General features: G+C 35.9%; 4 protein-coding genes and 1 long non-coding RNA gene across 20 annotated transcripts in view; 3 read left to right on the forward strand and 2 right to left on the reverse strand.

Annotated features, from left to right (window-relative positions):
* The window catches only part of LOC127854644 (von Willebrand factor A domain-containing protein 2-like), a 205,609-nt gene extending 193,530 nt beyond the window's left edge, over positions 1 to 12,079 (forward strand). The window contains exons 12-15 of the mRNA XM_052389707.1: positions 9,839 to 9,910; positions 10,258 to 10,382; positions 10,816 to 10,959; positions 11,248 to 12,079. Of these exons, the coding sequence (XP_052245667.1) occupies positions 9,839 to 9,910; positions 10,258 to 10,382; positions 10,816 to 10,959; positions 11,248 to 11,873 (967 nt within the window). The 3' untranslated portion in view covers positions 11,874 to 12,079. The remainder of the gene's footprint in view (positions 1 to 9,838; positions 9,911 to 10,257; positions 10,383 to 10,815; positions 10,960 to 11,247) is intronic.
* Positions 12,080 to 17,934: 5,855 nt separating this feature from the next.
* LOC127854808 (uncharacterized) lies at positions 17,935 to 27,726 on the reverse strand. The gene is made up of 3 exons (XM_052389858.1): positions 27,499 to 27,726; positions 21,325 to 21,480; positions 17,935 to 18,771 (listed from the first exon to the last, which is right to left on the reverse strand). Exons 1-3 carry the CDS (start codon positions 27,560 to 27,562, stop codon positions 18,575 to 18,577), a joined length of 417 nt encoding a protein of 138 aa, XP_052245818.1. The 5' UTR covers positions 27,563 to 27,726; the 3' UTR covers positions 17,935 to 18,574.
* A 9,128-nt stretch (positions 27,727 to 36,854) lies between these two features.
* On the reverse strand, positions 36,855 to 180,803 carry LOC127854804 (ras-associated and pleckstrin homology domains-containing protein 1-like). 5 transcript variants are annotated; one of them, XM_052389851.1, is made up of 14 exons: positions 180,735 to 180,803; positions 152,264 to 152,337; positions 140,297 to 140,420; positions 104,522 to 104,621; positions 95,144 to 95,601; positions 94,465 to 94,575; positions 85,849 to 85,926; positions 84,755 to 84,914; positions 83,031 to 83,152; positions 80,605 to 80,679; positions 51,639 to 51,785; positions 50,367 to 50,477; positions 47,648 to 47,749; positions 36,855 to 41,812 (listed from the first exon to the last, which is right to left on the reverse strand). In XM_052389851.1, the coding sequence occupies exons 3-14, from the start codon at positions 140,417 to 140,419 to the stop codon at positions 39,053 to 39,055; spliced, it is 4,347 nt and encodes a 1,448-aa protein (XP_052245811.1). In that variant the 5' UTR covers position 140,420; positions 152,264 to 152,337; positions 180,735 to 180,803; the 3' UTR covers positions 36,855 to 39,052. The 5 variants fall into 5 exon arrangements, with proteins under 5 accessions (XP_052245811.1, XP_052245810.1, XP_052245813.1 ...); XM_052389850.1 differs by lacking the exon at positions 180,735 to 180,803 and adding an exon at positions 157,527 to 157,894; XM_052389853.1 differs by lacking the exons at positions 94,465 to 94,575; positions 180,735 to 180,803 and adding an exon at positions 157,527 to 157,893.
* An 18,968-nt stretch (positions 180,804 to 199,771) lies between these two features.
* On the forward strand, positions 199,772 to 253,087 carry LOC127855665 (solute carrier family 23 member 1-like). 11 transcript variants are annotated; one of them, XM_052391410.1, is made up of 16 exons: positions 207,650 to 207,721; positions 208,054 to 208,230; positions 208,957 to 209,155; positions 215,493 to 215,696; positions 225,569 to 225,726; positions 226,167 to 226,267; positions 236,071 to 236,153; positions 240,109 to 240,290; positions 242,286 to 242,406; positions 244,246 to 244,402; positions 245,255 to 245,404; positions 247,241 to 247,344; positions 248,672 to 248,801; positions 250,340 to 250,480; positions 250,815 to 250,910; positions 252,078 to 253,087. In XM_052391410.1, the coding sequence occupies exons 3-16, from the start codon at positions 209,099 to 209,101 to the stop codon at positions 252,305 to 252,307; spliced, it is 1,914 nt and encodes a 637-aa protein (XP_052247370.1). In that variant the 5' UTR covers positions 207,650 to 207,721; positions 208,054 to 208,230; positions 208,957 to 209,098; the 3' UTR covers positions 252,308 to 253,087. The 11 variants fall into 11 exon arrangements, with proteins under 11 accessions (XP_052247373.1, XP_052247370.1, XP_052247372.1 ...); XM_052391413.1 differs by lacking the exons at positions 207,650 to 207,721; positions 208,054 to 208,230 and adding an exon at positions 199,772 to 199,892; XM_052391412.1 differs by lacking the exon at positions 208,054 to 208,230 and having other exon boundaries at positions 207,658 to 207,721.
* A 17,249-nt stretch (positions 253,088 to 270,336) lies between these two features.
* On the forward strand, positions 270,337 to 279,281 carry LOC127856101 (uncharacterized). Of its 2 annotated transcripts, XR_008037853.1 has the most exons (6): positions 270,337 to 270,563; positions 273,115 to 273,171; positions 273,615 to 273,678; positions 276,738 to 276,824; positions 277,349 to 277,417; positions 278,896 to 279,281. It is a non-coding gene; the product is annotated as an uncharacterized LOC127856101 (long non-coding RNA). The 2 variants fall into 2 exon arrangements; XR_008037852.1 differs by lacking the exon at positions 270,337 to 270,563 and having other exon boundaries at positions 273,036 to 273,171.
* Positions 279,282 to 288,358: the final 9,077 nt, after the last annotated feature.

The raw sequence follows: 288,358 nt of genomic DNA on the forward strand, positions 1-288,358 counted from the left end.
AAATTATCATGGTCGTTGATCTCACTTATTATAATCAAAGTACTGGCAGTACTGGTGTGACGATGCTTTTGAAGAGGATGGATATAAAACATCAATTTAAGTTTATCTATATCACCACAATTGTGTATGTTGATACGAACATTTGGGTACGATAAAAAATTTGGGTACTAAAATTTTGGGTACGAAAAAAAATTTGGTACGAAAATTTTTTGCGTACGAAACATTTTGGTACAAAAAAAAGTTTAGGGGTACGGGGAAGTAGTACTCGTGGGTAACTTGACCCATTGAGCGAAACTGGGAGGCGGGTCACATTCTTGTTCATTAAGTATGGCAATACATTCATGATGATTCTCGAAAGTAGGTATGAGCACATAGCCGGACCATGTGAGCTCAATCGTATGAGCACTTGACTATCCGAGTTCGCCCACGAACATATTGATAAGTTAACAAATAGGGAAATGACCTTATACATGTATATGCTGAAATCTAACAATCAAACGAAATATCAAACATGGTATGTACACTTAGGTGGTTGTGTAATTTCTGTTAGAATATCGTATTCAATATGTAAATTTTAAATGATTGTGCCCGCACTTGAGTTTGTTGCCTTGCCTATACGCGCCTAGGCTGCACCCAGTGTGTGTATTTGTGTTTTTCCAAGGTAATGAGTTACCTCCGCGCTGAGGCTGCATAATGTTGGGACCCGGAGTGTGTCCAGCACTCTTACCTAATAAGATTAGTTGATGACAGTTGTGACGAATTTTGAATGATAGCTGCAATTTCCAGCTATTTGTTTTGTACTGAAATACTTTTTAATTTTTTATATGGTCAAATGCTGCGGGGGGGGGGGGGGGATGAGATTTTCTGTAAAAAAACAACTGTCAGGAATGGTGACCACAAAACATACAAAATATAACATTGCGCCGGCAGCGGGAATCGAACCGGTGTCGTAAAGGTGAAAAAGCGAACGTCCTTACCACTGCGCTAGCGGGACGGACAATTACGCAAAAAAAAATTTGTTTTATCTATATATATCATAGCAGTGCAGCGTTTACAATTTGCAGGTTTGAAATCGTTCGTATTCTTGAGTTTTGTGATGACGTAAAAAGTTAATTTTACATGTTTTTATTCGCAATTTATTTACTTAATCGAGAACAAATATCAAACAAAATAGAGAAAAATATATAGTTGTTTCATTGGTCCATAAAAATAAAATGGATGTAAAAATACTAATTTGAAATTAATGTTCTGATACACTTATTGAATCTGTTTCCCCAGGATATGCTGTTCTATTGATATTTACCTTTATCAACACGAACGACAACTCTGCTAGGAAAATGTTATCAATGAAAATCAACGAGCAATCTCGTACGCAGTGGCGCATGCCAAGGGAAGTAACTGAAAAATCGAATTATCTCAATCGGACTGGCTCGGTCTTTTACATAGGTCGCCATTGTGAAGATTTTTTTTACTGGTTATCAAACCTTGGGCGCTGCTGTTCCAGCATCGTCAATAATCAGACGCCCCTCTAAGACTTTGACCTCTGGTGCTCTTTTGGAACCAGGAGAGTTTGAATGAAGAGTTCTTTTCAGCATATTGGATCAATTTGGATGGGTCATTTCTAGAATCACTCAATTCTTTATCTGCCATGTTACTGAATTGTATCGTTTATTAATTGAGTTCTGCTCCTGCAAACCGTTTTTTTAAATCAAGAAGTTCACAAAAGGATCATTCATAAGGCATAACTGAAGTAACCACCTTCTCAGAGGACACCGACTGGTTTTACCGCCTAATAAGGGTTTAAACCCACCAAATTCACAAAAATTGTAAAACTTTAAGTTGATAAGGATTGACATCTTGACATGCTAATACACTGTGAGGTACCAGGCACACACACACACAGTAGAATGCTATGGACTCAACTGAATACATACAGACAGAGGTATCCATAGTCTATTGTAAAGGTAATAAAAAATATATGAATGAAATACATGGAAGAAAGACCAGAAATGTCTTAAAGGTCTGCAAAGCCAGCTCATCGGGCAAAATTTCATGATCTATGACCTCTTTTAATATAATATTCAGACAGACCACTGAAGCTTTGGCCTTTGGGCTCATTTTGGAACCAGGAGAGCTTGAAGAATTGTTTTCAGGAAATAATGATTGGCTCATTTCTAGAACCAACCCCATCATCATCTGCTAGTAAAGAAACACCCAAATATCAATATCAGTATTAAAACAATTACTTAGAAAGCTGTTTTCTAAGTTAATTCGTGTAACAGACCCTTTGAAAATTTGTTTTGCACTTTGATGAGCCAGGTTTGTTTTAACAACATATCTAACAAAAACAAGAGAGCCATCACAGCTCTATATGGCACATCTAAAGAACATGTCTAAAAACGTAAACTCTTCTTATTCCTATGCAATTATGTTTTCAAGACCTGACTATAATCAGTACAGCATAGACTTAACAGGCATTTGACTTAACAGGGATATAATTTTAAACCTGTGTGACAAATATTCAAAATTTTCAACTTGTATGCTTTCCGACCTAAGAATCTCAGATCATTATAATCTCACCATCCACTAAAGCTCACTTTGTAAAACATGTACTAGGTTAGTGTTAAGAAAAAAAAGCAGAAGCCAAATTTCAGCGTTAAGATGATAACCCACATAACTCTGATAATTTTCTGGAAATATGAGTGTAGACGTTTATTTGTGTGTGTAACAAACAAAGAAAGAATGAAGAATATAATTATCATCATAAATGTATTAGTATCCACAAGAATCTTATTTAATAATCAATCAAACCGCATTTAAATAAAGTATTTTTCGCCTCAAATTCAGTGCTTCATTTAATGTTTGTTCATTTGATTTTTATTTATTTTCATGCATTGACACTAACAATACACAATGTGAGAGCCTTTCCTTACGAGGCCCAGGTCCTTGCAAGGAGGGTGTTGCCATACCCTCCCCCCCCCACCCAAGCTCCTCTCACCAATATTTTTTACGAATGTATTTGTCAAACAACGGAGTCTGGTGCTTTTTTGCTCTTTTCAAATACATGCTCTGCGATGTGTAAGTCATAGAGCGACGTACTTTTTTAAATAATGGATCAATACTTTCCCATTACACCGTATGTCACATTGTGCATTAATTCTGATATATTTTATTATTCTAAAATACTACATGTACTGAGTTGAACATCTATACTTAATTACTGCATGTGGTTTGTTGCAACATGCACAATTACCATGTGGGGAAATTAATTTTTTAACCCATAAAATTGTTAAAATTCGCAGAAATCGAATATTCTATTACCCCCATGTGGCATTTATGTCGATAACATTCAGAAGTAGGTACCTGTACACTGAAGTAGGTTCCGTGTGTTTTTTTTTAAGTATGGAATATTCATACGCTTATAGTAAAACGTGTTGTTTTTTTACATTCATTATTTTCTTTAACATTTTCAACTTAAATATCCAGCTGCATGATTTAATCGCGAGTTTTCGTTTTTGTGATCGGGAACACTAGAATAGCATGTATGGGTTGGCATGTAAACCTCTTTAAAGTAACAGAATACTAGGGCTTAAATATTAACTTTAACACCGTCAACTAAGACTTAATTAATATCGTTATAGAGGGCATACATTTTTTTGTAACATAGATGTTTCTGAATGAAATATTTAAGGACATCTGTGCATTTGTCCAAGATCTTTTCTGGTTATATTTAAACTTAACTATTACATTTTCAATATGATGACAACCACAAAATTGAACATTTTTCATCGCTTTATAGACTACAGAACTACTCCAGTGCAATGAGGTATCACAAGTTTGTGACAAACATTGGGGCGCTCTTCACACCATGAAGATTGAAATTTATGTTCTTATTTTCAGACTGGTGGTGGGGAATGCGTTCAATCTGACTGAGCAGTTGTTATTTCAATTTGTCAAAGGCACTCATGGGTAGTACTTATACAAAATTTCACCGAAAATGTAAGATTGTTTAACACATCGCGTCATTTTCAAAAAATATTTTTTGAGCAACACACAATGTTGGTATTAAAAACTCACTTGTTTACATATGGCAACGAATCCAAAACAAGAGCACCGCATAACCGGTGCCACGCTTGGCTACGGGTGAAGTTTTGAATAAATGAAAGGTTGTCAGATTATATCTTTTTTAAAGGTCACAGTGACCTTGACCTTTGACCTAGTGACCCAAAAATGAGTGGCGTGTAGAACTCATCAAGGTGCATCTACATATGAAGTTTCAAAGTTGTAGGTGGAAGCAATTTGATTTTAGAGCCAATGTTCAAAACCTTAACAAAATGTTAAGGTTTTAGCACGACGTGGACGGCGGATGGCAGACAACACGACAAGCTGGCTATGACAATACCTCGGGTTTTCTCCGAAAACGCCGAGCTAAAAACAGGAACTGGTAACTGGCTTGTTGTGAAAACAACAGAGGTTTAACACTTTATAAATTACCGGACAGTAAGTCAGATTATAATGGATATCACAGTTGGCATCTTTAATTTTTTTGTTGGCAATGTCCGACATGCAACGAACTTTAGCCATGTCTGATTTAGGGAGTGAAAACATCACATCTGATTCACTCCGATCTTGCCCAAGGCTTGCTAAAGAAAAGCGTACAGTTTATATAGTATTGACAGACCTGTACGCTGAAGCTGACCCCATATCAAAAGTCAACCAGAGTCGTAACATATTTATTTCATGCTATAAATCAAAGACAATTCATTTTCTTGGATACTTTCTACATATATTGGTGAATGAATATAAATTACTGCATGGAGGCATATTTTAAGGTACAAATGTTTCAAATGCATCTTACAATAGATGAAAATAACTATCATCAGCCTGAAATTCACAATTTTGACGCCATTGTCGCTTTGTCACGTGACGAGTTTTCATTTGGATACGTTTAGATCGACCTTGTAATTTTTTCTTTAATGGTAAACATTACATTCGTTTTCTGATATTTATTATTTGTGAATAACAACTTATGTCTGGTGGATTAAAGTACTGATTTCAAAGTGAATCAGGTAATTTTAAATATTTTACTTTTGAGTTTGAATTTACACTACAATTTGTTAAAGCGGGTATTTACGTTTTTTTATATGTGTTTAATTGTAATATACTGATAAAATATGTGACAATAACACAAAATAGGTAAGACAAATTATACATTAAAGCCGAATTTCATAAAATGCAGCAAAGACAATAAGCGCCCCGAGCAGATTGTGACGTACATATTTTCCTAAAATAACCGAAGCATTCGTCTTTGCTATGTTAGCGTTTCCAATCGCCAAAATCGCCAAAGGCGATTGAATGTTTCAGCTGGCGATTAAAGTTTAAAATGTGAATGAAAATGGCGATTGCAAAAAACCCTGATATTTCTCTATAAGTATATAATATTCCTTACTTTTAAAGAGAACTCGGTACCGATTTCCAAATGTAATCGCCATAGAAGCTCCAGGTGGTAATAGATAGTCCATTGATAAAGATAACCGGGCCGTATATTCAAGCCACATAACACAGTCATGTTTGCTGCCAGATGCATCACGGGGAATTTTCGGGTAACTTTTCAGTCGCCAAACTGTGATATTTAACGTCCAATCGGTTACGAGAATGTTAATGGAAGCGGAGTTATATAGTGATTATTATTTTTGATTGACGTGTGTCACAGAGTAAGCGTTTATCGCAGGTTTATTAACAATGAATCACAGTTGTAGCATTAATACGTGATATAAAACCGGTAAATGAAGCAGTACATTAAAGGCAGTTTCGGGCATCATCATCACACCTATTTACCGTACTGTAAACAATCATTAATTATGAGAAGTTAATTGCAATCGGTGAGCAGTGTAAAATTACTTACGGCGAGTAAGTTGTGGAAAACAAAACCCCTTAATAATTTGATGCGGTAACAAATTAAATCCAGTGCATGTATATTTTATCATGTCTATTTGTAAAACTGATTTACACCGTTTTTCTACAGCCGCGTGATAATAACCAGCGATTTTCCTCCTTCTTTATAAAGTACCGGTAAACGGCACTTTCCCAATTACGAAAAAAATACAAATTTCCCAATTGCTGTCCTTAAATTCCCAATTAAAGGTAAAAAAAAAAAAAAAAAAAATTTTTTTTTTTTTTTTTTCTTAAGCAACATTTAGTTAGTTTCCCTTTGCAGCTCTATAGCTTGAACCTAGGTTTATATAATATTGACAGCTTGAAAACACTTGGTTATCAATTTTAAAGTATTTGGGAGCAAAAAATCAAATACACCAATTTCCCAATTTGAGGTTTTCACGACTCAATTTTCCCAATTTTGAGGTTTTCAGGACTCGATTTTTCCCAATTGGATCGGTACGGGTACTTTTCCCAATTGGTCAAGGAAAATCGCTGAATAACTATTCACTATGCACTAATACCGGTATGCCATGTAAAACCCGTGTTATAAGAAAGAGCGCGAAATTATTGCTGTCGTCTGCAATGCCAAGTTCTACGCATGCAAAGCATGCTTTTTAAAAACAGACGATGTGTTACTAAATATAGCTATTTAAATATAGCCTAGCCGCTCAGTACATGCAGTATTTAAGACTTACAAATTTACCGGTACGTTTGAATTAATTATATATATTGTAACTATGGAAAAATATGTCAATTCAATAATACATTGCAGTAAATGTATTTTTCAAGAATCAAGAAGCACCAGACTACGGCATATATTATTGGGAGAAGGGGGGGGTGGCGAATAGGAGTTACGAAGACCCACCCAATCAAAGACCGGGGCATATGTGAATGTTCTAACATTGTTTACCGTTTATGCCAGTGCATGAAAATAAATATAAATGAAAAATAAAAAACATGAACTTATTTGATTTCAGGAAACAAATAATTTATTTAAATGTGACTTCATTGATAATTTAATACAGTCATTGTTGATACCTATAGATTCATGATAATGATTATGTCGTTCATTGAGCAAATAAGGTTACCATAAATGTGGGTCGTTATCGTAGTGCTGAAATTTGGCTACTAATTTTTTTTCCTTAGCGCCAACCTAGTTTTGTATTAGGATCGGAGTTAGTGTTCGTGTGTAGTATGAATAGATATCGTTGCAGGAATTCAAATAAACCGTTAAACTAAGTTTAGATTCACATCGTCGTACATGTCTGGTATACATGCTGGTGAATTTGGCTGTACAGCCGTTTTCAATTTCAGGATTAAATATCTGGCTTAGTTCGCATTTTTCGACACATGTTCTCCTTAACTTTTTTTTTAATTTATATTGAAATATATATATAATAAGTTTTTTTAAACATTTTATATAAATTCATAAATATTTGACAAAATCGTATATACCCACTTAAACAAAACAAGCAAGAATAATTCAAAATACCGGGAAATGTCTATCTGAATTTGAAAACACTTGAGCACATGGTATATTACTAAAAATAGAAATAACGTCATATGACCGTGAAATCTCGGGAGATTCACCAGAGCTCCAGATAAAGGCCGAACAGCCAGAAATACGCCTTTTTCATGAAGAGTAACGCATTTATTTTTATAAACTGGACGTACAATAACGACATTTATATCTGTTTTACGCATTTACGAAAACAATCTGGCCGTACCGATACGTCTGCGAGGCTTATTTGTTGGTCTCTAACCTAACGGCGCTTTTCGTTAATTTAAATTTCCGAAAAGTTGTAGACTTGGTTCATATATTAATGCCTATTCTGTCGCGTGATTTCCTGTAACTTATAAATCCGTCAAAAACAATATGTCTGCGCGCAATGTAATGCTGGTTTAACCAAAAGGAGTTCAAAACAACACTTTGTTGTCATATAATGACTACATACGGTGTCGTCTAATCATCCCGACATTAAATCTGTAAACCCAGAAAAAGACATTGTCGCTCCAATATTAAACGATTTGATTGCATCGGTGGCTTTAAACGTTAGAAAACACGATGGGAAACGGAGGAGACAGTGAAATAAGTGTTCATTTACTTAGCTTACTAGGTGGCTTGTGTTTTCTTGTCAAGAAAAATGAAGAAATAGTATTAGTCATGAGTTTTAATGTGTAGTTGTATTTGCATCATAATTCAGAATGGAAAACCTTATACAGTAACTGTTTAAGAAGCTACATATATTTATTATAATTGCTGCAAATGTTTCTGTAAAGTCAGTTATACACCCTTCAATATTCAAGAACACGGGTAGTACAGTACTACCTGTATTTTTGGATATGGTAGTACAGGTACTAATTGATTTTAAGCGTTACTCCTTTTCTTTCTGTCAGTGGCAGTACCGTTACTAATTTCACAAATCCTTATCTGGAGCTCTGGATTCACATTTGGAAAATGTCTGTTGCATCACTGTTTTTCTCGATATGTTGAGCAGAGAATAAGTTTTAAATGTTTAAGATCGTATTTTGTGAAAGAATATATCAGTTAAATGTGAAAAATGTGGATCTTTCTGATAATGTGGTTGATTTGGGCCAATAACTGCTTTTAAAAGCTGTTTTGGACCGGTCTTTGTTAACTGTCAACTTTACGGGAATTTCTGGTTGACTTTCCTTATGGGTTTGATCCATAACTTTAAAGTCGCGCCAGTCAAAATTAATAAAATGCGAAAATCCTAAGTTATGGTACCCAGAACTAGCCCAAGGCTTAAGGACATATCACTTCCTGAAATGGTCAAAGTGGGTGGGGTAATGTTAAAGAATAATTCCTTATAAAAGCATTCTATATTAAGTTTGGAGCTATATGCATAATTAAAATAGCATATACTTCAGTGATACATGAACCAGTTGTAATGAAATCTTTCAAAAAGAGTAAATAATCACATATTTTCACCTTTAATACCACTTTCTTCCTGGGCGACCAAAGTCCTTATTTTCTTATTTTCTTCATAAATTCACTGTTACCAGCTGGAACATACATCAATGTAGAACAAAGTGTTAGAGTATTATTAAATTTAACACACTAGAAACACTGAAAGAAACATTCTTTTGTGTAAGAAAAAATGTAAACAACTGAACGTATAAAAACTAGCGCGAAACGACTGTCCTGTTTATTTCTTGTAAGAATTGCAGTAAATAATGATCGATTAAAGTAAGGAGAAAATCTACTAAATGACGAGTAATTAACTGTTATTTATTATTACATAAAAACACGATGTCATTATTTATTTCTTTTATGTTAAGAAAAAATACTGTTGAAAATAACTGTGTGCTCGTAACTCACCTAAACCAGTTGCTGACCGATTCACCGAGGTCCTCTCTATATAGGGAGTAACGATAGATAAGGGGAGGTAACCAATCTACTCGGTAAATAGGTCAGTAACTGGTTTCCAGATTTATCTGCGCGCGCTCGTTTTCGAAACGGGAACCAAAAAAGCTTCTGAGATGGATGTCAAGTGTGTGGGGTCACACTCTGACACACAAACCAGTACTACAACGTTATACCGAGGTACCCGTAGAAACGAGCGGAAATTGTGTACAATGGTTTTTACAAGCGGTTGGCGAGGTACACGTACCGAGGTCTAGGGAAAAGTACCTCGCTATTTTTTGGTACCTCGAAGTGTGGCTGTGTACTTCTATGAAGTACCTCGATGTGTGATATAAACCAACACACACACACACACACACACACACACACACACACACACACACACACACACACACACACACACGCACACACACACACACACACGCACGCACGCGCACGCGCACGCACACACACACACACACACATATATATATTAAGCAGAGCTTGTCTCATTTTATAGGATTTATGTTTAAGTCCCGGTGGAACATTTACACACAAGGGTTTGCAGACGGTGTCGGAACTTGTCGCCAAATCTCCCTCCGCAAGGTATGACAGTTATGTTACACAAAGAGCTGTCAAACATATGATGTGTTTGTAAAAACACATCAGTTTTTCAAGAGACCATACTTTCATGACAAATTGTGTTTTAACAACGTAAATCGGAAAGGAACTTTCGATTATTTTTCTAACATGATTATAATATGTGCGCTTTATTGTATTATATGTTTATTTATTTATTACATTTATACATGTAGACTGTTTATTTCCAACGAAAGACTTAAGCCTGTTTGGCAACGTAAACGAATAGTACACGCGATGTAACTGTATATTACCTTTCTACTAAGATTTAAAGAGAACACTTATTTTAATCTGCCATAGCTTACTATCAACAGGCCATTTTACAATTCTGCCAAACGCTATGTGGTTCTCCTAACGGACGGAATGTCGGCAAACAGAGTAGAAACGAGAAAGGCTGCAGACAGCCTGAAACGACAGATCCATAAACTGATAGCCATTGGTATGCTTTCCATCTTGTATACTGTTAAAATTGATTTATTTTTGTAATTGTTAATTTTTAATGCTATTTTTTCAAGCGTATTAAAAATATGACAGTAAAAAGGTGTCGCAAGAATAATACCAAAGAATGATGATACAATTTTGCATTTTATGTTACACATTATACATTATGTTATTTGCAGTGAAGAGCATTGTTTTTATTGTTACATACATATACATATAAATAATCTTCCAACCATAGGCAACACAAATCACATTTTGATGGACTGTCATATTTATGCATGACTTATATGAAAGAATGTAAGGGTATGATTTATTGAAGGATGAATACTATAGGTTATTTTAACGTTAATCGTGAGCAGCACAGTAAAATAACATACACATACTATTTTGAAATGTAGTTTAATAGATTTTATACTAATGACTGTCGCCAGGAGTTGGTCACGAGGTCTCCCATCGCGAGCTGCTTGATATCGCGTCTCTAGGGGACGAGAGAACGCCCCAGTACGTGTTCGCCGTCAGTAACTTCAATGCCCTCTTTACCATCGTGGCGCAGCTCGTACTTCTCACTTGTCAAGGTGATGAGATGGCATTGAATAAATGTTTTAAAACTTTATTTTCATTACTGTACCTTTTTATTCGCGCATGTTCTGAGCTTTCTTTTTTATACACTCCATGTGCAATTGTAAATTTACGTTTTCTCTTATTCATGTGTTTAATCTGAAAGTAAACGGAAAGACTAATATGTTTTCAATTTCCCAATGAATGTATATAATTAAAATATGTTATTGGTATTATTGACATATTGTATTATATATTCTATTACAATTAATGGTACCATAAGAAATATCTTATGCATTTATCAGAATGCACCTGGAACACGACTGCAGATGTTGTGTTTCTCATGGACATGTCGACGGAGATGTCACAGGTGGAAGTGGACCTCGGAGTCGACTCGATGACCTATTTGCTGAACGGACTTCTGGACAAAAAACACAACACGACCGTACGGGCCGCTCTTGTTACATACGGAAATGAGTTCCGTGTTCACCACACGTTGAAAGAACCCATGGAGTTGCTACGAGATTACATACAGAAGCTGACTGCGCCGAGATATTGTGATGCTAGTAGTGACGACGATTGTAGCGTTATAAAAAGTTTTTCACAAGCTTTAGGTCAATTGAATAGAAGCATGTTTAAAAACAATGAAAATAATACCCGAGAGATCATAGTGATTATCACTAATGGTAGGCACGACATTGATACTTCAGTCCGGGCACTGGCCAACGACTTAGTCAAGACAGGGAAGATCTTACTCGCGATTGGACTCGGGGGTAATTGGAAGGTCGATTCCTTCAAGGAGATGGTGAGAGACCCAGCTCACATTTACACTTTGGAATCGAAGGAATCCGTGAACGTGCTGGACTCTGTTATGACGGAGATTGTCTACAGCTCGTGTGCGCTTTCAAACGATTTTAATAATAAACCATAACATTGTTACGTACGCTTGAAATTCGATGACAATTGAGCAGTTAAAGTAACAATGTGGAGTAAAAATGTATTTCATAAAAATTAATGTTATTACTTTCAATAGAATATTGTTATTGCTGGTTTACTAACGTAGAGGCTTAAAGTTTTGATATGTTACGTCACTATTTATAGAAAAACCCAATAATTTAAGGAATCATTCATATTCTCTTCCAATGCGGTCATCCCAAATTTATACCATTTTGTGTTTCATTTTGTCGCGTGCTTTTTCATACGTCTAATAGTTGGGTAATTGGTCATTTGCCGTACATAAAATATCGGACATCGTAGGTATGATTATATCCTTCTGTTTCGCAATGACTTTCATTAAGTTTATTATTCATTTTAGATGATTATTTGATTAAATTAACCTTGTCTAATAGACACTTTCATAATAAATTTTGTATATAACCAAGCAACCTTTTTAATCATATGGTGATGGGATTTCTGCGTGTCATGTTGGACTCATTTGTTGAGTCTATTTAATAGCATAAAATGTGGGATATTGTATTGAACAATGCACTACCGTAGTCATACAATTCGTCAATAATAGTCAAACCATTTTATTCTTAAGTTCTAATGTTGGAAACTAAAAATAATTACGTTTTGTATTTTATTTCATATGTTCTTGATAAAAAATTTACGTTAGCATTTTGAGAATTGTGCAGTTATTTAAGTTTGAAATTCTATGCAATGTGAAGCACTTCAGCGCGTTGATAGGTAATCACAAACTCAAAAGCACACTTTCATAGCGCCCGATCATATAAAATATGTAATCCACGATATTTTATAGCAGTTATTAAATTGAAAATTAATTATTTAATACACTGTTCAAAAGACGTCTAGTTGCAACAACTTTCCTTTTATTATAAGAGAACAATTAAGAAAAATATTTTGATACATATGCATTAAAACTATAAGCACAGGGATATTGGTACTAATTAACCAATGAAATGAAATGTCAATGTCTTATAATAAATAATTTAAAAAAAAAATGTTATTGTGTAGCAGTGCTTTTTGGTTATTTTGATGTTATGTCTGCTGTAAGTTGTCCGACATGTACGGCTACTTCTTACACGAATCGATTACCCCAGTACAGAAATAGACCATGTTTATAAACCAACGTGCATATATATATATATGTGTCGACAATAAGTGGTCTTGCTTTTGTACAGCCATTTTCATAAATATAAAAATAACATTTTATTATTTATATTTTCGCATAAATGTACATAGTGCAGAAGATACCTAGACATTAGTTACTAGGTAGTACCATCAAGCTGTAATTTATGGTGTCGTCCAATAGTGTATGTTACAAATACTAAGTTCTAAGAGGGTTACGTTATGATTAAATTACTGAATAAGCTTGAAATAAAAATAGATTACAAGAGGTGTTCACATACATTCAGCACAATTCCTGTCCTGTACGGTTTTAGAGTTATTTGATAGTATTCTATACGCAGGTCTTACTCTACATACAATATTGCAATTATTTTAGGCGAATATTAACATAAATCAAGTTTCAATAGGTTCAAATATCAATGTTCATTTGGTAGCAAGGCTTTTCTAAAGTGTGGGTTGTCAGTTCCCCAACAACCTAGGTATAGCGTTTGTGGTCGATGGCTCCGGCAGCGTAACAGCGAATTAATTTCAAGCAACCATAAAATTCATGTCCAGATTTGTCGACCTCTTTGAGATAGGACCATTGATGTCATTGTATTTTCAGATGGATTAAATATCTCGATTCAATTTGCACAATTTTTGAGCGCGACTGATAAAGTCGCTATGGCAAAGGTTACAAAAGCTTCAGATTATTGAAAGTGATGGTTGGTGCTAACAATACTTTTCAAGTAATTCAATCATTTGAGTGATATTTACATTCGTTTCGACAGGAAACGTTAACAACATTGCACCGGAAATAACGACTAAATTCACCGTGTCAATATGTGGAACCAATTTACCATTAACTAGACTTATATATGATTTTAGTATGTGTGTATTGGAAACATAACGTAACAGGTTTATTGATAGATCTGTGTTTTCTCTAAAATGGATATTAATGATCGACCTTATTTTTACGTGCGCGTCTTATAAGATTAAATGAACGATTATTAAAATTAAGTTAATGAAACAGGAAGTGGAACGTAAGGAACCAAAAAAAGTTAGTTTGATATACTTAAAGAGGCAGAAATATTAGGGACAATGTTTGGTGTGTCAGTTGTCCCCTAAAAGCAGACCCTTAGGAATCTCTGCAATACGCAACAGGTCGCATTAACTGTATTGTACTAGACTCGCGTGATAACAACCCCGAGGTTTGGCCCTCTCAAATGTTTTAAACAATCTCTCATTAGGACAGATAATAAATAATTTGTTGTGAAAACAGTTGTCATATATATTAATAAAACAGCGGTACTAGTAAGACGTAAAAGATAAGATTCGTTCACAAGCATAGTCCTGTTAACAATCATTCGTATTACTTAATATGGTCTGACATTGATGGCATTTTAATAATTTATTTTATAACGCATCGAAAAACACTATTTGTAACATTTCTGTTCGTAATGTGTTAAATTAAAATTAACAAGTAAGTGTTATGCGACCAATAGTCGCATAAAAGCATTCATTGGCTTTGGAAAAGTTCCCGGAAGAAGTTGATTGTGAACTTCGGTGGTCACCTACGGGTCCATGTCTTAGGTTAGAAACTGAGCATTTGATTCAAATCCCTTTGAAATCAAATCATTGTTTATGTCTTGCTATAATATTCTAAGACAAATATGTCAGTGTCCTTAATTAGCTTTCGTTTGTTTAATTATGGAAAAATGATGTGCATAACACATTTTTCCCTAATAAGTATACATTTTCAGATAACGATTTAATTCACTGCAGAATGAAAATTTGTACACATTAAAATATGAAACGCACTGATCACACGAATTTGAAACAAACAAAAGCAGAGTATGCGAGTATGATGTTGATGTCCCATGCAGAATTCCAATGAATACAATTGACATCGGTGGCTTAACCCATTTATGCCTAGCGTCTAGAAAAAAGGTCTTGGCAAACAGTGTAAACCCAGATGAGATAAATATAGTAATAAATATACTAGACATCTCTAATTTTGGAAATAAATTGATCCAATATAGAAGGATGGGAGAGTGCACTAGGCATAAATGGGTTAACATAGTAAACTAGTTCTGTAATTGCCCAACGAGCCAACTGCATCACGTTTAAGGTGGTTTATTATTGTCTAACTAAGCTTTACTCGTTTATATTAAGTTTTCTGTACATTTCGAAAAAAAAACATATAATAAAGTAACTGAAAACAGTTGGTAATCTTTACGTTTAAACGACAATTTTGTTCAGTTGATCGTAGTAAATTATGGAATTTCCATTATTAATTGTTCGCTTTAGAGCAACTTATTTGTACTTTTCCAAACGTGACCAAAGAAACATAAACCTTGTTTGCAATCATTAAGAACACAATAAAACCGTTCATTTTCGGAGCACATGTTTGCATTAACATTCAAATTCCCGCTGATAAAAAGTTAATAAATATCGTGACAGTATCATCATGCGAACATGAAGAAAATGCTGTTCAACACCGATCAAAGAACGAATGCAGTATGTGAGGAACTGATATCAGAGAGGGTAATCGCGTGATAGTCAATATGGCGACGTCTACGCCGAAGCATGTATTTTTCGCCCTTTATTACTTGCATTATTTTTTAAATACCGCTCACTTCAAGCCATATCAGCAAGAAAGTTACAAGCATTGATTTCGTATTAAAGTGATATAATGGGCATTTTTCACTGTTGAATTGAGCTGAAAAGAATGAACAGGTCATAAATGTTAGTTAAAATGTGGTAACAGATCAATTATCTACAACTCATCTTGTTACCAGTTGTTCATAAAAAATATATATTATATTCGATATTTTACATGACTCACCCAGTCCTCTCAGCCGAAATGATCCGTAAAACAAAATTGTGTCTTTGTGTCGTATGAACGAATCTGCATGAAAACTACATTGAGACTCGCATCGTTCATCGAATAATTTCTGTCTTCAGTTGTTAAAACGAAATAACGGTTGATATTCAAATGCATTATTTTTCTATTTCCAGGATATTGTTTTAGTATGTTGATGCTGCATTTACAAATATAAGTGTATATGAAGTAAAAACACCAAAAATAAACAAGGGTTGCGATAGACACCTATTAGCATAGCATATTATACTGTTAAATGCCCATAATACCACTTAAATATTCGCTATATATCTCGACTTTACTCGCTGCGAAATGTTTTAGCGGGATGACCTAATTACGCTCCACTAAGACAATTTGCGGCAAGTAACGTCGAGATTTAAGGCGAATTTAATACGAAATAAAAGCGTATCACCTTTTTACTGATATGGCTGGAAAGTGAGCGTCATATAAGAATTAACCCATTTATGCCTAGCGTCTAGAAAAAAGGCATTGGCAAACAGCGTAGACCCAGATGAGACGCCGCAGGGTCTGCGCTGTTTGCTTAAAGAAATTTCTGTAAGAAATATTCTAAATAAAGAAATAAATATACTACACATCCCTTATTTTGGAAATAAATTGATCCAATTTAGAAGGATGGGAGATTCCACTAGGCATAAATGGGTTAAAAACAAAAGTAATAAAGGGTATAAAACTTCGAAAAATTACTGTCTCGGTATGGAGGCCTCCATATTGACTATCACGTGATTACCACCCCCCCCCCCCTCTGGATATACTTTTAGAGCAGCACTAACATCATAGCATGTATTGTCATCAACACTAGCTGAGTGTATCGCCCATCATGGAGGAAAATCTACGGGACATAAGTGGCCATCGAGTAAAAATCAAAGTACTGACAGTACTGATGTGACGATGCTTTTGAAGAGATTGATATAAAAACATATATTTAAGTTTATCTACATCACCACAATTGTGATGGTAGGTACGAAAATTTGGGGTAGGAAACAAAAATGGGTACGAAAATTTTGGGTACAAAAATTATGCAAAAAAAATGCGTACGAAAAAAAGATTTGGTTACGAACAAAAATTTGGTTAGGAAAAAAAAGTTGGGTACGAATTTTTTTGGGGGTCTACTAGCAAAAATTTGGGTACAAAAAAAATTGGGTACGAAAAAAATTGGGTACGAAGAATGTAGGGTTCGAAAAAAAAATTGGGGGTACGGGGAAGTAGTACCCGTGGGGAACTTGATCCATTCAGCGAAACTGGGAGGCGGGTTACATTATCGATCAAATATAACAAGAAATATCTTTAAAAAGATATTCGACGTGTATTTTCTGTACCACTTAAAAAACGTTCTGTTACAGTTAAACGTTTGTGGGTTATAACATTACGTTTCAGCATATACATTCAAAACTTGACATGCTCTTTAATTACACCATGCTCTTTAAGTTCACATGTATATTATACCAAACTTTATATTTTGTTGTTTCCTTTTCCTTAGATAATGATGCTATGTATACGGACGTGATTTCACATGTCCATGTGCATGAACATATAATTCTTCTCTTTTGATTATTGTTTTTTTTTCTCTAATTCAATAAGCTTAGACATGTTTGTTCGTTAAGTACGGCAATAATTTCATGATGATTCCCGAAAGTAGGTATGAGCACATAGTCGTAAGAGCACTTGAATAAGCGAGTTCGGCCATGAACACATGGTAAGGTTAACTTAATCTCCGCGATATGACCTTATATGTTTTAAAAACAGCAAACAATATCCAACAAACGAATGAATTATCAAACATAGTATGTGCACTGATGTGGCTCTGTAATTTCTGTTTGAAAAGTTTATTAAATGTGCAAAATGAGAAAGCACGCAAATGAGCGAGTTTCACAGATGTCATACGGCTATTATGCTGTTTATATACCATAGTCGCTACAACGTTTACAAATGGCAGGTTCGAAATAATTCGTTTTCTTTACACTCATGATCGCGTTGAAAGTTAAATATACACGTTTTTATTCGCAATTTATTTACTGAATCACGACAAATGTCAAATACAATACAGAAAATGCATAGTTGGTTTATTGATCTATAAACATATAATGGATTGAATATAACTGATTTAAAATTAACATTTTCAAACTATTATTAAATCTTTTCCCCAGAATATGTTGTCCTATTTATAGCTCAGCTTCCTATTCCTTTATCAATGATAATCAGCGAGGTATGCCGATTAGAAAAATCGAGCTATCTCAATCTTTTACATAGATCGCCATTGTGAAGAATTTTTTCATGGTATGATAACTTAGACGAACTGCTTCGCAGCATCGTCAAAAAGGCAAGTCATTGTTCGGGTTAACTAGAAAATTTGCTTCACACAAAACACAACATAAGTTCCCTTCATTAAAATAAGTTGTAAACAATATACATTGCTTTGTTTAAATGAATTTTCAATTTATATACTTCTATAATATTTCCAGCTACATACATCAAATACAATTAAAAGAAGAAACGAATGAAAAGAATCGGATACAAAACATAAGATGAAATTACCTTTCTAGTAACAACATGATAAATATGAAGTGCACCATGTGTATTTTTATTGACTTTGAATAGCAATTGTTTATAAGGTAATGGAATTATTTATGGATTTTTTCTACCTGTTATATATTTTAATTGCTTTAATAGTTGAAATCGAAAAACATAATCAAGGAGGTGAAAACAACAGCCAGTGATGCAACGTTGGCAGTCTGGCTGTTACATCCATCGGTGTTACAGTAACAAGACTCTCCGCTGATCATGAGGTCTGTGCACTTGAGCTTCTCCATGGTAACATTGAACCTCATCACGTAACAGTCTCTGGTCGTTATTTCGAAGTCTAAAATTTACATGATGAATTAGACAATAATGAAAGATATATAGTTAGTAAGGTCCATAAACATTTTACGCATAACGCATTCGAATTCCGATCTGCATTTAGCAGTTGAGGATTGCATCTAAAAAAAACAGAAATGTCAATACCTTGCCCCATGTATCATAAGACCATTTCTAAATTGATTTAAGTCTAAACAGTTCATATTTACTAAATAGAAACCATAGTGAAAATGTAACAATCATTCCCATTTTGTCATAATTTTATTTTTTTAATACATTTCAAATTTAGATTATTTTAAGTCGTTAGGCAAAATTTTTTAACATTCATTTTTATGCTAACTAAATATATTTATGAACAAAATTTCCGGATCATTGATTAACCTTATCCTTGATTTAACAAACGTTTTCTGGTATGTTTAGATTTGTTTTTAACGCACCGGTCTGTTTTGACCTTTGTAAAGCCAAGCAAAGCATGATCTGAACGCACTGCTTTTAATATGGCATCATTGACACGAAAGTGACTACTTAAAAATGGTAAACATAAATTAAATTATTTATCATGTGTTACCAACACTGAAGATAATGTCGCGTCAATGCTCGAAAAATCATAAACAAAATAAATTAGATTGCTGTAAACCGTGCACTTGTAATGATAATGTGAAAACCAAAATTAAATGATTAAATCATAACAGCAATTTATGTCATTTTGATATATTTTAGTATATTACATGTCAGTTGTTTTTGGGATGTTAATTTGTTAACAACCTGACGTGTTTATTTCATGCCTTAGACCACCATGTTAACTGGAACAGTTTTTAACTAAATTTATCACTAGAAAATAAGAGTCCTGACTTGATGCATTTCCGAAATATAAATATTGTTTACCCAGTTGAATATTTTACTGCATTTCTAAGTTGCTTGTCCGTTTAGATATAACACTGTGTTAAGTAAATATTATGCTCCAATTACGTAATTATGTCATAAGTTATCTTAATAGTAATTCAGAAATTGGTAATATGATGATTTATATGTTTTGTATCTTTGCAGTGCCAAAACAATGCCATGAAACAGAATAAACGTTGTTTTAAACGAGTTGTGTTGTTCTGAACAAGACAACCACATAAAAATGGTCAAGCGTGTGGTAATGGAACTGCGTAATGGCAAAACAGTCAAATGTGAGTGTGAGTGTGGAAGGCTGCACCATTTTGTTAGCAAAGTGGCTGATTGAATCCGAGCAGACTTGCAAAAACAGAAATAACCTCGAAGTGCTGATCGTAGATTTGCTTGTTCTGTGCATCATGCTACGAGCATTAACATTCTCTTAAAGGAGATGTCTGCAAGGAATCATTAACACACTTACGGCCAAAATTATTTTGGTAGTTAAACTTCACAACTTCAAGAATTTCTATAGGACATAGCAGTTGGGCTATTACAAACTTGTACACAAGATCAGCTGATTAAAGGGCCTATAATTATCAGTTCATAAAGCAACATGCTCAAAAGCAGAGAATATTTCGCAAAATATTTCGTAAAATAAAGTTAACCCATAAAAAAATCAGTGTTCCTTATAGCAATAGCCAAAATTTCAACGCTAGATGTGGTATGATAACATAGATTTAACGAGATACAATATTGAAGACAGAATTGTTGTAATGTATTGCATTTTAGTGTTATGCTTGTTTTCATTTAATATTAATAAGTAAGCTGAAGCTTAAAAACTACCGACATGTTGCAAATTTCAACGTTTATTAGTGATGTTATGCAGTTTTTACACAAGTACAGATTCAAGTAAAAATTTAGCAGTTTTAATACAAAAGTGAACGTTGCGCAAATGGAAATAACTTCAAAACAAGGGCGGTGATCATATGTTTTTATTTAATTTTTCACGAAGTATTTAAATGTAGTGTTTGCAGGCAAATTTCCAAAATATGTATTATTCTGAAATATTCACCAAAACTGCAGCAACACCCATAAAGAGCAATATTCAATGAACATCGTATATATTACTTAAATTCGAATAAGTATCTAATTGCATTTTGTCAAGTAGGTCATTTAAAATTGTCATTCCTATGCATTCCTATTCGGACTCATTTGCGTCGGACTCAAAATTTCTCCACATAGAGGTGTGTTAAGTATCATAATAATCGGTAATAACCTCTTTATGGTATGATTTGGGGTGGAGAAAAGCAATTTTAAAAGGTTCTCGTTCACTTATGCAATTTGTTTTGCTCACGTAAATATTGTTTTTCGACATGTTTACAGCGTTCGGCAAGCACGTAACATAAAAATGGTTTTAAGGTTGGTGACGTCAAGGAGTTTATATTCAACGTTGAGTCATCCGATAATAAGATGATTAAAGGATAAGATAAGAAAACATGTTTTTTTTTAGTATCGAATTGTTTTTTTTTTTTGTTATTTTTAAATCAAAACAATATGCAAGCTCGACTTACGAAAAAGATTGGATATGGTGCGTATTTATATAGCGCATTTAGGTCTTACATTTAATGTATTAAGGATTTGATTTATTATTTGAGTAACTGTATTTATCAACACTTACGTTTGTGTGTATCTCGTATGACCACCTTCCGGCAGGCGGCGTTCGATCCTTGGCATTCCGTCAAGGCTGCCTTCGCATTCGCTCCTTGCAAGTTGAAGGTTTGGCCACAGTCGGTGTTGTTCCAGCTTATGCAGGTGTAACACTTCAGCGCACATCCTAGAATCACAGTTGCTTATTAGGTTACGTAGTCGTTCATGCGTATTTATTTTAGCGCTCTACTTTTATATATAGCGCTTTAAGAGCATGGTCTAATCCCAGGCTAGTAATGACAAGCCTGCGGTGACGTGTTCGCCACCTTTTATACTGATGAACATCTGTACTAATTGTTAACCTTATGTAGCAAGGCAGTCGGTACTCTTTGATGTAACTATTTCAGAGATGTAATAACCGTACACTTCATAATAATATAAACACTAAATTAAAAATTACACTATGCCAATACAGCTTAACAAAAAGTATAGAAACCTTACGGTAGCATGTGGTGCTTCATTTATATAAGTGTAACATAGTTGGTATTTTTAAATTAATAATTGTAGAAAATTATTAATAAATCTTTAATCACAACAACCATAATTTCATAAATAAGATTCTTGTATTTTGGAGATTATTTATAGATGATTAATTATAAAAAATAGAATGTAATAGATGTTTAATTATAGACAAAATAATGGTTTAAACAAAATTATAGAATCGTAATTTAAATATTTACCAAATCATTAGACGTTAAGTACATTTACATGTACCACGGTTATCACTGTGCAAATCAAAACGTGACTGCCTATAGGTAAATACTTAAAGATGCCAAACAAGATTAGTTATGAAACACAGTCCGAATAAACTTATCTTGAAAAGCCATCAAAAACATCCTGTTAGCAAGGTTCAAACATGATAATTTGGTCTAGCGGGTTTCTGCGCTTCATTGAACCGGAACATAAAAGAGTCGGTCAACCGACATAGTTATGATGACCAATCAGAAAACGTATACAGCCTGTTTGTTCAGTTTTGAATTTTCATTTTTCTGTAAAGTGGAGTCTAAGTTTGACAATCGAGTAGAGCAGTCAAGTTTTCTTGTCGTGGCGGCCATATTGGCCGCCGTGCTGTAAAATTGTATTTCACGAACATTAGCAAGAGTTGTATTAGAAAATATTGAACAGAAATAAATCGCGATGAAAAGAGAAATGAACTTTGTTAGTTACTGTGTGTTCCCCACGAAAAATATGTAATTACGTCACATAAGGAACGAATTCAAAAGGAACATCAAACCCCGAAACTCAACTCACATATACGATACAAACACACACCCACACATACCATGTGCTATGTTTAACCTGTGACATTCACTTCGCTAGACAAACCCGGACCGCAATGCTTCATAGCAATATTTTGAGCATACAAAGAGGTACAATTTTTAGGTCAGTAAGTCATCGATTTGATAGAGCATCATAGCCTGTAAAATCGAACTCTGTAAAGGCGAATGTATGCATTATTGTATGCATTATTTTGAAATACAACTTGCCAAGAACAATATTGAAAATAAATAATCGTTCATTGAAAATCATAAAGTTTGTATGCATTTTTATCAATAATATGGCAAAAAAGTGTAATACCAATATAGGCTTTTAACTATGTTTCAGATTTAAAAGCCGTCGTTGTGTCGATGTAATGAGCCAGCTTTTGCATATAAATGTTCAAGTGTTGCATTATCCTCTATTTGTAGTTTATTTTATTCTTATCTTTGTTAATATATTTATTTGGAACATTTCCTTATATTACAGGTTTGGTTGTAAATTAATTTTCTGAAATTTTTTCAAAAATACGAACACCTGTGCACGAGTCTATGTAAGATAATTCTGAGTTAGCAGTAAATAGTAAATCCTTCTTCACCCTTGTCGACTTTACCATTTTGAAGGATCAGGTTGGAGTCTCATGCGTGAAATGCGCTTTGAAAGTCAGATCAATGCGGTTTAGGCGTCAGTAAGTCACTTTGCTATGCTGTAGGTAGGTTTAAGCAGTTTAATGTGGATAAAATAAACAACATGATCGTGTTACATGTAATGACGCGTTTGAAGGTTCATGTAGAGGCTTCAGTTTGAAAAATGTGGGACCCCTAGCATTAAACTCAATTTTGACTAAACGAAGAGTGCCACATTGAAAATGTTTACATATTTGCTTAAAAGGATGGTTTACCTTCAAACTGCTACCAATTGTGTGTAGCAAAATCTCATACCATCGACCAAATCAATCAAAATACAAAGCGATTTTAACACAAAAATAGACATTATTTTCAAAAATCTGAATGCTGTTTATTCAACGTATTTCGGCGGAAAATTATATAACTAGTTAATGATATCGACGTTGGTGAGGGCAAATTACGCTTAAATACTAAAACAAAAATTACATATCTAGAAATATCAAAACTCGAACACATGTCATTTCATGACGATGGGAGCAGCCATTTTTAGATTAATAAAATTGAAAGAAACATGCTAAAAACTCACTCAACGCCTGATTGACATTTCAAACGGTTGACGATGACAAATGCATTGGATTGTAATCTTTCCGTTGATGTGTGCAAACTGCATGATCAGACCTCATAAACACTCCAAAAAAATAACTTTGTAAGAAGCATTTCGCCAATATTTACAATTGTTGTCGAACCACATGTACGTGTATTATTGCGCACAAAATAGTACGCTTACAGACTGACAGAAAGATCGACACGAAACTCCGTTCAATTCATCACGGTATACTATTTTATTGATAATATATAATAATAATTCGCTCCAACAACCTAAATGTAAAAAAAATCTTTTAAACGAAGTTTTTAATAACGAAAGTGAAAACAACGGAAGTCGGATGGATATTATGTGAGATGCACTTCGGTTCCAGAAAAAAACAACAAAAACACTAAAAAAGACATGTGTGGAAAATTTTCAGCTGGAAAATATTTGAAATGGGGTAAGTGATTTTATCTCTATGTGATCATTTCTGTTATTAAGCGCGATCTCTTCCTGATTAATGTTAACAGTTGTTTTACTAGTCGCGACCAACTGTCAAAATAACGATGTGTTTTCTCAGGTATGTGTATACACATTCCATGTTTTCTTACTACTTCACGTGATTTCGACCGATTTGTAAAGCACGTTTTTTTCTACGGAGCACAGCGAGTGCCACGCTTTCAAAATGGGTAGAAGGAATCGATATACAAATGTATAACAAGATTCGGTTTGCCAAAAGGAACACATTAATCAAAACGGTACAAGGACAGTAGTTGCTCAGGAAGGAAGAAAGAAAAAATCATGATACCTAGCTGTGTATTTCTATGTAAAACTATGATTTCTAGAGTCGTCTGCACACAACTCATAAAATCGTGTTATTGATGAGCAATATCTCCTTTTATTACAATGATTTCTACCCAGCCAAACCTATTTCTTTATATTTATTAACAATTTTATATGTCGTCTGCAATTTCTTTTAATTTGAGATGGTTTAAAATTTTCAATTTGGTTATAGCGAAATTGTTAAGCCCTTGAAATAGAATGGTGACTCTTATTATCCACCATACCTGGATTTTTAAAAAAGTAGTTCAGTTTAGTTATTTTTAGAATTTTGTTTAGGAAAATTATCCAAAAAATGCAGTTGAATAATAACTCATTTGTTGTTTTCTGACAATAATTTTCTGTGAAATGTTGCTTACTTGACCTTGTATATGTATATAGCTTTATATTTATTCAACTTACGGTAGTGCATATCCTTCCTAACTTTAGATTGAGATTTTGTAAATTAGTGTACAAATGTATTGCTTTTAAACAAAAATATGAATAAAGCAAAAAAATATTGAATGTCAAAAATGTGTTTATGTTATTATATCCGTCTTTACCTTTAAAATGAAATATAGTTTGACCATATTGTACCACATTGAATGAAGAAAAACCAAATCAAAGTTTTAATGAATTTTATCCCTCCCATGAACCTTAACTGCGAATATTTTCTGAAGGCGATATTATTACAGCGATATTTGAACAGTACAAATATCGCGTGTCGCCGCAACTGTCGCGCAAAATTTCGAGTATCGCTTCGTGCGTCGTGTGTTGCGGTCTAAATAAGACCGCGATACACGAAATTCTGATACTATGGGCGATATTTGAATAATAAAATATCGTGCGTTGCCGCGACTGTCGCTTCGTGTTTCATGCGTCGCCCTTTGAACACATGAAGCGATACACGATATTTTGCGCGACAGTCGCGGCGACGCACGATATTTTGCGCGACAGTCGCGGCGACGCACGGTATTTTGCGCGACACTCGCGGAGACGCAAGATATTTTGCGCGACAGTCGCGACGACGCACGATATATTTAACACGATATATCGCCTTTTGGGCTACCTACACAAGGGCGATATTTTCGTGGTACATTCTCGCGCGTCGCTTCGTGTATCGCGCAAAATATCGCGCGTCGCCGCGACTGTCGCGCAAAATATCGTGCGTCGCCGCGACTGTCGCGCAAAATATCATGTATCGCTTCGTGTGTCGTTTGTCGCCCTTGATGGAAGAAGGGCGAGAATATTGATGGCACTATCTGGATTCCGTGCATAAGAGATAAGAACTAACGTAGTATTTTATTAAGATAACAATTGCATGGATTTCGAACATGACAGTTTTTAATTTATAGAAAACAAACTCCCCAGCACTACGTCGTTTTCATCTTGTATTACTAGTCAGGAATTCGTTAGTTTTGCAAACAAATACGCATACAGGGAATGCCTCTATCTAACACGATCCGCGTTTAAATACCGTGTATGAAGTTGCAGCCTTACTTGTTGATTCTGCATCAAAATGTCATATGGCATATAGTATTCTATTAGATAGAAAAATATGTTCGATTCCAAAAAACGTGCAAAAAAGGTTTTACTTCTGGCTATTGTTAATGAAAAAATGTAACCACTAACCAGTGCATTTAACTTAACCTTTTCAACATGCCAGAGGCAAAATCCTATTCCGAAAATGTATATATTTGTGACTTTAAGTGCAAACGTATGTAGCCGATATACATCAATGGTTTAGCGCAAATTTCGCAATTGATCTACAAAATATAAATGATAATCGGTAAGTGCGCTTGAATAACGTAGCTCAGTTTAATTAGATATCACGTACACACATTAATTAAAACTATCTTGAATATTAAACGGACGTGCATGGAATAAAAATATTCGACAATTGTGGTTTTTGTGGCTTTAAATATTGCAATAAAAGTGTTTCGAAATAAATTAATGAGCATTATGTCGAAATCATGTGCGGCATTCTGCTTAAAGGGGCATTTTCACAGATTTTGGCATTATTTAAGTTGTCGCAAAGCAAGATGGATTGTCAAGTTATCAAATTAAATATTAAGTATAATAATAAATACTAGTTAAATATTATATTATATATTAATACACTAAATACTATAAACATTTAAATTATAAACAACAAGAAACTCAGTTGGCAAATTCTCTCTATAGCCAATATTGAATATACAAAGATAAAATCTGGCATCGTGGTGCATGGAAGTATATTCAGTCGAAAGACAATACACCAATGACGGGTTATTGTTTTGATTGGCATTCAGATATGAAAGCAATGACATTATGTACACACCGGTCTTACCGACAATAACGTAGTGACGTCTCCATCTATGTATAGAATGAAGGCCATGATGGAACTGCACGATAAAACCCGTCGCGAGCACAGGTGGTTAGCGTGTGGCTATGATATTAATTAGTGAAAACATCATTTTGAATGATAAATTATCATATTATAACAAAAATCAACTTTTCTGGAAAAATAAATTACTATCAAATATATATATAACAAGGGATCCAACTTGAAATCACCCGAAAACGGGGTGCATCGTTTTGAACAGCCATTACCTCATAAATTTTGCAGCGATTTTCACGATCTTGGTTTTATTCAACGCAGAAATGAATTTCCTTTCTGGAAATGTATATGTCTTGCAATATTTTTACAAATACTGGGTCAACTTTGCACAGGCTAATCTGGGATGACACTTTACGCACATGCATTAAGCCCAGTTTTCTCAGAACAAGACACATATTGTAGTACGTGTGTGCAGAAGCCGCCCTTTCAGGTGACGCTTCAGCAACACTTCAACACTTACAAAAATGAAACTCTTACCCTCTTGTATAAGGACGAACATAGCCAAAACTGCAAGGCATCGTATTGATACTACTGCAAACATCTTGACTTTATTTTCAATACTTTAACTTTAGACTTATCTTTTACTTCACTTATTCGCTTGTTAACTTAAAACGATGTTAACATAAGTAAGCGTATACACAATAACTAGACGTGTATGTTGTGAGAGCGCAAAACGAATACTGTTCATTGAATGTTTTGCTTGACAGGGCTCCGGTCACATCTAGTAAGATGCGGGCAATCAAAGTTAACAAACAAACAGGGGGCAATAAACGTCTAACGAATACAATTGTGTATTCGCAATACATCGATACTGCAGCGAGTGATTGACAAATACAACTGATACAGCAAAAAAAGCAAATAAAAAACATTTGTTTATTTGCACGGCCTACAGTTTTAAAGCGGAACGTGCCAGTAAACGACTTGCTTTACATTAAAGTGAATTGTTCACAAATTGTCGACGATTTTCGAAACAAAAATTCAATAATAAAACAAAACTATAATTCAAGGATCAAACTACCACTAAGACAAACAATCATACTGAAAATATGCATCTTTTACTAACTTTATTAAGCGCCGTAAACGCGGTACGATTGACTGATAAGAAAAAATAGTATTTATTTCTTACAATTTTGCTACAACACGTTCATTACTTATATCAAGTATTAAATGACTCGAATATGTGTCTTGAAGGCCGAAGGGTTTAGCCTTTTTGTCTGATGGTTCGAGACCCGCTTGTGGTCCTTTTTTCTCTATTTCTTCCATAAGTTCTACTATTGTCATTATAATCGAACGAAACAGTCCCTTGGTTAAAATCTAGTATAATGTTTACGAATGTATATTTTACTTGGAGTTTTTAAAGTAACAAGACCTACTTGTAACGCAATTATTTAATGTGTTCTAATAGTCATATAGTTTATACGTTTCGAAATAAATTACCATTATTTTACTCGTTCTGACTCCTTCATATTGCACTGATTGTGTTTTTCTTTGTTTGATTTAGTTTATGATAATCGTTTATGGTGCACTTTTAATTATATAGTTCGATCCAAATAGTACCTTTCGTTTCTGCTTTGATTCTGGACTGGCCCACTATATCGTATGTTTAATCTGACACGGACACTAATTACGGACATGAAAACTATTTCGCAAATTTAAAATGCAAAATCATTAAAATGCTAATAAAGACAACGAGAGCGTGTGTATATTTAATTTCGTTCAAATGATATATCATATTACATCGTGAATTAGCGCCACATCATATTCTTAGCGTCACCTCCTTGGCATTGGCTCAATCTCTTTAGGAAGAATGCAAAGTTATCGTTTAAATAGGCAATACGCCAATTTTTTTTTTAATAAAGCAGCTTGCATATTTATAAAGCCATCATTTGATGTAGTGAGCGGATAAATTGGATGAAAATTGGCTCATCACACATGCAAAATCATTGATTGGCTTTATTTATAAAAAAACATGTCACAACTTATAAAGATCCCCACGTTTCCAAATGGGTTGTAATTAAATTCTTGTGCTATGATGAATGAATTAATCTTCGCTGAGTCGCACTACATTTTCCGATTTATAGGTAATGCGAAATATGTGTAAAAAAACAACAACATATAAAACCTTATCCAGTTCAATTGTCCATGTTTTTGTGTTTTTAAAAACGTTTGGTTCTTGGCACCATCTCAGAATTAGCATTGGCTCGTTTATTAATGCATCGCTAAAAAGAGGTTGCGCCCGTGATTAACTTTTGTGCGCTTAGGAGAGCAATATGAACTTTTGCGGACCCAAATGCTTTCGTTTACAAATGATGTACTGAATTTTATTTTTTAAGTGTGTGCATTTTCTTTTTATTATGTTTAAAATGACATATATCCAGATATTGTTCATGGTTCTCCGATTAGAGATAATAGAACTTGTGTGCATGTTAATTGTATTTCACTTTTTACAACTAATTTACTATCACAATTGTTTATATAATTTTAACTATGAATACATTTATACAAACTTAGTCTTGCTTGATCAATTTTTATGTTCATAAGAGTGCAATGTTTAAATAAATGGAGACAACCAGATTGAAGGTTGGCAACTTGAGAAACGTTACTTGAAATGTAATTTTTCTTAAACATTGATTTTGGGTTCAGAATGGCGTAAGAAAAGCGAATATATAAAGAAAGATCAGATAACAAAATGTAGTATTACAGTCTGTATACCTTCATTATTTACTGCTTTCTCAGCCTCAGTGGTAAGAAATTAAATAGCGTAATCGCGAAATAGGCCAAACGCATGTGTGTTTAGGTAACCCAAACTACGCGCAGAGATTTGACTGAGACCAGCATAGTTTGATCAAATCCCTGCCTTCATAACCAACCACGTGTTGAAAGCCGAGCCACATGATACAATAATTTCCCAATTGTTTTTATTTTTACTTTTTTTAATTAGGTATTTTATTTTTTATTATGAACCTAAACTTATACACTCTTTCCAAAATACATGTATAAAATAACATGATACTATTTAAGCTATTATACTTAAACATTAAATATAAAATCCTCCCAAATCTGGTAGGGTTTTCTTGTGATGGAAGCGATTGTATGCGAGAGCATGGCGCGACAACTCTGCGTGGAGATTGAAGGTACCCATCATCTAGGATTGCCCCTACTCCCCACCCTACAACCTCTGATTGAATTTGTCATGTCGATATGTATTGCGTTTTTGTGCTTTTTTTTAATAATAAAGGTTTCAACCCACAATGCTTAGCATCGAATAATCAAAAGCATTGATCGCAGCTTCATTATCTACCTTGTGTTTTGTGGGATTTATTTCCTATTTCGTATAATAATAATAATAGCTGACGACAAGAGGAATTGGTTTTCCGATGCTTCTGGAGTTGCTCATGACTTTATTGATTAAAAGTGTTTTGACAGTGACTTTAAACTAACCTGCTTATCATACTTGTTTGTATTATAATGACACCCGAAACACACATATCTGATGTCTTTGCAAGTAACATAAACAACTCAGTGAGCCAGGGTAAAATGGAAATTTAATGCAGCGACAATTGTGGTTTTAACTACTTCATTTGGAAATTTAATAACATGGCAAACTCGGATTTAACTGCCTTTACGCGTTTTTAAATAGATTGCTTACAATCTATGCATAGTTTGCTGTTGATTCTGTTTTAATCTTAAAACTTAAACTTTAAGTGCTGTCTTATAAGTAGAACAATTATTAATTACCATTACGTTTCCTTGTAAAGATGAGTAATATGAACAGACATTTCATGGTGGACCTATACAAGACGCGAAATACCCCAGAGATTCTATAAGTGCCAGGTTTTGAGGGACCTATAACATCTTACCTAAGGTTTACATCTCATGCGAAAGACTGACTACCAGTGAGTGAAAAAGGCCACCAGATTCGTAACACCTGGATTGCGACCCAATAGACTGCAGAATAAATAAATACGCTGATTATTGGGCCCCTGTTTATAGGGGAGACCGGGACAAAGTGTTACATTTTTAAAACGTTTTTCGTTTAATACTATATGAACTCGTATGCAGAGCTAGCAACGTGGTTAACATGAAATATCATATCAAATTTAACAAGTAGTGTATGTACCAACACGATAAAATGTGTTTTATTGCCAATATGGTTTCAAAAATCATTAGTAAATGTAACAATTTGCCCCGGTCTTTGGGACAAAGTGTAACACACCCCGGGGTACTGTGTTACAGCGTGATGAAAATGTTCCATGTAGTTCCAGTCTCATGGTCTCCCCTACCGTCGTTTCATTCAACTAAACGGAAAAAAATACTACTTCGAAAAATTCTGATTTTCAAATAATCAAAACAAGATCAAAATACACAAATTGTTGTTTATATTGTGCATCGTTTTACTCATTATAAAACAAAATAAGAGACCTTTATATTACCCTATTCTTATTTCGTATAAATCTGTATACAACGAAAATCTATGTTTAGAAAAAAAAAATCATGGATCTTTTTTAAAGACGGAAAACAAGTTGCGCTGCTGTTTTAGGGCGATTTATCATGATTAACCATCGCGAGCACATGTTTCTCTTTGATAAGAATAACATTTGAGCTGAATTGTCCACAAAGTTATTTCTTTAACTCGGTTTCAAAAAATAGAATATCAAGACGTAATTGTTGTTTATTTACCAACAATTTTAAACGAGCATTCGAATTAATAAACGATAGATTAATGTTACGTTCGCACCGTTTGTGCATGTTTACCATTGTGTAACGTAGTGACGTCACCATCTATGCATGTTTACAATAAGTCATAGGTTACAATATAGTGACAAAATTCTTTTCCAAGCGCATCATTTTTTTACAAGCTCGTTTGAATACATCTTCTGTGAACCGACCTTAGGAATTTAGAAAACTTTGACAAAAAATACAATTCATGGCTCGCTGAATCAAAACCTGTTAGAAAGTAATAATATACTCATATAAAATTCCATTTACACACTTAATATTTCAATGGTTTCAAACATAACGTAAAGTGTAGCCTCTGGTACTAGTTTTGAGTTTCAATTATAGCTCCAGACAATATATTGAATTGCAAAAGAAAAGAAAAACTAGTAGTGTATGTAAATTTTACGTGAATGACTTTTTAAATGTTAAAACAGTTAATGCATTAGTATATAGTTCTTCTTGAATGCTCTGAGCTTTTATGAGTACATCATGGGCGCTCGATGGCAATGTTTTTATTTATTTTATATTTTATTATTAATATATTTTTTTAGTTACCCGTTGTTTATTATAATGCATGCACATACTAAATCAATAAAAATCTTCCGACAAAACGTCTTCTTAAAAAAAGATAGTTTGACTTTGTAGATAGATATTGACAATATCTATGTACATAGTCGAACTATCTTTTTTTAAGAAGACGTTTTGTGGAAAGATTTTTTTTATTGATTTAGTATGTGTATGCATTATAATAAACAACGGGTAACTAAAAAAACAATAAAAAAAACATTGCCATCGAGCTCCTATGGAGTACATACGTACAGCCAGCGACCCGGAGGGTCAATAGTTGGGAGTTAGATTATTGCAACTACGTTCATTAGTAAACAACTTGATGTTCATGTTCAGGTACCTTGTCTCCTGAACTTTAACTCGAGTTTGTTATTCATCATTTTATTAATTTACTTTTTTAAGCATACGCTATTTAAGTATTCACAAGGAGGTCAAAAAATGTCTATCAGTAGTACAGACTATGTTCAAGCACCTTTAAAGGTCTATCAGTAGTACAGACTATGTTCAAGCACCTTTAAAGGTCTATCAGTAGTACAGACTATGTTCAAGCACCTTTAAAGGTCTATCAGTAGTACAGACTATGTTCAAGCACCTTTAAAGGTCTATCAGTAGTACAGACTATGTTCAAGCACCTTTAAAGGTCTATCAGTAGTACAGACTATGTTCAAGCACCTTTAAAGGTCTATCAGTAGTACAGACTATGTTCAAGCACCTTTAAAGGTCTATCAGTGGTACAGACTATGTTCAAGCACCTTTAAAGGTCTATCAGTAGTACAGACTATGTTCAAGCACCTTTAAAGGTCTATCAGTAGTACAGACTATGTTCAAGCACCTTTAAAGGTCTATCAGTAGTACAGACTATGTTCAAGCACCTTTAAAGGTCTATCAGTAGTACAGATTATGTTCAAGCACCTTTAAAGGTCTATCAGTAGTACAGACTATGTTCAAGCACCTTTAAAGGTCTATCAGTAGTACAGACTATGTTCAAGCACCTTTAAAGGTCTATCAGTAGTACAGACTATGTTCAAGCACCTTTAAAGGTCTATCAGTAGTACAGACTATGTTCAAGCACCTTTAAAGGTCTATCAGTAGTACAGACTATGTTCAAGCACCTTTAAAGGTCTATCAGTAGTACAGACTATGTTCAAGCACCTTTAAAGTTAATTCGTGTTTAAAGTAAAAACTCACTAAATCGAAACGACTGACACAAATTTAGTTTTGCCAAATGACAACTGATATTGCGAAAAACTTTATATCCCCGGTATGGGAGCAGTTATCTTGTTTAAAACTGGCAAAAGGGTATTTTTTCGTTTTATTGCAACGTTGTATCATATGTATTGCGGTACGTCCCTGTGAATAAGGTTGTCTCTAATGTAGGCTAACAAAAAATACGATCAATTATTGTGTTTAGCGTGTTAATGTTTAAATTGGGTATAACCTGACAGATCCTGTTTAACAATGTCGTGTACGAATGTAAATAAGTTTTTGAATACAACGAACATTCTACTCATTACTTATTTTTAACGAGTAGTGTTTAAATACACCATTGTGACATTTAGTAAGATCAAGGCAATATTATAAAACATATTATGTTTTCATGTTGACCAAATTATCGTAGTTTTAGGCACATATTTGGAGACCGTTGTTTTATAACAGATATGTACGAAATAAGGCGATATTACACGAATTTTATTAGACGTCTAAAACCTTAAGTTCTACAGAAATCATTTTCAGGAACGTTGAAATATAAATTCCACATATGAATTCCGTTTTGTTTAAACAAAAAACATGCATAAACATCACAACCATGTCAAATAATAAATATCATACCATAAGCTCATCAAGATATTTGTAGTTAAAGAGCTAAAAAAAAGTAAATACATCTATGTTTTGCTTGAGAAATACTTTTTAGCATAATATGACATATTCCCAGGAGGTATTTTTCTCTGCTCCTTTGAACAAATATACATTTTAAATCTTTAAAAATGCCAATCGCACGTCATTAAATATTCATGTTCAATGGTACAATATCATACGATAGCTTCAGGAGAGAATTATAAAAATGTACATATCGGAAACACACTGGCTTGGCGGTCATGGAATTACTGCATGTATGAGACCAGAGATATTGTTCAAACAAATGTATAATATGTGGACGAATAATTGCACATGGGTGTGTAATATATACAGCCCAATAGCCGTTCACTTATTTAATATATAAATAATACACACATTAATATTTTGGACTTTGTGAAGTGTACGCAATTTACTGAAAGTAGGTTTAACTCTAATGGTGCAAGTCGCCCTACCTCTTAGTATTGATCATGTCATTATTTGAACCTGTATACGTTAGATTTAGGACCGTAACGTGTATTTCTAAAACGTTGACTTTTGTTAAGCATGTTTTAAAATATGTTTTTTTTTAATATATTGTGTGAATAAGTTAAGTTTTCAGACATTCGATTAAGAGTATTTTATTTTATTTGAATGTAACATGTGAGAAATAAATGAGAAAAAATGTTCCAGAAAGAATGTTCTTTGCAATCCACAATCGTTTATTTCAACCATTCGTAATTTCTTAGATGCTTATAAGTAATGTATTATTATTAATGGTGATTCTGGTGCACACGCAACTGTCTGACATGACAAGCGAAAACATTCCGACAAGTTTACCACTATAAAAATTCAATATTGGATGTTTATTTGAATTCTTCTTAATCGCCAGTTATTACCACTAAATGTTCGTCGCATCAGGTATCATCGAACCGTACTAGAACTGTATCAGAAAGGTTCGATACAATATTTATAAGTTTTCAAACGTGACACACCGTCTACTTATTGTGGTATTTTGTGGTAAGTTACTTTTAATTGCATGATGAAAGACAAAGTTATAGCCGGGACCAGTGTATTACCAGATTGGACCTTGGATATCTAAGTGTGACGCCGACGTTCGAGGTAGGAAGATGGATGTTACTTGCGATACGGTGTCGTTTTTTTTGCGGGAAAATATATTCAACACATGTTCATGTACCATGTTAGTGTGTCGTATGAATAGATATTTGAGGAAAATTAAAATGGAATATATTGTGCCACACACACACACAAACATCATTTGTACCTCGTTAAATCTATGTTACCATACCAAATCTAGCGTTGACATTTTGGCTATTGCAACAAGAAACTGTCGGAGACGGGTGATGCTCCCCAAAGGTTTTATTTGTCACAATATTGCACTATATATTCAGATAAAAGGAAACGTCTTGAGGGCACAGTAGTCGGGGGGACAATAATTTTTTAATAGAAAATTTCAAAGGGCAAAAACTCTGTGAACGATCATCCGATAAGAACCCGCTGATAATATGCACATCTCCCCTTGGTAGTGAAGCTTCCCATAAAGTTTCATTGAATTCCGGTCATTAGTTGCTGGGAAATAGCCCGGTAAAAAAGTGTGCACACACGAACAGACGAAGCGGCGACTATATGCTAATAGCATAATAATACGATGGATGGTTTAGCAACTTAAAAATTTCAAAGGACCATAACTCTCTAAATAAATCATCTAACCAGAACCCACAAATAACATGCACATCTCCTCAAGGTAGTTAAGCTTCCCATAAAGCTTCATTGAATTCCAGTCGGTAGTTGCGGAGAAATAGCCCGAACAAGAACTATATGTACAGTTTATAGAAAATTTCAAAGGGCCATAACTCTGTGAAAAATCATACGACCATAACCGGCTGATAATATGCACATCTCCTGTTGGTAGTAAAGCTTCCCATAAAGTTTCATTGAATTCCCGTAATAAGTTGCTGAGAAATAGCTCGGACAAGAATTGCACTGTATGTACAATGGAAAATTTCAAAGGGCCATAACTCTGTGAAAAATCATCCGACCAGAACCCGCTGATAATATGCACATCTCCTCTTGGTAGTGAAGGTTCCCATAAAGTTTCATTGAATTCCAGTCATTAGTTGCTGAGAAATAGCCCGGACAAGAATTGCACTATTTGTACAGTTAATGGAAAAATTCAAAGGGCAATAACTCTGTGAAAAATAATCCGACCAGAACTGGCTGATAATATGCACATCTCCTTTTGGTAGTGAAGCTTCCCATAAAGTTTCATTGAATTCTGGTCATTAGTTGCTGAGAAATAGCCCGGACAAGAATTGCACTATATGTACAGTTAATGGAAAATTTCAAAGGGTCATAACTCTGTGAAAAATCATCCGACCAGAACCAGCTGATAATATGCACAGTGAAGCTTCCCATAAAGTTTCATTGAATTCCTGTCATTAGTTGCTGAGAAATAGCCCGGACAAAAAGTGCACGGACGGACGAACAGATGAAGCGGCGACTATATGCTCCCCCCAAAATAAATTTTGGGGGAGCATAATAAGGAACACTCATTTTTTTTATGGGTTAACTTTATTTACAAATATTTTGTGAAATATTCGTTGATTTTGAATATTTATGTTACTTTAAGGACCCCATAAAGGAACAGCAGATCTGTTGTTAAAACAGCCAAGAGATAAATAAAGGCAACATCATTTCATGTTCATCTGGTTTTTATTTTGCTTCTTGTTAAACTGATCTCGCTCTCTAACATACAACACGCAGTAGCATAATACATGGGACGTAATGTACACCTAAGTGAAAGTAAAGAAGCATCGTGAATGAATTATCATCTAGTGCCAAACACAAATAGATACTGAACATATTTCTGAAATTTCAGAAAAAAGTATAAATAATAATGATCACTATTACTGTTAAAAAATATGGCAGGTCATGAGTGCATGCTAAATAAAGTACTGTACACGTTCATGAAAACATGAAATATGATTATGTTCATGGTTGTTTTCGTGGTAATGTATGTACACCTGAAATTGATTAAAACAGCTCAAACATTATTTTGAAGTTTTGTTACCTCTAAAGTAATTAGTTGTTATAGTTTTTGACCTTTCAATCAAACTTATATGAACTGATCTTTCAATATATACAAAGTAGCAATAAAACTGTGTAACATTATTCTGCACCACTTTTGTACATTGCTAAAAAATACACAACAATTTTACCACACTATTGCTAGTTTTACATACAACTTCTGTCATATAGGAATGAACACCGTGAAAACTACAGAAAACTGGTTTAAAACTATTCCAGCTGCTACATGATTTTCGACTCTCAAATATATTCTGATGAACAAACACCATTAAAGCTGAGAAAGCATTATGAGATAAAACACATTAATAGGTTAAACAAATAAATAAAATAAAATGACTAGAAACAATAAGTATAAAATTAAGAAATAAAATCACAATTTAAAATTTATTCAAATTAATTATCAGCAAAACAGAACACAAAAAACTCAACATAATGTTCCTGATTGCTTTAAAAATAGTGTAACATGTCAAATAAACAACATGTATTTTGTACATGCACAAAGAAATATAACTCTTATTTTTGCTTGAAAAGAATCAGATAACAAAAAGAGTATCCTCCCTTTTATTGGTAACAAGAGATGTGTTTGTCAGAAACACAATGCCCCCTAATGCGCCGCTTTGAATTATTTTTTTGACCTTTGACCTTGAAGGACGACCTTGACCTTTCACCACTCAAAATTTGCAACTTCATGAGATACACATGCATGCCAAATATCAAGTTGCTATGATCAATATTGCAAAAGTTATGAAGAAGGTTTAAGTTTTTGAATTTGTTTTTTTTTTACCTTTGACCTTAAAGGATGACCTTGACCTTTCACCACTCAACATGTGCAGCTCCATGAGATACACATGCATGCCAAATATCAAGTTGCTATCTTCAATATTGCAAAAGTTATGACCAAGGTTAAAGTTTTGGTTAAAGTTTTGGGACACACACACACACACATATACAATGACAGACAGGCCAAAAACAATATACCCCCGATCTTTCGATCCAGGGGCATAAAAAAAAGTGACTTAAAGTGCAAACATTATAAATAAACAAATATCTAAAAAAAATGTGTTCACCTCGATCACAGCATTTAAAGTGATTTAAACTAGGATTTTATAATAAATTTAGTCAAGAAAATTTGAAACGATAATCAAAGTTCCATTCTTTCCACAATGTACCTGCATTACATGTATTATATAATAAACAATAGAAAATTCTGTTTGTTACATAAACAAGAATGAAAATCATGTCAAAATAACTAATAAATCATTGGATCATCTTGATACTTATCTTCAAAAACAGTTTCCTAACTTCAAGTTCTACATTTACAATAGAATTATTGACCATTAGAATTTCAATCTTTATCACTGCAGCACTGCACTTGATAATTGTTTTAACATCCTAATTCATAGTTAAAACAAAGTGCATTATGCCAACTTTTTTTAATTTACATTAGAAAAAAATCATTCAACATCAAAAAGCAAATAATTATTTGCAAAGTCATTAGATTTACAAACTGGAAACTTAAAAGAAAGAAATATAATGAAGAAAAAAAAACACCAAATGCAACCAGTATAAAACCAGAACAGCACGGGAGTAACTCTCAGTCTGTTCAGGTTTTATGCTGTTTCCTGCTCATCAGTATCTAAGGGTTAGAAATGAAGCCTTAACAACTTAAATCTAGTAAGACAGGTCTTACATCAAATGTTACTTTTGAAGGGACCACAAATGGGTCAAAATAGGTATCTTAGTGGTAAAGGGTTAACAATCAGTTAACACTAAATCTAGCTTATATTCAAGTCTAACAGGCCAGCTAGGACAGAGAAAGTTGCGTTTCTTGACTACGTTTTGGGGGCGGTGGTGGTGGGGGCCGCACCTTTCCTGACCTTTGACTTTCACAGTGACCTTGAAACTCCTGACCTTGACCTTCAAAATTCTCAAAGAATTCTGGAGGAGGAGGGGGAAGTTCATTAATATCGAGAATTCCATCACAATTGTCATAAATAGGGTCAATATTATCCAGGTCAAGTTCATTTGGCACACTGGAACCACTTACAACAGCGTGGGTTGTGTCTGCACTTGACGATGATGATGACAACTTTGTAGTCTCACTACGTTTTGGTGGTGGAGGTGGAAGCTGTCGTTTTGATTGCTGCTGCGTTGATAATGATGACATCTGTGATGTTTCTGATGAAGTCGAGGCTCGACTGTGTCGATCAATGTCGTGAACAGGCTCTTGGGAATAACACAGTGGCTGATCTTTTTGATCTTTGAGACATGAGTTCATGCTTCCATTGACTCGTTGATCTGACGATGGTTTTGGCAACGTTTGTGGTGGTTGTCGCAGAGCGGCAATGTCACTTTGTTCACACTTTTCACTGTGATGGTCTTGTTGAATATTGTGCATATGTTTGTTCAACTCTGCCATGAACGGCAGGGGCATCCCTTGATTGGATTCCTCTCCATTCAAACAAGCAATTCGATCACCATTGTTCTGGTGGAAATTATCTGAAGAGATATCTGGGTCTGATGACCCAGCATTATTTCCGGGAACAACAAAGTTGCTACCCGACGGTCGCTTTTTGTGCATGCTTACAGTGGCTGAAGGATTTCTAGGAGTTGGTGGGAGCAGAACAGGAGGGGTGCATGGGACCATGGGAGGGGGGACAGGCTTAGCTACAGAGGACCTGTGGGCAGAGAGGCGCGGGGAAAGACATCCTATAGTTGGTAAGGGGGATGAGGGGGGCTGAGAGGCAGGGGAATGTATTTTCCCCTTTGTTGAAGTATTGTCGATAGGAAGATCTTGACCAGTTTGATAATTAGCAGTGGTTGATTGGTGAGGAAAAGGGGCTTTTTCCGCAGGGTAACTAGGGGCTGATGAAGAATGGTGTATAGAGGGTGACTGCACAGGATAACTAGGGGTGGAAGAAGAATGCTGTAGAGGGAGTGGCAGCACAGGGTAGTTGGTGGCAGTCAAAGACTGATGAATGAGTGGTGACTGCATAGGGTAACAGGGTGTTGATGAAGACATGGCAGGTGCGGTGTATTGGGCTGAACCTAGCGGATGGCCATAGGTAAAGTGTTGGGTGTGGTTGGGATGTGATGACTGAGTGGGGTAAGAAGGTGCAGTGGATGAGTGAATTGGAGGGGTGCTGGGGTAGTTGACAGGATAGACCGATGTAGCTGGTGGGGTAGAGGGCAATGACACAGAGGGGCTGCCAATGTGGGCTGGATAGGCATGGCTGGGGAAGTGAGGGGGCTGTGCAGAAACAGAGGGCGTGTTGGGTTGAGACATTGACCTTGTATGACCCATGTGGGAGGCGACCGAGTAGGGAGAAGGGATAACTCTGGGAGGAAGTGGAGATGAAACAGGGACCACACCACGGTATCCTTCATTTGCCTCCTCCACAGACTCTAGACTAGATTTAGAAGGGTTTCTAATATGACCTTTCTCAACTGGACCAATGGCAGGCCCAGAATGTGGTCGGCCCTTTTTGATACTTGCTGGCTTTTGGGCAGTGGGTGGACCCTGCTTGTTGGACACATGGCAATCACTGTAGAGCTTGGAATCATAACTCATCCAAGAATTCTGCTCCGAAAAAAACATTTCAGACAAAGGGCTGGTTAAAGTGCCCTGACCCGAATCTCCTGATTCCACAGAGGAAATTGATGAGCCCCTGGAGTGCGTGTTTACCCCATTACCCAGTCCACTCTTCCTAGGGGGTGGGGAGGTCAAGACTCTCCCATTCTTTGTATGGGAATAGCTGTTGGAAGAAGGAACTGCAGGTGACAGTGGGGATGACTGCATCTGGTGTGACATTGACCTGCCTTCCTTCATATGATAGTCATTTCTCTCATTTACTTCACAGACAGGGGCACTCTTACGCCTCTCTGAAATATCCTTCATAGCACCCAAACTATTCGGCCGCCATTCGTCATTGGAACTATCCATCGAACTGACGCTGCCTCCGTCTAAGGACGTCTGCACCATTTCCGAGATTTGTTTTGTTGTGCCAGTGGTCACTGGAAGCTTCGCACGCAGTTTACTGCCCCTGTGGACCAGACCACCGTACCGCCCCTCCCCGCTGGAAGTTGAATCCTCGCTGGAGTCCGTAGATGCACTGGTGATGGAGTCCCTGTGCCTGACACAATGAACAACTTCATCACCTGGATCATGTATGACACTGTGCGTATTACTAAATGACACGCGTTTTACCGGTGGTTTATCTATTCGCACTGGCTCACTTATCTGTGCCGCAGTCAGTGACAATTTCCTTTCTAATAGTCTATCCATTTTGTCCGATTCTGCGTTGTCAATACCTTCAGATGGCTTATCAACACAATGAACACTTGCTGTTGTCTCTTTAACTAACATGGAGGTTTTCACGTTCACTATCGAGTGTCTCAGGCCCGGTTCGGGGACTGACATGCGACTGTCTGACAACGCTCCCTGTTGGTTGAGTTCCACTATTTCATCGCTGGAATCTGATTGGTTGATATGGTGATCATGTGTATCCCAGGACAGAATCTCACGCTGAAGGTTGTGGTAATTGGTCAATAACTGCTTCCCATACTGAAAATGAAATAAAGGAACATAAGATATTTTTTGTTGAATTAATTTACAGCATTTATTAAGTATAGCGCATAGCTTATTACCTCAAAGTTTCAAATTAAAAAGGTGATGCATATTGTACATTTATACAATGCTATCCTGGCTGCTAAGTTTAGAAAAATGCATTACAATTTACATAATCGTAAATAATGATAAAAGCCACCATTTTTTTCATTCCAGAATACTGAACCTTCATTGTTCATCACATTTACACCTGTGCAGTGCGACAAACAATAACCCCACAATAACCCCACTTATCCCAAATAAAAGATTAACAGTTTTACATCAAAACTGACCTATCTCAAGTTCAACTACTGTAGCCCTAAACAGCATGAAACAATTGTTTTTAATATACCAAAAGTTTCCACTTAAAACAAAATGCACTATGATTCTCTTGAATAAAGAAAAGACACTCATAGAGTGAGTTGTCTCCCATGGTGAGTTACAAAGTTTTTATTCAGCATTAAATTTTATTATTTTTTAATCAAAATGCACTACGTTTTTTAACAAAAATTAAATAGTGAGTTGTCTTCCGTAAACATCAAAGTATTTATTCAGCATTCAAATGTAATGCCCAGGCTTTTCCCAAGGAAGAATGACATGATGTACATAAAGTTTTATTTTCACAAGATAAAATTCAGTACAACGGATCTTCACGAAATACATGAGGCCTGTAAATTTCTGGCTTGAAAATTACAACATTTTCAGGACAAATATTGTGCCATGAAACCCTTATCATAATAACGCTTCCTCTGTTGAATACAAAATTAAGCTTTCCAATGACCCATATTATTTGAAGGTGAAATAGTAAAATGTCAACCCTTTTTGGTCCAATTTTTCTAGTTTGCTTAGCCTAAACAATATTTTGTTCTTCATTTGGCCTTTAAAAACAGGGTGCACGCTATACATGGGAAATTTGGTACTTAATTTTTAAACATATTTACTTTTAAAAGCAGTCAGCACAATTAAGGCAACTCTTTCCTCCTATGTTTTATCAACAACAGATTTGCATTATTTCTTTAACAAGAGCCTTGCTTTAGCAAACCAGAAATACTCAAGCTCACTAAGGTTTGAAATTAAATATTTCCCCTTTTGGGAACTTGGAGAATTTCATTAAAATGTTTCACCCATTTATGCCTAGTGGACTCTCCCATCCTTCTAAATTGGATCAATTTATTTCCAAAATTAGGGATGTCTAGTATATTTATTTCTATATTTAGAATATTTCTTACAGAAATTCCTTTAAGCAAACAGCGCAGACCCTGATGAGACGCCACATCATGCGGCGTCTCATGATGCGGCATCTCATCAGTGTCTACGCTGTTTGCCAAGGCCTTTTTTTCTAGACGCTAGGCATATATGGGTTAAACATCAAAGTTATTTTAAACTCTGACATAAATAATTACACCGTTTAATCTATTATACCATTTTAGTAAAAAATGAAGTACAAGTATGATGCAATACATATGCTTTTTGTCCGCTTTATCATAAATTTTTAAGTGTATACCAATAGTGAAGATAATTAATTATAATTTGATATTAACTTTAAATAAATTCTTATAATTGTCACTTGTTTTCAACAATTCCTCTAAATCATTTTGCAGCCATCACGAGGTGCAAACAATAAACCCTGGCCCTGTCCCACTACCAGTACACAGAGGTGTGATAATAATTTTGCACAGGATTAGGGACTGACACTTGGACTCATATTTTTAAGAGATCATGCTCAAGTTGATGGCAACAATGTCTTATTGAAACATTGATGATTGCGCCAGGGCTAATAGATTCTATTGAGTTTCTGTAGCTTTTTGAGTTATCAATGCTGGAGTTAAAGAAGTTATACAGTAACTATACAGTATATTAGTCATGTTCTGAGAAAACTGGGCATAATTCATGTGCATAAAGTGTCGTCCAAGATTTGCCTGTGCAGTCCGCAAATTGGATTTTTGCTAAAAAGAGACTTCATTTAAACGAAAAATGTCCAAAAAGTGGAAAGTGTCATCCCTGATTAGCCTGTGCGGACTGCACAGGCTAATCTGGGACAACATTTTACGCACATGCATTATGCCCAGTTTTCTCAGAACGTGACCCATATAATAAATAAATAATTTTTTCTCAATTAAAAAACTATATTTCCACCTAGTAGTCTGCAATTCATGTGTGTGTTCATCTAATATGGCATTGAACATTGTTTTTAAAGGGCAAAGAATGTTAACAAGCAAGACCAAGTTTGTTGAACATAAATCTTTAAATTACACGCTAATTGCACAAGATAATATAAAGCTTTTTATATTACAATTAACTTGCTTTTTATTGCCTACATGCAGTTAATAAGTTTTTTAACATGATGTTATAACAAGATAAGATGTAAGGCATTTACCATTATCAAAACTAATGTGTTTTTTTAAGTATAGTTCATAAAGAGGATGCAAAATACTGTCAGTATACTTTGTCCCAAAACATAATTTGCATAATCATTTAGACAAATGCAAACAAATTTTACCTTCATATTGAATCCACAATCTTAATCTCGATAGCTAATAACACAACAGGATTTAATGAACCTGTAGTAAATATTGCCCCTTATTTTAAGCAATTACATGTATTGCCACAACATACATCCATCAGTATGGGATCCTAACACAAATATGAAGACATTGGTCTCAGCAAATATAATATAAACTCCTTCAAAGTACAAGTAGTTACAACATCTGAACTGTATTACTGTTAGTTATGAAACAAGCATTGTGATTAAGTGTGGACTTATTTAACCCTGGCATAAAAACATAAACAAACTGCTCCAAGTCAGTTACTATTTTACAATCCGTCACACTCCTTAAATAATCACTCTTTTACTGTGGTATTATCCCATTACGATAACAAGATTACTATGATAGTAGTAAATTCTCTTCATTGATTTTAATCGAGCGTATGACAGAAGGCCGCATTGAGTGACTCAGAGTTAAGGACAAATCACTGAGAGCTGTGTCACACAAGCCTGTGGGAGTATCTAGGGAACAATTAGCCTCAGTTACAATTTATGCATTTATAAAACAGCGTAAATAAGTAACAATTATGTTTAAGGGGTATAAATAGCGTTTATAATTAAAGGAGCGTACTGTAACTTACAAATAAACATTATAATAAAAAAATCATATTAAAAACTGTAATTATTGACAACTGAATGACTTAAAACAGATATTTTCTGCATTATCAATAACTCGATTAATAATAAATGGAATCAAGAAATGTAACCTTTGCACAGTATTTTTTAGTATCTGGCACTATTGTGCAATTGAATAAAGATAACTTTGCACAGTAACTGTTGGTATAATACACTGTTGTGCGATTGAATTAAGATTGGATCTGATACTCACAAACTTACTAATACATTAGACTAGAGAAGTCAGACCCGAAGATAATTAAATTCTTTCATCATTCAATTGCAAACAATCACCATCTGTTCTTAGTGAGCCTGACATGAGAACTAATTGTGTGCTTTATTAATAATGTCTAATTAAAAATCCTATAAAGTTGGGTATACCCCGGCGAAATGTTGTTCATGATTTCATGAACACTTCAAGCCAATCAAGAACTGTTCATGAACGGTTCTGAAAAAGTTCCTGAGCTTGGTTCATGAACTTTTGGACATGAACTGTTCTTAAGACATGTTCATGAACTGTTTATGAATTATTGTTGAACATTTCAAAGTTCATGAACAGTTCTTCATCTAACCATAAATACTTAGTGATGATCAAGAACTCAATGTACATTGCATTGCTGTTTTTACAAAGAAAGAATATTGTGTGCACAGGAAGTTGAAACGGAAGGCACATGGTTTATGTTATATTTGAAAATGTAAGTCTTTAATAAATTACCGGCTGAACTGATCAGCCATTGGTTCCATTTCAAGTTCTTTGGCACTGTAAGTGTAACCATTTCAGGGAAACCATTGATTAGTAAATGATTCTTGAACTGAAAATGAGACTATTCATAATCTTTTCAATACATGAATTATTCATGAACATATAGTGCAAAGTTGTATTATGAAATTTAAAGAGTATTATCAAACCACTTGTACCTCAGTTATTAGTGTTATATTTAAATTATTGTTATATGTTGCTATCAATATGTTAAGTGCTAATACAAGACTTGTTTCTTCTTACCCTGACCTGTTTGTTGAGCTTTAGTAACACTTATGATAACCTTTGCATAAATTGACAAATTCTTGTTCATGAATAGTTCATGAACACTTCATGCCACCTCAGTTCATGAACTCTTGAAGAACTATGGTTCATGAACTATTCACTTACAGTTCGTGAACAGAAAATGAGCCATTGAAAAATAGAAGGAAAATGTTCATGAACTGTTCGTGAACAGCAAAACCCTGAAGAATTTTTCAAGAATTGTGTTGTTCATGAACTGTTCAAGAACACTTCATGCCATTGATGTTCATGAATAGTTCATGAACATTTCATGCCATAATGGTTCAAGAAAAGTTCATGAACACTTCATGCCACACGGATTCAAGAATAGTTCATGAACACTTCATTCCATAAGGTTTCAAGAATAGTTCATGAACACTTCATGCCATTAAGTTTCAAGAATATTTCATGAACACTTCATGCCATTAGTGTTCATGAACAGTTCATGAACTAAAATTTCAAGAACTTTTCACAGACGTGGCTCATTTTCTGTTCACGAACTATTCATGAACAATTCATGAACTCAGTTCACGAACAGTTCATGAACTGTTCACGAATTATTCGTGAACTGCAGAACAACATTTCGCAGGGGTAAGATTCCATGTATTTGCATTGGTACAATAGAAAATCAAGCTACAAGTAAGGTCATTTAATATTAAAATGTGTGTGGGTGGCCATTGTTAATGTTATGAACATGGGTGAAATGCTGCTTCGTAGAACTAAACCAGTTTATATCATTATGACAGCATCTTTAAAAGGCAACTGTTCTCATATAAAAGAAGTCTTTTCTAAACTATCTCGTATATATTGCATGTTTACTGCAACAACTTTTTTTATTTCTTTTATCAAGAGAAAGTTAACAGGATAAATGAAATACAAATAATGTTTTAAATTCAAAAATAAGGCAAACATAAAACCTTAATAATTCCCAAATAAATAATGAAATAATGTAACAATCAAAAATAAATAAATGAATGTATACATCTATAGATGGATGAATAGGCTATTCCAATTTAACTATAACATATTATACTTGGGAAGTAGGTGGGGTGTTTCTAAATCAGGAAAATAACTGGACTATTGTTCATCTTAATTATTAGCCAAGTGCCCCTACTAGAGTGTTAAAAGCTGATCATGCACTCATGTACTCCAATCCCAGACAGCTTGAGTTAATTTCAAATGCAAGTGGTGTACATGTATCATGTACTGATATATGTCTCACACTTTATTATGTTTAAAGTCTTCTGCTTGTTGTTAGTGAGCAATGTAATACAAACATTTATAATCTGAATGGACAAGGTTTTCAGTTTACAAGAGCATGTGGGCAGGATGGCTCTTAGTTCTTTGCCAAAAAACCTCACTCAAACCAAAATAAAAACATATTGTCCACCTGCAAGGTTATAAAACATATTTTAATTCTGGCCTACAAATGCTATTCTTAATCCCATTTAATAAAATGTGGCATGAACAAGCATCTTAAGATAGATCCTATACTTGGGAGCTACACAATGGCCATCCCGGGAATATGCCCACCACAACATGCATAATATGGGGGAAAGTAGGAATCCAACATTCCGTATATTTCTTTCACCTTGGCTATTCGGATGCCCATGATCCATTGGTCGAGAGCGGGCTTGTTCTCTGCGCACAGGTAGCGTATAAACTTTGACGTCTTCTTCTGAATCTGGGGATGCTGGAAAGAATAAAAAGTCACAAGTAACAACATGTAAACATCCTGCAGTGTTTGCAGTGTCTTTTGTGATAAGGACATTCACAATTCATTGCTGTATAAGAAGCCAAAACTAATACATTCGGTGTCAAGCTCATGATAACACAGCTATTATAGAGCCTTGCCCTGCTAAAATGGTTCTTATGACATATCTGGATCAAGAAGCTCAAGACAAGCCAGCAAATCCGCGCAGTCTGGTTAGGAGCTCACCTGTCTGTTAACACTTTCCCACTCGGAGGCAAAGAGAAAATGGCTATGTGCAAACAGCATAAAACCAGAACAGCCTGCGAGTCACTCACAGTCTGTTCAGGTTTTATGCTATTTGCTGCTCATCAGTATCTATGGGTTGAAAATGAAGCCTTTACAATTTGAATCTAGTCAGAAAGGTCATTAATTAAATTTAACTTTCTAAAGGACTACAAACGCGTCAAAATACAAATCTACGTGGTACAGTGTTAATGATACAACAATACCTTGTGTAACTTAATAGCGGATAAGGTAGCTACTGACCAGAGGGCATAGCTACATATGGAATATAAATAATGTGTGTTACATAATATCTGTGTAATTATAATAATTTTCATTTTAATTTGAATGTTTTCTACTTTTTACTTCAATTAATTTCCGATTTTTTGCTAATGTCTATTATGCAACAAGTATTTTGATTGGTGGATACTTATTACAAGACTGGAAACATTAAAAAGCAATTTTAAGGACAGGAGCGACTCTTACATCCAACAAACAACTGTTTGACACTACTGCTGTTTGCACCAAGCCATTCTAACATAGCTACAATGTAATTAAAAAATTCTGCACACACAAAAATAGGCCTGAATGCCAACGTATTCCTGCGATGACATGATAATTAGACTTTGTCTGCAAAGGAAATGAGACCATTTTTTGAAGGCAGACAATGCTTTTATCTTCCTGACTTTACAAACATTATTTTGGCAGGGAAAGTGTTACAGGACATATTTCTAGCTGTCTTAGTACTGGTACACCTTCAATTCACTATATATATAGGTTTTTATAACTAACAAATAAATTGACACATTTTACATAGACATTTCTATATTATCTAGAACAAAGTAACCAGTGATACATTTGTATTGACAAAACCTCCTACAGGATTCAACCTAATAAGACAATTTACTTTGAAGTTAAAATGCTTGCCAACATGTGAACAATTATGCAAATTCAATGGCCGTTGCACCCAATCTTTATTTAGTTTTTTATGGTCACGTCATATTCTTGCATAGTCTGTCCATTAGTTGAGCCTTGATCTGGAAAAACTAGGTATAATGCATTTGTGTACAATGTCTTCCCAGATTAGCCTGTGCAGTTCACACAGGCTAATCAGTGTTGACTCTTTCCGCTTTAATAGAAGTTTTATTTAAAGGAAGTCTCTTGTAAACAAAACTTTCAGATGGAAAGTGTCCTCCATGTAGTGTTGTGCCAGATATAGCTGTGCAGTTCATAAAGGCTTTTCAGAAAAGCCTGTATGAACTGCACAGCTAAATCTGGGACAACTCTTAACACACATGAATTGTGTCTTGTTCTGAGAAAACTGGGCTTAATTTATGTGCGTAAAGTGTCGTCCCAGATTAGCCTGTGCAGTCCGCACAGGTTAATCAGGGACGACACTTTCCGCTTAAACTAGATTTACGGTAAAAAGGGACTTCCTTTAAACGAAAAATACCATTAAAGCGGAAAGTGTCGTCCCAGATTAGCCTGTGCGGACTGCACAGGCTAATCTGGGACGACACTTTACCCACATGAATTAAGCCCAGTTTGCCCAGAAGGAGGCTAATTCAAGCCTGTAAGCACCTGATATTGGCATATGTCTTAGGAAACATGCACTTCTGTGATGACTGTGGAAATTCAGTAGAGTTTTTGCAGGCAATTTTTTTCAGAAGAAGAATTACAGGCATGACTTTTAATTGGAAAGAAAACTCATTTTTAAGATGATGGTTGACAAGAGCTTGTAGGAGAATGGTATTATGGATAGTGACTCAATAGACTCAATACTATCATAGCAAAGTCAAAAGTTTGTGTGAGTGTTATCATAGTGCCAATAAACCTAATGCCATCCCAGTCAAAGTTTGTGGGGCATTTCATTACATATTGCCAATAGAAGCAAAAGACTCAGAGCAAAAAATTAATCTGTGAGACCTTGGTATTTCATGACTTATTGAAAATAGACACACTATACCTTGAGAGAAGAGTAAAGAAGAGGAAACATAAAACAAGGATACAAACTTCTGGCCATGAGTGTCTGACCTGTTGTTTGAATACGCATTGACAGATTTTTCCCCAAAAATCAAGGGGCCGAACACAGATTTAAGGGGCCATTTGCTTGTGGACCAATGTTATTTTTGCCCTTATAATGTTTCACCACAGAATTACATAAGATGTGTTTGAATAACAAAACATTATGTTATTTGCCATAATAACATAAAATCATTATTTGCAAACTTTACTAACATTAATTAACAATCAGAAACACGATTAACTGTTGAATCTTTTACTATGCGCAAAAGCAGATTTATAACAATTTATATACAGTTTTTTGACTGACTACCTTGAGAGCAAACCCGAAGTCTGTTGGAGCGTGGTATTTCTTCTTCCAGTGTATGCCTGTATATAGCTCCACAAACTCAAACTGTACGAGGCAGGTAAGGTCTTTGGCTGACTGAAAACAGTAATCAGTGTTGGTACTTTAGCAAGTGAACTGCGATCCACTCTGTCTTAACCCATTTATGCCTAGTGGACTCTCCCATTCTTCTAAATTGGATCAATTTATTTCCTAAATTAGGGATTTCTAGTATATTTGTTTCTATATCGAGGGGTGAACGGGAGACTGGTGTAACTCATATTAAATAAAGAAGAAGATACTGCAGTTTTCCGTTCAGCCCTCGATATTTAGAATATTTCTTACCGAAATTCATTTAAGCAAACAGCGCGAACCCTGATGAGACGCCGCATCATGCGGCATCTCATCTGGGTCAACGCTGTTTGCCAAGGCCTTTTTTCTAGACACTAGGCATAAATGGGTTAATCAATAGATCCTCACTCAATGAGAATTTTTTTAGTCATATCTTGCTCATGTACACTGCATAAAGAAAACATACTTAAAGTTTTAATTTAACTAGCTCTACATGAGAAATTCAGACGTTATTTGAACTGTACAATTATAACATTTTATGAGGACATATGAGCAGACTGACAGATTAAGTGAATCCAATATGCAGAGGGACAGACGAACCAAGGTAATGACTCCAATATATGCCTTCCTGCAGGAACATTAAAACTATGATGAGCCTCGTTTTGGCATTAAACATGTTTAATGCATGTGCATAAAGTGTTGTCCAAGATAAGCCTGTCTGCACAAGCTAATCAGGGACACGCTTTAAATACTGCCTTAACAGGATTATCCAAAAGAGATAAAACGTAAAATACCATTAAAGCAGAAAGTAATGTCCCTTATAACCTGTGTGGACTTCAGAGGTTAATCCAGGATGTCACTTTACCTAAATACATAAAGCCCCATTTTACCAGAGGGAGGGTCAAATACATTTGAAAACAACTGTTGCCCGTAGGGTTGTATTAGAGCCCATAAACTTACAATACATTATATTCCAAGTTAACCTTGGTGGTCTTGCCTTTAGGTTTGTACTAGAGCCCAGAGGCCTAGAAAACTTTCTATTCCAAGCCTACCTTGGTCATTTTGCCTGAGGGTTTAATTAGAGTCCAGAGGCTTACAATACATTTTATTACAAGCCTACCTTGGTGATTTTGCCTTAGGGTTTAATTAGAGTCCACAGGCATACAGTACATTCTATTACAAGCCTACCTTGGTGATTTTTCCCTTAGGGTTGTAGTAAAGCCCCGAAGCACGGAGCACAAAGAAGTACTTCTTCCAGGCCTTCTTGCCGTCTGACTTTAGGTAGAGGACGCCTTCCACCTCTGGTACCCGGCTACCACCGCATGAGAAGAAGTCCTGAAAACACAGTGATGTTATACTGTTTATCATAGGTCTACTTACACATATACTGACATGTACCTTATCTATATTATATATCTATAAATATTTATTACAGTATGAACTTGATCATTAACCCTTTGCATGCTGGGAAATTTGTCGTCTGCTAAAATGTGGTCTGCTGAATTTCTAAAATTAGCATTTTCTTCGATTTTTTTTCAAAGAATACTATCAGAATAGCAAACAGTTTGGATCCTGATGAGACGACATGTTCTGTGGCGTCTCATCTGGATCCAAACTGTTTGCAAAGGTCTTCAGAATATGGTTCCAGCACTGAAAGAGTTAAAGGGCAATTTTATGTGGCGGCCCTGTTAGCTTATTTAGGAGAGAACTAGCCCTGAAAGCGAGATGTCTCAGGTATGAGTCTCAGATTTGTTCACCTCTGGTACCCAGCTACCACTGCACGATAAGAAGCCTGAAATCACATACTGGTCATACTGTTTATCATATACCTACATATATTATACACATTAATATGTATCACAGTATGAACTTGGTCATGAGTTTAACCTATTTATTTTAGCTTGATTGCATCAAAAGCTGCAAGCTAATTGACACACTCTTGAGTCAGTTTCATGGGTAGAACCAGTAATGGGTGCGTCTTTTGGGTGTATCTAAAGAAATCTCTCACAATGGGGATCAAAACTTTGACCTCCCGGTTGGTGGGTGAATACCATATCCACGCTATGGCAACTACTTGGTCATTAAAGGGAGAGCATTTGCCCTTATAGCAATATGTCCCGGTTTTGAGGCAAGACTGCCTGCACAATTTGTCCTGTGAAATATTCTAACTAAAACCATTTATTGGCTTTTGTGGACTGCAACAACATCTTTGGTGAAATGGACAGCATTTCATTTGCATTTCTTTGGTTGCAGATAAAATTGGACAATCTTTCAATTGTTATGAGTTTAATATAACTATAATCTAGTTCTCTGACTTATGTATTATTTTAGAATGTAATACCCCCATTATAATCGAGCCCATTCTGGAGTAAGTAAATCAATGACCTGTTTTCAAAATCACGTAACATTTATATTAAATTCTCATATTGTTTGGTCTATTATTTCACTTTGCCTAATCAATTAGACAAACACATAATGTACAATACAACACTTCAATAAAATAAACATGCTCACTATTTGCCTCGGCAAAACGGCAGACTGTTCTAAATTTAGAAAACAAATATACAATCGAACAACCAGAACAGAATAGCAAGCAAGTCTCTCACGATCCAAACCAATTATTAGTTAAAATCGTGTGCCAAAAATCAATTGTATAGCTGTAGTTTGCATTGTGAACGGTGCATATCGTGATGATACTGAAGCATCAGACTTCAAGCATCATTCCCATCCCAAGCAAACTTCCTCCACCAATACCCAAGGATAACATTTCAAATCTAGCTTACATGCCACTCAAATGGCTGCTAAGTGACTCTTTGTTCAATGTTAATGCATTAAATTGAGTGAATCAGTTGCAAGTTGGCCTCTTAAATAATTGATAATATGTCACCACAAAATGGAGTCCAGTGAACATGTTGTGTGGTTTAATGTATGGTTTTACAATTGTCTTCATTTTTGATGTAGCAAAATCGACATCCATCATGGGTGAACAGTGCCTTACTACATATCATTTAGCGAAAAAATAAGTTGTTTGCTGCAACAAACCAGACTGACACTAATTTTTTTGTGCCAATCAATTGTTTGTTCAGGCTTATTTTTCGATAATTTTTTCTAAATGCCTTTATCTATTAGGTTGGCAATCATGTTTGCTACATTCCAACATATATGCCAAATTAAGTTCTAAGTCAGTAAAATAACCTCAAGAAATAATAAAATATGAAAAGATTCTGCATGTGATTGCATTTTCTGTTTAAATTCAACGTCTCTAAAAAGTAAAAAGACAACTACCAAAAAAACTTTTACCCCACATACTTTTTCCCTATTTTTTTGTAATGGTTGTGGAGAAGTGGAAAAAAATAAAAGTTTTTTTATCAGCCTAAATACTAACACTCTACTTAATAATTGCAACAACTGAATCTATATAATAACTTTTTTCAAACAATCCCTTTGTTAACATTAAGTGACATTGATAACTTTTTTAAGAGGATGCACAAAACAGTCCATGTTACAATAAGCCTTGTCACAGAAAATATTTTACCAACATTTCTTTTAAAATCTTGCTGTCCTATATTGCACAATGGAGAAATGATTTTGCGTCATATTATGAATAAATGATACATAACAGGAAAGCCAAGACTGATGCTTCACTGAAACAGTGGCTCAAATTTAGGCCTTCATCATGTCTGAATCAGGAACTTAGACACAGTGTATTGTTTTATAGCTGTATTATTTACTCACTGTTATCCAAACATTATTTTATACTATAAGTTCATGATTGTTGAGGTTTTCAATACATGTGTGATTTTGTGTGTTTTTAATCATCATTACTTGCAGCGACCTTGACAAATACCTAAAAAAACTTTGTAAAGAAATAAGCCCCATAAAATCCACAATTATTGGAGATGTGTGTTGTTTCTATGGAAAGTTAAGAATGATTGTCAGCAGCAACAACAGTTGAAGTAACACATATTTCACAGGTGTATTTTTCAATTTTTACCAACAGTTTTGTTGCAGTTTAATACAACAAGAGGGCCAAGATGGCCCTAGTTCGCTCACCTGAGAGGAGTCCGTTCATTCAATCTTTACCTAATGTCAAACTTGACCTAGATATTGACCAGACAAACATTATGGTTAAGATTCATCATTATTGAACCAAAACTCTGGCGTAGGGAGTGTTTTTGTTTTTGTAAGATTTGAAATGGTGACCTATATTTTGAGTTGACCCCCCTTACCAAACATCAAACTTTGCTTAAAAGGATTTTGTATAATATAATGAAAATTTGGACAATCTAAGGGCAATAATTATGGCATTAATTATGTGATTTTGCTCATCATCAAACTTGACTGAGATCTTTCAGCAACTTTGATAAAGAATGCTTGAGAAATGTGAATGCTAGAGTGATTACAAACCAAATGTGGACGGACGGACAGCGGACGAAGACCAATCCTAAAACCCCGCCTGAGCAATCAGGTGAGCTAAAAAGTGTGTTTCACCGATCTGAGCCATTTTCCAACTTGTCCAAGAAATCAATAAAACCAATGTATTGACTAAGTTTCACGATGATTAGGCAACAAATGTGACTTCTATAGTGTTCGATCACAACGTTTCTCTCTACATAGTCACATAAGGAAAACTGCCCCACTCCCCTGGCAGCCATGTTTATTGACCCATCGGGACCATTTGCAAACTCATCTGAGTATATATAAAACAAGTTTCATGATTATTGGGCGAAAAATGTGACTTCTAGTGTTCACAAGCTTTTTTTACTATATAAATATAAGAAAACTACCCCCCCCCCGGCAGCCATGTTATTCGACTGACCGGAACCATTTATCAACTCTCCTATCAAGGAAAAAATGTTCTGACCAAATTTCATGAAAATTGGGCAAAAAATGTGACTTCTAGAGTGTTCACATGTTTTCACAATATACATATAGAGAAAAATGACCCGCCCACTGGCGGCCATGTTTTTTCACCGATCTGGACCATTTTCAAACTTGTCCGACATATCAATAAAACCAATGTTTTGATTAACTTTTATGATGATTGGGCAAAAGTTTTGACTTCTCGAGTGTTTACAAGGTTTCTCTATAGCCATATAAGAAAAACTGCCCCGCCCACTGGCAACCATGTTTTTCAATGGACCGGAACCACTTTTGAACTCAACCAACATATCATTAAGACAGACATAAAGACAAAGTTACATGAAGATTGGGCATTAAATGTGACTTGTGCAGTGTTTACAAGCTTTTTCTTTTTTTATGACTTAGTGACCTAGTTTTTGACCCAGCATGACCCAGTTTCAAACTCGATCGAGATATCATTGGGACTAATCTTCTGACCAAGTTTCATGAAGATCGGACAATAAATGTGGCCTCTAGAGTGTTTACGAACAAATGTGGACGGACGACGGACAAAGACCAGTCACAAAAGCTCACCTGAGCAATCAGGTGAGCTAAAAACAAGAGCTGTCACCATAGGATGACATATGCCCCCTATAAACGCTTTGATAGAAGTTATAGCATTTTTCGAAACCTAAACGCAGATTTCGAAACCTAAACACGGACCATAAGTTCAAGGTCAAGGTCACAGGGGTAAAAAAATTGTGTGCATATGGAAAGGCCATGTCCATATACACATGCATACCAAGTATGAAGGTTATATCTCAAGGGACAGAGAAGTAATGAGCATTTTTCGAAACCTAAACGCAGATTTCGAAACCTAAATGCGGACCCTAAGTTCAAGGTCAAGGTCACATGGGAATTTTTTTTTGTGCAGATGGAAAGGCCCTCAAAGTCACAGGGGTAAAAAATGTTTAGCGTGTGGAAAGGCCTTGTCCTTATACACATGCATACCAAATATGAAGGTTATATCTCAAGGGTCAAAGAAGTTATGAGCATTTTTCGAAACCTAAACACAGATTTCGAAACCTAAACACGGACCCTAAGTTCAAGGTCAAGGTCACAGGGGTTAAAAATTGTGTGCATATAGAAAGGCCTTGTCCATATACACATGCATACCAAATATGAAGGCTATATCTCAAGGGACATAGAAGTAATGAGCATTTTTCGAAACCTAAACGCAGATTTCGAAACCTAAACGTGGACCCTAAGTTCAAGGTCAAGGTCACAGGGGTAAAAATATGTGTGCGTATGGAAAGGCCTTGTCCATATACACATGCATGCCAAAATATGAAGGTTATACATGTATCTCAAGGGACATAGAAGTTATGAGCATTTTTGAAACCTAAACGAAGATTTCGAAGCCTAAACGCGGACCCTAACTTCAAGGTCAAGATCACAGAGCTAAAAAAAATTGTGCGTATGGAAAGGCCTTGTCCATATACACATGCATACCAAATATGAAGGTTATATCTCAAGGGACATAGAAGTAATGAGCATTTTTCAAAACCTAAACGAAGATTTTGAAGCCTAAACGCGGACCCTAACTTCAAGGTCAAGATCACAGAGCTAAAAAAAATTGTGCGTATGGAAAGGCCTTGTCCATATACACATGCATACCAAATATGAAGGTTATATCTCAAGGGACATAGAAGTTATGAGCATTTTTGGAAACCTAAATGCAAAGTGTGACGGAAAGACGGACAGATGTACAGAGTTGTCTCACATGTTACATGACCTTAATTCATGATTGTTTGCAAGCCTTTTTACTATATAAATATAAGGAAAACTGCCCCGTCCCCCTGGCAACCATGTTTTTCAACAGACTGGAACCATTTTCAAACTTAACTCGCGTATCTAGGAAACAAAAGTTCTGACAAAATTTCATGAAAATTGGGCCAAAAATGTGACTTCTAGAGTGTTGACATGTTTTCACAATATACATATAGAGAAAAATGCCCCGCCCACTGACGGCCATGGTTTTTCACCGATCTGGGCCATTTTCAAACCCGTCCGACATATCAATAAAACCAATGTTTTTACCAACTTTCATGATGATTGGGCAAAAATTGTGACTTCCAGAGTGTTTACAAGGTTTCTCTATAGCCAAATAAGGAAAACTGCCCCACCCACTGGCGGCCATGTTTTTCACAGACTGGAACCACTTTTGAATTCAACCAACATATCATTAAGACAAACATTTTGACAAAGATACATGAAGATTGGGCATGAAATGTGACTTCTACAGTGTTTACAAGTTTTTTTTCTTTTTTTTGACCTAGTGACCTAGTTTTTGACCCAGCATGACCCAGTTTCAAACTCGACCGAGATTTCATTGGGACGAAGCTTCTGACCAAGTTTCATGAAGATCGGACAATAAATGTGGCCTCTAGAGTGTTTACGAACAAATGTTAACTGACAGACAGATGGACGTACGACAGACAAAGACCAGTCACAAAAACTCACCGGAGCAATCAGGTGAGCTAAATAAGCCACAAAAAAACAGAACATTAACTACCAGATAATTATTATTTTTAAAAAAGAATGGCCAAGTGATATCCATTTCTTTTATGACACTTGCATGGTTCCTTGATGGCTCGGTTCCATTTATCTATTCACAGTCTATTTGTTTCTGACAGTTTCATACTGGGAATTTGGATACTAACAGACTGATTGAACAAACAATTTGAGAATCACATTTTTTAAAATTTAGAATCTCATTGAACCCTTTCCCTCATAAGAAGTAAAGTTAAAATGGCTTTTGCAACCAGCATAAAACCAGAACAGCCTGCGAGTAACTCTCAGTCTGTTCAGACTTTATGCTATTTGCTGCTTATCAGTATCTAAGGGTTGGAAATGAAGCCTTTAAAACTTTAATTTAGTAAGAAAGGTCTTAAATTAAATATAACTTTCTAAGGGACTACAAATGCGTCAAAATAGGTATCTAAGATGTAAAGGGTTAATCAAACAAAGTAATCCATGATAGAAGTCTGTTTAGACAGAGCATGAATCACAGCTCACAGCTGTTGTTGATTTTAAATTCAAAGAGTGGAAATCCAATGAAATTGTAAACATATGCCATCTTGCCCACTTCAATAAGCCAAGTTCCCATTTACATTTTGCCGGTCTGTAATCTACAAGTGTCTCTACAAGAAAACATTGCATTGGACAAATCGCTGGAAATGCTATTCCCACGAAAATCCATTAAAACTGAAGTTGTAGAGGGATAATTGGTTTTATCTGGAAAATATCAAAACAATAAATGTTTGTGGGACAGAAAGAACTTCCTTTTGCGTCATAAAAGAAACTATACAATAAATTAATAGAAAAATAAAAACACCCTTGATACAAAAATACTCTAAACAGGTTATACCATATATTCTTTCATAATCGCGCGAACCCTGATAAACACCATCACCCTCCCCAATTTTTATTTTTTTAAATAGTCACTTCATACATGCTTGAGTGGGAGGGGGGGGGGGGGGCAGTCAATAACAAATAGTAGAAACAATATTACCCTGACCATTTCAACAAAATGACATCAGCCTCAGGAAATATACTTATCTCACATGACAATTAACAATCGTCTACACCACCAGGAAGAATACTGGACACTGCAGTTTATTTTCATGGCAATGTTTTATCTGTATTTAATACATGTTTAGTTATTCTTCCACTCTTATTATTAGCCATTATGAAGTTAAAACAAAAGATGTGTTTGCCAGAAACACAATGCCCACTAAATGCGCTGCTTTGAAGCCATATATTTAACCTTGAAGGATGACCATGACCTTTCACCACTCAAAATGAGCAACTTTATGAGATACACATAGCATGCATGCCAAATAAAGTTGCTATCTTCAATAATGCAAAAGTTATGACCAAGGTTAAAGTTTTGGGACAGAATGACAGAGTGACAGAATGACTGACAGACAGGCCAAAACCAATATACCCCCAATCATTCGATCCATGGGGCATAAAAAATGTCAAACAATTTTCTATAAAAACAAGAGCTGTCTCCATCGGAAGACATATGCCCCCCAAAAAAGCTTTTTCGAAACCTAACTGCAGATTTCGAAACCTAAACGAAACCCTAAGTTTAAATTCAAGGTCAAAGGGGTCAAAATTTGTGTGCGTATGGAAAGGCCTTGTCCATTTTCACATGCATACCAAATATGAAGGTTACATCTGAAGCGACATATAAGTTATGAGCATTTTTCGAAACCTAAACGCAAAAGTGCGACGGACAGACAGACGGACGGACAGTGCAACTGCTATATGCCACCCTACCGGGGACATAAAAAAAATTCAGTTTTGATATAGGACAATAACAATCCAACATGCACAACTTCATAACATAAGGATTTATTTTTTTCTATGATTCAAGGGCCGTAACTCAGGAGTGTCCAAGTCAATTTGGCTGATTATTGAACTTGACCTAGATCTTATGACCTTACACATTTTCATGAAGTGTGGCGGAGATCCTATGAAATTTGCTCGAGTTATTGAGCGGAAAAGAGAAAAACCACAATTTTTCGATGATTCAAAGGCCGTAACTCAGGAGTGTCTGGGTTAATTTGGCCGATTATCGAACTTGACCTAGATGTTATTGCCTTTCACATTTTCATGAAGTATGGTAAAAAAACAATGACAATTGCTTGAGTTATTGAGCGGAAACAAGAAAAAAATTACGATGATTAAAGTAACTTGGGAGTGTGTGGGTCAATTTGGCCAATTATCGAACTTGACCCAGATGTTTTTACCTTAAAAATTTTCATGAAGTTTGGTGAAGATCTGATGACAATTGCTCGAGTTATAGAGCGGAAACGAGAAAACCCCCAGTTTTACGATGATTCAAGGGCCGTAACTCAGGAGTGTCTGGGTCAAATTGGTCGATTATCGAACTGTTATTGCCTTACACATTTTCATGACGTTTGGTGAAGATCTGATGACAATTGCTCGAGTTATTGAGGGGAAATGAGAAAAAAAACAATTTTACGATGATTCAAGGGCAGTAACCCAGATGTGTCTTGGTCAATTTGACCGATTATCAAACTTGACCCAGATGTTTATGCCCTACACATTTTCATGAAGTTTGGTGAAGATCTGATGACAATTGCTAGAGTTATTGAGCGGAAACGAGAAAAAAAACCAATTTCACGATGATTCAAGGGCCGTAACGTAGGAGTGTCTGGGTCAATTTGGCCGATTATCGAACTTGACCCAGATGTTATTGCCTTACACATTTTCATGAAGTTTGGTGAAGATCTGATGACAATTGCTCGAGTTATTGGGCGGAAACGAGAAAAAACCCAATTTTACGATGATTCAAGGGTTGTAACTCAGGAGTGTCTGGGTCAATTTGGCGGATTATTGAACTTGACCCAGATGTTATTGCCTTACACATTTTCATGAAGTTTGGTGAAGATCTGATGACAATTGCTCGAGTTATTGAGCGGAAACGAGAAAAAAAAAACAATTTTACGATGATTCAAGGGTTATTGAGCGGAAACTAATCTGGACTAATGGACTGACTGACGGACGGACGGTGCGATTTTAATATGCCCCCAGAACCTATGTTCTGGGGGCATAAAAAATCACAAGAATGAAAAGCAAGAAACTCTGGTTAAAGGTCTTATAATATTCCATATACTTTCTATGATATTGTATCTAACAATCCAGCCCTGTCAACAAATCAACAAAACTTGACACACACAAAACATTGACATTATAATTTAAACAACATTTTTAATATTTAATTATCCTAACCTGCAAAATGAAAAAGCTTTTTTGCATTACTGATAATAATGCAATCTTCCAGGTTACATAACACAACAAGGGACAAAATTGTCACTAAACCAGGTTTTCAATGTGAAAAAAAGTCTAATAAAGGGAGACAACTCAACCTGAATCGATTGTTTCTAATTAACCCCCTTTGTTTTAAAATGAATCTATTTTTAGTTGTGGCGACCTTCACCTTGGAGATATTGACGTAATTCTTTCGTGCGACACACCGTCTCATGATGGTGAACAAATGTGCCAAATGATTTTAAAATCTCACAATGAATGACATAGTTATGGCCCAGACAAGCTTATTTATGTCCATTTTTGACCTTTGAACTCAAAGTGTGACCTTGACCTTGGAGATATCGACGTAATTCTTTCGCGCAACACATCGTCTAATGATGGTTAACAAATGTGCCAAATGATTTTAAAATCTCACAATGAATGACAAAGTTATGGCCCGGACAAGCTTGTTCCGACCGCCCGCCGACATTCGCCAATCTAATAACCAGTTCTTTCCTTGGAAAGTGCAGGAGCCTGTTTCTAGAGAGTTCCTATTTTTCTCTTTTCGTTAAAAAGTCCTTAAGGGATCATACACTTGTTGCCTTATTTTCAGTACCCTATTTCTGTCTGGAACATTTTGGTGCATTTCATTAAAAACTACTTTTAAAGATTAACATTTGGGTTTTATTTATTTAAGTACTACGTTTTTGCCGAAATCTCACTGCCGAAACCCTGTTTTGTTAGGTTGCTTGCATTTGGGCGAATGGGATTTTCTTATAAGTTTACTGACATATCTTTGTTATTCCAATTTTCGAAAGAAGACATATTCATCTTCAAATTGATATTGGGCTAGCACAATCTGAAATAAATAAATAAGGAAAAAACTGCCTTGAAAGTTAAAAATGGGATACTTTAAGCTTCGGCATTTAAGTGTAAACGCGCCTGCCTTTGAGTCCTTCCTTAAAACGCATTTGATACAAAACCACAATAATGTTTGTCATTATTTATTCCCCACCAAACAAAAACATTAGAAAACAATTGCTTTGTTTGGTGCTGTATTGAACATTTTAAAGTTCATGAGAATCTTTCTCACAGGAAATGGAAGGAGTTAATAATGTATAACGAAAGGATTCGTAGTCGAAATATATGCTTTGCGTTTCTTCACAGCTACAGTATAATTACCTCCCTTAGTTTTACATTTGCCACGTTAACAATATTAAATTGTAACTTGTTCTTCATAAAGTAAGTTAATTGTATGGCTAAAAGTAATATATTAAGCATTTAAAGAGTATTTGATATTTAAGAAATGTTTCTAGTAAAATCCGGCGTATATATTCGGCTAGTTTCTGTGTTAGTGAAGGAGAAATGCTGATCGGTGATCTCCGTAGAGTGCGGATGGAATTCGGAAACGTCGGTAGTATCCGGATCGCGTCTTTCCGTTAGCTAGGTGGCGCTCTGTTTGCCAGTATATAAAACGCTTGCAAAAAGGCAAGTTGGGGAGTCCTCCGGTGTATGCGAGCGGATCAACATCTGAAGAAAAGGGACGTTACTCTAAAAGAACAGTATTCTGGAGCAGTTGGGTATTTACGTTGGCTTCAAGCTTTAAACGGTGCTGCCCGGGCTGCAGAGTTCCTGTTTCTTGGAGAGGGTCTTCAGAGGGTTGGAATCTACGGACGTCGTACAAGGCAGTGACGGAAGCTTCACCTAAGGCCTTGGGGTGACGTGAGCCAGTGTCTTCGCGGAAGCCAGTAGCCTCACGGAGGCGGTGACATGTAGCTTCACGGAAGCCGGAGGATTCGTGGAAGGAACATCGGCATTGTGAGGCCGCGCACATAGCGCTCGGTGGCGGCCTCATGAAATCGGTCGAAGGCATCGATTCCCCTCTTTTGGTCGCATTGTATATATTTAAGGCGACTCAATTACTCTTCATTTTCCAATCATAAGGCAGGTAGCCTGAGAAAAATTGGTTTTTATTAATTGTTATTTGTAATCGGCCTTCCGAGGGTTTCGGAAGGCACATCGTCGTTGTGAGGCCGCGCAATTAGCGCTCGGTGGCGGCCTCAGGTAGTCGGCGGCTCGCGCTACAAATGTAAAGCATTTTGACACTTGTCAAACATTAGGCCAACACTTGTTTATTATGTGTTATTCTTGGAGCAACACACTTGCAGATAAATGATATGTCATCCTTGGAAGAAAATTCATGCATAATCATTAGTTTTATGAAAAATCACAATCTTACATTTTCTACATGCTGAATTGCAGTGGCATATGGTGTCAACATAGCTTTCAAGAGGTCCAGAGTTCAATACCCACTCTGGAGTTGATATGGTATCCCCTTAGCTATCAGAAGGTCAAGACTTTAATACAAACTCAGGAGGTGTTCACAATACTAATCCAATATCTGCTTCAACTCAGGAAACAGATTTTAGCGCATCTTATAAAGACTAGGGCTATTATTGGAATCAAGCAATAAAACATAGTTTAAAACTAAATTTTACATTTAAACTTGAAAAAAACAGAGTAAACAATTAATACAAAAGCATGCAACATGGATTCATGGAAACATTCAATCTTTCGTGCCTCAAGAAAAGCTGTGAAGTAGTATCAGCTGACTCTAGTGCAGTGTGCACATTTCAATTGTTGGGCATTCAATAATCAAGTGGTCGCAACCAAATTAAGCAGCTTAATTGGCAAAACAACATGACCAATACTTCATTTTTTGTGAATATTGTTATCTTTACAGGTATAGTCGTGTCATTCATACAGTTTTCTGGCTTAAAACTCATGAAAATTGCATGTATGAGAAAACTTTTCATAACAAGATGGCCATGGTGGTCCTTAAGGGCTAACCTGATGTCACTAAGACAAAGTGTTGGAGACATTAACTAATGAAAGGCTAAGTAAGCAAGTAACAGAACAATTGGTAGACTGAAATGAACCAGACACGTGCTTTTGATACGTTTATTTGACTTTTGACCTTTAAGAGTGACCTTGACATTTGAAGTCATATGAAAGGCAATATACCCGACATCAATCCATGCTGAGTGTTCTCCAGAAAAATTTGAAAAGCCAGTTATATTTTCAAAGTAGCCGGCTGCTTAGCAATACAACGGGTGTATTTGCACCTTTTCAATTAATATTTTTGGGAAGGTAGCCAGCATCTTGATTGAATGTAACCGGTGAAATTGCCGGCTGCCTGTGCTTCCAGAGAAAACTGCTCAATTTACCCTCTAAATCACTAGGCCTTAATTTACCCCCTTAATCCCCAGGCCTCAATGTTTCCTCTAAATCCCAGGCCTCAATGTTCCCTCTAAAGCACCAGGCCTCAAGGTTCCCTCTAAATCCCCAGGCCTCAATGTTCCCTCTAAATCCCAGGCCTCAATGTTCCCTCTAAAGCACCAGGCCTCAATGTTCCCTCTTAATCCCCAGGCCTCAATGTTCCCTCTAAATCCCCAGGCCTCAATGTTCCCTCTAAAGCACCAGGCCTCAATGTTCCCTCTAAATCCCCAGGCCTCAATGTTCCCTCTAAATCCCCAGGCCTCAATGTTCCCTCTAAAGCACCAGGCCTCAATGTTCCCTCTAAATCCCCAGGCCTCAATGTTCCCTCTAAATCCCCAGGCCTCAATGTTCCCTCTAAAGCACCAGGCCTAAATGTTCCCTCTAAAGCACCAGGCCTCAATGTTCCCTCTAAAGCACCAGGCCTCAATGTTCCCTCTAAATCCCCAGGCCTCAATGTTCCCTCTAAATCCCCAGGCCTCAATGTTCCCCCTAAATCCTCAGACCTAAATGTTCCCCATAGATCCCAGACCTCAATGTTCCCTCTAAATCCCCCAGTCTAAATGTACCCTATAAATCCCCAGACCTCAATGTTCCCCATAGATCCCAGACCTCAATGTACCCCATAGATCCCAGACCTCAATGTACCCCATAGATCCCAGACCTCAATGTACCCTCTAAATCTCCTGGCCTCAATGTACCCATAGATTCCCAGACCTCAATGTTCCCTCTAAATCCCCCAGTCTGAATGTACCCTATAAATCCCCAGACCTCAATGTTCCCCATAGATCCCAGACCTCAATGTTCCCTCTAAATCCCCCAGTCTAAATGTACCCTATAAATCCCCAGGCCTCAATGTTCCCTCTAAATCCCCAGGCCTCAATGTTCCCCCTAAATCCTCAGACCTAAATGTTCCCCATAGATCCCAGACCTCAATGTACCCCATAGATCCCAGACCTCAATGTACCCCATAGATTCCCAGACCTCAATGTTCCCTCTAAATCCCCCAGTCTTAATGTACCCTATAAATCCCCAGGCCCTAATGTATCACACTTAATACCAAGACCTCAATGTTCCCTCTAAATCCCCAGACCTCAATGTATCACACTTTATACCAAGACCTCAATGTATCCTCTAAATCCCCAGGCCTCAATGTACCCTTTAAATCCCCAGGCCTTAATGTATCACACCTTATACCAAGACCTCAATGTTCCCTCTAAATCCCCAGACCTCAATGTATCACACTTTATACCAAGACCTCAATGTACCCTCTAAATCCCCAGGCCTCAATGTACCCTCTAGATCCCCAGACCTCAATGTACCCTTTAAATCCCCAGGCCTCAATGTATCACACCTTATACCAAGACCTCAGTGTTCCCTCTAAATCCACAGAGCACAATGTACCCACTTAATCTTAGAACTCAATCTTCATCCTTAAACACAAGACATCAATCTACCCCACTTAATCCTGGCATCACAGCCATTCATTTTTGGATCAAGTTTTGTATTTGACTTAATTTTTACCCCTTCAATATATGTGTATATTGTTAAGACTTTGTTTTCCCAAATAATTCAAACAATTTAGAAAAGTTTGATGATAATATTGCTTTCAAAATTAATTTAAATGGTTGTTAACTTAACAGACTGTGACCTCAACTGGCCAGTAAAGTAATGAGCAACTGGGCCCATACATCAATGTACCCCTGATTTCCCAAAGGAGTCCAAACACCAGTACCTCTGTTGCAGCACCACTCCTCTGGTGTGGCTCATACTGCTAATTAAGGGTGGTGTTTCCCCAGACATAGCCAGACAGGTGTAGCACATGTTGATGGAAAATTAATGGCACTTATACTTAATGATTTGGCAAAGAACATAAAAACAATGGCTGCTATCTGCATCATGATAAAGCATGTTTTCACCTTTTTTAGCAAGACAGTGTAATTAATGGCACTATACATGAGAGTTTTTAAAGAATGACAACTATCTTGTTTTAATTGTAACATTCTTGATTTAAAAACTTCATTAAAATACTGACAAGTTAAGGCAATTAATTCATCAGTTATTTACCAACAGTTTAAATAATACTACTATTTAATATTATTAAATTACTGTACAAAATGTCCAGTTTGCTGATCACAATTAGTTTGCTTATATAATTATGCATATGAAAGTCTCAACCTTAGATGACATGTAATCAAAAGCTCACAATACTTCAAACCCATGTACTGGTACTACCCAGAAAAGAGACTCAAACTGATTAAGTATGCATCTAGCTTTTGAGCATATCAAGCTTACATAAACAGGTTCTCACTTTACAATTGTGGAAATATAGCTAAATATAGAATTGTTCTGATCCATTATTTTTCGGCGTAAGCTGAATAAGCCAGCTTTTCACCCTGACTTGACCTTTGTAAGTGTCCAATAATACTCAAATAAAATTTCCCGCGGCTAGGTACAAATGAATACACTTCATTTATTCCATTGGCTGATTTGAGTATAACACCAGAACATTGGAAACATATCCGCGTCTTTGTAACACTGTTTTACTGCATGAAACAATTTTATCTCTAATGAAAAGGCCCAATAGATAGAACAGTTTTACAATCAATTTTCGACATAAATACAGTTTGTGCGTTCACCTTTTATTTTCAGAGAATTACCAGCGCAAAAGCGTTTAACTAAAGGCTATGTTGTCATATCTAGTACTTACTTGCATTGCATTTCAACCCGCGATGTTTCGGGTCAATACGCGGTCATTTTGTGAAAGTCAGAGTTTATATACAGTTCATCACCGGAGTTCGCAAAAGGGGTTGCGATCATTGTGTCTTACTGACAATAACGTAGTGACTGTAATGCATTGCATTCCAAACCGCAAGGTATCAAGGTCAGTTTGCGGTCAGTTGCAGAAATCTTTATATAAACGCCGTCTCGTAAACTTTGTGCACTTGAAGTCTGTTTTGATCAGAAAGATACTAAATAAAGATATTCGGCGATATCATTGTGGTATGTCAATCATCGATTTTTAATATGGTTTCAAAATTTGCATGATTAGGACCGATTTTGATAAAATTAATTAGAAATATTTATCCATTTAGACCAGTTTATTAAGCATGACCACAATAATTCGCTATACTATAATTATGCAATTAAATAAGATTCGAGTATTGCCGGCTGACCTATATGCACTCGTTTATTTTCATGTTTCTTGTGTTTTTCTATTCTGTAAATATAGATATCTGAGTAATAATATCACATAAAGCAAAATAAGCCACGAAATCTGGCGCAACACCCCGTAATTGATTTGCTTATGATGTAGCTAACAACTGCGCAGAAAAAAGGCATCCGCTACTTTTTATCTCATAGAGATAACTTTTGATCGTTCATAAACATCGACCACAATCAACGCCGTATATCTTTTTTAAAAGATATTTCTTGTTTCAAATACTGAGTGACTTTATAACAGTTTCTGATAAGAAACAAACACTTAAATGAACCAGGGGATTTACAATCAAATATTTAGTATGAGATATCTTCTTTGACAGTGCATTAATTCCTACTTCAGTTTTTAAATGCAGAAGATCCCTATCTGTTACCAAGCAGTTTTAACATACTGACAAATAAAAACAAACAATACAATGTATACCGACCTATGTTATCTTCTGATGGAACGTACGGCAGTTTTCTTCCAAAATATAAAATCTTCAGTTAATTCTTTCAATGAGAACATAATCCAGAAAGACAACATACAAAAAATTCAGTTTCCACGGCAACCACAGAATTACACCCCCCTCATGGATGAATCAGCATGGAAAGTAAAGGCACAACACAAAGCAACTTTGATAAAATCTACTTCCAACACATAAAATGTATGGTCACAACAAACTATCATATCAACTCTCAACTTGATTCAAAACTCTATTCACTGACTCAATTTTTTATATTTACATTTTTTATTGAAAAAATAACACAAAATTATCCCAGCAATAGCTTAACAATCATAACACATGAGGCTATTCACTGAGCTGGCTTTTAAATCCTTTGTTAATAATCCTATGTTGCGGAAACATGAAAATCAAATGCAGAATCGTCTGTATTCCTTTAGATAGGGAAATTCAAGGGAGGCGAATCCGACAAAAGAAAAGCATCCCAGGGAAAATCTATTTATAGAAGATCGTCTGCTGGTTTTGACAGACCTCATGTCCTTAAAGTTAGGCTATGACCATTAAATTTTACCAATTTAATTTTATCAATTTCTTCAAATATTTTTTTTTTTTGACATTTAAAACAAAAAACAAAATTGTAAATGAACAGTTTTTAAGTATCTTTTACAAAATTGTGTGTTTTTCATAGATGATAGTTTGATATTTTTTGTTTTAATATAATTCTTGGTTTTCCAGGGTAAGTTTTGACCCCCAGATGCATTATTTAAACAATATTTTAGAGGACCTCACAATGATATCAAATTCCAAATATGAAAGCCATGAGCTTTGGGGTATTAGACAAGAAGATTTTTAAAGATATTTCTTTATCACTCTATTTAAAAACTACCGACCCCTTGGGCGGGGCCAGTTTTTACCCCAGGCATAATTTGAATGAACAGAGGACCTCTAGATGATGCTACATACCAAATATGAAAGCCTTGGACCTTATACTGTCAGACAAGAAGATTTTAAAATGTATTCGCTGAACATACTTTGTGAAATTGATGACCCCTGGAGTGAAGCAAGTTTAGATAATTTGAACAATTTGACCTCAAGACAATCCTGTACAAAAATAACTTTATGAGTTAATACAATTTTAATGTTCACAGTTACTTAAAGTAACATTTTGAATGGAGACTTTCATGGGCAGTGAAGGTCTTTTTGTACCCTCTGAAAACAAACTGCAGTAAGCAAAATAAGAGTTCACTGACAAGTTTTTGTGTTCAACCTTACTAAGTTACAATCTGATGGAGTTCCCAAAATATTGTCTTGATCATGAACAAAATGGCAAGCATACTTTACAGGGGGCAATTTAGGAGTAAAAGTAACATAATTGGTACAACACAACCACAGACCCCCACCCCATACACTCATTTCTTTTTATATCCACATGTATTCACTGTGCCTCCAAAAATACTGTTAAACGAGTATTATTTGTAGGATTTTAATTTTCGTGTATTTCGTGTAACATTTGAAGTGAAAATTCAGTGCGGCATTAATAAAAAAATGTCTTGCATTTGGACCTTCGTTAATTGGTACTTAGTGATGTTAAATTAATAAAAGTGTGTTTATAATTGCACTTGATTGCCACTTCTTGACCCTTTGCATGCTGGGAAATTTATCGTCTGCTAAAATGTCGTCTGCTGAATTTCTACAATTAGCATTTCTTCGAAAAATTTTCAAAAATTACTATCAGAATACACTGTAACTCCAATATAGCGCGGTCAATGGGGTCCAAGCCGCGAAACAGCGTTATAACGGATCCGCGTTATAGGTTTTGAGCTCATTTACTGCAGGGCGCTATAAAAAAAAACAGGTATAGAATAGCCTATAATATAGGTCATGTATATTGCCATGCTGTGTTGACGCAAATACATGCATATAAACCGAATCGTATCGATAACAGTATACATACCGCGTTTCTTATGTGCACATTTATCCGATAATCCAATAAAATTGCAACATCACTTAAAAAATAATAATCTTGAACATTAATGACGATATATGTTTAAGAAATTTGTAAACACAACCGTACGCATATATGCAATTTTCAGAAATGTAGAGTACAGTGCATTATGGGGCAGAGCTTTCATTGGACGAGCGACTTTAAATTTAGATTGAATGCAATACGACTCATGTACAAAAAATTGTTTTATTGTGTCATATGCATGCAAAAAACGTGTTTCCCGGGAACTTTCTGATACCGCGCGAAAATGAAAGTGAAACTGTTAACAATTGCCGGTACACTGCGTTCGCATGTAAATAAATCGTCTGCATTATTTAATTTCTTATACACGAACTGAAAGATTAAATGACATAATACTAGAATGATAATGAAATGACAGAAAAAGTTGTTTTATACAGTAGGCAGTATATTTCACAGCCGCTCATTTAATATAGTCAAACTGCAACCATATCAAAGTAAGAATGTTTCAATCGTTTTGAATTACTTGAATTGTATAACTATCCCGCTTGCACTTAACTTATGGAAATTATCGCACTGAACCGCTCTGATGAGGAATACATGTAATAAACACTGACACGCGAGTTTTTCACACCTTTATTGACATTACACAACAGATTAACACCAATTAGCTGTCGGTGTTGTTTAACCTCGAGGCGATTATAATCGGTTCAACGGACGGTTGAATAAAGCAATCAACATGACTGTGATTGCCGCCATCTTTGAATTGTCTGAAAATACATGAAGTTGCATAATACGGATTTGAATCAGAAATCAAATGGAAGGTTGGAGATAAAATGGGATCCAAGCAACCTCAGCGTTATATTGGATTCAGCGTTATAACGGAGCGCTTTATATTGGAGTTACAGTGTAGCAAACAGTTTGGATCCAGATGAGACGCCACGTTCTGTGGCGTCTCATCTGGATCCAAACTGTTTGCAAAGGCCTTCAAAATTCCGTTCCCGCATTGTAAGGGTTAACTGGCTTTGTTGTTTTGAACATGCATTTATATTTTGCAACTGTTTATTGGGGGTCCACTGCTTAATTTACATTTTGCAATCTTCTACAGTATCCTACTGTGTTTGTATAGAAGGCTTTTTTTGCCTAATTGACACATCACTTATGGGGAACACTTTTCGCAGTCTACATCCCTTTTACACCCTTATGTGTAACAAACATAGTATTAGGCTGGTATTCCATCTGTCCGTATTCGCATCCGTATCCGCAAAAAAATAGAACTAGTTGAAATGCACTGCGCTTATTCCATTCATCCGCATCCGCATATCCGCACCAGCAATAGGCGTCCGCAAAAGAACGCTCAAGTGAGCATTCTAATGCGGATGCGGACAAGATACGGACGGCATTTAGCACGATGAGGTGAGCTGTCATCTCAAAAATCAACTGAAAACTAATCAAATTCATGAACAATTACCCTGAATTATACAACCAACGCAGTTCTGCAAATCGGGACTCTGATTTCACCACAAATGTTTGGAAATTAAAGCATAGCCAAGGCACTAGAATTAGTAATACCATTTGCATTCTTTTACAGACAGAATGATGATTTGTACTTTATATCTACTTAAATTCACGTTTCTCCATCATAATAATCAAAATTATAAATTTAAATATATAAAAAAAATATAATTATATATATAATAAAGCAAGATATGTTCGATGTATGCAGATAAATGGAATATAGCGTCTGTATTATGATTTTGCGGATACGGATGCGGATAGATGGAATACTAGCCTAATATCCTTAGCAATTCATTTATCAAATAAAAAGGAAATCCACAATTTCAATCGCCCACAAAATTGTTATATTTAAATAACACAAAATTACATGTCAACGAAAATAAATGGGTTTACAGTACTATCCAAATACCTTGTGCAGGGATGTATCAAAATAACTTATTATCCATCATGCAGTTTAATTAGAAGCTATCAAGCCCACTCTGCATTTCCATGGAAATCTTGCAGACCACAAAACAGCCAAAACATTCTGGGAAATAAATCAGTATAAACCCAGCAGCAATGGAATGCTAATGATTTCCTTCAAAAATGAAACAATAGCAAGCCAAGCCTAAATTAAAGATGTCTTTTGTTTTTCCTCCTGTGACCCATGCTAAAGAAGGGTGGGTTGATTATTTTTCAGCCTAACTGCCAAACCCAGGTTTGGACCTTATATATTAGCAAATAAAGTGTTGAGTTTTTTGCTTGCCAATAAACCCAAATGATTCAATCATAAAATTGTTTTATTTAAAGAGATATCCCATCCAACATTGGACAAGTGTCTCAATTTAGAGACGAATGGGGAACCATTTGTCCTTTTTATCAAAACTATTCCTTATATTAAAGTTTTATTAGTAAGTTTGTACATGATTAAATACCAAACTGTATGAACAAGTCCCTTTAAAGTGATATTATTATGGGCATCTAACAGTATATACATAGGTGTCTATCGCAACCATTGTTTATTTTTGGTGTTTTCACTTCATATACACTTAAATTTGTTAATGCAGCATCAACATACTAAAACAATATCCCGGAAAGAGAAAAAGAATCCATTTGAATATCAACATACATTCGTTTTGACAACTGACGACAGAAATGATTTGATGTACAATGCGAGTCTAAATGTAGTTTTCATGCAGCTTCGTTCATACAAGACACAATTTTGTTTTAGGGATCATTTCGGCTTAGAGGACTTGGTGAGTCATATAAAAATGTTATATATAATATATATTTTTTATAAACAACTGCTAGCAAGATGAGTTGTAGATAATTAGTCAGTTACCACATTTTAACTAATTCTTTTGACCTGTTAATTCTTTTCAGCTCAATTCAACAGTGAAAAATGCCCATAATATCACTTTAACTCAATGTTACCGGGCTTAAGCACTAATTTCTGCACTGAAATTTCTTTAAAGAAATTATAAACCAAATAATTATCTTTCACACAGACCAAAATCGCAGACTTTTCAAATGTTTATTCAACATTTCTGAATGTTTAAAATGCACAATATATTCCCCTGTCATGGACTGGTTTAGCTGTTCACTTCTCCATCTGTGCCACACAACTTTTGCAGAGACTGGTTTTCAAATCTGCCATATGTTGCAGTTATATTATTTTGCAGCTAATGAAAAGTGACACTCATGAGTAATTTGAAATATTTTATAGACCTGGTGTAAATGTATGGGGAAAGCATTAAGACATAAAAAAATTCTCAGCAGAATGGTTATTGCATAAAAAACATTTGTAAAGGAACGAAAGGCATAGGTCACAAAGACTAGACTCTGTATCATCTTGTAGGCAACTTTAGACAATAGATCTAGTGCACTAACACTGGACTCTAGAAGTCATGTTAACACAGTTCACTAATCTAGTTTACTATGACTAGATTCTTCAGATCTCTATTATCTTGTAGTCAAGTTTACACAGTAGGTCTAGTTCATCGAGGCTATACACTTAAGATCTGCATTATATCAAGTTTTACACAGTAGGTCTAGTTCACTGAGACTATACACTTAACATCTGTATTCTATCAAGTGTACACAGTAGGTCTAGTTCATCGTGACTATACTCTTAAGATCTGCATTATATCAAGTTTTACACAGTAGGTCTAGTTCACTGAGACTATACTCTTAAGATCTGTATTCTATCAAGTTTACACAGTAGGTCTAGTTCACTGAGACTATACTCTTAAGATCTGTATTCTATCAAGTTTACACAGTAGGTCTAGTTCACTGAGACTATACTCTTAAGATCTGTATTCTATCAAGTTTACACAGTAGGTCTAGTTCACTGAGACTATACACTTAAGATCTGTATTCTATCAAGTTTACACAGTAGGTCTAGTTCATTGAGACTATACACTTAAGATCTGTATTCTATCAAGTTTACACAGTAGGTCTAGTTCACTGAGACTATACTCTTAAGATCTGTATTCTATCAAGTGTACACAGTAGGTCTAGTTCATCGTGACTATACCCTTAAGATCTGTATTCTATCAAGTGTACACAGTAGGTCTAGTGCATTGAGACTATACACTTAAGATCTGTATTCTATCAAGTTTACATAGTAGGTCTAGTTCGCAGAGACTATACACTTAAGATCTGTATTCTATCAAGTGTACACAGTAGGTCTATTTCACAGAGACTATACTCTCAAGATCTGTAGACAGTAGGTCTAGTTCACTGAGACTATACACTTAAGATCTGTATTCTATCAAGTGTACACAGTAGGTCTAGTTCACTGAGAATATACTCTTAAGTTCTGTATTATATCAAGTGTACACAGTAGGTCTAGTTCACTGAGACTATACACTTAAGATCTGTATTATATCAAGTGTACACAGTAGGTCTAGTTCACTGAGACTATACTCTTAAGATCTGTATTCTATCAAGTTTACATAGTAGGTCTAGTTCATTGAGACTATACACTTAAGATAGGTATTCTTTCAAGTGTACACAGTAGGTCTAGTTCACTGAGACTTTACACTTTAGATCTGCATTCTATCAAGGTTACATAGTAGGTCTAGTTTGCAGAGACTATACACTTAAGATAGGTATTCTATCAAGTGTACACAGTAGGTCTAGTTCACTGAGACTATACACTTAAGATAGGTATTCTATCAAGTGTACACAGTAGGTCTAGTTCACTGAGACTATACTCTTAAGATCTGTATTCTATCAAGTGTACACAGTAGGTCTAGTTCACTGAGACTATACTCTTAAGATATGTATTTTATCAAGTTTACATTGTAGGTCTAGTTCACTGAGACTATACACTTAAGATAGGTATTCTATCAAGTTTACACAGTAGGTCTAGTTCACAGAGACTATACACTTAAGATCTGCATTCTATCAAGTTTACATAGAAGGTCTAGTTCACTGATACTATACACTTAAGATCTGTATTATATCAAGTTTACACAGTAGGTCTAGTTCACTAAGACTATACACTTAAGAGCTGTATTCTATCAAGTTTACACAGTAGGTCTAGTTCACAGAGATGATACACTTAAGATCTGTATTCTATCAAGTTTACACAGTAGGTCTAGTTAACAAAGACTATAAAAAGATCTAAATTATATCAAGTTTACACAGTAGGTCTATTTCACAAGAACTAGACGCTCAAGATCTTTATTATCTAGTAGTCAACTGTACTCAGTAGGTCCACTACACTTAGAGAAGACTCTAAAGATCTGTATTATCTTGTTGTCAATGACATGTTTACACAGTGGGTCAAGTTCCGGGCCTTTTCCTGGCGTATCAACAGGTCAGTTATACAGACCCAATGCATTCCCAAACCCAATTTTTTTATAAAAATTCCAATTTAATTTGTTTCCCAATTTCAAAAAAAGAAAATAAAAATAAAGTGTGGAGCAGTGTCTAATGATTAGTTCATGTCAATTTAATTTCAATTACATCTAACAAACTATATAACTATAATTGCACTTTTCGCAAAATGGCGAGGAAAGGGCCTGAGTTCACTAAGATTCACTAAGATTAGACTTTTAAGATCTGTATTATCTTGTTGTCATGTTTACAATGTATGTCTAGTATCAGAAGATTAGACTGAAAGGTCCTTGTAAAATATATTACTTTTAGTCGTATTCATTACTAATTAACCAATGTATCTTGCCTCAAATTGTACCAGCCTTCTCATTTGTCAATATTTAAAGTTTAGTCTAAGGTAGAGATTGAACACTTTTGTAGTTGTGGAACAATAATACCTTGTTTCCACATTTATAATAAATATGTTATGTAAATTACAAACATGAACATACTTGGAGGCTGTAACATGACTTTGGAAATTCAACAGACTCTTCCAAGTCTCATTTTGAATTGTTTCTTATGCTATTATAAGTAACCAATATGAGTCGAGAAAATTGGGCTTAATGCATGTGCGTAAAGTGTCGTCCCAGATTAGCCTGTGCAGAGAGGGACGACACTTTCCGCTTTTATGGTATTTTTAGTTTCAAGGAAGTCCCTCCTTACAGAAAATCAAGTTTAGGCGGAAAGTGTCATCCCAGATTAGCCTGTGCGGAATGCACAGGCTAATCTGGGATGACACTTTACACACATGCATTATGCCCAGTTTTCTCAGAACAAGGCTCATATGAACATAAAACAAACAGTCATAACACATTAACTCATAACTCATTCAACTTTTTACTTTTTTTTCCTTGGTCTTTTTAAAATCATATTCCCCATTTGTATTTTCCCTACTGAGGCTGCATCCAATACAGTATTGATTAATGACTCACTCAACTGCAGCACGCATCAACACTATCAGTAGTAGCTATCAATGCTAAAGCTGGCACATCATAATGTATAGCAGATGTTACAACTTTATGGAAAAATTATTATTTTACAACCATTTTTATGTAAATTGGGCAATGTGCTACATACAAATTTTACTTGAACTCCAAAAACCTTAAATTTATAAAGACAACTAAACAAATTTTAATATTTTCAGCAAGGGAGAAAACTACCACAGAAAATATAGTTTTAAGCTTGAATTGTTTCCCTTGAAAGCTACTTTTTAACATGAATTCTACATTTTCTGTAGCATCTATGTCTACACATACTAAAGATTATCAGATTGTTTTTGTAACATTGTGGTACCTTTGTTATTAGCAAGCAATATTCATCATGTTGATTCTGAATATCAGGAAACTTTGTGAAAAAAAGTTTTCTTTCTAATAAAGTGGGACACCCAAAATACTAATGGTTTTGAATTCCCAAGCATAAAGTTGAAACTTTTTACTGCAAGTAAGATATGTTCTCTGTGTTTATGGCCTGTGTATGAAATGGAATTAAACTTTACATTGGAAGACATGCAGTCCTTCAAGTTCAGGGCTTACTCTTCCATTCGCCAAATTAACCAATGGCTACAAATTGACCTATTTGGCTAAAGAAAATTCTATTTGGCAACACATTTTTCTTCATTAAGGCCACGACTTTTATATTTCTTGGTTTACAAAACCGCCGACCCTAATTTTTGGAAAATGGGAAAAAAAATAAAATCGGAAAATCGTCTTTTTTTTAAATATTTTATTCCCGACCGCACTGCAAAACGAGCGAAACGAGAAAAAAAATCGATCTGGTTTGAGTACGGTTGCGAATAAAATCAAGTACGTACAATCACCGATTGGTTCACATATATTGCAGAGATCGGGATATTTTTCAATGTGACACATTATGTACCAGTCCTTTTATGGGCACTTCTCAAAATTTATTTCGGGTAAAAATTACAGACAATAAGAAAATCAGCGTCAGTAAAATGTCGACCCCATCAAAATTTATTTCCGAGTCTGTGACGCAACTATATTGTTTAACATGTTAATTATATTAAACAAACCCGATATTATAGTAGATAAAAAGTATTTGATAATTAGTATAAATAATCCAATAAAACACTGCCATTATTTACGATATATGTGTTTAGGAATTTTGTTTCAATGCTTAGGGCCGAGTAATTTCGGCAAATCGGAACTCAACTTGCGTAAAACACTTGCTCAATTAACAGTTAAACTCCGCCTCCGTTCTCTGCAAAAGATTCGAAGGCGGAGCTATGCACCACAGGTGGTTAGCGTGTGCCTATGATATTAATTAGTGAAAACATCATTTTGAATGATAAATAATCATATTATAACGAAAAATTAACTTTTCTGAAAAAAAAAAATATTTCACTATCAAATATATATATAACAAGGTATGCAACTCAAAATCAGCCCAAAACGGGGTGCATCGCTTTGAACAGCCATATCTTCATAAATTTTGCAGCGATTTTCACGATCTCGGTCTTATTCAACGCAGAAATGAATTTCCTTTCTGGAAATGTATATGTCTTGCAATATTTTAACAAATGCTGGGTCAACTTTTAAGAAATAACACGATACACAACACGCATGACCCAGTTGACAGTGATCATGCTGTCTTTAAGACTGAAATCTTCACGGAGTAAAGGGCAACTTCCCTACAAAGTTCATGTAGTTCGATACCATAATTCAATAAAACGTATGAAAAAACATTATTACCGTTCTTGTCGTTACATTCTGCATCAAGACTAACTGTCCAGCGCCGTTTGAAACCTTTGTTTACATACATTTCAACTAACTGACATTTTAAGCATACGAGTGATTTCATTGGTCCAATGCGGAGGTGTGTATTTACGACTGGAGATTTCATTTATAAAGAATACATGATCACTGTCAACTGGGTCATGCGTGTTGTGTATCGTGTTATTTCTTAAAAGTTGACCCAGCATTTGTAAAAATATTGCAAGACATATACATTTCCAGAAAGGAAATTCATTTCTGCGTTGAATAAGACCGAGATCGTGAAAATCGCTGCACAATTGATGAAGATATGGCTGTTCAAAGCGATGCACCCCGTTTTGGGGTGATTTTGAGTTGCATACCTTGTTATATATATATTTGATAGTGAAATATTTTTTTTCAGAAAAGTTAATTTTTCGTTATAATATGATTATTTATCATTCAAAATGATGTTTTCACTAATTAATATCATAGCCACACGCTAACCACCTGTGCTATGCACGTGCTTTTATTAAATTGGAGGATTGCAATTGAGAAACAAACACGATTGGTTCGGCATGTTGATTGCTAGACAAAGGAAGCCAATTTTTTCGGCGCGAAATTTGTCGCTTTATTGCTTCCGACAGAAAGCGGCTTTCCTTTGATGACGTCAAACTGTCAATTCACACAGGCTGCACATTTTCGGAAGACTTTAACTGACTCCTTGTTTACAATTCCAGTAAACAAAAACACTTGCTAACTGTAAACATTAAACTTTGGATTAAATTATCAAAATAAAGCAAAAGCGAAGTTGACAAATATGATTAAATTAATTCGCGTCAGTTCAAATAAGACGTTTTGCTTTGTAAATCAACGAGTTTTCATGACAACAACAACTTTGACAAACATTACCGCGACGACGCATGGATCGATCCACAGGTGGTTAGCGTGTGGCTATGATATTAATTAGTGAAAACATCATTTTGAATGATAAATAATCATATTATAACGAAAAATTAACTTTTCTGAAAAAAAAATTTCACTATCAAATATATATATAACAAGGTATGCAACTCAAAATCACCCCAAAACGGGGTGCATCGCTTTGAACAGCCATATCTTCATCAATTGTGCAGCGATTTTCACGATCTCGGTCTTATTCAACGCAGAAATGAATTTCCTTTCTGGAAATGTATATGTCTTGCAATATTTTTACAAATGCTGGGTCAACTTTTAAGAAATAACACGATACACAACACGCATGACCCAGTTGACAGTGATCATGTATTCTTTATGAATGAAATCTCCAGTCGTAAAGACACACCTCCGCATTGGACCAATGAAATCACTCGTATGTTTAAAATGTCAGTTAGTTGAAATGTATGTAAACAAAGGTTTCAAACGGCGCTGGACAGTTAGTCTTGATGCAGAATGTAACGACAAGAACGGTAATAATGTTTTTTCATACGTTTTATTGAATTATGGTATCGAACTACATGAACTTTGTAGGGAAGTTGCCCTTTACTCCGTGAAGATTTCAGTCTTAAAGACAGCATGATCACTGTCAACTGGGTCATGCGTGTTGTGTATCGTGTTATTTCTTAAAAGTTGACCCAGCATTTGTTAAAATATTGCAAGACATATACATTTCCAGAAAGGAAATTCATTTCTGCGTTGAATAAGACCGAGATCGTGAAAATCGCTGCAAAATTTATGAAGATATGGCTGTTCAAAGCGATGCACCCCGTTTTGGGCTGATTTTGAGTTGCATACCTTGTTATATATATATTTGATAGTGAAATATTTTTTTTTTCAGAAAAGTTAATTTTTCGTTATAATATGATTATTTATCATTCAAAATGATGTTTTCACTAATTAATATCATAGCCACACGCTAACCACCTGTGGATCGATCTACCTCGATTTTTTTTCATGCACGATCTCATAAGTCGAGTAAGAGCAAACACATACCAGGTAATTTGTGTATGAGTAGTTTATCTTATATAAGATTTATGCAACGGGCATCGCATTGCGTAATGGTGCGCATCGAATTATGGAAATGAAGCGCAGTTTTTCGTTTTAATGGGAGAAGAACGCATGTCATGTAACGGAGTGTTTAAAATTGCCTGATGTTACAAAAGGTGCTTTTAGGACTCATTTCATTTGAAGATATAGATGTGTTTTATTGCATAATTTGATTTTTTGTCTCTGTGTTAAGGTTATAAAAGATATGTTGTCTTTGTTCTGATGTTATTAGTATTAACTTTTTTTTCCAATGTTTTTTTTTGTTTTTTTTTTTCGACCGCCCGATGGACCATTTTCAAAATAATTTTTGTAAACCAATAAAAAAAAAAGTCGTGGCCTAAAACTTAAAAAAGCCAAAAAAAATAGAAGAATTTTGCCATAGCAAGGCAAATTTGGCTAACAAAATTTTTGGGCCAGGGGAAGCCCTGAAGTTGTATGCCTGCTATGCTTACCTGAATAAGGTTCTCTCTTCGTTTAGGGTCCATAGAGGCCCCTTTCTCTGAAGAGGAGGCCACAAGAAGATAGCGCTGAAATTAAAAAGGTCACCTTGGCAATGGTAAAGTTATAGGGCTGAACAACAAAGGATTTTAATTACAGTATTTAACCTGGGTTTGCAGACACTTAATTGTGTTGGCTTATTATCAAAAGCCCTTCTGAAAAACTGATAATAAATATGTAATTGACAAAAACACAAATAACGTCACATTGAAGTTCACATTAATGTGATTTTTGGGGGTCCAAGATGTTAAGTATACCCTTTGTATTAAATGATCTATTATGTGTTTAAAAAATTATAAAATAAGAAACAAAATTGCAGACTTATGAAAATAATTCAACCCAAAAAATAGAATTTATGAAATAGGTAAATATTATTTTTTGACCAAAAAAAATAAATATTGAAAATAAGAAAATTATATAGTAAAGGCCTTATTAACTTCTTCATAGTTTTCTTCAAAGAAGTAAGTTGAGCATTGTATGCCTAGTGTTTTGTAAAATAGAAAATTGCAGATGTGACTGAAGAACATAAAAAAAAAATGTGCTGTGTTTTTTTACACCAATATGGGAATGGGTCAGGGTCCCTTTGGATTGGGAAATATCGCATTCTTTTGAGTAAAATTTGGAAATTAATGTTCTTGATTTTATGCTTACAAATACTTTGAAATTGATAATAACAGTGATTTCAATAAGGTTCAACTTATGGAGCTGGGTTGGAGATAATTGACATGTTTACACTTATTAAAAAACAAATTGGTACTATTTGGGAAAAATATACTTTTTTCCATCGCGAATGGGTCCCTCTACCAGACCCAAATTTGAAAGAAAAAAACACACACTTTTGTTTGACTCAATAATCCAGTTAACACCAGAATGTACATCTATGTTACCAGGTCTATATCTCCCTGTTACCTGCAGAGTGCAGACACGCATCAATTTTCCAATGCTTTATAGCTAGACAGACACAGGGGTAAGTACATAACTAATAAAGTGAATCCAACTAGAGACAGAACCTGCTCTGTCAAGGTCATTTTGTTCTTTTCTATACATTTTAGTTGTGTGAATATGAAACTGTTTTATTTTCTTATTTTCAATACTGTTAATAGTGGATAAACAATAATGGTTTAGTTGCAAGGTACATGATGGATGAACAAATCATTTTAACCCCTATCTGAAATATGTAATGCTTGGGACTTAACACGTAATTTTGACAGGACAACGAAGTGCATAAGGAAAGCATAACTAAAGAGTTGAATCTTGCATAATGATTGTTTTTGCTTGCATTTTGTTTTACAATCTGCATCATCACTGTAAGATCCCCAAAATGGCTGATGCTTTGTTTGTTTTCATTATTTGGAATATAATGCCATGTTCAACAGTATTTCATCACATCCTGGCGGCCAGTTAACCTACTAACACTTCTCCTGGGTACCCAGTTAGCTAGTTTTCCAGTACTTACAGCACTTACTTATGCCAGTAACTGGACAACTGCCCTACTTGAACCAGAGAAAAGGAAAAAAAATGGCCTTAGAAATACTCTCAATACTAAACTGTACACAAATTATGTGATTGGGTAGGGAATTGAACCTGGGATCCTAGGAATTGCTGTTCAGTGCTCCACCAACTGAGCTAACCAGCTTCTTTTCACTCATTAAAATCAGACACTTTCTATCTGAGAAATACTATTAGCCGCATCATGCAGAAATGAGTCTTAAACCTTTCCCTCTCAGAAGCAAAGTGACAATGGCTATGTGCAAACAGTCACTCGCAGTCTGTTCCGGTTTTATGCTGTTTGCTGCTCATCAGTATCTAAGGGTTGGAAATAAAGCCTTTAAAACTTGAATCTAGTAAGAAAGGTCTTTAATTAAAATCATCTTTCAAAGAAACTACAAATTCGTCAAAATACATATGAGCCGCGTTCTGAGAAAACTGGGCATAATGCAAGTGCGTAAAGTGTCGTCCCAGATTAGCCTGTGCAGTCCGCACAGGCTAATCAGGAACGACACTCCGCTTTTATGGTATTTTAAGTTTCAAGGAAGTCCATCCTTACCAAAAATCAAGTTTAAGCAGAAAGTGTCGACCCTGATTAGCCTGTGCAGACTGCACAGGCTAATCTGGGATGACACTTTATGCACATGCATTGAGCCCAGTTTTCTCAGAATGCGACTCATATCTAAGTGGGACAGTTAGCGGCCAGCATACCTCATTACCAGCCTGTGCATCTGCTCAGTCTGATCAAGAGCTACCCTGTCCTCTAATGACACCACAAAACCTAGCATAACTTTTATTTGGATGCAAAGGCTAGTCTTCGATGGACACCTATGCCATAAGACCCATTTTCGAATTACACAGCTCTTATGTTAAAACCAGTACTGTACTATACCTCTGGAGACTTGAACAGGTCATTCTTGAGCGGTCTCGTCTCAAAGAGGATCTGATTCTTGGTATCGCGGGTCCACATCACCATGTTCTCTACCAGGGTATCATGGTCTTCCAGCACACGCTCTGTAGGAGACAGATTTGATTTGTGTTTGTTTAAATTTTTTGCTCTGTTTTCATGCTTTCAGTCATATGAGCCTCATTCTGAAAAAACTGGGCATAATACATGTGCGTAAAGTGTCGTCCCAGATTAGCCTGTGCAGTCCACACAGGCTAATCAGGGACGATGCTTTCCGCCTAAACTTGATTTTCTGTAAGGAGGGACTTCTTTGAAACTAAAACTACCATAAAAGCGAAAAGTGTCGTCCCTGATTAGCCTGTGCGAACTGCACAGGCTTATCTGGGACAACACTTTACGCACATGCACTAAGCCCAATTCTATCTGAACAAGACACATATCAAGACTGTTAGTTTAACTTACTTCCACTGTTCCTAGGCAGGTTGTTTTACCAGAACTTTTTGCGCATAATAATGCAAATAACAAACTAACTTCCTAACCCTTCCCATTCAAATGATGTGACCAGGCCAAGAATCAAACCATCTTTCCTCTGATCTGTAGTCAAGAGCTCTCCTTACCAGCTAATATAGTTACATTTGTTTCATTTCATGCCACAATTTTTTTGCCTAGATATGGTAAAGACAAACATTGCCACCAAGTAAGTCACACTTGAGTAATTTTCAGTATTGACAAGGTTTTTCCAAGATTTAACCTGGTGACTTAGTACTTCATCTACTTAAAATCAGAAATTGTCAAGATAAAAATTGTGACATGGCAAAGATATATCAAGATTAAATCATTAATGTCACTTCTAGAGTCAAAACAAGGATTTTCAAAGATTAAACTAAGTGACCTTGTTTTTGAACCCAAATGACCCAAACTTGTACTGCTCCTACATATTGTCGATATAACCATTCTAAAAAAGTTTCATCAAGAAAGAGTAATAAATGTGGCTTAAAGAATGGTAACTTTATGGCTCATTTCAAACCAGATTGAAACTCGGCCTATTTATTATTAAATAAACATTCTAACAAATGTGTGACACATCTGCTAATTCATGACAAATTCTGACATGTGCACAATATGAGCATCAGTACATGAAGTATTAAAGAAAACATTAAAAAACAAGATGTGTTTGTGAAACACTATGTCCCCCCCATATATTTGACCTTTGACCTTGAAGGATGACATTGACCTTTCACCAGTCAAAATGTGCAGCTCCATGAGACACATGCATGCCAAATATCAAGTTGCTATCTTCAATATTGCAAAAGTGTATATTGAATAAGCAATTTTGACCCATATATTTGACCTTTGACCTTGAAGGATGACCTTGACCTTTCACCACTCAAAATGTGCAGCTCCATAAGATACAAATGCATGCCAAATATCAAGTTGCTATCTTCAATATTGCAAAAGTGTATATTGAATGAGCAATTTTGACCCATATATTTGACCTTAAAGGATGACCTTGACATTCACCACTCAAACTGTGCAGCTCCATGAGATACACATGCATGCTAAATATCAAGTTGCTATCTTTAATATTGCAAAAGTTATGGCAAATGTTAACGTCTGACGCAAACCAACAGACAGGGCAAAAACAATATGTACCCCACTATAGTGGTGGGGGGCATAAAAACAATCCAAAGTGTGACAACCCTTCTTACCCATGAAGAGTTCCGGCATGTGCTCCACCACAGCCAGGTCAAGGTCAAGCCTCACGTGGTTCTTGTCTGCCAGTGTGGCTATCACCTCCAGTATGCTCATCTTCTCGTCTACCATGATGCTCTTGCTGCTGCCGTCACAGGCAAACGCACGCACAAACAACTGAAAAAGGCGCGTTCAGCAGTAATATCATGCGTTATCTTACTTCATACAAAGAACATGTTCCAGCTGTGTTTCTGTCTTCATAAACATAAAAAATAATATGCAAATTTGCATGAAATTAAGTTAATTCCACTATACAAAATTTTGAGACATGGTAAGGCCTCAATTAATGTCCTTATTTTTAAATTGCAGAACCCTTCAAATAATCTTTCAAATATTGGTTCGTACTATTTAATATTCCTTTAGATATCCATAAATACTTTGTGTCTTTTAATAATTAAGTTTTTTACTTAGCATTGGATACCTGAGATAAGTTATATCTTCCAAAAATGTGCTCTAAAATAAAAAGTTATTGCTCTTTGATAATTATACGTCACTTTTCATGTCCGCACAAGATCTCAGACACGAAAAATCTGAATTTGATGAAACTTGATAGGAAGCTTGGTGATAGGATTGACATGCACATCCTTGTAAGGCAGTTATTGCCCTTTGATATTTAGCATATAACCATTTCTAATGAGTTCAAGGTATCTGTGTCAGACCAATGGAATCGTCCGACTTTGATGAAATATTACAAGCAATATTCCTACAGGGCTTAAGTCATCACTTAATGTAACATTCTTTGGCTTCAGTGAATTTCAGAGAGTTATTGCCCTTGGAAATAATAAATCATATCGTAACAATTAACACACGCATTGACCCCCAGCATCTTAGGGGAGCATCCAAAAGGTTCACTGATATCCTGTTTAAAATGTTCAATGAAGATTTATTTGCAATTCTTTCATATTTAATCTTTATTAAAGTGGGACATTTATTATTTATCTTTCAGAAATTATAAGACAAACAGTTTGGCCAATCTCATTACTATGTTTTTAAATGCTTGTGAAATAATACTCAGATTAAAGCTCTTACCAATTAAATATGTATGACCTACCTTTTTGATTTTTGCTTCTTTGATTTTTTCTAAAGCTATTCTAATTTTCTCTGCTTTCAATTTTGCCTTTTGTTCCTCCTGCAAATACATAATAATCTGTCACTGCATGGTCAGGACATTTGATTTAAATAACTGACAATTGGCCACATAAAAAGTATCATTTTCTATGCATCCAATGAAAATTATTGTGCTTATCAAAGTTAAGCAGATTTTGGATTAAAATTACTGCCTCTTCATTTATAACCAAAAAAAAATAACGAATAGAGAAGAATTGTGCTTTTTTTTTCTTATGGTGAAACTGAAATGCATTGCAATTTTTGGTAATTGATTTTTTTTTCTGTTTTCATTTGTTGCTGTTTCCATTGTGTCATTTGTCACTACATATGTATTGTAAATTGTAAGATAATTATATTCAGTAATTAAGAAAACTGATCCTTAAAAATGTGCACTTATTTGGACATCTGTTAGTTTTATTTCAGCTGCCATCTTGGAAAACCACACTCAATGCATGTGTATTCAGTGTCTTCCAACCACACTCAATGCATGTGTATTCAGTGTCTTCCAACCACACTCAATGCATGTGTATTCAGTGTCTTCCAACCACACTCAATGCATGTGTATTCAGTGTCTTCCAACCACACTCAATGTATGTGTATTCAGTGTCTTCCAACCACACTCAATGCATGTGTATTCAGTGTCTTCCAACCACACTCAATGCATGTGTATTCAGTGTCTTCCAAACCACACTCAATGCATGTATATTCAGTGTCTTCCAAACCACACTCAATGCATGTGTATTCAGTGTCTTCCAAACCACACTCAATACATGTGTATTCGGTGTCTTCCAAACCACACTCAATGCATGTGTATTCAGTGTCTTCCAACCACACTCAATGCATGTGTATTCAGTGTCTTCCAAACCACACTCAATGCATGTGTATTCAGTGTCTTCCAAACCACACTCAATGCATGTGTATTCAGTGTCTTCCAAACCACACTCAATGCATGTGTATTCAGTGTCTTCCAACCACACTCAATGTATGTGTATTCAGTGTCTTCCAAACCACACTCAATGCATGTGTATTCAGTGTCTTCCAAACCACACTCAATGCATGTGTATTCAGTGTCTTCCAACCACACTCAATGCATGTGTATTCCACTGGGGGCTGACGAGGTCAAAGCGTAGTCCGTTTCGCTACGACGTCGAGTATATGTTTTACTACGAAAACATTGTTTAAATACACATGACATCGAGAACGGATAAGTCGAAAATTGTGTTTAAAACATGTAAGATTATGATTTTGTAATAACAAAACTCTGAATTTAAGCACAATGTCATTTCATAGGTCTGTTACATCAAATTATAATCCAAGATGTGTCTGGTTTATGCGGTTAAACATGAAATAGACCGCTGATTTATCAAACCGAAGTCAAGTTTCACTTTAAAAAAATGCAATTAAGGTTTACAACTGTGTTTAATTGACACAATTTTACAATTTCCATATTGATCTATGTATTGTTAAGCCACTGGGGTGTTTAGAAATGTGTAGGGTGACCCAGTTATCAGAAATAAAGGCTACATATTATTATAAGGCATGATCATGTCTCTGACAGCATACGTATATGCCTCGCTACGACAACGCTTTAGCGTGCATGCGTTTCTCACAGAAGACGTATTGGTTATCTCTCAAAGGCAAAATAAAGAAGAAAAAAATTAATACAGAGTCATGGAGTGGCTGGATGTTTCCTTTGAGACAGAGGTAGTAACAACGGCACAACATGATCCGAAGCGCACAGTCGACATGGTTATGCACATAATTATGATATAATTACATTCACGACTAGGCCAAAGGAAACGATTAAAATCGAAAATCCATATATAAGATGACAGTTGAGAGTCGAGAACCTAATGTCGTCGGTCTCAATAAAAATGACGCATCTTCACCTTTTGACAATCCCTTATACATTCATTTTGATAGAGACCAACGATAGGTTTTCAGCATACGGTACTCTTTATCAAATGACATTCGATTCTCGTTATTCCCAACTCGCTTATCACGAAACTCTGCTTATGTCAAAGTAAATCCCATGTTCCAACTTCGATCATTATTTATCTCATACGGATTTTGATTTTTACATTGTATATATCAAAGCGATTTTCTTGAAAATCGGTAATCGTCAACTAATTTTGAGGTGAATTTCATGTTCGTATACATGATTGTACCTGTAAAATCCACACCTGTAACAGCCGTAAGGTGTGGAAAGTAGGACCCCAATCGCACAAATCCGCAATTGCATAATCAATATATTGTTGTAAAGTTGTGGCAGTGGGTTTCTGTCACAGGTTATTGTTAACTGCGTACATGACGGCCGGTTAATTTACTTCATGTTACAATGCGGTTAAGGCCCAGTCTCACTATGATGCCGGCGGAGCCCCAGTGCGTGATCAGGCATCTACCGGGATGAACCGGGGCCCTACCGGGATGAACCGGTGCTCCACCGGGATAAACCGTGTACGACCGGGGACAACCGGTGCTCCACCGGGAAAGTATTAAAATGTTTAATACCTCCGGGATGAACCGGGAGTCACCGGGTAGGACCGGCAACGACCTGCGTGGCACCTGGAACAACCGGGACTGTACCGGGAACAACCGGGACGGCACCTTAGCTCCAACGGGGCCCAAAACCACCCCGGCAGAGCTACGGCATCGCCCCGGTGAATGCCGGCAGAGTCCCTTTATAGCTACGTTACATAAGTAAACCGGTGCTCTGACGGCACCGTCCTGGTTGTTCCCGATGCAGTCCCGGTTGTTTCCAGTGCCAAGCCGGTTATTGCCGGTCCTTCCCGGTAACTCCCGGTTCATCCCGGAGGTATTAAACATTTGAATACTTTCCCGGCGGAGCCCCGGTTGTCCCCGGTTAAACCGGGGCGTTGCCGCAGCTCTGCCGGGGTCTGATGCCTGTATAACCCCGGTGAGTGCCGGCGTAGTGACGGTATACCGGGGCTCTGCCGGGACTCTGCAGGCTTTCACCGGGTTCAACCTTTTCGTTTGGATGTTCATGCGCACAGTGAAGCACGGCATCTTTTGCACTGGGAAATGGCAGTCTGCAGTAACTGAAAACTGCATGTGATATGTCCAGAAATGGATACAGAAACTTCGTTGAGCAACCTATACATTATATTTGTACTTCGTTGCGCAACCAATACATACTCTGTGCGAAACCTTTACATAAAACGACTTGTAATTTCCTTCGAAACAAAGAATTTGCATAATTAAAATATATGTTCGTAACCTGTTTTGTACTTTAAAATGTGTAATGTACACTGAATCGAAGTAAAATATAGTTTTATTTAATTTAAGTTACCGTAATTGGCTATTTTAACAGAATAACCACCTAATGCATTGCTTCAAATCAAAATATTTCGATTTTAGCTCAAAATAAACTTAAAGGTTGCAACTACGCGCATTTGTTATTAGTTTGTTATTGAAAATAAGTACCTACCATTACTGGATGTTCCGTTCTCTAATCCATAAACACCAGAAAATATGAAACTCGCCTGATTAAGTAGTGTATTTGCACCATGTTTTCGTAGTAAAACATATACCAGACGTCGTAGCGAAACGGACTACGCTTTGACCTCGTCAGCCCCCAGTGTATTCAGTGTCTTCCAACCACACTCAATGTATGTGTATTCAGTGTCTTCCAAACCACACTCAATGCATGTGTATTCAGTGTCTTCCAAACCACACTCAATGCATGTGTATTCAGTGTCTTCCAACCACACTCAATGCATGTGTATTCAGTGTCTTCCAAACCACACACAATGCATGTGTATTCAGTGTCTTCCAAACCACACTCAAAGCATGTGTATTCAGTGTCTTCCAAGATAAGCCTGTTCAGTAAGGGATGACACATTTCTTCTTGTTGGAACTTTTCTTTAAACAGAAGTGTCTCCTATTTTTTTTATCTAGGCTGAAAGTATAAGGCTTATATGGAACAATACTTTAGTAACATGCAAAAAGCACCATTTTCCCATAGCATGTCTCAAATGTTAAGGAAAAATAATGGGAGAATATTGTAGCGGTGCGGTCTCGTTCGCTTACGCAAGTGTACCAGTCACGGGACTGTTACGAGTTATGTTACATTGTGAGCACTTATGTAATACGGAAACATTTATGGAGTCTAATTAAAGAACGCTTATTTCCTGTCAGGATGACACCACTGACTGGTTGTAATTCAATTAACTAAAGGCGTCCAGTCAGATACGCCTGAATACACTCAAAGAATTAAATCTATAAGTGAAAACCAAAGCAGCTTTAACGAAAATAACTAACTTTTATTCTAAGAACTAGTAAAATGAAGAACAATGACACAGAATTAAGAACAGGTACAAGCCAAGTCTAAAGAATCTAAGTATCGTTAAAAATGAACAAAATACAGCAAATACCTTAATGAAGTTAAAACAAAAGAAGTTCACAATCTGTCAAAAACTGATATAATTATAAGTTACTGTAAGTCTAGAAGTTGCTTCAATAATCTAGTTTAGAAAATAGGTCTAACTTAATCTGAAGAACACAATTTATGGAGAGTGGGAAACTCCAGTGAATCAAATGTAAAAATAGAAGAATTTACTTAATTTATTTACATAAAATAGTCTTTCTAATTTAGAAAATACCAAATAAAAATAATCTAAATAATAACAATAATTTGGCAAATAATGCCAACATGTCTTGATGCTGGTGTTACAATAATTTAGAGTTTAATTAATTTCCCACCTTTTTCTAAGAATTGTTACCTTTTCAAGAAAGCATCAAAAAGTGATTTATACAGCCAAAACAGCTTATTTATACAGTTCTGAGAGCACTGGCAGAACAGTCTATTTTCCCTTGGAAAAGTCTATTTACAGACATTTTGATTGTGATAAAACAATAAGTACATATTTACACAAGAAAATTATATCTGAGATATAAATGTCATCATATTAGAAAAATATGCATTTTAAAGTATTAGACCTTAAAGTGTTTTGAAACCAGGGGTCTAACAAATTCCAGAGTTGATCTAAAAATAGATTAGGGAGACTGAGTAACCAAGTTAAACAAGGGAGTTAAATAGTGCAAACTTATGTATTGGTCTTTATTTTAGCTATCTCTTAGTTGATAGGCGTAAGTGCTAATGACTAACTGTTAATTATGAAAAATCTGTGTTATGAAAAATGACATCATGTAATTAAAGTAACATAATAATGACATAATTAAACTAAACTTTACTACAATATTAAGAGCCATGCCTATAGATACCACAAACAACTTTGAAGGTATACAATAAAGCTTTAGATAGATACTTTAACCCTAATAGCTGGCTATTTATTTCTTCTAAAAATGCTATTTTATGAACATATGATCGCCTTTACCTATTGCACGGACTCTAGATAAGACAGATATGAAACGGACCGTATCGGCAAATATCTTGTCGTAACTTAGTCACGTGACCGGTAGCTATCGATTAGCATACATCGAAGCGCCATACATCGAAGCGCCAATGTTATACATTTTGATGTACCCACTAACGTCTTTTTTTTTTAATTATACTTTCATTTCTCGGCCGATTTTTACAAATTATGTATCATTAGAAAGCCTCCGTTACGTAGTTTTCAGATATATAAATTTATTTAATGTTTTTCTTCTGATTTGGGCTGTGCCCGGCGAGTTATAACTTAATCTTTTGCAAATATCACACCGTTTTAGAATCTAAATTTACGGATGACATGTTCGTACTTTATACTGATTTGTAGCGTTTATATTTTGAGTTCAGTTTTAAAAATTACATCTTGCTTAGGAGAATAGAATTCTGTATAGGAATAGAAAAAAATGATTTTTAAAATGAAGGTAAGTAAGGAATGAATGCGTACGAAATGCAATTAATTCTTCAGACAAAGCATGCAATACATGCAGCAATATCAGAGAAAACACTGGTTTATCACCTGAACTGCCACACAAATGTCTGCATCATTAACAAAATCTGTACCAGTACAAGTGTACTATATATACACTCTCTTCTGCAACCTATTCTCAGACATCATGAAAACAATTATTTCCTTGCACAAGAAGAAACATAAAGGTTATTACCTAAAGCCACTAATTCCATCAAATTTTGTGGGGAAAACATATTGGAAAGCATTTCAGTGCATTCACTTGCATTATCCAACAAATCGTGATTACATTCCATCATGCATATGTTCATGTTTGAAGTTTCTCTGGGCTTGTCATTACTGTAGATGTATCAGAATTCAGTTCTCTAGAGAACATGTTCACCTTAATTGTTCACAGTATTTGTATAGTTTGCAGTTTATGAGGTCCTTCTGCACCTAAGGCAGCATTATGTGTCTGTTTTTATTTGTTCGAAGGGAAATAAACATTACAGTTTTAATATTCACACAAATCACCTCCCTTTGACCCAAAATAAGATTATAGTCTGCCATCCGATTTTTGCACCACAAAAATCAGACAACTTTATGTTGCAATGACGTCAATCTTGGAAACATAAGAATGATAAATGAAGATATGGTTCCTGTCTAATCTTATTTGAGATATACAGTTTACACTTTCTGTCTTTACTGATACTTACTATCTCGCACTCTAGTAAAACTGTACCGGTATATAGAGAGACTCAAGTAAAACATTTAATAAGTTAACAAAAACAATATTGAAACTATGGGCAACAGCCTACAAGATTAAACAAGGGCTGTTTGTAAAACATGCATGCCCCCCATATCGGTTGTCAGTTGTAGTGGCAACCATTGTGTGAATACGTTTTTTGTCACAATGACCTTGACCTTTGACCTAGTGACCTGCAAATCAATAGGGGTCATCTGCCAGTCATGATCAATGTACCTATAAAGTTTCATGATCCTAAGCTTAAGCATTCTTGAGTTATCATCCGGAAACCATTTTACTATTTCAAGTCACTGTGACCTTGACCTTTGACCTAGTGATCTGAAAATAGATAGGGATCATCTGCCAATTGTTATCAATGTAACTCTGAAGTTTCATGATCCTAGGCGTAAGCACTCTTGAGTTATCATCCTGAAACCATTTTACTGTTTCGAGTCACCGTAACCTTGACCCTAGACCTGGAGGCCTGAAAATCAATAGGGGTCATCTGCCAGTCATGATCAATGTACCTTTGAAGTTTCATGATCCTAGGCCTAAGCGTTCTTAAGTTATCATCCGGAAACCATTTTACTGTGTCGAGTCACCATGACCTTGACCTTTGACCTAGTGACCTGAAAATCAATAGGGGTCATCTGCGAGTCATGATCAATGTACCTATAAAGTTTCATGATCCTAGGCGTAAGCGTTCTTGAGTTATCATCCGGAAACCATTTTACTGGTTCGAGTCACTGTGACCTTGATCTTTGACCTAGTGACCTGAAAATCAATAGGGGTCAACTGCGAGTCATGATCAATGTACCTATGAAGTTTCATGATCCTAGGCGTAAGGGTTCTTGAGTTATCATCCAGAAACCATTCGGTAGACGGAAAGACTGACCGACATGTGCAAAACAATATACCCCCTCTCCTGTGAAGGGGGCATTAAAAGGATACAAGTTATACACTTACAGCTTCAGTATTTATTTAATCATGATGCCACAAACCCAGCCTCTTTGTGACATGACTTGTAATGTACATTCAGAGTAGCTTGCACTTGATAAGTACATTTTGGAGACAATTCAAATCGCCACAAGGAAACTACATTCTTGAACAAGATGTGTTTGTGAAACACTATGTCCCCCCCCATATATTTGACCTTGAAGGATGACCTTGACCTTTCACCACTCAAATGAGATACACATGCATGCCAAAAATCAAAAGTTATGGCCAATGTTAAAGTTTGGCGCAAACAAACCAACACACAGATAGGGCAAAAACAGTATAGACTGGGGGACATAAAAATCAAAATGCAAACATATGTTAGTTTGTTCACTTGTCGTGCCCATCTGACATAGAAGCAGTTAACAACTTTCCAAGCTATTCAACCTCAGGCAGACACACACACACACAGTGTGAATCCAGCTTTATACATCACTAGTCATCGACACTTTTTTCAATTCATAAAATGGGTAAGACAATGAATGGCTACCTCATCTAATGATTTATGATAACTTTTAACAATACATTCTGATATAAGATAATCACCCAGATAACAAGTATTGCTTACAGTGATGAACCCTATACAAATTAAAGTATGGGAAATATCTTAATATAAATATTCATAACCCAACTAAATGCAAAATTAGATATTATTTTGCGGGCCAATGAAAATTAAACTATACCTGTTTAAACAATGCTTTGACAAATGCAATGCAATTTTGTGATCATTTTATGGGGAAAAAATCTTACTTATTTCCATTGGTTATAGGAACTTGCTTTTCAGCAGCAGAAAAAAATATGCAAACGAAAATGATTTTCACACATATTTGTTATGGTTAAAATCACTTCCTCAATGTTAAGCAGCACTAACATTTAGGTTTAACACCACTCTCATGCTCTAAAAAGGAACGACCATTGTTTCACAATGATACGCACCGCTAACATGAGGTTTTACACCACTTACATGCTCAAGTGCATGCTGGGAATGGATCCCAAAACCCTCTGGTGACCACCGCTCATGACTGCACGAGTTAGTAGCTGGATTAGCAAAGCGCATGCAGGGACAGTGGGAGCTCTAGAATGCACAAAGTAGCAAAAATATAGCAGCAAAAATAATCATCTATAGCAATTACATTATACCACAAATAATAAAATAAACATATCTACACATACCATGAATTTAAACTCTCAAAGTTGAAATGTTTACATTTAAAGGAAAATATAAAGCCTGGGTAAGTGAGGATAGTAAATATCCGGTAAATGTCATAACTTTCAGATAACATGAGTGAGAAAAACTAGATTTAGAAAAAGTCCTAGTAAACAATATGAGATGCATCATGCAGAAATGAGTCTTAAACAATATCCCCCATTGTGATCAGGAGCTACACTGCCCTCTACAAAGTTACTCAAGTTTTTGTGGTCTCAATAGCGGAAAGGGTAGCTCCATACCAGACTGTACAATTGCGGAGACTAGTTGGTCTGGAGCAACGCTGGCTGCTTATTGGATAAGACCCATTTTTGCATGATGCAGCCCATATGTGTTCATGTGGTGAATTGTAGTTCAATGTTAAACCAACAATTGTAGTCTAACGTTCAATCACAGTAAACACCAAACCAAATAAGTAACAATAAACTATACGTACATCACACTGAAAAGCCTGCATGGTGAGAGGGCTGTTGTGGTACATCCCGTCCATAAATGCAGGCGGCTCAACTGCAGACGACACTGTAACCATGGAGGTAAACGACTCCGAAGAAGGGAGAGAGGCAGACTCCGAAAATGCCGAATCCGTTTCTGCAATATCCAACATGGCATCCGAATATCCACCTAGATCTCCTGGGTAATGTGTACGAAAATATTCCAGCTCTCCCATTGGTCGTTTATGCTTATTCCCCAAACTGTTACTTATTTCAGATGCAAGCGCATCTAATTCTGCTGTTGCGAGATCGTTCCCGCTGTCTCGTAAATCGTTCTTTGGTGCAGAAAGCCTGGTTTTTGCGCCGTTGTTGTAGTAGGGGAGTTCTGAGTGCACTGTGCCAAGCTGGGTTTCAAGCTCAAACAACTCGCCTAAGATGGCATCGTAGTTCATTTCCTGATTTTCTGTAATAAAAAATATTCTTCCATTTTTACTTTTCAGGATCTGTGCATTCATTTCTCTGGTAAATATTAAAAGAATATTTCCAACCATTTGTAAAATAAGATGTTTACAGATTGAGTCAATGTGCTAAAAAGAAATCTACTTTAATGTAGCAGTTAATTCTTCACAAAAACCCATAAAACAGCCAAAAATCATGAAAAAATTAATAAGGAAGCAAATTTGACAACTGTTAAAGAAATTTTTTAATCCAGCTTGCTCCAATTCGCAGTTTATACATTTTTTTTATGGCAGGCTTTGAATATTTTCTTTCTATCCAGCTTAGATGAAATTCTATTTTTGCTGACTGCATTTGCTTTCACAATTTATTCTAATTAACAAGGTCTTTTTATTTCAGATATTGTTAAAGCATTTAAAATAATTTATACTCAAATAAACAATGATTCAATAATTTCCACAGGAATTTAAAATAACAAAATTATTCCACAAGCTAAAATGAAATAAAATACTATAAGTCACATGATAAATTTATTTTTCCCAGCCATACAAGATAACTCTTTCAGTGCTGGAACCGAATTTTGAAGGCCTTTTCAAACAGTTTGTATCCAGAACATGGCGTCTCATCAGGATCCAAACTGTTTGCTATTCTGATAGTATTCTTTGAAAAAAATAGAAGAAAATGTTAATTTTAGAAATTCAGCAGACAACATTTTAGCAGACGACAAATTTCCCAGCATGCAAAGGGTTAAACAGAAAAGGTCAACACTATGCTTTCCGACATCAGACTGTGCAATCCAATACCAAAATTCTGTGAGATATGATACAAGTAGATCTCCAGCTGATGACCGTAACATTTATATGATAATTTGTAACCCTGCTCATCTATACATTTATACCCTACACAAAGTAAATCAATATTCAATACACATATTTTATATGCAAATTAATAAGCAATATTCAATACACAGTTTTAGGACTGGTAGATTCTCATACAGATTGCCAGGTATTATCAAAAGACACTGATTCGAATCTATAGGCATCAGTGATAGTTGTGACCAGGCATTAAGCAACAATCAGTTCACTTCCATTTCATACATGACTGATTAGCAATTTCTAAGCATGAATGACCACTGATTGTAGGCTTGGTCCTACATATTAATTATTGGTCACTTAATTAAAGGAACGCATGGCCATGTCTGAAAATGCCTTTTCAAACAAATTGTTTCACATCGTCTTACTTCTAAACATAAATACATGGACAGTTTGGAACACTTTTGAATATCAATATTTTAGGCATATTTATTGGTGTAAACAGGAAAAATATATACGGAATATTACGCTAGTCAATTGTCCCAAGAGTTTGTATTCAGTCGAGTGGCTTGTGTGATGACGTATCACACGAGAGGCGGAGCCTTGAGTGTCATGCGAAATAGCACAAGCCACGAGACTGAATACAAACTCTTGGAACAATTGACTAGTGTAATATTCCTTTTATTATATACACAGCTAACGAAAACAATTAACAATTGTATTTTTGCTTTAACAAAACTGACAAAACAATGAATTCAACGGTACGCCATTGTTTATTTAAGACGCGTATGAATACAGTTTATGTAAATTACCGTCTAAACATTTGAACCGGGAAAACACAGGATTCCGACACGCTTACCTTAATGACATCGTTAATCCAATGTTTATAACAACTAAGTTGATCACTTTGATTTGATGTTTATAACACGATATGCACTTCCACTTCTATTCTTTCATTTCTCTATCGAAACTTATTTTAAACCACACTATCTTATTGTATTCCTATCAAAATTTATATTGATGCATGATAAACACACACTGAAAAACGTTCTGCATTCTTTTGTTTTAAACAAATAGTTTACTGTTAAAAAACACCACGGCCGACTGTCCTTAAATTCCAGAGAGTTTTAATAAAACTATTGCTTTTCGTCACAGAAATTACGTCACACGATGTACTACGTAATATATTGCGTAATATGGGGGTTTCCTATTTTTCGGTGCACGTTATGTGACGTCATGAAATAGATCAAAGAAAGTAGTCCGGCTAGTATGGTAATACGGAATTGGAAACAGCAAGTAGCGTAATACGGGATTTTTTATTTCAACAATTGATACAACCTGTATTTTGTTAAAAGCATTAAACAGGTATATAATAAACTGTAATATTTGTTGTTGATAGGCATATACAAAATAAATGCAACCATCCAAATTTTTTCTCGTCAACAGAACTTTAAAAGCAAAGTATAATAAGTATGAACTCCATTACAAACACAAATGATCTAGCCAAATTAACTTACAAGGATCTCAAGTTAGACAAAAATCTATGAATAAATAGAGGATAATGGTTGGATTCGATGGAATATCGATTTTATTTCACAAGTGATCATATAAAATAATATTTTCACGAGTGGGGCAGTCACGAGTGAAAATATGTATTTCTTATGATCACAAGTGAAGTAAAATTGATATTCCATCGAATACAACAATTTTTTTTTCATTTTATGCTCTTTTCACCGTTAATTTGCATGATAAAAGAGTTAAACTGGATAATTTCGCTGGATTTATGACGTCATTTCGTAGAAAAAAATGACGTCATGTCACAGTCAAACAGTGAAAAATATCAATATTTTTTACTGTAATTTTTCACTGTTAATAACAGTGAAATACCAGTTTTATTCCACTGATATTTCTCTATAAACCACCGAAAAGCATAAAATAAATATTTTTTTTATACTTATTCATCTTACCTGAATAAAACCTCACACAGAATCAAAACACACAAATCTATTGTCATTAGTATTTAAACAAACACATTTATTTTAGCGAAAATTCTTTATTCATTATTTAATTTAACCATGCAAATGTTCTCCTCATGAAACACATTGTCTTGTAATGCTTTGATAACATTGACACGCTTTAAAGTCTTATAAATACTTCAATATAAACAATATAAAGAGAAGCTCTCAATGTACATAAGTAAATGAAACAGACGCAATTGTATCAATATGTCATTCTAGCCACACACCAACTTCCCTTAGAAAATCCTTAAAGTAAATCAAAAGTATTGTTAAAGCCAACATGAGATCCTGTTTAATCCCTTTATGGATGTTGAAACCCATTGACATAATCCTTTTCCTACTTGTAGAATTTGTTAATAAACCTTGGGGAATGTCTTGACCATGTGTGACTTTTCGTTAAGGTGATAATTTGTATATGTTTTTTCTTGTTATTGAAAAGAATGTTGAACCAATAAAAAAGTATAATCTATGAAAATTTTTAAGTGCACAATACAAGTAAAATATATTTTAGTTAGAGCTGTTACCAATTCAAACAGAATTTTTGGATCAAAAACCGACTTGAAAAGGGGATTTAACTTAATTTTCAAATTCCATCCAAATATATTTATTTAAATAATAAAGGTTTTATTGATTAGGCAAATTGGAGATTTAATAAATTATTCCTCATAATGTCGCATAGGCAATAAAAGTGCTTAACATCAGATTTACATAACGGTGACAAACCAGCCAACAATTTAAAAAAAAATCACTTATAGAAAACAGAAGTGATCAAAAGCAAATGCTATATAATTATGTGAAAAGCTACGACCAAAATTTTATCCCAAACCAAAAGTTTTGACAGATGGATCAGTAACATGCATATCTTAAAATGGTTCAGTTTTTTCCGCATATTTTAGGGTCACATTTAAGGCAAAATATAAATCAATTAAAAACTTTATAAAAAAAAAGTGAATGTTTTCCTCTTGTATTGTTTTGTACAAACAGTAATGTACACAATTATGATTACACACCAGACAGCGTGCATTGTAGAGCAATAACAGTTAATTATTTTATCTCTCAACATATACCCAATTAAATATAATTATCCAGACAGAGCTCTGTGAAGGATGGATCGACTCTCTTAAGTCTGGATTTCCCAGATGTTATAGTTTATGAATATTATATGTGAGGCAATTATGATCTGCTGTGCATAAAAACTAATTGTTTAACACAACACTATCTGCGATATGCTGCTGATATTTGGTTTCATTTGCTTCTTTAACAATATAGTTTAACATGGGTAATTATGTAATAAAGTTGTTGTTGTTTGATTGCAATTTTAAAAATTTGCAGAAAATGTGATCATAAGTTTTTTAAATGCAGTAATGTGCTTGCTAATTGCTTGATTTGGAAAAATTACATTATATAAATCATGTCAGATGATTTTTCGCGCGTTAGATTCCATAAACATAAAATAACCTTACTAATTACTTGGCCACATATTAGGTTATGATGTGATATTCGTAAGTGAAAAATAATATTGCATGCTGAGTAGTGACTCTCATATTATATTCATATTAGCCTACTAATTTATATAGTGAAGAATAACTGTACATTGTACACACTCTCTTGTATTCAAATATGACATTCGGAATTCTGCAAACAAATTAGTAAGACTGAAAGGTAATAATTTAACAATTATTCTGAAAATAAAATATTTACCTGTCAGAAACATCCAAAACTTCTCAAATTCCTCCATGTTTAATCTAATATTGTCCAATTAATGGTATGAATAAATAACGTTATATATATACCCCCCACCCCCCCCCCCCCCCAAAAAAAAAGTATAAACATAGTCAGGAAATAGATTTTAAGTTTAATAATTAAAATGTACAATAGCTATGTATTGAATGGTAATTATGTGATTTATCTATTTACATATGACCTATTCCTTTCAAATGTAATAATTGTAAAAACAAACTTTAGGATGTTTAACTTTCCATTATTTACGTTTAACGTACTTAGTTTTTTTAACCGTTAAATTTGCTGTGAATAATTTAATACAATATTTTAACTCATGTTAATAAACCACTAATATATTCATACACAGAACTCATGAGTTGCACTGCGAATTTTACAAGATAGAAATTAAAATATGAAAATCACTACACATTTTAGAATAGCCTAAAACGCATTTTTCTTTTACTATCAATTTACTTGAAAAAGTAATCAGGGGGGTTTTGAATCTTTGCCATTTGACCAGACTAGTTCTTTTTGTCTTTTTGAAAAAAACTTTTATCTTGTCGCATATCTTAAACAAAGAATGAAACAGTATTGAAAATATGTCAACTCAAGACTTATTAAATTTAAGTAACTAAAATATATAATAGTGCAATCATGAAGCTTCACACTTATATGAATGTAAATCAGACTTTGAAACTAATTATCCTGAATTAGCAAGAACCAATTACCTTTAATCATTATTTCACACTGAGTACTGAAAGTGACCTAAGTTACAAAATCCTCATTCTTCTTTTTAAATCAAAAATGCACTCGAATTTTAACACTCATATCCAGATTTTTGTTAAGTTTGCCCATAGAGACTTAAAAAAAATCTTCAATTGAAATAAATAAATGTAATTAAGTGCCTTGACATACAATTACATATTTATGTACTGTATCTGAAGTTGAAATAAATCAGCAAATATTAAGTGGCATTCAAAACTAGACATGCATCTGTTTCATAACGCCACTTTTGTCAAAACACTTAGAAATGAATAAAACAAGACTAAATTGTCAAGCAATATGGTCCCCTAACCGTGAAACTCCACCATTTTCAGCAATATTTCTAGTCTATTTGTTCAGAGCTCGAATTTAACTTTTCTTTCTACTAGCAAAACATTGCGAGCAGCTTAAATACCAGCTCGCAAAATCAAAAACATTCTCGCAAATTTTGCTGGAAACATAAATATAAGCAAGTTTGGACATTAGTTTAGTACTATTAAAACTAAATAAAATATGACATCAAACACAAGTTTTGGTGTTATGTATGAAGTTCTTTTTCCCACTTGTTCACTGTTTTCGTTGAAGAATTTAATTTCCGTGTTTTTTTCTCTCAACTCAACGTTTAACTTTGCTTTATATTTCGTATTGTTATTTCAATCTGTGGTCAAACAGAAACTAGTTATTTTTCGCTTCGACGACATGACTGTTCAGGTTTTTTGTCTTTTATAGTGAACATGTGTGGATAATCGACTGTTTCATTATCTTTGTACCAATACCATCCGCATATATGTACTATAAGTATACCAGTCTACATACACGGTGCGAGCTTCCTCATATGGGTATTCGGATGTTCTATTCATTGACCTGCGGTTTAGCATTCACAACGTCGAGCGCATTTAGCAATATAACTCTTTTTTTTTCACTATTTCTTCACTCGCAAATAAATTCTAGTGGCTTTTAACTTAACTCGCAATCAGTATTTTTCACTCGCATTTTGCGAGTGTGCGAGTGTTAATTTCGAGCCCTGTATTTGTTGCCATAGCAACCAGAATTCTTGACGTAAGAACAAAATGAAATGATGTGCATAATCACTGTATTGCCATCTAACCATGTTTCAAATTTCATGGAAAAAATATGAAGAACTTTTAAAGTTATCGCAGGATCCACCATTTTCAGCAATATTTCTAGTCTATTTGTTGCCATAACAACTAGAATTCTTGACGTAGGAACAAAATGAAATGACGTGCATAATGTCCATATTGCCATCGGTCCATGTTTAAAGTTTTAAGAAAAATATGAAGAACTTTAAAAGTTAACGCAGGATCCAGAAAAGTGTGACAGACTCACGGACACACAGAGAGCAAACCATAAGTCCCCTCCAGTTTCACCGGTAGGGGACAATAACCCAGATGCGCATTGTTAACATGCTTTCCCCCATAAGAAGCAAAGTGGATATGGCTTTTACAACCAGCATAAAACCAGAACAGCCTGCGAGTAACTCACAGTCTGTTCAGGTTTTATGCGGTTTGCTGCTCATCAGTAACTAAGGGTTGGAAATGAAGCCTTTAAAACTTGAATCTAGTAAGAAAGGTCTTTAATAAAATGCAACTTTCGAAGGGACTAGAAATGCGTTAACATAAATATCTAAGTGATAAAGGGTTTAAATGTTTGCAAAGTTTAATCACTGTAGAAGTAACATTTTTTAGTTACATGTGAACAAATTGTGTTTTTTATGTGGGGAAAAAATGGAACCGAACATGATAATGCAATAGGGCAGCCCTATTTATACTTGTTCAGACACGACGAGTAAATGACACCTAAAGCCTGTTATCATCGCATTAACATAATACCAACTGGCTGATTTACTGAATGAACGATATGCAGGAATAAACAACAATATAATAGTTGATAAATTGATAACTTTTAACAATCTGTACGAATTTAAATCAAGATATTAATTTATATTATTCAATAGAAATAATTAACGACACTAAACTTTTTAACGGCAATGAGTCTTTGTTTACATTTCACTGTGCGCAAATGATTTGGTGCATTAACAATTTTGTGCTAATTACCAACTGGGCAACCATCTAAAAAGTGGTCACCAAAGCACATCTGCCGTCACCTGTCTACAACAGTCACTTTGGCTTTTGCCCTTGAATGACCACTGTTCTCAGGTTTGACTGTATATACACAAGTTGGAGTCCCGTTAAATGCATGCATAAAACTGTTTTGTTTTTTTTGTATATAAGACATGTTAATAAATCCAGCCTTGATATTTCATTTTTTAATATAACCATTTAATTTATACAACTATAGAATTAATAATGCATATTAATAACCATGTAACACTTTCAGTTGTATACTACAACAAAACTTCATAACATATTTGAGGAAAATCAACATATATGTTTTGAGGTAACAAAAAAAAAACTATATCCATAGGGCAGGTTTTCTCACAAAATGACAGCTATATATGCCTTCTCCCACCTTCTGAAAGTGGGGGAATAAAAACTTCTTATCAATATTTGAAGGTTCCAATGTCGGTGTCATGCATTCATTAAGAACTTTACTCAATAAACACCTTAAGGTGATGCTTTATTTCTGACTCAAGAGCTGGCTCTATCTGATATACTTGAACTTGAATATCCATCCAGGATAATTTTAGCTGATAAAGCTGATAAAAGGTGAAAGTTTAATATAAGTCTTATACCCATTGTAAACCAAACAGGACTTTGAACCCGCTCTGACAGTTTACCATTGTCTCAGACATAGCACTCTGTATGAATTGTTCAGATGCTTCACCAAATTAAAAGTCTCAAAACAAACATTTTCTATGACCTCATTGCAAAACAAAGGTCATGGTCATACTCATTAAAAGCCTTTCAACTGTACAAGGTAAAAAATAAATAAATGATAATTTGGGTTATATGGTAAAGCAAAATTACCATGAAGGTCATTCACGTTTTTTATCCTTGTGTTTTACAAAGATAAGATCACTCAACAATTTTTCTGACTAAGTTGCTGAGACAAGGTCAAGCTAAAAAATAATAATGGAGGGTGTTTTGTCCAAATCTAAGGCTAAGAAAATACATGATGACTCAATTCTCAAGCTGATACCCCTACCCACCCACCCCGTCCAAAGGATACTGCAACTTATTAAGACAGCCTGAATCATTTTCAACTTTATAAAGCATTGGAAACAAATTAATGTGAAGATAACTGCTCATGACGGCATTTGCAGTTCAAGGTCACATATCTAATAGGAGGCTAAATAAGGGTGCATAAAGGTGTGGGCAAAAAAAATATGTTTTGGTAAAAACAAATGAACCTCCCTCTGGGAAAACTGGGCTTCATGCATGTGTATGAAGTTTTGACCCAAATTAGCCTGTGCAGTCAGCACTGACTAATCAGGGAAAACAATTTCCGCTTTTAAAGGATTATTTATTCAAAGAAAGTCTCTTCTTAGCACAATCCAATTTAGAAGGAAAGTGTCGTCCCTGCAGATTAGCCTGTGCAGACAGCATAGGCTAATCTGGGACAACACTTTACACACATAAAATAAGCACAGATTTCCAAGAATGAGGCTTATAACAATGTAAAGGTGCCTCACCGCTCATGAACGAGTATCGGAAGCTTTCCATGGCCATTTTAGGGGTCACTTCTGTCTTCTGTCGCCTTCTCACTGTCCCTGTGTCCCCTGGCTCCAGTCCCTGTAACAACAACAACAAGCAGGTTAGACACCACCATGAAACATGAGTTGTGCGTCACCTCTTTCTCCTGTCCCCTCTTTATATCCCCCATGTAGACATGAGAAGCATTGTTCTTTGTTCATGAACTTTTAAACAAATTTGTGGATGATTCAGTGACACAACAGCAGGGTTGTTGCTGCATAGAACAAATGAGTTTTCAGGAAATAAAAAGTATGAAACAACTCAGCAACACATGTCTGATATATCATGAGTTTATTTTGTGTAAACTGGTAACATAGTCTTTGATACACGATAAACATACATAAAATCAATGAGTAACATAACGAATATTTGGGGCATTATTGAATTAATATAATAATCTAAATATTCGTTACGTTACAAACTTTAAAACAAGTCTCAAAGTGCAAAATGGAATCAGCTTAAAAACTATTATACAGCGCACTGGAAGGAAACCTATATTTTGTATAAACCAATTTGTTTTCAATTAAATGCACCAAAAACCATTGGTAGTATCTTGCTCATTTACTGTAAATTACTAAAGAACCAGCATTCTTTAGACAGAATTCTTGATAACACTCTATAAGTGTGGAATGAAACCATTCACCTCCCAGTTGGGAACACCTTATCTCATGCACCAGTGTAGCCTTAAACAATCATAAGAATCCTAAAATATGGCAAACTGAGGCACCAATAATTGCCATCCTTTCAGAGGCAAGATATAGAATCAATACCACTTTAGCTGTCTAGTATAGCAAAGAGATTCAGCCCTTCTGTAAATATAAATAGTCAACTAGCCCAATTCGGCCAATTTGGGTCTCTATTGATCACCATATCACAGAGTCATCTGTGATTTTTTCTGCAGAAGTAATAATTCTGTTGTTATATGTGTTGCTGCATTTCCTTATATTACTTGCATTTGAATATTCTTGTTTAGTCAAGAAAAATATTTTCTTTATGTGTATTGCATTTATAATTACAAAACAAGATGTGTTTGTGAAAGACTATGTCCCCCCAATATATTTGACCTTTGACCTTGAATGATTACCTTGACCTTTCACCACTCAAAATGTGCTGTTCCATGAGATACACATGCATGCCGAATATGGAGTTGCTATCTTCAATATTGCAAAAGTTATGGCAAATGTTAAAGTTTGACACAAACAAACAAAACAACAAACCAACAAACAGACAGGGCAAAAACAATATGTCCCCCAGTATAGACTGTCAGACATAAAACATAAATCCAGAAAGCCATTACACATTTCCCAAAAAAAAAATCAAGCCACATGTACTGAAACAAATTCAACATTAGTGTTGACAAAATTTCAAGCCTATTGTCAGGAATGCTCTTTACTTAAATAGTTATGCATGTTACCTTCACCTTCTACAAGATGACAAAATACATTAAGCCAATCATGAACTCTAAATATGGACAAACAAGTTTATGTATATATTTCAAATTGCTGTTTGATGATTAATTTTCAGTGTGCAATAGCTGTGTAATGTCCAAATGTTGAGCATTGATCTTTACATGTGACCTTGACTTTTTAGCTAAATTCAAAGGTCTTCATGCAATTAATATTATGTTACAACATGGCTATTTATTTAAAAATTGTTCAATAAATAGTTTTGTTAAAGGGGCCTTTTCAGGTTTTGGTAAATTGACAAAATAAAAAAAGATTGCTTCAGATTCACAAATTTTCGTTGTACTTATGATATTTGTGAGGAAACAGTAATGAATATTTACCATGCTTTAAAATATCCATTATATGCTGATCTTTTGACGATTAATAAACCTGAAAATTATAAAGCGTTGCAACGCAGGACGATTGAATAATTTGGAGAGTTCTGTTTTTATTGTTGCTATATTGTGTGATACTACGAGGATTGCTTATATAAAGCATAAAATTCATCACTCATCATATGAGCCCGGATGGCAGAGTGGTCTAAGCCATAGACTTTTACTCCAGGGGTCAGTGGTTCGAGACCAGTTGAGGGTTACTGTTTTTTTCTTTCTTGAATTTTCTTCTTTCTTTTTTTTACTGGAGCTTTTTTAGACCCAATGTTTACATTTATATAAAGCATTTAATGACAAACTTCAATACATGCCAAAATCTGTGAAAATCTGTGAAAAGCCCCCTTTAAATCTCGCCCCTATCACTCAAAAGCATTCCACAGAAGTATAGACTTAATAAACAGAGTATACGCCTTCTTCACAGTCTATTGCCAGCAGGTTTTGCTTTCATGAGTGCTGAAATCTTGGAAATCAAAAAGATCTTGTTTCTCCAGAAAGACATGCTGAGCACATTTTAAACTCAAGTCTGGAAACTGCATCATGATCAGATCAATTTTAGAAATGAAGGTCAGGAAAGTATAAACAAGTGATGTGTTTGTCAGAAACACAATGCCCCCTACTACGTTACTTTGAAGTTATATATTTGACCTTTGACCTTGAAGGATGACCTTGACCTTTCACCACTCAAAATGTGCAGATCCATAAGATAGACATGCATGCAAAATGTCAAGTTGTTATCTTCAATAATGCTAAAGTTATTGCAAAACTTTAACCTTGTAACTGCAAAACTTTAACCAAGGTTAAAGTTTTGGGACAGAATGACAAACAGACAGAATGACAGACAGACAGGCCAAAAACAATATACCCCCGATCATTCGATCCAAGGGCATAAACAACAAGATGTGTTTGTGAAACACTATGTCCCCATACATTTGACCTTTGACCTTGAAGAAAACCTTGACCTTTCACCACTCAAAATGTGCAGCTCCACGAGATACACATGCATGCCAAATATCAAGTTGCTATCTTCAATATTGCAAAAGTTAGGGCAAATGTTAAAGTTGGCGCAAACAAACAAAGCAATAAACCAACAGACAGTGCAAAAACAATATGTCCCCCACTAAAGTGGTGGGGGACATAAAAATTGTTGTTCTGGGACTTTCCTATGAATGTAAATGTGGGGACAGTGGTCTAGTGGTGGGATGCTGGTCTAGGGATCAGAAGGCCCCTTGTTCGAATCCCACACAGGGCACTGGATTTTTTTCGAGCAAAAAATTAATCCCATGCATGGTCCTCTCCACTTTTCAGTATGAATGAGAACCTGTGAGGTATATAAACCAATGTGCTGTGGCTGCATACTGCGCTGAGTATTTACCCTTTCCCACTCAGAAGCAAAGTGAAAGTGGCTAATGTGCAAACAGCATAAAACCAGAACAGCCTGCGAGTAACTCACAGTCTGTTCAGATTTTATGGTGTTTGCTGCTCATCAGTATATAAAGGATGGAAATGAAGTCTTTAAATTTTGAATTTAGTAAGAAAGGTCTTTAATTTAATTTAACTTTCTAAGGGACAACAAATACGTCAAAATGGGAATCAGTAAGCCGAAAAGGGTTAAGGGAGGACTTTTATCAGTGATTAGGAGGTTAAGGGACAACTTATATCAGTGATCAGGAGGTTAAGGGACGACTTATATTTGTGATCAGGGGGTTAAGGGATTACTTATATCAGTGATCAGAGGGTTAAGGGAGGATTTATATCAGTGATCAGGGGATTAAGGAATAAGGAATAAGTAGGCAGAAGATGCACATGTCATTATAGCAGACTATTCATCCAACCTTTAACCTTTATATCACAGCAAACAACTGACAAAAGATGCTCTCCGCTAATGAACCAAAGAACCCTTTACTCTTGCATTAACATATCATTGAATTAAAGGGGCCTTTTCATAGATTGTTTTGCATGCAATGAAGTTTGTCATTAAATGCTTTATATTGATAAATGTAATCACTGGATCAAAACAGCTCCTGTAAAAAAAAGCAAGAGTTCAATTAAAGAAACAAAGTAACCCTCAACTGGGCTCTAACCTCTGACTCAAACAAAACAAATGTTAGCTACATTCAAAATGTGCATTGTTACTGATTGTTCCTGTGTCGCATAATTGGTGTATTTCATGTATATTCCTTGTTCGGTGTAACTGAATACATAATATCTGTCTTCATGAAAAAATGCATAAATGGGCATCATATGTCGTCGTCAAATTAGACGAGAAAAATGCACCAAGTTATTGCCCATGGCTGGGTTCACTAATTAGTTATGTCTATGGTAAGCACATGCAGCACTGATAATTTGTGTATATTTTCATGTTAAATGACAGGTGAACTTTTATATATGCAGTTAAACAAACGTGGTCTCGCTTAATGATTGACATATATATGCACAAGATATGTAAGTCACACATAAAGCCATCCCGTATCAGGTAATTCAACTCATGTTAAAGTCAATCATCCAGACAGCCGTCACCCAATTTATTTGTCCATTATTGTATAAATTGGCATCTGCGTTGTATGAAGTGGAGTCCTAAGTTTGACAATCGAGTAGAGTAGTCACGCTTTCTTGACGTGGTGGCCATGTCGGCCACCGCGATGTAAAATTGTACTTCATGAACATTGGAAGCGTTGTGTTAGAAATTATTTAACAGAAATAAATCTCGATGAAAACAGAAATGAACTTTAGTTGTTACTGTGTGTTCTCCATGAACAATACGCAATTACGCTACACAGTACATTTTATGGTGCCGTTACCAGGATGAACCAGAAGTGCCACTCATTTCAACGACCAACAGGAAAAAAACCAACGCGACATGGAAAACGGAGAACAAACAACACTATACGGAATGACGGGCCAACGGAGAAAAAAAACGCAGATGGAAAAAACGGTCAGTGTTTTCATAAATTATTGCAAACAGGGGGTTTATTTCAAATTTTATCAAGTAAGAAATAAAAAGTAAAAGGCGTCATGACAACGAAATTTTTAAAAATTGTTTTAAAGAATTCTACGTAGTCAGATGTTAAAAATAATAATGATGATAATCAATTATGTACGAACAAATTTTGTAAATATCAAAATCGTGCCAATTTTACATTTATCGGTACATTTTTATAAATAACGGTGAATTGAGAAAAAAAGAGATATTTGAGTTTTACATTATTTTTATGAGTTATAGAAATAATGAAATTAGAGGCGAACAAATCATTGAGAATATTTAAAGAATTTTATATAAATTGTGTATGATTATAATATAGATTGTATACGAACGTGCGTTTTTTGCGCACAAATCCATTTTAAATTGTTGGTATTTTTTGTAAAATTCCATTTAATTAAAACGTACAAGGAAATAATAATATCTTATATAGTTTTGTTTATTATTTTAATAAAGAAACTTTGGCGGTGGTTTTATTTATTAATATAATAGAAAAAACTCGGAGATGATACAAATATTCAAAGAATTTACCTAGTATTTTACATTGGCAGAATTAAGAATTTAGGAATTTAGATTACTTAAAACAGTTTTGTTTATTATTTCAATAAAGAAAATAAGGCGGGTTTTGTTTATTAGAATGATAAAGAAAATTAAAGAGGACAAATAAATAATATTATTGAAAAATTGAAAAATAGTTTTCCGAATTGTTAAAAAAAGATAATAGGAAATAAGAACATTAATGGTAATTGCGAATATGAATAGGGCAGACACAAAAAAAAAAAAAATAATGTACATATGTATATACGTCATTGTGTTGATGCAAATATATGTAGGATATCGGTAATATTGAAGGTCTTGAGTAATTTTAAGTAAGGATATCGGTAATATTGAAGGTCTTGAGTAATTTTAAGTAAGAATTTAATGCGATCTGACGCGTATAGTGCAGGTAAAATATAATGATATGTACGCATTAAATTTCTAATATAATTGTTTAAGGGTTACAATTATATTTTATGAGCACGGCTGACTGATCAGCGTTCGGACATACCGAGCCCGAGGTTCTGATAACCTTAGCGTCCTCATGAGTAAGAGAATTTATCCCTGTGCCATCGAAGCAAATTACGCTATGGACAGAAGATGCGATGTCGCATAAGAATTATTTGAGTAGTTTGATTAGGAGCAAAGACCTGAATTTTGAAAAATACCGATACGTGTTCTTATATTATGAATGCATATATATAAAAGTCTGCCTTGTCATAGTTGCGCATCTTTACAAGTGCACAGGTCAAACATGTCAATAAATCTATGCCCAACGGCAAAACTATAGTGATAAAGACGAGGTTTATGAAACCATGATATGAACAGGTACGTCTATCATTACCCATTACTCTAGGTAAATAAAGTGGCGCGCGCCTGTCAAAAATTTACTGGCTGCACGTGCGTAAAATGACAAAATACCAAATAGTCGAAATAGTAATGATATTATGCCTAAGGCGGTACACAAGTCATATTAAGTAAATGGCTTGTCAGATGTCAAACTGTCATGTACTTATCCGAAGTATGTTTTGAGGAATTGACTAATATTTTTTCGTTGTAAAGAATTTATTTTTTTGAATAAGATATCACAGTAAGTTGTCATGACGATATTTAACAATAACTAAGGGGATATTTATAAATGTTTGCCATGATTTTGAACAACTGATACTTGTATCACCACGACGCAGATAAAAATATCGAGATTTGAAGACAACGCCGAAGAAGAGCGACTTCGCGAGACAACGCCTTCCACAACGAATAGAAGAAACAAACAACATAATTAGAATGGAACATCACCGCGTTTACTCTCAAAGTGAATACCTGGTTCTATCGCTAAAAGAAGACCAACGCTAGAAGATTTCGAAGGACAACAAGTGACGCAACACTGGACACAATACTTGTGACGTTAAACACTATAGAGTAGATGCAGCCGTTCAACTGTTTGATGTGCGTAGATAACGCATTTGGAATGATACTTCCGAGGCCTAAGACATCAAGGAGAACACTGCTATAGTTAATACCTCGTGAGCATTATGGCCAATAGAAGATCTTAATGTCCCGCTGGGACCATCAACAAACGTACAATCAACAACAACAGAAACAACAATGCGATCACAAAGGTTTTAACAGACGTCACAATTGATAAGCAACGCGGTACGCATCAACACCATATCCAGAGACAACATCACAATGGATTCAACAACAGAAACAACGACGTGATGACGGCTGGTTCAGCGACAAAAACAACAGAAACCACGATGACATATCCAGCCTCGATGTGAACCTTGATACGCAGATGAGTGCAACCGACCACGTGCGATTTGCCTACACAGCTTGGCGATAGATAGAGCTTCTTCACGACAGCAATTGTAGATAACATCACCCATGAATCAACATAGACAGAAAACAACAAACCAAGACTTCTACTTGACAGCAACAGGTACATATTCAACCTGGGCAATACCTACTTCGAATGGACAGCACAGGAGGTCACTAGTCAAACAACGCCTGTAGTGTTACGTGGACAATCGATCAACGTCATTTAACATTGATACATGATATTGTAAGACACTTGTCATTCAGGATTTGATCTTTCTAAAGATTTTAAATCATAAAATATAAAATCTTTCTTTAATGAAAATGAGGTGTGTCGCATAATTGGTGTATTTCATGTATATTCCTTGTTCGGTGTAACTGAATACATAATATCTGTCTTCATGAAGAAATGCATAAATGGGCATCATATGTCGTCGTCAAATTAGACGAGAAAAATGCACCAAGTTATTGCCCATGGCTGGGTTCACTAATTAGTTATGTCTATCGCAAGCACATGCAGCACTGTTAATTTGTGTATATTTTCATGTTAAATGACAGGTGAACTTTTATATATGCAGTTAAACAAACGTGGTCTCGCTTAATTATTGGCATATATATGCACAAGATATGTAAGTCACACATAAAGCCATCCCGTATCAGGTAATTCAACTCATGTTAAAGTCAATCATCCAGACAGCCGTCACCCAATTTATTTGTCCATTATTGTATAAATTGGCATCTGCGTTGTATGAAGTGGAGTCCTAAGTTTGACAATCGAGTAGAGTAGTCACGCTTTCTTGACGTGGTGGCCATGTCGGCCACCGCGATGTAAAATTGTACTTCATGAACATTGGAAGCGTTGTGTTAGAAATTATTTAACAGAAATAAATCTCGATGAAAACAGAAATGAACTTTAGTTGTTACTGTGTGTTCTCCACGAACAATACGCAATTAGGCTACACCTAGTTACTCCCCCTGTGTCAAATTCAATCTATTTTTCGTTGTGGCAATCTTGACCTTAAAGATATCGACGTGAATCTTTCGCATGACACACCGTCCAATGATTGTGAACAATTGTACCAAGTAATTTTAATATCTCACAATGAATGACATAGTTATGGCATGGACAAGATCATTTATGGCCATTTTTAACCTTTGAACTCAAAGTGTGACCTTGACGTTGCAGATATCGACGTAATTCTTTCGCATGACACACCAGAAAACCTGGTTAAAAACACTCAATGACAAATTACTACATTTTCTGTCCCTGCAAGATTATAATAACCCCTTCCTTACTTGATACACTGGCATGTACGTAATAACTCTTCATTTAAATAAAAAAAATATTTAAAAAATACAGGTTTCTGAAAATTAAGAGAAATGTTTTTGAGACACTCTAAAAATATTTTATTGGTGATCAGATACCAGTCCACTGTATGGAATGAGTTAAGTGTCAATTTTTCAACCCATAATAACACAATAAATATGCCCTAAAATGTTTGCCAGCTTTTTTTTTCATTTTACCATTTACCACTTATGAAACATATTTTCACGCATTTGTAGTCCCATAGAAAGTTGTATTCAATTTAAGACCTATCTTAATTACTTGATTCAAGTTTTAAGGCTTCATCACCAAACCTTAAATACAGATGAGCACCAAACAGTATAGTATTGTTGTAAAAACTGGTCTTGGAAAATCGTTATTTCAGTGAGACAGCAGTTACAGAAATTATATACTGCTAGATGTGAGACATTTACTTGATTCTGGAGACATTGGAAATTAGCTATTATTGAAGTAGCATTGATTTTCCTAAGAAGCAGCCTTGCAAAAACAATGCTTTAAGACTGGGTCGTAAATTTTCAAATAAATATAAATCACAGAATCCTCTCAAGAGAAAAGCCTGAAGATTTGCTGAAGAGAAAAAGACAAACCAGTTACAGATATTAACCCTTTGCATGCTGGGAAATTTGTCGTCTGCAAAAATGTCGTCTGCAGAATTTCTAAAATTAGCATTTTCTTCGATTTTTTTCAAAGAATACTATCAGAATAGCAAACAGTTTGGATCCTGATGAGACGCCACGTTTTGTGGCGTCTCATCTGGATCCAAACTGTTTGCAAAGGCCTTTAAAATTCAGCTCCAGCGCTTTAAGGGTTAACAGTTAAGTTAAAAACTCTTCTATCTGATACAGAGATTTTAGGCCTTTACAGCAGTATCGTGCTCATTCAGCCCTGGACATTACTGACTCCAGAGTAACTTCAACTTATTGATGAAACTGTTAAAAAAACATTAATTGTTTTAATTAATAAAAACCTTTAAGTTCCAGTGTCATTAATTTTAATATAATGCTTTCTATTGTATTACATAATTTATATTGTTCTTATATGAATTAATTTACCCATCAGCATCTGTAAATGTCCCTTATAATAATAATAATAATAATAATGTAACACTAGGCATATGATAAAAAAACATCAGATAAATATAAGAATTGACAAAACAAACAATACAAAACAGGGCAATTTACCATACCCTATTACTTTCAAAGTTAATATTTAAACAGTAAAAAAAATAAAAATTGATACACTTGATGTAATGAAAGTAAATTTCTACTTAAAAATTTATTTTGATGATAATAATATAAGTATTATTTATTATTTATTAAATTATTTATTGATGTATGTTTATCTTTTTGGATAATAAAATAAATACCAGTGCTTTTAATCTTGATATACACAGAATTATCAAAATATTTATACATCAACACATGATTTGACTGATCCCTGTTTTTCACAACATTCATATTCTAGACTTAATTAATTAATTCCAACATCCAGAAATAAACATTCAGTGTATATTAAACTAACCTTTCACACAATTCACAGCACACCCCAAAAGTCAAACTCAATTAACATATAAGAGGGCGGCAAGAACCACTAGGTTGCTTATCTGAGACTTCCATTAACTGAACCATGTAGTTTTAAAGAGAATTATTTTTAAAGTAATTTTGCTAAATATGTCAATATAAATCAGGTAACCTCTGGGGTGTGGCAAATTTTAACCCTAGGGGCAAATTGATCAAAACACAATTAGTAGGGAATCACTAGGCAGGGCTTTTTTTCCTTCTGTGACAATAGCCATTTTTCACAACTTTGGAAATTTGCGACTCAAATTTACACAATTTAAAGAAGTTTGAGACTAAAATTTTCACAATTTCAAGAAGTTCGAGACTCAAATTTTCACAACTTCAAGAAGTTCGAGACTCAAATTTTCACAATTTTTGAAAGTTCGCAACTTATTTTTTTCACAATTTCAAACAGTTTGCGACTCATTTTTTCAAAAAATGGGATGGGGGTCAAAGGCCGCTTTACAAAAACAGGAAAAAAAGCCCTGCTAGGACTATGCTTAACATAAAATATGAAAGCCCTGACCCTTGTCATTTCAGCAAGATTTTTGAAGATTTCATTTTTTTTATGTATTCAAGCTCTGGTGACCTAAATTAAAAATGGACTGGAACAATTTGAACAACTTTGCAGGTGGGCGACAATCAACGAAGAGTCATTCCTGTCAAATTTCATTAAAATCTGCAAAGTGGTTCAAAAGGAGAAGTCATTAGAAGAAAAAGTTAACAGATGGAAGGATGCAGTATCCTGAAAGCTACCCATAAGCAATATTAGCTCAGATGAGCTAAAAATGGTCAATAAAGTAATAAACCTTTCTGCCTGGGGAGAAATTATTACCGTAAAAATGCAGTCATAAGTCTACCCGTTCATAAGTCCGGGGGTAAAAAATTATACGAAAATCGGAAATTTTGAATATGTCCAAGTCATAAGTCGAGTCGAAATTATTCGTGCAAGAATTTCATAAACAGACGCAAATTTAAATGTACGGGAAGTTTTTATTCTATACATAGACCATGACGTCAATATAGCACTGTAGGACGTAGACATAGCGGACACGTGTATTATGTACTTTGTTTAATATAATCAATACAAATCGATATATATTTAGGAAATCGAAAATAATATATGAAAATATAGACAAGCAAATCATAATGAACCACATAAAAACAAAAAAAACAAACATAGGAAACCAGAACTTATATACATGTACATCGTAATTTACACATCAACGAAATACGAAATGCCACACTCGCGTTCAGCAGCACTCTTATTAATTGATTGCTCTGCAAATTCTATCACGCGTATTTTAAACGTATTGTTATACGCATGGCGTTGGCGTTTTCGAGGCATTTTCACAAATCAAATGTATTAGTCAAATTTATAAATTATTATTATAAAGTTTGCACTAAATTGTCCACGCTAGTAATAATCCACAAACTTATAATCCGATGACACACTGTGATCACTGTAATCAAATCTTTGTACTTTTAATCTGACTATCAAAGCAATTGCTTAGTTCCTCGGTAAACACGTTTTTATGACAACGATTAGCATAACCAATAGACCGCTAACTCCGCCTTTGTTCTACATAACAGTTTCAAAGGCGGAGCTAATATGCATGTGCTCAAACATAATTGGACGATTGCCAGTGAATAACAAACTCGCGATTGGTTAAACATGTCGCTTCACAAATTATTAATTTTATTTTATCGGCGAGAAGGGTGATGCTTTATGGCTTCTTGACAGGAAGCGGCTTTCCTTTGATGACGTCAAACTGTCAATTCACACAGAGTGCCAATTCTCGCTCTACTTTAAAAATGACTCGATCTTTTGTTTACACGTTCAGTTGTAAAAAACACACCTGCTTACATGAAAACTTTGGATTAAATTATGAAAATAAAAACGAGGGAAATGTTGCGGCAAACTGTGGTTATATTAATTGGTAAGTATCAGTTAAAAGAGGAAATTTTGTGTGTCGTATTTCAACAAGTTTTCTGTACAACAACAACTTTAACCATTTCTGCGGGGATCAATCTTAGTAGAATGTCATCATTATTTTTCATGGACGACCTCATAAGTCGAGACTGTAAATTTAATAAAAAAATTTAGGAAAAAAATCTCGACTTATGACTGCATTTTTACGGTACTATAAATCACTAGAAATGTGTTTACAAGAAAAAGAAGTTTGATAACAGATTTCTCATCTCAAAGTTTTGTTTCAATTGAGAGAAAACCATGTGTTTGTAACATAAGGATAATTATAATAAAGAACTATACATTATTATTCATTATTTTCTGTGAAACCATTTATTTTCGTCAGCAAGAAATTTCGTCCTTTTAAAAAAAATGACTATTTCGTCAGCACTTAAATTCGTCCATTTTTGGTTTTGAAAAAAAAGGTACGGGTTTTTATGTATATGTACACAAATAGTAGATGCAGTTAAAACCAAACAACCAAACACAAATCAATATGTTCTTTATTAATTTGTAAGAAAAGCGCAGAATATATTTCAGTCAGGTGTTGATCACACATCGTCATATTTTAATTGCGTTTAATAGTATTGTCTTTAATCCGGATTTGCCGCGTGTTGGCTGTATAATCTGCAACACCCCTGAAAAACACAATACTGGTACACACAATGGGTAATAAAGTTGTAAACAATTAGAGCTAATCAACACTATTATACCTAAACGAAGTCGACGCATTCGATACAGCCTTATTGCATTCGCGTTTTAAAGGAAATGTCAGTTGTCAGTACCCTGTATAATGTACACCCCTTTGTGTCAAAACCAGATTTAACTTGAGTGTGAATAGTCTACTGTTTCATGTTCTTTGTATCAATACCATCCGGGCATCTGTACTATAAGTATACCAGTCTACAAACAAGGTGCGCGCTTCCGCATATGGGTATTCGGACGTTCAAAAAATTGACCTACGGTTAAGCGTTCATGCCGCCGAACGCATTTAGCAATATAACTCGTTTTTTTTCACTATTTCTTTACTTGCAAAAAATACTAGTGGCTTATAACTTACTTTGCAATCTTTTTTTACTGGCATTTTGCGAGTGTGCGAGTGTTAATTTCGAGCCATGTGTATATGCGTGGATTACGCTGGATTTAAATGCCTCATGCCTACGGTAATTCAGTCTTATTTGTTTCAAATATGGGACACGATTGTTCATTAGGATCTTGAATTCGTCCATCGGTCGAAGGACAAAAAAGACGAAAATTAATGTCTGACGAATAATAATAACGGTTTCACAGTATGTACTGAATTTATATGATATAATTATGCAATCTGAGAAAACAAGCTCAATGCATTAATCTCACAGGCTTAATAGGGAGATCACATTCCCCTGTTATGAAACGTTCCATTTAAAACAAGTCTCTTATTAACAAAAATCCAGTCTATGCAGAAAGTGTGGAGAGCACAGTCTAATCTGTGAGGCACATGCACATTTATCAAACCTGGTTTTCCAGATAATGGCTCTTATACAGTAGACTCTCTGTAAACTGTACGGTCTGGGGACCGGCCTGATCGTCCGGTTTTCAGAGAGTTACGGTTTACCAAGAGTAGGCATATTGCCGAAATATGCATTGTATGCATTGTGTACAAAATCATAAAGGAATAATACAAACCATATAAATTTGCATGAACCATGTGATAACTGTACGCATGTCATGTTTATGTTTAAAGTATTCTTTAAAAAATGTGCTTTTATTCGACTAAAAGCAAAAATACCATTCCATACCGATTTTAGATCTTAGAATATTAATGCTGAAGATGCGTTTGAAATGACAAAAAAGCAATGAATGAATTTGCAGACAGATGGATGGATATTAAACAGTCATATTTCTCACAAGTATAGCTGACAAACCAACAAACAATCATTTAAGCTTAAAAAACATGGCTACATGTATAAGATCTTTTAAACTACCCGAGAAAATCACAAGAAATTTTGCTTCGCAACGGCATGCATTAATTTTGTAATTAAACTGTTTATCATAAGACGATCGAGTCAATCACTTTCTGGTGTTACCGCACGTCTATAATAGACATTCAAATTTTGTTTTACATTATTAAATCGGACTTTGATAGCGCGGAAACGACTTGACACCTTTATGGTATGTTTAATCCGATTATTGATAATCGCGCGAGCAGAATGTGTGACACCGCACGCGCCGTGCTGACTATGTATTGTAATTTATACGCCTCGGGCATCTTGAGAATTTAGACCGTCCGGTGTACTCAATGTATTTTATTTTGAAAATGACGAAATTCAAGGAGATTTCCGTTAGGTGTCCGGTTTTGAGAGAGTTCGGTTTATTCAACATCTTTTAACAAAGAAATAGAAGGGGAAAATACGGGGCTGGCTCAACCGTTTGGAATCGAGATTTCCGGTATTCGTAGAGTCCGGTATTGGCAGAGTCTACTGTATATTAAACATACTGAATAGAATTATGAAGAAGAAAACCTGGCATACATGGTACATAATGAGAATATCCAAGTCAATGAAAAACATGAGTTATTCTTTTAAATCTCCGCTCATAAGGCAGCCAATGCACTAGACAAAATATTGAAATGCCACCTAAGACATACCGTTATGTAGTTTTCCATCTGCCACATCTTGCACATGCTTATGTCCATGGCAACATGTTGTTGGGCCATTTGGTACTTTAAAGATTTATGATTTAACCCCTTACCACTTAGATATGTATTTTTACACATGTGTAGTCCCTTGGAAAGTCAAATTTAATCAAAGACCTTTCTTACTAGATTCAAGTTTGAAAGACTTCATTTCCAAACCTTAGATACTAATGCTCAGCAAACAGCATAAAACCTGAACAGATTGCGAGTTACTTGCAGGCTATTCTGGTTTTATGCTGTTTGCACATAGCCATTTTCACTTTGCTTTTGAGTGGGAAAGGGTTAAATGACTACATGAAAGTCTGCACAGCCTTATCAGGAACAATAGTTTCTGCCTAGACTAGATTTTCGATTAGAAGGGAATTCTTCAAACAAAAAAAATCCATAACAGCCGAAAGTGTTTTTCCTGATTAGCCTTCGCATACTGCACAAGTGCACTGATCATTTAAGTTTATTTCACTTTAACCCTCAATTGATCATAGGATTTTAGTGCTTGCATTTTTCACCATTTTACAGTCACCAGCACATCCATCAGGGTTATTCTTATATGACATCAATGTTATCTCGAAACCCTGCAGTAAGCAAATACATGTGTTTTTATATAAACTATTCAATCACTGATAAAGGAAAGTTTACAAACAAGCCAGACACCAGCTTGACTGCATTATTCATCACCTGACCAATTAACAACAGATTCCTTAGGTTTCCTTTTTCTCTCCACAAAAAATTCCTCCCAGAATTGTAGGGTTGTGAAAGTAATTTTCCAAACTTCCAACCCGAGCATGTACTGAAGGAATAGGGCAGCTCAAATCCTAAATTGACTCGTAACATTGATCAAAAGGTTAAGCGTACATTCTCAAACTACAAAATATGTTCATATTGTAGGACGGGGATGCCACCACATTACACTTTTGTCTCAGACAACTACATTTATGTCAGAAATAAACCTAAAGCAAACAAGGGCTGTTTGTAAAACATGGATGCCCCCCATTTGGGCTGTCAGTTGTAGTGGCAGCCATTGTGTGAATACGTTTTTGTCACTGTGACCTTGACCTTTGACCTAGTGACCTGAAAATCAATAGGGGTCATCTGCCAGTCATAATCAATGTACCTATGAAGTTTCATGATCCTAGGCCTAATTATTCTTGAGTTATCATCAGGAAACCATTTTACTGTTTCGAGTCACTGTGACCTTGACCTTTGACCTAGTGACCTGAAAATCAATAGGGGTCATCTGCCAGTCATGATCAATGTACCTATGAAGTTTCATGATTCTAGGCCTAAGCATTCTTGAGTTATCATCCTGAAACCATTTTACTATTTTAGTCACTCTGACCTTGACCTTTGACCTAGTGGCCTGAAAATCAATAGGGATCATCTGCCAGTCATGATCAATGTACCTATTTAGTTTCATGATCCTAGGCCAAAGCGTTCTTGAATTATCATCCAGAAACCATCTGGTGGACGGACCGACCGACGGACGGACCGACCGACCGACATGTGCAAAACAAGATACCCCTCTTCTTCGAAGGGGGGCAAAAATATCAAGTTCACACGCTGATTTATGTGTTTTTAAAGTTTCAGCCTTCTAGAAGCTAATTCATTCTGAATTATGTGCGACACTTATTTAAAAAGGTAATTTTTGCTAAAAAAAGAGCCAAAACTGTGATTGTGGCTAAATATCCTATAACCAAAATATGGAGATGTGCAAATTCTGGTTCATATTTTTAGGTAAGCCCTATTCAAAAAGTGCTTGTAAACATTTTGATATTGGCTTGCTCAAATTTTCAGTTTTGATTATTAGACAGACCTGACAATTATTTTCTTCTCTAAGGACACAAGCTTCCGCGGTTTTCTTGGCATAATTGACTTCTTGTGCCTTTCTAGCTTTGTAACCTTAATAATATGTCTAACATGGACTGAGTTTCATAACATTTCTTGTAACTTATTTTATTTAAGCATTGGTTTACAGACACTCTTGGGTCTTGTCAAATAATGATGAGAAATTGGGTGAAATATTTGGGTTTTCTTTATGTACGAAATATTGACAAGTATATCAGTAGCGAGTATGCAAACATATCGTTTATCGTTTATTCTTATGACTTTATTCTTACGATAGAAATTAAAAAGGATAATATGTATATTCAAATAATGTATATATGCAATGTTAAGATAAAGTCTGAACAATTAATAATGGGAGGTATTTACAAAACTAAGACCTGGTTAAGATTTATTTAAAGTAGCAAACACACTCAGGGTGGGGTATAATTGGAATCAATAACATGGAAAGTCAGACCTGATTAAATTTCAAATAAGAACACATTGAGTCCAGAGTCGGCATATAGATACGAGATTATAAGTAACACTCATGGTCAATAAACAGCACAGATGAAAAGGTCACCTATTGTCTGGGGTACAAAAGTTATAGTACTGACGAAAGTAACAGAATTACTCTATATCAATAAAAATTGATTAGTACCAATATATATTGATTAAATTTTAGTATATCCGCCAAGCAAGCGAATACATGAAAAAGTGTTCCTTCTAGAATATTCTGACGAATCAACCAATGAATAATAACCATACTAGCTGAGGACCAATCAAAAGTTTAAAAAGAAAAATATGCAAATTAATTTGGGGACAAAATGGGGATGTTTGGAAGGAGAGTGGCACTCCGCGGTTGAGTTAGCGTTTAGACTTGGAGGTGTACGGATCGAGAAAGATACGATCATGTAGCTATCAGACTGTATTTGTATAACCGAAAATATTAAGTATGTTAGACATTAAATTGGAATAGAAACTGATACATGGTGTTGTTGAATATTTTATCCTATATTATGCAGAGAAACCGATATAATAGAGAGGGACCGACTTGTCCCATGCGCGGCACGAGAAAATGGTAGTTAATGCAAAACTCGTCATCTTGGCATTATGCGCATGACGAGATATCGAATGATAGGCTACACACTGGTAATTTAAGAGTAATGAACATTGTTAGTAACTATGTGTCGTCTATGAACTATGAACGATTACGGGACACAGGACGTTAAACGGTGCTCGTGAACCAAGGATTCGAACAAAGAAATACTACCACTTACAATTACGAAGCCATGGAAAACAACGCGAAGAAACTCCGTTTCGGCAACTTCTGTAACCAGTAACAACAACCGTGAGCCGGGAACAACGACATCAGACCGCACACATTCTGCAACTTCCGGTGAGTGACTGTTTTATTTCCTAACGCTTGTATCAAAATGGCAAATCAAATAATCCCTGAATTATTTCAAAATTTAAATGAACAAATTAAAGATGTTAAAACGGCCATAAGCACTCAGACTATTTCACAGGTGGTACAATCATTTGATGGAAATTCAAAAGAATTTAAAAATTGGATTAAAAATGTAGAAAAATATGGAACACTTACCAATTTAGATGAGAATAAATTAAAATTTGTTGCTTACCAATCTAGTAAAGGGCTTGTTAGTGATTACATACATCGTTTTTTGACTGACGATACGACAGGGACATGGACAGATTTAAAGGAACAGCTTAAATTAAGATTCGCGGAAATTCAAGACCCACAATACGCTTTCTCATTATTAAAGACGACTAAACAAAAGACCGACGAAAATGTTCAAATATACGCTGAGCGACTTTTATCTCTCGCGACTGACGCATACGAAAATATTGAAGGAAATTTAGACTATAAAGAAAAACAGTTAGTAGAAATTTTTATTGACGGATTATCGCACGATTATTTGAGACTTAAATTAATGCGCGAAAATCATGCAACGTTATCAAATGCTTTAAAAAGCGCTATACATGAGCAAAGTGTCAGAGCTAGGTTTGAGTTACGATCACAAATAAATGGACTTGATAACATTACGACCGATAATATTCAGACAGGTATCGATTATATTAGGTCATCTATTGTTTGCACATATTGTAAGAAACACGGTCATTCTATTGAAATCTGTCGCCGTAGGCAACGCGAGATAAGTGCATATACGGTAGGGCGGAACGGTCATACGATAAATCAAAACGATAAAAGGCGCAAGAAAGAATATGACAAAAATTGGAAAGATAAAATTGATTGTTGGAATTGTGGTAAATTAGGACACTTTAGTAGAGAATGTACTCAAAGAAAAACGTACATTAATCGAAAAAACTAGGAAATTCTTACCAAAAAGGGGTCTATGGTAAGAATGAAAAAGTCGAGACATATAATATCGCTTTGTGTGGTAGTCCAAATTCTTGTGTTATTTCAACAGGTGGTTATCAATTTAGGAGCTTGATAGACTCGGGCGCTCAAGTCAGCATCGTGAGTAAACGTACTTATGATATGTTAAAACAAAAACCCGCACTGATATTTCAAAAAGTAAATCTAAAGTCGGTAAATGGAAATTCATTACATGTCCACGGAAGTGTAAAATTGAGATTCAAAATAGGGAGCATATATAAAGAGCACATGTTTTTTGTAGTAAGTAACGTTAATAGAAATGTTATTTTAGGAAGAGACTTTTTACAAGATAATGGTGTCCGTTTATACTTTGATTTAGGATGTTTGAGGATTGATAACTGTTATGTACCTCTAGAAGAAGATGTACATCTTTCAACGATAGCGAGATTAACTAGGCATACTGTGTTAAAACCACAAACTGCATATAGACTCTTTGCTCAAGCTAAAAGAAAATGCATACGTTCGAATACGAATTATGAATTCAATGGAATAAGCAATTCTTTCTTTGATAATGAACCCGGTTTAACAATTGTTAATTCAGTCGTCAAGACAACGCGTGATAGACAATTTCCCATTTTAATTATAAACAATACGCACAAAACAATAAGGCTTAGACGACACTGTGCCATAGGGCGAATAAAATCGGTAAATGATAATGAAATATGCTCAGTACAAGAAGTTATTAAAATAATCAGCCGAAATCAGGTTTATCTAAAGATGAAATCTTATCAGATTTACGTGTAGATGAAAATCAAAAAGAAAATATTCTACCGATACTCTTAAAACACAGAACTCTCTTCGCAAGAAATAATTTAGAATTAACACAAACTTCAGCAATAGAATTTACCATAGACACAGGGGATCATCCACCCATTAAATTAAGGCCGTATCGAACACCATTAAACAATAAGGTATTCATAGATAAAGCCATCGACGAAATGCTAGACGCAAACATAATAAGTCCGTCAAGAAGTCCGTGGAGCTTCCCTATTGTTTTAGTAGATAAAAAGAAAAATAACCATGATTCAAATAAAGATAATAAAGATGAGAAAAGGTTCTGTGTTGATTTTAGACAATTAAACAAAATTACAAAACCAATTGCCTATCCATTACCATTAATAGATGATATATTGGCGTTATTAGGTAAAAGTAAATATTTCACCAGTTTAGATTTGATATCGGGATATTGGCAAATACCTATAAAGGAAGAGGACAGAGAAAAAACGGCTTTCGCTTCGGGATTCAGGGGTCTATTTCAATTTAATGTTATGCCCTTCGGTGCCTCCTCCGCCGGTGCTATATTTCAAGAATTGGCTAATAAAGTACTCAAAGGTTGTGAGAGCTTCGCTGTGGCGTATCTAGACGATATTCTAATATTTTCACCTGACTTGCAATCTCATTTATCACACGTAGATACAGTACTACAGAGTCTCAGTAAACATAACCTAAAGCTAAAACTATCAAAATGTCAATTCTTACAAAGAGAGACTAGATACCTAGGCTTCATCATAGATCAAAATGGTATAAGGCCGGATCCGTTAAAAGTAGAAGCGATCCGACAATTCCCCAGGCCAAAGTGCGTGCGCGATGTACGATCTATCTTAGGTGCAGCGGGATTTTATAGGAGATTCTGTCCGTCGTATTCAGAAGTAGTCGAGCCTCTAATTAATCTCACGAGAAAGAATGTCCCATTTAAATGGTCAAAACAATGCGAAGATAGTTTCCTACAATTAAAAGACTCATTTACGCAAATCCCTTATCTTTCATACCCTGATCCAAAACAAGGTTATATTCTGTATACGGATGCATCTGATAAATGCGTCGGAGCCTGTTTGACTCAAAAATGCGACAGTAACGAGACCGGGGATTATGTGGGCGAAAAGCCGATATTTTTCATATCGCACAGATTAAGCCCCACACAATGCAAATATAGTACCATTGAAAAAGAATGTTACAGCATATTTTACAGTCTAAGTAAATTGCACCATTATTTACACAATGCTGAATTTGTTATAAAGAGTGATCACAAGCCGCTTAAGTATTTATTGGAAAGTCCGATGCAAAACAAGAAAATACAATTATGGGCCTTAAGTATAGCGGGTTACAACTGCAAAATTGAATATATACCGGGAAAAAAGAATATTATTGCTGACTTTCTAAGCCGACCTCCAAAAACCAAAATAAAGAATAATCAATGCGATCAAACAGAACTAGAATTAGATATTAACGATAAACATTTGACGATCAGTTCGGAAATAAATGGACAAAACCAGACGCGCGAAATTAATGTAATTGACTCTACGCATATCAATCACAGGCAAATAATTGATAATATTATTACCCCGCAACCAATCCCAGTCGACGACACAGCGTCGAACAATAATATATCAGGGCTTAATGTGCAAATAGAACAAGAAAAAGACCCTCATATATCTGAGATTAAAGCGAGATTAAGATTAGGGAAACAGAACAAGAGTGAAGATGACAGATATTTAACGGTTGATGACATACTGTACTACATATCAAACGTAGATGAGGAACCTACTCTCAGGCTGTTTGTACCTAAACACCTGACTGATTCAGTTGTCAAGCAATACCATGATGAAAACGGACATCCTGGGTCTCAAAGGCTTTTCCAGACGCTAAAAGAGAAATATTACTGGCCTAAAATGTTCAAAGAATTGAATGATTATGTATCTAAGTGCATTATATGTCAAAGTAGAAACTTAAAAGCAATTAAAGCTCCCATATCGTCAGATACCTCCATACCGCCGTTTCCGTTTTCAGTTGTTTCCATAGATATATGCGGTCCATATCCGAAAACGCTTTCCGGAAATAGATATATAATATGTTTCGTAGATCAATTCTCAGGATACATAGAAGCTTTCGCTTCGCCTGATAAGTCGTCTGATAGCGTAATACACCTGTTAATGAACGAGATTTATTGCCGTCATAGTTGTCCTATAAGAATTATAACTGATAACGGAAAAGAATTCACAAGCACAGCTTTCACGGAAACATTAAAATCAATGAACATTGACCACGTAAAGACGACAATATATCACCCCGCGTCTAATGGCATGAACGAGCGTTCACATGGGACTATGAATAATATACTATCAAAACGGGTTCAAGAAAATGTACAACAATGGGACGTACATTTAAACATGTCTTTAGCGGCAATGAGATTTTGTACATCCGAGACTTCGAAGCACACACCGTTCTTCTTACTTTTTAATAGAGACCCTATTCTTCCAATAGACAACTTGTTAAAGCCTAGACGTAAATATCACGGTGAAGATTATCATAAAATAATATTAGAAGAACAACACAAATCATTTAAAAAGGTATGTGCCCAAATTCAAAAATCGAAACGTAGACACGCTGATTATGCGAATAAAAATACGAAAGATATTAAATTCGAAATCAATGACCCCGTTTACTACAAAAACTTTCAACGTACGAATAAATTAGACAGTAAATGGAGGCCATATTATCGTATAATCGAACAAAAGTCGCCGTTAACATACGTAATAAAGAATCAGTTAGACAACTCAACTATTAAAGTTCACGCTGATCAAATAAGGCACGCAAATATCGATGAATGGCCAATGATAGATAAACCACTAGCGCGCCCGATTAGAAAAGCAAATTTAGCCTTTGCGGACGACACATTATCTTCTGATAGCGATTCAAATACGTCAGTACATGGGTTACCTGTAATTACGCAACAGACCCGACAGATTAGAGATAACACGGATGACGAGGAAAACATACCGCTCGCTGAATTGCAAAAACATTTGAGAAACAAACCATTCGCGGATATACAGTCAAGCTCCAGTGAATCAGATACGATGCATTACAATAACGGTAATTCACAAAACTCACCGGTACGTAGGTTTGAAAATGATTCTTCAGACGATCAGATGCAAATTGACGCAGTAGCGTTAAAACACAAAAAACGAAAATTGACAAAAAGGACTTCACGTTCAAATAACGCAATGAAGAAAGCAATTTTCACGTGCCTTCAGACAATGGCTGAACACATGTAAATGAATGGACTACAAAATAAAGCGAGATAGATGTCGAGACTTAAAGACCCCCAAAAATTGTGTATATAGAGAAATATGTTTTGAATGTATATGTAGTATATATGTAAAACAGGATTATAGAGGACGGTATCGTCCGATTTTGATAATGTATCGTCATTAGCATGGATTTACGGGTTTAGAATGAAATGAAAATGTCATACTTTAGTATACGGGTGAAATACCACTTATCCGTGCGCAATAGCAACCAGCTCTGAAACGTAATAAAACTTTTGGGAGATATTTACATAGACTAAGATCCGATTTAAGATTTATTTCAAGTATGAACACGAATACATTTACACCCAGGGTGGGATAAATAAATTGAAAAGTTCAATACCATACGTTAAGATTAGGAAATTGAAGGATTATATAACTGACAGACGGTTGATTAACGGAACAGGTCAACCTATTGACATATAGGATTGTTATTACATCATTTATCGTTGTAACGGTAAATATGAAAGCGGTCAACAGAAAATCTTATTTGTACAGGCTATATAAAGTTTTATGTCACACCGAATAATGAAGTTTGAATAATTTATTGTACAAATATGGTTTCATTTCCCCAATGTAATTCAATTATCGGGAACTTCTGTTCGTATGGTCTTAGCTCTATATAAACAATAAGGCTCGTAGGTCAACGTTACTTCAAACTAATGAAATTTAGATAATTGATTATATAAGTGTGATTCCAATTTCTCAAGGTAAATAACGATACAAGTTCGGATTGAATGTATATCGGGATCTGCATAATTGATTATAAGAGTGTTCGGTATCGTTCCAAACGACGCACAATACCTGTATCGTATATCGACCTAATCTTATTGACCGACGCTTTCGTATGTTTGCACATAAGACATTATACAAATATACGCGTATCAGACCAGCTAATGATAACGCACTTGACAACGACGTAAATTAACGCTAGCTTATGCCCTACAGCTCTCAAGTAAACACCTTTTTAGGCGTAGATAACATTTTAACACAGTTTGTAAATATCCTTCAAAGCAACACAGTCCTTTTATTAGTATAATGCAAAAGATACAACTATATTGCTATAATACATTAAATTTTTGATACTGATCATATATATAGTTTTTTTTTCGTTTCTTTATAAGAATAACTACATTAAGACAAGGGATTTTGTTTGTAAATTTTTGTTCTCTAAGTAAATAAAACATAATAAAGCACAATGCATTTCATTGAATAGACAAATGCGTATAGTTTAAATAAAACATAATAAATTTGTGTCATGAGAATCGCGTTCCTTTAGCACATTCATTTTATCTAGGTATATAAACACAGGTGTGATAAGTAATCTGAGTGCTAATATAACAAATTCGATTTACTATAACTATGTAAATAGAAAGCCCGTTTACCATTCCATGTAATTAACCCTATACGGTTTGCCAATGCGATACAAGTTAAGGAGAAAAACAGCGCTCCTAAGATAGTTGGCGTGGTTTGCCTGCAGCAACATGCGTTCATAACGCATTTGAGATCGTGATCAGATCTTAACACCCCGACAAAGAAGACGAATATGTCATCGACATGCAGATATCTTCGACGACGATGTATCCGTCGAGAATCAGATGACTTAACAGACGACTTCAATTAGGATCCAACATTGTCGACATGGATCCAAATTGTGAACCAGCATCAGTACCATACAACGAGTGGACTGTTAATGGACATTTCACGCGTCGTCGAAAATGATTTTTAAAGATACGATGATATGAATGGACTTGATGATGAAAAATCGCGCGTACTTTGTACATATATTAGGTGAACATTTTATCGTCTATGAACTAATATATATATGTGTGTTACCTTTATTTCATGTACATAAACACTAATTATAATACTACAGTCATGAATGCAGACATTCTCCAGAACTATATATAATAAACGTTTGAAGTATTCTAAATCGTGCAACAGCCGAGGACCAACAGCTTCTCCGACCGACCATCATCGTCTTCATTCGGAAGCAGACGTCTTCAATCGACTGCATGTTACCATCTACAACCAGATGTCTCATCTCTTCACCTAGACGCCACATCGCCTCCAGCGAAGATGTCAAAAATGGACACTATTCGTATTGGATTTTCCAAACCAGTGACACATTCCACTTCATTGTGATTGACATTGACTATTTAAATATTCCGACGTTTTATTATTTCAGCAGAAACATTCGATAAAAATTTCATTAATAATTTGCAGATTTTCATCATATATATGTTTTAGTCACTGATGTTTTCATGTTTGCGTGTTTGATTTTCTACATCGTATGTATTAATATGTTTTCGTTTACTTCCATACTTACATTCTTAAAGATTTTTCTGTATCCTAAAATACATAAAAATCAAATTGAGAGGATAAGTTGTGTCAAATAATGATGAGAAATTGGGTGAAATATTTGGGTTTTCTTTATGTACGAAATATTGACAAGTATATCAGTAGCGAGTATGCAAACATATCGTTTATCGTTTATTCTTATGACTTTATTCTTACGATAGAAATTAAAAAGGATAATATGTATATTCAAATAATGTATATATGCAATGTTAAGATAAAGTCTGAACAATTAATAATGGGAGGTATTTACAAAACTAAGACCTGGTTAAGATTTATTTAAAGTAGCAAACACACTCAGGGTGGGGTATAATTGGAATCAATAACATGGAAAGTCAGACCTGATTAAATTTCAAATAAGAACACATTGAGTCCAGAGTCGGCATATAGATACGAGATTATAAGTAACACTCATGGTCAATAAACAGCACAGATGAAAAGGTCACCTATTGTCTGGGGTACAAAAGTTATAGTACTGACGAAAGTAACAGAATTACTCTATATCAATAAAAATTGATTAGTACCAATATATATTGATTAAATTTTAGTATATCCGCCAAGCAAGCGAATACATGAAAAAGTGTTCCTTCTAGAATATTCTGACGAATCAACCAATGAATAATAACCATACTAGCTGAGGACCAATCAAAAGTTTAAAAAGAAAAATATGCAAATTAATTTGGGGACAAAATGGGGATGTTTGGAAGGAGAGTGGCACTCCGCGGTTGAGTTAGCGTTTAGACTTGGAGGTGTACGGATCGAGAAAGATACGATCATGTAGCTATCAGACTGTATTTGTATAACCGAAAATATTAAGTATGTTAGACATTAAATTGGAATAGAAACTGATACATGGTGTTGTTGAATATTTTATCCTATATTATGCAGAGAAACCGATATAATAGAGAGGGACCGACTTGTCCCATGCGCGGCACGAGAAAATGGTAGTTAATGCAAAACTCGTCATCTTGGCATTATGCGCATGACGAGATATCGAATGATAGGCTACACACTGGTAATTTAAGAGTAATGAACATTGTTAGTAACTATGTGTCGTCTATGAACTATGAACGATTACGGGACAGTCTGTTTTATGGGAAAAACAAGTACTTGCATTATTTAGAAAGATCTTGAGTTATTAAAGCTTTCTGATTGGGGATTAAATCCCAGACCCTTCTTCCATATGGCATATCAGCTAAGCCACTTGCAAATTTATAATTATTACATTACCAAAACAAACACTTAAAGACTTAATATTCAATCATTAATCATTAAAATATTTCTTATTGTTGTATTCAGGTTAATAATCAGCAATTGCTTTGTACATTTAATTACATTATAAATATAAAATATTGATTTTACACGGACATTGTATTTGAATATTTCCACTTTAAATACATCTGTAATAAATTTAGATAGCATAAGGAGCTGTCTTGATTAGGCAGATGAATACATTCTGCTGGGTTAATACTAACTTTGATTGAAAAATAACACAATAGCCCATGACTTTATAGGGTTACATGAAACAGTCATCACTTACTTTTCAAAGAGCTCTTTCAATCCAAAGAAGGCCAATTTTCCGAGTCACAAACAATTTTTCTTGGAAAGAGTGTAAATGCAAAATCTTTACAACGGAAAATGGAATAGGGATATTGTCCTTGCTATCCACATACTAATAGCTGTCACATTCATTGGTGTTTATAGCTGCTGGGAATGGGAGATTATTTTGCTTCAGCTCCACAAGAAAATTGATCCAAGACGCATTCAATCCTAGTTCAATGTCTCTCATATGGAGAAAAATGCAGCCACATTCACAGAAAAGGACATTGAAGTATTCTGTATTTGTATATAAGAGAATTTAAGCCTCACTCTGAAAATACCAAGCTCGATGCATGTGTCCAAACTATCGTCCCAGGTTAGTCTTCATGGGCAAATCAGGGACAACACTTCCCGCTTTTATGGAATGTTCTGTAACGTTTACACAGGAAGTCTCTTCTACACAAAACTACAGTCTACTGGCGGAAAGTGATGTCCCTATGCGGCATAATACTCACAACGGCGTATTAATTACTGTATGAGGAGATTCAATGCGCATTTCTTACGATTCTTTGATGTTAAAAAAATACTGAACTGTACATGTACATTTTGTAGTTTGAAATGCAAAGTTCAATCGATTATTAGTACAGGATAAAATAACTCTATTCATTTTGGAATGTTGCTTGTAAAAACAATTAGTCTTTCGGCCTTTCGGCAGGCTGTGTATTAATTGCAGATAATTGCAGTTAAAGTTACAGGCCTTACTCAAGTGTTAATGGCTAACAACATTAGACATGTGTGGTCATTGATGCAATTAACGGATCAATTATCTAATGCACAGTATCAGGAGCAGCCTGGCGAAGCGGGACGGTGAAGTATCAAAGAAACAAATTTTCATCTTTGCCGACACTGGGATAGTTATTCGCACTTCGAGATAAACCACAGTAAATACATGTAAAATCCGGACTCGGGACAAATTTTTATATCGAGATATCGAATTTTTTGAGATAACGAAAATCGAGATATGCAATGCTTATTAATATACATAAAGAAGGAAAAAAGTTGGGACATTCACCTTACCTCGACATATCGAGAAAATTGAGATAATTATGTGATATCGAGATAACGAGAGTAGACTGTATTTTGCATTTCATTTGAAAATCACATGGGACTCTTCAATATTAAGAGTCTTATTTTACTATAGTATATAGTGGGAACCAAAACATTGTTTACATATTATTTCTGGGCATTTCATAAATTAAGGTGTAAATGTTAAGTACACATTGATAAAAAAATATATTTCGTATGTTAACTCTCACAATATTTAATACCCATATTTCCATTGAAGATACTGTTTTCATAGAAACAATATATGTAGTCGACAGCGAACTTATTACAATGAATAGACACAGGTCATTTAAGCACAACTGATGTATATGTATTGCTCCATCACCAAACTAGTGGCACCTCAAGAGAAACCTACTTAAGAGCTCCAAGAATACATCTCCAATAGGCTCACAATTTGGTTTATTGCATTTAACAAAAAGACTAAGTTCAATTATAGCTTAGGATGTCTGTGTGATTTTTTGTGTGGGTTTAGCCATGTAACACATGAATTGACTTGCATGGTGACATAGACAACAATGTGAAATTTTAAAAGGAAAGGCAGTTAAATTGATTGGTAACCTAAAGTATTAAATGTCAGACAAGACTGCTTTTGCTTTTAAAGGGTTAAACAAGATGTGTTTGTGAAACAATATGTCCCCCCATATATTTGACCTTTGACCTTGAAGGATGACCTTGACCTTGACCTTTCACCACTCATAAAGTGCAGCTCCATGAGATACACATGCATGCCAAATATGAAGTTGCTAACTTCAATATTGCAAAAGTTATGACAAATGTTAAAGTTTGACGCAAACAAACAAACCAACAGACAGGGCAAAAGCAAAAATGCCTCATAGGTCCTGATAGCGTAGAGGTTATGGTGTTCACCTATCAATTCAGAGGGTGGGATTTGATCTCCACTGTGGAAGCATTCTCAATGCCCAGAGACACCAAGGACTGGTTCTACTCTGGAAGTGGACTTAAATCTAAGTCAATGATTTAAACTATGTCATATGATTTTTTTTTCTTTTTTAAACAAAGACTTATTGTAGAAAGGCTACAAATAAGTATGGATTCATCTCATGCTAATACTAACATTTCACAACCATAAAAGTCCTAGAGTGAATTTGTTTACTAGACATTATCCAGTAATTTAAATAGGACAAAAATCAGTCCGAATGTTTCCACTTTCTCCCCCTGTTCACATTCTATATTTAATCTTTTGCATTGCACGTAATGCTTTTAGGGGCTCAATAGTGCTTGTATTTGTATCAATCTTAACTTAGACTTATTGAAAAATAGTTTGGCAAGTATTTATCAGTATTGGATCAGGACTGATGCACAGGAATGTTTGTTTCTGTACTAGATCCACCTGTGCCAGAACATTGAAGAAACAAATATTTTAGTCAGCATTTTGTTCCAAAGGTGTTAAAAGTGTGTTTAGTTACGCTCTTATGAATAGCTATACATAATGATCTCCTTTTTTGTGTTGCGGGCAGGCAGGGGCGTAGGTAATGGGGAGGCATGGGAGGCGGCTGCCTCCCCAATATTTCGGCTAGTCGTCGTTATTTAAATAAAATGTAAAATCCCCAAAAATCGCCGTCCCCAAACCAGTAATTTTGCAATCATGCGCCGTCAGTGCAGAAGCCATGTGTTCCCTCTCAGTCTTCTCTGAGGTTGCCAATAGTGATGTGTCAATATCCCTTGTAAGGTGTCATAAACCAGGGGCCCGGGTAAATGTCATTGCGTAAATTTTTGTATTGTTCTTTTCCATGATTGCACTGTCGGTGTTTTGATTAAGGACAGGCTATTCTTTAAATTTTAACAGATCGTTTTAATTCAAAGGTAGCTGCCACTTAAAACAATTTTCAGTAAATATACGCGGAAAAACATTAATTTTATTGAAAATATTTTTGTTCTCCAAGTATAACAGTTATTATTTGATTAGAAATCATTGAAACAGTATCATATAAGTAAGTAAGTAAGTAATAACTGTTGAGATTTCTGGTTCGTCAGGGCATTGGACTAACTGATTTCATGACAATCTGTGAGTGAGACAAAAATCGAGCATTTAAATAAACATGAAAATTCCCCCAAAATGCACCATATTAATTGTAATTGTAAATTTTTTCGGAACCACAGGAGAGGACAACCCTCTCAAACGAACCCCTTTATGTTCCCAGTACAGAAACTGGACCGCCTCCCCATGCAATGTTTGAAGGTTATCTACGGCCCTGGCAGGTGGAGCTACCCTCAAGATCAGGACAATTAAATGTTTGTTTATAATCTAATTTGTTATAAATAAGTGATGCATTGCTTTGTTTAATATTATAACATGGTTATCAAATTAATAATGTCTCATAATTACGCTACATTCTGTGGGAATTAAAGAAATAAAAATATTTAATATTTAATATTTGTAACCGAACAAAATATGGCAGAAAAACACTGTAAATAAAGGCATTTGGACATTGTTGAACACACTGCACGTTGATTAAGATACTTCATTAGCCATTTATTTGTAAATAATGCTGAAATCATGTTGGTTTCCTCTACAAAAGACCAGTCAAATCTTATCAGTTAACACTGCACAAAGGTAGACATCCATCCAGATGTTACAAAGATTATCCAATCACTTATCTTCACAGGCATTTCCTCTTTCATATTAAACACTTGCCAGTGCAAGAGTAGATGTTCAGAAGTTTGTTTACATTTCAAATGAAATCATTGCGAGTGCATGCTTCTTTCTGAATAATTTTGAATCTGTGCATTATGTGCATGCAAATGTTAATGTTTTTTGGTATTATTATTTTTTGAAAGACATTACACATAGAATAATTTGTTTTATAGTTCTAAGTAAAAATGGTATTTATATCCATAATATACTGTGATGGTAATACATATGTATCATTCCATTCTATACATTTACTCCAATGCAACATAACAATCTGACTTCAAAAAAGGTAAAACTGTTGTAAAATATGTTCTGTATACTTGGTATTTTACTTGAATTTCCCCAAGTCTAAATAAAACAAGGGCTGTTTGTAAAACATGCATGCACCCCATATGGGCTGTCCGTTGTAGTGGCAGCCATTGTGTGAATACGTTTTTTGTCACTGTGACCTTGACCTTTGACCTAGTGACCTGAAAATCAATAGGGGTCATCTGTGAGTCACGATCAATGTACCTATGAAGTGTCATGATCCTAGGCAAAAGCGTTCTTGAGTTATCATCCGAAAATCATTTTACTATTTCGGGTCACCGTGACCTTGACCTTTGACCTTGTGACCTCAAAATCAATAGGGTTCATCTGTGAGTCATGATCAATCTACCTGTGAAGTTTCATGATCCTAGGCATATGCGTTCTTGAGTTATCATCTGAAAACCATTTTACTATTTCGGGTCACCGTGACCTTGACCTTTGACCTAGTGACCTCAAAATCAATAGGGGTCATCTGCGAGTCATGATCAATCTACCCATGAAGTTTCATGATCCTAGACGTATGCATTCTTAAATTATCATCCGGAAACCATTTTACTATTTCGAGTCACCGTGACCTTGACCTTTGACCTAGTGACCTCAAAATCAATAGGGGTCATCTGCAATTTATGATCAATCTACCCATGAAGTTTCATGATCCTAGGCGTATGCGTTCTTGAGTTATCATTCAAAAACCATTTTACTATTTCCGGTCACCGTGACCTTGACCTTTGACCTAGTGACCTCAAAATCAATAGGGGTCATCTGCGAGTCATGATCAATGTACCTATGAAGTTTCATGATCATAGGCCCAAGTGTTCTTGAGTTATCGTCTAACAACCACCTTGTGGACGGACCGACAGACCGACATACCGACAGACCGACATGAGCAAAGCAATATACCCCCTCTTCTTCGAAGGGGGGCATAACAATAATCGAACATGGATGCAAAATATGTACATCAATTGACAAGTCTACAATATAGAACATAATGATGATTTACTTAAAACAGTATCATGGCAGATTGTCAAGTCAAAACAATAAATAATGTAAAAAATAATCTTGATATTACCTCATCAGATTCGAATAATGTCTGGTACTCCATTATTTCATGAAATATTTCCTATAATCTAGTTTTCTCATAGCTGCAGTCAGAATGTCCCAGTTTTCATAAGAGTAAGTGGTCCATTTGTCAGTTTTCTGGGAACATTTCAAAGCAGTAGCAAATGTCAATCTTAGAATACATTATGTAGCAAACTCTATATTTTCACACACAGAGAGATGTATACATTTCAACTTCTTCAACTGAGAAGTGCATTACATATGAGGCATGTCGTGGGAAAACCTGGTAAACGAAAGATCCTGAGTCGTGTAAGTGTCTAATGGATCAACCAGTGTCACAGGTCCTTCTTAAAGGTTTTGTCAAACTCGTTTTCTAAATATGAATCCACTGTACATGGAAAGAGCCTTTGTTATAGTAAGAACCCAATATACATTCAACTAAATTTATGTACAACTGTAATTAATTTTAAAAATGCATTTTCAAGTCTTACAACCCATGAAACAGAGTTTGAAATAAATTAATTCACTTATAATAAATAGTTCTAACCTACCCATTCAATATTTTCCTTTCAACAAACATGATGTCACAAAAGTTTTCCAAACTGCACCTCTTTTCCCCAAAAGTAATTTGTTTCCTCCTCATATCGCAAAGTCGCATAGGGTAAGAAGGTGGGCTAACCTTTTTTGTCGCGACTTTTTTACAATTCATAGTCATAGTCATAAGAATATGCAATGACAAGTTACTTTAATAAATATGATCAAATGTAGCACATTCAATTTCAAACTGATTAGTAATTTACATGAATTTGGGAAAAAATGGAGAAAAAAACTCAAACTTTCAAAAAGATAAAACACTATCTCAAAACAAAAATGAAAAAAATACGGTCAAAAAGTAAAAAGAAACAACTTTTTAAAATCCTAACACATCTCTACCTTAGACTATCCACTCACACCAGTAAATCCAGGTTAACATGTAACATCAAAAGCAAGCCTCAGGTTCCCCATTCACAGTGAAATATTTCTTAGGAGAGGCATCTCGTACCTGCACAAAGATAAGCCACACTCAGCAGGCCAACATTCCCCAGGGTTGAGAGGAGCGATACCAGGGCCTGAAGGCACTTTCCTCTATTTCTGTGTGTGAATCTTTGTGTAACTTTCATAATTTACCTTTATAAAACTGCCTGTTGTTTCTTGTATCTCAATGTTTTGATATGTATAAAACTGCCTTCATTCCTTCAGTGGCATTTTAATCACAATGTTTTATGTTAGTGTTAACTAAGAATATAATTTTAACGTCCAATCATGCACTTTCAGGGTGGCTGATGATTGCATAATGCATTCCGTTTACTTTTAAAAAAACTTTTGTTTACTTTTTTACTCTTTACTCTTTTTTTACTACAAATGTGATAAAATACGTATCTAAGTGGTATTGGTTTAAATCAATTAGCTGTTTGATATTCAAGGTCGTTTTTTAAAGCTTTGAGCTTTTATGCGTACATGCGTGCAGCTGATTTTTAAAAATTTATGAGATTGCAAAGATGTGAAGTTGTATATATTTCAAAGCAGAGAAAAAAAGAGTGTGACACAATACAATAATGGCACATCATTGCTTTTATTTTAATATTATTTTTATTGACCAACAAACTTAACATACCTGTCTCTACATTTTCGGACACCAGTATTTTTTTTAAACTTAGAGTAATTATGGTAAGCCATTTAAAGATATCTAAACTCAATGAATTCAGCCAAGTACAAAATTCTGCTGTTCTTAAACAGAAATCAAGTGAAAGTAGTTGTTAATGTAATGATCTACTAAAGGGGCCAAATTTCTCGGCATGTACATCTAGACAGGAACAAAAATCCCAAACAAAAATACAACTTTAACAGGCTATGGCCGGGAACTGGCTGATTGTACTAGAAACATTCATGTGTTTTAACTCTTTCAGTGCTGGAACCGAATTTTGAAGGCTTTTGCAAACAGTTTGGATCCAGATGAGACGCCACGTTCTGCCATGATCCAAACTGTTTGCTATTCTGATAGTATTATTTGAAAAAAATCGAAAAAAATGCTAATTTTAGAAATTCAGAAGACGACATTTTAGCAGACAACAAATTTCCCAGCATGCAAAGGGTTAAAAGCCCATTTTAGCTGTAGTCTGTCTGGCTAACAATCCCCTGATATCCTGCAGTCACCCTTCTGAGACAACTCAGTTCTATATTTCCCCAGGAGTGTCAGTTGCTTGGAATCTGTTCAATAAGTTGATTTACTAGTGATTTGAAAATTGAAGGGTTGTTTGCTATTCCTCCCTTTTGTACCTTATTATATCCTACAGGCGGATTAAGTGGACCATGGTCAAATACTACAATGGTTGCACAGTTTCTCATATGGTCATGGCCAAAGAAACAAAGATTAACATGTTTAATTATAATTTTTGTACCAATATACAATGCATTACATCTGAAAAGGACATTCTGAAGTGCATCTTTTTGCAGACTGATTTTATACTTTCACTATGTGGTAACAGAGCAATCATCCAAGTAAATAATTTGAACAGGCATATACTAGAGTTTTGTCTCAAACCTTACTAGAACTTACCTTGTTGTAAGCGTTGTTCCAAGGGCAAATGACTCAGGAGTTTGTGGACCACTGGTGACAAAAAGCATCTTGCACTTCTAAACTTTATGGGCATGACATATTTGAAACATAAATTTAACCACATCAATTTAACCTCTTAAGAAGTAATTCTTTCCATACATTTTATGCAAACAAACAAACCAACCAACCTAAACTACTTACCTTAAAACTGACAATATAGTAACCCTAATTTATTCCCTTACAAATCCTTGTATTTGCAGTATTGACATTAAGCATAGTTGCAATAATCCAACTCCCATCTACTGGCCTACTGGTCGCTTTCAGCTGTACGTATGTACTACTATAAAAGCTCAAAGCATTCAAAAATACTCAAAATATCAAACAGGTAATGTTTAACCCATTACAACTTAGATACCTATTTTGACGTATTTGTAGTCCCTAATAAAGTAATAGTTAATTTAAGACCTTTCTTACTAGATTCCAGTTTTTAAGGCTTTTTCTCCAAACCTTAGATACTGATGAGCAGCAAACAGCATAACATCTGAACAGACTGCGAGTTACTCTCAGGCTGTTCAGGTTTTATGCTGGTTGCAAAAGACATGTTAACTTTGCTTCTCATGGTGGAAAGGGTAAAGACCTTACCTTAGCATAGTTCTCTAGCTCTCCCAGCCACTGACTGAGCTGTGACTCTGACTTACCTTAGCATAGTTCTCTAGCTCTCCCAGCCACTGACTGAGCTGTGACTCTGACTTACCTTAGCATAGTTCTCTAGCTCTCCCAGCCACTGACTGAGCTGTGACTCTGACTTACCTTAGCATAGTTCTCTAGCTCTCCCAGCCACTGACTGAGCTGTGACTCTGACTTACCTTAGCATAGTTCTCTAGCTCTCCCAGCCACTGACTGAGCTGTGACTCTGACTTACCTTAGCATAGTTCTCTAGCTCTCCCAGCCACTGACTGAGCTGTGACTCTGACTTACCTTAGCATAGTTCTCTAGCTCTCCCAGCCACTGACTGAGCTGTGACTCTGACTTACCTTAGCATAGTTCTCTAGCTCTCCCAGCCACTGACTGAGCTGTGACTCTGACTCGGTGTCGTCCAGATCACTGTCCGGCTCAATGTCGCCACCACCACCCCTGTAGTCATCCTCATACTCCATTCTGAAACAACCAAAGTTTATTAAAAAAGGTAAAAGGTTCAGTTCTCAGTCTGATATTGATGTGGATTATCAGCGGACTTCCACCAGTCCTGAACTCCTCGATCACCTGAATATAAGTCCTCTGTGTACACTCGGGGCCACACATTATTTTATTCCCCTCGCAGGTACCCTTGTATACACATAGGTGGAGAGGAGCTAAAGAGGTATTAATTTTTGGCCTAAAAAAATAAAACAGTCTGAGCGGGTTTGAAACCAGGGACCTTTCCGTTCCTTGACCTGCATCGTACCATTAGACCACTGTTCCCACTTACTGGGTTAATTACAACAACAAGTTATGTAATACAAAGAATGAAACTTCTACAAAGCTACTTTATGAAAGATGAATTTAAAATATTTCAAAATTTCCTAAGAGTGGGGTAAGTTGGGCTGGTGTAATGAATATTATGTCCACCTAGTGATCAGGAGGTCAATATGGTGTCCACCTAGTGATCAGGAGGTCAATATGGTGTCCACCTAGTGATCAGGAGGTCAATATGGTGTCCACCTAGTGATCAGGAGGTCAATATGGTGTCCACCTAGTGATCAGGAGGTCAATATGGTGTCCACCTAGTGATCAGGAGGTCAATATGGTGTCCACCTAGTGATCAGGAGGTCAATATGGTGTCCACCTAGTGATCAGGAGGTCAATATGGTGTCCACCTAGTGATCAGGAGGTTAATATGGTGTCCACCTAGTGATCAGGAGGTCACAGCTTTGATCCCCATTCTGGGAGCATTCTCAACATCTTCTCTCCAGACAACCAAGTAATTGTTCTACCCAGTGTATTTGACTGTGTTGAAAGAAAACTGCGTGTTAACCAAGTATTAACATATCATATATATATGGTGAAGAAAAAAACAAACTCATAATAAGCAATGTGCGGATACATATGGTGTGATCTCCTGTAGTAAAATATGTATCGACGAACACTAATATATTGTGTGGTTTGAACATATGTGCACATAATAACGCTTGATTGGTCATTGTCGGCTCGAGGACTACTTAAATGAACCCCAGGTACTCATAAGAATACTTAAATGTACCACAGGTACAAAAAATATACTAAAACGTACCTGGCGAATTTAGACTGTATACTTAAGAGTACCCGGGGTACATGTAAGTAGTACCCCAGCCAACAATGGCCAATCGAGCCATAATAACACACATTTTATGCGGTGAATATGGGACTTACAAGAGCAACAAGAGCTGTGTTTGTGAAACACAATGCCCCCAGTGACCTTGACCTTTGACCTAGTGACCTCAAACCATATTTGATTGTAGATCTCAATGAGATGCATGCACATGTGAAGTTTAAAGAACATAGACACAAAAGTTTTCATTTTATGAGCAAGGTTAAAGTTTTGGGACAGACACACACATACAATGACAGACTGACAGACTGACCAAAAAAAATATAACCCCTGATCATTCGATCTGGGGGCACAAAAACAACAACAACCATTAAAACCTTTGTTTTCAATTTTAATTAAAAACATAATGTTTCTAACTTTATTTCAAGTAAAGATATATATATGCAGAATAGATGTTTTTTATTTGATATTAAAGATTCAATATTCAATATAACATACATAAGAAAGGGAAACAACTCCTGCAATCTTATTAACTTATCTGGCAGAGTGGTCATTCTTTTAAGGCTACTTGCTTTATAAAAGTTTGCTCACTACAAGTTTCAAAACATGAAACAACTGAAATAAGATAAAATACCCCATAGGAATGAAGATGATCAGGAATTTGGGATACAAGTTTTGTTGATTTTAAATACCTTTACAAGGGACAAAGTGACCGGAGTAAAGTGAAGAATGTCCAAGCCAAAATAAATCTGGATGCAAGACCTATTGTGTTACAGCCAGACACCATATAGCAGAGCTACAGTTAAGAGGGGTCTTAGATTAAAATCCCATTAAGATTATGAAAATATCATTTAGAAATTGTAAAAAAAGAGATACTAGTACTTTTATGAAAATCTACAGAGTACTGGTCAAAATAACATTTTGCCAAAAGGTAGTTAAAAGAAAAAAACTACCTAAAAACAATTGTATTAATGTTTTTAATTGAACCCTTCATTGTGACAGTGACCTTGAACTTTGGACTTGTGACACCAATTTCAATAAGGGTCAACAACTGTCCAAGGTCAATGCAAAAAAAAATTGTGAGTATCAAGCAAATGTGTAAATTCAGTGATAAGTTATTGATCGTTAATGATTTTCACACTTATTGTGACAGTGATGGCCAATCCACATGGGAAGTATCAAGCCAATTGGTCTTTTTGTTGAAGAGCTATTGTTCGGAAACGATTTTCATAATTATTGTGACAGTGACCTTGACTTTTGACCTAGTGACTGCAATTTCAATAGGGGTAATCAGTGTCCAAGGCCAATGCACATGTGAAGTATCAAGCCAATTAGTCAATTTGTTTACGAGTTATTGATCAGAAACAATTTACACACTTATTGTGACAGTGACCTTGACCTAGTGACCCCAATTTCAATAGGGATCATCTACTGTTCAAGGCCAATGCACATGGGAAGTATCAAGCCAATCAGTCAATTTGCTGACGAGTTACTGATCAGAAACAAACTGGTCTTCTGACAGACAGACCGACAGACAGACTGACCAACATCAAGAAAAACAATATAACCCCTCTTCTTCGAAGAGAGGCTAAACAAGTATTTGAAGCTCTGATATAGGATGAATGACTATATGGAAACTCATGGTTATTACTAAACAATGGTAACTTAATAGCCTTGCTCTTTTTACAAACAACACAATTCAATTATTAAAGTGATCAATACTCCATTATTGCTTTCTTAGAGCCACACTGTTTTCGTTTGGCAAACAGCTATCAGAAGCACACAAACCACCTTGGCCGCTGTGACCATTGTAAGGTCTGTTGGGTCACACTGACTGGGTAAACAAATCATTTATCATTAATGTTATGTGATCCTAGCTTTGTGTACTTAATGCGTCCAGTCTGCCTGCTATATCAATAGGGAGAGATGAATATCAGAGTGGTCAATAAACTGATTATTGTTGTGCAAGCTTCAGGTTTCTTTGAGGTGATCAATAAAAATAATGTATTGGATTTTGGACTACAATAAGTTTTGGTTGAAATAGGATCAAAGCAACCACATATAGCATTTTACCGGAAACCATTCCTGTAGCAATTAATGGCAAAATATCAAATGTTTGAATGCAGCTTTATGAAAGAATTGCGCCCACCAGGCTTTTAGTTTGAATATTTTTATGCAGGATTTTTCAACTGAATGAAAAAATATCAATTGATTATGATTTGAAGCCTTTTAGCAATTTCTACACAACTATACTTTTTATTGCAGCATCAGGTTTTAATTAATCAAACCTACAGCTTTTGATTAATCAAACCACAACAAAATCTGCTTTTCCATACACAAGTAGGTCCGTATCTGCATCCAATGTTTACAACTGGTGTGCAATTGTTTGAATGTGGACTGTATGATATCTTTCAATGAAGAACTAGGCAGATAGGAAAAAAAACATTTTTTAAAATGAACAACAAAATTGCTGGCATGATTTCTCTGAACTAATTCCTAAAAAAAGTAAGGGAAATCTATATAGTTTATAGAGATTTTGTTTTTAATAGAGCATGTTCCTTTGACCTTGACCTTTGATCTTATAATTGATTGGAACATCTCTAAAGACTATTTAACATGATCCTAGATAAACACATTCACATTCTGTGTCTTAAAGCGGGTATATACGATTTTTATATGTGCTGAATTGTAAAATATTGATACAAATATGTTATAAAAACACATAATTTGCAAGAAAAATGATACATTTAAGACGAATTTCATAAAATACAGCAAATACAAATAAGCGCCCCGAGCCGATTGTGACGAAGATAATTCGTAATAATTTTCCTACAATAACCGATGCATTCGTCTTTTTTGTAAGTGTTCATGTGTCGTATGAATCGATATCGCTGCAGGAATTTCAAATGAACCGTTAAACTAAATTTAGATTCACATCGTACATGCATGATATACATGCTGGCGAATTCGGCTGTACAGCCTTTTTCGATTTCAGAATTAAATATCTGGCTTTTTTAGCATTTTTCGACACATGTTCTTCTTAACTTTTATTTTAGTTTATATTGAAATATATGTATAATAAGTTTTTTACACATTTTATATTTATTACTAAATATTTGATAAGATCGTATATACCCGCTTTAACAATTTTGATGGTATAAGGCTCTATAATGACCTTGACCTAAAAATCAATTAGAGTAATCTTCCTTGTCTCCCAAGAAACCAGCATACTAACTTTGATGATCATAGATCAAAGCTTTCCCTAGACATCCCGAAGAAACAAAACCAGGTACAAAGTTGACATTTTACAAGCAACTAGCAGTTAACGTGACCTTGGACCTGTTGATCACAAAATCAACAAGTGTCTTGCTTTCTTCCAAATTAAGCAGCACACCTGAACAGTTCCTATTATTATATTCATATTTATTCAACCGTCCTTGAACTTTGTGCAGGGATTAGGTTGTACTTTAGTGAAAGTAACATATCATATCAATGATCTATTATTAATGACTGATACCACAACCAATTCATAAGATGTGATGTTTGCCACACCAGAAAATCATCAATGAAAAATTAAATGTGTCTTGCATTGTCTATTTTGCCCTCAATCAGAATTTCTTAACAAGAGGGCCTGAAAGGTCCAAAGTCGCTCACCTGAGATAACAAGATATTTTTGGGACAAATCTTCTGACCAAGTTTCATGAAGATCGGAAAATAAATGTTGCCTCTAGAGTGTTAACAAGATTTTACTTTAGCCATAAAAGAAAAAATGCCCCGCCCCCTGGCGGCCATGTTTTTCTATTTCAACCAACCGGCAACATTTTCGAACTCGCCCAAGATATTATTGGGATGAATCTTCTGACCAAGTTTCATGAAGATCAGACAATAAATGTGGCCTCTAGAGTGTTAACAAGATTTTACTATAACCATATACAGCCATATAAGAAAAAATGCCCCGCCCCGCCCCTTGGCAGCCATGTTTTTCAAGCATACGTAACCATTTTCGTACTCATCCAAGATATCATTGAGACCAATCTTCTGACCAAATTTCATGAAAATTGGACAATAAATGTGGCTTCTAGAGAGTTAAGAAGGCAAATGTTGACGCCGCACAACGCACAATGGACAGCGGACGACGGACAAAAGGCGCTCACAAAACTCACCATGAGCACCTCAATGGGCTCAGGTGAGCTAAAAATAGTTGCTTTTGCACTTCACTTTGGTAAAGCCTACATTTTTTCAACAAAACCCGGTTATTTTCTGTATAAAATAAACGATCATGAACAAGAGTTGAGGACAAAAAGTGGGCCAGATTGTATTAAGAGGCCTGTTTTGCGATCTTATATAGCATATAATGGGTTTGGCAGAAATGTTCAATAAATATGCAACAATTTTGTTGTGGTGCTTCTTGCTCATCTTTGATTATCGTGAAATATAATAAAATATCATAATATTTTATTATCATCTCACTCAATTCCTGGTCTGAGTCTGCTAAGAACGCATGTGTTTTAATATTTAAATGTAAAACATCATAATACAAGACACTGAAAGAAACTTCTAGGACTTTATAAATAAAGTAATGAAACTGAACCCGTATAAATGAAGTGTTTTCAAGAGACAATTGAACCCTGACCATTGTTGGTAAGCTATCACAACCAAATATCCTTGATAAGATAGGTGCTGATTTCTAACACTAACTGACTAGCCCAATTATGGTTGAAGACACTCAACTAATTAAACACAACCTGCACTGTGTCTGGCATCCCAGGAAACCCCCTCACCTGATACACAGGACATACCAACATAACACCCCTCCCCCCAAAGAAAAAAAATGACATAAAAAAATTTTCTCACATATAGAATATTAGTCATCCACCCATAACACCACTAATGTAAAGTTAATTGCCACATGAGCACTACTTGAGTCATTCTACATGTACAATTATTGTGTGAACAAGGCACATACATATGTAGGATCTTTTTACATGAGGACTTGTAAAAGCAGGTTTGTAACATGAACCAATTAGGCAATCTGTATTCTGTTTTATTAGTCTTCATTATTGTGAAAACATGCTACATGGTGTGATATCCTGGAGCCAAGGGAATTAGAAAATACATTTGAATTACACTATTGTGAGAAGGTCTGTTTTATTAACAGCAGACTGTAACCTATCCACATGGCCAAGTGGTAATTTATGTACAGTCATGGTTAAAAACATTGACCCATATGAATTATTGCGTTGCTTTTGTTGCCTTTTGTGTTTTGGCCAGTGAATGGCACCACTTACAAGAACATTCCTGTTTATAATGCTCTCCAAAACAGAGCATAATAATTGCCACAGTAGGCCAAGCCCATGGTTGATATGAAATAAAAATGATCATATTACCTGTACTGACTATAGAGAAATATTAGTACCAAAACATAATTGGGTCCTTCATTTTATTTTTACTTGAAGGAATTCATAACAGTACCATCCCATGCAGCCATGTTTTTGTCTGTTGTATTATAGACATTTCAATATCTAAAAGGATTAAGAAAAACAATAAAGTTTTTATTCTAAAATAGTGCTGTATAATCCACTGTACAAGACCAAAGACTGCCAGTGCCAGATTAATTAATGCTTACATGGAATTACTTAAAAATAGCCACAAGTTTAAGAAATCTCTATTATTTCCTAACTTGTTTTCTTTTTAAAGATTATGCATGGCAGTATATAAAGTAAACAATACATGTAGGCAATATTTCACAGTAAGTATATTGCAGATTTTCTCATTATTTTTCTGAAAAATGCCTTGCAATTTCACATAATACATGTTGACATCTCTGTGACTGTGGCATGTGGCTTAATTAAGTTTGACAGACTAAACTGCAAACATACAGTTATATCTAAGCATATAAGGCAGATTAATTAAATCTGGTCACATGAAACTATCAGGAAGGATAGTAAGGAAATCACACCCTAGCCTGTGCACCTGCTGATTTTGTAACAGGAACAAATTAGCTGCAAGCTGCATTAGTGCATAATAATGACCAGCTTTCTGATAGATATCATGTTACCATAGCTACAGCATCGCTTAAACAAGAGCTGGCTCCAATAATGTAATTATTGAAGCATTAACACATACATGCCATACGTCCCGGATTGTCCGGGACAGTCCCGGAAATGAAGAACTTGTCCCGCTGTCCGGAAATCTGTCAAATGTCCCGGAATTTACAAAATTCATGTATACATGTACCTTATCTTAGGCTTAACTGCACCTCGAATCTGTGTATATCTGCAGCGTCTCCATGACAATGCCTACCCGAATAGGCAGACTACGCTACGTGTCAAAATCGATCAATTAACAGGGGTCCTGTTATCAAATCGATTGTCTCCCGTTCGCGGTCAAACCGAAAAGGCGGCATTGTTTAATGTGGTTGTTAATTGATTTAATCTACTACCTCATTATTTCCCACTGCGTAAGGGCAAAAGATAGTTGTTCACACATCTGAAGTCCAACATCGCTTAGTAAAAAATTAAAAGCAGTTTATGTTCGCACGTTTAACCGACAAAGAAGTTGAGTAAAAAAGTAAGCATATAAAAATGTTATTGTGATTAGTTGTATGTATTGTGAATTGATTTGAGTTGACGATCTAACGGTACTGTATTGTTGTATTTTTTATTATATAAATGTTATAAATGAATAAAGGCGTATCAACAACGACGCGTTACACACCGGTCTTAATAACAATAACGCAGTGACGTCACAATCTATGTTTAGAACGCTTACTCTGAAAACACGTGGCTTGTATCTAGTAACGGAAGTAGTAATGTTTAATTGACGTTAATAGATCAAGTGTTTTTCGGATAGACTTTCGAACTTTTGCAATTTACGATGCGAAACAAAAAAAAACGTACCAAAAATGCATATGTCTATAAATATGGCTACATTTTATACATGTCCCGGAAAATCGGCAAAAGTCCCGGACAATTTAACTCAATGTCCCGGAATTGGTCTGAAAAATTATGGCATGTATGATTAACACCCCTAATGTGCAACATGGGGTAGTGTTTTATTTTAAGTCATAAACTGATATTGCATCTAGGAAATAAACTAATGAAAATACGCCCAACCTTTTCCAGGCCATAAAATTAATATAACAGCTTATTTCTGGTTATTGCTTTATGCAGAGGCGTATTTAGGTGGGGGGCTAGGGGGCTAAAGCCCCCCCAGCTGGCTGGCTAGACACAATTTTTAATAAAAATGAGCCCCTTACAGTTTCAATCCACTTGTGTATTTCCTGTCATTTGTCCCTAATTAAGCCATAAACAGCTGTCGATTTGTGTGAAATAGCCCCCAGGCATGTGTACAGACGATCTAACCTTCGTCAGCTAAAGTGCACGCTTCATTGACTGTAAGTAATAAACTGCGCTATTTGATTGGCTGAAGAAGATACATTCAACTTATGAAATTCATCCATACATTTAGCTATAGATAAATGTTTACAAATGGCTGCCGCATGAAACTTGTGAAAAACAATCTTTCAATTTGTAGCAATTAAAGAGTTTAGACGAACACAATGGACAATCATTATTATTTTCTCGGTAATTTCTTTGATGAATTTAATTGGTATTAGCTCTTAAGAGTGATAATCCTTTTGAGTAACAAGTTATTGCCAGTGAAATTCAACTGCACACTTAATGAATGGCAATTATTTTATTTATTTTTTTATTTGTTTTTTTTACAAATCGGGCTAACTGCTTTGATGTTCATCCATAGTTTTTAAAATTAAAAGACTCAAAAATGAAGAATTACTTTGCTATATGAAACTAAATCATTTTCTTAAAGCGACTGACAACATCGAGGCAGCAACACCCGAGTTAAACTACACAAGAAACCTAACGACTCCCTTTGTTGACACTTTTGTGAACGAAATGGACACCCAATTCAATGATTTGCAGACTAAGGCAGCCATGGGATTGAAGTTTATACCTGAACAAATGTGCTCCTCTCCTGTCAGTGCTAGTAACCTTGAATGGTTCAATGATGATCTCCCTTCCTCTCAGTCCCTCCCTGCCGAGTTGCACTTTCTATGGCAGGCTAGGTGGAAACGTGTACCCAACCCACCTACTTCCCTTAAGGGCTCTGTTGCACATTGTGATTCCCAGCTGTACCCCACCATTTACACTGTTTTGTCCATTTCATGTGTGTTCCCTGTCACATCATGCGAGTGTGAAAGGAGTATCAGTGCCCAAGGACTTGTTAAGACAAAACTAAGATCATCAATGGGTCAGGACAGGTTGTCCGCTGTGTGCCTGCTTTCCATTCATAGGGACATGGGCATAAACATTTTAATGTTGTACCTAAGTTGACCTAGTAGGATATCCAACAAGATTAAATAGGAGGTCAACCCATCTAACTCCGTTAAAAAAGTTATGGATAAAGATAATGTCTCTCACCACTTTAGTGGTTTGAGAGACATTTGATTTACCCCTGTGTGTCTGTCTGTCCGTGTGTCTGTCACACTTGATTTGTGAACTCAAGTTCTTTTTTGTTTCACATGCACTTTTATCATGCAAAATGCTGATTAGATAGCAGGAAATCGCATCATTTCAAGGTGCCATTAAAAAAAAAATTCGACGACCGAAGGGGACACCCCTCCCGCACCCTCCCCTGTTGAGCCCCCCCTCGGAAAATTTTCTGGATACGCCTCTGTTATGTTCCACAATATTTGACAATTCATAAAATTGATATGAGCCTTATGAATGTATATATGTACTTGAAGAGACGCCATGTGCATGGATACTATGGAAAACACTGCTAAGGTGTAAAAAGTTTCATACTTGAGCTGCATCATGCAAAAAAAGTGCTTATGCGATATGTTGCTAGAGAATTCGCAGTCTGGTCTGGGGCTACCCAATCTGTTCACGAGATCACAAAACCTTGCATGACTTTATCCCTTTACATGCTGGGAAATTTGTCGTCTGCTAAAATGTCGTCTGCTGAATTTCTTAAATTAGCATTTTCTTCGGGTTTTTTTTCAAAGAATACTATCAGAATAGCAAACAGTTTGGATCCTAATGAGACGCCACTTTCTGTGGCGTCTCATCTGGATCCAAACTGTTTGCAAAGGCCTTCAAAATTGGGTTCCTGCACTGAAAGAGTTATAGCAGACATGGTAGCTACTGACCTGACTGAGCGACTGCACAGGCTGGTCTGGAGCTTGCTTTCCGCATATGACATAAGACCCGCTTTTGCATGACACAGCTAAATTAAGAGTTTAAGATTAATTCTAGGCACAAGTTTGAATCCCACTAGTTAAGCATATGGAAATGAAAGTATTGGCGCTAATTCTATCCTTTTTTTAAATAATTCCATCGCTAGATAATTGTTGTCAAAATGACAAATGTAAGCAATCAAAATGAGCCATTTAACACACACAATATTAATTTTGAGCGTCACTTCCTTCTGGAAAAACAAAGAATCATGTATTACTTTTGCATGTTCTATACTAAAAATATTAATGAGCACTTCAAAGTGTTCTTAATGGCATGTTATATGTAGGTTAGTGGAAATATTAACTATGTGCTTGAGTGTGAAATAGTTTCCTGCATGTGAAATTACAGTTCAAGTATTTGAATAACCCTCTTCAGTGTGATTCTCTACAAGAACTAAACACCTCTAAACACCTTAATACAAAGTTCTCTAAAAGTCCAGATTATAGTTTTAGTTTTCCCACAGACTCCATGTAGAAGAAATAGAATGAACTATGAGGACATTTTAATCTTTGCACCATCAATTTCATAATTACAGTAGTTTAAGGGATTTTTAAGGTGGTAACAGAGTAAGCAGTGATTTCATTACTCAAATGCAAAGTCAGTTAAACGGCTATGTGCAAACAGCATAAAACCAGACCAGCCTTTGAGTAACTCGCAGTCTGTCCAGGTTTTATGCCTTTGCTGCTCATCAGTATCTAATGGTTGGAAATGAAGTCTTAAAAACTTATACCTACATGTAAGAAAGGTCTTAAATTAAATATAACATTCTAAGGGACTACTAATGCATGAAAATACGTATCTAAGGGGTAAAGGGTAGAGTAGTGGTATTATAAGAAGTGGTAGAAGTAGTGGTTGGAGTAGTAGTAATATGGTTCATTATTGTGGTGTGGTTGGTTACAATATTAGTTTAAATGATGAAAATGGTGGTGTGAAAGTACAGGGAGTAGTAAAGGAGTGGTGTCACTGTTGTGATGGCAATAGCATTGATTAAGTATGAGGTTTTGATGGTCACAATTTCATAAATGCAGGCCTTTTCCTGGCGTACTATCTATGAGTCCGTTAAACGGACTGATTAGTACGTTACACGGACTGATTCCCAAGGCAAAATGGTGAGAAAAAATCAAATAAAAAAAATTCCCAATTTTTTTTAAGAAAGAAATGTCTAATGATTATTATACATCAAGTTTATTTCAATAACATTTACAAAGAAGTATAACCATAATTTATTATTTATATGATCTTGTTCTTCTATTTTGAATTATTATAAAGAGTTATATAAAATTTGTTTTCCCGAATCAGTGGATTAACCTTGCGAAAAAATCCCAATTTGATTTTTTTCCTCAAAATGGCCAGGAAAAGGCCTGAAATAGTATGATGGGGATGGTAGTGGAGGCACTGATGGTTTTGTAGTATGAAACATATATATTAAATCAACAATACTGTTCTATATTTACCTTGCAGCCAGTATTACTTATCCAAACCGTAATGTATCAACATTTTAAATCCATAAACCCCTGTCAGACGCCATCTGAAATAATGTAACAACAGGCATGAGCACTGTAATAGCAAACATAAATATCAGCATCTGACATCTCAGAGTGTAATCATTTATTATTTACATGGCTTGGATCTTTTGCCTTATGCACACATAATGTGCAAACCATTTTGATCTCAGAACAAAATATGAGCTTCACTCTGGTAAAAAGGGGCTTTAAAAGGCATGTGGGTAAAGTGCCATCCTAGATTAGCCTGTGCAGTCAGCACAGGCTAATCAGGGATGCACTTTCTGTATAAATGGTATTTTTTCTTAGGGAAAAATCCAGTTAAAATGAAGTGTTTTCACTAAGAGTAATACTGCACCAAATAATGTAATTTGATACAAGTAAAACAAATCCACATTATTGGAGGACTGCTACCCTTCCCTCACTTAACACTTAAACAGCCTGAGCATCTGATAAAAAAACACTATGAAACACACTGTTATATTCAATAAAATAACCAAATTATAATTACCAAACAAACAAGATCTGTGTTTGTGAAAACACAATGCCCCCTACTGCGCCGCCTTGAAGCCATATATTTGATCTTTGACCTTGAAGGATGACCTTGACCTTTCACGACTCAAAATGTGCAGCTCCATGAGATACACATGCATGCCAAATATCAAGTTGCTTTCTTCAATATTGCAAAAGTTATGACCAAGGTCAAAATTTTGTGACATTCTGAATGACAGACAGACAGAATGGCAGTGAGACAGGCCAAAAACAATATACCCCTGATCATTCGATTCGGAGGGGGGGGGGGGGGGCATAAATAATATCAAGGGGTTAAACTACAATGCAAGAAGATCATGTCTGATAATGTTTTTTCAACACTGAAAAGCTTCCATATCACTTAATTTGTTATGAAATTTAAGTGCATTCCTTAATTCATATAAGCTACCTATAAATGTCTGTCTCCAGGCACTTAAAGGGATCTTTTCACGCTTTGGTAAATTGACAAAATTGAAAAAAGTTGTTTCAGATTCGCAAATTTTCGTTTTAGTTATGATATTTGTGAGGAAACAGTAATACTGAACATTTACCATGGTCTAATATAGCCATTATATGCATCTTTTGAAGATTTTAAAACCTAACAAGAGCGCCGCATGACGGAGCAATATACTCCCGATTCGTGTGCCATTGGAGATGATACACTGATGATTGATGTATTTGTTTTGGAAATAAGCAAAAAAAACAACAACAACTTATATAACTGATATATTCATATATATGCATTGATATCAATAAGTGTACACTAATTGACCCTATGACCTAGTTCTTGACCCGACATGACCCATATTCGAACTTGACCTAGATATCAACTAGATGCAACTACTGACCAAGTTTGGTAAAGATCGGATGAATACAATTTGAATAAGAGTCCGGACAAAGTGGCGCTGTTGAAAATGGACTAATTGACCCTATGACCTAGTTTTTTACCTGGCATGACCCATATTCGAACTTGGCCTAGATATCAACTAGATGCAACTACTGACCAAGTTTGGTGAAGATAAGATTTATACAATTTGAATTAGAGTCCGGACAAAGTAAAATGCACTAATTGACCCTTTGACCTAGTTTTTGACCCAGCATGACCCATTTTCGGACTTGACCTAGATATCAACTAGATGCAACTACTGACCAAGTTTGGTGAAGATCGGATGAATACAATTTGAATTAGAGTCCGGACAAAGTGGCGCCGTTGAAAATGGACTAATTGACCCTATGACCTAGTTTTTGACCCGGCATGACCCATATTCGAACTTGGCCTATATATCAACTAGATGCAACTGCTGACCAAGTTTGGTGAAGATCTGATGAATACAATTTGAAATAGAGTCCGGACAAAGTGGCCCCTTTGAAAATGCACTTATTGACCCTATGACCTAGTTTTTGACCCGGCATGACCCATATTCGAACTTGGCCTAGATATCAACTAGATGCAACTGCTGACCAAGTTTGGTGAAGATCGGATGAATACAATTTGAATTAGAGTCCGGACAAAGTGATGCCTTCCGCCCGCCGCCCGCCGCCCGCCCGCCGCCCGCCCGCCCGCCAAGGGGTTTCACATAATACGTCCCGTATTTTATACGGGCGTATAAAAATTATAAAGCGTTGCAACGCGAAACGATTGAATAATTTGGAGAGTTCTGTTTTTGTCGTTAAATTTTGTGAAACTACGAAGATTGCTTATATAAGGTATAAAATACGTCCAGCATGTGTACACGGCGGAATAGCTCAGTAGGCTAAAGCGTTTTTACTTCAGTACTCTGGCAGGACTCCAGGGGTCACTGGTTCGAAACCTGCTCCGGGCAATGTTCTTTTCCTTTTTTAAATTTTATTCTTGATTTTTTACTGGAGCTTATACGATCCAATGTTTACATTTATCAATATAAAGCATTTAATGAATAAGTTAAAAAATGCCAAAATCTGTGAAAAGGCCCCTTTAAACATTATACAAAACACCAAACTATCCAAGTAATGTGCAGTATCATACGATGAATCAGATGAATCACAAGACAGGAGATAACATTTCAATAGTTATGAATATGCTCTTAATTTTCCAAGACATTAAAACCAAAAAATACATGTCGATGAGAGCCCATATTTAGAAATTCCATCATGCACTGTTGAATTGAATTAATAATTCAGATGGAAGCTTACTTTTTTCATATGTGCAAGTTCGGGAATTAATATTTTATAGTTTTCTGTGTCATAGAACCCCAGCTTAATGTTATTGCAAAGCAAAATCAGTACATCACAAGTAAAGCGCTGGTTGTTTCTTTGGCACATAAATTTACAAATTTATAATTTATAAAATTCAGTCTGTATTGCATGATATCATTTTCATTTATGCATTTGTCTTGACTGACTATTGTTCGAGCTGATGGCATTTAATTATCTCTCCAGGCTTTTTTGAGTTTCTGCACAGACAATGGCAAAAAGGATAAAAATGATGTTGCGCGGTAAATCAACAAAAACAACATTCAATTATATATTTATTTTTCACAGACAAAAGACTGCTTTATGGAAACCTAGTAATACTTTCTCCATGGCCTAGTATATAGTTACAATGTTCACCTACAGAGAGGGTTTGAGTATAACAGGGGCCTTGTCCTGATATGGTTGGTTGTATTTTGCACTGCTTTGCCCTTAATCATGATGGATAACACTATCATAATCACACTTAACTTAATTGAGATGCCTCTAATGTGTAGATTGGATTTCATTATATTTACTTAAACAGACATTTGTTATATTTACTCTGCTTCAAAAAGTACAATGTAATAAAAAATCCATTCATGCTGGACAATAAGCTATACAAAGAACAAAGTGTTGCATTTTAACATTGAACTACGCTCTTGACCATGGTCATTTATAAGGGACCTGGACCTTGGGCACAACACTGTGTCATAATATGATTGTCACTTGTGCCAAGATATTTTGAAATCAACAAATGCTTAACCCATTTATGCCTAGCGTCTAGAAAAAAGGCCTTGGCAAACAGCGTAGACCCAGATGAGATGCCGCATGATGCAGCGTCTCATCAAGGTCTGCGCTGTTTGCTTAAAGGAATTTCTGTAAGAAATATTCTTAATATAGAAACAAGGGCAATTTGTAAAACATGCATGCCCCCCATATGGGCTGTCAGTTGTAGTAGCAGTCATTGTGTGAATATGTTTTTTGTCACTGTGACCTTGGTCTTTGACCTTGTGACCAGAAAATCAATAGGGGTCATCTGCCAGTCATGATCAATGTACCTATGAAGTTTCATGATCCTAGGCCTAATTATTCTTGAGTTATCATCAATGATCATGAAACCATTTTACTGTTTCCAGTCACTGTGACCTTGACCTTTGACCTAGTGACCTGAAAATTAATAGGGGTCATCTGACAGTCATGATCAATGTACCTATTAAGTTTCATGATCCTAGGCCTAAGCGTTCTTGAGTTATTATCCGGAAACCATCTGGTGGACGGACCGACGGACAGACGGACTGACATGAGCAAAACAATGTACCCCCTCTTCTTTGAAGGGGGGCATAATAAATATACTAGACATCCCTAATTTTGGAAATAAATTGATCCAATTTTGAAGGATGGGAGAGTCCACTAGGCATAAATGGCTTTACAATGTTATGCTACCTTCAAACTGATAGGATTAATTTGTATTTATGACCTTTGACCTACAACAGTGATCTTGACAAAAAAAAACTAACATGGTTCTTGCCGGGGACATCCGGCCACTTCTGTCAAATACTTTTTAAAACAATTCATGCTTGAGAACTTTAATGCTCCTAACAATCAGCAGATTTCTAAAAATTTGACCTTTGACCTTAAACTGTGACCTTAACCTCTGATAAGGTGACCCTGTCCTTGTGTGTGATACTCTGTATCATCAGGTTTGTTACTTCTGGCAGGTGAAAAGAAAATTGCCTAAGCTGTAAGCTGGACTAAGTTATGTTCTTTTCGAAATGTAACAGGAGTCACTGATAATACATAACTGGCTTATCAGGTGTATAATGTCTGTCTCAAAGATGCTGGTAAGAAATCCATTGGAACATATTTGCCTTATACACACAAGTTACTTGCCAAACAACATAACTATGGGTTAGCTGGTATGTTAACTCTTGAAGTACAGTACTGCCTCTGTGCAACAATATTGGACACATTTTTATATTGGAGGCAATATTGTCTCAAATTCAAGTGCACTAGCCAGACATAAAAATACAACTTACTTTGCATTAAATACCTTATTTGTTGGGTAACATGGCTGTGACTTCTCAAATATTTTTTTTGCTTGTGTGCATGACAGTGCTCAAGGACATACATGCAACTCTTCATGTTCAACCAATGACATTACAGGATGAACTTACTTGCAGACAACTACATTTGTTAGTATGGGCCAAATTGGTTGAAATGAATCAGCATTTTTTGTCTTTGAAAACTCATGTTTTGTACAATGCTTTTTCAAACAAGAAAAAAATATATTATGGATATTATATATTGTAAGCTTCATTAAAATAAAAAAGCTTAATTTTAACACACATTTGAAGATTTGCCCATGCTGCCTTCACTTAAGGTCTTCAGACTAGCGGAAAAATATATTCCGGATGTCACCATAATGCTAAAAGATATTCATTTTACTAACAAGTAGTAGTACTTATAAACTTACCCAAATACATTCAGGTGTACAGCAGCTATAGAATAAGATCCATCTTAAAAAAATACTAATAAATCTCTCCTCCCTTGCCACTTGGTTACACTAATGAATCCAGACACATTAAACAAACATGGTGAGAAGAACTGAAACAACCTCCACTGCTGACAGGCCTGTAGGTATCAAATCACACAGAAACACTTCACAGCCAGGACAAAATCACCAAGACCACTCAACAGTTGTGAATAACTACCAATCTAGGAATGATTTTCTCCACAATTACACTGCCACAGGATTATTCTATTCCAATTTATGGTCCAGTGGGAAACATGCAGTCCGATAAATTGACTGAGTCACAGTGCTCTGGCTCTGAAACTGTCTCAATGGCTGTTCCATTGACCTCCCATTTTATAATTTCAGGTTTTCCCATCGACAGGCTGTTCAATTTACCTCCCATGGAACATGCCGTTCTCCAATAGTGTATCATTTCTCTCCTATATTCCAATACATGGAGTTCTCCAATAGTCACTTAGAGGCTTTTACATTCACCACCCACCCTTCCAGTTCAAGTATTTAGATGAATTATTGATGATCAATGATCATGCAGACTGGAGTCTGCCTCAGCTAACTCAGAAGAAATAAATAGCAAGAAACCAATACATGCACTTCAATTCCCAGGGACTATACTCACGGTCCAAAATAAGTATATGTGTCGTAATCACTTGAATTTGAAATGTCATAAGGTTAACATGAACAATTTACACCTAATTAAATCTTGTCACCTATATAATTAACTTAAATTAGTGAGTTGCTTTGGAAAGTATATATCTATATTGTATAATGCCCATGCTGGTCGCGATGTTATTACAATATTTAAGATTGACCAGAACATTCTAATTACAAACTGCAGTGATTTTTTTCTCCCTATTGGGAAACTTACAGATTTGGAACTATTTGTATTTTTTTAATTGCTTTGTTCTTAATTGCAAACCCATCGTTATTTTAGATGCCAGTCTTTGCTGAAATTCTTGGATGGCAAAGCATAATTGTAATTTGTCCATCATATTGGGATAGGGCGTTTTATGATACTTGATAAAGAAGAAAATAAATTGCTTGGTCAGTAACCATTTATACAACTTAGACATGCATATACTATCTACATATAATATGGTGTATTCCTAATTTGTCACCTTATTACCAGTTGCTGCAAAATCTATAGATTTTTTTAAACAATTTTTTTTTTTAATCCAATACTCCGGCCACCGCCGTTGGTCTGCCCACAGCACAACCAACCTATATGATAAATAATTATAAAATAGCTACATAATAAAATCTAGAACAGTAATTGGAGACGAAAAATATAACTGCAACTGCTGATTACAAGTAAACGTAAAACTTGAGAATATGTAAAGTTTATCTGGAAATGTAATTGTCCCCTACTTCAAATTGATCACACACGAAGACAAAAAGCTTCACATTAATTTATTTATTGAATCAATTGCATAAGTTCAATAACACATACAACACATAATGTCACAAAAATAGTATCTGGCACGTTACATTGTATAAACAAACCTTCCTGAAAAGTTTTGATTTTGATACAAAGAAAACTGTTTGCCAACCAAAGCACATGTGCAAAATGATTGAATATCTAACACGTGCCTAATTTCCAGTGCCCATTAACTGTGCAAACAAAATTGCAACATACAGTACTTAGTAATAACATGCTGCATTTTTACATATGCACATTATTTAACTCTGCAAAGCATATCCCATCATACACAAAAATATATTATTGCATCTCTTAACAGTATTAAAACACATTGATAAAGTTCATGTTGATAAACGAAGCATTGATAGACAATTTAATGTAAGTCCACATGATTACGTATATACGTATAATTATTAACTTAAGTATCCAAATTAAGTTAAGTTCAAGGGCAAATAACTCTGCCAAAAAAATACAGGACATTTATGTCTTGCAAACTCTACATAGTATAAACAACACATCTATAAAATTTCATGTTAAAAGGCAGAAAACTGACATTCCAGTACGCAACCCATAGAACATGTATGTAGCACTACAGACCAACTGACTGAGCTACACGCAGGGTAATTCCAGTCAATACCCCAACACCCCAACACGTTTCGTTTGCTGGGGTATTTTAACCAGTGGATACAGTATCAAAAAGGACTTTTTAGTTAAACTTTTAACCACATTCTTCAATAAGAATATGTGTCTTGTTCTGAGAAAATTGGGCTTAATGAATGTGCTTAAAGTGTCGTCCTAGATTAGCCTGTACAGTCCACACAGGCTAGTCAGGGACAACATTTTCCGCTTTTATGTTTTTTTTAGTTTCAAGGAAGTCCCTCCTGACCGAAAATCAAGTTTAGGCGGAAAGTGTAGTCCCTAAATTAGCCTGTGCGGACTGCACATGCTAATCTGGGAGGACACTTTTACCCACATGCATTAAGCCCAGTTTTCTCAGAACAAGGCTCAAATGCTTTCTCAATAAATCTTTAATATTTGCCCCTTTCATAACAATGATAAATCTCTACAAGTTTTGCCTTGCAGGATAGAGAAACCCTGACATGTCTTTGACAAATGACAGGATGACTCACAAAGCATGAACATTATTTCCAGGGAGACTGACATTTTATGAGGAGTTACTCCACAAATCTGAACAGCTGCTCCTGATCTCCAATCTTTTGACACTTTACAGTGGAGCTTCTTCATATGTATCCAATCTTTTGACACTACAGTGGAGCTTCTTCATATGTCTCCAATCTTTTGACACTCTACAGTGGAGCTTCTTCATATGTCTCCAATCTTTTGACACTCTACAGTGGAGCTTCTTCATATGTCTCCAATCTTTTGACACTCTACAGTGCAGCTTCTTCATATGTCTCCAATCTTTTGACACTCTACAGTGCAGCTTCTTCATATGTCTCCCATCTTTTGACACTCTACAGTGGAGCTTCTTCATATCTGAGCCAATCCCTGAGAAAACAGGGCTGTCCATAAAGTATTATCCCAGATAAGCCTGTGAAGTCTGAAAAGGCTAATCAGGGCAGACAATTTTCACTTAGATTGGATTTTCTTTAAGTATTCCATACATACAGAAAGTGTCTTACCAGTTTAGCCTGTTCCATGTGCACGCTGGCTAATCTGGAACGATACTTTATGTACACGTGTTCCATGTGCATGCTGGCTAATCTGGAACGATACTTTATGTACACGTGTTCCATGTGCACGCTGGCTAATCTAGAACGATACTTTATGTACACGTGTTCCATGTGCACGCTGGCTTATCTGGAGCGACACTTTATGTACACGTGTTCCATGTGCACGCTGGCTAATCTGGAACGATACTTTATGTACACGTGTTCCATGTGCATGCTGGCTAATCTGGAACGATACTTTATGTACACATGTTCCATGTACATGCTGGCTAATCTAGAACGATACTTTATGTACACGTGTTCCATGTGCATGCTGGCTAATCTGGAACAATACTTTATGTACACGTGTTCCATGTCCACGCTGGCTAATCTGGAACAATACTTTATGTACACGTGTTCCATGTGCACGCTGGCTAATCTAGAACGATACTTTATGTACACGTGTTCCATGTGCACGCTGGCTAATCTGGAACGACACTTTATCTACACGTGTTCCATGTGCACACTGGCTAATCTGGAGCGACACTTTATGTACACGTGTTCCATGTGCATGCTGGCTAATCTGGAACGATACTTTATGTACACGTGTTCCAAGTGCACCCTGGCTAATCTGGAAATACACTTTACGTACGCGTGTTCCATGTGCATGCTGGCTAATCTGGAACGATACTTTATCTACACGTGTTCCAAGTGCACGCTGGCTAATCTGGAACGACACTTTACGTACGCATGTTCCATGTGCACGCTGGCTAATCTGGAACGAAACTTTATGTACATGTGTTCCATGTGCACGCTGGCTAATCTGGAACGACACTTTACGTACACGTGTTCCATGTGCACGCTGGCTAATCTGGAGCGATACTTTATGTACACGTGTTCCATGTGCACGCTGGCTAATCTGGAACGACACTTTACGTACACGTGTTCCATGTGCACGCTGGCTAATCTGGAGCGATACTTTATGTACAAGTGTTCCATGTGCAAGCTGGCTTATCTGGAACGACACTTTACATACACGTGTTCCATGTGCACTCTGGCTAATCTGGAACGACACTTTACGTACACGTGTTCCATGTGCACGCTGGCTAATCTGGAACGATACTTTATGTACACGTGTTCCATGTACATGCTGGCTAATCTGGAGCGATACTTTATGTACAAGTGTTCCATGTGCACGCTGGCTAATCTGGAACGAAACTTTATGTACATGTGTTCCATGTGCACGCTGGCTAATCTGGAACGACACTTTACGTACACGTGTTCCATGTGCACGCTGGCTAATCTGGAGCGATACTTTATGTACAAGTGTTCCATGTGCAAGCTGGCTTATCTGGAACGACACTTTACATACACGTGTTCCATGTGCACTCTGGCTAATCTGGAACGACACTTTACGTACACGTGTTCCATGTGCACGCTGGCTAATCTGGAACGATACTTTATGTACACGTGTTCCATGTGCACTCTGGCTAATCTGGAACGACACTTTACGTACACGTGTTCCATGTGCAAGCTGGCTAATCTGGAACGATACTTTATGTACACATGTTCCATGTGCACGCTGGCTAATCTGGAACGATACTTTACGTACACGTGTTCCATGTGCACTCTGGCTAATCTGGAACGATACTTTACGTACACGTGTTCCATGTGCACGCTGGCTAATCTGGAACGATACTTTATGTACACGTGTTCCATGTGCACGCTGGCTAATCTGGAACGATACTTTATGTACACGTGTTCCATGTGCATGCTGGCTAATCTGGAACGATACTTTATGTACACGTGTTCCATGTGCACGCTGGCTAATCTGGAACAATACTTTATGTACATGCATTAAGCCCACTTTTCCCAGAGTGCTGCTCATTTGTTTAATGCATGTTTGTGTGTCCAGGACATTGTTAAACTATTATAAACAAGATATTTGCCAAGCAATATGGTCCCCTACCGGTGAATCTCAACCATTTTCAGCAATATTTCTAGTTTATTTGTTTCCATAGCAACCAGAATTCTTGACGCAGGAACAAAATGAAATGACGTGCATGATCTCCATATTGCCATCTGTCCATATTTCAAGTTTCATTAAAAAATATGAAGAACTTTTTAAGTTATCGCAGGATCCAGAAAAGTGTGACAAACTGACTGACAGACAGAGCGCAAACCATAAGTTCCCTCTGGTTTCACCGGTAGGGGACAATAAGTGGAATAAACAACTGGTATGATGGAAGCATATTAATTTATCTGCACTTTATTTAACACTGTAGGCAGCAGAATTATATCACTCAATTTAAAAGCCGAAAAAGGAGAAATTATCAGAAAACCTGCAAACCTATGCAAATAACAGAATTAAAATTGACTTCACCCACTCATGAAAACTGGAAATGTTAATACCAGCTCATCCATCCCAGTAAAAATGTGCATACATCAAATTCATTAAACATAAAATATATACAAAATATCAAATACCTCTTCCAAATGAAACATGTGTGAGTGTTATATCCAGTAATAAATCTGCATTTTTTTATTAAAAAAATCATAAAGGTATTGAAACAACTTAATTGTAATAAAATAAAAAAGTTCCCTTTGCGTAAAACTAGAACACAAGAGAGTCACATTGCGGAAATTGAATATCATTTCCTAATTCAATCAATGACTTGTTAATTAAAGAGCTATTATTCGCAACCATGAGTATCAGTTAATCATCTGACAACCATTGGCTTATGTAACATTAGCGGTAATGAAATGTAAAACCTCAGTCAGTAAAACTACTGCATGCAATTTGAATGCTCAATTCATTAAAACATTTATTCTTCCATAAACATGCATTTTCTGTGATAACATTGTTATTTAAGAGCTAGGTGTATTGGTGTTCACATGATTTAACCAGGAGTAAAGAATATGAACCAAAATTGTAAAATGAATGTGTGCAGGTGTTGCATACAACTGCTATTTAGTATACAGCATATTTGTGTTTCCTCACTGTCTTTCTAAGGCTTTTTTCTTTAACAAAAAATTGTGTAATGATCGCTGAAAAACTGAAATGTTTGTTAAAAACAGACAAAATACTTATTTCAAATCCAAAAGTTGACCCCAATAAATCGCCGCCTGCTTTTGTTTGTACACAAACTATATTATTAATAATTACCGCAACATTTTTATTTGTTGACAGATTTCACTTTTTGTTTTTGTTATGTATTAGGGTCTACAAGAAAATGTTTCTGCAAAACTTTTTTAAAAATATTTTTGTTGAGCAGTGTTAACTACCGTAAAAAGTTGTGTATAAGGCGCACTTTTTTACCCCAAAATTTCATTTTAAAAACTTGATGCGCGTTATGCATAACTACAGCCACGCCAAGACCTTTTTTCCCTGTCAGTTACCCAGTTGCAGTAATTTGCATCATTCTGTTCCCCGGTGTTTTAACTGTAACTATGTTAATAATAGTGTTATATTTACGATATAAGATGGACAAACATTCTAACTTAGTTAACATAAATATTTTTTATCTTTTTCAGGTACGTACAGAGCATTGAAACCAAATAAATTTGAAGAAGAGAATGAAAAACAAGGAAGCCATTTTTATCTAAATGTTATTGTTTTCCCACAATATTATACCCTACTGTACTAGGGTTACGAAATTTATTTGGTGGCACTTGTCGATTTACAATAGTATGTCGGCAAGGTCTTTCCCGATATATTCATGATTATTTTTCTTGCTTTTCAAATGTGTTAATAAAATTGATGTTGTGTTTGTTTACACGTTTTCATACGTCTTGTCAAGATTGAGGATGTAATCATCAAGCAATTTGCGTCACCTGTCAAGTTTTGTGTAGCTGGGCTATTATCAAAACATGCGAACCGGCAAACGGCTTCACACCTACATTGTTTGTTTATCGCCGGTAATGTCGTAATGGTGTTGAGAAGTTTGAGTCGTTAAAGTCTCCTGTCAATTATAGACACTTGAAAAGAACGCATGATATCAGCAATGTAAATAAAACGCGCGGTTGTGAATTAGTCATGCATGAATAACCACGTGACAATACCAATCGATGTCAGTTTCTTAGTTATTACTTATCCATCCGTCAAAGGTACTCCTCCACGATAAAATTGTGGACAGTTACTTCAGAGACATATGATGAAAACCTTGATGGTATCCTTGTGGAAAGTGTGCATTTCATTCATAATTCATTTAAATCCAAACATTTATTTTTACGCATAATATGATTTTTTTTTAAACACATAAACTAGTTGTATCGTTATCGTCTTTAAAATAATTAATAATTGAAGCAATAAAACACGTAAGATCGGCAATGTAAATATAATGATTTTCAGTTAGCCTGCGGTACGGAATTTTTCCCCCGATTTTTTTGCTTCAAAAACTTTTTTTCACGATTTTTTAGCTTAAAAAAGTAGATGCGCGTTATACATAAATGCGCGTTATACACAACGTTTTACGGTACTGGTTGATGCTGTTTTAAATAAAAGGGTCGTAACACACCTTCAATAAGAGCCTTGCATGCAATGAAGCTAGATCAAGCTTGACCAAGCATTCTCACCTACAAACACTTACCAAATATGTCACGTCAAACACAGCTACTTAACTTACTATCGCTTGATTGGTCATTGTTGACTCGGGTACTACATACATGTACCCCGGGTACTCTTAATTAAGTATACTTACATCACAGTACCCTGTGTACCATAAATATACTTTAACGTACCTGGTCAATATTAGACTGTACCCGAGTTATATTCCCGCCCAAAATCAGATGTTGTAAAACGCACTACAGATTACAGTCAAAGGATATTGTTTATCTTAAACAAACTTCTCTTTAAAAAAACTGAATTAACATGCTTTTTTAGTATGAGTTTCGATAATAAAGAGGCCATTTAACAGAAAATTGACATAAATGTGAAAATAATGAATTAAAAAAAATAGCCTACAACGACCAATTTAGCGTTAAAATTCCTGGATACGTTTTAGTACCTGGGGTACATGTAAGTATACTCAATAGTACCCGGGGTACATGTAAGTAGTACCCAAGCCGACAATAACCAAATGAGCCTTACTATATGCACAAACTGAAAGGGACCCCAAAACTTAGCCGAGAGTAAAAGCTTTATGTTTTCTTTTTTAGGCAAAACAGGATTCAAGCATTGTCTGATTTACATGCATATAGACTTTTATTAACCCATTTATGCCTAGTGGACTCTCCCATCCTTCTAAATTGGATCAACTTATTTCCAAACTAAGGGATGTCTAGTATATTAATTTCTATATTTAGAATATTTCTTACAGAAATTTCCTTTAAGCAAACAGCGCAGACCCTGATGAGACGCGGCATCATGCGGCGTCTCATCTGGGTCTACGCTGTTTGCCAAGGCCCTTTTTCTAGATGCTAGGCATAAATGGGTTAAATTACCAAGAAACATATCAGATAACTGTTCAACAATTGAGTAATCTAATTGAATTTTCTTTTCATACTTTTAACTCATCAAAGGTTGATATGAAGTAGTTGCACTCATCAAACATACTATTTGTTAGTTAAACAAAAAATAAGTGAAACAGTAACTTCATGCAACAAAAAGTTTTGTGTTACTGAGAAAAGTAATCCTAGAAGTTTAATGCCCTGTTCTGGTACTTCTCAGGTTCTCATATGACAACCCAAACTCTGGACCTTTCTCAACCCCCAATCATAATTCACCATTCTCAAATAAATAGATCCTATTTGAAACATTTCCGATTATAAGAAAGAAAGAAAAATTGGCTTCATTTTGTTTTGGATTTCAATGGTAAAGCTTATGGTCAAAATATTTAATTTTATTGCTTAAATTTGAACTTAAGAAAAATTACCAAACTTTTGAGGAAAGCAGATGGTTATTTGTAACAAACATGACTTCAACCATCACACAAAGTTTACCCCTTTATGCCTAGCGTCTAGAAAAAAGGCCTTGGCAAACAGCGTAGACCCAGATGAGACGCTGCTGTTTGCTTAACCCATTTATGCCTAGTGGACTCTCCCATCCTTCTAAATTGTATCAATTTATTTCCAAAATTAGGGATGTCTAGTACATTTATTTCTATATTTAGAATATTTCTTACAGAAATTCCTTTAAGCAAACAGCGCAGACCCAGATGAGACGCCGCATTATGCGGCATCTCATCTATATTGCGGCGTCTCATCTGGGTTTACGCTGTTTGCCAAGGCCTTTTTTCGAGATGCTAGGCATATATGGGTTAAAGGAATTTCTGTAAGAAATATTCTAAATATAGAAATAAATATACTAGACATCCCTAATTTTGGAAATAAATTGATCCAATTTATAAGGATGGGAGAGTCCACTAGGCATAAATGGGTTTAAAGCTATGTAAAAGGGCAAATAACTCAGGATCTGTGGATAACTGTGGATGAACAGTGTTCTGATTATCTAACCTTCATGGTGCAGAAACATTTTAAGTTTTAATTATATGGCTTTAGAGATTTGTAATTGTAAGCTGCACAGACTAATTATAAGCATTAAATAAAGAATGACAAACTAACAGACTCTCAAACTTCATGACTGGGGGTATAATCAAAGCGCTATAGGCGCTGAAGGCCTGGGGCTAGGTTAAGTGTGACGTAAAATGTATTTACGATGTTTTGTCCGAATTTCTCCCTTTGTCCGAATTTATAAGGATTGACCCTAGCGGCTGAGTGCAGAAGCTCAGAGACTGTAAGACAATACAATATTTGTGTATATACTACAGTGTACATAGACGGTGGAGGACAACACGATACTGGTTGTGGGAATGATAACCTTTTGTTCAACTCTACAGATCTGGTAGAGGTTCGTCTACATAGGCGGTGAAGATATACAACAACAACAATATGGCCGCGAAAAACTGTTATTGTTGGCGTCAAATAAATCACTTTCAATAGCCTAAAATAGCTTTCTATTACATAATTAACAGATCAGAAAAACACTCATACTTCCTTTGTAATGTGTATACAAAAGAAAATCCACTTAAGCCCAAGTCTCACTTTTGCCGGTAGAGCCCCGGTCCATCCCGGTTTGCTAACGCCGTTCGACCGGCGAGGACCGGGATGATTCGTATAATTTTTTTAACGCAGTCACACTATTTCCCGGTGCCACCCCGGTTGAAGTCGGTCAACAGCCCGGCAGAGTCCCGGTCAACCCGGACTGGCTACGGTTTATCCCGGTTGTCGCCGGTAGTGCCCCGGTGAAAGCCGACAGCGTCCCGGCATAGCCCCAGTTGTTGGCGGTAGTGCCCAGGTTGAGCCCCGGTGAAAGCTGGCAGAGCCCCAGTATACCGTAACACCGCCGGCACTCACCGTGTCTATACCGGCATCAGACCCCGGCAGAGCTATGGCAACGCCCCGGTTTTACCCCGGTCATCGCTGGTAATGCCCCGGCGGTGCCCCATTGAATGCCGGTGGCGTTCGGGCAGAGCTCCTGTTTTCTTATATACCGTAGCTGTACCGGGACTCTAACGACATTCACCGGGGCTTTGCTGTAGCTCTGCCGGGGTCTGTATGGGCCCTGGTGGAGCTACGGTGCCGTCCCGGTGCCGTCCCGGTTGTTCCCGGTGCCGCGCCGGTTGTTGCTGGTCCTTCCCGGTGACTCCCGGTTCATCCCGGAGGTATTAAACATTTTAATACTTTCCTGGTGGAGCCCCGGTTTTCCCCGGTTCATCCCAGTCGACCCCGATGGAGGCCCAGTTCATCCCGGTAGAGCCCAGGTTCATCCCGGTAGATCCCGGATCACGCAAAGGGGCTCCGCCGGCATCATAGTGAGACTGGGCCTTTACCCTGGTAAAGAACGGTGTACAGATTGTGTACGTTGTCACACGTAGAACTTTTTGCGCTCGATTTGCCCGCTTGATCTGCGCAGTGAAATATCATATCCGGTAACAAACAAACAAAAAATCTGACAAGCTTTCATTTATTTAAAACTGCACCCGTAGCCGAGCGTGGCACCCGTTATGCGGTGCTCTTGTTTTATTAAATACAACTTGTTTCATGTAATAAAATGCTTTAAATTTTATAGATCTATATTTCAAATGATTAATGTATTATAATACTATTCTTAAAGACCTGTCAACATGCATATCAGTTAAGAAGATGTCAGTCAGTTTTCCATCTGACAAAGTCTAACTATGAGCACAGTAATAGTCAACTTTTAACAATATACAACTTGAACCTTGCAATAAAATACTGGACAATGAACTACATTCGATTCGATAATTTACCCCCTAATTTAATTTATGGGAAGAAGTCAAGAAATTAGCATTTGATGCATCGTAATTCGAAAACAAAAAGAAGTTTGTTTTGTTTTCTCTTTACCTATTTATGGCTAGCGTCTAGAAAAAGACCTTGGCAAACAGTGTAGACCCAGATGAGACGCCGCATGATGTGGCATCTCATCAGGGTCTGCGCTGTTTGCTTAAAGGAATTTCTGTAAGAAATATTCTAATTATAGAAATAAATATACTGCACATCCCTAATTTTGGAAATAAATTGATCCAATTTAGAACGATGGGAGAGTCCACTAGGCATAAATGGGTTATTAACATTCGCAGCTTCCACAAGATTAAATGTCAATCATATTTACTATAATAAAGAGTTGTGATCCATTTACTACACACCTTGCTGTTGTTGCCTTCCATAACATGATTTTAAAGGGAGCGCCTTTGATACTCCTGGAATTGTATAATGCTTTGAACACAAACATGTAACAGGAATAGTCTTACGATGATTGTAACAGAACAGTTGACTGGAAAGTATTTGTGTCTTGTTTTGAGAAAATTGGGCGTAATGCATGTGCGTAAAGTTTCGTCCCAGATCAGCCTGTGCAGTCCGCACAGGCTGATCAGGGATGAAACTTTCCGCTTTTATGGTATTTTTCGTTTAAAGGAAGTTTCTTTGTACCGAAAATCTTGTTTAGGCGGAAAATGTCGTCCCTGATTAGCCCGTGCGGACTGCACAGGCTAAGCTGGGATGACACTTTACGCGCATGCATTATGCCCAGTTTTCTCATAACGCGACTCATTTCTTAGCCAGGTTTAATAGGACAGCCAGCCAGACGTCACATTTTCAGAAAAAGAGTGTTACCTGTCAGTGGACTAATGATGTAGTAAGGATAAGAAAAATAAAGGAGTACCAAGAGCAATTTTCTTTTCATTAAGACTAAATGTGAACTCAATCCAACTCAATCCACCCTGTAATTCTTTTTATAACAGTTGTATTTATCAGCTATAATGCTATCGTGGGACACCCAGACAATAATTATTTACTGTGCCACCAAATATCAGTCTGTGGATCCCCTTATTGTTGTGTTGAGATTCCAGATATGTATTTTCCATTGCTAAGAAGTATATCACAATAAAGACATTCATTCAATCTGAGCATGAATATAGAACCATTATAGCCCAAATATATTGCAAATATCTGAAAACTGCCATGATACACTGGGTCCAGGGTCGTAGCTTGGGTTTAAATCCAAGCATCATATGGGTTTCATCTGAAGTCCAGAAGTCCAGCCACATATACAGGGGATTGTAAGTGAAATCTTTACCTCTGAATCAAGTAGGGCAATATGTGCATTTAGAACTGGTTAAAGTCACAATATTAGTGCTGCAACAATATACCGGTATATCGGTATATATCGCAATACGCAATCCGCATATTGTATTGCGATACAATTTTCGTCATACCGGTACGAAAATTTTACAAACATGCATCTACATTTCGTTCAGAAAAGCCATCCAAAAATAATGATATCAAGGTAAACACAACAAAGCGGTATTTTGTAAAAATAAATTGTTACGTAAAAATGGCATTCTAAAAAGTATATTATACAGAGTAGCGTTGTTACATGGGAGCATTAATTATATGCTTTTAAACGAATTATTGTTGAATTAATGACGCACAACTAAATGTTTCGTTCGATTCTGAAATGAGCATTATTAAATTTGTTATCCGAATTTCGGAAACACGCTTCCGAAATGTAATGCTAACGCGACAATAAAAAAAGTGCTTTATTCTTTTTCTCAATAAAAAGCGCGCAAAATTATACAGACATGTAGAACGTCGCGTGCAAAGTGTGGGTGTATTTGTGTTGTATAAAACGGGCACATCACGTCAGGCGATTTACGCGTGTTCAGTGGGAAAAAAACGCCCGATTGGAAGTTATTTCATCACATCTTTAAATAGTAACAAATGCCAAAATGTATTAGATATTTAAGAAAATTGGTGAATGTTTGTGTTTTGTGTTATTCTTGAGCATATTCTAGTTAACATTTACCAGAATTTAAAACTGGAATATACGGGATTATCGGGTAATTGGCGAGTTATAATTCTGGTACAAGTAAGCAATATATTGCGATATATTGCAATACGGGTTTTTGAACTGACAATATATCGCAATACGCTTTTTGGCGTATTGTTGCAGCACTACACAATATAGTAAAAGATTTCCTTCACAAATTCAATGTGAAAGCAATAACTTCAACAAAAAATAAAGTCAAACTTTTGCGCATAGAGACCCCCATAACCATACCTTTTCTTAAAGAGCATTCCAAGCCCAATTGATTTAAAGAATAAAAAAGATAGGTCATGCGACATGTAAGAAAGAACTCGCCACGAATCAAAAGTCACTGTTTTACGGCCATCTATTTACCGGCTTCTATCCAGTTCATGAGGGTTTCCCGCCATCTGTCAAAGTCTTATGTAGTCTCCAATCTTCAGATAAAAGAGTGAATTTCTAGTAAACAACAATGTTTTCCCTGCCACATGCACACAGAAATATACTAAAATAAAGTCATGGCAAGTGACCCTACAGAGAACCGTGTCTTCAAATAAATGATGTTCATGTTTTTAGAGAGTATAGCATTGCACTCCAAAAAGATTTAGTATATTGTAACCTCAATCAGGTTACACATGATAAGTGTGTGTTTGAGAACTGACCGCAGTGATGTGACTTAAATTCATGAAAATGGCAAAAAACGCAAACAAACAAAAATATTTAGGCATACTTCTAAGAATCTACAAAATGAAGCTATGGTGGACAATTTGCATACTGTACATTACAGGAAACCAACAAACACATGTTAAAGGGATCTTTTCACGCTTTGGTAAATTGACAAAATTGAAAAAAGTTGTTTCAGATTCGCAAATTTTCGTTTTAGTTATGATATTTGTGAGGAAACAGTAATACTGAACATTTACCATGGTCTAATATAGCCATTATATGCATCTTTTGACGATTTTAAAACCTAAAAATTATAAAGCGTTGCAACGCGAAACGATTGAATAATTTGGAGAGTTCTGTTTTTGTCGTTAAATTTTGTGAAACTACAAAGATTGCTTATATAATGTATAAAATACGTCAAGTATGTGTACTCGGCGGAATAGCTCAGTAGGCTTAGGCGTTTTTACTTCAGGACTCTGGCAGGACTCCAGGGGTCAGTGGTTCGAAACCTGGTCCGGGCAATGTTCTTTTCCTTTTTTTAATTTTATTCTTGATTTTTTACTGGAGCTTTTACGATCCAATGTTTACATTTATCGATATAAAGCATTTAATGAATAAGTTAAAAAATGCCAAAATCTGTGAAAAGGCCCCTTTAAAGAGTATATACATATCTGATGGTAATTTGTAACTTATATATCTGCATATAACAATGCATTATCTTTTTTTAATATTCGTGACATTCCACTTTGAAACACAAACATCTGCATGGTAAAACTCATTACAACAACTACGCCACAATTCCATTGATGTATAATTACTAAAAAAACTATAAAAACTTTATTTTCTGACCTCATTTAATACAATAACAAGTGTACATTAAATGCGCCTTCCTACTAATGAAAAATATTCCATTGTACCCTCATCCTTTTCTTTGCATCTGTGCCTGCATGACCAGTTGGGTATATTATTAAATCAACAAACATTAATTTGCCCATCATTTTATAAAAATTAACATATGCAAATATTTATTAAAATACTTAATGTTTCCATCTTTTTAAGAAAACGAAATTTATCTTAAATCTATGCTAATTTGAGTTAAAAAAATTAAGACTACAAAAAAACGCCCCCCAAGACCCTTATGCATTTTTGACAGTTTTATCAGAAAAGTTATGCCCCTGGCTTTTCATATAAGTTTTCTATCCCAGTGATAAAAATCAATCTAAAAAACTCCAGCAGCACTTATTGATTGGGACGCTATTGCACAACTCAGCGTTTTGTTAAACAGATGCTAGAAAAGCACGCAGCAATATAGGAACCAGTCCAAGTCAACAATACTGCAGAATTTTCGTAAAGAAAGTATTTTTTACCTCCATTGCTGTCATTTTGCTTATAGTTTGCCTACTTACTTATTTTTCATATTTGTTGTTACACAAATGACACAACATCTGCATATAAAAGATTTATCCTACATGTCTCAGGTCATGATGTCATGATGAATATTATATGTGATTTGAACATCTCTTTTTGAATTATGACTTATTTGAACCTTTTGATGACGTTTCAACTCCATTTAATTGTACAATATAGTATGTGTACTAATTTTGGAGTTTAATTGACAATCTGCTTGATCAAAGTATGTTTTCACATCAATATCAATACCTCTTGATTGCACAAGTTTGTTTCTTTCATTCAATGATAAAATAGTGCACTAATCAATTTGTGAAAGTGGGTTTCAAAATCTGTAAAAAAAAAATATATTCTTTGTTAAGCGTTTAAAATAGAATTTTGAAAACATGTAAATATTAAACTTGTAGGTGGAGAGCAATATTGGAGTTATAGTGATATTATGGGCATCTAACAATATATGCTTTGTTTATAGGTGTCTATGGCAACCGTTGTTTATTTTTTGTGTTTTCACTTCATCATACACTTATATTTGTTAATGCAGCATCAACATACTATACATACTATCCAGGAAAGAGAAAAATAATGCATTTGAATATAAAGCGTATTTTCGTTTTGACAATGATGACAGAAATGATTCGATGTACGATGTGAATCTAAATTTAGTTTTAGTGCAGATTCGTTCATACGACACAAAGACACAATTTTGTTTAATGGATCATTTCGGTTGAGGACTGGGTGAGTCATGTAAAATATCGAATATAATATATATTTTTATAAACAACTGGAAGCAAGATGAGTTGCAGATAATTGGTCAGTTACCACATTTTAACTAACTCTTTTGACCTGTTAATTCTTTTCAGCTCAATTCAACAGTGAAAAATGCCGAAAATATAACTTAAATATATTATGTCTGTTGGTGTCTTTGTCCATCTGTTGTCTGTCTGTCCCACAACTTTCGCGGCAGTAAATCCCCCATACATGGAATGATTTAGAAATAACTACATGTAACAGTGTAGCGCAAACAATAGTTACTGAATGAAATTGAACTTTCTAAGGGACTACAAATGCGTGCAAATATGTATCTAAGCGGGAAAGGGTTAAAGGTCAAGGTCACAATGGACACCTGGAGGTTGTGCATATTGCTCATATGGCTATAGTAAGATACATGTGTTTGTTCGATCTGTGACTTCGTGGTACTTTATTTTCACAATTTTAGAAAGTTCACAACTCATCTTTTCACAATTTTGAACAGTATGCGACTTTCACAACATGTGGGGGGGGGGGGGGGGGGCCAACGCTGCTTCACAAAAACAGGCAAAAAAAATTGTCAATAATCATGATAACAATTTTGTTTGCGTCACAGTGGACACTGTTTCCAAAAATTTCTTATGGATATTTAGATAGTACATGTTAATGTTTAAACAGCATTGACAGCTAAATAGTGGTTATATTTTGTTTTACGTCAATAAAGGCATAAACAACTTGCATGTCTGTGTTCATTTCTTCTAATTAACCCATTTTAGCCTAGCCTCTAGAAAGAAGGCCTTAATTGGCAAGCAGCGTAGACCCAGATGAGACGCCGCATGATGCGGCGTCTCATCAGGGTCTGCATTGTTTGCTTAAAGGAATTTCTGTAAGAAATATTCTAAATATAAAAATAAATATATACTAGACATCCCTATTAAATATTGGTAATAAATTGATCCAATTTAGAAGGATGGGAGAGTCCACGTGGCATAAATGGGTTAAAGTGGTTTGAGACACTTAGTTCAATACCATAAGTGCATGTAGATACTTGGATACTTGTTAAATTCAAGTTAGACATTTTTACTTAGTTATGATTGCAGTTTGTCTATATGACTCAGAGCTTTAAAAGCTGAAACTACATCCACGAAGTCAGTATCAGAGGAGAACTGCGATTCAGAAACAAGCAGCAGCGACTGAGTACCCACTTATCCTCAAGAAAGTCATCAACAAAAGCACAAGAGAGCAAACTTGCAAAGCCAACCAGACCCGACTCTACTTCAAGATGTTGCATGACCAAACATTGGCAAAGAAAAATGATGAGACAAAGACACTGGGCTTCAAACAGGTGAATAACTTTGTGATGATGCTACTGTGCACCAACAGTAGTGGCAATCACCAGACCTTGCTCATCTGCAAGTTCACCAAGCTGAGATGATTTCACAATGTAAACACTGACATGCTGCAGTCCTCATCAATATTTGAGGAGTGGTTCCATGGCCTCTTCGTTTCTGCCGTCCACCAAATAACCTGCAACAGCAGCAGCTCCCTACAAACAGGTTTTTTTATATCTGATTTTGGGGAAAGGGCCTTGCCTTTTTTGAGGGGAAAAAAATCACGCGAAATGCCAGATTTTGAAGAAAATAAGAAAAGGCTTAAATAATAAATTTAACATATTTTACTGTTTTTAAAACAAATTCATGGCACGGATAATTTAATTATGCAATGTTTTTCTATTTTCTACACTGGATCAGGTTAACTTATATAATTAAAGGTTTAAAAAAAATATAAAAAAATTAATATATCATTGTTTTGAGGAAAATCTCTGTAAGAGGGGAAAAATTCGTCTAGGGGAAAGGGCCTAAATTCAGCGGGTCTCAAAACAACCTCCTACAAAGGTGCTCCTGCTTCTGGACAACTATGGAGTCAACTTGAAGACAAGAAGACAATTCTCAGATCCAGCAAATGGAGTCTATATACATGCTTGCCAATGCCTGGGAAGAGGTGTCCTGATAAAGTATCCTAGACTGTAGGCAGAAAGCCATAGGTGTACGTCGTGGCCAACATCGATTAGGACTTCACTGCTGGGGTATGCAGTGGCCAACAGAGATAAGGACCTCACTGCTGGGGTACACCACAGCCAACAGCAATAAAAACTTCACGCAGCTGTGGTACACCACAGCCCACAGCTTTAAAACTTCACTGCTGGGGTACACCACAGCCAACAGCGTTAAAAACTTCACTGCTGGGGTACACCGCAGCCAACAGCGATTAAAACTTCACTGCCGCGGTACACCACAGCCACAGCGTTAAAAGCTTCACTGCTGTGGTACACCACAGCCCACAGCATTAAAACATCACTGCTGGGGTACACCACAGCCCACAGCGATAAAAACTTCCCTGCTGGGGTACACCACAGCCAACAGCGTTTAAAACTTTACTGCTTGGGTACGCTGTGGCCCACAACGATCAGGACTTCACTGCTGTGGTACACCACAGCCCACAGCGCTAAAACTTCACTGCTGGGGTACACCGCAGCCAACAGCGATTAAAACTTCACTGCTGGGATACACCACAGCCAACAGCGATAAAAACTTCACTGCTGGGGTACGCTGTGGCCCACAGCGATAAGGACTTCACTGCTGGGGTACACCACAGCCACCAGCGATAAAAACTTCACTGCTGGGGTACACCACAGCCAACAGTGTTTAAAACTTCACTGCTGGGGTATGCTGTGGCCCACAGCGATAAGGACTTCACTGCTGGGGTACACCACAGCCAACAGCGTTAAAAACTTCACTGCTGGGGACACCATGGCCAACAGCGTTAAAAACTTCACTGCTGGGGTACACCACACCCAACAGCATTAAAAACTTCACTGCTGGGGTACAACGCAGCCAACAGCGATAAAAACTTCACTGCTGGAGTACACAGCAGCGAACAGCGTTAAAAACTTCACTGCTGGGGTACACCGCAGCCAACAGTGATAAAAACTTCAATGCTGGGGTACACCACAGCCAACAGCGTTTAAAACTTTACTGCTTGGGTACGCTGTGGCCCACAACGATAAGGACTTCACTGCTGGTGTTAGCCAAGCAGAGAAATTTAGTGCCATCTGTAATAATTGATGGGTTAAGAGGCAATAAGGATTGCGTGTCCACACCATACATGACTTACGTGGAGATGATGATTCAAATGCGATACTGACATGCAAGGAGATTAAGGAGAGCACCCAGGAATATGACAAGCAAGAAATGGACCCGCAACATGCCATGTCTTCAGTAATGTCAGTTCTAGACATCATTAAATCGAACACATTTTTCTATTTTTTTAGCTTACTTATGACACGTATTTGTTTGTATATTTGTTTGTTTGCTTGAATTTTTCAAGTGAAATATTTTTTTTTAAATGTATAAAATTAGATACCACAAAAATTCTCTAAAGAAAACAATTTTAAATGTTGTAAACCTTTAGCGTTTTCTGACAAGTGTCCAGGACAAAGATATTCCGATATGTTAGAAAATTATCAAGCAAACTTCATTTGTCCGTCTGAAAAATCTGAAGGCCACAAATATGAACAGTACTTGGTGTCTTTTCGGGAGATCTAAAGAACACTCCCCAGTGGATATAATTGAACCCATGACCTCCTGATTGCTAAGTGGACACCATATCCACTACACCACGGGGATCTTTCACTGCAAAACAAGGGAACAAAACCAATATATCAAATCCCTTAACTGATAAAAAATTGAAATTCTCTGCCAGAAAAGCATCCTTGGACACTCTCAGCATATTTCATCAAAAACTGTGATAAACACTGTGAGGATCAACAACTGCACATTGTTTGCATATTTTTACATATCTTATAATGTCAAACCAATATCCTTTATGCAAGACAAAAGCTGAACTGGTCAGAAATGAAAATGCAACACATACAAATTGTACAACCAGTCTCTGACACAAACCTGGACCACTCTTGGATGTGTTTGTACACTCCCAACTTTATTTGCGGTCATATGTCTTGTGAAAAGGTGACCTCCCGATTGCTAGGCTGACACCAATTCTATTATGTCATGGCAACCTAGATACTGTCATCTATGAGTCCTTATAGCAGTGCTAATGTTTTGTCCTGACTTATACACACAATAGGTCACTAGCCTGAAAGAACTTTGGGATGATGACCTCAGTTTCTCTACTGTTCTGATAATATTCCTTTGATTTACTTCTGAAATATTAATAGGAACTAATCTTGTTTGATGAAAAACACTCTGGCCACTGAAGCTAAACATAAGAGTATTTTGCACATTATGTGTATTCCTTAACCCTTTGCATGCTGGGAAATTTGTCGTCTGCTTAAATGTCGTCTGCTGAATTTCTTAAATTAGCATTTTTTTCGATTTTTTTCCAAAGAATACTATCAGAATAGCAAACAGTTTGGATCCTGATGAGATGCTACGTTCTGTTGCGTCTCATCTGGATCCAAACTGTTTGCAAAAGCTTTTAAAAATCGGTTCCAGCGCTATAAGGGTTAACTCAATCCCTCATGTTCTGTGGCCCATTAGTTCTCTCAGGCTGGGGAATGGCACACAAACTGAGAATTTTAGTGACAAATGGAAGCACATCAATTGATGCCAGTGACTTGCACTTCATCATGTGAAATTGCATTAATTTTGTCCTGAGCAAAAGTAACTGGTTTCACAGCATAACTTTCCTTGAAAAATTGTGGTTCTACTGTGGAAACAGAGTCAATATTATATCAATTAGATTAAGGCTCTGGAAACAATAAGCCTAAAATAAAAAGGTTTAAACTAATCACTTTTGCCATTGTGTGAAAACTGTAACATCTCTGAAACATCGGTAAGGAAGGTTGTGACAACATTGCAGAACATTTATAAGTTTTTAAAGATATGTTCACCAATAGCTGTTAATCATAGAACTGACTTCCTTGAATGTTCACGATTGACTTCATGACAATTCCAAATGTCAATAACTGCCCCCACTGACCACTGGTCAACAGAACATAATTGGAGACTGCTGCCCACTGGTCAGGACAACAGATGACTGGACATCTCTATGACTAAGTGGATGACTAACCGATAAGTCAATGGCTACTTGAAACTAGCCTGCTAAAGAGGTCACCAATTTATAATATATTGCTTCCAGTGGTTTATATAGTCAAAGTAAACCGTATTGTAAACTTAATTATTACAATAGCTGGTGTAAAATAAAGCCCCATTCCATACATTATGTCAAAGCGCTGAAGGCACTGAAGTTGATCGCTGTTGTTGTCCTTGATTAGCATGTGCGCATTGCACAGGCTAATCAGTGTGCACAGGCTAATCTTATTTGACATGCATTAAGCCCCGTTTTCCCTGAAAGCAGCCAATATGTACAGATTTCAATGATTATCTCTAGACTGGCCAATGTCGTCTTACAAGCTGGTATATACACTCACTGCTAGAGCAGAATCATTTGTCAGCTGCTGCAGACAGGCAGCGGTAATCGTCCCTAGCAGAGTGAGTTGCGGTTCTTACCGTACTTAAGGCTCCCAAGCACATACTGATTTGCAAAATATGCTCAGATCTGTAAATTTAGTCGGCCGCTAACCGACCAACTAAAAACATGGGCTGTTTGTGAAACATGCATGCCCCCCCAAAATGGGCTGTCAGTTGTAGTGGCAGCCATTGTGTGAATATGTTACAGTATACATTGGCAATTTAAAGGAAGAATTGCTCGTGTGACTCATGGAGTTGCTATTGTTCACATTAACTTTCCTGATCCTAACCCTACACATTCGTGAGTTATCATCTGGAAACCATTTTACTGTTCCAAGTCACTGTGACCTTGACCTTTGACCTAGAGTACTGAAAATCACTAGGGGTCATCTGTCAGTCATGACCAATGTCCCTATGAACTTTCCTGATGCCTAAGCGTTCTTGAGTTATCATCCGGAAACCATTTTACTGCTTCAGGTCACTGTGACCTTGAACTTTGACCTAGAGACCTGAAAATTAACAGGGGTCATCTGCCGGTCATGACCAATGCCCCTATGAACTTTCCTGATGCCTAAGCATTCTTGACTTATCATCTGGAAACCAGTTTACTGCTTCAGGTCACTGTGACCTTGAACTTTGACCTGGAGTCCTGAAAATCGATAGGGTTCATCTGACGGTCATGACCAATGTCCCTATGAACTTTCATGATCCTAACCATAAACATTTGTGAGTTATCATCCGAAAAACCATTTTACTGTTTCAAGTCACTGTGACCTTTGACCTAGAGTACTGAAAATCAATAGGGGTCATCTGTCAGCCATGACCAATGTCTCTATGAACTTTCCTGATCCCGGGCTTAAGCGTTCTTGAGTAATCATCCGGAAACCATTTTATTGTTTCGAGTCACTTTGACCTTGAACTTTGACCCATCGACCTGAAAATCAATAGGGGTCTTCTGCCAGTCATGATAAATGTACCTATGAAATTTCCTGATCCCAGACCTAAGCGTTCTTGAGTTATCATCCGGAAACCAATTGGTGGAAAGACCGACCGACATGTGCAAAACAAAATACCTTCTTCGAAGGGGGGCATAACAAGTGTGAATACTCTGGAGTAATTTAAACGGTACTATATTTCCAGAATATAATTGTTCATAGAATATGTGCATGAAACTTGCTATGTTCTGTCTTTTCAACTGTTATTGTCAGTAGCATAAACCCTGAGAGGTTCCTTTAGTCCTTTGAGACTTCCAATTTGAATATGTCTCACTTTACGTTCAACTCTCATTTATTAGAATACTGTACTATTTAGGTAGATTTCTATATAAAAAATGCTTTTGGTTTAATCATTAGGATTAAAGTAATGTTTAACTTGCGTTCCACATCACGATAATTATTAAATAAACATTTTAATGACAATACATACGCGGTATATACAGGCACGTGTTTTTTCGCTGGAACCCAATTCAATTTTGCATGCACACAGCACATAATATTCGAATGCTTTGACGTCATAGTGTCGTGTGTGTTTTTCAAAATTTATTGACAGGCCCGACTGCGTCCTGAAGACTACATGTGTGATGTAGGCACAGACCTCAAATATGTCGGAGGAGAGCAATATAACGCGATTAATAATTTGACATAATCCATGTGATCTCCCTTGTTGCGCATTTTCAGTATTGATAATAGCAGTGGAATAATAACAATTTTCATAGATCCAAAAGATTAATAGTACGTCTTATGCAAATGTTTAAAATATCGTTTCTTTTATGGAAAATTATCGATCGAAAGCGGTTAAATTATGTCAGTCATCATCGACAACTTGTAAAACACGTGAATGAATGGTTAAAATAAGTCCATCCTATCATCAGCATGAGTAGCTAAAGAAACTTCAGAGTACAGTTTATATAGTATTGACAGACCAGTATAAAGTCGCGCCAGTCAAAAATCATAAAAAGCGACATTTAAAGTTATGGTAGCCAAAACTACAGCATGAGTAGTTTAGTGGCCATGAATTCACTTTTGCTCCGAAAGGTCTCGGTTTCAAATCCTGGTCATTGCAAACTATTTGCCCACATCTTTTCGATTGCTAATTTATTACATTATATTTCAGTTATTATTTACAAAATATACCGTAGTTTAGTTAGAAAATCTAGTTTTTTTTAAACAAAAATCTATTATCAAGTACATAAGCATCACATTTACAGTAAACTTTCGTTAAAATAAGGGTCACTGGGCTTAATCGTATGCAATCGCTTTTTGTGTTTGAGAATATAACTTTGGACAAAAAAAAAGAAAATCGAAAATTCGTCGATTTCGGATCTGTATTGTGTACAACTTATGAACACCGCTCAGGTGCTTATTTAGAGTGTTTCATATAACATACAGAAACTGCTCACACAATTACATAGCTCTTCTTTCCGCAAATGACTTACAAGATTAAATTTAGAAACCATGTCGTTCTTTTGAAAAAAAATTCTCTGCTTGTTCTGTATTTTTCATTGAATGCTGTAATTTTGTAAGACGCACTTTAAATTGAAACTTTTCAATGATTGCAAAAACGGTATTGGCCAATTAATAACATGTAGACGTCTATAGGATTAAAATTTGATTCACCTGAAAAAGGAGCTAACATTCTTCACAAAGGTCTTTATTCTGTCATCTTTCATTTGTTGGTATGCTGGCTGTGCGAGAGTCACATGATGTAAAGTAATTGTCAGTGTTTTTTTAACGATTTTATATTTCATAATGCCCTCAGGCATTATTTGTAGTTATTAGAATAACATTTTTTGACAAATGGAAGAAATTTGTAACTTTATTAAATTGCCAAACTCAAAGCATATGATCGTCAAACGAATATTTGTCTACGTAGCCTAATTGCTGGAACAATTAGTTGTGAGCGTTAGCTCACAACTAATGTAGAGGCAATTTTGCAAGTCATTCTGCTGTTAGCTACGCTAGGAACGATTACTGCAAGTCAGTCTGCTGTTAGCTACGCTAGGAACGGTAACCACTGTCTGTCTGCACTACCTGCAGTAAAATTATGCAGACGACGAATGCTTGGAGCGTCTGCTCTAACCACTGCATCTGCCTGTTTATACTTCATCACTGGTACACTGCATTGTGTGTATGTAATCAGTAGAGTTTAACAGCTTGTAAGACGACATTGGCCAGTCTAGTGTTTATCATTGAAATCTGTACATATTGGCTGCTTTCAGGGAAAACGGGGCTTAATGCATGTCAAATAAAATCCGCCTGTGCGCACTGATTAGTCTGTGCAATGCGCACAGGCTAAACAAGGACGACACTTTCTGATTGTATGGTGCTTTTCGTTTAAAGAGAGTCACTGGTACTGGGATGACAAATAATGCATATGCATTAAGCCATGTTTTTCCAAAATGAAGCTTAAATTATCATTTTATTAATGATTTGAAAAAAAAAAACACACATCTCGACGTGTGCTTTAAGACACACTCTTTATAAATTTGAATGGGTTGTGTTCATTTCAAACTTGCGATATAAAAAAACTATAACATAATTTTGAAAACTGAGTTGCGTCTAAGATTATACAACAGCGAACAACTTCAGTGCCTTCAGCGCTTTGATTACACATATTTTGAATGCTTCATTGGTTGGTTCTATGAGTGACACATATTATACAAGATAAGTATTGATGCAAAGCATCAAAGGGCGTCGGGAATTTCAGTGTAAAAGGCACTCAATGAAGTTACATGGAACGATTTTTTTTCTACTGTAAATATTAATATATTGGTCGATTATTTTAAACAAAATAGAAAAAGATACTGGTAAAACCATTATCTATGATTTTGTGTTATAACCCCCAAATAACCATTATCTATGCTGTTGTGTGATATATTCCTCAAATAACCATTATCTATGATTTTGTGTTGTAACCCCCAAATATTTCATAGTTCATTTTATTTACATTGGTTTCTTTTTTTTACTGGCATCCGTGCGCAGTTTTCATTAATGGAACAGAACTGTGTAGGTTTTAAAAAATCTGTTTCATCTTGTAAGCGTAATTTCATATTTTTCTCAACTTCAAGGGGAGATGATTCTGAACTTATTCTTACGTTGCTCATTTACGATAGGGGTTGAGTACTCATTGATATGAAAACACTGTAAACGTTTTAATGTGTTTACGAACCCCCCCCCCCCACCCTCTCACACATATATTTCATGGGCATAATAAAAACAAAAAATGGTTACAATAAAACAGCATATTTTTATTTAAACTAAAATGTCTACATCAAAACAAAAAGTTAACATAGAACACAAATAAAATAATTTGATTCTACTGGGGCTCGAACCTTGGGCCTCTCACAAGTGAAGCGAGCGTGTAACCACAACACTACGGAACCGCTTGAAAAATCACCTTCTAACTAAGATATTAATAAGCTATTATTAGTCGGTTTAAATGTAAACCCGGAAGTTTAAACGCTGCATAGTAAGCGGGGTTAAAGGTCCATACCAAAGGGTCCATACCACTGGCAAGATACGGGTCAAGCCTGCGGCCTTCTATATGTGGTTCTTACAAAAAAACCTGTAGGAGGACTTGATAGTAATGAGACTGCTTGATAAGCGGCTGCCTCCTTTATCAAGACTCATTATTACAATTAATAATACGTGTCGCGCTTCGCGCTCTATAGCGCCTTTATTAGTAACTAGATGGTTGCTAGGATAGTGGAACAAACAAGTTTTGTCTTTATACAAAACCAGAAAGTTTCACCGGTTCGCGTATTTGCCCAGTCCCTGTGATCTTTTAATATTGCCCAGTTCCTGTGATCAGTTATTAATTAAAACAATTAGCTTTGCATTATTGGCAATAAATGTTGTAGTAAATATAATAGGCACAAATGCAGTACTTATTTACACTAATTTACACAAAAAATCACCACTATGCAAGATATTATGACAACAAAATATATACCTTGATCCGTAAAATAACTTCTCTTCCCATAAGCGAAAAAAACGTATTACATACTAGTCGCCGCACTTCAGTGCGACGCCAATAAGTTACGGTATGCCAATCTAGTGGTTCAAATTGATGCTGTTGTTTAAAACGTTTGTTGTATTATGAGTCTTTTACTCCATAAATCATGTGCATGTCACAGCAATAACTTCCATTAGTAAATTGTGAACCTTAAATTGTAAGGTAACAAACCCTACCATCAAAGCAGAAGGGTCGGACCGATGAGATACATTGAACATGATAAAGATGACAACGGGGAGTTAAATTTAGTCAGTAATATGTCAAATATTCCCGATTAACATATTAAATTGTTTGTTATTTTGTCGAAGTATACAAAGAGACCAACATAGTAACATATTTTGTGTTTTAAAATCTGTTGACTTAAAATTCGTAGATGTATTCATTAAAGGAACTCGGTAATATTACGATAAATGACGATTTTCAAAAGAATTGTCAAATTAAGAAAGGACTGTATATATTTTGTTTTAACAAGCGGCGTAAAAGTGCTTAGTTAGAAAAATGTAAACATTATTGGTTTATTCATAGAAATCGTCTTTCAAAATCGGACAAATAAAAAAGCGTTTGCAACGCTTTGTCTCGATGCTTTGGAAAAAAGGCGTGTAGTATTATTTAAATTTACCTTTTCACAGATTTTGGCATGTATTTTGATAAATGTAAATATTGGATCTAAAAAGCTCAAGTATAATAAAAAAAAGGAAAAAGTTACCCTAAATTGGGCTCAAACCACTGACCCCTAGAGTAAAAGTCTAACACTTAAACTCGGCTATCCGTGCTCATACAATGAGTGATGTATTTTATACTTTATATAAGCAATCCTCGTAGTGTAACAAAATATAACGACCACAACAGAACTCTCCAAATTATTCAATCGATGCGCGTTTCAACGCTTTATAATTTTCAGGTTTTTAAATCGTCAAAAGATGCATATAATGGATATTTTAGAGCATGGTAAATGTTCAGTATTACTGTTTCCTCACATGAACAATGAAAATTTACAAATCTGAACCTTTTTTTTATTTTGTCAATTTACCAAAACTTAAAGGTCCCTATAAAAAGGCCAGAACGAAACATGCACGGAAACGTGAAAACAACGATAGAGTAATATGGAAAGCCTTGACTGTCTTATATGTACAAAATGAACATTCAAGTTGTGTCAACATAGAAGTATATAATGACCGATTGACTTAATATAAGGATGGTTTGACACAATATATTGACAAATGCACCCAATATAATGACGATACCACTCAATATAAGGATGGTTTGACACAATATATTGACAAAAGCACCCAATATAAGGACTTGACTTAATATAAGGATGGTTTGACACAATATATTGACAAAGCACACAATACAATGACAAAACCACTCAATATAAGGATGGTTTGACATGATATATTGGCAAATGCACCCAATATAATGGTATATTGAGTTAATATAAGGATGGTTTGACACAATATATTGACAAATGCATCCAATAATTACATATTGACTCAATGTAAGGATGGCTTGACATAATATATTGACAAATGCACCTCATATAATGACGTATTGACATAATAAAAGGTCACATCGACATGATATATAGGTTCGTTGACGTATAAGACAGTGAAGGCTTTCCATAGAGGAAACTAGGTGTGCTCGAAACACAATAGTACCCGAGCAAAATAAGGTCAAAAACAGCATCCTCTATCATGCGACAAATGTGTTTTTTCTAATTTGTTACATGAAAAACGTTAGATTTAAATAGTACACAGAACATTCTTAGTATTGAAAGTTTAAAAAAAAACAGACAGAATTACGTCGAACTATTTGATTGATAGCATTGCTCACTATGTATGATAATTTGGTGTTTTTTGTAATTGATTAACTTTTCCCACATTCTCGTAGTCAATATCTTTATATATGCTCATTCTGAATACCCCCACCCTCGCTGGATAATATGTGCTGTTGTTGCTAAATTATCGGAAGTCAAAATATTGTTATAAAAATTGTACTTTGTTATATTGCCCTTATTGTATATGTTATATACTTGGGTGAAAATAAAAGTTCTGTTCTGTTCTGTTCTGTTCAGCTACTGGCCATTCGGCACACACATTTGATGACGTCATTATGATTGTACACATTGATTTTCACATCAATTAGACTAGCAATTAATCAATTACATGAGAAATGAAATTGATTAAAAACTATCAAACATTTTACGGTAAGTGTGATTGTTTGTCAGCCTTTAAAAAATATGGGCCGCGCTCTGTGAAAAGGGGGTTTAATGCATGTGCGTAAAGTGTCGTCCCAGATTAGTCTGTGATTCCACACAGGCTGATCAGGGACGGCACTTTCCGCCTTAACAGGATTTTCGTCAAGAAGAGCCTTCGTTTAAACGAAAAATACACTAAAAGCGGAAAGTGTCGTGCCTGAAACCACCTGATGATGGTCGATTTAAATATTTTTGTTATTATGAATATATATATTTTACAAACACGAAACTACCAAAAACGATCATTTTCAAACGATAGGGTTTCGCGGTTTTCATATAACAAGTAAATATTTAAGGACATTTGTAATGATCAGCGGTCTGGCAACGCCTACTGATAAGCCCCGCCTACATCCAGACTCGGCCAATAAGATTGCTTATTGTATTTCATATGCTTGTTTCGTTAGTAGTTCCTCTTAGATAGTCATAGCGAAGAAACGTGTTAAAAAACCCTATCCCTTTTGGGTCTTGTATAAACTTATCCCTTAACGGGTCCAGGCAATACATACATACTTAACATTAAGAACAATAGAATAGAACATTACAACATTACACTAGTTAAGCTGCCAAAATATGTGTCGATACACAGCAAAAATCCCGATCGATATTAGCTACTCTTTAAGTAATCAAAGCGCTGAAGGCACTGAATTTGTTCGCTGTTGTATAATCTTAGACGCAACTCAGTTTTCAAAATTATGTTAAAGCTTTTTATATCGCAAGTTTGAAATGGCCACAACCCATTCACATTTATAAAGAGAGTGTCTTAAAGCACATGTCGAGATGTGTTGTTTTTTTTCAAATCATTGATACAGCTAATCAGTGTGCACAGGCTAATCTTATTTGACATGCATTAAGCCCCGTTTTCCCTGAAAGCAGCCAATATGTACAAATTTCAATGATAAACACTAGACTGGCCACCGTTGTCTTACAAGCTGTTAAATACACGATGTAGTGTACCAGTGAGAACAGGCAGATGGGGTGGTTATAGAAAACGCTTTAAGCATTTGTCGTCTGCTAAATTCTACTGCAGTTATCCACACAGGCAGTCATGGGTTACGGTTCCTACCGTAATTAATCCATACTGATTTGCAAAATTGCGTCTGCATTATTTGTGAGCTTCGCTCACAAATAAAAACGATTCAGATAGTCTCTGTGTGTAGGAAAAGGGAAAATCATGAATAGTGTCTAATATATTTTCTCCTTAATGTCGTATTTTTTTTAAGATTTAAAGACACTGACCTTTTCAGGTATGTTCACCACGTGGAACATAAATTTAAATCTTACAGACTATGAAGAGGTGATCCTGCGCAGAGTATCGAGGTCTTTAAACATACATATGTGGATGAGTGAGGTGAATCCTTCGCAGAGTATCGGTGTCTTAAAAATGCTTATGTGGATGCGTTAGGTGAATCCTGCGCGCAGAGTATCGAGGTCTTTGAACATACATATGTGGATGAGTGAGGTGAATCCTGCGCAGAGTATCGAGGTCTTTAAACATACATATGTGGATGAGTGAGGTGAATCCTGCGAAGAGTATCGAGGCATTTAAACATACATATGTGGATGAGTGAGGTGAATCCTGCGCAGAGTATCGAGGTCTTTAAACATGCATATGTGGATGAGTGAGGTGAATCCTGCGAAGAGTATCGAGGCCTTTAAACATACATATGTGGATGAGTGAGGTGAATCTTGCGCAGAGTATCGAGGTCTTTAAACATGCATATGTGGATGAGTGAGGTGAATCCTGCGCAGAGTATCGAGGTCTTTAAACATGCATATGTGGATGAGTGAGATGAATCCTGCGCAGAGTGGCGAGGTCTTTAAACATGCATATGTTGATGATTGAGGTGAATCCTGCGCAGAGTATCGAGGTCTTTATACATGCATATGTGGATGAGTGAGGTGAATCCCGCGCAGAGTATCGAGGTCTTTATAATGCATATGTATGTGGATGAGACTCATATAAACTCTTTAACTAAATTAAACTTTGTTAAAACACATTGCTAATTAATCGATTCGTGAACAGAATCTGAAACATTCGTAATTTTATCCTGCGACGATCTGTGGATATATTGATTACGTTAATGAGATCTAAAGGTATTTTGCAATGCTGGTCCCTTTGAAATAGCCCAGGTTTGCGTTAAGGCTGATATAGCACGGTATATACCGATGTTAAAACGTATTAGTTCGAGCACGGACTCTAGATAAGAGGTCAATATACGCTCCGTGGTTCGAGTATGCAGTATTTGCAAAAGGCTCGTTTGTGTCAGGACTTAACAATGTTATTCAAAGGTTCGTTCTTGCATCCAAGTGAAGTTACTGTATGGTACTTTTGTTTATGATTTTCTTTGATTTGGTTTCTTTCTTTACATCGCATGCTGTCTATGCTATGCTATCAGAGTTTCGATTTATTCTTCTTTTTAGAATTTTTTTTAATCTGTGCATAGTTTTAACAAGGTATGCTATTTTATTTAACTAATAATATAGTATAGGCCTGCAATTGGTTAGCATCATAAACAACAAAGCTATGATTTTTTTAAGAATTTTATATTTTAACATTTGATTTTACTTTACAATATTTTGTATGCAAATTAGCTGTCAATACACCATGTAATTAGTATGTGTTTTAAATTATGTAAATGCTGGTATTTTCAAGGCATCTTAAGCTTATTTTATAGTATGCAAATTAGCTGTCAATACACCATGTAAATAGTTTGTGTTTTAAATGATGTAAATGCTGGTATTTCCAAGGCATCTTAAGCTAATATTGTGTTGAAAATCTTGGTAAAATTTCAAATACATGACTCAGAGGCGTAGATAACCTCTAAACATCGGGATGGCGGACGCAAGGTCCCGGTTCTGAAAAGTATAACATTCTTAATGTAATAAATTTTGTGTTAAATACTAATGCTAATAATAAAAAAACATTATTAAGCAACAGTACGAGTATTATTTGTATGTTGTGTTTTTTTTTCTTTTTAAATTTCGTCTGTATTGAGATCGACGTTAGGTTCATAAAAGGTAAGAACGGTCGCAAATAAAAATTCAATACTAGTATAAATACCTCATCGTAGTGGAGCCATGTGAACGAATCAAACCAACTAGATTGGAATGAACGCTGATCTGGCTTTTTCTTCCCGAATGTACGCTTAGGAAAAGCAAAATTTCGAGGCTGATTAGGAACACTCATTTTGAACATTAAACAAGTACATATATGATATTGTTTCAATGATTTCTAATCAAATAATAACTGTTATACTTAGAGAACAAAAATATTTTCAATCAAATTATTGTTTTTCACGCGTACATTTACTCAAAATAGTTTTATGGGCAGTTACCTTTGAATTAAAGCGATCAATTAAAATTAAAAGAAAAGCCTGTCCTTAATCAAAACACCAACAGTGCAATAACGGAAAAGAACAATAAAACAATTAACGCAATGACATTTACCCGGGGCCCTGGTTTATGACACCTAACAAGGGATATTGACACATCACTATTGGCAACCTCGGAGCAGACGGAGAGGGAACACATGGCTTCTGCACTGACGGCGCGTGATTACAAAAATACTGGTTTTGGGGCGGCGATTTTGGGGTACTTTACGTTTTATTTATATAACGACGACGAGCCGAAATATTGGGGAGGCGGCCGCCTCCCCATTACCTACGCCCCTGCATAATGTGTTTATGGTTTCTATTAACGATTAATAATTATTGTTAGAAATATGTATAAAAGACAAATCTATTTTGTCGTTGAAACGTGTTATTATCCCGACGCTTTTTGAAAAGCGTGGGGATATTGTGGTTATCTCCGGCGTCTGTCCGTCTGTCTGTCCGTCCGTCCTGGCCACTATTATCTCCTTCACTATTAGCACTAGAACCTTGAAACCTACACACATGGTAGCTATGAGCATATGTGCGACGGTGCACTATTCGGAATTTTGATCTGACCCCTGGGTCAAAAGTTATGGGGGTTGGGGTGGGCCGGGTCAGAGATTTTCCTGCGACTGCGATTCGAAAAAGGCTCATAACTACTGTGTCCCTTCAGATATTGCTTTCATATTTTGGTATGCATGTGTATCTGGACAAGACCTTTCCATGCGCATACCATTTTTGACCCCTGTGACCTTGACCTTGATCTTTCGGTCAGCTTTCAGGTTTCGAAATCTGCGACCGCGATTCGAAAAAGTCTCATACCTACTGTGTCTCTTCAGATATAGCTTTTATATTTGGTATGCATGTGTATCTAGACAACACCTTTCTATGCGCACACAATTTTTACCCCTCTGACCTTGACATTGAACTTAAGGTCAGTTTTTAGGTTTCGAAATCTGCGACCGCGATTCGAAAAAGGCTCAAAACTACTGTGTCCATTCAGATATTGCTTTCATATTTGGTGTGCATGTGTATCTTGACAACACCTTTCCATGCGCATACAATTTTTTACCCCTGTGACCTTGACCTTGAACTTAGGGTCCGCATTTAGATTTCGAAATCTATTATGTGCTTATCTACCCAATCTGAAGAAGTGCAAGCATTTTCATCGGACAAAAAAAATGTTTCAACAATGAAGCTTGTGTATTGAAAACACATAATAAATTATAGAGTTACACAGTAGTTGCGCAGAGATGTATTTAGTAGTCAATTGTTTGTGTTAACTCATCTGTGAAATGGTTTAGCTCATCCATCTAATGTTTATACAAGGGTTTATAAAATATTGGCGCAAAGGGACACCCGTATATGAGAGAAGAGATAGAATGCAGTCAAGCATAAAAAGCATGAGAAACTCATGGAATAGAGATTCAAGAATCTATGAAAGGGCTGAAACTTTCAATTTGTTTTTTTAGACTCATTACTGAAAATCTGTCAAAATGTTAAAGTGGGAAAAATGTGAGAAACAATTTAAAGCAAGATAGACTTTGAACAGGCACATCAAAGACAGACATGAAATTCAACATTTTCATTGTTGTGTACAAGATTGCGATATAAAATTTCTGAGACGCTACTATTTAGTCAACCATTAAACCTCAAAACATAACTTTTCCAAAACAGAAGCAAGAAGATTGGCTATAAGAGCATGTTCAGTCATCTCATAAGTCATTCCAATGAGGATGACATGTACATAATGGACGTCAGTGAAGTTGATTCAGTATTAGATTTGTTATGAGAGCAGGATGAGGAGGAAAAATTAGGGTATAGATTTTCACTCATTTTTTTATGTTATTTTACATTAACTTCTTCATTTCTACACCGAATTACTTCAAATTTATACTGAACATATCTTGTGACAATACGGTCATTCTGAACTATGCATGGCCCCATTACCAACCCTGAGGCGCCCCTGGGTCAAACATGCGGCGTGGGGATACGCGTCGGCCTCTGCTGCGCCATTTCTAGTTGTAAGTTGTCGTTAACACGCAACAGCGATAGACATTTCGGGAATAATGGTTGAAGTATTCTTTCTTCTCATTTCTCACCTACATTTGATTGGATCTAGCGCATTTTATTGATCTATTTGTTTAATAGTAAGCATGTCAAGTCTTTTCATAGGCCCCGTAGTTTGTGTTTGCAACTCATTTTTTAACTTCTTTGTGAATCACGCTCGAACTTGAACTGTTGAATGACCTTAATTTGTAGATGATCGTAAAGACAGGAATTTTAAGTGCGACGAGTTTCGGCATAAATATGGTCCTTTGTCTGTCGTTCCAATGTAGAAGTCCCAAAATGTTGTATTTTCAGCTGCTCTCTTTACATTCTCGGTGGACGCGCTCCAACGTTCAATTTTGAATGACCTTGATGGGTTGATGCTCGTAAAAATGAATTTTGGCTGCAGCAAGTCTGTGCTGAATGATGGCCCTGTGGTCTTGTTGTCAACTGTGAAACTGTTAGTGGATTTGTACATATCTTAATATGTCTTGCGGGGTACCAGTGACTGTGACCCATTTCTCGTTTGCTATCGTAATATTGAAGTTTGATACACAGGTGGTTATCGTGTAGCTACGATATTAATTAGTGAAAACATCATTTGAATGATAAATAATCAAATTTTAACGAAAAATCAACTTTCCTGAAAAATAAATTTTTCACAACCAAATATATATATAACAAGGTATCCAACTCAAAACCACCCGAAAACAGGGTGCATCGCTTTGAACAGCCATAACTTCATCAATTGTGCAGCGATTTTCATGAACCCGGTCTTATTCAACGCAGAAATGACTTTATTTGATAGTTATTTTTTATCAAGAAAAGTTGATTTTTCGTTATAATTTGAATATTTCATTCAAAATAATGTTTGCACTAATTAATATCATAGCCACACGCTAACCACCTGTGGTTTGATATATACTAGTTTTATGTCGTTAGATTATTCATTATTCCACGTTTATTAAAAGATCATATCTGTGCACAAGGGAAACTGTTCATTCAGACGAAGGTTAAAGTGTAGTGAAAATTGAGTGTCTATTTAGAAATTTTAAATGTTGCGTTATCGCTCAATAAACACACCTTTAAATACCTTATCTTTTTCAATTAATGCAGTCTGATTAGACATAAATGGATAAAGATACGTTGTTTGCCTTTTATACGATTGGCAGTTTTTTCTTCACGAGTCTTTTGGGAGTTGATTTAACAGCGTCATGCTTGATGTTTCGCGGCCAATACTTACACCAATATAAGTTTAGGTGTACCCTCGTTCCATATGTGTGTCCGTCAGTCTGTGATTACTCAAACTTTTTTTAAGTTTGGTTGATGGAACTTCGTATGTGGATAGATGTTCAAATACAGAATACATACATTATTTCAGTGTTCTTTTCTTCATTATACAAAAAGTGTGCCTGCAATGGTTACGGAAAAAGTTGAAACATAAATCTGTATACAGCGACGACTCACGAAGAACTCAAGTAAGGTTAATGAGAAATGGAGCGTGGATGAAGTGCCATAGTGGGAATTTTTACGCTATTTAAACTTTTTCTGTTTGCATGTTTCCTTCCTTCCTTCATCGGAAAAAATCTGCGGTGCTATATTACCACTACATACATAATATAATACCAAAATCTTGATACTATTATCACTCGAAAAGTATATAAGCTAGGTTGATAAACTTGGCTATGGAGGCTCATGTGAGAAACATGCGCATTATTTCAGTTTCATCCGTCTGTTCGTTAATCTTTCAGTCCTAAGCTTTAATTTTTAAGATTTCACACACATATTTTATATTCACTTCAACTTCGCCATATGTTTCTTAATATTTAATAGCAGAATAATTAAAACTATTACAAGATATGTACATTTCCGGAAAGGAAATTCATTTCTGCGTTGAATAAGACCGAGTTTATGGAAATCGCTGCACAATTAATGAAGATCTGGCTTTCAAAAGCGATGCCCCCTGTATAACAAGTTTAATACACTGTAATATATCTATTTGATAGTGATATATTTTTTCAGGAAAGTTGGTTTTCGTTATAATTTGCTTATTTTCATTCAAAATGCTGTTTTTAGCTCATCTATTTTTTGAAAAAAAATTATGAGCTTTTGTCATCACCTTGGCGTCGGCGTCGGCGTCGGCGTTGGCGTCAGCGTCCGGTTAAGTTTTGCGTTTAGGTCCACTTTTCTCAGAAAGTATCAATGCTATTGCATTCAAACTTGGTACACTTACTTACTATCATGAGGGGACTGGGCAGGCAATGTTAGATAACTCTGGCGTTCATTTTGACAGAATTATGTGCCCTTTTTATACTTAGCAAATTGAAAATTTTGGTTAAGTTTTGTGTTAAGGTCCATTTTATTCCTTAAGTATCAAAGCTATTGCTTTCATACTTGCAACACTTACTAACTATCATAAGGGGACTGTGCAGGCAAAGTAATGTAACTCTGACTGGCATTTTGACAGAATTATGTGCCCTTTGTATACTTAGAAAATTGAAAATTTGGTTAAGTTTTGTGTTTGGGTCCACTTTATTCCTACAGTGTCAAAGCTATTGCTTTCATACTTGCAACACTTATTAACTATCATAAGGGGACTGTGGAGGCAAAGTTATGTAACTCTGACTGGCATTTGGACGGAATTATGGGCCCTTTATACTTAGAAAATTGAATATTTTGTTAAGTTTGGTGTTTTGGTCCACTTTTACCCCTAAACTATCATAGATATTGCTTTCATACTTGGAACACTCGCAAACTATCATAAGGGTACAGTAAAAGGACAAGTTGCATAACTCTGGTTGTCATTTTTACGGAATTATGGCCCTTTTTTGACTTTGAAAATATGGTTAAATTTTGTGTTTCGATCCACTTTACTTCTAAAGTATCAAGGCTATTGCTTTCAAACTTTAAATACTTTCATGCTTTCATGAGGTTACTGTACCTGGCAAGTTGAATTTTACCTTGACCTTTGAATGACATTGACTCTCAAGGTCAAATTATTAAGTTTTGCTTAAAATGCCATTACTTCTTTATTTATGATTAGATTTGACAAAACTACTCTTACCTCACATAACACAATAGACTCCACCCAAACCATCCCTCGTGCCCTCCCCCCCCCCCGAATACCCCCCCCCCCCCCCACTATACTAAACCCCACCCCCCACCCCCACCCCCGAATTTTTTTTATTAAACGGTTAAAAAACAAATATTTATTTTTATTATTTTATGTTTGAAATACCGTCCAACCATCGCACCCAAGAATACACCCCACCCAACCTCCCCCCCCCCCGCCCGAATTCCCCCCCCCTCCCTCCCCTATTTTTTTTTAAAGATCATTGCACAAATGACCACCAAACCCTCACACTATACTATACCCCCCAACCCCCCAAATTCCCCCCCCCCTTATTTTTTTTTTAATATCATCTCACAAATTACCACCACACCCTCACACTATACTATACCCCCCCCCGAATCCCCTCCCCCCCCCCCGAATCCCCCCGCTAAATTATTATTTTTTTTAAATCATCTCACAAATGACCACCTCACACTATACTATATCCCCCCCCACCCCACCCCCCCCCCATTTTTTTTAAACGGTTAAAAAACACAAATATTTATTTTTATTATTTCAGTTTGAAATACCGTCCAACCATCGCACCCAAGAATACCATATACCTCAACTAAATAACTGGTGCATTTATAAAGCAAAGGAGTCGCGAAAAGATTCATCGTATTTCATAACAACTATTATATCCCACGCATATTAAATTGGTTAGGTAAATTGCCTGTGAGAAGTAAAATGAAAATTACAATAAACAGAATAACATTGATCATCTATAAGTAATTTTTCTGTTTTTATAACCTTATATATGGAAACATTTAAACCGATATCAGACGTATTTAAGGATTTATTCTTATACCTTAAGATATCGGAACAAACTGCAAGAAAAAGTGCATTTTATGCACCAAAGACTTTTGCAAATGAATTTCAATAAATTGAGATTTTTGCAAAAATAAAGTTCTTAACGAGGTGTTTAATTCTGCCCGTGTGTAAACCGCTGGCAACCCCGTTGATTATGCACCTTAAGTATGCTGCAGTTTGTCAAGTAATGGTATAAATTTCGTATGAACTGCTGATCACTGGAAATGAACAGGAGCTGTCAGAGGACAGCGCGCTCAACTTTTCCAGTGCTTGACAGTATAACGTAATCCATCATGAGGAAATTGTTCATATTTAATAAGGTCAATGTAATACAGGCATATTCTAAGTGGAAGAGGACCATAATCGAAACATATTGATCGCTTATGTTTTAAAGAAGTTGTACTTTATAGACGATTCTGAGTTCAGGTATATTTTCCACACTCTCTTGAACATTTGTAAAGACAGAAAACAAACTAATGAGATTATATTTCAAGTTTGATAGCAATAGCTTGGGTGGGTGGACGATCCGTCAAAAATAAAGTAAGGGTGGGGGGAGGGGGTATAAAGTGGGTGTGTGGTCATTTATAAGATGATCTTTCAAAAATAAAAAAAGGAAAACAAGTATTATTTTTTTATTTTTTTTTTTGGGGGGGGCAGGGGTGGATTCTGGGGTGGGGCGTGGGGGATGGTTTGGGTGGAGTCCATTGTGGTATGTCAGGTACGTGTTGTTATGTCAAAGTATGAATCAAATCTGATCATAAATAAAGAAGTTATGGCAATTTAATTAAAATTGTATTTATTTGACTTTGACAGTAAAGGTCATTCAAAGGTCAAATTCAACTTGCCAGGTACAGAACCCTCATGATAGTAAGAAATATGTGAAGTGTGAAAGCAATAGCCTTGATACTTAAGAAGCAAAGTGGATCTAAACACAAAATTTAACAAAATATTCAAAGTTACTAAGACACAAAGGGCCATAAATTTCGTTAAAATGCCAACCAGAGTTATGCAACTTGCCCTGTACAGTCCCCTTACGAAAGTTAGTGAGTGTTGCAAGTATGAAAGCAATAGCTTTGATACTTTATGATTAAAGTCAACCTAAACACAAAACTTAAACAAATTTGCAATTTTTTTTAGTATCAAAAGGGAACATAATTCTTACAAAATGATTGATACAGTTGTCTGCTCTTGTTTATAGATTGTGGTCATGTTGGTAAAGAAGTATGCAAAATATAAAAGCAATATGACAAGGTACATAGAAAATATTTGAAGTGGTACGCAAACTTTAACATAGATTTATCAATAATATGCATATTCTAAGTGGAAAAAGGGCCAAAATTCTTACAAAATGCTTGTTACAGTTGTCTGCTCCTGTTTATAGATTGGGGTCATGTTGGTAAAGAAGTATGCAAAATATGAAAGCAATATGTCAAGGGACATAGGTAATACTTGAGGTGGTACGCAACTTTAGCATTCCAACGCTCACGGGAACGGGAACGGGAACGCCGACGCCGGGATGAGTAGAATAGCTCTACTATATATATATCATATATAATAGTCGAGCTAAAAATAATGTCTAACTTGCAAAACCACAGCATCCTTTTTACCGAGGCATTATTGTTCCTATAGGGATTTCCCACCAAGCAAGATATAGGGAAGATTGGTGTCGTATGGGTTTTGCAACTCGAGTTTGTCCGTATGGAGCCTATATTTTCTGCATGTGGGTCAATACTTGTTCCTTAAAGAACTGCAAAAACAATTTCTGAGTTTAGCTATCCGGAAAACTATTTAAAAGAACATATTTTCAATATTTGCAACTTTGATTGTTCAGACCACCATTCCACCATGATTTTGACATCTTTCTGCCCCTTTCCGACTTGAGTTCGTTTTCTTTCAGCTTTTTTGAAGTTTGTCGATTCCCTTCCTTGTTTGTCAAAATCTTGGTAAATTGTCTATACATTGTCTATATGAATTCGATACTATTTTGTTGACTAGTGACTTCGTTTTAACTGAATTATTATATTGTTTGTGTAGTCAAGTGCACATAGCCTATTTAGAACATAGTCTAGAAAAATATTGATTTATACCTTAACTATTTGCATTGCTCTTAAAATAGTTTGCCACATATCACAAATGGATAGAAATAGAAAGCTGACATATTTTATATACGATACACATGCTAAACAGAACTTTATGGTTTATACAATGTACAAGCAAAATTGATATACCGTATCGTGTTTTTTTTTCAGCTTGGCTCTGCTTCAAGGTTCGTAATTTCAATTCAATTTCGCAAGAATGTTATGAAACAAAAATAGACCCACAAAGGAATTTAAGTATATGCTTATTTGTGATGTATTGTCGCATAATAGTTAAACTGAATGTTTGTATACATCTGCGATGTGGTTTGCAGATGGGTTGCTTCAGGACATCATCCATTATTTAAGAAAGTAAAATCGAGGTTGACAAAATATAGATAATCGGCATGGATACGCATTCGTTGCATAAAGCAGTACATGTTTATAAAAGTACTGACTCGTCTTGATGTAAGATCGAGTGCGGACGCGTCTTACAAATTAGACAACAAATGTATTCCTTTGTTAATGAATGTCTTGTTCGCAACATTTCACATCACCATATGTTTCCGAAGCAATCTTGCTGAAATATTCCGCAGTGAGTCAATATTTATTTATTCAGCCTTCTATGTATAGAGGTATACGCATTGCATTGTACCCTACCAACTACAAAGTTGAAGATCTCTTTTTTTCAGTTTTCAGCCATAACGGGTTTCTTGATATTACAATCAATCCGTTCGGAGAGTCCATGTGTACACATTTGTGAAAGATCTGTCAAATTTAGACATCACCATGGCTAAGATCATGTAGTTTCGTGCGGACATTGCGAGGAAAGCGCGGTGTTACATGGCATACGTGCAATGTCAATATGTAAATGAGATCCACATAAACTATTAGAAGTAAACAAGAGTTTGTGATAACACTGTGAGACATATGGAACGCAATACTTGTCTTACGTTGTTACATTTCTTTCTGTCTTCTTTAGAAGGTGTCTTATTATGTCAAACCGTCGTGATATCTTGTCCATATTTTTGTTGTTGTCTTGTCAAAACACATTCGTATTATGTCAAACCGTCTTGTTATCTTCTCTGAATGTGGTGCTGACTAGTCAAAACACAGTCTTATTATATCAAACAGTAATCTTGTTAAAATGTGATGTTGACTTGTAAAAACACAGTTCTACTATGTCAAACCGTCGTTTTATCTTTTCCAACTCTGGTGCTGACTTGTCAAAATACAGTCCTATTATGTCTAACCGTCATGTTATCTTGTCCAAATGTGATGTTTACTTGTCAAAATACAGTCTTATTATGTCCAACAGTCGTGTTATCTTGTCCAAATGTGATGTTGACTTGTCAAAACACAGTCCTATTATGTCAAACAGTCGTGCTATCTTGTACAAATATTTGACATAATAAGAATGTGTTTTGACAAGTCAAAACCACATTTGGACAAGATAACATGACGGTTTGACAAGTCAACACCACATTTGGACGAGATAACATGGCGGTTTGACAAGTCAACACCACATTTGGACGAAATAACACGACCGTTTGACATAATGGGACTGTATTTTGACAAGTCAACATCAAATTTAGACAAGATAATACGAAGGTTTGACATAATATGACTGTTTTTTGACAAGTCAACACCACATTTGAACATGATAACACGACTGTTTGACATAATTAGACTGCATTTTGACAAGGCAACACCACATAGTATGTCAGTACACTCGATTTATGTACCTACGACCTAAATAATAAACATTGAAAGTGTTCGTCTATGGTCATCTAATCATGTCGTTTGCGCAGATACGGCGAGGAATGCTTGTTTGTCGGGGTAGGCAGTGGGTATGCGGGACACATCTGTGACTGGATTAATCACTGTCAACCAACGGTACGTAATATTATCTAACTCTCTTGTTTATTTGGTTTCTTGGTTTTGAGCAACGTTACTAAACCGTTATGTAAATTTTTCATCTATTTGCTTTATTTAAAAATAACAACTTGCTTTACATACTAAAGTACACAATAAAATCAACTTTTCTATCCGTGCGTATCTTATCTCCTATTTTTCCAGGATTTGTATGACCCTATTGAAGTTGAAAATCACAAGCCAATTAACTAATACAATATTGTCCACCAATATAGACTCAAAATCAATTAAAATTCGTATCAATATCATTCATCTATTGTTGCTCCGATATTTTTTATCTTATAAATCAATTAATGAATACATGATAAAGCGCGCAATGGTGAGATATTTGGTATTTTTCAGATTAATGAATATGCGAGTAAATACATTTAAGCCTGTACATTAACTACTGAATGAATTAATATACTCAATTAACAACAGCGACGTCTATTTCAGGGTCCACGCTCTTGTATATGTAGTGTATACATCATTTATGAGCAAAACAAAACCCTAATGTTAAATGTCCAACGATATGTCTTCTTGTCAAACGTATCTCATACATGTAATGCGTACCAACAGTTCACCATATTTAATGCTGTGGAGTGCACTCCTTCCATTAGTATAATTCGTCTCATCACTCAGTCTTATACTAGTCCTGCTTATGGCCGTTTCTAAAAAGCCTTGGCTTGGGTATTTTTCGTCTCCTGTAATCGTCGATGAAAAATCGACAGCCATTACGTTTATTTACGGGTGCCCTTACCCAGTCGTATATTTATGTATGAAATTTATGTAATCTTTATTTACGATTTGCTTGATGAAATGCGATTACACTGAAACGTCGTAATTTATGTAAATCGTAATAAACAACTAGTCGTAAATCGTTGATGAAACGGCTCCCTGCTGCCCCGTAAGACACTTGACACTGACACTTTACATACTAGCACTATTCTTCATTATTTCCATATCTTTATATGCGTTGTACACGTGTTAAAATCTTAAACGCACTATGAATAATATACATGTAATCTGGAGAATAATTCATACAAGTTTTAAGTACGGTAACTGGTTTTGTTACCCATTACTGCATTAATGTCAATAACATAATTAACATGCCATGTTCACATTATCATAATAGGGAATACTGCTTAAACCAAATATCTGAATAGAACGTTCATTGAAGTTTCAATAACACTGCCATATGTTTATGGTAACCATAAATAAAACATACAGATACCTATATTGTAAGTTGACACTGTCATATTTGATGATACATGTAAATATAAATAAAATAAACGGATACATATATTATCGACACTGTTCTATGCTGTAATAATTTTACCTTATGATTAACCTTGTCCTCGCTGGCCGTTGGTAAGATTAACTCATGGGTGCCCCAATTTAAATCGTTTGACAATTTTAAAGTTATTTACACTGTGTGCATTACGTATAAAGTGTTTTGACTGTCTACTGATAGAAGTGTTTTGACTGTCTACTGATAGTAAAACTTGTTATCACGATCCTTCCAGCTGCTGTCAAGTGAGCTCTTGAAAGCGTTGACAATTTCTGACTCTACGGATTAAATCACTCTGTCGGAGAAACCTTTTGCCCCAAAATTAGACTGTATGGTGTGTTTCTTAAGTTTGTATGTGTGACCCCTATTGTTTTTCTGCCCAAGTTCAATGTCGTCGATATTAACACTTTCAAACTGATTCAAAATTTTAAAGATTTGTAACATATCCGCTCGATCTCTTCTGTATATTAGTGTGGGGAGACCTATAATTCTCATTCTTTCTTCATATGACTTGTCTTTAAATCCTGTAACCATTTTATAGGCCTTGCGTTGGACATTGTCTATAGATAAAATATATTTCTTGTAATTGGGATTCCACACCACACTAATAAGCTCCAGATGCGGACGAACAAAACATTTATATAAAGGTATAAACACTTCAGGATCCATGCAAGAGGAAGTGTTCCGTATCATGCCTACTTGTTGATTGTTTTGTTTTTTAACTTTTGAGCTATGTGTTCATTAAACTTTAGTTGGTCATCAAATTATACACCGATGTCTTTTTCTTGTTTCACGTTTTCAATTGAAGTGTCACCCATTACATATTGTTGTTTAGGGTTCTCTTTGCATAGATTAACATTTTCCAGCATTAAATCTGAGGAGCCATGTATCTGACCAATGTTGTAAACTGTCTATATCCATCTGAGGGCTGTCGATATCGGATTGTCCAGAAATTACTATATAATTTTTCATGTCATCAGCGAAAAGTTTCCCTATGTTTTTACAAATGTCCGGCAATTAATTTATGTAAACAAGAAACAATGTAGGTCCTAAGACGCTCCCCTGTGGTATACCACTTTTCAAGGGCACCCAAGTAAATTCTGACGCCCCGACACGAACTTGTTGGTGCCTGTTCAATAGCAATGGTCTAATCCAACCATGCACTTTCCCGCGGATTCCATAAGTATGTAGTTAACCTAAAAGACGTTCATATGGGACTGTATCGAACGCTTTGGCAAAATCAAGTAGATACGATCAAGACTGCCGCCATGCTCTCAAATATGTGACAATTGCTCTACAACCTCGAGAAGTTGAGTGTTTTTGTCTGAAACCATGCTGATGACTGGTAAATAAGTTATTATCTTCCATTTGTTTCATGACATAGTCTCTAACAAAGGTTTCAATAAGTTTACATAATATCACAGTCAAACTTACTGGTATGTAGTTTGAACACAAGTGTTTATTTCCTTACTTAAACAATGGTGAAACTCGTGCTTTTCTCCACATGTCGGGTAAACACTCCTTTTGAATAGACTGATTAAAGAGTGTACACAAAATGTTAAATAGTTCCTCAGAGCATTCCTTCAGCAGCAGAGGGTGAATACAATCCATTCCAGGTGACTTTGAAGTATTTAGTGAAGACAGTTTCTTCAATTTCAATTAGTTCTTCATTAAAATGTTCACTCAGTGTAGGTATTTGGGATAGGTACTCGTCTGTTAAAACACTCGAGAAAAATGCATTCAAAAGCTCTGCCTTTTGTTCATCGGAGGAAGTACGTACTCCATCTGAATTTTCTAGATCACCAATTCCAGTTTGTTTGTTTTTTTACTACGGCGCACATAGTTCCAGAATGACTTAAGAGTCCGACTTAATATTTCCAGCAAGTTCTTTTTCAAAGTTGAGCTTTGCATCTCTACATGCAAATGTTCTCTGTTGAAAATTATCATTTGTTTTGCACATAAGATATTTTTTTTCCAAGCTTTCTTTTTATTTTCCATAGCTATAGGTGCTTGTTTGTTCAACCATGGTCCTTCATTCGCTTTTTTGACGGTTTTACCTTAGGTTCATGTTTTCTAAGGATGATTTTGTAACATTTAGAAAACTATCCCAAAATACCTGTATGTTTTCACTTTCAATTTCACACCAGTCAGTTGTCTGTAAAGACTCTCTTAAAGCAGTATAGATCCCTTTATACAAATTTGGACGTGGAACATCACAGCTTGATATCTGTATAACACATACAACGAAAAGAAAGACATGTCTTTGAATGGTCACTCGCACCTTAAGGCGGTAGTATATCTAGATCGTTCAACATACCATCCTCGTTAGTAAAAAGAAAATCTAACCGCGAAGGTGATTGTCTAATACGATGTCTTGTCTCTTCACCCACATGTTGATACAGAAATAAATCTTTAATGGTTTCCATGAACATTAAGGAGCAGTGTTCTATAGTGTCATGTGTTTGATATAATTCCCAGCTAAAACTCCCATAAATGCAATCGCCTGCAACAAGGATATGTGTATCTTTCAATTCAACAGCCTTTCGTAGAAGTAAATTCAAGTTAACGTTATTCTCTTTGGATGATTGCGGACTTTGATAAGCGTTGCCTTTCAGTAGACTATCTGATCCTTGAAGTTTCACGCGGATCCAGATAGATTCTACAAAATAACATTTGTTCAAAATATCTACAGGCTGAATAGATAAAACTGGTTTTAAATATATAATCACACCTCGTCCTTCTACCAATGAACGTACCATATAGTCATAGCCTTCAAAGTTGAAGTCCTCGTATGAAAGTTCTTTTTCTTTCGTCTTCTTTTGGGAAGGATTTCATTAAACAACATAATATCATTAATCAAAACCGACAGTTCGTCCCGCTTGTTAAGTAAGCCACCATCCACATTTGCATAAACAATATTTGAAAATGAGGAGTTCTCTTCTCTATTTACATGTCTAAAACATTTTGTATAGTATTTCTATTCTTGAAAGGAATGGTCCGGTGAGCTAGAAGTGATCACCTCGCCAAAACGTTATTTAACAGCCTCGCCATCTTCCTCGCGCTTCTTTTTCTCCCTGTAAGTGTTTTTGTTTGCTGTACGTTGTTCGATAGTGAGGTCACGTACAACAATAGCTTTTTTCAAATCGTCATCAAGATTCTTGATTTCCTTGGAATTCAATATAAGTTGTCTTCATTGTTCCTTGGAGCCAGCGGCAATGCAAACTTTCAGAGGAAGTGCTTCTCCTCGAGGTTGACCCTTCTTAACAAGCCTAAAACAAGTTTTTACATTCAAGTTACACTTGCCTGGACAGAGCGACGTGTACAACTTTTGTGCGAGACTCATATCATAAGTTTGCGTACTTCCACATCTGGTAAGTCAAAGGCTTTCAATTTGAAGATCAAAATATTGTTCGACCTGTTCTTACGATCATCAACTTCTCGAATTCGTGCTTCAACGACAAATTCAATAGATTTTGCTAAAGCCATTTTTAATGACTCATCAAGATCCTTTTTCATTGTTTCAGAAATGCTATCTTTCACATTTTCAACCTATTTACGGACAGTGACCTTCATTGAACTTTCAAGTGTTAATAATCTTTCTTCAACATTGGTCAAACGCGCATCACTAGACTTTTTTAAATCATTTAAAGTAGTTCCAATTGCCTTCAAATCACTCTTAATTGTTTTACATACCCTGCATTTCCAATCAATTTCATTTTGATCATCCCCCAGTTTCACAAGTTCCTGGTAAAAAGATAGGGGTTATTTGGCACAATAAAGACATACCCAATTTTTGCAAACATCACAACGTAAGCCCGGGGATTCCTATTCAATTAGGGTGACACTACATAAAATACACAAGGTTTTATCTACCCTACCAGCCACTTTAGATTTACTTCCTGTTCGTGTTTTTCCTCGGTCGGCCATGACAGTTTTCGTTCTCGTGCGGTCCCGCGGTCACAAAAATGTCCATTGTGCAATAGTCAAATTTCACAGAAATATTCCAAATTATTATTTCTGCTCAATACTGACAGAAATCCTAAGCAAATTAGTCCACAAGGGCTCTCTTGTCGATTACAACTGATTTTAACACCAATAAATGTCTTTTCATTTCAATGAGAAAATGTGCCACCATGGGTCATCACTATAAATCCGTCAATATCACGTCCATCCTCAAATTTATGCGCATATTTTTATATCCATCCTGTAAAACCTATATTTACATCCAATTTCTAACCAACATTTTACTAAAATAAAGTTTTAAAACACTGATAAAATTATTTTGCAAATCAGTCTTTCTCCGAAATCATTTAGAAGGCCATCATGCGTAAGGTTACACATACGATAAGTTCTTAACTGTTTTGTGAATTACGATCATCCATTTTTCATGTTTATAACAGAGAGGCAGCCGAGAATGAACAGAGAGGCAGCATTTTGACAGAGAGGCCATCGATATGCATCTACACCGTGTTTTTCTATAAACATAAAAACATTTCTTTTTCCCGTCATGGGCATATACCATTGCATGGTATATATCCCTTTGACCGTTTTATAGCAATAGCTGAGCTAATTAACTTTCTTTTAGAAAGTGTTGCTATATGTATATTCTACATTCGATCACATAAATTAATCTCTCGAAGTTCATTACTGATATAAAAAATGAACAGAGCGTCCTGAATGTGGCAGTTAATTTGTTATACATTCTGCGCAGTCATGGTCCGTGTGTCTGCCAAGCAGGTACAGAATGTTAATTGAGTGTATGCGTGTTTCATAAGGTATGCAAAATAAATTGCACAGCGATGCACGTTAAGGATTTAATAGGCGAGAGCAAGACACCGATTACACGTACGTTGATTTACATTATATGTCTTGTAAGAGACAGGAGGTTAAATTTTATTATAAGAAACAGACTGAACTATCTGTTTAATGTGAACGTTTACTTTTTAAGTTGTTTTGCTTTATAGGGGCGTGTCAAGTTTTAAGGTACTCGTTCACATACTTTAATATGTTTTAATAATGATTATTTTGTTATTTATTTGTAGTATTATTAGTATGATTATAATTAAAATTCTCAAATAACTTAAAAATAGAATTATCAATCATCTACTCATGTAGTATAAAAATTGGAAACAGTTTAATTAAAACACTTTTCTTTTGCCGTAATTCGAACTAAACATTAAAACTCGGTTAGAAAGACTGATATGTTTAGTATGATATGTTTAACGATTTATGTTAAAATACAACAATCAACAAACGAAAATTGTTGATTACTTTTCAAACGCTTCATATCAAGTGGTTATATTAACGCTGCATATGTTTACCGTATACAGGTTTAATTGTCATTGGAGTATACAACGGCAACATTGTTCGTATGATATACATGTACATTGAAATTTTTTGAGCTATTAACTGCTTTTTAAAGTGCGACTCAATAACTCGTTTTCACGACATAGATAGTTGAAAAAACGTAAAAAAAATAAGGCGCGGTAAAGACATTTATAGACATATGCACATGTCACATCCGTTTCTGTCTCACTGTACATTTGAATTAACATTAACCCACCACACCACTACTTCCATCGGCGGAATACCTATTTCCAGTTTGTTATTTGCTAATGATATTGACCTTTGAGTGGCACCAGCAGTGAACGCTAAGACCTCACCAAAAGACTATGAAAGGGCATGCGTATACTGGATGGAAGTAAGCATGTAGAAATCGACTATCTTGATGAAAGACACGACGAACATCCGTGCAGATGTCACATTGAACTACCAGAAGCTGGAAGAAGTGACCAGCGTCAAGTTCGTGGGAGCAACCCTCTCCAATGATGGTACCAGTACCTCTGAGGTCAGAGTAAGACTTTCCATGGATACTGCAGCAATGGTCAGACTGAGCCGATTGTGGACATGAGTTTCCCCACAATGTACAGGCTCTACGTAGTCTCCATCATAGTGTACGGCTGCGAGACTTGGGCACTTCACGCGGGATCAGACAGCAGGATACAGGCCTTTGAACACAAGTTTCTCCTAAGATTGTTTCTCCTTCATGGAGCACAATGCTAAAAAGTACGTCCGGAACATAAATGCATCACTTAGTGGCTCACAAAAAACCCTCCTGGTGACCGTCAAACGGCAATAGATGGCTTGGTCTGGATATGTCACCAGGCAAGGATGTGCTTCTTGAGGGGGGTCGCCGTTGAGGCTCTCAGTAGACAATCTGGCCCCGTTCATTCATTGTACAACCTGTACAACCAGGTTGTACAACGTGAACGACTGGAAGTCCCTCCGTAACTCTCAGCAGCCCACAACAGCCATGACTAGCGAAGGATCTGTGTTGTCGTCCCTAATATACCTCTTAACGACCAGACCGGCAAAATGAGTGACGATAATGATGACGGCTGAAACCTTCTTATACGAAATTACGCGCGAAAACGACGTGACATTTCGTCGACGTCATAATGACGACATATTTATGTTTAATTTCAAATAGCACTCATTTAAGGATACTTTAATCAATAAGGTTAGAATATTTTAAGTTGATTAACTATTAAATGGTTTATATTCTTTATTATTTATCTTATTTAGAAATACTTTGATTGATTGATATATATAATTTAGTTCTCAACATCATATAGTTGTCTTTTATATTCAAATCTTGACTATGTGGCTAATATAACTAAAAAATAAATTAGAAATTTATCTGTTCTAATTAAATCGTAACGCCAATATCTTTATGAATTTGTATGAAAAATTAACGTCGATAAACCCCTTTCATGCATACCGATATGTGCTTTTGGGTTGCTGCCAAAACTTGTAGACATAATATTGCAAAAAAGTGTCTCATACCATAAGTTGCCAGCGTAGCTCCACACTAACCTGAGCAGTCGCGCAGTCTTATCATGAGGTACCCTGTCCGCCAACGAGGCCACGAATTCGACCTTGAAACCGCATGAGTTTATAGCGGATATGGTAGCTTCTGACCAGACCGTGCGATTTTGATGACTACGGACTACGGTGGCCGAATACGACGTAAGACTCATTTTCGAATCATACGTCCAATTTCATATCGGATGACAGTCTGAATATGCTTGACATTTCACGTTTAAGATCTGCACGATATAAGTTTCAAATCGGGAAAAATGCCATGGCAATGACAGCGTAATTTCGTGCATATGTAATAATGACAGTTGTGTAGGAACATACTTAGCGTCCTGAGTTGTCATAATTAGGCTCAGTCACGTTTATATTATTCACCATTACATTCCGAGCAAAATATTGTGTATCTCGACATTGCAACGTTGTGAACAAATCAGTAATGTAACTTTGCCGTGAATGGTTCATAGGTTGAAATATACTAAACAAAACACCGTCTAGCGTTTCGCGCAATTTATTTTGACGCCCGAAAGTATAGCGGATGGTATTGATATCTCGATCATTCTGACTGGATTATAAAGAGGACAATACGCGTATGCCATCACAGTAAATGTCTGGACGCACACAGGGCACGGGACTGAATCTCAAAGCAGATGCCCATTTAAACATGAGTTTAATAAAATGGTCTATCCTTCAACAATTTAATGTTGGTTATAAGTACGTGCGCAATAGTATGCAAGGGTACACTAACGCGCACTTACCCATTCAAAGATAACAACGTTATTAACCTAATAATTATACCGAAACGGTTCTGTACTGCATCAAGGAGCATATAATAAATTAGTTGCATGTTTGAATTGGCAATTTGCATTCTGATTCCAGGCATACGATTCGTTTTGAAGTGGAAGAATACGGTACTGGACGTTCAAAAACGGACAGAGGACGATTACTTATGAATTGACAAACCCCGTTGTATCGAAGTTGTGTAGTGTGGGATTAGTCGGATCATACCGGTGTGCGAACAATGAGTTCGTCTGGAGTCTATCGGCCAGTGAAGGCCTTGTATGGCTTTGATCGTCAGGTTTGTGTTTAAGATTATTATTATTCATGTTTTTATATAATACCATGAGTTTTTTTTAGTTGAGACTTAAGCAACAAATGTTCGTTTATGTAAAATAAAACTGATTTCATAGGTGATCATTATAAACTCCCACAAATTTTAAAGGGGATATGTTTGCATTGTCCATAAGGCCAGTCGGCCAGGACCGGATTACCAAATAGACAAAGTAGGCAACTGCATATGGGCCCCGCGACTTTTAGGGGCCCCATGAGACCGTGACGAAATAATTAAATACGTAATAATAATTAAATACGTAATATACATACGACAGTGATTGTTTTCTTGAATTCCTAATCTAATAACTTAATATGTCATGTTGGCATTAAGGTATTATAATGACATTTTATAACTATAGATGTACATTGTCATATTTTACTTACCGGCCTTTGCACTGGTAGGCTAATTTCAACGATTAAAATCAACTGGGCACTGTCGTTTTAGAAGGCACTGGGCCAGGGGCTCGAGCACAAAAAGTTTTGCTGCTTTATGGCCTCCAGGGAGCTAATCCGGCACTGCCGTCGGCTGTCGGTTTTGTTTGATCGCAATCTGCGATTGGGGTGAATAAGGACCCTAGCCATTGCCTTAATATAGTTAGAATTATTGCACTTTATTAATTTTCAATTTAAAACTTTGTCTTGGAATATCTCTAAAACTAGGACAGTTAAAATCTAGAAATTGTTAGATCTTATTGAGATGGAGTGCAATGCACAAGAACCACAACTCTTGCTTTTATTTGTAAGATCAATTGTCCTTAAGTAAGTCGTAGACTTCATTTCTGTCCCGAGCATATTTTTTTTTAACTAAGAGTGGTTAAAACTTCACAATTCATAATTCACAATTCATAGAAAGACACCAGACAGATCCAATTAAATTAAACTATAGTGCTCAAACACTTTAACTCTTATTTCCATTCTTACACTTATATTATTTAAATTATTTACATGCTAAAATGCTGTCGTGGGAATATCGCAATAATTTAAAGAAGTGTAAATTTGTTTTAAGGAAAGGGCAGCGCCTTAGAACCAAACCTCTTCCTTTGATGTTTTTAGATTAATTGCAATTTGTTTTTTTAACCGAAGTAGCTATGCTTTCCTACAACACGTCATAGGTGGGTATTGCAGGCATGGCGGTGACATGTCCCGTTTTGCAGTTTACGCAAAACCTTTTTTATTGTGGGCTATTTAAAATGATGTGATATTTGCAGATAAAATATTATTATGGTGGCGTCCGCTTTTTCGTTCTATTTTGTAAAATGTTTGTGTTCTTCCCTATTGGCATGTTTTAAAGTCGCCAAACGACAGATATACACGCAATAAATGGCACCAAATGTTAATATTGTGTTAGCACATTTTTTGTCGATCTGTGTGTATATTTGTCGTTCTTTCATTTTCGCGCGTTAGCGACAATCTTCAACCCCACCAAACAGCAAACAGGCAAATGGATCTTTGGTGCTACCGATATTTGAAGTATTTTTAAACGAGCTTCATATGTACGCATGCTAAAAAGGATGACCGTCAAACTGTGTTCACGAACATTTAGCCACTAGAATTGCTTTAACAAATTACGTTTTTCCTTTGTGCCACTTGTTGTTTCGAATAGTCGAACTCTCGATTACGAGAGCGAGTAATGCGAGCACACGATATAAAGGAGCGAAATTACGATGTAAGAGCGAGGGATCTCCACTCGAGAACGCGATAGTACGCAGTTCCGTTTTGACCACGGTTATTTCTCATTGTTGACCTTTGGATAACAAGGGCGTGAGGACGATACGAAGAGCGAAATAACGATGCGAAAACACGAGGTCAAGAGTAGAGAAGACAAATCACCATGCGAGATCGCAAAAGTTATATAGCAATCTTCATCTTTATTTCGTGCAACCGCATATATGCGAAAACACGATATTGAGATCGCGACCATGCATGATTTTCTTCTATTATGTTCTCGTATTTTTTACCTTTGCAAAATTCGAGATTTCGAAACCACAATGCGAAGTAACGAGAGTACCATGCGAGATTGCGACATTCCAAGTTCGATCTCGCATCGTGATTTCGTATTCTCGTTCTCGTAATCCAGAGGTCGACAATGAGAAACAACGAACACTGCACGACAGTTATATTGTGATCTCGCATCGAAATCTAGTGTCTTCACATCGTTTTCTTTCGATCTCGCCTGCCATCTGTAAAGATCGAAAATGCGAGGACACGATATAAGAGAACATTATTAGACTAATTAGTATTGCGCACTCGCATCGTTTTCTCGCTCCTAAGCATTCTTATCTCGCAACCTGACGCCGTGGATCATAGTGTTAGTCGTACTCTATGCAAGGGAATACATCTTGTATATAATTAAGTTTATTTGCTCACATGATTACCGCTCTTGACTTTTCTCTGAACGTAGTGATTGATAGTTAAGTGAATATTTATTAAATAGATGACTTGTGTTGATACAAATTTGCAGCAAATGTACTGTATTATATGATACTTATCTACTCATTCGACACACTTCAATCTGACCCGCGTCATGAGAAAATGGTTCATATGCCATATGCGGATAACGTAGCTCTATTAAGGAGTAACTCTGTCCACTACTAAGTCACGCAAGGTGTCGCTGTCTTTTTAGCGGACAGCGCAGCTGCTAACCTGTCAGTGCGAATGCGCAGGATGGTCTGGAGCTACGCTGGCCGCATAGTGCATGAGATTCATTTCGGGTTGTATTAAATTTGTTTCGATCATTTCAAATTACTTATAAGGTTTTAAAAAGGCCCGTCAGTGTAATACTCGTGTCAAAGAATTACGGTTCATTCAATAAATATGATACACTAGTTAAGCATGTCGTTAACCGAATACATGCATATAATTTATAGAATAGCTTACCGCGCCCATTATTCACGATGGCCATTCTCTTTTAACACTAATATATGTGAAAACACAGTATTCTCAAAATGTAAACAACCATTTTTACAACGCTTAATAATTGTATCAATTTTAAATGATTATTACTCAATGGCGGAATTACATGTTCGTTATATGTCACTGATTGTAGCATTTGTTCGCTTACTTTTTTACACTGCTGTTTAAATGTTTGAACCTGTGACAAATTTGGAAATTTTCAATTTCGTCAATATTTGAACAGTATCAAGTATCAAGTTGACAAGTATCAAGAATAGACCGGCGACGAAAACCCTTTTGCTCAATAAGCGAATGAATTTTGTCTTAGATGAGCGTTTAAATAAGTTTGAAATTAAGAAATTGCTGAAGAAGATCACGTTCGATCAGGAAATATTTTCAAGCCGAACTATGTAAACAGTTTCACGCACGTAAATAACACAATAAGGACAGATAACGGAAATAAATAAGATCTGTATGTTGATAGATCGATGTTGTGATCATTAGTTGGTAAGTGCCGGATTCCGTCCCTCTTGCATACATATTTCAGATATTACTACGCTTATCGTATATCGTTCCCATTTTGAACAAGCATTTTGTCGTTAAATGTGTCTATAGTAAACATGTAATGAACTGAAAACTTATTCAGGCGTTATATGCTTTTATTTTGAAATATTAGTGAAGAGGTAGGCTTTGTGTGTACGCTACGTTTTAACCATTCACGTCGTTTACCACTTATCGTGTGATAATTCATTTAACTTAAATGGATCTATATTTTACGACTTAAAAGGCATATGTTTTGTTTAACAAACCGCATGCTCGCTTTCGTTGTAAGAAGTAATTGCCACCGAAAGAGACGTTCTGTAGATCAGTCTATCGACTAAGAAAAGTGTAAGGTATGTACTCAATCAACTCTTAAAGAACATTCATCTGGTGTAGCCATATACAGCTTTGTTAAAACATAGCAAATTGACGAATTTCAAAACTTGTAACATGTAAAAAAAATGTGTATGTACTGGAAAAACGAAACAACTAATAAAGTGTTCAATTATCGCTTCTGTTATGGAAAATTATCATACAAATCGTAAAACTAATAAAGCGTGCAACGTTTTTCGCCAATAAATTGTCAAGGCACGGCATTGCAGATATGCCTTTGACATAGTGAAAAATCCGAAAGTTTTTGTATTATGAGTCTAACATAATATAGGGACTAAATATATACTCTATATAGCAATTTATATGCCCGTTTAAAGTTTACAGTTTTCTTTCGAAATCACATAATTGTCCAGCAAGTATGCATTGTTAACCATTATCAAGTGCGTATACTTAAGCTATTAAGTGACAACTGTCCTTATTGAATAAGAGGTATGAGAAAAAAGGCTGTAAAATAGTCGCGTACTTTAATAAACAAGCTGGATTTGTGTCGCTGATTTTGTTGTCAGAGGTACGCGGATTACAAACACATACTCATAATACCGTTTCTTTATTCAGAAATAAATGAATATTTAAATACATTTATTTTGATACGATACGATAAAATGTGCCTTTGAATATCTCTGTTACTGTCGTTTAAATATATTAAATTCATTCTGAGCACTGAATATGCGGAGATGCCTCGGGTCAAACCATGTCTGCAGACACTATGTTGCTTCTTTATTTTCTATAACAAAAGGAGTTTTAGAGGGGTAATATTGGAATCACCCTGTGGGTTTGGTGGTCTAGTTTTAGAGGGGTTTTATTGAAATCACCCCGTGGGTTTGGTGGTCTAGATTTAGAGGGGTTATATTGGAATCACCCTGTGGGTTTGGTGGTCTAGTTTTAGAGGGCTTATATTGGAATCACCCTTCACCTGTGGGTTTGGTGGTCTAGTTTTAGAGGGGTTATATTGGAATCACCCTGTGGGTTTGGTGGTCCAGTTTTAGAGAGGTTATATTGGAATCACCCTCTGGGTTTGGTGGTCTAGTTTTAGAGGGGTTATATTGAAATATGTATGTTTGGTGGTCTGTCTTCCCGCACGAAATGTTATTAGTTTATTTTATATTGGATCGATCAACTTCCACATTTCTCAGACTATTTATGTTAATTGTGAACAAGATCGTCACCATAAACTGCAGATGTGCAGGGCCAGTGATTTTTTTACCTGCGAGTCCCGCGTCCTGGACTCACAAAAACCTCTGGGGATGCAAAGTTTGGAAATATTAGTCCCAAAAATGAATTGAAATTTCTCAAAAAATAATATCGTTTAATATTTGGACTCATTCTTTCGATTCGGGGACTCATAGATTTGCAAGTTATCGAGTCCCAGGACTCAGATGAGAAAATCTGTAAAAAAATATCACCGCAGGGCACAATTGTATTGCCCACTGATATGTCCCATGGAACTTTTCGTGGCGCTTGACTGCCATATAAAATGATATAGTTTGTAAGTCAAACGTCCTCCCCATTCCTCAGGTGATTGAATTGAAACTCAAATATGTCATCAACATGAAATTTGAATATGCAAGACACACGTTTCAAGGGCAGTTATTCAACTGTTCGTAAGTTATATGCCTTTGAACTTATCCATGCCCACAGCTGCTATATAAAAGTCAAGTTTGCAGAGAGAACTTTTCCACACGTCTCAATAAATTTAATTGAACATTAAGGCATATCAACGGCATGATGTTTATATGTGCAAAAGACAATTTTCACACACATATAATGTTATATATGTGTCATTGAACTTTGCGATCGACATGGTCGTTAAACTTGTGACAAGTCAGTTAAAGAGGTATTTTTAAACGCCTTTTGTACGAAGCTATTTAGATGTACAAATAATATATCAATATACTTATTTATGGGGCACTTGAAACTCTATAAACTACAAAACTAGTATATATATAAGTAAAATTGTATCCTGAAAAGAAGTATAACGATGGTTTAAATTGGCTAATAAAATTCGAAGCTAGTAAAGTCGAGGTAAAGGGCGAATATAAATACGAAATAAACGCGTATTCCCGTCATACTTAGTGATTCTTTACAAAGATCCGTAATGCGAAAACACTAGCTATATTTAAAACATATCCTTAAGTCGTCTGTGTTGACATAAACCGTGTTAGAAAAGTTTGTGGATGTTTGTTTTGCAATGATGGTTGAAAGCTATAGAAAACGGCGAGTGTTTTGTTTCATCAGTGCACGATAAGGGGTGTTTATTTCAGTACATTAATAACATTCCCATAAAGCGTAAAATTACTTCTTCACACTGAGATTAAAGGAGTAGGTTTTCGTGAATCAAAATGTGTTCACACGTATTTCAAACAACAGGTTCATTTAACCATACTTATTGGTCGATTTAAACTGGACTAATTGCATGTAATTATTGGTCGATTTAAACCGGACTAAATGCATGTGATTAAAGTGTCGTTATTTTACAGGAAAATCAAGTTTTAACGATGTCCAATAAAGCCAACGGAGAAAGAAAGATTCCGAACAGCGACGGATTAAACCATCATGTAATAAATAATATTGACGTTATCAAACATGTGAACACAGATGTGACGTCAGAAAGGAACTCAAACGTGATATACGGGGTCGATGATGTCCCTCCTTGGTACCTGTGCATATTGCTAGGATTTCAAGTATGGTTGTTTATTTGTTTGAATTGATTCATTCATCACTCACTTACTCTCACATATTTTCCTCGTCAAGTAAACACTCACTCGCGCACTCACTCATTCGCTTACTCGCGCACTCACTCATTCGCTCACTCGCTAATCACTTTCACTCTAACTTATCGTAGTTACTTAGATGGTTTAATTCATGCAATTAATAGTATACCGGTTTTACCGAAGCGGGCTTAACAATTTACCCTCGTCCGTGAAATTAAGTATATGCATGAAAGAGGATCTCGTGGAGAATATTACGGTGGCATAGAGGTGACATTCACTCCTCTTTTTTTAAATTGCACTCCTCTTTTTTCTATCTCGTGGCCACGACTTAGTAACTCGTGGCCACAAGTTAGTAACTCGTGGCCACGAGTTAGCTATGTCGTGGCCACGAGATAGAGAAAAGAGGAGTGCAAAACAAAATAAAAGAGGAGTGCAATAAAAAAAAGAGCGGTGCAATAAACAAAGGAAGGGTGCATTAAACAAAAGAGGAGAGAATTTCGAGATCTCGAGATTCCGACTTAGCTAACTCATGGCCACGAGTTAGTCAGCCAATCAAATACTATCTTGTTCCCTCAAATTAATCAGCCAATGAAAACGTCCAAAAGGCAAGGCTCTGATATAGCAGCAGCAGCAGTAGTAGTAGTAGTAATAGTAGTACTAATAGTAGTATGTTATTTTATATCAGAGCCTTGCTTTTGGGACGTTTTCATTGGCTGATTAATTTGAGGGAACAAGATAGTATTTGATTGGCTGACTAACTCGTGGCCACGAGTTAGCTAAGTCGGGATCTCGAGATCTCGAAATTCTCTCCTCTTTTGTTTAAAGCTCCCTTCCTTTATTTACTGCACCGCTCTTTTTTTAATTGCACTTCTCTTTTATTTTGTTTTGCACTCCTCTTTTCTCTATCTCGTGGCCACGACATAGCTAACTCGTGGCCGCGAGTTACTAAGTCGTGGCCACGAGATAAAAAAAAAGAGGAGTGCAATTTAAAAAAAGAGGAGTGAATGTCACCTCTATGCCACCGTAGAATATGCACGTTATTTCACTTTTGTTCGTCTTATCATCCGTCCGAAAAATCTGCATGGTGCGATAACTTCAAATGTTATAATAAGGTACGTTGATAAAAGTCAGTATGAAGATTGAAAACCATATTGGGAATATTCACGTTATCTCATGTTCTTTGTGCAATAAATCTGCGCATGAAATGCTATGTGAATAGGGAGCCGTATTGGGAATATGCACCTCATTTCATTTTTTTGTCAGGCAAAAATCGTGGTTCTTATGGTTATAGAACAAGGTAAAAACTTAAATCTGGATCCTGCAATAACTCGAACAGTACTAAGGCTAGATTGATGCAACTCGATATGTTGATAGAGGGCACTGCTGAACACGCATTTTGTTCCAGTGGTTTTCTTCAGATCAACTATTGTGTTTGCTGTGGTTATATAAAAATTTGAAAATTAAAATAAATCTGCATCCTACTACATGTACAACTAAATAGGAGTTTCGAACGATTTATAAAACTTTTGGAGATACAGTTCTTACTTCAACAACATTAGCCCGGTAGAGGACCGGCTGTTTTATATGTGACAATCCCTAAGACTTGTTAATTCGGGCATTTATTCAGTGCGATTTGCAAATGAAAGTTATCAGCACATGTATACACGCACATTTAAATGAATGGTCACGAAACCCGTTAACGTTACGCCGACTTTATCTCCGATAGATCTTTGCAATGTCCGCAATGAAAATAAGGAAAGAACACCCTGTTCGACACATAACTGTACTGTATTCGCTATTTATTTTTTGATGTTTCGAAAGCTAACCCCCATATCTATTCCAAATCGCGTATAATGTATCCATATATATATAATATGTCAACTTAACGCGACATAATGACAATTTTACCAAATATAACTTGATCTAACATACTTTCCACTTAAAGTGATATTATGGGCATTGTTCACTGTTGAATTGAGCTGAAACGAATTAACAGGTCAAAAGAGTTAGTTTAAATGTGGTTACTGACCAATTATCTGCAACTCATCTTGCTACCAGTTGTTTATAAAATATATATATATATTATATTCGATATTTTACGTGACTCGCCCAGTCCTGTAAGCCGAAACGATCCGTAAAACAAAATAGTGTCTTTGTGTCGTATGAACGAATCTGCACTAAAACTAGATTTAGATTCACATCGTTAATCGAATCATTTCTGTCGTCAGTTGTCAAAACGAAAGTACGGTTGATAGTCAAATGCACTATTTTTCTCTTTCCGGGATATTGTTTTAGTATGTTGATGCTGCATTAACAAATATACGTGTATATGAAGTGAAAACACCAAAAATAAACAACGGTTGCGATTGACACCTATAAACTGTAAGGTGCCCATTATACTACTGTAATAATTTAACCTTAACCCAGCATCATGTTAACTTGACTTAAGATAATGTCCATTTAACCCAACACAATATTAGCTTAACCAAACATAATGTCAATTTAATCAAACATGATGTTAACCTGATCAAACATAAGGTTCAATGAACTCAACATAATTTTTCCTTCACCCACCATGTTTCAACATACCTCAACATAATGTTACCTGAACCCAACATAATGTTACCTTAACCCAACATAATGTTAACTTAACCAAACATAATGTTAAGTTGACCCAACATAATTTCAAATGATCAAACATCAGTTTCTCTCATTACTGGACAGTTTCGGAGTTCCGTAAAACACGACTGAGAACTGAGTTGTTAATAATGTCACTTTGACGTGACTTGTTATGCCATGTTTTCCGATCTTTAACGTCGTTACGTTTTTAGTTGTTCACGTTGGCGGGCATTTTTAAAAGGGAGTTTTGCAAGTCAGTCTGCTGTTAACTACGCGCAAAGTTGTCTTCTCACTGAAATCCAATACTTCATTGTTTTTAGGTGTTTCTACTTTCTAGCTTGTTTTTGTTGTGATCACAGTTTGTTATCATTTCCTAGCTGAAACCCGAGATTAAATGACAGACAGACAGACAGACAGTTTATTTCAATCCAATAAGGCATTTAAGTCCACGAGGACATATATACAATACAAGTGTTGACGAACAGTGTAGACTAGAATACAAAATTTTAACAAAAGTTGTAGTTGTATGTTTCCAACATTTGGAGAAGATCGCTTTGAAAACAATATTTCAAAAAGCATACATGCAAGATAATTCTGGAACGTTTTCTAAGCATTTAACCAATCTATTTTAAGATATAATACAATATGTTTTTATCTTAGAGGTTTCTCCAATCCGATTACTGGATGATATTCTAATAACAATGTAGAAACATAGAAATTGGCTTTTAAAATGTAGCATACATTTATCCCAATTTGTTTCGTACTATCAAATATCATCATATAAGCATGGTAGTATGTTGTTTAAAGGAAGCATTTTCGGGCTGTATTCTAAACATATGCATCGATTTAACAAACAACGACATAACATACACATTTACATAAGTATGCCATATTACACCACTTTATCCTGCATTAAATGGTTTCTCTACATCGGCCTCTTCGGATATGTTTATAAATTTAGTTCAATTTTACTATTACGAAAAACAAGTAAAATAACCAATCGCAAAGAAACCTTTAAATACAAAAAATTATAATATAGTTTAATTATTAAACATGTATGAGTTATATATCTATCACAGATGGTATTTTAACATCTATGGAATTAACATGAAGAGTGCCATAGATATATATGTCTTACCGAAACGAAAATGTAAGACTGATATCATATGCAACTGCTATCACTAACATCTGTACTTAACAATTTATATCCACTTTTCATATATTTGTCTTACCGAAAGAAACATGTAAGACAAATATTGTGGAAACTAGACTTAAAATGACACATTATAATACATTAATTGTACGATCGTGAACTACTAATAATACAAAGGGTATTAAGGCAACATGTCTTATCTATTAATCGTAATAGAAAAATGCATGTAAATGTTATAATGTAATCGTATTTCACTACAATACATTACAGTTCTAAATAGCACGCTATCATAGTCTGGTATACTTAACAATTAAAACAATTAAAACGGCATAAAGGCCTCATCATATTTATTATCCGTATGACAAAATGTATGTAACAGTAACCAACAATCATGTAAACATAGTTTGCGTATGGTTTCTGTAATATACCAAGGAACATACATAGTACATCAGACATATTAACAGTTTCAGCAGAAAAACATTGAAAACATGAAATATATACAATTCAAGTACAAACAAACACATAGAAAGCATGTATTTACAGTATCACACGAAACACATTTTGCAACAATTTTACCATGTCAATTTCTATACATTACCTCATTTCTAATAATAAATGCTTTATGAATATAGGTTCCTAAGTTTCTAAGTATATTCTCATTTTCTGACTTTATAAGATCTATAAATTTAGCCATGCTAGGTCTAAACCAATATTTTCTGCCAATATATTTTTTCCTTATGTCAGTATACATTACACATTCCATAACAAAATGATATTCATCCTCAATTGTATTGCATCTTGCACATTTTCTATCACTTATTGAGGTACTCAAAGGTCTGGTCCATCGACCAGCCTCAATATGCAATCTATGCGATGAGACTCGAAAACGAGAAAACGATTGACAAAACTTGCTTATATTAAAACATTCGAGATATGGTTGAAATCTAAAAGATGAAATTGTGTTGTAGAATAAAGCTCTACTAGACTGAGTTAATCTGGCGTACCAGTTCTGTATAAATTGGTCATTTAATCTCTGCTTAACAATATATAGAAACATGTCATTATTACCTACACCTTGAAAAGTCCAGGCATCAACAAAACCAAGCGAACATAATAAGTTCTTCAATAAGGAGCACCAATTTGTTTTATTGGGATACAATTCTAAATCATTCTTTAATAAATTATACACAAGAAGAATATACTTATTTTCTTTCGTTTGAAGAATTCGTAACCAATATTTAATAGCCTTATACATATGTATAGTTTTAAAAGATACTCTGCCTAATTCTCCATATATAATGTATTAGGCATTTGTTAGAAAAAAAAATGTCCTGAACAAAGCCTGAATCTGAGATAATAGTGACAATTTTGTGGAAACATAGGGAACATTTATTTTAGTGAATAATTTTGTCGTACATGTTGTAAAATTGATAACTTGATTTTATGAACTTCAATCCACTATTTAATTTAAGAGAAGTTCTTAATTAATTAAATTGAATTTTGTTCATATGGAATGTTCTATTTTCAATAACAATTTAAAACTCTGAGGTTTAACAGACCAAGTCCCATTATGATTTCATGAACAGAGATGTATAGAATGTGTTACGACATGTTATGCTATTTTCTTTCTTTCATATACCTTTTCGCATATGTAGCGATACAGTAGTTGATGTGTCATGTATTTATAATTTTTTTAACAGAAAGAAAAGGGGATTTCATGTATTGTAATGTAAGGAACACATCTTGTATTGTCTTGTTAAAGCATGCAGTCATGGGTTATTTGTATTGAGGTGTATATCTGTGTGAATCTATGAATAAAGTCATTTGTGAGTTACCCACCAACGAGTTCAGAGCAGACATGGCGAAAGACCGTCACAATTTACAGGCCAGACTGGCCTACGAGGAGAAATAATTTACAGGCCAATTGTTAATTTCACAGGCCTCAATTGTAATTGTTTAATCCTGGTGGGACATTGCATAAAAAATTCAAAAAGTAAATATTAACATGTGTTTGATTTATTAAAGGGCAAAAAAAGTGTGAACAACCTGATTCGAAAAATAAATTAAGTGTATTTTTCAGTTTGGGAAATTTTTTAACACATATTAACATACATACATTATTGAGTTTTAATGATATATTTAACAAAGATTTATTAACATATTAAATACTTTAACTTTTTATTATCTTCCATTTTACTTACATGCCATAACAGTTAACTGTATAGTGACACAAACATAAATTTGAAAGGCGTGTGTTCATTTCAAACTTGCGATTAATTTTGAAAAAATGAGTTGCGTCTTAAATTATGCAATAGCGAACAACTTCAGTGCCTTCAGCGCTTTCATTATTTTAGTCGCAAGGTCTATACCCACTTGTTTTTGTTTTGACATTTGGCTATTTTGTTACAATCAAATTTCTCATATTTTAATATTGCAGTTGAATAATGTCATTAATGTGTTTTAATAAAGTGAATTTATTGGAAAAAAAATACATGCACAACGTAGTAACTGAATAGTTTAATTCAAACAATATCTATTAACTGAAATTTGGAAATAAAAAAGTTCTAATAGGTTACGTCGCACATGCAGCGCGTGAGTTGAGATTTTTTTATCCATTCTTTACATTTCAATATTATCATTCATCTGTTAAAATTAAAGACGGGAACGAATACTGGAAATGATATTCGAATATTCGTTTGTCATTATTCGAATATATTCGAATATTCGATTGCTAAGCCTTTTATTAAAATGTCCGAACCTATGACCGTCCGGAGCAAATGACTATTCCTGATTGCCACAAATGCCACTATAAATCGTATCTTACGTGCAGCTTTGAAAAGTTGGATAGAGTAATATATATTTGTTTAAGATCATTGATTATTATGCTCTTCTTTTAAAATAAATACTGTTTAGTTTCATAAGATGTAAGATATTTCAGGAAAACACATTACCGTAATTCTAATTTATTACAATACTTCTAATTGATTTGGATTACTTTCCATCGATCATATGTATGCTTTTGGTTTCGCTATTTGTTCTGGAATTAAGAACCACGACGAAGTAATTGGTATAAATTTGAGAAAATAAATTCTGATTAGATGATCATTGATTTGATATATGGATAGCGAAATTAAAACATATATGCCAGATCTCGACGGGACCGCGATTTGGTTGATTGTCCCGGCGTCCCGATATAAGACAATTTGTGCCGATATTCGTTTAAACCTTCTATAAGTTCACAAAAAATCGCTATTCAACCTATATAAGGTACGGTAAGCTAAATGAATAAAACAATAAGTAGACTTATCAACAATGCGATAATTAAATTAAATAAAGCTTAACTGAAACACAATTTTAGTGATGGTACGTATAATTCGGTAACTTGAAACGAATGTAGTTTAATATCATTTTAAGTCCCCAATATTTAAGGCTCAATGGCATGAACATTAAATACATAGTAGCTTCTAAAATACAAACTGTAGTTAATTTGATGTTCAATGCAAGTGCTTTCGTTTCAAAGAATTATTTTATGTGTATTTTACTCATTTCATATTTCAAATATAGAATATATATTGCAAAACGAGGTGTTGCAAAACGCACACTTTTATTGCTTAAAACTTTAAACAGGCGGGATTCGATAATAAATTTAGTGAAATTATGTAAAAAGCATGTTTTAGTTTCGTTTTATTGCTGAAAAACGTGCACTGCAATTGCATGAAACTGTATTTACCCGGGATTCGAAAATAAATCTTGTGACAACATATATTAAACTTTATGTGTTCGTTTCGTCTTATTGCTACGTTGCACCATACTTCGGTCCATGTGAATTGAATCCGTGTCGCTAAATAAATGTAAATTCACCAAAATAGTTATATCATCACGATAAATTAATGAGATTTGCGTTTTAATGCGTAAACATCATAACCAGGCAGATCCTTTTAAAGCCCCATTAACACTAAAAATCAACGAATATTTCGTACATTATTTCGTAAAATAAAGTGAACCCATAAAAAATCATTGTTACTTTTAATAGCCAAAACTTCAACGATAGATGTGGTCTGGTAACATTGTATCTTGTTAAATCTATGTTACCAGACCACATCTAGCGTTCGAATTTTGGCTATAGGTTTAAGGAACACTGATTTTTTATGGGTTAACTTTATGTTATGAAATAGTTTTCGAAATATTCGTTGATTTTGAGTGCCAATGAGGCTTTAAATAATGTCTTGTACCAAGTTTCTGACTACAACGAGCACGGTGTCCATTACATATAAGGAAACAAGTGACCGCTTTTATTTGATTTGATTTTATGAAGATGTTCTTTCAATAAGTTCTTTAAAACGTCCACCTCTCGTTCACTAAAGGTTTAAGCCCGTTGTTCGCTTATTTCTTTTGGGACAGAGTCAAAGGCTATATTGGACAATGTTCGTCTAACAAATTGCGCGAAAACGACGTCATTTTCAGGATTGGCGTTGTTGGTAATTTTACAGTGGTAACTTGGTAAGTTTACAAATTTCAATGGTTAGGTTATAACGGAGTAACCATCGTTTATACAAAAACAAATAAATGGCGGTAAATAACTGCGCTTATCAAGTTACTACAGCTAATATTAACCACCGTTTATACAATTGACCGCTGAGCTTAAAAAACCTGTACAGACACAGATTTTTAAATGTTTATCAATAAACGTTAATGTTTCACATAAATTGACTTTCATATTTGACTGATTTTCAGAAAATAATTTGTATATATTGCATAACTCTGAATTGAGAGAAAATTGTCGATTGGTCCCTCTCCTTATACCCTCCCGTTTGCCAGTTAACACCTCGTTCATTGATGGCAGCTGTTATCAAAGCAATGACTTATAATGGAAACCAAAACTGCGACTTTGTACATGTACTTTTTTGGAAGTGTCTTTGCATAAAAATTAAATATTCGAATATGAATTTTGGATTCGAATATTCGGCCGATTTTCGAATATTCGGATATTCGGTCCCATCCCTAGTGAAAATATATCTGAGCACTTAAAAATTATGTAGATTTACATTTCTTCAATATTTCGTCGTTACAATTCCATTTTATTGTTTAACAAAGTGTTGTATAAGTATGCGTGTTTAGATGCACTTAACATAAAAGGGAGGCAGCCAAGAGCCTAATATTTACGAAGTTACACCGTATTCATTAACGAAGTTACACCGTAGTCATTTACGAAGTCACACTGTAATCATTTACGAAGTTACACAGTAGTCATGCAAGTGAACACGCTAACCAAGAATCATTGGCATTCGATGAGAAACTTCGAGATATACTATATTTTTGAAGGATGTTATATAAAAATGAACACGCCATTTCCAACACTGAATTTCAACAATGGACGTTAAGAAATATGACAGATGTGTATACTCTTGAGCTATTCAGTATCCGAATTCTAAGTTTATTGTCAAGTGCTTTTTTGACAATTGGCATTTTAAAAGTATTTTTATTTTTATACCACTACATCAAACACTGAATCCCATACTTCATAACATTGAAATCCCAAACATTGACTAAATAACTGTTGATCGTATTAATTTTTCTACAACCTTTAACCAACTTTAACTTACATATTAATGCTCAAACCAGTATGGGGTCATAGCGTAGTCATGTTCTTGACAAACTGCGATAGGTGTTTGTCAGTTTCATTGGTCATTATTTCTCGCGAAAGCGCTACCAAGTCCGATCTGATACGTTTTGTCATTGGTCAGCTAGGACGTACGCCATATCTGTCGCATGCGCACATCATAGCTACCGCGTGCGACCGTCATAACTGTCGAGTGCGCACGTCATAGCGATCGCATTCGAAACGCCGTCGCTATCGCATGCGCACGTCATAGATATCGCGTGCGCACGTCAGTACACGTCATAGAGAACGCTAAATAAAATATTTTCTATGCCCCCTTTTATGCCACCGTAGTAGACATGTGGATGTTCACGATTTAAGTGAATATACACGTTTGTGTTTTCATTGAGCTTTTTGCGCCCCAAGGAATACTGACTAACGGCCCCTTTTTACCGAGCTTCTCATTTCCAGCATTATCTGACGGCGTTTGGTTCCACTATAACCGTACCCTTGGTCTTGGCCCCGGCGCTCTGTATCGACCAGGACATGGTGGGACTCAGCGAGATTATTAGCACGATATTCTTCATGTCCGGCATAGCAACATTGCTTCAGACAACAATTGGCGTTAGGTGAGTTGATTTTCAGTTCCCATTGCACCACGTGTTTATTATGCATATATTTCGTTTCAGTGACATGTGCAATTTGATATATATTTTTACGAATCTTTCGAGAACGGACATGCAAAAACAAAGGACTTGTAACAATTCTGGCATGTTGACGTGTTTTGGGCAATCAACATTTTGTATACGTAATGCAAAAATAATAGTTTGATATCGGTTATGCAATTGACACTATGACTTTCGTTTACCTAGTAAAACGGTTATTTAAAACAGTATAATATTAACAGATACTGATCACAATCGTCGAAGGGGTTCTGTCTGACTAATAAATATTCTGAGAATAGTTTTCATTCAGTTAAACGAAATACGATATTTTCCTAATTTCCAGAGCAGTGCTTCATAACTCGGATATTTTATAAATTACTGTATTTTGCATAGTTTCATTGCAGGCTGCCGATCATTCAAGGCGCCACATTTGCCTTTCTGACCCCGACTTTTTCCATTCTTGCACTTCCGCGCTGGGAATGCGAATACACAAAAGCAAGGGAAAGTAAGTAACGTTTTTCTGTAGTTAAATATCGCCATACTTTTTCATCACACTTCTCATGCGCGGCGGCCATATTTGTTCTTAATAATTGTAATTCTACTCGTGCGCAGATTGATTCGTTCTTACATATCCCATGTTTGACTTAAAATTGTACCATGACCAAGCCAATATTGCCATAAGTATTATACCTAATCTTTTGAAAAAAAAATGTTAAAAAATATATATGTATTTAAATTGTTTGTTTTAAAAAGCCTTCCCATCCTGCACTGCAACAGGTTATCTTATTATAAAACTGAAAATATTACTTCCGGTTTGTCGTTCTAGTGTGTCACCACGAACAGTAGTACCCTTATTGTTTTAAACTTGAACAATAAGGTCATATGAGTTGTTCCGATTATATGCAAACTAATGACCATGTCGACCACCGTGCCATAGTCATTAGGGCTTTCGCAACGGGAAACGACGTCAAATTTGAGTCTCACTCGAGCCCGTTCTGTTTTTATCGTTAAATTTTGTGAAACTACGAAGATTGCTTATATAATGTATAAAATACGTAAAGAATGTGTACTCGGCGGAATAGCTCAGTAGGCTAAAACGTTTTTACTTCAGGACTCTGGCAGGACTCCAGGGGTCACTGGTTCGAAACCTGCTCCGGGCAATGTTCTTTAACTTTTTTTATTTATTTTCTTGATTTTTACTGGAGCTTTTATGATCCAATGTTTACATTTATCAATATTAAGCATTTAATGAATAATTTAAAAAAATGCCAAAATCTGTGAAAAGGCCCCTTTAAACCATATTAACGTAATGAACAATGTAAACGTTGATGAATTACAACAAGAATTTGGTTCAGAAGACATGGTACATATATCTTAACATGAACATCAACGAAACATAGTTTACACAATTGCTTCTACTGTTTGTACAGTCAATAATAATTCGTGTAAAACTGACATGCAATCTGTTAGGAAATGTCCCACTGTCATAGTAACGTTCATACGGCACATCGACACAAGTTTCGAAAGTGAGTGCAAACTTTCAATTCTGTTGCTTGTAATTTTATTAATTATTTCAATTTAGTACCTGTTTAGTGTACGGGCATTAATACTCTTTACATAGATGCTGTTTTCATCTAAAACGGACGCGGCATTGTTGACTTATTCCAATTTAAAGGTGGGTGGGGTAATTATAAGGTTTTAGTCAATTATGTTTGCAAATACTACAATTTTTTACCTTTGTTACAACAATTTTAATTCAGAACATAACGCATGGTTTTTATGTTTTTTCTTTAAACATTTTTTGATGACATGAGATCTTCTTTTTCTAATTATGTAATTTATTGTATTTAGTTGCCATGGTACAGTTTTCGAAATACTTCTATTTCCAGTTTAAGTGCTAAAAGTTTTCAATAATCGCTTTTTTATAGTGTTATGCTATTAAATTACTTTATCGCAAAAAAATATTTCAAATGAGATCACACCACACACGATTTACGATGTTTAGTAAACTGTACTAGTATTCGGATATATTGAAATTGGGATAGCATTCAAATTACTGTTGACTATTGCATTGGTTTTCGAAATATAAGACACACTTTTATCATAATTAAGGTTTTCAAAAATACGGTTGACATAGAAATCAATGAAGTTTATTAATGGATATCACATTGAGTAATTGCATAATTTATAACAAACGTGTGTAAATCTGTAACAGATAAAAAGTAAATCTGTATAAAGATTGTATAACGATCACCTTATAATTACAATATACAAACAATGGAAAAATAAAATGCTTCATTTATCAACGGTTCGATTAACGCAAACCATAGCTTGTGTACATACTGTGCTGTTATCGAATACGACGAAGAGCCATGTACACGCATACCACTTTACACCACAAGCTAGATACAATACAAATACAAATATCATGCTTTCAAGCTATAATCAATATAAAAATTAACATATCAACAAATGTGCATGTACTACAAATTTGCATTGAATATGTGAAGAACATGAGGAAATCTGTAACAGAGTCAGTCAAATATATAATATATAGCATTATATTTTTTACATTCTAAATAATCACAATACAAAGAAGAAATATAACTTGAGTCACCAACAGTCGGTCGTCATTATTTTAGACTATACCTTAATCTTTATTAATAATGTAATGTTTACATAATTAACTATGTGTATTAAGATTGCAACAGAGGACAGATATATGTATATGACTGTATAATTATCATCAAATATGCACTATGAAGTGTAGTACATGAATCTTAATTTTGACAACGAGTTCTGTCAAAAGATCATTTGCGATACATTCAATTTATAGAGTGCAACCCCGAATAATCACTATTGTTGGATGCTGTTGAGTTTACAATACCATTGGTACTGAAAGAAGTACATGTGGGTTCTTGCAGCAGCCATCTGATTTCCCACTTTTACACTTGCAGTAAAAACAACAAGGTACACCAGCTTTCCTGCATACACAACGCTTTGTAGAACACTTTGTGCAGGAACAAACCAACACAAGATTCTTTGGAACAAACACTTTTGGGTTTGACTGTAGTAAAGTCCATCTTTCTCTTCAAACCCAAAGTCTGTGGGATTTGCTGTGACTTCAATAAGACAATGCATTTGCATATAGCAAACATATATACATCTTAGTATGTGCAAACGTATGGCTGCACTTGTCGGCGGAAGGTCAGACAAGTCCATTGCTTTACGCTGGTGATACAACGTATATCTTAACTCATCCATTGTTGTACAAGGCGTACCGGGCTTTGTCACTTTAACCAGGTAGTTTTCTGCTTTTGAAATCGCTAGGTCTTGCTCATGTTTGTCAAGGCTTTTCCCAAAGTCCTCTAAATACTGTTCCGGGCATACTTTCAACGCTGACAATTTTGTTCCCACCTTGCTCGTCATATCGCACCAAGTTAAAATATGATCAGCTATTAAAATTTTACACAAAGCAGGCTTCTTTTGTGCAATCTTGTGCTATGGGATATATCGAGTGGAGTTTCCTATTCCTGCACGGATCCAAAATTGCTGCAGTCCACGAAATTGAAGGATGCTGAAGAAGTGAAGTGCTTACACTACGACATCTGTATCACCAGAAATGATAACACATCGTCTTGATCCTTCGGCAGTTGCATTGACGGCATGGGGAATCATTCGCACATCGGCTTCTTCCATTGAAAGATCCAGCTCAGGCTGTTAAATGTTTTATTTACAACAGATACACATGGTGTTTCATGTTCTGGTTGATCTATTCTGCTAACAACAATGTGAATATTGTGTTGCCACTGATATCCAAGAATCGCAGTTCTTAATAGGTATTGAAGCCTTGTCTTGTTCTTTCCTGATGGCCAAAATGTTTCCATGCGTACTGGTAATTGGGTGTCCTTCATAACTGTACTTATTTCAATCGGTTTTGCATTACCTCGTCTGGTTCTCTCTGAATCTTTAATTGACATTTCATTGTATGTGTCAAATACGAAATCGATTCTGTCAGCTTTACTGCATATGCATAGGGTCATCTTGGATGGAGGATTCGCAGAGGTCACCAAATGTTCGTATATTTTTGAGGGAGACTTTTCTCACATTAGCCATTACATCTATTAAATAAACTGTTGGAATCTCTTGCCATACTGAGTGTGATGTGCTTTCCGTTTCGCCTATAAATTTCTCGAGCTCATGAACGAGGGTACTTTTCTGCGGCTTCGTTATGAAACCCTCTTTATCAAACATGCAATTTGATTGCACCAGATCATATTTGAAAATTTCCTTTGTACAATGGCCTCTTGCTTGACATATTTCAATACTTCTATGTCCCAAAGCTACATCTTTATCTTTTTGCTTCTTCTTGGACAAGACTCCTGATGGTCACTGTGCACTGATTGAATTGCATGTCTTGATGTTGTTTCTGTGAATGGTGTCAGAAAGGGCCTTATCTTTCAAAACTAATCTCTCTCGGCGAAATTCAGTGTACAGCTCTTTGCCTTATTCTTTGACGTTTGTCATGTGCTCACGAATGTCATCGGTCATGACTTCCTGTGTAATAATATTGTGTAGCTTTGGATCAGTATTGCAGTTGACCTTGAAAGGGTTTTCATACAGCTTTATGTATTGCATCATGTCTGTTACATTTTTTTCTCTTGCCTTTGTTTCTGAAACTGAAAATTCATGATATACTGTTAGCTCATGAAGAAAAGGCTTTGCTCTGCCAAGTTCTCTATGAAGAGTGCTGACCGATATCATCTCATGATATCTCATTTCCCACTCAAAGACAAAATCCTTCTTTCTAGAACTTCCAGTGATGCCACCGCTGCTCTTCTGTGACTTGTTTATAGTCTGCTCTAAACTCTGGTCTGCCGCAACAGCTCTAAAATTTCCTGATGTTCGTTTGACAACAAACATTCCTTTCATGAAATTAGAGTATACATCTGGAGCAGTGTCTTGAAGCCGTCTCATGTCTTCCAGATAAAGAGAGCACCACCTCAAATAATTCGTACAGTCAAAAATTGCAAAGAAAGGCAAAATTGATTGTACTGTATAAAGATGTAGAAGCCGATCCCCTTCTCGATCTGCCCGAACATGATTTCTCAAAAGTCTGACAAGCTCTATGAATTGATCCCAATAAAGAAATGTCTCGCTTTTTGAACTTTTCTCTTTTCTGAATACTGTAAACTTTCGGGACATATCTACTGCTGTAATTTCGAATGTATCTAACAGCTGTACACTTTTTCCATATCCTTTGCTGCTACAGCTTGTTGAAGATTTGCTAATGTTTCAAACTCTGTTTCGTATTCTGAAAGTCCATGCTCTTCAAAAAATGCTCTCCACTGAAGGCGTTCCATGGCTTCACTTAACAATAAGATGCCTTTAAACGAGCGTGCATAATGAGAACCGGCTAATACCGACTGAACAACGTTCGGACCAAATACACAATTTTCCACCCATATATTTTTAGCACCGCTGTTTCTAAGGTAGCGTCCAATACAGCCAAGGAATACCTTAGTCATGTGGAATTACCCAAAAATAAGTTCAATGTCGGAAAAGTCCTGCGGATTAGCCATAATAATTTCACGTGCAATGTGATACACACCTCCATCGCATGTTACGGGGAGATTCTCTTGGTCAAGTTGTACTAATACCTTCTGGAAGTTCTTTAGGGCAGTGTTTACGGTCTGGTAATCAGTGACAGGATAGGGGATTACTGGCAGAAATCCAACTGTCATTTCCGGCACATCAGCTTTTGACATGAGGGAATTAAACGCACTCCAGGAAGGTATTGACTGGATCGTTGTCTTCATATGTGGCATGTCTTTATCAGTGTTGTCTGTGTCCAGTAAATTAATTCTGCTCAATATCCATGCTGTATCGCTTTGACGTACTTTTTCTTTCTTTTCTTCATCTTCTTCAATTGTGTCATTGCATACTATGAACTCCGCATTTAGCCGTAGCTTTCTGGAGGGCCTAGTATAAGGTTGTAGACATTGGCATTGTAGTGTTCCTTGAAACGGTTTTGATCCGTGAATGATACCCGTCTGTTAAATTAATGGCTTTCTGTTCATTTCCTAAAAAGGACAGACACGGTGTCATGGCTCCCATTGATCCCCGATAATGTAGCTTCTTCGTGGTCGAAATTATCAAATGCTGCGGTTGTGAACATGTCTTTGTGAAAATGACTTGGTAATGGCACTGTTTCTGAACTTGTCGTTACAATTAGGCTTGCCATATCATTGTGGTATTTCTGCAGTTCATTGTAACTTTTGCCTAAGCCAAAATGATTCATGCAGGTTATTAGCTCTCTACTTTTGCATTTGTCATGTATCGATTGTGCATTCATTATGTGCAACGGAGTTCTTTTTCTGCCATTGTGCAGGTTGAAATAGATCACTTGAAAAAGTGCCTTCATTCTGGTTGTTTTTCTCTCTCTGTGATCTTCTTTTTCTTCTCTTCTCGCTCCATCTATCACATTATCTGTAGAAATATCATGGTCGTGAATGGTTTCATCATTTTCATAAACATTAGCGTCGACATTGTCATCCTCCTCCTCCTCATCATCATCATAATCATCATCGTCATCATGGTTTCCATTAGCACTATCGAGTGTTTCATTCTCATCCCCGATGTCAGAATCATTAGATGTGTCGTTGTCAATATTGTTTCCATATTTATCATTAACAGCATTGGTACCACAATCGGTAGATATTTTGTGATATTTTGAACCCCGTCTTCGTTTAGTTTGTTTGTCGATCTTAAAGAGAGTACCGAAGAATATGTGCCATGCTGTAGGAATCTTTGTGTTGTCCCAAGAATCTTTAAGTTAATTTGAGTCGCAGAATCTATCACACAGATCAAAATCAGTTTTTAAGACTTCGTCACGAAGAACTTGTGCACATTGCTTTAGGATATTATTCGGGTCAACGTCTGTAGTTGCTACTGCATTTTGTGCTGATATTACCTTGGCAGATTCGAAAATTCTTGATCCCCTAGTGAAATAAATATCTTCACCAAAATGATCATATATCATCATCCTCAATTGTCTGTTACTAAATTTTATTTGATTAGCAGGCAGTGATTTGTTCAAATGGTCCCTAAAATCGCTTAGGGAAACTGTGCTTTTAGATTGTATTTACATGTACTAAATAACCTCTGTCTAAGTGAATTCCGGTTATCACCTTACTCCAATGTAGTCCTCGTATCATCGTAACGTCTAAAGTAATTTAGCATGCAAAGCTTATGGTAATACAAGTTTGCGCCAAACACTGAATGTTCATCTTGTAAATCACATGTGCGTAAAAACACATCATCTTGCATGGAAACGGTAGCCTTTAGAAAATTTCTGGCCATGGAACTGTCTGAAATCCTTGATTTGTCATGCTTACCTTTATATCTTATTTGGCAACATACAATACATACAGTCTTATAATGACTTTCCTTTATAAGTGACTTGCTTCTTGGTTCGCCATCAGAACGATGTATTCGAGTTGAAGTATTTTTATCCCCACGCTTTTTGAAAAAAAGGTGGGGATATTGTGGTTATCTCCGCCGTCCGTCCGTCCGTCCGTCTGTCTGTCCGTCCGTCCGTCCTGGCCACTATCTCCTCCTACACTAAAAGCACTAGAACCTTGAAACTTACACACATGGTAGCTATGAGCATATGTGCGACCCTGCACTATTTGGAATTTTGATCTGACCCCTGGGTCAAAAGTTATAGCGGTTGGGGTGGGGCCGCGTCAGAAATTATCACTCATTTTTTTAGGTTATTTTACATTTACTTCTTTATTTCTACACCGATTCACTTCAAATTGATACTGGACCTCTCTTATGACAATACGGTCAATCTCAACCATGCATGGCCCCATTCCCAACCCTGGGGCGCCCCGCCCACATAGGCCACACCCACCAAAAATTTCCATTTACTATAATTTTTTCATTTCTACACGGATTCACTTCAAATTGATACTGAACTTTTGTTATGACATTAGGGTCAATCTCAACTATGCATGGCCCCAATCCCAACCCTGGGGCGCCCGCCCACATAGGCCACACCCACCAAAAAATTCCATTTACTTTAACTTTTTTATTTCTACACGGATTCACTTCAAATTGATACTGAACTTCCCTTATGACATTAGGGTCAATCTCAACTATGCATGGCCCCATAACCAACCCTGGGGCCCCGCCCACATAGACCACACCCACCCAAAATTGCCTTTACTATAATTTTTTCATTTCTACACAGATTCACTTCAAATTGATATTGAACTTCTCTTATGACAATACAGTCAATCTCAACTATGCATGGCCCCATTACCAACCCTGGGGCGCCCCGCCCACCTAGACCACACCCACCCAAAATTGCCTTTTACTATAATTTCTTCATTTCTACACCGATTCACTTCAAATTGATACTGAACCTCTCTTATGACAATACGGTCAATCTCAACTATGCATGGCCCCATTACCAACCCTGGGGCCCCGCCCACATAGACCACACCCGCCCAAAATTGCCTTTTACTATAATTTCTTCATTTCTACACCGATTCACTTCAAATTGATACTGAACTTCTCTTATGACAATACGGTCAATCTCAACTATGCATGGCACAATTACCAACCCTGGGGCGCCCTGCCCACATATGTCACACCCACCCAAAATTGCCTTTTACTATAACTTCTTCATTTCTACACCAATTCACTTCTAATTGATGATGAACTTCTCTTATGACAATACGGTCAATCTCAGCTATGCATGGCCCCATTACCAACCCTGGGGCACACCTAGGTCAAACATTCGGCGTGGGGATACGCGTCGGCCTCTGCCGCGCCATTTCTAGTTATTATTATCGTCAGTTTTAGTAGACGTGCTATCGTTTGATAAATTAAGCAATGATTTTTTATGTGTATATGACTTATAACAATAATTTGTGACATGATAAACAAAATTGTTATTGTCTTATCTGAGCAGTCTATCATGAACTATATCCTTTCGTATCTCAGCAGCTTCTTGAATGGCTATCCTGCCTCTTTCAGTGCCAGTTGTTGGATATTTTGTTTCATTTTGGCAGATAATGCATCTTGTGACATCAACATCATCTGAGACATTTCTTGGTCGTTTTCTCGGATTTCCACTCATTTTGTTCATTTAGGTTTCTGAAAAAAGAAAGGTTATTGGTGCCTTCACATAACCGACAAAGGTAATAAAAACCACTATGCATGTCCGTATATATATTTGTCAAGAGTCATTGAAAAGATATATTTAAAATGCACCTTATTAAACTGTATAAAGCTGCATATTGTATCAAATGCACCGGATTCTTGTACTTTATTAGTTTACATAACCATGTTCAGTTTAAGCAAAACTAGCTGTTGCATACCTTGTAATAAAAAGAAGCAGGCTGACTTACGCATGAATTAATAATGCAAATAGCCATGTTATAAAGGTAAGATGATTTTTAGTTGTATTCCTTACATGCAACAATAATAATGTAAAACGTTACCATGGTAACCAACCTTTATTCGAAAAAACCCAAAAAAGAATGGGTTGTTCATTTACTTTTCAGGTATATTTATTTTACCAAAACCAATGAATTTATCGCATAGTACAGATGTTTTTATTAAATACAACGCAAAGTCACTTTTAAGTATTTCTAATAGGGCAGTTATGTAATTTTGTGTTAAATTCTGATTTACACCACCCACTTTTAATTTGAAATAAGTCAACAATGCCGTGTCCGTTTTAGATGAAAAAAGCATCAATGTAAAGAGTATTGATGCCCGTACACTACACAGCTATAAAATTGAAATAATTTATAAAATTACAAGCAACAGAATTGAAAGTTTGCACTCACTTTCAATTTTTATGCCTTTTTTCGCATTTGTTTGATACTTTTTGTCATTTTTTTAAAAATATTTGTCGAAAGATATGGCCAAAAGTGACATATTTTGCGACAAAAACATGTTTATCAATGTTAATTCAAGAAAAAAATAAAAATCTTATTCAAATTCAGAAAGGTCAGACTGAAAAACAGATAACTGTTTTTTTATCATTTTTGGCGGCCATCTTGGACGCCATCTTGGATTACAAAAAACCTACCATCACGCGGTATGTCCACCCAAAATTTTCTGACACTTCAGACATTTACCTAAAAAATGATATATAAATCAGCTTTCACTCTTTTTTGCACACTGGAGGTGCCCAGGGACAGTACTATAATAAATTGATCCAATTTAGAAGGATGGGAGAGTCCCCGAGGCATAAATGGGATAAAGGACAGTTATGATTACTTGTAGCGGATCCCCAGTTGGTGAACAGCACTCTTCCGGCACCCGGAAGTGACGCACACCGGGAGATGTGGCAGTCCAGAATTCGGGAGGTATGTGGACATTGGCGTCTAATTTACGTAATCCCGATTATGCTAGGTGTTGGGAAAACCTATTAATCGTTTGCGGGTACAAGCCGAGGTGACAAATGTAACGGGTATAATTCTTTCAATAGCACATGTATATATACTATAATTATTTTAATGAAACTTAGATAAATGCATATAACACACTAGGTACAGACAACTTCACCGAACAGGTTTGACAGGACTAACTAGAATGAGAATGGTTTTGTAGCACAAAGTCAGGAAACATCAAAGCGACATTAATACTAATATTTTCCTATTTCAGTCACACGCTGTTAATTCGGATACTTCGATAACAAAGAAAAACAAAAGTCACGTATATAAGTTCCTAAGTTTCTTTTTAATGCATGTCCGTAATATTAGTTTTTAAGACACGGTACATGGTGTAGTTGATAAATATATCCTTTTGTAATGTGAAAAAATAATTTCAAGGCAGAATGGTATATATTTGCCAACAATGAGAAAATTCCATCGGAAAACAACATTAACTGGATGATCAGTAAACATTTCAACAAAATAAACATACTTAGAAATATTGCAATACAGTGTTTGCTATTCCAGCATGTAGAGTGATAACTGTACTTCAAGTGTTAAAATTTTGATAGAGCTAAATGAAATATGCACGAAAATCGAGCATGTTTAAATAGGTGTTATGCATGATATTGTAGACACTTTGATTTCCGACAAAGGGCACATCGGATAACACAGACTCTTAACAGATTGTGCGCTCTGATATCTGAGTTTATACTCGAAATGCGTATATGTATATAGTTATTATTTTTACCAAAGTGGTTGTTATTCCAGCATGTAGATTTAATTACTTTGTTTAAAATACTCAACGTTTGATAGTATTCAATGAAATATGAACAAAGACAGGGAATGTTTTATTAGATGGTATGCATGATGCACTTTGATTCCCGATAAAGGACACATCGGATAACGGAGACTTTTAACATACTTGGAACTGTAATATGTTGTAGACCGGCGAGAGTACCGGTGTAGTACCAAGAAGCAGACGTCGAGAGAAATGTATATAAGCTTCAACGTTACAATCGATATAAGCAAAGATATATGAAACTTCAAGCTAAAATGGTCACATTGTAATCCCCAAGATGTATTGTATTGTCGAAATAAATTATACCATGAAACACATACTAGTGCTCATATTCCAAAGAGATGAGAACAATAATTCAAATTTTCAGTTAATCGTTTTAAGTTGTTCGCTTGCGAACAACTCAGGTAATACCACGTTTTTCAAGCCAGTTTTCTTAGGTACGATAAACCTGATAACTGCCGCATCCGCGCCAAGGAAGAGTTGTATAATTTAGGTCAGAGGTCAAATTCCTACTGAGATCCGTATATGATCTGCTGCCATCTCCAGTCAATCTACACAGATGGGGGTTAGTGGAAGACTCAAAGTGTCAGCTGTGCGACAAACCAGGAACCATGCAGCACACCCTCTCATCTTGCCAGACAGCGCTAACACAAGGCCGCTACTACAGGTGGAGGCACGACACGGTCCTCAAGGAGGTAGAAGACATACTATAGCGGGAAAGAAGAAAAACAAGACCAACCAACAAGAACGAATTACCAACAATCAAATTCGTCAAGGAATGACAAACTGCCAAGAAGGCAAGAACCGCAGCAACATCTATCCTTGATGAATCAGAGCGTTGGGAGATGAAGGTCGACCTAGGAAAACAGCTGGTATTTCCAGACATAGTCCCCACAACACAGAGACCAGACATAGTTATATGGTATCCAGAGGACAAGAAACTGGTGATGATAGAACTCACTGTACCCTGGGAGACTAGGTGTGATGAGGCCTATGAGCGGAAAATGGGAAAGTACACTGAGCTACAAGAACAGTGTAAAAGTCGTGGTTGGAGTGCCTGGCTGTTCCACGTGGAAATAGGGTGCAGAGGATTCCCAGCGCAATCAGTATGGAGAATATGATGAGAGAGGAGAAGAGCTGGACGCTTAACCACTGACCCGTAGTGTTGGGCCAACACTGCGGATCTGCTGCCCGGAGAGTGTCATGTGATTAAAGGATAGAAACACGTATTGATGGGCAGTTCCCAGCTGATGAGTCAGTGGTTTGTGCAGTAGTATCTGTATTCTACACATCAGTTCTTCAACTATATTCATTCACAAATAGAAACCTAATGTAAATATCGTGTTAAATGGAATAGTTTTTAACTGAGCGTTTATAGAAAAAATCGATAAACAATTTTTGAATTATACGTGTCGCGGAAGAGAATGTTGATCTTTGAATTCGAATAGTAAATACGTTCTTGATGTATTCCTTGGCATTTTTATTTTGTTAATATATGTACTGATTGTCAAGTTAATTATAATTTTCGATGGAATTTATCGTTGTTCTCATATAATAAACCGCTTTTCCGCGAACTGTTTTCTTCACAATACGAAGTACTATACCATTGATCGGCCAAACAATGTTCCGTGTCTGAAAACTCAATGAACAGAACATAAATGTTAAAAAGCAGAAGAAGTCGGCTCTCGCACGTGGCTTTTGTTGTTCTCTGTAATCGAAGTGCCATTCGTTTTCAAAGTATCCGCGTAACCAGCGTGAGTCATCACAGTACGCAAAATGTTAAGTTATTTTTTATGCGATTGAAACCTGTTTAAAATCTTGTTTACACTAATTTTTGTATTGAAAATGTTATGTTGATACATTTAACATTTGTATACTAATATATTTTTAAACTTGTGTCCTAATCGTTTCATAACATATAAGACACGTACGACATCGGTGCCCTAACAACATGTGTGTATTATTCGGTCCACGCGTCAGGTTTAGACATTCTTGATTTCATTTTCTGACTGTAACTGCACATATAGTTTTGGTTTGTGGTTAGTTATGTGGTAAGTGGAAAAACAGGATAGGTCACACACATGTTTAACCCATTTATGCCTAGTGGACTCTCCCATCCTTCTAAATTGGATCAATTTATTTCCAAAATTAAGGATGTCTAGTATATTTATTTCTATATTTAGAATAGTTCTTACAGAATTCCTTTAAGCAAACAGCGCAGACCCTGATGAGACGCCGCATGATGCGGCGTCTCATCTGGGTCTACGCTGTTTGCCAAGGCCTTTTTTCTAGACGCTAGGCATAAATGGGTTAAACTTTGCATTGCCCGTTCCAAGCGTTGATTCCAGTATGTTTGTATTTGATTTTCTGTTGCAAAAGTAGCGGATAAGAACGAGGATCGCTCTCCTGATAGTGTTTATGGAGTAACATTGTTTGCTGCATTAAGTACTAAAGCAGTTAGATGTGTGCTGTGCGGATACAATAGAACATATCTCAGTGCATATCTTCAATTTTGTCAAAGATCAGTCTCCAGAGGTCGAGGCTGTGTGTTTTTTTGTCATGTGGATAAAACATATTCTTTCTTTCAACTAGTTGTTTTTTAATTTTCTGTAGATTCATTTCTAAAATATTTTAATATCTTTTATCATTGGTCCAAATTTTTTTATACCAGTTACTTTAAAATAAATCAACGAATCGTTTATATTGATTTCCTAAACTAACGACACTAGAACAATAACATTAAGTGTGTACTATTCGATTAACACGTCACGTTTTGACATTGATTCCAGTTTTGATGAATGTGCGCTTATAATTGGTTTTCAGTTGCAATAGACGTGAATTAGATAGAGAATTTATCTCCTAATAATAATAAATAATACACCGGCGTTGATGTGACACGAGGATGATATTATTAAGATTTTTCGAAAGCTGTGAAAATCCGGATTACAACTATATATCTGTATATTAGTCACATTTTAAGCAGTCAAATACCACATTAACCATAAATTTACAATATATTTGGAAACAAAACATCATGTATATGCCATTTAAATATCCCTTCAACTCCTCGCCCATTATTTCTTCCAGATTCAGGGTGCCATCATGGTTTCCTCGCTGTTTGAAGTTTTGATCGGGTTCTCGGGCCTCATAGGGTTCCTACTGCGCTTTATCGGTCCACTTGCCATCACTCCGACCATCGCGCTCATTGGCTTCGGTCTCTTCAAGGAAGCGGCAGACAAAGCCTCTGCGCAGTGGTACATCGCCTTCATGTAAGTTGTCGCATGATGACATCAACAGTGACGTTAACAATCACTTCATATGTTTTTTTTTTGTATTTTGAAAAAAAGAAATGCGGTGTGTGTTCTCGGATTGATCGAGTGCTATATAATTTTATAGACAAATGTTCATTAAATTTTGTAGGTCTAGTCAGAAGGAGTTGAACACAGCCCCTAGCATTGATGTATCGCCTTTTTAAAAATGATATAATTTCGGCATCAGCGAAATCACGGTTTTCAGCATCTTATATTAAGATATTTTTTAGTTGTGTTGTTGCAATACATGTCGATCTGCGTTTCATAATCCAGAATAATTCCAATGAACTCTAATGATGAAGCGAACATTTCATTTACACAGTTTGTACATCGCTCTGTTTTGTAAGTAATATGAGAGGAAGTCAAAAGTGACGTCAAGTATTTTTGTATGTGTTTATACATGGGCGGAACAAATAATAATTGTGAATCGAGTAAAATTTCCTTGATTAATTCAAAGAAGGCATTTTATTATGTATCGCTAAAGTGGTTCAACGACTTCATGACATGCATAACGCCACGTTTTCCCTGAGCGAGGCTCATACAGTGGTACATCGCCTTAATGCGAGCATAACGCCACGTTTTCCCTGAGCGAGGCTCATACAGTGGTACATCGCCTTAATGCCATGCATAACGCCACGTTTTCCCTGAGCGAGGCTCATACAGTGGTACATCGCTTTAATGACATGCATAACGCCACGTTTTCCCTGAGCGAGGCTCATACAGTGGTACATCGCCTTAATGACATGCATAACGCCACGTTTTCCCTGAGCGAGGCTCATACAGTGGTACATCGCCTTAATGACATGCATAACGCCACGTTTTCCCTGAGCGAGGCTCATACAGTGGTACATCGCCTTAATGACATGCATAACGCCACGTTTTCCCTGAGCGAGGCTCATACAGTGGTACATCGCCTTAATGACATGCATAACGCCACGTTTTCCCTGAGCGAGGCTCATACAGTGGTACATCGCCTTAATGAAATGCATAACGCCACGTTTTCCCTGAGCGAGGCTCATACAGTGGTACATCGCCTTAATGACATGCATAACGCCACGTTTTCCCTGAGCGAGGCTCATACAGTGGTACATCGCCTTAATGACATGCATAACGCCACGTTTTCCCTGAGCGAGGCTCATACAGTGGTACATCGCCTTAATGACATGCATAACGCCACGTTTTCCCTGAGCGAGGCTCATACAGTGGTACATCGCCTTAATGAAATGCATAACGCCACGTTTTCCCTGAGCGAGGCTCATACAGTGGTACATCGCCTTAATGACATGCATAACGCCACGTTTTCCCTGAGCGAGGCTCATACAGTGGTACATCGCCTTAATGACATGCATAACGCCACGTTTTCCCTGAGCGAGGCTCATACAGTGGTACATCGCCTTAATGACATGCATAACGCCACGTTTTCCCTGAGCGAGGCTCATACAGTGGTACATCGCCTTAATGACATGCATAACGCCACGTTTTCCCTGAGCGAGGCTCATACAGTGGTACATCGCCTTAATGACATGCATAACGCCACGTTTTCCCTGAGCGAGGCTCATACAGTGGTACATCATCTTAATGACATGCATAACGCCACGTTTTCCCTGAGCGAGGCTCATACAGTGGTACATCGCCTTAATGACATGCATAACGCCACGTTTTCCCTGAGCGAGGCTCATTTTCCTGAGCGAGGCTCATTCTCCTGAGCGAGGCTCATTCTTCTGAGCGAGGCTCATTCTCCTGAGCGAGGCTCATTCTCCTGAGCGAGGCTCATTCTCCTGAGCGAGGCTCATTTTGACATTGATGAGTACATGTAATCCCGTGATAAGTTATTGGTTACAACTTGTAGGACGATGTTTCTGATTGTAATCCCGTGATAAGTTATTGGTTACAACTTGTAGGACGATGTTTCTGAATGTCATCCCGTGATAAGTTATTGGTTACAACTTGTAGGACGATGTTTCTGATAGCGCTGTTCTCCCAGTATCTGCGCAACATCAAGATTCCCTGCCTCGTTGCGGAGAGGGGCAAAGGCTGTACCACTACGCGCATGCCCATATTTAGCCTATTTCCGGTAGGTAAACCACCGCACAAATGCTTTAAAGGGATCTTTTCACGGTTTGGTAAATTGACAAAATTGAAAAAAGTTGTTTCAGATTCGCAGATTTTCGTTTTAGTTATGATATTTGTAAGGAAACAGTATTACTGAACATTTACCATAGTCCAATATAGCCATTATATGTATCTTTTGACGATTTGAAAACCCAAAAATTATAAAGCGTTGCAACGCGAAACGATTGAATAATTTGGAGAGTTCTGTTGTTGTCGTTTAAATTTACGAAACTACGAACATTACTTATATAAGGTATAAAATACTTTAACTGTGTAAAGTACTGTGACAGGTCGGACCTCAAAGACCTCGTGAAGAGGCCGGTAGGACCTGTAAATAAACTCTGATTTAAAAAAAACAAAACTGTGTAAATCCGGCGGAATAGCCGAGAGGGCTAATGCGTTTTTACTTCAGACTAATTCCAGGACTCCGGGGATCACTGGTTCGAGCCCTGGTACCGGCTACTTTTTTTTCCTTTTTTAAATTTAATTCTTGATTTTTTAATGGAGCTTTTAAGATCCAATGTTTGCATTTATCAATATAAAGCATTAAATGACAAACTTCAAAATATGCCAAAATCTGTGAAAAGGCCTCTTTTAATTATATTCACTCTATTTCGGGCAGGCATATCACCACACGCATGTCTATTATCAGTCTGTTTTGGTAAGTTCGAAACGTTGAGCCTTTATCCGGTTCGTACTTTACGACGCGCATGTCTATATTCAGTCTGTTTCCGGTAGGAGTACCACCTCGCGCATCTTCATATTCAGTCTGTTAACTGTAGGTGAATTGCGCATGCATATACTCGGCCTGTTTCCTGTAGGTTTACCACCACATGCATGCCCATATTCATTCTCTTTCTGCAAGGTATATCAATATAACCACGCCCGTTTTCATTCTGTTTCTAATTGATATACTAACCCTCCATGCCCGTATGCAGCCGCTTTCCGATAGTTTAAGCATCACGCGCATGCCTATATTCAGCCTCATGCTGGCAGGTCCATATAAATCCGGTTCAGATAGTTTTACCACCACGCCCATTTTCATGTATTCTGTTTTCAGGTAAGTGTACCACCATGCGCATGCACATATTCAACCATCCGGTAGGATTACATAAGTTTTAACCTATATATTTTAGCTCGATTGCATCGCAAGCCTCGGGCAAATTGAATCGCTCTCGAGTCCGTTTCTCTTGGCCTCGAACCAGTACTGGGTGTCTTTGTGGGAGATCTATAGAATGCTACCACGGTTGGGATCGAACCCGTGACCTCCCGGTCGCAAGTCTTCCATTCACAGTATAAATACCATTATCATCCTTTAGCAGGTTCATGTCTAAATTAATGTTGATGCTTAAAAAAGCTAAAAATCACTGCTCTATACTTTTTTACGTGACTTCTCTTCTACTATTATACCTTGTATACTAGTATTAGAAACTTATTAATAAGAGCCTTGTAGTGTATCAATGGAGCTGTCTGTTTCAAGACACTTAATGCATTTAGTTTAAATATATTTTATCCACTGATTTTACGTTAATACTCGGTATTAACAGATAAAGGACAGATCAGGAATGTAGCCTTTAGAAAAAAATGTAGGTTAAATAACCAATTACGGGACATACAGATACAAATATTGAAGGCACACTGAGCGATTTGAAAATGCTGCGTTGGAAACGGATTTTTTCGGCTGAAAACGATACCCTGCAATGTCACGTGATTGTAGTTGCTGCTCGCTATGATATCCTTCAATGTCACGTGATTGTAGTTGCTGCTCGCTATGATATCCTTCAATGGCACGTGATTGTAGGTGCTGCTCGCTATGATCGTATCCTGGATCGTTTGCGTGATCCTGACCGCTTCCGGTGCGTTCCCGAAAGTTGACGGCCAGTGGGGCTACAAGGCGCGCACCGACATCAAGACCGCAGTCCTTTATGAGTCGGATTGGTTCCGGTTTCCGTATCCTGGTAGGTGGCGCAAAGGAATAAGTGAATTATGGGCTCTGTGATAAAGGGGGTTGAATGTATGTGCTTAAAGTGTCATACCAGAATAGCATGTGCAGTCCGCACATGCTAATCAGGGACGACATTTTCTGCCTTAACTTGAATTTCGTCAAGAAATAACTTCCTTAACGAAAAATACAATAAAGTGGAAAATGTCGTCCCTGACTAGACTAATTAGACTAATCATGGACGAGGCTTTACGCAGTTGCATAAAGCATATTTGTCCCAGAATGAGGACGTTATGGTTTTCAGTCAATTTTTGGTGGACATTATCCTTTTGTTTCACAACATACAAATCACTGAATAAGTGAAACACTGCTTTATCGAGCTAGTATTAAACGACAATTAAAGTTACTATTTGTCTTACTGAGGTACATAGTAGGTAATCATCAAGCACGGATTGAGTTAACCAATTTTTGGGTTATATTTGCAATATGATGGCCAAACATTTCTAATAAATTCATTAAACTCTATAATTGGTTTATTGATATTGTATTATACAGCGATACATGTCCGTAGCACTTCATAAAATACATTTTAAAATGCAGTTCAACATGCTCTTATTAATTTATTATCAATTTGAATAGTGTTATTAATAATCATAATAATAATGTTTCATTTATCCCAATATGTGTTTTAATCGAGCTTTTTTTTCCAATCCAAAAGGTACGGTCTGTTAAATATACAGCAAAAAATAACTGATATCGAATCCTTATACCAACACATATCTTTAAACCATACGAGAAAGGCGGGTCCCATCTGGGCAATAGCGATTGTGGTCACAAATGAAAATAACTTATACGTGTTTCATTTCAGGTCAGTGGGGCACCCCGACTGTCAGCACGGCGGCTGTGTTTGGGATGTTGGCAGGTGTCCTGTCCTCAATGATCGAGTCCATTGGCGATTACTACGCATGCGCGAGACTTTCCGGAGCTCCGCCCCCTCCCGTGCACGCGGTCAATCGCGGTAATGCACGTTTGGCGCATGATGTGCGTGTTTAAAAATTTAATGATTTATGAAAATGATGTTTAAGTCGCCACATATAGCAAATGTTGGCGCAAACGTTAATATTGCATAACGTTGGTTTATGGTAAAAACATATTTTGATTAAGGCTGTTTTCACAACTGTATACACTTGTTTGTAAGGAGCTTATTGTTGGGCACAGGGCTCGTACTTCAAAGGTAATGCACGGAAAACCTTAACTAGGCAGTTCTATTCAAATTTAGATATCTACCTATACGTGTACGTTCATATCATAAACCCATAAAGCTGTCGACCAACATTGTATCTATGAAATACACTTTCATCTTTCTTTTTACCGCCCTGTTCATCAACATTTTCTATCGCTTGAAAGTCATGGGAAAATGTGTATAAGCAAACCTTTCAAGTACGAGACCGCTAAAAGTCGAGTAGGTCAATGACCTCTCTTCTGATAAGCCGATAAACAATCATAACGTCACACCGTTTGCTTGCACAATTTTATTTCTACGTAGAATAAATCATACATACATACAAGCATTGCATATAGTAATATGAATTTTATATACTTGTACTAGCATTTAATAAACTGAGTATTTTATGTACTGTTACTTGTTGGGTACAGAAATCTAATAGTTTACATACAATCTTGTAAAATTCTAATCGTTATATATTTCAAGAATTGCACACAAAAATATGACGTAAATTTTACATTTCTGCGCATTAGAATATAATTAACTGTCTACACGCAGCTTGTATCGTTTTAGAATAGTCATGAGTTTATTTAATGAATGAACGATCATTGACTTCGTTTATGTCGGGAAAACACACGAACCAACCCGTGCTTATTAGAAATATTATTTATTTAAAAATCTCATGGCATTATTTGATTTTCGTACAATTCACATTTATATTGATACATAAATATCACGGACGCACAGATGAACATTTGCTATTTATGTCGTAACCACGACTTATGACTCGTTCCTATTACTTAAAGGGGCCTTTTCACGTTTTGGTAAATTGGCAAAAGTAAAAAAAGTTGTTTCAGATTCGCAAATTTTCGTTTTAGGTATGATATTTGTGAGGAAACAGTAATACTGAACATTTACCATGCTCTGAAATATCCATTATATGCATCTTTTGACGATTTGAGAACCTGAAAAGTATAAAGCGTTGCAACGCGAAACGATTGAATAATTTGCAAAGTTCTGTTGCTGTCGTTATATTTTTTGGAAATTACAAGGATTGCTTATATAAATAATAAATACATCCCCTATTAGCATGAGCACGGATGGTCGAGTGGACAAAGTGGATACTTTTTACACCATGACTCCAGGGGTTAGTGGTTCGAGCCCAGTTGAGGGTTACTTTTTTTTTTTTTTTTATTGTATTCTTGTTGTTTTTTTGCATTAGATTTTTAGGTCAAATGTTGAAATTCATCAATATAAAGCATTTAATGACATGCTTCAATACATGCCAAAAATATGTGAAAAGACCCCTTAAATGTGGCGTTCGAACGAGATTATTAGCTCGTGTGAAGGAGTGCTTTACTGTTTAATGATTTGTACTGCAAGCAAAATATTTTGGATCGTGTTAAGTTCTTCTTTTTCATTTTAGTGTTATTTCATTAAAATTCTTTAAACAAAATCAAGACATCAAAATGCTATTTATTTGTTAATAACTTTATTCTTTAAGAAATCCTTTGATAAAAATTTAATATTTATGAAAACCCTAAGTGGTCCTGAGAAAGCGTTTACATATAGGGAGGTATTTACGGTTAATAAAGTACAGATAATGTCATTGCTTTATTTTCTTTTAAGGTATTGGAGTGGAGGGTATTTGTTGCGTGTTGGCAGGCGCCATGGGCTCCGGTAACGGCACCACCTCATACAGCGAGAACGTTGGCGCCATAGGGATCACCAAGGTGAGTGGGTAACGGTACTACGCCATACAGCGATAACTTGGGCGCTATTGAGATCACCAAGGTAAGTGTGTAACGTTACTACGACATACAGCGAGGACGTGGGAGTCATTGGGATAACCAAGGTGAGTGGGTAACAGTACTACCTCATACAGTGAGAACGTGGGCGCCATCGAGATCACCAAAGTGAGTGGGTAACGGTACCACCTCATACAGCGAGGACGTGGGCGCCATTGAGATCACCAAAGTGAGTGGGTAACGGTACCACCTCATACAGCGAGGACGTGGGCGACATTGGGTTAACCAAGGTGAGTGGGTAACGGTACTACCTCATACAGTGAGAACGTGGGCGCCACTGGGATCTCCAAGGTGAGTGGGTAACGGTAGTACTTCATACAGCGAGAACGTGGGCGCCACTGGGATCTCCAAGGTGAGTGGGTAACGGTACTACTTCATACAGCGAGAACGTGGGCGCCACTGGGATCTCCAAGGTGATTGGGTAACGGTAATACTTCATACAGCGAGAACGTGGGCGCCACTGGGATCTCCAAGGTGAGTGGGTAACGGTACTACTTCATTCAGCGAGAACGTGGGCGCCGCTAGGATCTCCAAGGTGAGTGGGTAACGGTAATACTTCATACAGCGAGAACGTGGGCGCCACTGGGATCTCCAAGGTGAGTGGGTAACGGTAATACTTCATCCAGCGAGAACGTGGTCGCCACTTGGATCTCCAAGGTGAGTGGGTAATGATACTGCTTCATCCAGCGAGAACGTGGGCGCCATAAGGATCACCAAAGTTAGAATGCCCGCTGTGATTTTATATCATATCAGTAGATCCTATTACAGATCTCTTTAGTTGTTTTTATTTGATAATTTATTATTTCTTGTTTATTTTGCAGTGCAAAATCGACATAGTCACTATGATCTTTACACATCCTCAGAAGTAATTGCTTCTGCTGATATTGTTATAACTACACCTTCCTTTTCCCCGATATACTTCTGTACATCTCTCTTATTCCGTCAAGAGGTGGGCAGTTTACATACTAGCTGTTGCACCTTGTATCTGTTCCCATGTTTTCTCGTCTTCCTACCCCAGGTGGGAAGCCGCCGTGTGGTTCAGGTGGGTGGGGCAATCATGTATCTGTTCCCATGTTTTCTCGTCTCCCTACCCCAGGTGGGAAGCCGCGGTGTGGTTCAGGTGGGTGGGGCAATCATGTATCTGTTCCAATGTTTTCTCGTCTCCCTACTCCAGGTGGGAAGCCACCGTGTGGTTCAGGTGGGTGGGGCAATCATGTATCTGTTCCCATGTTTTCTCGTCTCCATACCCCAGGTGGGAAGCCGCCGTGTGGTTCAGGTGGGTGGGGCAATCATGATCGTCCTCGGATGTCTGGGCAAGTTCGGGGCGCTCTTCGTCACCATTCCTGATCCCGTCGTTGGCGGAATGTTCATGGTCATGTTTGGTAAGCTTTGTCAAAAATCCTTTTTCAATTCATATTGTATACATGGAATTATGTGATTGGCTAACTCCTCGCATCAGATACCACTGAGAGCACATTATTCACGAATTAAATACTTGAAATATGTTTACAGTCCAACATTGAACAATTTTAACTTATTTACATGGGTCTAAGTCTTTACAAGATGGGCTTGTGCGTAAAGTGTTGTCCCAGATAGGCCTGTGTACTCCCCACATGGAAATCTATGACGTCACTTTCCACTTCTGTAGAATTTTTCGTCTAAAGGAAGATTCTTCTAAACAAAATCCAGTTCAGGCAAAAAATGGCGAACTGCAGAGGCTTATCTACGAGGACGACTCTTTACACCCACGAATGTAGTCCCGTTGTCCCAGAAATCACGTGGGTTATTAAGTTCATTGTGGTAAAAATTGTATCAATTTAATCACGATAATTTTATATTGATTTCAGCGTAATTTTGTGGAAATGCATACAACAAAAATGATAATTTTAATTTCACTTTGCCGTGGTCTGGGCCGGGCTGTCAAACCATAATAGGACCAAAAGTGACGGTGGTGAAAAACGTAAGAGCCGATGCCGTATGTCGAAACCAGCGTGGGAACAATTGTCCGTAGGATCTGATGCCCGATGTTATAACCTGTCTATCAATATACTGTTAACCCTTTTCTACATACAAAGATACCTCTAGGGTTGTTAAGGCTCTTAAAAAGGACAACTGAAATTCAAAACATAAACAAGATGTGTCGAAATCGACGTGGCAATGGCTTGAATTGTATGCTTGTATTGATTTGCAACATAATTTTAAATAAACGTTTTCATTGATTGTACAGGTCGAGTTGGTTTTAAATTCGATCACACTTGCAGCTTTGAAGAACCGAGCTTGACAATAGTTTATATCTCCAACTTAAATGATAATATTGTTTTATCCCATCTTCACCGCAACATTGACGGTATAACACCCCATGGAATAGACTAGCCTCTATCCCACCTTGTTGAAAAAACCTGTCGCGTGCACGGACAAATGACGTCATTAATAAACAAACACTCGTTCGCTGTGTTTCATTGTTTTTGAAGTTTCCAAACATGCCACGTTTGTTGTTTTTTTTCTTTCTTAGTAAAAATGCGATAGGATAAAAACAATACTAGGATTAGCGTTGAATAGAGAGAAGTTCGCCTAGGCTCGCGCTCCCGGCGTTCCGAGCCTCGCAACATAAACTTTTCTCTATTCAACGCTAACCTAGTATTCTTTATCTTCCTTCCCGGTCAAACAATAACGATTCATCATACCGAAACAAACAAATGGTCCTCGCTTTAAGAAAAATGTGATTTATGCATGTGCGTTAAGTGTCGCCTCAGATTAACATTCGCGGTCCTCACAGGTTGATCAGGGACGACACTTTCCGCCTAAACTGGAAACAAAGACTGCACAGGCAAATCTGTTACGACATTTTGCGCACATGCATTAAGCCCCGTTTTTCCACAGCGATGCCTCAATATATTCCCATTCATTCCCTCCATTGCAGGCATGATCACGGCCGTGGGCATCTCCAATCTCCAGTACGTGGACCTCAATTCCTCGAGGAACATATTCATCCTCGGCGTCTCCATGTTCTTCGGGCTCAGCTTCCCCAAGTGGATCGCCGGAAACAAAGCCATAAACACAGGTACAAGTTCGAGCATCGGGAGGTAAAGGTATTTCTATGTAATGACGATATTGCTGCAATTAATAAGGAAGACCACGCCAAGTATTCGAAGTATATTTTATGCATATGATGTTTTATTAAAGGTAACTTTTGTTTTAAATAACTCTCTATCATGTTCGTTGATTTACTCTTGTACATACGGGTTCTTTTGAGTTATATTCATCAAAACGTATTACCACAACACATCAAAATATGTAACATACACATTTATATTGTAATATGTCGAACCAATTTGTAAGATGTATACAAATAACTCACATACTATTCGCACAAAGAAGGTATTATTTATTTTCAGGTAGTGACGTAGCGGATCAAATAATCTCCGTACTATTAGGTACCAGCATGTTTGTAGGCGGAATGACGGGTTTTATTCTCGACAACACCATTCCAGGTAAACCTATGTACTTATTTTATTGCTTGTTTGTATGGTTGTTGTAAACTACAATATACGATCATGTTTAATTGTTAAGTACGTGTATATGTTAAGTGCACCAACATTGGTAGAAACACTAATAGATACAGGGGCTGTATTGACAGCACTCTGTCTTGTAATTAAAGCTGTCTGTCCGTCTGTCAGTCTGTCTTGAAACTTATCGGATTCCAATTCTCCCAAAGGATTTCGGATTAACTTGCTACGAACATTCAACCATAATTATGTTACGAAATGGCGTGTGCATGAACCATTTGGTACATTTAAGTGACTAGGTCAATTATCGAAGTACAGGGTCAGAGTGCAGCACTTTATTGGCAAATTGGGCTTATCATTCGTTACCTTTGTGACCTACGTTACGTTGAACTCTTTCAATATCAGACAAAGCCTTTGTCTGATATTGAAAGAGTTCAACGTAACGTAGCACACTTTTTTAAATATATGCGACATTATGTCGCGCGCAAGAAACACGTGGCTACCTTCAATAAAACTCACAGGTGCGTCGTTGCAATACAAGACTCAAAGTAACATTAATACTCCAAATCAACGATTATTTCGGAAATTATTTCGTAAAATAAAGTTTTCCAATAACAAATCAGTGTTTCCGATTGCAAGAGCCAAAATTTCAACGCTAGATGTGGTCTGGTAAAATTGATTTAACGAGATACAAAATGCTCGTTTTTATTTGTGAGTGGCACAATGTATGCCATTTTAATTTCCCGCAACGATATCATACGACACACGAACACTTATATGGCTCATGAAGATGTTTTGAATATATTGTTCCACAAAAAAGAGCGTTTTGTATCTTTTTAAATCAATGCTTCCAAACCACATCTAGCGTTGAAATTGTGGATATTTCTATAAGGGACATTGATTTTTGTATTGTGTTAATTTTTTTTTCGAAATTTTGTTCGAAATATTCGTTGAATTTTAGTGTAAATGGCCTTTTAATTTTCAAACTTGTGTTTATACAATTACTTGATCATGAATTGAATGATTTCAAAATAACGTAGCACAAATGTTGACCTTTATGGGAAGGTGTCACGCGCTAAAGAACCATGTGACTACCTTCAAGTCAAACTTGAACCTCATCATGCATTGATTACTTGTACTATTATGCATCAGGAACAGACGAGGAAAGAGGTATCACAAAATGGCGGCAACATGGCGGCGATGTGGGTTCTGACCAATCAGCGTTGAGGACCTACGATATTCCTTTTATACAGAAATATTTGGATAGAGTCGAATTTTTCCGTTATCTTCCGTTTTGTCCGAGATTTTCAATGAAGTGCGGAAAACAAATTGACACCGAGGAAATAGAAATTCCGGTTGCAAATGAATCTCAGCGATTGTAGTGGCGTTTCATTGCTTCTGTTACTATCATTGAAATTGCATTTGACTGTTGATCATGTGTATATATCTTTCATGATTTTGCATTAACGGAGCGTATAACCTTAATCATCTATTTATTGCCCTGTGAAAGAGGAATACTTCACATGAGCTCAAAAAGCGAATGTCTGAGAAATGTGAAAACTATCACAAATTTAACTTTCAACACTTACACATTGTGCCTTCCGAAATGTGGAAACAGTTGCCCACGATGATTCTAACTTAAGAAGAACTGCAGATGTGATATACATCTCTGACTAAAGCTGATTAAATCTAAAAAGATCTTGACTCTTTTCGGCAAAATGGGTCTCTTTTTATAGTCGTGAGTTCGAATATTTCTTGGAAAGAAATCGAAAACATTTTTATACCAATCATGCATCTTCAGGAATTCATCAATCTAGTACTCCGACTTCAATATTTTATATAGCGCTCAATTTTAGCTAAACTATAGAAACCTTCCAATTATTTTGTCGTTTAATGTGATTGATCAGTTTGTTTGTTTTTTCAATTTGAACATGGATATTCATAAACTAAACAGATGTATACAATATTGTGTGTATGTCTGTGATGCTTTTTCCACCTTCCCCCATGTGCCCAAAATTGTGTCTTTGTTGTTTTGTTTTTTAATTTGTGATAACAGTTGGAACATTATCAAAACTATCTTGAACAAATAAAATATTTAAATAGCTTATTTTGTTTCATATAAAAATATTAACCAATCAGAATAATTTAATGTGCAAGAAGTATTCACTGTGTTGGTTGAATTAATCCCACTTGTAACCTGCAATCATTATTACATATTTCCTTGAAATCGTGACATTGGACTGATCTTAACTGGGAAAAAAAAGTTGCCACAATGATGAGTAAAATAAAAGAAGTTACCTGAGCAGGGAATGGCCACTTCACCACATCATCAAGAAGGAATAACTTTGGAATAGGAAAACTTTATGATGTAACATAACACATACCAACTATATGGTCCGTGTGGTAGCACATGCGAAGATTACCACTAAAGGATGTTAAAGATCAAATACATGCATCCTATATACACATAACATAAACTAGTATCCCGCTTCCGACCCACAGTTGCTATGATTTTTATTAGTAAAACATCATTTTGAATGAAAAAATAATCAAATTATAACGAAAAATCAACTTCTCTTTAAAAAAATCACTATTAAATATATATATTTGATAGTGATTGTTTTTCCTGACAAGTGGATTTTTCGTTATGATTCGATTATTTTTCATTCAAAATGATGTTTTTACTAATTAATATCATAGCCACACGCTAACCAACTTTGTCCCGACCCACCCACAGGTTGAGCAAATTATTACCACAGGGGTATTTTTTGCAAAGTTGACAGGTGACCACCATAAGAAGTTACATGTCAAATAACAATCCTCTGGGCCTTTTTTATCTTACAATATATACTGTGTACACACGTATACGGGAAATAAGTAACCCTCGTGGCGTGAAAATTCACTTGTTAGTTTATGAAGAGATGTCGTATTCAGCAAATTGTTGACTACGACTACCATACGAGACACGACGCCGGAGAACTCTTTAGCACAATAGCTTACCATAATCTTTTCGTGCTCAGGTGAGCTTATACATAAATCAAAGTTCAAACGTACGTTTTCTAAATTTGTCACGGTTTTTAATTTTTCACAACAGAGCTGTGTCAGGAACATGCGGTTGATGTTTGTCCGCAATGTCGCGATTTCTTTTAATAAAAAAAACTCTGTAAACACTAAATTTGAACCTTCTGCAACTATGTTACCAAACGAAACTGGACATTTTTTTGACTGGTTCCGTTCATTAGAGGCATGAACATATTAAACATCTATGAGATATGTGTTATTTATGCTTTTTTTACCACATTGAATAGAATACGGCAATACTCAAAGACCTCCTCCCAAAGTTGTCTTAATATTGTCCACATGCTTTGACAAGCTAACAATCTTATTTTAAGGGAGGCAACTGCTATGACTTTGACCAGTTTTCAATGGTCAATAAAGACTTTCTTCTCAATACATAATATATAAATTATACAGATAATACAGAGAGTTGTCCCTACGTATATATGTACAATATCATTTGACTGGAAAAAAACTACAAAAACGACCAAACATACTTCAACTACAAGTATTACGTTCCATATGAAAAACGTATTAACTGGTTAACATAAAAGGCTATTTTATTAATAACAAATTCATTTTCATTTCTTAAAAGATCAAAGAAATTTTAAACAGTTTGCCTGCCATGATACCAATTTTACAAATAGGTTTGCCTAATTTCAGCATATTTAGAACATTAAAACAATACATGATATTCACCCTCTATTTTTACGGATTCATTTTCTAATTGACAATGTGCACATATTCTAAGATTTCTTGGTATTCCTAATTGTCTACCTTACTCTATTTGAAACCTATGGCTCTAACAACGAAATCTCGCTAACGCTTGCCTGCAATGAAATGGCATTACAATGTCTAAATATCGTTCCGTGTTTAATAAACTTTTAAATTGCCTGTAAGTATCGCATCTAGAAGAGTCATTTATGTTTTCGTGCCAGGATTGAGCTGCACAGTCAGTCAGATGTTGTTTAAAAAGGAGCATGAATAAATCAATATCACCAACATCCTATGAGAGCCAAATAAAGCCGAACCCATATTTAAAAAGAAGCTCCTTTACATCCGTAGCCCAATTTCGCCTTCCAATATCATCTAATGACTTTAACATTTCATAACAGTTTTTTGGATATCTGCTATCAGGCATCTGGAGAAGTTTACACCAGTATTTTATACATTTTGAGTGATAAATGACGTACATCGGTAAACGGCCACATTCTCCTAAAGCTACACAGTTATTGACTGCAGTTTTAACGCCCAGAAAGTATTTGCAAGCTTCTATTTGTGCACGCTCTATTGAATCACTATATGTGAATCCCCAGATTTCTGACCCGAATGTGAGTATTGGTGTAACCATGGCATCAAATAATTTAAAGAATTCTGTACAGCAGAAATATCCGAACGGAATTTGGTATTCTTTAATGGCAAATAATGTTTTTCGTCCCTGAATGGCTAATTTAGTTTTTGCAGCCGACCAGCATAACTTTGGGTTATATAGGCGCATATATTTATAGACGGACGTTGTATTTATTGGACAATTATTGAAATAAAATTTCTCATAGTGACGTAATGGACCCCTATTTCTAAATACTATTACCTCAGTTTTTTTAGATTCAAATGCATGCTTGTAAAGGTACAAAATTATGCAATAGCATTTATCTGCAACTGTAGATTTACAGCAGTTTCTGCTAAGCCAGGGCTGCAACGGGTACCCGAAATATCCGATGATATCGGATCCAACTTTAGATTCGCGGTTACGGATCCACCCCTGGAAATTTCGGTTCCGAATATTTATTTTCATAGTTGTATGTAACCTAGCGCTGTTTTCACGAGTTTTGTTTTTACAACAGACTGGTTCTGTTTAAAAGATTAAAGATACGTATAAAAGTCGATATTTATTGACGTGTGACAGTCAAATAGCAGATCATTCGAGATCCTTCGTCTTTTATAGACAATCCCAGAAATCGATACCTCCCGGATTACCCGTCCCTGAATACTCTCGCGCGTCTCTTAAACGGTACTGAAGAAATATACATGGACCTATATATGTTTGTATAGGTCCCTACCCAAAACAAGGGAACGAAACGGTTATATCGAATATATTTGAGGATTTAAAGAGTTTCTGTTATCGATCTGACAACCACATAGTTCGTGTGTGTTTTTTTAAATATAAATTACGTAATTAGTAGAAATAAGGTTCATCTGCATTCTTTTAAGAGTAATAAAACATAGCATGGACATGGACCTATTTGTGTAGGTCCCTGGCATGAATAAGGTATTGATTGTCATTTAACATGATATTTAAAGGTGACGCGTGATATCTTAATTACGGTATCTACACATGTGCAGACATGTGGTGTCACGGGCAAACCCATAAACGCTTTTAATCCGCACTTGGAACATCGCCTACCATTTAGCGAATTCGTTCGCGCCTTTTTCGCTGATGTTTTTTTTTCAAGAGATTTATGTTGCTGTCAATTATAATCCGTAATTAACCCTTTGAATGCAACTTTTAAGAAATAACACGATACACAACTCGCATGACCCAGTTGACAATGATCATGCAGTCTTTATGAATGAAATCTCCAGTTGTAAAGACACACCAATGAAATCACTCATGTGTTTAAAATGTCAGAATAAGTGTTAAGGTTTTGTTTTATTTTGACATTGCTACAATGTTAAACGAGAACTTTGTTATGTTTTTTGTTAATAAATGTTTAATGTTTTATAGTTTAATTATACGTCTAAAACATTGATTTCCTTAATTTAGACAGAAAATTATCATTTTCTCTTATCTGAGGACTCCGGATTCGAAAAACTGTAAGAAACCATATCTGGATTGGGATTCAGATCCGAACATATTTTTTGGATTCGTTGCAGCCCTAGTATCTGCACAATTTGCAATATCATCAGCAAAAAGTAATGGCAGTTACCAGCTAAATGTTGAAAGATGCACCTTGGCGATATTTCCCCACAAAGGCACATTAAACATTTCATAAAGATGTTCTTAAGGAACAAATATGTTAAATTAATAAAAGCCCCCCCCCCCCCCAACAACGAAAACAAAGATAGTGACAGAGGGATGGTGGGAGAGGGAGAGAGAGGGGTGGGGCGGTAGAGGGACAGAGAGGGTGGGAAAAGTAGAGAGAGAGAAAGTGTGGGGGGGGGGGAGAGAGAGAGAGAGAGGGGGGGCGGGAAAGTAGAGAGAGAGAAAGTGGGGGAGCGACAGAAAGAGAGAGAGAGAGGGATGCTGGAACTGTAAAAGTCGGGACATTTAGTGATCATTTCACCCACGATCTGGGGACAAGGTTGGAAAGTTGGGACAAATTTCATGTCCCCACATCAACGGTTCGAAAGATAACGATTCATCCGCCAGTTTCACAAAGATTGAGGGAGTGGGGACATGTGTCCCCACATTATCATCTCATCCTCTCTTGCCAATGTTTCAACCAAATTTTGCGCGCGATGTACACCATCAGAAGCATTCTGATCACCTCGGACACTATCGTTAATGAAAAATAAGCTGAAATGAACGAAAAGTTTCGAATGATACCGAAGTTGTCCGAAGCATGAACAGAAAATGGCGGCATCTAAACGTTAGGTTCTCTTTTGAAATCAACTCAGTTTGACAAATTTATGCATTTATCTTATTTGATTTGATCGCAGTGATAAAAAACTACTCTATCCGTTTACCGAAGTTTAAAGTAAATCTATTTCATTGAATCAAGATTAGTAAAAAAGGGGTTTATGCTGGAGGTTCCGTCACATTGCAGTTTCGTCCCACTAAATTTACTGTTGAAAAATGGTAGACAATTCATTACAATAGAACTATATATTTTAAGTTAAAGTGATATTATGGGCATCTAGCAGTTTATAGGTGTCTATCGCAACCGTTGTTTATTTTTGGTGTTTTCACTACATATACACTTATATTTGTTAATGCAGCATCAACATACTAACACAATATCCCGGAAAGAGAAAAATAATGCATTTGAATATCAACCGTACTTTCGTTTGACAACTGATCATGCATGTACGATGTGAACCTAAATTGAGTTTTAGTGCAGATTCTTTCATACGACACAAAGACACAATTTTGTTTTACGGATCAGTTCGGCTTATAGGACTGGGTGGGTCACGTAAGAATATTGAATATAAAATATATTTTTTATGAACAACTGGTAGCAAGATGAGTTGAAGATAATTGGTAAGTAACCACATTTTAACTAACTCTTTTGACCTGTTAATTCTTTTAAGCTCAATTCAACAGTGAAAAATGCCCATAATATCACTTTAAAACATTTATTGCTTAAAACATTTTACAATGTTTTTAGCATTTCATCCACAAACATTGATCAATGGGTAGAACAAAATAAATTTATCAGGAGCATGAGATAGTTAATATAACCTCATACAGTTTAGCAGAGCAAGAGGCGTAGATTTTAGTTACGATATTCTGGTCTTATTTGCTGCATATAAAAATTAAGATATGCTATATAATATTTTTTCTGCATTGGATGTCATCAGTAATTCAAATTTAGTAAGGGATGGCCAGTGGCATAAATATTGCTAAAATAATTTATTTCTGACAGAGCGATATCTTGGGCAAACTAAAATAAAGTGACTCTACACTTGCCTGTTACATGATTTAAATATGTACATAATCGTCTTGTAGTAAATATAATCTCATACAGTTTAGCAGAGTCAGAGGCGTAGATTTTAATTACGATATTCTGGTCTTATTTGCTGCATATAAAAATTAAGATATGCTATATAATATATTTTCTGCATTGGATGTCATCAGTAATTCAAATTTAGTAAGGGATGGCCAGTGGCATAAATATTGCTAAAATAATTTATTTCTGACAGAGCGATATCTTGGGCAAACTAAAATAAAGTGACTCTACACTTGCCTGTTACATGATTTAAATATGTACATAATCGTCTTGTGGAATATTTTGGTACTGACCTGTTTCAATTGCTAGTTGGTGCGATGAAGCTCTGAATCTTGCAAGGGCGTTCTTTAAATGTTTCTTTTTAATAACATTGACAGTTTTTAACCAATGAGTTTTTAAAGTGCACATGTGCTGAACAATGAGTTTTTTCCAAAAACAATGAGCTTTTTTGGTTTTCAAATAATTTATAAAAAAACTTAAAACATCAACCAAATTTTAATGATTCATAAACATTTTAATTTCTAGAAGTAACTGTTATAACTAAAAACACATAACATTAACACTGAGTTCCGAGTTTGTTATAACTAAAAACACATTACATTAACACTGAGTTCCAATTTCAATTCTTTGAATAGAGCCATTTAAGCAAAAACTTGTTCGAAAATGTACTTGCCTCGCTGACGCTCTCGGATGATGCTACATGTTTATTACTTTCGCCAATTCCAAATGCAGCCTTAAAAGTTAATTGATCTTGACAGGGTTTTAATTTTTTTTGGGTGGCATTTTGACATTTAAGAAAGCGAAAGCGGATGCGAACGTTTTGATGGTTTTACGTCAACCTTATAGTTCAGGCACAAAGCAGAGAACCAGTATAAAACGCAGATACGACATATGATTTAGTACACATATAGCCGGTGTTACAGTAAAAATCAACTTTTGCATTCTGATAAAATGCGGAAAAATTCGGGCTGTGTCAAGTGTTGACAAGTATCTTTCTTGAGAATCAATGAGCTTTTTTAGACGCAGATATTTTTGTCGCATGCACTTTTGTTTATTTTAATGCCCAAATAACGCAAACGCACTTGAAAAATTATCACTGCATTGAGATACGTTTTCATTTCAAATGAATATTTAAACAATGCATAAGATTTAATCATGGTCTTATTTTCTTAGTCGTCTTTCTTAAACATGTTGTAAACTCGATTAACTATGCAAATAATGCTATTTTCGTTTCGAGAGTATTTCGTGCCAATATTTTATGATATTATATTTATGATAAATATATAGTGTAACTCTTCCTAGTTCTCCGTATAGTGCGGCTAGACTTGTTGACCTTTTTACTCCCAATACATGTCTTAAATATCGGGCATAAATTATTTCTATGTCGGTTGCTGGGTGGAAGCCCCATAGATACCTTGGAGCAGTAATTTAATATGGAACCAACTAATATATCAAACAATTTAAGGTTTTGATTTATTGACAACTCTGTGTTTTTAAGAATCTGAAATAATTCAGGGGTCTCAATCTCTGGTTTTTGGGGCCGAAATAAGGCCCCATTTCCCCTTCAAAAAAGAATATATACTGCCCCCATTACAGATAAAAATTCCCCCAACACTTGACCAATTTTAGTTCAAAATGTTCAAAACTTAAAGTGAATAAAATTGTGATATAAGGTGCTTAAATATATAAAATTCCCCTATTTTGAAGAGTGCCGCTGATCTTCCCCTGCCTAAGGGCTCATGTACTGTTCCCCCGAACCAGAGGGAGACGCCTGTTAATTTATGAAGAGAGAATACATCGTGTTGTGCAAAGTGTCTTGGGGTTCTTAGAAAGGTTCCATTTTTGAAAGATGCATTCCTATTATTTGAAATACTGAACAACTTCGATTGGAGTGCTGTAAATTAAAAGATCTAGATGGGTATGTCTGCCGTTTTCACATACCATCGCTTTTGTTTTACAGACATTTATCATTAATCCCCAGTTAGTACAACATGATCGTTCTATGTCTTTGAGCATTGATTTAAGGCTTTCTTGAACATTGATTTGGAAAATAATACCATATCATCAGCATATATTAATTAAAAAAAGTGTAATATCTTTTAGAATTACAATTCCTGGTAGGTCAGAATTTATTTCAAGGATGAAATCATTTAAAAAGAACATAGCTAGTTATGGTGAGCTTGAATCACCATACTTTATGCCGATATTGTAGCTAAAGAAGGGAGACATTTCTTACATGTTTTATATTTCAGTTTTTCTTGTTTAATATTTGCTAATTCATCAGGATCGTTAGTTTATACGTAAGGGGCGATGCTTACCCCTTAAACGTGTGAGAATAATTATAATGTCATAACCTCACTTTTTGTAGATTTTGACATTTTAAACATACACAACACCCGGTGTAATTGTAGGTTACTCTCTTTTATAGAATTACATTGAACGAAACTATTAAGTACATGTAATTTAAGATAAAATAAATAAGATAAGATAAGTTTTATTTGAAGTCGGCAAGACAGCAACATATACAAACATAAGCTCATGTGAGCTTTGAACCGACTAAAGTTATGCATATGGCTGCAAGCGGATTCGGAGAAGAGATAGTGTTTTCAGATCTGGAATAGCATTAATTGAAAGTTTTAATTAACTTTGTTTCTTTGCAATTAGTACAATAATGGTGATTCTTTATATTGAATCACTCTTGCATGATCATTATTTGCCGTTATATGAATTTGCAACCATTAAAGAATCTGACCAGGGATCGAGCAACTGGGCGAAGTGGGCGATAAGATCGCCGCGGGATTATGGCTTGGACTACTGGGAATGTTAATGGGCGTGTCAGATTCTGGGCTAACCGGGAAGGTACGAACGTTTGTCTCGCATTGTCACCAACAGTGTGGTCATACTCGGTGTACAAGCCTTATCAGTGACAGTTATCAGTTTGGCTATACTCGTTTTTTATTACATCACTTCCTCATCACGCCTACCTTTTCTATTGATATTGTGTTAGGATTTCCCCTGTAATGCAAACGATACTCCGTGGATGTTTTACGTCACTTTCTCATTCTGACCTTCCTTGTCTGTTGATTTCGCATTTAGGTTTCCCCTGTAATGCATATGAATCGATTCCTGACACATTGTACTTGACAGGTTTATTTGTCTTGAAGATGCATTCTTTAAAATGGCCCCATTGCCATTGAGTACCGCACGTCATCTAAGCCCAGTGTGGCCACACTGTGTGGCTAAAAGGTTACTTCGGCTAAAATGCAAAGCTGAAAAATGTTAACATTTTCTTCACTTTAAAATTTCAAAATTGTGGAAGTATTTTATAACCTACTTTATTTCAATGAAATAAAGATGATGCTTCAGGAAAAGTTGAGCTTAAGCCTCAGTTGTACATATATTTGTCATATAATTGGTAATTTGTTAATGATTTGGGGCAAATATTTGTTAACCATGTTATTTGAATGAAGAATAGTTGCCTCAATTGATAAACGAAAAATATGTTGATGAGTATAAGTTTAGTTGGGATAAGAGCTAAACTTAAGATATTTACAAAGATTCAACATTTTTCTGCTTTGGTTTTAGCCAAAATTACATCAAAAACCTCGTAGAATGGCCGCAGTAGCGATTAACTTAATATTCACCTTATTACAATGCCATCCAAGTAAAAACAGCAATACGAAACAACTGTTTTTCATTCCAGCCCCCGTCACCCGGCAACCTGAACACTACGGGCCAGCAGCTCCACACGGCGCACACTATGTCCAGCAGCGCCATGTCACCAGGCCCACACTCAGTCACTGGTCAGTCGTCGCAAAGCGTTTACTTCGGACTGTCCAGACGCGGACGTTTGACCTCCTTGGCTGGTAAGATACTCTTGCGGCTGTCGTGGTAACCCTAGGGAAGTCATGGGGATAATTGTCTGATAAAATTAGAGAGCCTTAACTTTCTATTGTCGTTCATTTTTCTGAGAAGATAAACTAATGTGTATATACATATAAATATATATTACAAATTTATGTTGTTCTTTCTCAGTATTGATATACTAAAGTGTCTACAGATATAAATAAAAAAAAGTTTTAACTCTGTATAGATATGCAAATATGTCTACAGATATAAACAGATACACATTTATGTCGTTCACTAGGTCAAAGGTCAAGGTCACTTTCACACTAAGAGTGAAAATCTTTTCCGATCAATAACTTGTGAAAGGATTGCCCGATTTGCTTGATACTTCACATGTGCAATGGCCTTGGACAGTAAATGACGCCTATTGAAATTGGGGTCAGTAGGTCAAAGGTCAAGGTCACTATAACACTAAGAGTAAAAATTGTTTCCGATCAATAACTTGAGAACGGATTGCCCGATTGGCTTGATACGTCACATTACGTGCATTGGCCTTGTACAGTAGTTGACCCCTATTCAAATAGGGATCACTAGGTCAAAGGTCAAGGTCACTGTGTCAAGGCCCATTTTGGGGGGCATTAGTCTCCGACCGCGGAGCTCTTGTCTAGTAAGAGTTGATGTAGTCCCCACTATGATGGAACTGTTCTCTCACTCTCCAGTTAGTGGGGACATTTCTGTAGTGGTGACAATTTGTAAATTGTATATGATGGAACTCTTCCTCTCACTCTCCAGTTAATGGGGACATTTCTGTAGTGGGGACAATTTGTGTATGATGGAACTCTTTCTCTCACTCTCCAGTTAGTGGGGACATTTCTGTAGTGGGGACAGTTTGTATATGCTGAAACCAGTCTTCGAAATTAGCTTTGAAAAGTTACATGCCAGTCGGGCCAGTTACTTACGAATGTTTACATGCTTAAAATATTTTTTTACATGCCCGAACCTTTTTAACCAAGAATATAACAACTGGCTGCAGAGTGACACGGGCAATGTTTGACACAAGAACTGCAGCTCCCTCGTCATTGACATAGTCCCTAAAAGACTTATTACAATTGGTAATATAATGAGCTGTTCTAAATTTGATAGCTAATTTTTCATAGTCAGCTTTCTTCAACTGAACGAGACACCTGGCAGCCTTGGACTCAGACACATATTGAGTAGAACTGGAATTTTGGACAGTTCTATGCTCATGTAGTTTGTTTCTTTCATGTACTTTAATTATACCCCCGCAAACAAAGTTCAGGGGGGAGTATATAGGAATGAGCTGGTCTGTCGGTCGGTCTGTCCGTATAAACGTGAATTTTTGTATGTGCCCGGCAGTAAATTTACTCGACAGGCGATCGGGCGTGTGCTAATTTCGAAGACTGTGGATCTATTTCTCTCACTCTCCAGTTAGTGGGGACATTTCTGTAGTGGGGACAATTTGTATATGCTTGAACTCTTTCTCTCACTCCCCAGTTAGTGGGGACATTTCTGTAGTGGGCCAATTTGTACTATTGTATGAAAATGTTTTGTGTTTGTCTGACACTGCTCTAAAATCTTAAATGAACTGGCAGCCATGTTTAATTACAGATAAAGCAAGAAAAATCAACAAAAGTCAAACAATAAATCAGTAAATATTGAAATAATATTATAAGGCATGTATGGAAATCTACTAGACAGTTGTTTAGAGGGTTTAAGTTTGTGTAATATTTTAATTATCAATTAACTTGAATTCCAATGTAAATTTTAGTTATAACTATTTTTCTATACATTGATTCAGTGTGTCCACTGTCCAGTAGATACAGATTTTGATTTAATTATCACAAAATACATCACACTATGTCATTTGAATTTCAGAACATGAACTAGAAAATTGAGGTCATTTTCATGATCCAAGTGGTGAAAATCGAGGTCAAGATCTGGACGGAAATCAAGATGATGGTAATACTAATACAGTTTCCATAAAGTAATCATGATGTTTTGAAATTGGTGTGTAAGAAAGTTCTTTTATTTAATTTTGGTGAGCAAGTTACACATGTAACTACCTTTCAAAATTAAAGATTTGGATCCATATGCACAAATCGCCATACAGGTACTTTGCTTATGTGGATTCACATGTGGAAAAATAAAATACTGGCCTAATAAAAACATTTTGGTTATAACTGGGATACAAACACACACTGCACGGCGACATCACTTAATAATAATGCGAAGTTAGTAAGCATTGGATCACTCGGCCACCGCAACAACCCCAAAAGAGTTTGTGCATATTACGGGTACCTTAAGTGGTCACTATTTACAACTTATGCATGCATTTAGCAAGGTAATTTGGGTTTGTATGCCCCAGATCGAATGATCGGGAGTATATTATTTTTGGCCTGTTTGTCTATCATTGTATGTGTGTGTCTGTCCCAAAACTTTAACCTTGGTTAAAGTTTTGATTAACTTTCATTACTTTTGCAAAAATTAAGATAGCAATTTGATATTTGGCATGCATGTTATCTCATGGAGCTGCACATTCTGAGTGGTAAAAGGTCAAGGTCATCCTTCAAGGTCAAAGGTCAAATACATACTGGAGGTTGTAGCGCCGTTAAATGTCGCATCGCCGCTATTTGTCGCAGGCTACGAAATTTGTCGCAACGTTGACGATAAATATCGCAAGGACCGATATATGTCGCAAATCCTACTGACGATATATGTCGCAACTTTAACGATACATGTCGCAAAAATTTCAACTGCCGATATATGTCGCAACATTAACGACAAATGTCGCACACCTTTGTAAGTCATGTTAAAAATGAAATGGTGAAGTAAAAATGACTTTAAGGTTAGATCTAGATTACCCGACGGGGTTCATTGGGTCGATTTCCACCAGAATGCTCAGTTTTTAGTGAGTATTGTCCGAAATGGTCAGTTGTGGTCAGTATTGTCCACACATGTCAGCTGCGTTGAAGATCGACCGAAGCGGTCATATTTATTCATTTTCGACCAAAAACGTTAAGTTTTATTCAAATGACAAAAATCCTTGTTTTGAATTGATCGGAAATCGGAAAAACGAGGTGCCGTAAGTTTTCTTTGGGTTTGAGACCGTATCGACAAGTTTGGTTATATAAGGTCAGTCTTACAGGAACCGTCTGGGTAAAACTAAATGTGAATCCCTCGGTTTATCTGCTGGAGACTGACAACTTTGCCATCATTAAATAAGCGATAAAAGGCGAATATTCTTGGGTAGAATCGTCAATCGCACCGGTACCTGCTCAGCTCTTTGGCTCGTAATTTGGGTCGTAATTACCAGTAAACTGAACAAGCTGTACGATTTTCCAACCTAAATTTGAAGAACTTTGCACTAAGGTCTGTGTCAATTCAATATTGTTGTACGGCGATAAGATAAGTTCAGTAGCTGAAAAAAGTCTCTTTAACGACACATACATTACTGTTGTCATTGACAAAAATAAGATACAAACGACAATTCTTCATAGAAATCGGAATATATTTATGGCATTTATTGAATATGTTAATTTTACCAGATTATATTCAAATCTTCACAGTTGTCGAACAAATATTTCGTTTTTGTGCTCCCCTGAACGTTTTCGGATCTTTGCAAGGGCGGTTTAAGGAGGGCGGAAGCGGCGTGCGTCCCCCCCTTCAAATCAGCCAAAATTTTTAAAATTAAAATGTGCATATTTGGGCCTTAAAATCGAATGCCAAAGGTTGCTTAACCAAAAAAATGCCTTCGGCGATGGAAATGGATAGCATAAACTACTATCAAACGTTTTAGGGTTAACAATTTTTCATTTAAGTACCCGCCCCATGTAAAACTTGACCTACGCCCCTCCCCGTATTCGAAAACCCTGGATCCGCACCTGCTTTGATGTCACAAAAATGATATCACAAATTTACAGATGTTCAGATGACAGCCACAGTACGAAAGTCTTATTGCTAACAATCATTTTAACAGACAAATCAATTTACTTAAATAAATGGCAGCAAAATGAGATCGTCCATCTGGTTGACATTTAGTTTAGACATGTTTCTACAAGATGCAAACACGATTCGCGATTATAAAATTTAATTGGATGAAGTATTCTTATCCAACAGTTGAATTATCTGGGATTTCATTTTGGCACGCTTACTAGAGAAAGAACCATGAAGACAGTGATGCTGATCTTTAGGTAATTATTGTTTATGTTTGATTTTAGTTGGGCATGAATATACCACGATTGCTTGTGTGATTAAACCATGGTAACTATAGCATACCTTTATATACCTTGATTTCATAAAAAGCTTTGCATAGTCATATACATAAAATAAACGTGATTTGCATGAAATTTGTTGGTGAATTTTGACTTTTTTTGATGTTAAAGAAGATATTTTAAATTTGAAAGGCGATTATGAAAAAACATGACGCTTACAAATACTTGTTGTTGTCGGAGGCGAACATTAAATTCCTTCAAAACGTAGAACACGGGTGCAATATTATTGGTTGTTCATTTTCTTGTATCATAAAGACTTTGCCAATAGTCTTTAAACGAAATATTCAAATTGGTACATAAATACTGTCTATTTACTAAATGGTTTAACTATTATTATAAAATGCATTTAACATGAACAGTATATGTATAAGAAAAACGTATTATTGTCGCAACTAGTATTTTCCTTAAAGCATCGAGACCAGGACCGATTTCATTATCTATTTCCTATTTGGATTCAACATACTCTAATAAAGTTTACATGCAGAAATTAGAAATCTTAAATTCAGAAAAGGAACGTCTTTGCATCGCCTGCCTACTCCACGGTGAAATATTACTTTTCTATGGCAAAATATATTTGAATTAATGAATGCATATATTGTAATTATTCAATTTTCTAGCGGAAATTTTGCGACATCTATGACGTCAAATCAAAAGCCGTCGACGTCGCCAATTAACGTATCGCGAGCGTTAAAAGGCGACTTCTCTAAATGAATATGTCGGAGCAGAAGTATAATGCTGCCACCGGACTGAATACTTCGAGTTTTTTCATTGGCTAATTTAATGAAGCGCACGTGCCGTCGCAATTCGTTATCACGCGCTCTGTATTAAATAAGCCAATGGAAACAATCGATAATATTCACCCCGGAGGCAGATTTTGACTTCTGCTCCGACAAAATCATAAGAGTATTCGCCCTTTAACTCAGTGCGCGTGGCTCGCGATAATTTATTTAAACAATACTGTAAAATGTTGAGATAAGGCGGTACGAGGGTCAGCCCCAAAGAATCTAGAGTGTTTCAATCATTATCAAAGTACTTGACGAATTTACTTGACACTTTGTCCATCCATCGTATTACCAAATGCTTATTACATGTGCGATCGCATGGGGAAAATACGTTTCGCTTGCTATGGAATCAGGGAACGCACAATTAAGGTCTCATGTAATCGGCCGGTGCAGGTCAGGGGAAATGACGTCGTAACCATAACGTTTTAATTGGAATAATGTCAGCAGTGTACTTTTATATCAAGCTTGGTAAACAGTGAGCTCTATTGCTTGTTGATTTAGGTCTTATAATAAAGATTGAAATTCCTGTATTTTGCGATTTTTCGAAAAAAAGGTATTCTAAAAATATAACAACAGTTTAACGTTGATAAAGCATATTAGTAAAAGCAATACGATAATAGAACCGTTAACAGAGTTTTAGTTTATTGTTGTTAACTAACATAATATTAATGCTTTATTGCAGGTTGATATGTTTGCTGTTGCCGATTGTGATGGCGCTAGCAAAAGGCTGGAGGACGTGCGGGCTAATGTCCGATACAGAGTATAGGATCATGTTCGAAGCGGTATCGGAAGGGACCTATCATGTACCGGTTGCAGAAAGGACACCCTTAGAACGATCTACACTGCGAAGATTTCACAGAAACAAAGAGTTTTATTCGATTGAAAATAATCGACTGTACTATAAGGGAAAAGAGCTTTTGTGTGAATCAAAATGAAGCAAAGTCATAACTCATAATTACCATAAAAGTAAAGGCATTGGTGTGAGAAGGTTATATCATCTGTTAAAACGAAGATATACTGGAGTTTCAGAGGCAATGATAAAACAAGTTATTTCTAAACTGCCGGATTATCAGAAGAGAAATGTAAAGTTTTCGAAAAAAGCCTCTCTAAAGCATGTGTGCAGCAGTTCTGAGCTTGATATGCTTCAAATCGATCTCGTCGATATGCAGAGACATTCAGTTATATACAATAAAGAAAAGTGTAAATTCATTCTAAGCGTAATGGATATATTTAGTCGGTTTGTGTGGTTACGAGCTATACCTTGCAAATCAGCCGATGTAATCACTAAACATTTGAGTCGCATATTTGCAGAATTTGGTAAACCACAAATAATTCAGCATGATAGAGGACGTGCATTCGATGGGGAAGTAAAACGGTTGTTGAAAGTTCTCAATATAAAGAATATCAAAAGTTGCCCTTGTCACCCTCAAAGTCAGGGGAAAGTTGAAAGGATGCATAAACATTGAAGCAAAAGATTGCATACGATTTGACGCATGCGAATAGCTTTGGTATAAACTGGGCAAAACAGCTACCAGAGTATCAACGTATATTAAACAATGACCCAAAAGAATGTCTAGCATGGAAGTCACCGCATGAACTTTACTATGGAATGGATCCTTATAATGACAATTCAAAGCTAAATCGCAAACTGCTAATAAAGAAACTAAGAGATGCCGCAAAAGTCGCAACACTACAGTGTAATAGGCGAAACGACAGAGCTCAAGAGAAGGCAAACAAAACACCGATTTATAATATTGGAGACTCAGTGCTGTTACGCTATAAGAAAAAAAGGTTTATTAAATAGGAGAATATGGGCAGTAGATGGGGTGATACAGAAGCGATCTATGAAAACAAACATGCCCAAATTAAATATCGTGTCCCCGAATCTTCTCGAGCAGGACAATCTGCCCGTTCGGAAGAAAAATTGTACCACGTAAGCAACCTCACACAATATACGTGTACATCAACTGGTGCATCCAACAAGAAACAGTTACATCGAAATCAGTATTGCATAGCTACAACAAAATCGTCTCTGCTTGAAAACTTGAGATCGGTATTCGGATTGCCCGTCGTAATGGATCCTATTGGGAACGGAAACTGTCAGTTTGGAGCTGTTTCATATCGCCTACGCCAGTATGGAATACATAGATCGGAAGAAACGCTTAGACAAGACGTAGAAACCTTTTTGAGGCAAACACCCGTACTTGGTAATAGGATTTGTGGAGCAAACTGGTGGAACTCAAAACTTGAGCAACCACGAAATTATTTGTCGCGGATGTCTACAGAATATGAATACGGTGACCAAATAACATTGAGAGCGATGTCGCAACTGTATAATATGCAGATTTTAATAGTGTCGACTAGGAATAGTGCCACTACATTGATAAGTCCGGATGGGAGTTCATGTCTGTCAAGCCGTTACCCTCTAATATTACTTGGACATTACCCAGAGGGCGCCGGTGAGCATTACGTTGCCCTTGGTTATAATAGACATGTATTAGAAAGAATTGTAGACACATCAGCACAAGTAACGTGGGAAACTGATCCACCTACGGGCGATGATGACCTGAACGTCGGCGTTGATGACCTGAGCGATGGCGGTGATGACCTGAGCGCTGGCGGTGATGACCTGAGCGCTGGCGGTGATGACCTTAACGCTGGCGGTGATAACCTGAGCGCTGGCGGCGATGACATACAATATACTTTTATCGTAATTTGTATTGCTGTAATAATGTTACAGTTTTATCACATCTTACAACATTTGGCCAATCTTGATAACAGCAGTCCATTTAGCACAGGGAAATCAACAACTGGCTACTCGAGCCAAGAATTATAAGAATTGATTGGGTCAATATTGACCACAACTGACCATTTCGGACAATACTACGCAACTGACAATTATGGAAAATACTGACCACAATTGACCATTTCGGACAATACTAACTAAAACCTGACCATTATGGTGGAAGTCGGCTCAAAGAACCTCGTCGGGTAATCTAAATCTAACCTTAAAGTTTTAGTAATTTTACTTCAAGTTTTCGTTTTAACATGACTTACAAAGGTGTGCGACATTTATCGTGAATGTTGCGACATATATCGGTAGTTGAAAATTTTTGCGACATTTATCGTTAAAGTTGCGACATATATCGTCAGTAGGATTTGCGACATTTATCGTTCCTTGCGACATTTATCGTCAACGTTGCGACAAATCTCGTAGCCTGTGACATATAACGTCGATGCGACATTTAACGGCGCTACAGGGGTCATAGTGTTTCACAAACACATCTTGTTCTAGTTAGAGTTGATGTAGTCCCCACTATGATGGAACTCTTTCTCTCACTCTCCAGTTAGTGGGAACATTTTTGTTGTGGGGACAAGTTTTCAATGACTTTCAGCTAAAGCAAACACTAGTGTGATTCAATGTTGATTTTTTTTAGATTTATATGACCATCAAAAAAGGGAATTTCAGTTAATGAGCAAAATCATGCACTAATAATTGGCTGGGCCTGGTTGTATTGATCTTGGCATAGTCACTACAAAGGCAGTTTGCTGTGTGTGAGTGTGTCTGTTTTGATACTACTCCTCTTGACCATTACTCTGGCATATGCCGGGGATTTTATAAAAGAACTTGGCACAAATGTTCATATAATGAGGCAGTATGTCTCATACAAGAACCATTATCTAAACTAATGTTCACAAAGATTACACTGTGTGTTGTGTGTACTATCTATTTGTTGAGCTCAAAGATCAAGGTCACAGAGGTCAAATGTTAGAATTTTGTCTAAATCAGCTTAACTTTCTGGACCCTCTGTCACAGGTAAGGGTATTTTGAATATTCACCATGATAAGATGTAGTGTCATCAACAAGTAACATGTGTTAAGTTTACGGGTCAAGATCACACTTAGATCAGATGTATATAATTGGTCTAAATATCTTGTCCGGACCATGACTCTATATACTGTGAGACCATTTATTTTCGCCAGCACAAAATTTCGTATTTTTTTTATAAGAATGACGTTTTCGTCAGCACTTAAATTCGCCAATTCCTGACTTTGAAAAAAATAAAAAATGCCTCATTCAATATCCGATTTGTTTGTAAAACATGTCCGAAATATATCGCGGTTGCGATAAATCGTAGTAGGGAAAGAGGGAGGACACTTGAGAGTCACTTACAGGAGGTGGGGCCTGTTTGTCATATGTCAATATACTAGTCTTTTGTTATCAGGTGATCAGAAATTTGCCCACATTAGTGTATCATTCTTATGATTAGCGGATTAGTGGGACCGCATAACCGTTAACAAGTGTTTGAAACCCAGGTTTGAAACAGTGAAGCCATTTGCCAATAGTAGCTCAGTATGACAAACAACAGCAAGGGGCAGACACCATAATGGTATTTTTTTTCTGATCGTTTTAACCAGGGAAACATGGTTATCAAATTTGCTAATGTCGGCAGGCGGGTAGGCGTACATGAACAGTTTCTTCTGTGCAAAACTCCGCCAACATTTCTATAGAGATTTCAAACATATTTTCACAAAACCATTGTCATCAGTGGTCCAGCGCATATTGTCCAGATTTTATGATTCGATCAATTTTGGCAGAATTATGTTCCTTGATTTGTAATATGGTATATTGTGCACATTTGTAACATAATGGTGTGTTAACTGCACTTAGGAATAAGGTATTCAAACAAAACTTGGTTGGCCTATAAAATTATGAAGATACTAGTGATCCCTTTTGGGATCACTGGGATCAAGGTAAAGGTCATTGACACAGAAAAAAGAAAATGAAAGGTTTTTTGCTCAGTTAGGAATAATAGGTAGCTTATAAGAAGATTAATGGTTTGGATTACTTTTGGTTCCACTAGATCAAGGTTACTGTAACTGGTATCTTTGTTTCCTTCATTTGAAAACCGTGCTTTCGTACAATATCCATGTTTGATGTTTTTTCATTTCATCACTAAGCATAGTCATGACGTTCTGTTGTAAGATCTGACTAGTTACAATGGTTACATAACAGTAGTAAAACAATAGCAAAAACTCACAAGGGTCAATTTTGGATTTTTCAATTCAACTTTAAATGCACTAAGAATTGAAATTCAGAAAATACCTTTCACCAAAGACCATAATAGAAAGTCATAAATGTCAACGTTAATAGGTTTCTAAATTTATTCAACTATGATGTCTTTTCCTCTCGGCCATGGCTTGGATTGGATTATTGTGTAGAGAAGCTATTGATTTATACATAACGCAGTCACAAAGTGCAAAATTGCGCATATACATGTAGTTACTATCAAGGTTGGTCGACAAACGCTAAAAAATTTAGCACTTGAAAATAGTGTAAGTTATTAGCAGTGAAGTATTAACATCCCTTGTTGCTTACTGTTCTAGAGGTGAGTTTCTTAATATTGGTCAACACAATCTTCAAATCCATGTGCAGTGGTTTGAATCATATCTGTAATAGCTGTAGTTTATAAGCTAATGTCAGTGTTTATTTTAAAAATACCAAAATACTTCAGCTTATGATAATTTGTTACATTTTCAGCATGGCCTTATAACGGATTCAGAATCTGGAGCGGAATCTGATTCGGTTCCTTACCCGGTAAGTCTTCCTTTGGTGACATTCAATTGTCTATATTTGTCTGGCTATGTTCGATATCAAACATGAAAACTGCAAATACTAAACTAAAGATTGTTTAAAGGATTAGAAGACATGTTGCATGCATGAATCATGTAGCTTGCTCAAATATTAAGATCGCAGTGACCAATTGAAGTGTTTTTTGCATTAATGAAAGTAAATGTGAGGTTAAGCTAGGACGCTCTTTTATTTTGAAAGTTTTTGTGTGATATAATGTCTGCCACAACACTCATTTAGAAATTATGTTGGGCATTTGTGTCGTTAGGAGTCAGTACATATATCTAGTTCAGCTATAAGTTTAGCTCTGATAAAAATCTAAACAACGGGTTTGAAAATACATGTATAAGTGTTACCTATCTATTTGTATATCGCTGATGTGCAATGTGTGGTTTTTTGTTGCGTTTCAGGTGCTGAATTCTGTTGAACAGCCAAGGAATGGGGCTCATGCAACGGACTCCAGGAAACGACCAGGTGATCTTTGAATTAATATCCTGGGGGCCATTTCATCAATGATTTTATGACAATCTTAATTTACGATTAAATTTTGAAACCCGAAAATATTCAGGCTGTGGAGTAATATGCACTAAAATTTAGACCATGGTTGAGAGAACAATTAAATGAATACATTTACTTAATATAAATAATATGACACTATGGCATTCAGTAATAATGGCTCATTGAATTATGTATCATATTCTAAATTTGTCATGCGATGATTGATGAAACGGTCGCCTATACTGAAAGACATACGCTTTCTCGCAAAATACAGGTCGTCTGCTAACAGTGCATCCCATGACATACACATATGGTTACAGCAAAAAGTGATAATTCAAGGGATGCTTGTATTTTATCTGCCCAATAACTATAACAACTGGATGATAATAGACCTAGGTTGGTCATCTAGAATCTTCTAAGATAAATCTAAAATTCAAATTCTCTTAGATGAAAATTTTGGATTGATTTTTCCATTAAAACTTAAAGTCATCAAACTATGCTCACACGAAAAAAAAAAATTAACTACAATGTAAGAAATATGTTTTAGATTTAACCACACATAAGCCAAAAGCACACACATAACAAGGATATTGCTCAAACAAAATTAAGGAATTTTAATAATTTTCTAAGATTATATCTGTAAGAGAACATTCCAAATATACCAGCCCTGGAGTGTTGTATTCTGAAACATAGGTCTTTCTTGCCAAAAAGTTGTAAATGACCTCTGTTATAAATTTTCTCATTGAATATTTATCTAGCATATATTTACATCCCCAAAGGGGGAAATGGAGATATCATGCAGATCGTGTATATCCAATACAGACGCTGCGTATTTAGACTTACATTTAACTCTTAATAATAATTTGATCAAAACTAGTTTATACGACAAACGGGACGATTTTAACTTTGAAATTGTGAATTTTCCGTTTCTAGATGGCAACATCCCTAAAGGACCTTCCTATGGTATTTACATTTCGCAGTTGGTACGTTATGCCAGAGCATATTCGTGTATTAAAGATTTTAATGATCGTAATCTAATATTAACTAAAAAATTGCTAAAACAAGGCTTTTTGTATCATAACTTAAGAAATAAATTTGCTAGATTTTACTCTAAGTATGGTGATTTAATTTCAAAATATAATGTTTCTTTAAAATGGCATTTAAATAATGGAATCTCCCATCCATCATTTTACGGAGATGTTTTGAAGCGTGTCCGCAAATTAAAATATGTTAAACCAAATGTTCATATTAAACTTTTCAATTTAATTAACTTGTTTTTATCAAAAGGATACGATGCTTATGTACTTAAAAACACGTGTTTGATGGTTTTCGATTCACTATATCTTTCTTCCCTTAAAATTTGGAATCATTAGTGATATTATAGGCATTTTTCACTGTTGAATAAAATTGTGTCATTGTGTCGTATGAACAAATCTGCATGAATACTTCATTATAGGCATTTGGCACTGTTGAATAAAATTGTGTCATTGTGTCGTATGAACAAATCTGCATGTAAACTACATTTGGACTCAAATCGTACATCAAATCATTTCTGTCTTCAGTTGTCAAAACACCTATATACTGTTTGATTCCAATAATGTCGCTTTAATGGAATTACCATTTGTATTCATTTGCTTCTTAATATTAAATCACGTAAACTTGTTTTATTAGTAATACAGCCCGATTAATATTTTTATTTAGTACTGCCCTTGGAATTTGTTCACGTCATTATGCCATTATGGAATTTTGAGACGTCATACGACCGACTTTCCCAGTTGTAATCTACATGCATAGGTCATTGGGTTTATAACGTTCCATTTTATTTATATTTTCTCTCTGATAGGCGTTTCTTGTTTGATTTAATTATTTTTAATTTGTTTAGCAGTCACATAAACAACCAAGCTATGTAATATGGAATTTTTACACCCATTATTGCTGCTTCTTCCTGTATTTGCGCGATGATTATCTGAGATATTAACTCTATGATTCTACATTCTCAAATCTTTTCTATAAAGAAGGAATGTAGTTGACAATTGTTAATAGTTTTATTTGATCGTTCGTCAAAAAGTTGTAATTCTGTTACTCTTGTATCTTCAATGCAATTGAGTAATTAAATAGTAATTAAATTGAATGCGTTTTAATTCCCTTTTATTATTGTTTAATTTGAGTTACAATGCTATGACGTTAAATTTTATTTACACTTGAATGTATTATGAATATTGCTGGGCCAAGTGTGAGGTTGAGCGCTCTATAACCAGGTTTAAACCCCCAATGCTTTGCATTGACCGTTCCAAGGCGGTGACTCCAGCATTATTCATATTTTGTGTTTATGTTGGTTTGTATTGTGCTGTATTGTGCTGTTTTGTACTGTTTGGGCAATCGGTCACTTGCCTTAAATAAAGGACCAACTAATTGTTTTTAATGAAAATTCAATACTGCTCCAGCAGCTGGAGTTTCACTCCTTTATATTGTCACATCGCGTCCCAATCTGTGGTGTCCCTGCTGGCTCAGATAGCTTAGTTGGTAATGTTCTAGACTACTAATCAGGAGTCCACTTTCGATTCCCGGCCCGGCCATATACTCACATGGTGATTTGAAATGATTTCTACAGCAATTCGCCCCCTACCCCTGAATTAAGTAGGGCAGCTATCAGTTTTTGACATGTATGTGCACATTTTTCTTGTTAACTCCCAGGATTTGTGTGGGACAACGTTAACTGACCACTGTGATATGACTGAAATACTGTTGAAAACAGTAAAATCCAGACAGACAAGACAAGACTGAGGTGTCCCATTATAATGGCATTTTTCACTACGCATATCAAATATCATGGCTAGATAACTCCATCAAGGCAGTGTGTGTGGGTATTTATTCATCTTTAATTATAGCTCGAGTTTTAAGCAAATTAATCCAAACTTCATACCAATAGTGCATCTTTACAAAGAAAATCAATACAATAGCCATTATTTATATGTCAGTGGATGTATCTTTTGTGTAAACTAATTTTATTTATTTCCGTGTACTTTCATTTTCAGTTCGATTGAAGACTAAGCATTCAGAAAATCATCCAAAAGATCAGTACCATTTCGATGATTCTGACCAAGATCCTGATTACAAAGATGGTAAGCATAACACATTGTGATGGGGTGGTGGTGAAATTAAAAGTAGAATACCAGAAATCTGGAACTTGGCAAATGTAACGTGTAAGTTTAACCTAGCTCATCATCAGGTACAAACAAACCTTTACCGTTATAGCTTGAAGATGCATAATCGTTTATAAAAGAGATGTGTTCAACTTTATATATACTTACCATAAATTAGTGCAACATGGTGAAGCATAAATGTTAAAGTTTGTTTGTGCCCCCTGATTAGCTGGGAAAAACCCAAATATTCTTAATTCTATTTGATTCTTTTGGCCAGTTGTTGGCACTGTATGAAAAAGCAGGGAGGTCTTGACCTCTCCTTTACCCAAACAACTGACAACATTATTGGTATGAATTGTTTCACAGATTGCTTGATTTATTTAGAATTAAGAATGTGGTGACCATATCATGAACATCATGCATAACAAAGCATTTGACTAGTTAGCCCTTTGTACTTCACGTGCACATACTAGAAATAATTTTTTATTGTTTTGATCAAACAGATCAAGCTGATTCCAGCGACTCAGATTCCAGCTACTCAGATGGAGAACCAGCCGTGAAGAAGCGCAAGAGTGAGTTTTTTTAAGGAAGTTTGTTATTTTGAAAAATCTTGGAAATTCTACTCACAGTTTTAGCTCGAATATTATATATGAAATATATATAGTGGAGCTATCCTACTCACCCCGGCGTCGGCTTTCCCGTTCCCGTTAGCGTGCAAATGTTAAAGTTTGCGTACTACCCCAAATATTTCCTATGTCCTTTGACATATTGCTTTAATATTTTGCATACTTCTTTACCAACATGACCCCAATCTATAAACAAGAGCAGACAACTGTATCAAGCATTTTGACAGAATTATTGCCCCTTTTATACTTAGAATATGCATATTATTGATAAATCTACGTTAAAGTTTGAGTACCACCTCAAATATTTTCCATGTCCTTTGACATATTGCTTTCATATTGTGCATACTTCTTTATCAACATGATCCCAATCTACAAACAAGAGCAGACAACTGTATCAAGCATTTTGACAGAATTATGGCCCCTTTAATACTTAGATAATTGAACATTTTGCTTAAATTGCCATAACTTCTTTATTTATGATCACATTTGATTTACACTTAAAAAGTTTGACAAAACAACAGTTACCTGACAAATCACAATGCACTCCACCAAAACCATCCTCCATGCCCCACCCCAGAATCCCCCCCCCCCAAAAAAAAACAACAAATAATAATAAAAGAATATTATTTTTTTCTTATTTTTGAAAGATCATCTTTTAAATGACCACACACCCACATTATACCCCCCCCCCTCCATGATGGCTTACATTATACTGTCAAGTACTCAAATAGTCGAGCGCGCTGTCCTCTGACAGCTCTTGTTATTTGCCCGTTCAAATCGGGGCGTATTATAAGATCACCCTTGGCGGGCGGCGTCCACAGCAGTGTCCGGTCTCTAATTCATGCATTTTTCATCCGATCTTTACCAAATATGGTCAGAAGTTGTATCTAGACAATATATAGTTCATGTTTGAATATGGGTCATGCCGGGTCAAAAACTAGGTCACGGGGTCACATATTGCTTATCAAGAATTTAGCATGGTGTCCGCTCTCTAATTGAAGTAGTTTTCATCCAATCTTCACCAAATTTGGTCAGAAGTTGTGTCTAAATGATATCTAGGTCAAGTTCAAATATGGGTCATGCCGGGTCAAAAAATAGGTCACAGGGTCACTTAGTGCGTTTAAATCAATCACCATTGTGTCTTTTACCCTAGTCCATTAGTTGTGATATCATGCTACACTTGTTTCGCCGGTTTTTGTTTATGCTTTCCACGATTTTGAGGAAATTGACAAGTTGTCAAAAACCTTCCAACGGGCGTATCTTGTGACAGTTTGGCACTCTTGTTACAAAATGAGTCTGCTAGAATGATCCTTAAATCTGAATATGCTACCAAATCTAAAAGATCATGATGTAAAAATAGTAAAATACAGAAACGTTTAAAGAATAAGTTGAAATTGGTTAATTTGCCATTTATGTTGTTTCAGGAAATCCGAAGAAGAAGTGGACAGATGAAGAGAAGGCATCACTGAAGCTGTTAGTGCTTAAGGCCTTTAGAGAGAAGCAACCACCCACTAAATCTGACATTACAAGGCTATTTAAAAAAAAAATATTGTGAAAGGAATGCCCTGGTTAAGCATAAAGCATCAAGTGTGGGCCATGGCCCAACAACAATTAAAGCAGGCAATGACAGTGAAATCACCTAGTATGTGTAAGTAAGGATGAACATACATGTACAAGCCTGAGAAACTATAGATGTGTTATGATATTTTAAAATTGGTTGTGTGTAATCATACTGATGTATCAGGTGTGGAAATTGCAGTGATAGTATAGTACACATGGATCCTCATATTGAATTAAATCTTGAATCCATCGAGTATAGTCATTTTAGTTTTTAAAGTGGTCATTTGAAATGACATGTTGAGCATACATAAATATGAGCTTCCTTCCAATTATATGATGTTTTTTTTATTTAATATTAAGAAACGAAGTTTTTATCTGCAGGTCTGCATTTAAACAAACTATCAAGAATAGATAGAGGTGTTACAGTGCAACAATGTTATTGCGTGCTTTATATTTTGATAATGGAGAATATTAAGTATCTAGTATCACCTGTGTACCATTGATGCTGTGACATTGTCTAATCAAAGTACTGGCAGTACTGGTGTGACGATGCTTTTGAAGAGGATGGATATAAAACATCAATTTAAGTTTATCTATATCACCACAATTGTGTATGTTGATACGAACATTTGGGTACGATAAAAAATTTGGGTACAAAATTTTGGGTACGAAAAAAAATTTGGTACGAAAAGAATTTGCGTACGAAACATTTTTGGTACGAAAAAAAGTTTAGGGGTACGGGGAAGTAGTACCCGTGGGTAACTTGACCCATTGAGCGAAACTGGGAGGCGGGTCACATTCTTGTTCATTAAGTATGGTAATACATTCATGATGATTCTCGAATGTAGGTATGAGCACATAGCCGGACCATGTGAGCTCAATCGTATGAGCACTTGACTATCCGAGTTCGCCCACGAACATATGGATAAGTTAACTAATAGCGAAATGACCTTATACATGTATATGCTGAAATCTAACAATCGAACGAAATATCAAACATGGTATGTACACTTAGGTGTTGTGTAATTTCTGTTAGAATATCGTATTCAATATGTAAATTTTAAATGATTGTGTCCGCACTTGAGTTTGTTGCCTTGTTTGAGTCTATACGCGCCTAGGCTGCACCCAGTGTGTGTATTTGTGTTTTTCCAAGGTAATGAGTTACCTCCGCGCTGAGGCTGCATAATGTTGGGACCCGGAGTGTGTCCAGCACTCTTACCTAATAAGATTAGATTGACGACAGTCGGGACGAATTTTGAATGATAGCTTCAATTTCCAGCTATTTGTTTTGTACTGAAATACTTTTTAATTTTTTATATGGTCAAATGCTGCGGGGGGGGGGGGGTGAACTTTTCCGGAAAAAAACAACTGTCAGGAATAGTGACCACAAAACATACAAAATATAACATTGCGCCGGGAGCGGGAATCGAACCTGTGTCGTAAAGGTGAAAAAGCCAACGTCCTTACCACTGCGCTAGCGGGACGGACAATTACGCAATGAAATGTTGTTTTATCTATATATATCATAGCAGTGCAGCGTTTACAATTTGCAGGTTCGAAATCGTTCGCATTCTTTAGTTTTGTGATCACGTAAAAAGTTAATTTTACATGTTTTTATGCGCAATTTATTTACTTAATCGAGAACAAATATCAAACAAAATAGAGAAAATATATAGTTGTTTCATTGGTCCATAAAAATAAAATGGATGTAAAATTACTAGTTTGAAATTAACGTTCTGATACACTTATTGAATCTGTTTCCCCAGGATATGCTGTTCTATTAATATTTACCTTTATCAACACGAACGACAACTCTGCTAGGAGAATGTTACCAATGAAAATCAACGAGCAATCTCCTACGCAGTGGCGAATGCCAAGGGAAGTAACTGAAAAATCGAGTTATCTCAATCGGACTGGCTCGGTCTTTTACATAGGTCGCCATTGTGAAGATTTTTTTACTGGTTATCAAACCTTGCACGCTGCTGTTCCAGCATCGTCAAAAATAGTTTGTTCATCATTTTACATGTATTCTCTTTTTCATAAAACAGATTTTGAACTATTTGTTTTAGGCCTACCCTTTTGTTGGCATCACCATAATTAACCTTTTTGAATATGCCTATTTTTGGCTCAACTATTATATATGAAATATATATATATAGTGGAGCTATCCTACTCATCCCTGCGTTGGCGTTAGCGTGAGCGTGAGCGTTGGAATGTTAAAGTTTGCGTATCATCTCAAATATTTGCTATGTCCATTGACATATTGCTTTTATATTTTGCATACTTCTTAACCAACATGACCCCAATCTATAAACAAGAGCAGACAACTGTATCAAGGATTTTGTAAGAATTATGGCCCTTTTTCCACTTAGAATATGCATATTATTGATAAATCTATGTTAAAATTTGCGTACCACCTCACATATTTTCTATGTCCCTTGACATATTGCTTTTATATTTTCCATACTTCTTTATCAACATGACCCCAATCTATAAACAAGAGCAGACAACTGTATCAAGGATTGTGTAAGAATTATGGCCCTTTTTCCACTTAGAATATGCATATTATTGATAAATCCATGTTAAAGTTTGCGTACCACCTCACATATTTTCTATGTCCCTTGACATATTGCTTTTATATTTTGCATGCTTCTTAACCAACATAACCCCCATCTATAAACAAGAGCAGACAACTGTATCAAGCATTTTGTAAGAATTATGGCCCTTTTCCCACTTAGAATATGCATATTATTGATAAATCTATGTTAAAGTTTGCGTACCACCTCAAATATTTCCTATATGCCTTGACATTTTGCTTTTATATTTTGCATACTTCTTCACAAACATAACCCCAATCTATAAACAAGAGCAGACAACTGTATTAAGTATTTTGTGAGAATTATGGACCTTTTCCACTTAAAATATGCATATTATTGATAAATCTATGTTAAAGTTTGTGTACCACCTCAAATATTTTCTATGTACCTTGTCATATTGCTTTTATATTTTGCATACTTCGTTACCAATATGACCCCAATCTATAAACAAGAGCAGACAACTGTATCAAGCATTTTGTAAGAATTATGTTCCCTTTTTATACTTAGAAAATTGAAAATTTGGTAAAGTTTTGTGTTTAGGTTCACTTTATTTCTAAAGTATCAAAGCTATTGCTTTCATTCTTGCAACACTTGCTAACTATCATAAGGGGACTGTGCAGGCAAAGTTATGTAACTCTGACTGGCATTTTGACAGAATTATGGCCCCTTTTATGCTAAGATAATTGAACCTTTGGTTAAGTTTTGTTTTTTGGTCCATTTTACTCCTAAAGTATCATAGCTATTGCTTTCAGACTTGGAAAACTCGCTAACTATCGTAAGGGGACTGTTCAGGGCAAGTTGCATAACTCTGGTTGGCATTTAAACGGAATTATGGCCCTTTTTGTCTTAGTAACTTAGAACAGAATCTACCCCCCCCCCCCCCATAAACACAAAAGACTGTCCAAAGATTCCCACCCAAACTATTGCTATCAAACTTGAAATAAAATCTTATTAGTTTGTTTTATGTCTTTACAAATGTTCAATAGATTGTGGAAAATATACCTGAACTTCAAATCGTCTATAATGTACAACTTCTTTAAAACATAAGCGATCAATATGTTTCAATTATAGTCCTCTTCCTGTTAGAATATGACTATATTACATTGACCTTATTGAATATAAACAATTTCCCCATGATGGCTTACGTTATACTGTCAAGCACTCGAATAGTCGAGCGCGCTGTCTTCTGACAGCTCTTGTTTTTTTCAGAAAACATAGATTTTCAATATCATAGAAGACAACAAATCCTAGAGCATTTATTATGCCACCCCCCGGCATATAATGATTGAACTTTCCGTAAGTTCGTCCATAAGTTTGTCTGTGCTACCTTAAGTTTCATTTCATTTGAAATAATTTCCCTGGGGTCAAAATTAGCTCCGCCTTGTGGGTCACTAACATTTAAAAAGCGTCTTGTATGTAACTCAAGGCCAAGAGCTTTTATTTTTGGTTTGTAGCATCATCAAGCATTCCTTTAAAATGTTGTTTAAATGATGTCCCTTGTGACAAAACTTGGCATGCCATGGGGTCACCAGTTTTATATAGACATATACATGTATAGGGAAAACATTGAAACATGTTGTTTGAAGCTGCAATGCATTTGTATAGGTACTTGTTTGTTGATATAAGTCTAAATATATGTTTGTACTGAAAAGATCTTAATGCAGTATGAGTGGTGCATTTGTATGGAAGAGTAAATATATCTCGCCATTCCTGTGTCTCAATATAAGCTTCTAAAAACGTTTGCCATGTGTTACCATTCCATTGTTTTCATTAAGAGTTTCAAGTTGATGTCTCTCTGAAGTTCAGCTGTTATTTCATGAGGAATAATTGTTATTAATTGGTTGTATTTCAAGATATCCGCATTACAAACATTGTAAATTCGGTTTATCTCATTAAAAGTGTAAAATCCTTTTGTTCTATTGTCAAATATATGTTGAACAAATGTAAAACCTTTTTATGCCATTCATTATGATAAAATGTTCTTTTATTATCATTATATCTATGTTGTTGTGATTAGAGGATTCCTACTGTTACACTCTAATTCAGACCATGATACGAGATTGAATATCCTTTAATAGGGTTTGTTTCTAATAGTACTTGTATTGTTTCTAAGTCTAACTTTCATTCAAATACCAGTGATTTATTATATAATGTCCTTCCTACTTCCATTGATTTTTAGCTCATCTTTTCTTTGAAAAAAATTTATGAGGTATTGTCATCACCTTGGCGTCTGTGTCGGCGTTTATCGTTTAGGTCCTTTTTCTCATAAAGTTTCAAAGCTATTGCATTCAAACTTGGTACACTTACTTACTATCATGAGGGAACTGGGCAGGCAAAGTTAGATAACTCTGGCGTGCATTTTGACGGAATTATGTGCCCTTTTTATACTTAGAAAATTGAAAATTTGGTTAAGTTTTGTGTTTAGGTCCTTTTTATTCGTAAAGTATCAAAGCTATTGCTTTCATACTTGCGACACTTACTAACTATCATAAGGGGACTGTGCTTCCAAAGTAATGTAACTCTGACTGGCATTTTGACAGAATTATGGCCCCTTTATATTTAGAAAATTAAAAATTGTGTTAATTTTAGTGTTTTGGTCCACTTTACTCATAAAGTATCATAGCTATTGCTTTCAGACTTGGAACACTCGCAAACTATCATAAGAGAACTGTACAGGACAAGTTGCATAGCTCTGGTTGTCCTTTTGACGGAATTATGGCCCTTGTTTGACTTAGTAACTTTGAATATATGGTTAAATTTTGTGTTGACATTCACATTACTTCTAAAGTATCAAAGTTATTGCTTCAAACTTCAAGTACTTTCATTCTATCATGAGGGTACTGTACCTGGCAAGTTGAATTTTACCTTGACCTTTGAATGACCTTGAATCTCAATGTCAAATAATTAAATTTCGCTAAAATTACCATGACTTCGTTATTTATGATCAGATTTGATTGATACTTTGACAAAACAACTCTTACCTGACAAACTACAATAGAATCCACCCAAACAATCCCCTTGACCTTTGAATGACCTTGACTCTCAATGTCAAATAATTGAATTTTGCTGAAATCGCCATGTGTTCGTTATTTATGATCAGATTTGATTAATACTTTGACAAAACAAACCATACCTGACATACTACAATAGACTCCACCCAAACCATCCCCCCATACCCCCCCACCCCTCGAATCCCCCCAAAAAAGTTTTATTTTTTTAATTTTTTTTTAAGATCATCTTATAAATGACCACACCCTCACACTTAACCCCCCCCCCCGACCCCCCCCCCCAAAAAAAAATATAAATAAATATATTATTTTGAAACATGGTTAAAAAACAAAAATATTTATTTTTATTATTATATTTTTGAAAGACCGTCCAACTATCCCACCCAAGAATCCCCCCCATTTTTTTGCATTTGTTTTTTGGAAGATAATGTAATAAATGACCACACCCCCACACTATACACCCCTCTCCACCCCACCCGCCATCTTTTTTGATTGAAGTTTTGAGATAGGCCCCTTCACCTTTAAAAAGAAAAATAGATGAGCGGTCTGCACCCGCAAGGCGGTGCTCTTGTTTTAAACTTGAGATCTTAAGACTGGAAAAGTGAATTAATTGTTGTTTAGTATATATCTGACACGTTTAACATGCCAAAATATTTTTGTTCGGAGGATATGACCTCATTTATTTACTCTATTGTTGTTTGAGTGCATCCCCTGGGTACACTTCATATAATCATCTCAACAATTTTACTTCTGATTAAAACATAGAATGTTTTTTATTATGGATGAAAACAAAGACTACTACACATTTTGGTCATTGGTTTTAACTTTGGACAATAGAGCACTGTCAAGTTTGTTAAAAATTATTATAAAGATTGAATGCTTTGAATCGAAATTAAACTGATAAAGATTTGTGGAGTTGCTTTTTATTTTCTGTTGTTGTTTTTTTGGCATGCATTAGTGAAGATTTGCTATTGTCACTTATTATAGCGTAGTCTAGTTTCAATCCCGATAATCAAATCTGTTTGTTGATACTATGCTGGGATTTCAATCTGCGTTATGGGTTATGCGTTATGGGTTATTATGCCAGGGATTCAACCTGCGAATCTGCATGTAGGTTGTTATATCAAAATTGAACCTGTTCGTATTGTCGACATGACATTAGATGTAAATCGAGGGCTGAACGGAAAACTGTCGTATCTCCTTCTTTATTGTCCCCTACCGGTTTCACCGGAGGGGACTTATGGTTTAAGCTCTGTGCGTCTGTCTGTGAGTATGTCTGTCACACTTTTCTGGATCCTGCGATAACTTTAAGTTTTTAATATTTTTTCATGAAACTTGCAACATGAATAGATGGCAATATGGACATTATGCACGTCATTTCATTTTGTTCCTACGTCAAAAATTGTGGTTGCTATGGCAACCAAAAAAAATATTTCTGAAAATGGTGGAATTTCTGACAATGGTGTGGGCTGGTAGGGGACCATATTGTTTGACAATAGCCTTGTTTAATATGAGTTACAACAGTCTTCCGTTCACCACTCGAAATGTTTATAGATAATATGTGGGTTTGTTCCATTTACTATCAAATATCGTCTACGAGCATTGGCTTGTCGGCAGCCTGCAAGTACACATCACACAGTTGATTGCCCCCTTTAAATTTAAACCTTAAAACTGGGTTTCATAATTCCATATATTACCATGGCTCCTTCAAAACTGGCTGCAGACAGACCAATGATAGTGCTTGTTGTTTCCCCACTGAATGCATTAATGCAGGATAAAGTAATTTCACTCTGCGAGAAGGATGTTGCTGCATGCTTCAGCAGTATCGATGCCGCATCTGTGACTTCTTGTGAAGATGTATTGGAAAACGAGTAAGTAAATAAAAAAATGTGGAATAACTTAGTGTTCTCAAAACTCCATGCACACAAAGTACTGGTTCTTAACATTTTCTAACATTAGTCACAGGTCAAGCTTAAATTGGTTTAAATAAGTTAAATGAGTTTCGTCAAAATGTTAAGTTGTAGGTTTATAAAGATGTTCTTGTAAAATAAGACCTAAAAATATATATTTCATACCTTTGTGCTGCAACAGTTACACGTTTTATGCAGCATGATTAATCACTTTATCCGCCTTAATTATTATTGACTTCTGTTAACTGAATTTTTAACATTTACTATTTGTAATAAATAAATTAAATTAATATCCATACATTTATCAATTTCAGATAAGAAGAATATTTAGATGAAGAAACTGAACTGAAAATGAAGACAAGTGCTTATGGAATCAATTTAAGATGGAAATTTCAACATAATTTATATGCACCCATAGACAGCTTTTGCAAAAGAGACAGTCAAACTTTTGAGGAGCCCTGCCTTCAAGAGTCGCATATGCTGGATGTTGAAATGCGCCCATACATTCAAAACAATTTCACATGCTTGCGCTTACATTTGGTTAATCGTGTTGGCTACAGCAGTGTCTTGTTTTCAGTGAACCAATATAGTTGTTGTAGTAAGTGTATGGCTGGTTACATGACTGAGAGATGCCAATTAGAACCATTTTAACTCTGAACCATGAAAGAATTTAATCACAACAATGTTCAAATTATTTGCTTGTTTTTGTTCACTATTGCATACATTTTACATGCAATTTAAAGTATATTATAAGAACAGGGACTATACAAACAGGTATGTATAGGTCCCTGATAGAATTGGGCAACATATTTTAATTAAGTACATGCTATGTACCTATCCTTAAACATGACACAGTTGCTTAAACTTTCACATTTGATCAATCCAAAAATCAATTTACTTGAAATTGAAAAAGAAATACCAGATGTTTCCTGGTAAAGTTTTGTGAAAATAGTCTAAAAAGATTAATTTAATGCGAAAGACAATGCCATATTTACTGGAGTATTTAATAACTATGAAAAAAATAACAGCTTTCAGCTAAATCCCATTTTATTGGTTTTCTAGCAACTAGGTCAATAACAAGGTGTTCATAGTGTATTCTGAATGTTTATGTTGGGTACTCATCAGTTCTGATTATGATGACTTCCTTAATGCATAAAAATATATGTTACACTAGTCCACCTAATTTAGGTCAAAAGTTGACAATATTATTCAATTTTGCAACTATCAATATCGGTCCTTCTTTATCCATAGCAAGTAGTCAATAAATGCCTGGTAAAAACATGATATTTATGTTTAATATCTTTTCAATTTATTGCATATTTAAATAACGCTATTATTACACTATATGTATGTTGAAAATCGTTACAATAACAATAAACAGCTCTATGCAACTGGATTTGCTTGTTTACTCATAAATGTAAAATTGTTTCTAGAATGTTAAAATACATGATAAAAATTAACATCTCTTAAAGGAGAACAGTTTTATACATGCTTTCTTTCTGTATTTTAAGTTATAATTACCAAACTTTTTTGACTGAAATGCACATAACCATAAAAGCTCAATGTCTGTCTATATTGTTCAAATGAAGCAATAAATGCAAACGGTAAATATACATGTTACTTATTCACAATTATCACAGAAATCATTACTAACAAAAATATACATCGGCATTTGTGTGTAAGATTAAATACTGGATTTACATCATCAGGAAACTAATAATGATAAAATGATAATCACTGTATCTGATATCATACTTAGATTTCAATGTTTCAACAGTACATAAACAAGGGCTGTTTGTCAAACAGGAATGC

Source organism: Dreissena polymorpha, chromosome 13, assembly GCF_020536995.1.
Source record: "Dreissena polymorpha isolate Duluth1 chromosome 13, UMN_Dpol_1.0, whole genome shotgun sequence".
NCBI lineage: Eukaryota > Metazoa > Mollusca > Bivalvia > Myida > Dreissenidae > Dreissena > Dreissena polymorpha.

Excerpts from the sequence above, each read along its gene's own strand:
- LOC127854804 (XM_052389851.1), bottom strand. The coding sequence starts at position 140,419 with ATGGAGTATGAGGATGACTACAGGGGTGGTGGTGGCGACATTGAGCCG. Across the intron at positions 51,786-80,604 it reads GAAGAGAGAACCTTATTCAG|GACTTCTTCTCATGCGGTGG; the intron begins GTAAGCATAGCA and ends CTGTGTTTTCAG. Across the intron at positions 47,750-50,366 it reads ACTTCGGGTTTGCTCTCAAG|CATCCCCAGATTCAGAAGAA; the intron begins GTAGTCAGTCAA and ends TATTCTTTCCAG.
- LOC127855665 (XM_052391413.1), top strand. The coding sequence starts at position 209,099 with ATGAGTTCGTCTGGAGTCTATCGGCCAGTGAAGGCCTTGTATGGCTTT. Across the intron at positions 209,156-215,492 it reads TGTATGGCTTTGATCGTCAG|GAAAATCAAGTTTTAACGAT; the intron begins GTTTGTGTTTAA and ends GTTATTTTACAG. Across the intron at positions 245,405-247,240 it reads CGTGCACGCGGTCAATCGCG|GTATTGGAGTGGAGGGTATT; the intron begins GTAATGCACGTT and ends TTTTCTTTTAAG.
- LOC127854808 (XM_052389858.1), bottom strand. The coding sequence starts at position 27,562 with ATGTTTGCAGTAGTATCAATACGATGCCTTGCAGTTTTGGCTATGTTC. Across the intron at positions 21,481-27,498 it reads GTTCGTCCTTATACAAGAGG|GATGTGCGCTGAAGTGTTAC; the intron begins GTAAGAGTTTCA and ends CTGTGATTCTAG. Across the intron at positions 18,772-21,324 it reads CATACGAGATACACACAAAC|ACTTCGAAATAACGACCAGA; the intron begins GTAAGTGTTGAT and ends TGTAAATTTTAG.